This window comes from Puma concolor, chromosome C2 (genome assembly GCF_028749965.1).
Source record: "Puma concolor isolate L17-30 chromosome C2, mPumCon1.1.hap2, whole genome shotgun sequence".
In the NCBI taxonomy this organism is placed as follows: Eukaryota; Metazoa; Chordata; class Mammalia; order Carnivora; family Felidae; genus Puma; species Puma concolor.
In genome coordinates this window covers 147,857,047-148,059,230 of record NC_141675.1, presented here as the reverse complement: position 1 = coordinate 148,059,230, position 202,184 = coordinate 147,857,047, and the positions used below count along the sequence as shown (strand labels likewise).

General features: G+C 42.8%; 4 protein-coding genes and 2 long non-coding RNA genes across 20 annotated transcripts; 5 read left to right on the top strand and 1 right to left on the bottom strand.

The window, feature by feature from the left end:
- The first annotated feature begins 5,112 nt into the window (after positions 1-5,112).
- EPCIP (exosomal polycystin 1 interacting protein) lies at positions 5,113-23,981 on the top strand. Of its 2 annotated transcripts, XM_086675872.1 has the most exons (3): positions 5,127-5,261; positions 13,872-13,989; positions 22,255-23,981. In XM_086675872.1, exon 3 carries the CDS (start codon positions 22,320-22,322, stop codon positions 22,977-22,979), a length of 660 nt encoding a protein of 219 aa, XP_086531998.1. In that variant the 5' UTR covers positions 5,127-5,261; positions 13,872-13,989; positions 22,255-22,319; the 3' UTR covers positions 22,980-23,981. The 2 variants fall into 2 exon arrangements, with proteins under 2 accessions (XP_086531997.1, XP_086531998.1); XM_086675871.1 differs by lacking the exon at positions 13,872-13,989 and having other exon boundaries at positions 5,113-5,261.
- Positions 9,404-39,876, bottom strand: LOC147577590 (uncharacterized). The gene is made up of 5 exons (XR_015240421.1): positions 39,765-39,876; positions 23,244-23,464; positions 17,474-17,609; positions 16,487-16,779; positions 9,404-13,090 (listed from the first exon to the last, which is right to left on the bottom strand). It is a non-coding gene; the product is annotated as an uncharacterized LOC147577590 (long non-coding RNA).
- On the top strand, positions 39,855-74,219 carry PAXBP1 (PAX3 and PAX7 binding protein 1). The gene is made up of 18 exons (XM_025913377.2): positions 39,855-40,416; positions 41,881-42,009; positions 46,492-46,668; positions 48,120-48,341; positions 48,887-48,990; positions 49,971-50,188; positions 50,703-50,892; positions 54,824-54,947; positions 58,214-58,313; positions 58,401-58,516; positions 60,336-60,535; positions 61,610-61,754; positions 62,437-62,558; positions 63,584-63,660; positions 64,146-64,212; positions 68,415-68,561; positions 70,548-70,702; positions 73,040-74,219. The coding sequence occupies exons 1-18, from the start codon at positions 39,927-39,929 to the stop codon at positions 73,155-73,157; spliced, it is 2,901 nt and encodes a 966-aa protein (XP_025769162.2). The 5' UTR covers positions 39,855-39,926; the 3' UTR covers positions 73,158-74,219.
- A 6,105-nt stretch (positions 74,220-80,324) lies between these two features.
- On the top strand, positions 80,325-173,097 carry SYNJ1 (synaptojanin 1). Of its 14 annotated transcripts, none has more exons than XM_086675868.1 (33): positions 80,442-80,554; positions 81,499-81,644; positions 104,658-104,744; positions 106,347-106,614; positions 110,380-110,605; positions 111,694-111,777; positions 117,790-117,851; positions 118,866-118,962; positions 120,073-120,242; positions 121,301-121,382; positions 124,149-124,301; positions 126,822-126,987; positions 129,694-129,717; positions 132,402-132,593; positions 134,519-134,603; positions 139,173-139,313; positions 139,590-139,782; positions 140,060-140,218; positions 141,381-141,537; positions 142,154-142,271; positions 142,372-142,587; positions 147,572-147,650; positions 151,731-151,893; positions 155,150-155,359; positions 156,473-156,613; positions 157,172-157,210; positions 158,897-158,944; positions 160,220-160,258; positions 160,392-160,462; positions 162,416-162,524; positions 162,749-162,975; positions 166,628-166,648; positions 170,062-170,180. In XM_086675868.1, exons 2-32 carry the CDS (start codon positions 81,521-81,523, stop codon positions 166,643-166,645), a joined length of 3,948 nt encoding a protein of 1,315 aa, XP_086531994.1. In that variant the 5' UTR covers positions 80,442-80,554; positions 81,499-81,520; the 3' UTR covers positions 166,646-166,648; positions 170,062-170,180. The 14 variants fall into 14 exon arrangements, with proteins under 14 accessions (XP_086531992.1, XP_086531991.1, XP_086531996.1 ...); XM_086675867.1 differs by having other exon boundaries at positions 166,625-166,648; XM_086675866.1 differs by lacking the exon at positions 166,628-166,648 and having other exon boundaries at positions 80,325-80,442; positions 126,831-126,987; positions 170,062-173,097.
- A 4,830-nt stretch (positions 173,098-177,927) lies between these two features.
- On the top strand, positions 177,928-190,076 carry CFAP298 (cilia and flagella associated protein 298). The gene is made up of 7 exons (XM_025913446.2): positions 177,928-178,221; positions 180,245-180,412; positions 182,378-182,445; positions 187,565-187,723; positions 188,568-188,699; positions 189,360-189,455; positions 189,762-190,076. Exons 1-7 carry the CDS (start codon positions 178,083-178,085, stop codon positions 189,870-189,872), a joined length of 873 nt encoding a protein of 290 aa, XP_025769231.2. The 5' UTR covers positions 177,928-178,082; the 3' UTR covers positions 189,873-190,076.
- Positions 190,077-197,248: 7,172 nt separating this feature from the next.
- Positions 197,249-201,356, top strand: LOC147577589 (uncharacterized). Its single transcript, XR_015240420.1, has 3 exons — positions 197,249-198,395; positions 198,700-198,880; positions 201,024-201,356. It is a non-coding gene; the product is annotated as an uncharacterized LOC147577589 (long non-coding RNA).
- The last annotated feature ends 828 nt before the right edge of the window (positions 201,357-202,184 follow it).

The following is a 202,184-nucleotide window of genomic DNA, read 5'->3' as shown; positions in this document are numbered from 1 at the left end:
GTCCAAGGTAGGTAGTAATTTTTCAATTCTGCCAAGGCACACGTTGTACTCGTGTCTGTCATGAAACGGCTGTACGTGAATGGTCAGTTATTTGGAGAGCAACACCGGCCAGCTGCCCAACGTTGGTATCATACCGCGCCATTGTGATTCTCTACCCATCTCTGTATATGCTTGAACTCTCATGAAATGGTAGGAACTCTACTTCTTTGTAGATCCGGGCAAGCTCATGGATAATGTTGCTATGCAGGTGATGTACTATGAAAAATTGCTTTAGCACTTCATAAAACCATTTAAGAGTCTCAAGACATCACTTTGATGTTTCAGGTACTCTATTTTATGGAGGTAATTATATCTAAGAGAGGTACTCAAAAAGTAGGCTTTTTTGAAACTCTCAGGATACATCCCTTAAAACTGTCAAGCTTTTACTTACTGGAGGAGGGGAGGATATCATTATAGAAGAAAACTGTCTCAGGAAATGGGAAGGGTTAGTTTTTAGCTCAGAGGAGGAAGAATATTTTGGAATCGGGAAAGAACAAAGAATGTGTCTTAGTCTGGTTTCCCCAGAGAGGACGACAAGAGAAAGATACCTACCTTGCAAATACTTTGCTGGGGATTGTGATCCCCAGAAGCAGCAGTGAAGGAGAGTGAAGCCATGAGAGGTTCTCTTACTGAGTTGGTTGACCCCACAGAGCACGTGAGAGGCCCATGTGACACCCACCTCAGGATTGCCAACGTGGTGCGGGAAAGCAGGTAGCGTGTATCCATCCGTTTGTATCCTCCGTTGGTCAGAGAATATTCCATGAGGCATTAACTCCCCAGCACTTCCAGGTAGCATTGGCGAGGATGCCGACGGTCGTCCGCCGTGTCCCAAACCTCGGTGAAAACAGAGAAGCCTTAGCATGGAAGGCAAGACGTGCTCGCAGGCTGCCTTCATGTGCAGCTGGTTGGACCCATGCCCGAGCTGCTTACCACCGCGGTGACCAGAGTAGAAGACAAGTGTGGCCACAAGGATCCGAGGAGGTGTGCAACAGGTACCGGATCCGAGATGTCTGTAGTTTAAGAAGACGTGTGCTTTTGTGATCAGGGAGATAAGAAAACTCAGACCAGGTGCCTGGCCCCTGTCAAGAAAATGAGATGCAAGGACGGCTTATAGGAATGAGGGCGCTGTGGTAGGAAGGGGTGTTCGGTACGAGTAGAGGAGAGGTATCAAGGTCATCGGGCAAGAGCAAGCTGGAAGGATGGCCGAATAGCAGGGGTCCCTTTGAAGCTCAACATTAGGAACTTCTAGCTCTTTGCATTTTCTCCACGAGTGCCTGCACCCTACGAGTGGGAGCTGAGAAGGCAGACCACGGGGGCAATCCAGGGTTGGGCTGCGATGGTGCATACAGCAAGGGGTCATCGGCGGGGGGGGGGGGGGGGGAGGGGGGGGGCACGTGGAAGCAGCTGATCACAGAGTGACGAGAGGGGAAACAGACAAAGTGAAGCCAAAGCAACCCACACACAGACGCTTCCGTGGGGGTAAAGCAGAGCGGGAGTGGGGGAGAGAAAGAACAAAAATGGGACAGCAGCGACTTGAGGTTGGAACAGAGGCCACATGCCGATGACAAGATCTAGAGCACGATCAGTGCTACCTGGTGAGGACAGGAGCCTCGGTATCCTGCAGCAAACTGAGTAACAGGGATGTTCACGTCGCCACAGAAGGAGCTGGGAAGGAAAGACAGAACCTGAGATGCGTCCTGAAGTTGCCCAGGATGGAGCAAACGTTAATAAAAGATACAGATCGACGATTCGGAGGTGGCTAGCCGGTGGTAATAGAGACTTCAGATGATGATACTTGGAGAAAGGCTTTTGGCAAGACTGGAGTTTGAGCCCTCGCTTGAAAAGAGTTTAGGTAACCAACATGTTAATTAACAATCAAAGCGGTTGCAAGAGTTTGAAGACAAAGCAAGACTTGCCTCAAAGCAGACTTGTAACTGGCATTATTTCTGCAGGAGAAGTTGGAGAGGTGTGCAGAATTTCACTCTTACTTAGTGCACTGGGTATTATTTGAATGTGCTATCAGGAGCCTGCAATGCTCTTCTGGGAAGAAGAAAGAAAGAAAGAAAGAAAGAAAGAAAGAAAGAAAGAAAGAAAGAAAGAAAGAAAGAAAGAAAGAAAGAAAGGAAGGAAGGAAGGAAGGAAGGAAGGAAGGAAGGAAGGAAGGAAGGAAGGAAGGAAGGAAGGAAGGAAGGAAAAAAAGGAAGAAGAAAAGGAAGGAAGGGAGAGAGAGGGAGAGAGAGAGGAAGGAAGGAAAACAAATGTAGTCAAGGACAAAAGTAGAATTCAAGCCCACGGCGAACAAACACTTGTCCACTGCCTTTGATTCCACAGCCGAAAGAAGCAGGCATCCTAAGCGGGTGGGGCAGGGGTGGTTCATTAGTCTTCCCAACACTCATTTTTGCTAAATCCACTTAAACTGTGTGACCCCGTTAACACAAAGAGCACATGTTTTAGAAGTGAAGTTTTAGGCAGATGGAGAGATATGAAGGTGTGGTAAATGTTTAACTTGCTACACACAGAGATCCAGCCGTATTTCATCAGCGGCTGTCTGTTTGGCCTCCAAGCTTCCAGGAAGGAACCCGCCTCCACACGCTCTATGTCTTTGTCCCAGTCCCCCACTCAGCAAGAGGTCCTGGAAGGCATCAATGTCCTAACAAAGAGTAATAATGACAATAGCCACCATTATCCGATGGCTCCTTTGTGCCCAGCTTATGCCCAATACTTTATGTAGTTTCTCTTACTCAGCAAACACCCGTGGGCAGGCGATGTTGTCGTTGTCCCGCAGACCGGGCGGTGCGGAGCCACTGTAGGGGTTCAGCAGTGTCCCCAAGGCACCAGGCTGCTCCACGTTCCTGCTCTGCCCTCCTCAGTGACGGGAACAGCTCCTGCAACCTCTGTGTTCACATGGGAAGAAGAAACAGAGGAGGCAGGTACCAACAGAGTCCGCTCCAGCAGGTGTAACAGCAAGGAGATTTAAGACACTAGATGGGGAGGGTTGAGACACTAGACAGCTCTTGAGTCATGGGGAGGGTTGAACAGACTCTAGGTCGAACTCAGGAAGTCGCCGAGAAATTGGGCCATCGAGGGAGCTGCTGCTTCTTCCACAGTCACAAAGTTGTTGAAATAAGAGGCCACCTTCTCCAACAGGAAGCCAGGACACGTCTGCCACGACCAGGAAGCAGGTCCATCAGAAAGCCGCCCCCGGAGCGCAAGGTCCCAGACCTGGCCGATTCTGGCGAGGTCCGTGCCAGCAACAGAGATGCCCAGGAGTCTCTTCTCGCTCCCCACTGAACTCAGTTCCTGAGCAAAGCCCCCGTGGTCCTCTCTCCACGTGACTTAGTTCCAGATCAAGAAGTAATCAGTAAAACTAAATCATATCTAGAGCCCCAGCTGCCATGGTAGCTAAAGACCCTGCAAGTTGAATATCTTAGCTTTCTGGGCTCTACAGCAGAGGCAGGCAAGAGAGAAAGGCATTGGAACAGAGGTGTGTCGAACTCCTGGATGAGCCACAGTAGTTCTGGAAAGCTGGGACAGCTCATTTTCGTCTGGCCAGCTTTCCCTTCCTCCACCCCCAGGGGTCCCGTCCACGTATATTATCTCATTTAATCCCCACCTCAACCTTGCAGTGAAGTATTACTATCTCCTTTACAGATTAGGAAACTGAACCTCATGAAGTTTAAACGATAATGTTCAAGAAGGTAGTGGAATCAAGATTTGAACCAATTCAAATTCAAATCTGTTCCGCTATTCTCATATGATAGAATTTATATGTTTGCCTTGCTAAAAGTAAACACTGGAAAGAGTGGATTCTCTCTATTCTCAGTTCCCTTGCTCCTGATTATGATTCACTGGCTTTCAAAGAGCTGAATAGGCATGGGGCTCTCCCATCTCCAAACCCTTGCTCTAGAAATTTTCTTGATTGCGTGGGTTGCTTGGTCCATGGACCTCTACGAAGCCAGATGACTTGGGTGTCAGGACTGTCTGGGGTGAGGAAAGAGGAAGCTTTCGTCCATCGGCTCACATTCTCCATTGGCCAAAGACTCACTCCATGAGGCATTATTGTCCCTTTTCCTTATATCTGACCACTCAAATCCCAGCCATCCTTGAAGCCCCAGGTCAAATGCTACCCTTCTACAAAGATGTCGCCAATGTCCTTGCCAACAGGTAGCTCCACCTTCCCTGAAACTCTCATGCATTTCCTTTGTACCTTCCTCCGAATATTTTTCACCTTCCCTGAAACTCTCATGTATTTCCTTTGTACCTGCCTCCAAATATTTTTCACAATCAACTTATATAATTACCCCTTCCATATTGTAGCTTCCTTGAAGACAAGAACTATGACATTTATCCCTGTTGTCCCTTGAAGCTCTTGGCACAGCACATGCATGTAGTAAGGGTTCCCTAGATGAATAATATATAAGTGAATGAATTTCCCTGACAAGGTGCTCTCTTCTTGAAAATATTGGATAATCTACATCCAGGTAACTAGAAATCAATTGCTTTAGCTTCCTTTAGAGCTTTTAATTAGTGAGATGTTCCTCCATCACCACCATCCATCTGATTTCTCCAGGGTTTACTGGCCCCTCATCAGTTAATGTATACAGAATGTTTTTTCCAAATTTATTTGCTTTACGGCTCTGAACATTTTAAAAATTGAACTGAAAAAAAGAGCGAGAACAGGACAACCTCTCTGGAGTTGAAATGAATCCATTTTTCTCTTTGGAACACCCACAAGAGGACAGTCCCCCCCCACCCTAGTTCAGGCATTTGCATCCATAACAATTCATCAGACCAGAAAGTGGACCAAATCACGAGAGTAAAAGCGTCTAGGAATATCATGCTCTATACTTAGCCCACTCGATTTCCTGCTGAAGTCGAATTTCTTCCATTCCTGTCAGCCCTTCAGGATCAGCAGACGGCAGCGGTCTCCCTAGTTTCTTCTGGAAACTTTCCACGGTAGAACCCCAAAACAGTGGCCAGCGGTCCCCAAGGCAGGTTCTCTCCTGCTGTGTGGTTAATGAAGCTAGTAGGCGGGCAGCTTCCCCCCCCCCCCCCCCCGGTTGCCATGGAAGCGGCCGGGCCGCTGGCCCTTTGAAACCGGAAAACAACAGCAAGTGCATTCCATCCTGCCTTGCAGATTAAACCAGCTGTCAAGCCAGGGTGAAGAACCAGGCGGAGGTCCGCAGCGTGGAAAAGCAAGCCTCACGTTGCAACTCCCAGATGTAAGTAATTCCTCCGTTCTTTCTCGAAAAGTGTGTCTCGTAAGACAGTTATTCATAGCTTCCGAATTTCGGCTGCACTGCAGGCAAGTTCTGCGACCCTTTGAAGAGCCACTGTGGGCGTCCCCGTCTTCCGGCAGAATTTACATTGCCCGAGCATAATGTATACTTACGGTGGCTTTTACCAAGAAAGTGTTTTTTGTTTTGGTTTGGTTTGGTTTCTTTCAGGCTTCCAGGCATATGAATTGCTCTTTATGGAGATTCTGCCTTTCAAAGGAAACGTTTCCAGGGCATTCAGCAAAGAATGAAATGGTCTTCTCATTTAGTCTCTAAACAGATAAATTTACTTAGGGTAATATTATTATATAACAGATATCTCCATGGATCCGGGGCTTGTGGTTTCTATTTAAAACATTTGGCTCTACTTCCCTGTCGGTCTTCAACACGAAATAACAATTACATAAAAGAAATGTTCAGGGGCGCCTGGGTGGCCCAGTCGGTTAAGCGTCCGACTTCGGCTCAGGTCATGATCTCACAGTTGGTGACTTCGAGCCCCGCGTCGGGCTCTGTGCTGACAGCTCAGAGCCTGGAGCCTGCTTCGGATTCTGTGTCTCCCTTTCTCTCCCTGCCCCTCCCCGACTCATGCTCTGTCTCTCTCTGTCCCTCAAAAATAAATAAACGTTAAAAAACTTTTTTTAAAGAGCTGATCTATCATAGCTCTTTTCCTTATCGTGATCCCAAACAGAGAAAACTGGGAACTCTCAAAACATCAGTTTATACTGTTCCTTTGCTCTGTTCTTATGTGACAGGATTACATTTATTGCTTTTTTATACACTGCTCATTGGAAAACGTACGAAGATAAGAAACGAAGTTTAGATGAGTATTCACATGTGGACTCGTTATCTTTTTTTTAAAAAATTTGTCCTTTTATTTAAAAGTGAAAAAACATATTAAATACTGTACTACAAGGCAAGAAGATGGGGATTTTTTTTAGCTAAAACCGGTTATTCTTACACAGTTCTCGTTCATATAGTTCATTCTTTAACAAACATGTTTGGGGCAGGTTTTTTTTTTTTTTAGTAATAAAAGTGTTGGTGTATACTGAGGAGAGGAAATTATGCATAATATATATAAAAACCTGTCTTTAAAAACTACCAAAATTATCAGGCCTCATTTGTTTGAAAAAAAAAATCTTTAATGAAAACAGTGATCTTTGGGAAATTTTTAACCTTTATTTTTAGACCAAATAATGCAGTATGTATGAACAAAAATAAAGACTCTCATTAAATTTTTTTTTTACAGAAATTGGGCATTTCTGAAAATAACAGTTTTAATAAAGTATCTATGGAAATGAGTGCTTTTCAACAGCTGACTTAGACTTCCCAATTTTCTTTTTCCATACTAGTATTTTTTATTGCTTAATGCCGTTATACTATCAACTTTCTAAAAGAATTTTTTATGTGTATTTATTTTTGAGAGAGAGACCGAGTATGAGCAGGGGAGTACTATCAACTTTTTTTTTTTTAATTTTTTTTTTCAACGTTTTTTAATTTATTTTTGGGACAGAGAGAGACAGAGCATGAACGGGGGAGGGGCAGAGAGAGAGGGAGGCACAGAATCGGAAACAGGCTCCAGGCTCCGAGCCATCAGCCCAGTGCCCGACGCGGGGCTCGAACTCACGGACCGCGAGATCGTGACCTGGCTGAAGTCGGACGCTTAACCGACTGCGCCACCCAGGCGCCCCTATCAACTTTTTAATTCAGTGTCCAGTAACAGACAAACCACATGGCTCCATGAGTGTACGATCAAGGGCACAGACATGGGCCTATGTGCCAAGCTGGGTGGGGGCTGAACCCCAGTGACCGGATTAGCTGGGCATAGACCAAGTCATTAGATGGAAAGGGGTTTGCAGTCATTGGTTAACTAGTTCTCAGAAGGTTCTGTGTCAAGGAGAGGTACAGTAGCTACATATTTTTTTTTTAATTTTTTTTTTAACGTTTATTTATTTTTGGGACAGAGAGAGACAGAGCATGAACGGGGGAGGGGCAGAGAGAGAGGGAGACACAGAATCGGAAACAGGCTCCAGGCTCTGAGCCATCGGCCCAGAGCCTGATGCGGGGCTCGAACTCACGGACTGCGAGATCGTGACCTGGCTGAAGTCGGACGCTTAACCGACTGCGCCACCCAGGCGCCCCAGTAGCTACATATTTTAGTTAAGACTTCCCATTGGCTCGCTCTCTGAGGTAGCCTGCCCCCCATAGGCAGAAGAAGCACTCAACTAATGTCCTTATTTTTAAAGCTAATTTATAAATGTTCTTTTCAAAAAGTGTTTCTTTTTTTTTAATATAATTTATCGTCAAGTTGGCTGACATACAGCATATACAGTGTGCTCTTGGTTTCGGGGGCAGATTCCCGTGATTCATCGCTTACGTACAACACCCGGTGCTCATCCCAACAAGTGCCCTCCTCAGTGCCCATCACCCATTTCCCCCTCTCCCTCGCCCTCCCCCCATCAGCCCTCAGTTTGGTCTCTGTATTTAAGGGTCTCTTATGGTTTGCCTTCCTCTCTGTCTGAAACTATTTTTTCCTCTTCCCTTCCCCCATGGTCTTCTGTTAAGTTTCTCAAGTTCCACATATGAGTGAAAAAAATAATAAAAAATAAAAAAGTGTTTCTGAAATGCTTACGCCTACTGGAACTCACTTCATTCATTTTGTTTCCTATTCCCCTAGCATGAGGTTCCTATACACGCTTTATGTTAAAGGGCACAGAGTCTAGTGATAGAATATGAGGCAGTTGTATAGAAACGTGACCCTAGGATGGGAAATAACACTGCAATTTCCACCACAATTCTCTAGAACATGTTTGGCTGTCTGGGTTCAAATTTTAACTTTTTCTTACCAGCTCTGTGACCTTTTGAGTAAGCTATTTAGCCTCTATGTGTCTCCATCTTCTGATACGAAAATGGGGCCATCATGTCTACTTTTACTATGATTTTACTAAGGATTAAATGATATAAAATACATAAAAGTACTTTGAACAGTACCTGGCATGAAAGCAGCAGTCATTGAACGTTACTATTAATCAATTGAACATATGTATGGTTCCCAGTTTCAATGAACTTTTGACACCACATATCTCCCACATTTCTTATTGGGAAGTACGTTGTCCGTCATGGATGACCATTTTCTGTATTTAGCTGGTTTAGTCATGGGAACCCAAGGCTGTGGAGCAGTAAGTGTTGATGCCGAAAAACGTTGATACGGTAAAATGTCTTCTCTACCCAGCAGTCTTAACTCTCGCGGGAATCAAGAGTCGTGTGTCCGGCAAGTTACGTTTGAGGTGTCTTGGATATTCAGGTGGAGTTTTCAAGGTGCTGGATATATGAGCATGGAGTTCAGGGAAGAGTCTGGAAGCAGGTTAATCATCAGCATATAGATAATATTTAAGTCCATAGGTTAGCACGCAAAGCGGTGGATATACACAGAGAAGAGAGCCAAGCACCGAGCCAGGGGCAGGCAACAATAACAAGGAGGAAGAGGGGACGCCAGCCAAAGAGAGTGGGAAGGAACAGCCATTGGTAGCGAGAGAAGCTGGAGAATGGGGTGTCAGGGAAGAACAGAAAGTTATTTGCTCAAGAAGGAAAGAATAGGCAACCGTGTCGAATACTGGTAAGAAGTCAAGCAAGATGAAACCAGGCAACTGACCATTGGATTTGGCACGCTGGAGGGAGGAGTCACTGGGAAGCTGATGAGAATGGTTTGAATGGAGTGATATTAACAAAAGCCTGATGGGAGTGGCTCAAAAACCTAACAAAAACATGCACAGTCTCTCTGTATGATTACAGATTTGCTCATAAAAAGCTTGTTTTTAGTTTCTTTTATATGGTAGACTGGTGGAGCCCTATAAGAGAAACAGGTTTGAGGGGCGTCTGGGTGACTCAGTTGTTTGAGCGTCCGACTCTTGATTTCAGCTCGGGTCACGATCTCACGGCTGTGAGATAGAGCCCTGTGTAGGACTCCATGCTGAGTATGGAGTGTGCTTAAGATTCTCTCTTCCTTTCTTGATGTCCCTCCCCCACTCGCATGCGTGCACGCGCGCTCTCTCTTTAATAAAACACACAGAGAGAGAGAGAGAGAGAGAGAGACAGGTTGGAGGCAGGCAAGAACCACCATCCATAGCCCTAGCTACTAAAGTTTCATGAAAGAGGTGGGATCCAAGGACAGTTTAAGAGATGAGGCTGGTTTCTCAGCAGTTGAGAAATACAGAACTCTCCTAGACACAGGGAACAACATAAGCCGCGTGAGGGAAGTATCACACACACACACACACACACACACACACACACACACACACGTTCCTTCAGGACTTCTTCCCACAATATTTCCTGATGCCTCTCCCTTCCAGTTTGATCCATTTTCCATAAAAGGATCACTTCCCACTTGCATCTCTGAATTGCCTGGCTTCCAGGACCGTTAAGAAAGCGAGAATCTTCTCGCGGCCAGAAGGGCTAAAGAATTCATCTGGAGTCACACCTAGACACCATTTCAGGGGTTCTCAGTTTAGCCCAAATTGTGATGCTCAGATGACCCACTGGAGCTCTGCTGTTATCACAAAAATAATAATCTTCAAGGAGTCGTCAATGAAATCAGGAGGCATTCTTCTCCAAAAACAAAAAAAACAAAAAAACAAAAAAAAAAAACCTTTTTTATTTTAGAATAGTTTTAGACTCAGAAAAATTGTGAAGATAGCACAGAGACTTTGCATATGCCCCTACCTAGTGTCCCCTGTTATTACATCTTACATCAGAACGGGACATGCACTTGTCACAATCAATGAACCGATATTGATACATTACTATTGTTAACTAATGTCCACATTTTATGCGGATTTCCTTAGATTTTACCTAATGTCCTATTTCTGCTCCAGGATCTGACATTACCTTTAGTCATTGTTCCCAGGAGGCATTTAAAGACCCTTACAAGTCTTTCATGAAAGCGGCAAGGTTTAACTTGCTTATGGTTCCAATATTTGGAACTAAAACCCTAAAGGAAAATTTAATTCTTAACGCTTCTAAGATTGAATATCGTTGGAATGGTTGAATACAGATGAAAGGAAAAAGCGTAAGGCTTCTGTCCTGGGGAAATAGCTCAAGCTACTTTATGAAACCGTCATAATGCACCTCACTGTGTGGAAGATATTAGTCCCTTTTTTATTGTTCTGGAAGTAGGTAATTAAAATATTAAAGCTTTGCAGGCTTTTTTTTTTTTCTTCTCATCTCTTAGAAAGGGATTACTCTGACTCATTTTTCCTTGGCAACCTCACACTCGTAATTTGAGCAAAGCGGTTCCAGGTTAGTTTTACAAAACTGGACGTTTGAAGGTTAGCTCTTGGGGGAGTCTGTAGTGGGGGCTATCATAATCCCTCAACGGACAGCAATTAGGGTGATGCCTTCTAATGCTCACCACTGTCTGTGAGATCAGTATTTACCAACTCTGCTCATTCTTCCTGTGAGCCCTGGATGGATGTGTAGGGTGAAGTGGAAGGACAGTGTTCTGGGAGCCTGACTTGGGGCTCGTGGTCATCGTTCCAGGCGAGTGTGTTTCACCCTGTGTCTCCATCAGATTTACGAGAAGATTCCTAGGCAACTGCAAGCCTACACGGTGCTGATCGGTAAAGCCACGGAGGATGGGGATGCCTCACGGGGCTTTTGCCAGATGTCATTCAGTGGCTTTCAGGGGGGACTCACAGGCAAGGCGTAGGATGTTGGGTTCGAATTTCCCATCCTCTTGCCCATACACAAAATCTCAGTATGCTTCCTTTGTCATGGCTAGGCCAAACACCGAAATCCCTGCTAAAGAAGATGCATTTTGCTTGCTGATTTTGGTAACATGATAACACTGCACAATTCCAGGAGGTGGAAGGTAAAAGTGGAGGTAAAGGGTCAGTAACATGCATCTCTGACTTAGCTAATGTAGGGATTTATAATGTAGGGATAGTATGAATATTTATGGAGTGCCTCTATGCATCAGGCACTGTGCTAAGGACTGGGAAAACCACAGTCAACAAAAAGACCAGGTTTTTGCCACATCAGAAACCTGACTTACACAGCACACCGACACCAAGGGGTCCGGGATCCGATTAGCAAACGATGGGTGAAATCAACACCCAGTTGAGCTCAATGCTTTCAAAACACAAAATGCTTTCGTTTGTTCAAGTTGGCTCTCAGGTCCATTTCCATTATTGAATACATTTAATCTAAAAGCAGTAATTAACTGATCCTTGAAGGAGTCCTGGCTTCACCAACCACTGGGCACAAATAAGTTCAAATGCACATTAATAGCTTGCATTTTGCCGATTTGTGTTTCCACCTCCCTGATACAAAGCCTTGCCTCCTTCCTACCTCTGTATCTACACAATAGAGCCCCCAGGAATGTCTTACATATGCTCAGAAATGATCCCTTCACTTGATTCTGTCCCCAACCACCATTGGATGGTGACTGTCCCTTGCCTTAGCCATGGGGCTCCCCACTGATTCACTGCCCAAAGAGGAGTGACCAGGGGCACTCCCATCCATCCTCCAGGGAAGGCCAAATGGTGCTGCTTGTCCCTCCTTCCTCATCGTACCAGAGCTGTCCTGCACTCAGTGCGCAAGTGGGGGGAATGACTCTGTCCCCAGCCCGGTGTCGTCACCCAGATAGGGGCCACTCGTGCCCCACATCTCAGGGTTCTTGAGAGCTGTCCATGCAGCCTCTGCCTGCGGCTCCACAGGACTCAGCCTGTGGCATTAATTAGTCTGGGCTGAGAAGAGACAAGTGCCATCCTGTCCCTCCACTCAGCCCTGCCCCAGGCCTTCACACACCGTCTTCACGCTTCCTTCTTTTTTCCTCGACAGGTCCACACATGCAAATCACCACCTGGATACAGGCCCCCCTCGGAATTCATGAGACATGTCCAGATGCCTCATTTACGCTGGGCTGGACCCAGTGCAGCATGACTACTCTGGACAGTTTTGAGCTTGGTATTTCAGAAAGCCAGTAATGGAGGTTGGGATAGAGTTAGCCCAAGAGCTTCCTTACGATCCAGTCTAGTGAGAGTAGTAAGACACAGGAAACAATTAGCAAACACTGCAGGGCTGTAAATAGAGTGGCTAGCGTGTTTAAAAAAAACTTTTTTAACGTTTATTTTTGAGAGAGAGAGAGAGAGGCAGAGTGTGAGTGGGGGAAAGGCAGAGAGAGAGGGAGACACAGAATCCAAAGCAGGCTCCAGGCTCTGAGCTGTCAGCACAGAGACCGACGCAGGGCTTGAACTCACGCATCACGAGACCCTGAGCTGAGCCCAAGTCAGATGCTCAACTGACAGCCACCCGGGCACCCCTAGTATGTGTGTTTAGTCCAAAGGGTGGTTTGATATGGGTGCTTTGTAATTACCTTATATTCTCTATATTAGTTTCCTATGACTACCTAACAAATTTCCACAAACTCAGTGACTTAAAATAGAAGAAAGTATTCTCTTACATTTCCGGAGGTCAAAGTCCAAAAGCAGGCTGACTGTGCTAAAGTCAAGGTGTTGACAGGGCTCCTTCCTTGGGGAGGCTCCAGGGGAGAATCCGTTTCTTGTCTCTTGCAGCTTCTAGAGTTTGCTGGCATTCCTTGGCTTCCAGCCATATCGCTCCGATCTCTGTTTCTGTTGCCACATTGCCTTTTTCTCCTCTGTCTCCTCCGGTTTCCTCTTAGAAGGACCCTTGTGATTACATTGGGCTCACCCAGATAATCCAGGGTCTCCCCATCCCAAGATCCTTAATGTAATCACATCTGCAAAGTCCCTCTTGCTCTGGAAGACAAGATTCACAGGTTCTAGGAATTAGGACACGGACACCTACAGGGGCCCTTACTCAGCCCCCACCGTATCTACCAGGGACAAGAAGAAACCAGAAAGCAAGTGTTTTGATCACAGTCCATACCCTGCTGCCCCACTGAACAATTTAGAAATGGGAATTGGACACTTACTTCAATTTACCGGTTTTGCTCACTAATGATTGCAAGCCCTCCTGTCCCCCAGAATCGCAGAAGGACGTTTGTAAATCCGAGTTGTTGTTCGTTACAGGACAAATGGGGCAAAGAGGCATTTTTGCTTTATGTTGAGCCTGTTATTTATTCAAATTTTTTGATATAAGTAGTGCATTAAATGCACCAGTAACTTTTATATTTCTTTGGGGTGGCTTTTGGGATGCCCTGACGGAGCATGCTAATATATCCCTATTATCATTATGGTTCCGACCTTATAAAACATCATAGTTAATAGAGTAGTAAGTACCATGTATATGTAAGCATACTTACTAGTAGTAACAGTACTCACGGACGGACTACATTTCCACGTGCGTCCTGCTACACTGACGTTATATCCTAGTGTAGTAGGTATTATCATCCCCGCGCCATGTTGACAGAGACGACTCCGAAAGTCATTTCTGAGTGGCCCGCAATATACAGCGAGTTGAACACGAACCATCACAAAAATAAAGTGTGTGCTCTTGAGACCCAAACCACACACTTGAGGTTAATTTTGCCTAAATGCCAACTTATGGAGACGTGAACTTTATTTCCTCTTTCTCTAGATGAGGAAATAAGTCAGATGATAGCGAACAGTTTTGCACCCACTGTATAAACCCAAGGAGATACGGATCATACCAGGATCACGGTGAATCCTGTGTCGCGCCTCTCATTGTGAACTGTGTAAGTAAGGCCCAGGGGCAGGAAGAGCCCTTCATCAACAGAGAGTGCACAAGGCGGGTCTTCAGAGGCAGACACTCGGGAGGGCGTGTGAAAATGCAGTGGCTCATAACACCAGGGCTGGTTGTGGAATACGAGGAAAGAAAAGATAACACTTACCACAGTAAGAAAGCGCTGGGGAGAGACCCAAATTCATGTTCCTTTCAACATTATAAGCTTTGGACTATTAAACAACAAAGCTATCCCTTCTCTTGTAAATATCATCTTACATGGGGGCGCCTGGGTGGCTCAGTCAGTTAAGCGTCTGACTCTTGACTTCAGCTCAGGTCTTGATTTCATGATTTGTGGCTTTGAGCCCTGCCTCAGGCTCCATGCTGACAGTGCGAAGGCTGCTTGGGATTCTCTCTCTCTCTCTCTCTCTCTCTCTCTCTCTCTCTGCCCCTCTGCCCCTCCCTGGCTCTCTCTCAAAATAAAGTAAACCTAAAAAAACAAATACCGTATTACATAGAGTGTATCTGTAACCTACCTCCTGCGGTGCATTTGTGAGACAGAGCCAAAGAAAAGAAAAATGCCCCAAATCCGTTTTTTCTCAAAGAGCTTCTCAAGGTCCTACACCTAAAGTGTCCCCGCGAGCATCTCATGCACGAATGCAGAGTAGGCAGGACGTTCTCCTTGGCCTGCCTGGGAAGAGTGATTGCACAGCCACGGACCAGTGGGAACTGGACCCGGGAACAGGTGATCCCTCAGCTCTGGTGTCCTCAAGAGGAGTCCCCGCCCCACAGACTCCCAGACTTCCTATTTAATCCTTACCATCCCTTTAACAAGGCACAAGTAGGGATAAAGCCTAAAGGGCAAATACGCTCGGGCAAGAATATGTTTATGTAAATCCAGATTAAGGCTTACCCAAGTGCCCTTAGACCCCTATGTGAGAGCAGGATTTTAGCGGCAGGCATCTGGAAAGAGTGGATAAGCCTTGACCAAGGAATTGAGATGAAGGCACAGCAAGGAGCCCCTGGGGACGGGAAAGATACTGTGCCGACTCCGTAATCTCGCCTGTAACTTGTCTTGCCAGGAGCTGCTCTCGCTGCCGTTCTAAGGAAACCACCCAGAGGCACCCGGCTCAGAAGATGAGCTGTGCCTTTTCGGCGAGGGGCAGGGGCAGGGTGGGCATCTTGAAGAGCAGAGCCCCAGGCAAGCCATGTGGGGATGCTAAGAAGGAAACAGGGACCGCTTTCCCCATGCTGTTCCCTCGGGATCTCCTGCTTCCCTCGCACGAGGACTTTTATCCTCACCCTTGCCTCTCTCATCCTCCCCTCTTTGGCCGCCCCACCCACCCCAGGATTGGAGACACAGACACAGATTTATCCAGGGAGGCTGGAGCCAGGAGTCAGCAAATGGAGAGAGGTAAACCCTCAAAGAAAATACGGAAGTGTTCTCTTACTTAGAACCCACTGTGCTCTCTCTGTCTCTGTCTTCCAATTCATCTCTGCCTGAATGACCTTCCTGACGCACAGAACTAAATAGGTCTCCCCTGCTCACAAACCTTCAGCGCCTCCTTTTTGCCTCTCTCTGGGGCCTCCAAAGGTGGTGTTTGCGGCCAAGGGAGTGCCCAAGCCAAGCTAGTGGGTTGAGTTGAAGGTACTCAAGTCTCATTTTTATTTTTTTGTCTCAAATTTAAAAAATTCTACTCTCTGTGTATGACTCACAATGTAGATAATATATCAATAGGGTAGTTGTAATGCCTTCATAAATAAAAAGTTACATCTTTGGGAGAGGGCTTTTTGTTTTTTTAAGTTTATTTGTTTATTTTTGAGAGAGACAGAGAGAGTGATTGGGGCAGGGGAAGAGAGAGAGAGAGAGGGAGAGAGAGAATCCCAAGCAGGCTCTGTGGTGTCAGCACAGAGCCCAACGTGGGGCCCGAACTCACAGACCGTGAGATCATGACCTGAGCCGAAACCAAGAATTGGACACTTAACCGATTGAGCCACCCAGGCGCCCCACTGGGGAGAGGTTTTTTTTTTTTTTTTTTTAAGTTTTTATTAATGGGGTGAGAGTCAGAAGGGTTTGAAGACTAAACCCCTGATCTCGGGGTCTGTCCTAACCCTGCCTTGCCTGCGCTCCAGCTCATGGGCCCCAGATACACCAAGTGCTCAGTTTCTGAGGTTTTGCTCGAGGGACCCTTCTAGTTGCAGCCCTTCCCTTTCCCTTCCCCTAAGACCTTCTCTGCTGGCCCTCAAGCACCCCGTTGCGAGTCTTTCCCTGTCCTTGTGCCCAACACTGGCTCCATGTCATTAATAAGCACTCACCAATCGCATTGCCTTTTAATTAACTGCCTACTCAGGCAGTTAACTCCTTGGGCAACCCATTCGACGCCTGGGGTGAGCGAGGCCATCTCAACTGGTCTCGGTGTTAGCAACACTGGGTACCTTTGTGATCAGATACACTTCAAGAGTAAGGTCTATGTTTCGCCAGGTGGGATACACCCAGAATTCCAAATTACCTCCTTGTCTGGAAGTTCTCTCCTGTTCGCCCCCCTCAGAACCTTCAAGGAGTTTTGCAGAAACACACTTGGGGAACTGCGTTTGTGAGACATCCTTGAGCTCCCCAAGTCCTGGCTTCCAAGTGGGTTTCTTTGAAGTGCCTGGACGCTGGCTGTCTTCTGCCTTTCTTCCTGTGTCTGGGGTCCAGATTTCTCTTTCAGGCCCTCTGCTTCTTGCTGGAGCATCTCATCCGTTTCTGGTCCTTATTGGCCCCAGTTGCTTCAACCGAGACTTTTCCCTAAGTGTCTTTCCTCTGTCAAAACAAACAAACAAACAAACAAACAAAAAAAAACACTTTTAATTTCAAATTAAACTCACTTCTGAATTAAAAGTGGGAAATCACGCTGAATTGCTAGTTGCTGTTAGAATTTGGGGAATACCATCACAGTTTTCCACAATTGTATTTTTTCTCCTTTGTGTTGAGACTATAGAGTTCAAACCATCATTATTCAAGACATTTCAAATCTGTTTTGGGCAAACGGTCCAAAGGCTCTCCTCCCACCGACACACGATCTTCTTACTAGTAATATCTTCTTATAAACAGAACTAGTCCAGTTTGAAACATTCCTCTTGGAGCCAAGTATAAACATTATCTAAATGTTGGGTGTAATCCTAGACTGAGAAGGAATCTGTGTGGAATTTGTTTTGAAGTAACTGATGTCTGTATCTGCTCACTTCAGAAGTCTTTGCTTTCATGCACCTAATTGCTGGCATTAATTACTACCGGGATTTCTTCAGCTGTGACATAAAACTAATATTTGAACCGGTCTGAATGGTAGCTCTAGTTTTTCGACATGTTCGGTGATTTAAAGGCTCCAAGATTTAATGATCGTACATGGTGTTTCACATCTTGCCTGAAAAAATTTAGGTGGATTGAGACCACCTCGGTGTTTGTGATGGTTGCATAAAGCCACGTATTAAGCTTGCCAGAAATTCCTAGTGCCCACCGATACCCACGTCATCCTCTCCTCCCTTGGCACAGTGCCGGACCTCGTTTCCAAGCTGCTTGCAGAGAGGGGGTGCCGCGTGGCTGCGTTCTGGTCAGTGAAATGTGAACGAAAAGCCCACAGAGGATCCAAAGGCCTGGGAGATGATAGAGCCGTGGATGAAAGCTTGAGCCCCTACATGACCACGTGGAGCAGAGCACACCCTCCCCCCCCCACCTCCTCAGTGGCCTCAGACTATAACATAGGGAGGAATCAACTTTTCCTCTAGTTTCACTACGTATTTATTCATTTGTGGGCAGAATCCACCATAACATAAACAAAATGGCACAGATACGTCACATTGCCCCTGCCCCCTACTAAGCCCCTGCCCACAGTGGTGGGGGATGGGATGGGGGGGGGACTCCTCTTAGGACACAGGAGGCAAGTCCTGATGATGGGCACACAACAAGCTGGGGTACTAAGAAAATGATGAGGCAGAGCAAGTCAGAAGGCTCCCCCAACAGGATTCGTCCACTCCCCTCCCCCACCAGCATCCCCATAGCCCATCAGTCTCTCTGTCCTACTTTTGTTTGGTTTCTTTTTTATTAATTTTTTTTAATGTTTATTCATTTTTGAGAGACAGAGAGAAACAGAGCGTTGGGGGATGGGGAGGGAGGGGCAGAAAGAGAGGGAGACACAGAACTGGAAGCAGGCTCCAGGCACTGAGCCCTGCAGGGCTCGAACCCACAGGCCGAGAGATCATGACCTGAGCCGAAGTCGGATGCTCAACTTACTGAGCCACCCAGGCGCCCCCCTCTGTCCTACTTTTGGATGTTTCAAATTCTGATCGCCCTGTGCTAACTACATAGATAACCTTTTCTTTTCTTTTTCTTATTCAGGAACTATTCCCCTCCTCAGATACTACCTCTTCTGTGAAGCTTGTTATAACATCTTCCATTTCCAGGCGAAGTTAGGTGTAGACTCAACACCCCATACAAAATGCTATTATAGTGATTATCACACACCATGCCCAGCACACAGCAAGGACGCAACAAAGGTATATTGAAAGAAGGGGGGGCAAAAGATAGTTTGCCCAATGTCAGCATACTCTTCTCACTGCTTGTTACAGAAATCCAATTCAGACTGGTTTGAGTAGGGGGAAAAAATTTTTGGCTCACTTATTTCAGAAATCAAAGAAGGACGTCAGGCATGGCTTGATCCCGGTGCTCGAAAAAGTTGTTAGAAATGTCTCTGCATTTCTTGTCTGTTCTCCTCTGTGTTGGCTCCATTGTAGGGCAATCTCCCCCCTTCTGGAGACAAGACAGTCACCAGTAGATCAAGATTTCCCTTCTAACAAGCTGAGCAACCCGCAGAGGAAAACAACAGTTCCTTTCCCCATGGCACCACGCCCATTATGGTCAGGGGCACAGGAAGGAGCAGGGACAGTGTGATGTATCTGTGCCCATTCTGCTGAGGCCATGCCGGAACCTGCCCACAAATGAATAAATACACAGTAAAACCAGGGTGATCACAATCCACATTCAACAAATCTAAAGAGAGAAGTCCAGGGTAAAACCGAAGGAGAAAAATGTCCAACTAGCATCTTTTTGGAAACCCCATAGGCTTGTTACCAGGAATATTTGTCCTACTTTGTAAGCCATCACCAGGCCTCATGCATCCGGCCTCCATGTTCCAGCCTTTGAACTCCCTGATACCCAGAAGGCAGGGGCCACCCTGAGATCCAGCCAGGGACTTGACTGCAGGGCCAGGAAGAGATGCTGCTCACAAACCTTTTATGATCTCTACTCTCCCCTTGTTTCAGGAAACCAATGTCTGTTTCCCTTCCTACCTCTTTCCTTCTTCCATGCATGCCTCTGAATGGTATCAGCACCTGGAAAATGAAGCAGACACTTTTCTCACCAGGTTCCAGGCTTGTGGATAGACCCTTTTTCACCTCCCTCTCCCCTCCAGGCTGAGATCAGAGCAAGCCAGTGGTGTCGATGACAGCTTTCTCAGTTCTGATATGAAAGCGTTACTGGGGCATGAAGTCCTAGAAACAAACCTCCAGCGGAATCGAGGACAACCGATCATCTAAAATTATCTTGTAATTAATAAGTTAGTCTCTGCTCCTTACTAAGTGGGGTAGTCACCACCACATCCTAAAACTATTTAAAACCCTTAAACCTCGTGTTCAGGAAGAACGCTGGCTCTATGGGAGCATTTCTCAAAGCCCTTTCTTTTATGACAAAATGCAGTAACGAATACATCCTTTAAGAAAACCCTGTAACAACTTCAAAGTCAACACAAAGCACTATATAAAGCACCTTATTCAGTCCCCCAAATGGACTTTAACCGATCTCTCTGCTGCGTTCCTATAACCACACGTACATTCAATAGGGCCTTTCTCAGTCCTGCCCTATTTGTCTTCCTCTTCCGCTTATGAGCCCTTGGAGGGCAGGGTACAGGTTTTGTTCATCTTTGTGTCTTCTGCTCGGCCTTGGCACATGGCGCGTGCTGAGCCCCACCCAACTCCTGCCTTTGCCTCCCTCTCCTCCCCGCTGCTGCAGGCCCTTGGTCCTCACACGCAGGCCTGGCCCGCCTTGGGCTCTGGAAGCAGAATCAAGTCGCTTAGAACCCAACTTCCATAACCTCACTGTCTTCTGGGCTGTATCCCCAGAGCCAGCAAAGTGCCTGCCAGCTAGTGAACTCTCAGTAAACATTTGCTGAGTGAATGAATGAATGAGCGAATGAATGAATGAATGATATTATGATTCCTGTGAACCAGTGTCTTACTTTCTGTTCAAGTTTACTTAGCTGAGCTTATTTTTAGTCTCCAGCCACCTGCTGACGAACGTGTGCTTCCTCCCTGTCCACCTGACCCCGGCATTTTTAGCGTTGCCTCCCTTGGATTTCTCTTTGCCTTGCTTTGCCACCTCGGGGCCTCATCTTGCACCCTAAGTGTTGCACGTCTGCCTCACCTCTTTCCTGCTGTCACCACCACCCTCTTTGGACACACGTTCAGCTCCTCGGACTGACTCGTCTGTCCCTCCGCAGCCTTCCTATGAGGGCCCTGTCACCAGCCCTGGACTCTCTGAGCCAGAGGCCTCATTCCAAGTATTTTTCCAGATGCATGGTGATTTGTACATGCAGACGGACTGAATTGTATCTTTGGTCAATTCAGATTAATTGAATTGTATCTTTGGTCTTGTATCTTTTGGTCAGCCATCAGCTAACTCAGGGGAAGTGTAATTATTCTTATTTTAATGATTTTTTTTTTTTTTTAGTGTTTATTTATTTTGGGAGAGAACGAGCGAGTGGGAGTGGGGGGCAGAGAGAGAGGGAGAGAGAGAATCTCAAGCAGGCTCTGCTTGTCAGAACAGAGTCCTACATGGGGCTCTATCCCACAAACTGCAAGATCATGACCTGAGTTGAGATCAAGAGTCAGATGCTTGGGGCGCCTGGGTGGCGCAGTCGGTTAAGCGTCCGACTTCAGCCAGGTCACGATCTCGCGCTCCGTGAGTTCGAGCCCCGCGTCGGGCTCTGGGCTGATGGCTCAGAGCCTGGAGCCTGTTTCCGATTCTGTGTCTCCCTCTCTCTCTGCCCCTCCCCCATTCACGCTCTGTCTCTCTCTGTCCCCAAAATAAATAAACATTGAAAAAAAAAAAAAAAAAGAGTCAGATGCTTAACCAACCAACTGAGCCACCCAGGAGCCCCAGGAAATGTAATTATTCTTGCAAGACTGGAACCTGGAGCCCTATTTCATAACGTGTGTCTCATTCCAACCTCACCAGAAAAGAATACCACGCATCTATTATATATCAAGTACTTAGGCCATTTTCCTCCAAATTGGACATTGATGTTGCTCCTTAAACTAAGCATGGACTTATCTTGTTTAGGTCCTTTAACAGTGCTGATATATTGCTTAGTTTTGGAGCCTTACACTAAGTTACTTGATAAAATCAATTTATAACAGGTGTTCTGGGAAAGGAGGCAATGAAAAGTTCATTGCAATTAACTGGCATGTGATTAGTGTTTTCATGGTCTATTAACACGGTAAAATCTACTCTAATACTCATATTTCTAGGAGACCAGGAAAGTATCAATGGATCTATAAACAGATTAATATGATGGGGGGGGGATGTTTGTCTAGTTAGAAATTAAAGGTTATCATTAACTAAATGTTTCGCTGGTATGCATGCTATGTTGTTTCACAGGTAGCACTTGGATGGCTGAGTCCATCATGGAGCTGCTGGTCTCCTGAATTCCAGGAAGTCAGATATTGAGGGGAGGAGGGAATGTGCACGTTTAAGGGGTTGTCGAGTACTCAATACAAGTAACACGATGTTTGAAGAGTGTGCACGCTCAAAGCACCACAGATCCCTGGTGCACCCAGACAGGCGCACTGGGTCTCATCTCTGGCACCCCATCTTGTTGCTGCTGGTGTGTCAGTCTCCCAGCAGACATCACAGGGAGTTTTATGCCTCACACGGGTAGGCTGGCCACTGCCTCTCACAAGGCTCTGAGAAAAGATCATTTCTGCACTTGGGCTCCACTCAGGCACTTGCGTTGCCTGTCTTTGATAGAACCACAAGAGAGAAACGTTTGCGATGGATTATTTAGGGCGCTCCATTCCCCTAACCTTCCTATTTTTTTAAGCAACCTCTACACCCAACATGGGGCTCAGACTCACGACCCTGAGATTAAGAGTCACATGCTCTACCAACCGAGCCAGCCGGGCGCCCCATGACCCGCATATTTCTAATGAGAGCCTGCGATAACACAACTGTGTATTTGTCTTTCAGTTGAGTTGCAATGAACTGGCTCACGAAGGGGAGACACAACCTTGCGGGCCCACGCTGAGACAAGAATGGCCCCACCTTCTGGGCACAGCCTCCTGCTGACCAGCGCCCTGGGCATCCTTGTCCTGGGTTGCTTCACAGGAGGTCAGAGGAACAGCACTCTGATCTTCACGAAGGAAAACACCATTCGGAACTGCACTTGCTCCGCGGACGTCCGGGACTGTGACTACACTTTGGCCAACTTGATGTGCAGCTGCCACACCGTCCTGCCTTCTGCAATAGAGCAAACCAGCTACGACGACCGTCTGACCGTCTGGTTCACAGATGCATCTGCACTGGGCCTTCTGCTGAACTTCACGTTGGTCCGGGACCTGAAGCTTTCTCTGTGCAGCCCCAACACTCTCCCTGCCGAATACCTGGCTATCTGCGGTCTGGAGAGGCTTCGGGTCAACACCGAGGCCAGGCGGCCGTTGCCAGAGCAGAGCTTACTCATCCATGACGGCAGGGAAAGTGAACCCGGAGAGAAGCCCGCGCAGTTACCCGGAGGCCGGCATACATGTATGTGTATTTCATTCTTAGATGTGGCGCTTTTCAACGGGAATTCATCCTTAAAAGCATACAGTATAGAAAACGTTGCCAACACCACCAACCATTTCCCCCACTTTTCTTACTTTGAAACCTTCCCAATTTTGAGCAACCAAAGCTATGTTGTCACGTTCATTTACTAACTTCGGAAAAGGTTCCAACCGCCAGGAACTTTGGCAAACTGTGGAGAACTTGAAAAGGAATCTGGGAACCAGGCCATGGGTATCCTTACCTTCAACTTCACCTGTCAGCCCAGCCCCCATTCACATATACACAGGCCATATACACAGCCAGCCCTCTCTGCTCCGCTCCGAGCCCAACCATGGGAGCTGTTCGGAAAAACAAAATAAATAGAAAGAAACAAACAAAAAACAAACCCCAAAACACAAAGCAAAAAAAAAACCTACTTCAGTCCAGAACATCTTGTGAGCCAGCTAGAGGCCAGGCCCGGGCTTCCGGGGGTCTGGGCAGAAACATCAGATGGGGAATGGAGAAAGCAGGTCATGTCAAGGACTGCTTAGCGGGACTCAGCACAGGGGATGACGCCCCAAGGAAGATATCTTCCTTCAAAACACTGCCTTAGTTTCTTTTCTCTTGCTTCGTTTTGTTACACTGGACTGGAATTCCCCTAAGAAGAGAACGCTAGATGTCAGATGCTTCAGGACTATGCGTTCCACAAAATGATTCGGTTCTCTTTAGACTGATGTTTTCCAAAGACCTTGCTAGACACGTCTGCACTGAGAAAGGGGAGTTTTGAGAGTGGAACAGGCCTGGTGAGGGTGGGACCTTAGGACCAAAGGAGAGCACTGGGATTTGAGGAGTGTGATACAGAAACGAAAAGTCAGGGGACACAAAAACCGATGGCATAGATCTCAGCATTTTGCTTACAGCAAGACCTAAACCCAGGGAGTTTCTCTTGTGGACCTTTTGCTTCCATTCTTTCTGTCTTTGCCTTCCTCCGTCTTGGTCCCCGGTGTATCACTTCGGCTTTTTCTCCCCCTCCCCCTCCTCCCTCCACTCCAGAAATAAGAACTACATTTAACATCACTAGGGGCTAGTCTGGGAACCTAATAATCATTTAGAATGTGGTTCTTATGGGCACAAATGCTCATACTACTAAAATATAATTAACAAAAGAATGTTTAGTCCATCTGGATGTTTAATTCTGGGAAGTTAAGACACTTTCTCTGACATGGTTGACATAAAAGGGTCTTAGGTGTGGTGACAAAAGAACTGAAGCAACATATTTAAAACTTAAAAAAAAATTTTTTTTTTTTAACGTTTATTTATTTTTGGGACAGAGAGAGACAGAGCATGAGCGGGGGAGGGTTAGAGAGAGAGGGAGACGCAGATCTGAAACAGGCCCCGGGCTCTGAGCTGTCAGCACAGAGCCCGACGCGGGCCTCGAAGTCACAGACTGTGAGATCATGACCCGAGCTGAAGTCGGACGCTCAACCGACTGAGCCACCCAGGCGCCCCTAAAAATTTTTAAAAAGTGAACTGACCTCAAGGTACAAAGAAAACTTTTCCTCATATACTCAATTTACCATTGAGACAGAATGTAAAGAATCCATGACGATGAAGCTACAAATGTTCAAGTCAAATGCAGGAGGAAGCAGAGACATAATCGCATTCATAATGTGATAATGGTAAGAAAGAGTTTTATTATCAAATAACAGGATATCTTGAGGTTGATGATTTCAGATCACATTCACCACATTTTTCTCTTAATTTTAAACATAGGGTGACCGAAATAACCTGAAATGTCTACATTTGCTTAATTGGTGGGGGATTTGGCCATTTGGGCTAATTAGCATGAGTCCATAATGTCAGTATTTAAATTAGGCCAAAACGACGACCAAAGTATGAATCTTAATAGGATAATGCAATGACCTCATTACTGACATTGTATTTGAGAGGTAAGATTAAAGTGACAGAAAAAGACAAGGAGAAAACAGGAGGAAAAAGGAAGGCAAGAAGGATACAAGTGAAAGGATGAGTAATAAATATATTTACTGTCGTGGGTAACCAAAAATGTAAAAATGCCTGAATTTTAATCAGTTTTTATCAACAAAGGGTAAAATTAAGTGTTAGAAATTATGAGCATCTTGATATGCATTGCTTCTATTTGGTGGCCTTGAATCACTTCAAAGCCCTTTCACAGATGTTGTAAGTGATTCTTGTAAGAAATCATTGTAGATCAATGGGACTTCGACCAATAGATGAGGAAAATTAACACAGTAACCAATCAAGCTTGAAGTTGCCAGATTTCTGGCCTGAAAATGGGGTTCAGGTCTCAGCGAGAGAGGAGAAGTCAGAAACTGAGAGAACGCACGGTGCGTACATAGGGAGAGATGGCACTCAGTGCTCAGTGGAGGGTGCGGGTTGGAAGGACAGCAGGGAGCGATGGGGATGATGGCAGACGAAGAGTCCACACCCCACCTGAATGGTCCACAGCAGCTCAGCTCCAGCCGAGTGTCGCCATGGGAGAATACAAAGGGGCCAGTTTCCGTCCTTCGGGAAAATTAAGAACTCCAGGTTTTTATGTGAAATCTCACAATTTGTAAATGTTGGCACACCATGTCATCTTTTTGTTTGCTGGTTACTTTAGGTAACACTGTGTGGTCAAACCAACCATGTCGGTGGTCCCCTTAAGCTTGGGGCTAGCCATTTGTCACCTCTGATCAGTGGTGTGCCAGTAAAAGCTGAACAGCTAGCTCTCCAAAACACAAAACAAACAAAAAAAAGTACATAGATATGTATGTACACGTTTACTATAAATTTTGCTGATACTGGGGCGCCTGGGTGGCGCATTTGGTTAAGCGTCCGACTTCAACCAGGTCACGATCTCACGGTCCGTGAGTTCGAGCCCCGCGTCGGGCTCTGGGCTGATGGCTCAGAGCCTGGAACCTGTTTCCGATTCTGTGTCTCCCTCTCTCTCTGCCCCTCGCCCGTTCATGCTCTGTCTCTCTCTGTCCCAAAAATAAATAAACGTTGAAAAAAAAAAATTTTGCTGATACAAAGGATGTGTAGCACACAATTTATAAATGACAATAAAATATATAGTATTCTTTATTGTAAATTCTATGTACATAATTAATCCCCAAAGAATGTTGTAGTGATTTTTGCCAAACTCTTGTATCCGAAGCCAACCGAGGGTTGTGACTGATGAGTGTGTATAGTTCTGGCATGAATGTTGGTTGATAAGTTTTCTTTACACGAGGAGTAAGAGGAAAGTTGACACAGATTTTTGTGGGAATGTCATTTGTCAGCCAATGATGTAAGCAACTTCTTTGCTGAATCGAATAATATTTTTCAACTACTGGAGGAGTATTTCCTTAATTTGGAGGACTATTCAGAATGTTAAGGCTACTGACATGATACACGTTTAAGTTTAGTCTGCATTGTTAACATTTGCTCCAGCACGCTCAACAGAACAAATCAAACCCCGCTATGTAGTGTTTTCCAATTTCAGTGGTGCAACTACTGACCTCACAACCAATTTCAAGCTCCGAGGTATGTCATGGAACACAGAGGTGAGCAAAGAGGCACAGTAGGATGTGATTATATAGCATTCCTACCCACAGTGCAGTAGGCACTAAGAATCTCAAGAGGAAATATAATAGTAAAATGTGGTAGAATAATGAAGAGGTGATGAGTTTTGAGGATAATCTTTGGGTTTTTTTTTTTATAAGTAAATTAACTATAAGTTCATATAATTTAATTTTTAGTAATAACTGTATTAAACAACCAGCTTGCAAAATTCCTGAAAAGTTAACAAGTCAGCTCTGGTGAGTCAGTGCAAGAGTGCCCCAGTGCCCCAGTGACTGGTAGAAAGATATATAGAAGAAATGGGGTGAAGACAGTGACTTCAGGGTTGCAGAAGGTCACTTGAAGTATTGGTGGGTCTAAATTCCTCATTTTTCAGAGCTACAGGGGAGAAATTTAGGACACTTGCACTCCTCTTCTATGCAGTAGCCCACTCTTCAACATCTAGAATCATGATCCTAAAAGCCCTTAGGTGGGAGGTGGGGGGGAAAGGGGTGAGGAATCTAAGGCCTTATGAGAGAAAAGAGTTAGGGGTTAAAACTCTTGAGTGAACTCATGAAGGGCACCTGAAAGGAAGAAAGGAACAAAAGCATCAAGAAAAGTTATTAACAGCATTTTACACACATTAAATTAAAAATGGGAGCTAAGTGGGGCACCTAGGTGGCTCAGTCGGTTGAGCGTCCGACTTCGGCTCAGGTCATGATCTCATGGACTGTGAGTTCGAGCCCCGCATCAGGCTCTGTGCTGACAGCTCAGAGCCTGGAGCCTGCTTCTGATTCTGTGTCTTCCTCTCTCTCTGCCCCTCCCCTGCTCATGCTCTGTCTCTCTGTCTAAAATAAATAAATATTAAAAAAAAATTTTTGGGGGCGCCTGGGTGGCGCAGTCGGTTAAGCGTCCGACTTCAGCCAGGTCACGATCTTGCGGTCCGTGAGTTCAAGCCCCGCGTCAGGCTCTGGGCTGATGGCTCAGAGCCTGGAGCCTGTTTCTGATTCTGTGTCTCCCTCTCTCTCTGCCCCTCCCCCGTTCATGCTCTGTCTCTCTCTGTCCCCAAAAAAATAAATAAACGTTGAAAAAAAAAATTTTTTTTTAATTAAAAAAAAAAAAAGGGAGCTGGGCAATCAGTTTCCCAGAGATGATCTCTAATAACTACTGGATCTCTTTCTCCAGAATCTACAGGAGGATGTTTATAAATCTGATTTGATTTGTTAAATCAAAAAATGATGCAAAGAGGCCTTCTTGTTTTATGCTGAGACCTTTTGCTATTAAAATTTTTTTTTTATTTTAGAGAGAGAGAGAGAGAGCAGGGGAGAGGGGCAGAGGGAGAGAGGGAGGGAGGGGGGAGAGAGAGAGAGAGAGAGAGAGAGAGAGAGAGAGAGAGAGAGAGAGAGAATCTCAAGCAGGCTCCGCACTCAGCACAGAACCCGACGTGGGGCTCAATCCCACAACACTAGGATCATGACCTAAGCCAAAATCAAGAGTCAGATGCTCAACTGACTGAGCCACCCAGGCACCCCCAAGTTTTTAATGCATTTTAATTTCAGCAGAGTCCAGAGACAGAACTCTGAATGACACACAAGTGTCATCAGGCTACCGGACGTAGATAGCCTCCAGGAAAGCAACGACGGACAGCTGTGCAGAGAGCACAGTGCATCATCAAGCCTCACCTATTTAAGTAGTAAAGGTACAATCCACACAAATAAATAAAGCGCTAAGGACAGCTCAAAACAGATCCCACATTTTAAACAATCAGTACATATTAAGAATAAAATCACAAATCCATGGGAAAAGGAGAAGAAATTTAATAAATGGTGTGCAGGGCAAAAAAAAAAAAAAACCAGATTAGAAGTATACACACTAAAATATTAACATTATTGTATCTGGGTGATGATATTAAAAGGGTTATCATTTTCTCCTTCCTGGGTATCTTGATTTCCTAAATTTCTTTGCATAAACATATATCACTTTTGCAATGGGAAAAACTCAGTAAGAGTATTTTTATACAGGGTGCCTGGGTGACTCAGTCAGTTAACTGTCTGATTTCGGCTCAGGTCATAATTTCACAGTTCATGAGATTGATCCCTGCATGGGGTGGGCTCTGTGCTGACAGCAGGGAGCCTGCTTGGGATTCTCTTTCTTCCTCTCTCAGTCCCTCCCCTGCTTGCTCTCTCTCTCAAAGTAGATAAACTTTTTTAAAAGAGTATTTTTAGATAAACGAGTGCTGGAGTAAGTGCTTACTGTTTAAATTTACAGCCTGATCTCATAATCAACATCGTGATGTTAAGTTGGATAATATTAAAATGAAACTACAAAACAACTTTAAAGTATGGGAAAGAAAAAGAAAAAAGATCAACAACCTATTAAAAACCAGGGAAATAAATAAACATGCAATTCACATGAGATGACAAACAGCCAATGACGGAATAAAAAACTACCTCTACTAAGGGAAACGCAATGGGACACTGATATTTCACCTATTTGATTGGCAAAAAAAAAAAAGACCTTACTTAATATCAAGTTTGGTCTTACTTGTAGGCAAATAGATATTCTCATATAATGTTGGTGGGATAATAAAGTGGTACAGCCACTTTAACGTACAGTTTAGGAATGCGTCTTAAAATACATATGAGCTAGAAGCCAATTCTACTTTTTTATGTCTGCCATAGAGAAACACCTTCCCCCACAAATACACATATGTCAACTAGTAGAAATTCATCTAGTCGTTCACCTAGAAAAAATTTACTTTTCTTGATCACACTCTACTTCAATAAAGAGCTTTAAAAAGAAAAAATGAATAATATAACTAACAGTCATGTAATTATCATCCAGAATTGACAAATATAAACATTTTGTCACATTTATTTAAAATTAAAAAAAATTTTTTTAACATTTATTTATTATTGAGAGAGAGTGAGTAGGGGAGGGGCAGAGAGAGAGGGGGACACAGAATCTGAAGCAGGTTCCAGGCTCCAAGCTGTCAGCACAGAGCCGGACGCGGGGCTCAAACTCACAAACCGCGAGACCATGACGTGAGCCGAAGTCGGACACTTAACTGACTGAGCCACCCAGGCGCCCCTAAAATTTTTTTACACAAAAGATATAAAACATTAGTTTTAAAAACTGCAGAGAAATTATGAACTTGACTTAGGCTTGTTGGTAGTAGTATTGGCATAATTTTAAAACTATCTGGAGTGTATTATAGGATTGTGTAAAAGAGGAAATATATTGAAGGTTTTGGGGGCCCCGAGTTCTAACTGTAGGAAATACGAGCCAAGGGGAGGTGAAGCAGCACCTTGGGCTTGGACCTTAATGTATCACAAACTCGTGATTTTTTTTTAATGGTTGCTTATTTTTGAGAGAGAGAGAGAGAGAGAGAGAGAGAGAGAGAGAGAGAGATGGGCTGTTCTAGAATGAAGGAGACTAAATAGCTATGACAACTAAATGTAATATAAAATCTTTACTGAATCCCAGACTGGGGAAAAACAACAGTTCTTGGGGAAAAACAACAGTTCTAAAAGTTTGGAGAAAACGGATGTCCCAGCTCAAGCTGAAAGAGTGCATCCATCCTTTCCCCTCCTTTTTGTTCTATTCAGGCTCTCAACAGGTTGGATGGTGCCCACCCACATTGGTGAGGGTGATCTTATCTCTAGGGGAGATACCCTCAAAGATGCACCCAGAAATAACGTCTTACCAGCTCTCTGGGCCTCCCTTACCCTAGTCAGGTCGATGCATAAAATTAACCATCACAGACAGGGAAAGGAATCCATAGTATAAGCACCTAGTTTATCCAGTGAGGACAAATTGCTTCCCCAAAATGATGGGAAGGGTCTACTAGAATGAAAGTGGCTGGTCCTCCAGGGAATGTTTCCTATTAGGGGATCAACACTGGTCTCTGCTGTTGACAGGTTGAGCACTAAAAAGATCGGTTTCGGTGAGAGGAAGTCCATGTTGTTGAGTTCATGCAAAACTTTCATCCCTGACACCATGACTACTTTGTTCAGTAGCTCACTGTGTAAACACTGAAGTAGCTAGAGAAAGAGGTAAACTGGTATCCACAGAACGAGTCACCTTACCCACCCAATCACTGAGAGCATCCCTTTTGGTGGTGGGGGGGGGGGGTTCGAGAGTATTCACACAGACGCAAATACCTCCCTACATGTGCTTATTCTGAACCCACATTTCTTCCAAGTCCCTGACCATTCACCCCAGTCTTTCTTAGTCTGGCTTCTGCAAGAGAATTAACCATATAGGAAATGATCTGAGTGACTATTCTCCTAATTCGCCCAAGATGGAACATACCTAGATGCATACAAGCTAAATTAATTCTAGATGCATAAAAGATAAGCTAATTTACTTCATAAAATGGATGCCTTAGGGCATTGACACGGATTCTCTTGAGAATTGGTAATCCAACCAAACCATTAGTGACTGTTAATTGAGTTCAGAATTGATCTGTTCTAGCCATGTTCTTCCCAGGCGAAGCAGGCAACCAGAGGAGCGGGGAGGATTTCCCTTCGCAGCTTCCTTCAGGTCGACCCCCGACTGGGGCTATGTGATGCTACAAAGCACACTTCAGGTGGAACCAGCATATCACGTGGAACCATATGTGAACTAGACTTGAATATTTTCTTCCCTAATCAATTGGTCATTGGGAATACCTCGAGAGGCCATAGGTAGCTGCAAAGGACGGGTAGCAGTGCATCGACAGTACAAGAGACAAAGCCCGGGGAGCAAGTGCTCTCCGATTCACCTGTGTCTTCAAGATCTGCTGGCATCCAATCACATATGCATCAGTTCCACTCATTTTCAGAGGGCTGTTTTGCATGCCCAACTTTATGTTTTAGTAGATCAGATAACTTTAGTTCATCGGGGCAGCCAGATCACATGCTTACTCGGTATCCCACGGTCAGGCATTCAGTGTCCATTTGGGCTTAGGGCAAGTCAGGAGGAATTTCTCAAAGGAGACTACTTAGCTGCTACTTAACTGAATTCAACTTTACCACCTAATTCAATTCAACTGCCTGGTCCATATTGGTCACAGGCCTAAGGTCGTCCCTTTTATGTTAATAAGTAAAGCCATATGATTTAATTCAATCACCTAACAAGAGAGGTAAAAAAGGGGCAGGGGACCCCAGGATCAAACAACCAAACACTTGGATACTTGGTGATTATTTGAAGGAGATCCCCTAAAGGGCTGGCAAGGTTAGTGAAAAAGGAAATAACATGAGCCTGGGGTGTTTTTGAAGCAGTGGTGTTCTGGTAAATGTTTAATAACCAGCTCTCCAGGAAAAAGAGATCTGGTTTGAGGCATATACTGATTTCCATGGTAGAAATCCTCCCATCATGGCCAATTTGAAGCCACAACGTGACATCACTGAACATGAAGTTGAGAAGAGATTGTATAATCAGCTCTTGTAAGCCCACGTGAGCCAGCTCCTGCACGCTATTGAGAGGACAGTGTTTCAAGCAGGAGAGTGGGGTCAGTTGGGGTTGAAGGCTGTTGATAGGTCAAATAAGATGGACATAGAAGTAACCTCTGGATCTGCAAGAGGTAAGTCATTGGTGACCCTGAAAGAGGAGTGCTAGCAAAGTTGTGGAGACAGAAGTCGGACTGGGGGAGGAGGAAGTGCAGGCAGTGAGTAGAGACCAACGTGTGAAGTTCAGCTGTGAAGGGGACCAGAGAAAGGGAGCTGGGGTGAGACATCCAAGGCAGTTCTGGGATGGAACACACTAGAGTAGGTGCGTGTGCTGATGGGAAGCACAGGCAGATGGGATAGCCAATAGAGTGAAGTCCTTAAAGGAAGAGAATACAGTACATACCTTGATAGATTAATTTTAGATAGGAAGGGTTCTTTTTTGATCGACATGAGTGAAGGCAAGGGAGAGGAGTAGAGACACAAGCAGGTTTGTAGATGTGGTTCCCTCTGATGGTCCTATGTTTTCAGTAAAGGGTTATGTAGTTATTAGTTGGGGACACAAGAAGGGCTTTGAGAAGAGGTGGTGTACTAATCTCGTGCCCTGGGAGAGTAAACTTGACTAAGGACACATATTAAAAATACTGGATAGATTTACTGAAATCTCTCAAGTGCAGAAGGCTCTTTCATGATCTCAATGCCATGCATTTATATCTTTTAATGTCTTTGTCATGGTTTCATTGGGGTGATGGGAGAAAACACTGGTAACAACTCTGTGGTTATTCCCACATCTTTAACCCAGACTCTACCTCTTCCTTTAATATTTTTCCTGCTTCTTTTTGCTTATTGGTTTAAGAGCCATTAGGCTCTTCTCAAGTCGGTTTTGTGAAACATATATTTTGCTAGAAAATACATTTCCTGTAGAATTTCATATGTGTTATCGCTGGGTTCCATATAACATTTTCACATCATTAATTTGGCTCTTCCTTATCTCTGGCTGTATCTAAAGTTGTGGGTGGTATGTGTGTGTGTTTCGTATTGCTTTTTAGAATTGGGCTGGATTTTCTTTATAATACCTACATTTTGGTTTTTATTTCTAATTTGTTAATTACAGTTTTCTCTTTCAATACGTCCACTCTCCATATTCTTCAAATTGTTTTGTGAGGATTTGGCTTTGCTTTGTCATTTCTGAGTTTGGATCATTTATTCCGATCAAAGTTTTGCTGGTTACAAACAGTTTAAAGCTATACACTATTCTCTGAGTACACCTTTAGCTGTGTACCATATATATTTTATATGGAACTATCAGCATTTTAATTTTTAGAGTTTTCAGTCAACTTATATCATATTGTGTTTCCTCTTTGATTCAGAGATTTAGGTGGCTGCTCATTAATTCCCAAGTAGTCAAGGCTTTTATAAAAATTTAAATTAGGAAGAAAAAAATTTTTTTAATTGGGAAGAACTGCTTGCCCTTTTGAAATTGGTTTGTCATGTAAATTTTTCTCTGGTTGGAGAATGTGCCCATGTAAAATCTCTATTCTGAAGAATTCGTTCAGGATGTCTTCAAAAAAAAAAAAAAAAAATTCTAGCCAGGTTAATGATTGCTGTTTATAAATGTTTCACAGATGAAACAGATGACTAAATAGTCTCTGTAGAGTATGTAAATCCATCAGCTTATCCATACATTTGAGCTCACGGATTACATTATTAAAATCTTATATAATCTTACATATGATTTGGCTACTTCACATGTCTGATTCAGACAGAAAGGCATATTACAACAATGTATCATAAAGAAAAAATAATGTATTCACTGTCCATTTGAAGTCTATAGTCCACTTAAAATCAGGAATGTTGCTAATCAGGAACAGATACAGAAAGTTCTGCCTCAACTATGGCTAGAGTTTTGCCGGTTGAGTGTAACAAAGGGGAGAGGGGAGGAGAGTTGAAGTTGTGGCAAGGGAGTGAAGATAATCTTGTCCCATGAAATCCAACCTCAATAAGGAGGGAAACAAAGGCAGGAGGAAGAGAATGGGCAGTGAACAGTGATAGGTCCACTGAACTGGAGGTAGAGTAAGCAGACTGGAAGGACGGAAGTGATACGGTTCTGGAAGACACCGAGTAACTTCCCAGTGACTTGGAGAAGGTCCAAGGTGCAATCATTATGGTAGCAAGCCAAAGTAGAGTGGTGGATACGATTATTAGAGCTGAGGGTGTTAGAGAACTAACTCTGAGTAGATGATGTATGGGAATGATGAAGCCACTAGGAACAAATGAATGAATGTTCATAAAACAATTCTGGCAGGAAATGCATTAAAAATTAAGTGTTAAGATTATAAGTGATTATTTTCTTTCTTTTGTTCTGCATTTCCTGAATTTCTAAATGGGATGAGTACTTTTTAATTAGAGAAAGGTTATTTTTAAAAGTCTACTTAATTTTTAAGGACTTGGAATCTTGAGTTGATTCTTCCCTATGTAATTATACGGCAAGGTAACCTGTTTATTATACACCTTGTTGCCCTCTAGTTACACTCAATAACACAGAAGAAACATTGTGTTTTATACCTAGAAAAGATACTTATAACGCTTCTGTTTTTAATAATGTATCTTCTTTTCACTTGTTCCTGGAGAAGGCCAGATAGCAATCCATGAATGATATAGAGCTCACAGAAATGAGTGAGTTCTTTCAGAGAGGCTGCATTACTATTTTTGCTTTTGCATTGGTAATATAGCTCTTAGATGCATTTATAAAGTGTCCACTATGAATGTAATATAAATATCATATCTGTACCTATGACTACAAAATTACACTTTTTCAGAGTAACACTAGAAATGTAAAATACTGGGGCATCTGGCTGGCTCAGTCAGTAGAGCATGTGACTCTTGATCTCAGGGTTGTGAATTCAAGGCCCATGCTGGGTGTAGAGGTTACTCAAAAAAAAAAAAAAAAAAAAAAAAAAAAAAAAAGGAGGAAAGAAAGAAAAAAAGAAAGAAAGGAAAAAGAAAGAAGAGAAAAGAAATGCAAAATACTGAACTGCTGAAAATTATTTTAACTGCTCCTCATTTTACATGAAATATTCTAAGAAAAGTTTACTCAAGGAGATATCCTGGGGCTAGTAATTGTAATCTTGAACAAAAATGTTTTGCTTCAATTCTAGAAATTCTTAAATATTTACTGATGGTGAAGATATTTAAATGGCCTTCGACACATAGTAGAAATGAATCAAATTAAAGTTTCTATCATTTTATATTTGTGCTTCTTAAGATGTAGTATCCTACTGATTTATTCATAATATTAACTGCAGTTAGTAATTACATTTTATTTACTTGTTTGTCTCCAGCACCTGAATACAGGTCTGGAAGGAAAAAGGAACATATCTGTCTTGTTCACTGTTGTGTTTCTACTGCCTCACACGATGCCTAGAACGAAGCATATGTTCAATAAGTTGTGCTGAATAAATGGATAATACTAGAATTATTTGGTCTAAATAGCAGATGTATTTTTAAAATACTGAATAAGCTCAATATTTCCATGCAAGGAAATAAAACATTGTTTACTTTTATTATGACACTCTAAATTTGGATGAAAAGAAATTTCACTTTCTTTTTGTTGAAGAAACTGTCAATTCAGAAAACGAAGGAATAAACCATTATAGTTGAATTGTCAAAACATTCTAAAAAGTTGAGTGTCTCTCCACGGAAAATTCTAATGTGGCCAAAAAAAAAAAAAAAAAAAAAATGCTGAATCCTTTAATCTGAATCCATCAATAATAATGGTTTGAAAGGAAAGATAATCTTAAGGAAGTAGATATAATGACTACATTTCAACAGAAGTTTGAGACAAAGAATTGAGAAATTATCTAACATTTTTATTAGGATCATTCACATGCTCTGGATGGAGTACTATTTCTCTGTACTTGTAATAACTATATAGTTGCAAGATAAAGAGCTTTCTTCACATTTGCTTGTGACTTAAATGCTAATGAACATATCTCTATGGATATCTTGACAAAAGGAAAAAAAAAGAAATAAAACTCTCTAAAAAACTACAGTAAAGCTAAAGAATTATTAAGCCGGTAAACATTAAAAAAACACACTTGTATAAATTGCCAGCTAAAATTAACACTGCTACAAAATTAAACTGTTAGTTACTTTATTAGAATTCTTTGGTCCTAAGTGTTCTTTGATTCTAACCAATGGAAACAAACATGAATTATTTTAAGCACACACACACACACACACACGCAATAAAACATGCTCAACAGCAACAAAACCAAAAAGAAATTTACTCTAAGGATTCTGGGGGCATCTCAGGGAGCCAGCTGTGACAGCCAGGAGTGCTGTCCTGCTTCAAGAAGCAGTGAGAACAAGAACTAGGGAAGACGTAAGAATCCCACTTGCTGTTTTGTCTTCTACTTTCTAGCACATCTGCTTCATTCTTCTCTCCCACTACACACACTAGTTTTCTCAGCTTTTGAATTGACATGGTAATTTATGGCTTTCTTGGGCTCTTAAGTTCATTGCAATTCCAGCCACAGGCGGGGACTCATTGTCTGGGTTTCAAGGGCAAAATCTTGGGAGAATCTGATTGGCCCACCTTGGATCAGGTGCCCATCGGTGCCCAGGCTTCCAGCCTTTGCTAGGTGGGGAGTGCCTTTCTCCCTACAGGAGGCAGTTCTCAAAGGCTGATGGGAACTTACCGCTTTAAGAACTCGTCTACTCATTAATTTGTAACAAACGTATTGTGATCTTGTTTTGAGAATAAAGGTATATAAGCTATAGAAAATTTTAATTTGTATCAACATAGGATAAAACATTTATCACTAATTAAATAAACAGATAATGTTTAGTACCATTCAGTCAACAAATATTTAATGCCTATCGTGTGCCAGTGCTACTATAGGTCCTGTGAAGATAGTAGTGAACAAAACAGAAACTCTCTTCTCTTACAAAGCTTACATTTTACTTTAGTTAATGAAGAACTGCCTTCAGCAATGCAAGCTCTAAGGATATTTAAATTATTAAGTGATTTTTTTCCAGAATAGAATTATTGAGTTATAGTTTTAGAAAGAAAAGAAAAATTCCTAGATCAAGCATTCCTAGACTATGAGATTTCACCTGTGAAATAAGATTTTTAGATAAAACAAAAAATTTAGGAGGATTCATAGCTTTCACTACTTTTTAGTTTGCCAAATAAAAAATGCAAAAACAAACACATACACTATTATATACCATCATAGTTTCATAGAAGAGATTTACTGTTTAAAAAAACATTTTTAATGTTTATTCATTTTTAGAGACAGAGCAGGAGCAGGGGAGGGGCAGGGAGAGAGGGAGACACAGAATCCAAAGCAGGCTCCAAGCTCTGAGCTGTCAGTACAGAACCTGACATAGGGCTTGAACCCACGAACTGGGAGATCACGACCTGAGCCGAAGTCTGACGCTTAACCAACTGAGCCACCCAGGTGCCCAGAGATTTTAGAATGTTAACATGGAAAAAGTAAGACAGTCTCAGAATAAAGGACCATTTTTTTCTCCCAAGAAAGGACATCTGGCTCCTCTACACAGACAGACTGTTTTTCCTCTTCTCATTTGGCAGCTGACTCAGGAAAACTTTTCACAGGTTCACAGACCTGCATTTCATAACCATTGTTCTAGAATACGGAGTCTAATACTGAGTCAGCAAACAACACAAAACTGGTCTGCCTATTTTATCTGAATTTATGGTTCAATTAATCCATGCAAAGTCATAATTCAGTGGGGGGGGGGGGGGGGGGGAGAGAACCCAAACAGAATTGTTGCTATTGTTGCTTAGAAAGATGACTTTTTAAAAAAGAACTGAACTAACTTACTGATTCAAACGAAATGACGGATGCAACAATTCTAGGTAAACTGCCTTTGTTTCCCCAGAATACTTAAAGACATTCCAATATTGAATGGTGATGACATAGTATGTTCAATACACAAATCAGTTTATTATACTTAAAACACAGAAGCAGTTTATAAAATCATTAGTTTTGGATAATATACTGGTTGACAGGCAACCAGAGCAGGTACTCAGTGTCAGGAATTTAATTCCCACAAGGTCTACAACCTCTATAGAAGGACCTTTGGCTTGCTTGTGCGAGAAAATAACTTTTAAGTGTTTAACTTTGCCCTTTAATTATCTGAATAGGTAGACTGTCAAAGTTATAAATACATTCTTTGTCTACTATCTTGGCTCATGTTAAAATCACACGTGTTCTTGCCTATGGTTCTCCATATTCAACCACCACTTTTACAGTGGAAGATCTTTTTGAAGTTTTAAGCCAAGGTATTAACATATTCTGCTCTGAACTCCATGTTCGCTACCTCGACCCTAATCGTATTACTGCAAATCTGTCTCTTGGCTCAGGTGTCTGGAGGCTGATCAGGCACAATTTGAATCTTCTGTGATGGGAGCTGGGGTTCAATTTCACCAATGAAACACTCTGTTGGAATCAGAACATAAATCAAGGCTGAACAGCCAGAATATAAGAACTTAGAGTAATGCAAGCAGAAAGAGAGCCAGCCATTACTAACTTTTCCTATTAACTGGAAGAAAACGTTACAGAGGATGCTTTTAGCCTAAATCATCTTTCCAGTTTCCAAAAGTGGGTCCCACTGGGCAGATCTCAAATCCAATCAAAGAAAACCAGAGAAAAGAGGCAGATGTGCCTGACGTAGAAATTCTCGGTGGGCTTGGGATCTTCTGCTTCAACTTGGAACTTAAATCTCCAGTGAAATCTTGGCAGGATGTGGCAGGCAAAATAGGCCCTCTCATATTTGCTGGTAAGAGTACAATCTGGCACAGACTCTATAAGGAGCAATTTAGAATTAGCAAAATTACAAATGCACACCTTTGGATCTAGCAATTCCAAATCTAGTTCATTCTCCAGATGAGACCATTTGTTTCACGCTTTACATTGTGGCTTTGATTACTACAGCAAGATTGGAAATAACCTTAATATCAATTGTTATGGTCCTGGTTTAATACATCATGGTACATTCCAACAGTAGATCGGCATGCAGCTGGGTAAAAGGAAAGCCAACACCTTACGTACAGACACAACCAATCTCCAATTTATGTTAAACTAAACACAGTTTACACACTGTGTAAAAAGGATAATTCACAAAAAAATATCCATAATTTACTTCTCTGTTCACAGAAATCTCAGGATCGTGAGAAACTTTTAACCGCTCCCAAACTGGAAAGCTTCCAGCGATGGGTGGGTTTTTTTTGCACCGTGCGAATGCCCTTTGTTGCCTTTCGAATTGTGAGACATGAAAAGGAATTCGCATATATGCGCCCCCGTGAAGGAAAAGGCCTCAAAGTCGGCTGACTCGACGGGAAAGCCCGTGAGTTCGGCCTCACAGTCAGGACCCTGCTTGGGCCTTGCCAGTAGAGACGGTTACCTTTGTGACGCAAGCCTGAAATGTGTCACAACCATCCCCACTCCGGCAAATCGACTTGCCTTCCGTTTCTGAAATCAGCTACGTTTCAGAACGCCTCGTACACTTGGCGTTCTCTCGAAAGCCCTAAAACACGTTTGCCTTCGGTGGGAAGGGGCTAAAATACCAGGCCGGGAAACAATTTATCATCAACGAAATTCAATGTTTTTGGAAGGGCTCTGTAGCTACAAAGCTGTAGAAATACCAAGTGTGACTCAACACAGTAAGTAATAATTACCATATCACAGCTCAATTCCTGGGTTGGGGAAGACAATCCCACCCTACTTTCCCTCCCTAAACCTGGTTTCTCTTTCTGGCTCCTCCCTCCTCCCCCGCCCCCCCCCCGCCCCCCCCCCGCCCCTTCCCCCGCCCCCGCCCCTCCCCCACCTATCCTCGTCTCCTCTATTTGCCCCTCCCACCGCTTGGCGGGAGGTTTCCTCTCGTGACTACTCTGCGTAAGTGCGGAAGACGCACTGCAGCACCGTCGCCAGCGCTTACTCTGTCTTCTCGTCTCTATGATCCTCTTTGTGACCCATCGGGTAGGGCCCGAGCCCCAGAGTTCCGTGCCAGCAGTCCTCCACGCCGACAGAGGACGGTGCAAAAAGCTCACGTTCTCGCGAGAGACGCGGAGATCTCTCCACGTAGCGAGAGCGCGAGCGCATGCGCGCTCGGTGGTGCGCGGTAGAACGAGGGAAGACAGGACCCGGCTGGAGCTCCGGGAAGCGCGCGTGCGCCGTCGCGAGCTTGGAGCTGCCGGGGCAGCCGTGTGGGAGCGGGTGTGAGACCGCCGTGCGAGCCGCGGGAATGTTCCGAAAGGCCCGGCGAGTGAACGTGCGCAAGCGGAATGACTCGGAGGAGGAGGAGCGAGAGCGCGATGAGGAGCAGGAGCCGCCACCGCTGCTGCAGCCGCCGGGCACCGGCGAAGAACCGGGCTCTGGCGGCGGCGGCGACAGGGCCCCTGGGGGGGAGTCGCTGCAGGGCCCGGGGCTGCCGCCGCCTTCCGCGCTGACCCCGGGCTCCGGGGCTGAGGCTGGGGGCTGCTTCCCGGGCGGCGCGGAGCCCGGCAACGGGCTGAAGCCGCGCAAGAGGCCGCGAGAGAACAAAGAGGTGCCTCGGGCCAGCCTGCTCAGCTTCCAGGACGAGGAGGAAGGTAGGTAATCGCCGCGCTTCGCGCCCCAGACTAGCATCCCTGTCCTAGGCCCCCGCCTTTAGTCCCCGCATTCCCCGGACGTCCAGCCCCCGCAGCCCGGAACGGAGCCCCTTCGCGCCCGACCTGCTGCACATCCTTCTCCGCCTCCGGCCTTCTGCTCCCGGCGGAGGACGTGTTCCCGCGCCGCCACCAGCCTTTTCTTAACAACCGCCTCCTCCTCACCGTCCTCTTGTGCATTTCCTCCTCTGCGGGGCGGGAGCGCAGTTCAGTCGTTCTGAGGTTTTCAAGTGGAAATTCAGTGTCCCCTGTCCTGCTTCTTTCCTGGCGGGTGTTTCAGGGAGAACTTGGATTTGGTCCCCTGTCTACTCTGCGCACGGTCTGAGTCTTCTGCAGGTCACTATGCCCCCGCCTCTTGGGGGATCTGATACCGTTGACTAGGAAGGCTGGGTTAGTATGGAGTCCTACGTCTGGGAACAGAATCCCGGAGCTGAAGCTCTGGTTCTGAGTGACCTTGGGCCAGTTCCTTGCAATCGCCGAGCCTCAGTTTCCCCGTGAAACTAAGTAGGGGTACAGATGTCCGGTTTTTTCTTGCTCGCATTGAGTTTTGGACAACGAAGAGAGACGGTGTAATAGTAATTTAAGGCCATGTGTCCATTGGGGTGTGAGAAACCAGGCTGCAGTGGATTTAGATTTCTGTTCATAAATGAGTCTAAAATCTAACTTCCCAGCCGGTTGAGTATGTGTTTATGAAAGCCAGTTTTAAGGGCAGGTTATAAAAAAAGACTTGGCTTGTAGATATCTTCATCTCCATACAAGATGCTTTCATCTTTCCAGTAAGGTAGGCAGTTGGTCTTTGGCCTGTCTGTTATTTCTTATTTTGTTTGAGGGGACTACAGCCAGAATTTTTTTTTTTTTTTTAAATGCAGAAACTATTTGGCAAAGTGTTTGCATTTGACTTAAAACTCTTCAAATCAAAGACGTGGATACCTACCAAAACTTATTGTTGAAAAGTTCTTTGCTCTCAGTTTAGTCTTGGAATAATGTCAGTTTGTGGTGAATCTAGATTTACTCAGATTTGACAGCTCTGTTACCCAGAACCTTTTGATTTTGGATGTTTTGTTTCAGATACCTAAATAATGCAGTAACTAAGTGCTTTTTCAATGATTTTATTTTCCTCTTGGGATAGAGGACTTAAAAAAGACAACAGGATATACGAAAATTTCGTGCAGCTGCGTGTGTTACACGTTTTTAGAAGTCTCAGGTTTGCATTATATGAGGTTCATTTATGAAGCTGACTTCAGTTCTTGAGAACCAGTGACAGATTTGGAATAACTTCACATTATGTAATGATTTGGGGGTGTATGAGTATCTGGATGAATGAGAAAAGTACATAAGATCATGTGGAAGTTAGAAGATACTGTCTGAAAATGATCGCTACAGACTTTATTTAATTTCTTTTTTAAGAAAATGAAGAAGTTTTCAAAGTGAAGAAATCAAGTTACAGCAAAAAGATAGTAAAATTACTTAAGAAAGAATACAAAGAAGATCTTGAAAAATCAAAGATTAAAACAGAACTCAACTCCTCAGCCGACAGTAAGTACCAAACTGATAGTACTGGATTCTTTTGAAACAACAAAGTGAAAACTTTCTCACGGGGATTGAGTGGACTTGCTGTATACATCGTGAACTTGTTCAGTTGACTCTGTTGTCAAGGGTCCAAAGTGGATATCGATACAGTTCTGTTATTTAATTCTAACAACAGTTGCACTGTCAATGCATTTTTTAAAAAGACCCAATCATTGCCACTGGAATGTTTCAGCTACAGTGCCTAAATTCTCCCCCACTTTTTCTGCTCGTGTTCAGACTGTGGTTGACCAGAGAAAGGAAATTTCCCATAGAAACCCGAGGCACAGGTTTGTTCCCGTTTGAGGTATTACTGTGCACATTCCTGTATTCTCATTTTATAGAAACAGGTGCTCATTTTCTTTGGTGACGTTTCCACTGTTGGTTTAATTCTTGGAGAACTCTTAGGAATGCCTTCATTGCAATGTTGGTAATACTTTCTCAAGTAGCAACTTTATCAGATACATGGATGAAGGCTTCTCACTGCGAGGCCCCTGCCTACACCGTATAGGCAGCTCTCACATCCTTTCACAACAGAAGCTTGAAATTTTTAAGCAGTTAATTTGTCTTGAGGAAAGTAGATCCATTATCGTTTGCTGCAGTCTGAGTTATTCTGATGCAAAGCCTTAGGGAAATCTTTTTATTCTGTGGAATTAAAGATAGAATTATTAGTTCACGGGTTTTCAGTCACAGGCTTAATGTGAAGAAGTACGTCATTATATGTAAAATGTACGGTCTGATTTTGGAGACAGCATCACTTAAATGTATAGTTGGACCCAACGTTTAGCAGAATGTTCAATGAATGGTTTAAAGGGTAACTGCACTTTCTTTTTAGAGGCAGGGGAAGGAATGCTTCATGGGTACAGTGGAATATGAAGCTGGTTTTGTTTTTTGTTTTTTGGTTTTTTTTAATAATTTAAATTCCAAAAGACGGGAGAGAGAAAATGTGGGTCTGTTATCAAAGGTTAAAGTGAGTTAAGGCAAGGGCAAGTACGACTGTCAGGAGATGATTTTGTAGAGGAAGTAGAGGTTTAGGGGGAAAGGTGCATTGTTGACAGATTGTGAAGGATGTTTAGTGTCCAGTAAGGGGTTTAGAGTTGCTGGGTTTGGTGCCTTGCCAAGATGGTGACATGATAAATGTTTTTTGAAACCTCAGCCTGGTATTAGCATGCAGAATGGATCAGCACAAGGAGAGATTGGAGGCCTGAAGCAGTTTAACCTCAAGGGCCAGCTTTGATCCATTAATAGTGGGTTTAAAAAGGTTTCAGTTGAGCGAGACTGAGGCTTTTCCTGACTCAGTGGAAAAATGTGGATGAGTTAAAAATGTTTGCTGTGGGTGTGGGAGAAGAAATGGAAAGAAAGGATTATTTCAGAAATGTTCCAAGGGAAGACTTGGTAGCCTTGATTTTTGCTTTAGATATCGGATTTAAAAGAAATAGTTAAATTCGAGCTTTTATGCCGTGGTGGCTGAGAGAACAGTTCCATATTCTATACGGGAAAAGGGAAGGCAGGTGGGAGGAGGATATTTTTAGGGGAACCAATTATTTTGGAGTCTAGGAAACTCTTTTTTCCCCAAATCTCTTGAGAGCCAACCGTGTGCAGTGAAATAGTGCAAGTAAGGTCAGGAGAAGAAAGAAAGGACCATTTACCGTTGGATTTAGTAATTGAAGCAAGTCTGAGATTTATGAGGCCATCTCCTGTGACCTGTCTTCCACTTTTACATAACTGATACACTTGCCAGATAACTTCATTAATGTCCTCCCTTAAGGTAGAGCCTGTGTGTTATAGGTGGTCATCATTACCCTTGAACTGATGGTGTTATGGAGCTCTTTCAGAATCAGCTCACAATCCTGAACTCTTCCTAGTGCAACTCTCCTTAGACAGCCAGAGAGGTACGTTAATCTCCAAATCAAGGTCCTATCAACAAAATACCTACCACAAAAATGGGTATTCCTAGAATAGTGAGTTTGCCTTTAAACTTCACTTTGAGCGAAAATAGCCAGTGAACAGTGGGACATAATAGGTTTAGGCCTGGTGCTTCTTGAGGTGTTTATTAAAACCAAAAGTAGGGGCGCCTGGGTGGCACAGTCGGTTAAGCGTCCGACTTCAGCCAGGTCACGATCTCGCGGTCTGTGAGTTCGAGCCCCGCGTCAGGCTCTGGCCTGATGGCTCAGAACCTGGAGCCTGTTTCCGATTCTGTGTCTCCCTCTCTCTCTGCCCCTCCCCCGTTCATGCTCTGTCTCTCTCTGTCCCAAAAATAAATAAACGTTGAAAAAAAAAATTTAAAAAAACAAAAAAACAAAAGTAAATGGAACTGATGAGGGAGCAGCATAAAGGAAACATTTCTGGGGACCGAAGACTTCTATCTGTAATAAGTGTACACACAGACAAGAGGATTTACCAAAGAGAATCATAAAGGTCAAAGGAGAAGGGACAGGAAAATTTCCAGATGAAGATGCTCAGTTGTTTGAAATAGTGCCAGAAAGGTCAGGAAAAGAAAGGACCAAGGAGTGGCCATTGACAGGGTTGTTGTTTTCTGGAGGAGGGTATCTGGCAGAAGGGGCAAGTCCATTAGCCAAGCTTTGTGTCTGTTCGGCTTGAAGAGACATCTTTTGCTAACTTGCTCAACAATATTGTATGAATTAGCTGTAGCTGCAGCCTTTGGATAGCTGGTACGGGAGCTGGGAACGAGAGAAGGTAAAGGCTGTTCGCCTAGGGTGATGCACCCAAGTTGGTGACGAAGTAGGAGGCAGCAGGTCCACACTGCTTTGGGAAAGCTTGGCAGAGAAAGAAGTAGAGGACAGTAGCTGGAGAGACCGTTGTGATCAAGGGAAAGTTCTTTTGATAGCAAGAAACCTGTGTCTAGGTAGAAGAAAGGAGAGAGGGAGCCTCGTCAAGTTCAAGGTAAAGAGAATGTTTGTGAGAGCAAGTTTCCTGATGGTAGTAGGAGAAATTGAGAGTACAAGAGGAGCCTAGAAGGTTATTTGGTATCTCTTTTTACAAAGACATCTGGAAGGATGATGTGCGACCACTAACGACAATCCCACTGTCACCATGTTTTGCGCTTGTACGTGTTCAGTCATAATTTGTGTTTGCTCTGTCTTTTAGAATCTGCAGAAATCATTCTGAATGTATCTGATCTAGTAGAGCTTTTGGTTCTATTAAAAGCCACTGATTTAGTGTGGGTTTAGAGTAGAACGAAATTTGGGTAGTGTTTGACTCCCGTGTAACCATATCCATCTGATAGAGTGGACTTTTCACCTCGAGCATCAGAATGCACTTCAGAAGGAAGGCTGTGGCTAATGAGGCAGGATGGTAAATGAAACAACTAAAGAGCCTTAAACAATGACCTAAATTTTAGTCAAAAGTGTGTGTATGAAGGAGTGGTATTCCTGAGATTCTTATTTAGGGGAGTAGGATATGGCTTGAGAAGAATAGAATTTTTGAAACAGTTTTTAGGAGGGGGCCATGCTAGGGAAACAATGCAAACATTTAGAATATTTAGAATAAATATTTAGGATAAACTTTTACTATTTCATTATAGTCATTGTGCCTCTTGTGTGCCAGGTTCAGTGTTTTAAGGTGAAGATTAACACTCTGATTTCTGTGATTTTTGCCTGGGACTGATGGTACAGTGGGACTATTGAGTTAAAAGCAAAGTAAACCTCTGTAAAGATCAGCGTGGTGAGTGGTGCCTCCTGGAACGCGGTCGCAGGAAGCAGTCTTGCAAGTGGTCATACGAACGGCCTGAGCTTCAGCACCGAATTAGAGTTCTCTCCTGTGTCCATACGGCAGAATATGGCCACTCTGCCGCTCCCTTACTGGTTTAGGTTGTTTTTAGTGCTACCCAGTCTCTGACTTGTCTCTCTGTCTCAGTTCCAGATTCCCAGAAAGACAATAAGGTTGTCTCTGCCTCGGTCACAGATCCAGTCTTGAACATTCAGTCATGGCAATGGGATCACAGTTACATTGTGTAAATAGGACTTTTGGGTCTCACCCCGTCAGGTGATGGGTGACAAATGGTTATGAACTAAGAAGATGATCCTAAAGTATTCATCACAGAGAGGTTTACTTGGTCCCTAAGCATTTGTTCTTCATAGAAAGCTGCCTCAGATGGGCTTAGGGTTTAATGAAATCATGTTTTAAAGAGGTATGAGTAGTGACCAATGGGAGGTTAGAGGAAGAAACAGTTAATTTTGATAAGTTAGTAAAATTTTGATGAGATTAACTCAAGATAGAATTGAGTAGGGCCTCCGATGCATCCTTGTGACCCCTATATTATTTTTATTTCACAGTTAATGCCTGTTGTTGGATATTTCATTTTCATACAATCAGTGGGTTTTTTTAATAAACAGTTAAAACAGTTCAAAGTGAGCCTATAAACGAATAAAAAGTGCCTTCTCAATTTATGCATTTTATTTAAAATTTTAATTACTTTTCTCAAAAATGTAGGCGAACCACCCTTGGACAAAACAGGACACATTAAGGACACCAGTCAAGAAGACGGAGTTATCATCAGTGAACATGGTGAAGATGAAATGGACATGGAAAGTGAGAAGGAGGAAGAAAAGCCAAAAGCTGGTGGAGCTTTTTCAAATGCTTTATCTTCTTTGAATGTTCTCCGCCCAGGTGTGTGTTTGCAGATACTTCTCAGAAATGAAGGAGGCCCTCAAGAATGGGCCATGTGTAAAGATGGTTAAGGAAGGAGTTAGCTACGTGGTGTTTCTTGTGACATCCCTGTTTGCAGCCAAGGTGTTTCCTTTTGCAGATAAAGTGAGAGAAGTAGAAACTTGCCAGTTTTTCCAAGCTCATTGTCAGGCACTTTTGTTATCCAAAGCCAGTGTGGGACTTCATGTAAATGGATAAATGGTACTAAAGTTTTGTTTTGTTTTGTTTTTTTTAAAGTATTTCAGATTAAGACTTTAACTTTTTTAGAAGTTTAAAATTAAAGTTTAAAACTTTAAATTTTTTAGAAGAAATTTTTTAGAATGAGCAAAACTCATTGCAGTTAGTTTTATGCCCACACTTTCTTCCTTTTTACTTTTTTGTAGGAAATAGTTGGCAAATCTGTTTCCTGGGTAATAGGCTTTTGAGTAAGAAAGTGCTTAGAAAAAATGTCTGGCAGGAGAGGAACAGCTTAGTAAGTTAAGGTACATTTACATGATGGGATGTTACATAGCTATTAAAATAACATTAGACATGTGGCAAGGCGTTAATTTTTACTGGAGGTGAAAGGTCAGTTAGGTAGTAGATTATGCTTTATCTGTTTAGTGAATATTGTTAAGCTGTTAAAAATTATGCTTTGCGAAACAACAACATGGAAAAAAACTTAGTGTGTTTTAATATGAAAAAAAACTTAAGTACAGAATTATATATTCAGTATGCTTACAGGTGACCTGGAAACTATATGCAAGAGAAATATACTATAAATCTAATAGTTTTTTAAGGTGAGCTTGTGGGCAACTTTTTAAACTTATCTGCTTTCTATTTTAGTAATAGGGTTTGATTACTTTTCCTATTTCTTAAAAATGAAAAAAATTACAGTTAAAACAAAGCTGTGGTGGTGGATCTTCCCCCCATGCATATTGCCAGTATATGATTTATATATATATGTATATTTAGTGACCTTAGGTTTCCGTTTAAGCTAAATTAAAAAGAAAGCAGTTGGGTTACAGGCACAGTTGGGGAAAGGGGTACCAGCAACTAATGTTAGAACATCACTATGACATGGCTCTCTTGGTGAGGTTATTTTACCCTGCATATTTTCTTTTTATTTTTTTAATTTTTTTTTTTTTAATGCTTATTTATTTTTGAGAGAGACAGAGCATGAGTGGTGGAGGGGGAGAGAGAGAAAGAGAGAGGGAGACACAGAATCAGAAGCTAGCTCCAGGTTCCGAGCTGTCAGCACAGAGCCCTATGCGGGGCTTGAACTCACAAACTGTGAGATCATGACCTGAGCTGAAGTCAGCGCTTAACTGACAGAGCCATCCAGGCGCCCCATACCCTTTATATTTTCACAAAAATAGAAACTTCATACCCTAATACCGGCATATTTTACAATTCTTACCACTTGTTTCCAGGAGAAATTCCAGATGCAGCTTTTATACATGCTGCAAGGAAAAAGCGTCAAATGGCCCGAGAATTAGGAGATTTCACTCCTCATGACAGCGAGCCTGGGAAAGGCCGCCTTGTTAGAGAAGATGAGAATGATGCCAGTGATGATGAAGATGATGATGAGAAACGTCGCATAGTTTTTTCTGTGAAAGAAAAGTCACAGAGACAAAAAATTGCCGAGGAAATAGGTAACTTGATTTAAATAGTATAGTAAGCCTGTTGCATTGTATTAAATATTCGATACTGTATTCAGATTAAAAGTACCCACATTTCCTCAGCAATATCTAGTGTTTGAGGACCCTTTCTGCTTGGGTACCAGTGTCTTATTGGAATTTTTTGAAAACTGTAGCATGACTATGATGGCTCATGTTTATTGAGCACGTCCTGTGTGGCCAGTATCGTGTTAAGCACTTTACATGCATACATTTATATAATCAGCCTCGCATTCTTTAGAGGCCTTTACGTTCTGCTCTTCCCTTTGTTGATTTGACGTCAAGCTCACAGAGATTAGGAAACCTTCCTTGGGTGTAACTACCGCGTAATGCCTTCTGCTTCAAGGAATGCTGTGTCTAAGACAAGCAAGGGGTATCAAAGGAGAAGAGATCGTAATCAACATTTTAGTAAAACTGAGTTAATACCAATTGTCTTGCTTAATTTTTGTGAAGTATCAGGATAGCATCTCTTCCCTCCCTGCTTTTCTGGTATTTAATTTTCCCCACTGCTGTGGCTGCAGGCATTGAGGGGAGTGATGATGATGCTCTAGTAACTGGAGAACAAGATGAAGAACTCAGCCGATGGGAGCAGGAGCAGATAAGAAAAGGAATCAATATCCCTCAGGTAAGAACTAAAAGGTTAAACTTGAAAAATAGAAAGTACACAAGAAACCTTTTGTGCCTGTTTTGTGAAATCACAAAGATACTGAATTGAATCTTTGTGGTTCATCCAACTAACACAATGAAGAAAATTACGTGCAGGTACATATATTCGATAAGCTTTTAGAAGAAAGAAACTGTTGTTATCCTTTGCAACTTAACAGAGTGATGGTTTCTTAGACCAGTGTTTCTCCGAGTGATCCTTCAGCCAGCAGCATCAGCATCAGCTGGGGGCTTGTTAGAAATGGCAAATGTTCACCCTCTTGAGACCTAGTGAATGAGAAACTGGGTTGGGGGCCCAGCCACCACGCTCGGGCCACCCTGGTGCACGCTGACTTTGAGAACCACTGTTGAGATAAAATCTTTCTTTCCTGTATAGCTTATTGCTTCTGACTTTAAAAATTATTTTGTGGAAGATGGATTTCTCTTCTCGTAATGTGAAAACTTAATTCAAAAACTTTGATGAAAAATCTCTTCGTCAGTAGTTAAAACAAGTTTTATTAAGTAGTACAGTGGAAGTGATCCATAAATGTAAACTGTTTTTGTTGCCAGTGTTTTGCATGCGTTTGGGTTATGTTAAGAAAATAGGGTACTTAGATGGCAGTTTCTAGTCTCTGCTTGTCTTTGTTTTCTAACTGTAGCAAGTCATTTATTCTCTTCCACTGATAACGTGATGGCTTTGGATTATTTTTTTATGTCCCTTCCTACCCAAACTTCTATGATAATTCTGTTTTCCCCAAAATTATTAGAAATGAATTCAGTAGTCCCATACGAGTTAGAATGTTCATCCTGCCCTACTTTTACTTGATTTTGAAGAACTTTGCAGTTATTTATTTCAGTTAACATACTGTTTGGAAAATGGTGTATATTTTTGCAGTTTGTGCTTTTTAATCTCAAAGTCATGATTAACTGCTGGTTTTCATATATATCCCATTTCTTTTCTAGGTTCAAGCAAGCCAGCCCACTGAAGTGAATATGTACTACCAGAACACTTACCAGACGATACCTTATGGTTCATCCTATGGCATTCCTTATAGTTACACTGCCTATGGATCATCTGATGCCAAATCTCAAAAAACAGATAATACAGTCCCTTTCAAAACTCCCAGTAATGAGATGACTCCCGTTACTATTGATTTGGTAAAGAAACAGCTTAAAGACAGGTAGGGCAGATCAACTTCTTAAAGACCTGTCCTAGCTTTCAGTTCCCTCAGGCAACATGTAGTCTGGGGTAGCAGATGCAGAATGTCGGCAAAGAAGATTCACTGGCCCATCTTCAAAAGCTAAACAGAAGATGACTTCATACTTTGTTCTGCTCCCTTCTTGGATTACTTCTGTGGAAGCCTCGAAAAGTTATAAAAATGCCACTCCATGATCTTGTTGAAGACAGTTCTGAGTTTGTACCTCTTGGACTCTGAAAAAGTGTAGTCAAGATATGGGGGGAAAAGCGAAACAGATTTTGGTTAGCCCACCAAATAACTTGATGTGAAGTCTGTAAACTGCCTTTTTTTTTTTTTGCTTTTTTGAGAAAAAAGCCGTGCAGATGAAAAGATGCCACTCCGAGCATTTTTGTATCTTAATAGTGGAACTAAATGCATTATTATAATATTGCAAGAGTCCTGACGGCGTAGACTTTTGGATGTAAATGTGTTATATTTATCCTTTTGTGTTCTTAAGGTTGGACTCCGTGAAAGAACTGCACAAAACGAATCGACAGCAGCATGAGAAACACCTGCAAAGCCGAGTGGACGCCACCAGGGCTATTGAGAGATTAGAAGGGTCTTCTGGGGGTGTTGGTGAACGGTATAAGTTTTTGCAAGAAATGCGAGGGTATGTCCAAGACTTGCTTGAGTGTTTCAGTGAAAAGGTAAGAATGCAAAAATATTAATCTCTTTGACTAAGGCAAAATTAGGGAGGTCTAGACGGCCTTGTGTAGATCATTTCTTGTATTTCTCAGAAAGTATCCACTGAGTTCAACTCTAGAAGTGATGAAAAGCCATGCTTCATTTTCCTCACTTCATTAGCGGCATTCTGTCTTGGGGGCGGCATAATGGCTTTGTTGAAAACAACAACAAAAAAGATAAAGCATATTTAAATAAGACTTTGGCTAGTCCTCTTTAACACAGTGGTATATTATTGGCCTGCCCTGAATTATTAGAATATAAGGGACTCATCTGATGGAATTTTCTTTGGTATGGTTCTGGTCTAAACTTACCTTTAAACTGTTTCCACGAGTAATTCCAAATGTGTATAAAGTTACAGAATTTTATTAGTTTTTTTTTTTTTTTTAACTCTAAAAGTTGGTCACCATGGCTGCTGATACTTTTCATCTAAATAAGCCTATGCTTCATCGATTTCAGAAACCATTCATTGGTCATAATTTCTTTGAAGATCTCATTTCTTCCAAGTTCTTTTTTTTTTTTTTTTTTTTTTTAGTATGCCAGTCACTTGGCATAGTTTTTTGCATTTTAGTATACCATTTATTTGCATTTTTAAAATTCACTGCACACAGGATCCCCTTCTCAAACGAACTCCTAGTTGACTTTTCTTTTTTTAAGATAAATATACGTGATGCATTGGTTTATAAGTATTTGTGGACTTTGTGACTTTATCTTTGAAAAAATAAAATACAGTCTTTGAATATCCTGTGTCTCAGCTTTCAAGTGATGCAGGATTAGAGGGCACACTTTTCCCTTTTTCTTAGCTGTGTGGTTTAGTATAGAATCCGTAAGCATAGTACGTTTAAAGGAGTATCTTAAGTTTTTATTGTCTCTGTTGATGACCTCAATCTATGAAAGCCAAAGGTCACCAGAGAATGGCTCTAGACTGTCTTCCTAATGGATCTTAAGGGTTGTAGCCAGTCTGTGGTCAGATGCAGCCCAAGAGCCTTCACCAAGCCTTGTCTGTAGGATTTGTCATGTTCTTGTCTTACCACCTGATTTCTGAAGAAGCAGCTATAGTCTGAGCTATGATATCCCTTGTGGCAGATCACTGGCTTAGGGCGACAAGTATGAGGGTGGGAAAGAAACAGGTTTGACGCTGCAGGGGGCTAGAGTCAAGGCAGGAAGTGGACTCAGGTGTCAGCTGGCGGTTGTGTCCTTCCCACCGATAAAGGCCTTTTGAGCCCAGCGGGCATAATGGAAGCTGCTGTCATAACCCTCTGTGACTAGAAGAAGGGTCATTGTCTTTGTAAGTGACGCTTACGCACCATACTTTGTAAGTGACGCTTGTCCCTGTGGAGTTTTTTCTTGAAGTATTGGAACCTTTGCCGTAGAATTTGATTTACTTCAGTAAACTTACATACTTGTAACTGTAGACTTAACTCCGAAAAGTTGACGGTAATATGGTAAACTAGATGATCCCATTTTTGCATTAAAGAGACTACTAGGACGTCTAGTTCATACAGTTTTCAATCGCTTACTATTTTAAAAATGGTTAGCAGGAGACTTTATTGATTGATTTCAATCACTATGTTCCTAGAGAAGTTGGCTTCAGAGTGTACTTGTATGGTGTCACAGAGTCACTTAGATCAATGTTTTTGGAGAAGATCTTAAGTCTTGTATGTTACTTAAGTCTTGTATGAGCGGGGGAGGGACAGAAAGAGAGGGAGACACGGAATCCAAAGCAGGCTCCAGGCTCTGAGCTGTCAGCCCAGAGCCTGCTGCAGGGCTCGAACCCATGAACTGTGAGATCATGACCTGAGCCGAAGTCGGACACTTTACCGACTGAGACACCCAGGTACCCCTGTAGTGACTACATTTTCATTAAAACAGAGGCAGATGATCCTTTCTTTGAAGGATGAGTATTTTATTTCATTTTGACATTTTCATATGCGTGGAGTTTTATTAAGAGGTTGCTGCTGAGTTAATGTCATAAATTGTCACCTTGGAAATGTTTAGGAATAAGTAGACACATTTGAATTTGATTTTAGTTATACTATAAAAGTTTGTTTCAGGGTAAGGCCATAGAAAGATAAACATTGGTTTGGTTTTCTTCTGTTTCGTTCTAAAAGTTTAAGTAGTTTGAACTTAGGTTTTTTTAATTATTTGAAAATCATTTTAACTTTCCATCGTTTTGTTTCCCTATAGTCCCCTTCCTTGTGTTCTTCGCCTTAAATTTGGTCTTGAAATCATAATAGTCAAGAACAGTTTTGAGTTTGGAGAGGGTAAAGAAATTGTCATGGTGCATACTCTTGAGACAAATCGATATCGTTAAGAAACCTGAAAGAGCTGAAAACGCGTCTTGAAGTTTTTATTCTCAGAATTTTCTCGGCTTTGTTGAAAAGCACTCTAATGACCTAAACAGAAAAATTGCATTATCGGAATTTTAACTATAAATTGAATAATTAAATGCTGTTGGATGCCACCTGGGGTGTGTCGCTGTCACACTACGGGAGTGGTGACAGTCTCCGGGACACAAAGCGCACACCGTAGGTGCACAGGCACCTGTGTCTTCCGTCCTGTGTGGGGTGACGACGTAAGGGGGTGGGAAGTGCAAGTCACAGGAATACAGCACTGACTGCCTTAAAAAAATTACTCCTCGTAAATTTTAAAGATCGAGTCCGCGGGCTCAGTTGTCTAAGATAATCAGTGCAGATCTGGGGGCCTTGTTGTCCGTGGTGTGGCCTATTTGAGATTAAAATAACTCCATCGGTTTGATCTCTCTGGGAACATTTGCTGCTTTTGCAATGGAATCATGCCAGTGTATAAAAGTGCTTTTATTACAGACATCTTTGAATTCCACCTGCCTTTTTTTTTTATTTTCCATTTGCAGTCTGTTCAGTTCAGGAAGCTGCTGTCACACTTGGTGCCAGTGTTCCCAAACTCTAAATAATGTGTTTTCCATTTGCACTAACCGTCAGGAAACTAGAATTTCTGGTTTCCTCAGGTATGTGTAGTGGTCATTAGTGTTTTGTGAAAGTTTCATAGCGTTTGGTTATAATGTAAGATATTGATAAAGAGAAAGTGTTGTTTGTTCTTTTTAAGTTAGGTTTCATCCCGTAAGTTTTTTGTACTGTGTGTGAACCAAGTGAATGCTTAGCTGTGGATATGAACCTGGAAAAATTCATGGACTTTGTAAACTGATAATTCATGTGAGGAATTTTATTATTTTATGACAAAGTATGGGAAAATACATTTAATAGGAAGAGCTTTCTGACTTTGAGATACTGACTTTAGGTTAGTGAAGGTTAGAAGTTTTATTTGCCTTACTAACGTAAATGGATGCGGTTCGCATTTAAGAACGTGTCATCAGGCTGCGATGTGTTGTGACGTTACCGTAAGGTACTTGGCGCACATGAGTGGCGGAGCAGTTTAAGCGTCCAGAATTGGGCAGTGCGCAGACCCCCGCTCTTACCTGCTCGTGGAGCCCTGGCGTTTTTTCAGTATTGCATAGCGATAATGGTTTATTTTAAGCTACAAAACTTCTGAGGTAGATGATGCTGCTGAAAATCAAAAATGGACTTTAAAAGACTTGCAATCACTTTATTCTGAAAGAAAAGCACTACGATTTTGACATTTCTTTACTTGCTCTCTTTACTAATACTGCAGCGTTAAGTTTCCTAACCAAACTTTTACTCCAATAACTAGGCACCGGACATTGTAGCCCTATGTATGGATTAAAAGAAGAGATGGTTCCTAAACTTCGTAATACTGAATTGCTATTTGTGTCCCATTGGGAGTTCATGATTATTCTGTCCATAGAGGGTACTTTTTCAGAAATCCGGAAATAGAATGGAACCCTCAGATAAGTAAGCAACTGAAGAGTTTGGTGTTACGGAGTGTGTTGTATTTTTACAGGTGCCACTGATTAATGAACTTGAATCAGCAATACATCAGCTGTACAAACAGCGAGCTTCCCGCCTTGTCCAAAGACGACAAGATGATATTAAAGATGAATCTTCGGAGTTTTCAAGCCATTCAAGTCAGTCCATCTTGAAGGTTTTTATTATTCATTAAACAACCTTGTTTACCTAGTGCAGCCTAATTGAAAATTAGAGAGCTTATTAGCTTTTTTTTTTTTTTTTAAACACATTTCCTTACTCTTGTGTCAGGTAGTTCTAAAACTTAACAGCATGTACTTGGATTGTGTTTAAGAAAATACAGCTTCACAAAGGAGCTCAAAAACATGCACTGATATTCTATCAATCTTACTCTTCTTTGAACCTATTTTTTCATTCTTTAGAGTATAGAGAAGACATCAGTATTTTATCTTAAAACAACTATCATTTGGCTCCAATTGATCTTTCCCCCCATTTCATCCTGGTCACAACACTGATACAAATGCTGTTGGAAAGATTCTGGGTTCAGGGACTGGGAGATTCTGAAGAGGAGAGAAGGGGTTCTAATTACATAACAGATAATACCACTCCAAGATTAGGGGATTTTCGTACTTCATGCCTCAGAGAAAAGCAAAATTTTTTATTCTCTAGCTTGCCTTTTATAGTGGGTTTTTTAGTAAGTCATTTGATGGCTACAGTTTTTGAAATTTTAATGTAAAAGTTTAGAAATTCAGTTTATATTCCTTTCATTATAATATGTGTTATGAAAAACCAAAATTAATCAGAAAGCTCTTATTAAATAGCTTAGCTGAGGTTCTTTAACCAGATGTGTTAAAGCTTTTAATTCCATATTTCCATTGTGCTCCATATTCTTGGGTACTCTAAGAGGAATTGTCCTAGCATGGATTTCTTATAGCTTCTTTTTATCACCTCTTTGTTCCCTACGCCAGCAGTTCTGAACGGAAGTGTGAATCAGAATTACCCGGGGTATTAATTTAGAATGCAGGTTTCTTGGTCCTATCCCCAGAAGTTTTTGCTAGGTCTTGGATGGTGACCGTATCCTCATGTTGAACAACCACTCCAGGTGATGCAAGTGCGAAGGGCCCTAGTGTCGTTCTTTCTGAAAACAATACCTCGTCATACAGGGGGTCCTCTAAATTAGATGTTGGATCCCTGAGAAAACATCTTGTGTGCGGAATGGGTTTTAGAGCATTGGAGAGAGGTGGTGTTACGGCCCTCAGAGCTTTGACCTTTCTATTTTTGCCACACAAACTTAAATTGGGTTATTGCCATATCGGGCACCTAGATGACTAATGCAGCCCTTCCAGATCACTTTTGATCCAGACAGAACCAGATTTCTGGGGCAGATTACAGGTAACCATTAGACCTATGAAGGGAAGTAATTCCTTTTTTAAGTTAAATGGTTTGTATGAGCTGTGCATTTTATCAGATACCTTTTCCTCCCTATAATCTGTTCTTTGTAACTTGGAGCTATTTACTTACATAGAATGGGAAGTAAAGATTAAATGATGTATGTTGATTAGATTGAGAGTCGGAAAGAAATTGAAAAGTAATGAGAAAGCGAAAAATACTACCTTAGAGGCGAGTATTCATTAATTGTCAAAGGTTTGAGGAAAATTACATAGGACGCTAAAACAAAAATCCCTGTAATTCATCTGTTGAGATTTGTGGACACTTAACCACAGTCACGGCATATAGTTCTTAGAGAAGTGAAGGAGGCTATCACTTGAGTCATCTACTCTCATATCTCCTTTAGTGTCCTATACGATCTACCAATGTAGAGACATTTTAAATATTTGTTATAGTGGTGAATATTCTTGACGGTATTTCTTTAATGAAGGAGACCTCTTGAAGAGAGACAGGAATCATTTCTGTAGTTTGGGACTTTAGCTATTCCCCTTTGGTGTGTGAATTCACGATTGAGGTAGAACAGGGGCATCTTTTCTTGTTTATCGTGTTCATCTTTCTTAACAATTGCTGAACTCTGGAACATACTTCCTAATATCAGAGCTATTTTGAAATATGAATGAGTAACCCAGAAAGTCAGCTTTTAAAAAGAGTAGGGTCTAAGATAGGATACACTGAAGCAGAGGGCTAACTTGGGGGTTTGTGTTTTCTTTTGCTGCTGTTGGCGGCACATCTCCGATATCCGGGGAAAACAAATTCAAAAGCCTTAAATTGATGTCTTTTATTTGATGTATGACTTTCCCCGCATCTTATCCCTTAGCTTTTCTGCTTCTGTTACCATCCGTGTTTTACAGAGTATCTTCGTAAAACAAACGTAGAATTGAGGGAACTATTGCAGATAGATGTTTCCCCCACTCCTCCTTCTACCCCAGGCGGAAGATTAGAGGACTGTTCACTGGAGTAAGAGAATGGGTCCAGAGAAGGAGACACTTAACATCTGGGAGCCTCCAACAAGAAAGTTGACTTTCTCCCCGGTGTTCAGATGGAGATGCCTCTGTGAGGTACCTCCCACCTTTGTCCACAGAACTTCCAGTCTCCTTTCACATCAGGTAGTTAAGGATCAACAGAGAGAGTAACACAAGCAATAGAACCAAAGGGACCGAGGAAACAAAAACAATGCAGGTATCAGAAGAAAATTTAAAATATAATGGATACCCTTCGAGAGATAGTAGGAAGTGCCCTAGAGATGGGAATATTGTAAGAACCATCTCTTAGGAATTAAAAATATGGTAACTGAAATTAATAAATTTAAATTGGAAGGGTGGAAGCTATACTAGAATATTGCCCTAGAAAGTTAAAAAAAGAGACAGAAAATAGGCAAAAAAAGGAATAATTCTGCTTTGAAAGAGTGTTCGAGAAAGTATGTTAGTCTTGTTCAGATGCGGTTTTCAGTCTATGTTGATCCTGCCCTTGTTCTAAAAATTGTAGTAGAGAATGTCTACACAGCAGAATTAGAATAAATAGAATAAATTCTCAAACTCCTGAAACAAAGCTGTTTTCTCATCCTTCCTACCCAGGATTTCTTTTCTGTCATATCATTAGACATGTGATGCTTAATTCCTTCCTTAGAAAAGTAATCTATAATTTTCTCTTTGCACAGGTAATTTTGGTTTTTAATTTATTTGGTCATCATGATAGCGTCAACTAGTTCTGTTACTTAGATACAAAAGTAGTGATTAAACCCAGTCGTATTTACATAGGGTTGTTGAACTCTCTGTTTATTTTTTCTACTCCTTTTCATGGGAACACAGAATAATACTGAGATTTGCTCTGAACTAGAAAACTGTCTGGTTTACCAGTTACTGCGGAAGCCTCCTGTTGAGATTAGCAAACAGTCTATCATTATGGCTTATTCTGTGCAAACTCTTTCCTCAAGATTGCTGAAGGAAGGCTTTTAATTTTCACTGTTGTTGTTTTACAGATAAAGCTCTGATGGCACCAAATCTCGATTCCTTCGGGCGAGATCGGGCACTGTATCAAGAGCATGCAAAACGTAGGATTGCAGAACGGGAGGCCAGGAGGTAATTCTCAGAATGCTTGCTGTTGGTTCGTTTGCAAAGGGAGGAGTCTCTTGTATCTGGTTTGGGAACTTGCTGTTTGTTATTTAGGACTCGTCGTAGACAAGCCAGAGAGCAGACCGGTAAGATGGCAGATCACCTCGAAGGCCTTTCCAGTGATGATGAAGAAACTTCCACAGATATTACAAACTTCAATCTGGAAAAAGGTTAGACATTTATTTGGAAATGACGTTTTATTGCCAGTTTGGTTTCTACTTAGGTGTGGTTTTTACCACGAGATGATTTGAAGTTTTGTGGCCTCTGCGTTAGAATCAGCCACTTTTTTCTTAATTGTAAAAATAGGCACCCGTTTTTATTAACTGAATATCGTGATGAATTCTCAAAACTAGTGGTGACACCTTGTCTTGGAGTTTATTTAGTACTTGCATAATAAAACGGTATTACTCTCCAGAATTGTAGAATTTTAAGTGACCAAAAAAAAAGTCAGATCCTAAGATAGCCCTAATGCAGCCTGTCCTGGAGAGGCAGAGCTGGGCAGTAGGACACTCAGCCCTGAAAGAAACTCCTGATTTGGGGAGTCCCGAATAATTTCAACCCAAGGGGAGTGGTTAGTACTGTTATGTGCCAGGCATTTCTAGAAGAATCTTCCTTTCCTGCCATTGGTTGTGGTTATTTGGAATTATGTTGGCTGCAGGCCATTTGGAATGTAGTTAGAGAAGCTTCTTTTTCTCCCACCTTTTTGTAGTGAATATGTTTAAACATAGAGAAACTGGAAAGAATAGCACAGTGATCCCATGTGCGTATCACCCGGATTCAACAATTCTTACCAAACCAAGTTTGCCTTAATTCTTTGGGGGGGTGTGTGTGTGTGTGTGTGTGTGTGTGTGTGTGTGTGTGTGTGTGTGTATTGCTGAACCATTTGAATATAGCCTACACATCATGATACTTTCCTTTCAACACTTTAGCATATTTAACTGAAAATTCTTAATATTGTGTTTATTTAGCAGCAGCTCCCCCGAAATAAAGCTCTTGGGACTGTTTTTTTGGGTGGTTGTGTCTTTTCCAAACTGGGATCCACACGAGGTTTCATGCCCTGCATTTGGTTGTTCCATTTTTTTCCCTAGGATTAATGAATGTCCATGAGTACCTTACACATATACCCTCCCCTGTTATTTGTTTGTTTAAGACATTAAGTTTTTGAAGAGACCAGGTCACTTACCTTGCAGAATTTCCAACATTTTGTTTCCTCATGGATTAATTTGTTTTTCGATTCACCGAATTTCTATGTAAACTGGCATTTAGGTCTGAAGACTTGATTAGATTCAGGTTAAGCTTTTGTTTCGGCAAGAATACTTCATACAGGATGCTGCTGCGTATTGCAGAATATGAGATGACAGATGTTAGATTGTCCGGCTATTAGTGATGTTAAGATCCATCTTGAGAATTAGGTTGTCACTGTTCGGTCTCACCATTAAAAGATTCCCCTTTCCCAAGTCTTCAGCAGCATCAAATCACTTTCCACCTAAAGATCTAGCATCCATTTTGATACTTGTCCATGTCAGTTCTCACAGTCACCCACAGACCTTGAAAGAAGTGAAAATGATCGTTCACTGATTGTGATGCACTTCTGATATTTATACGGTGATTGTGGACTGAAGAGCTTGGAGCAAAGTTTGCACTTCACGCAGTTACTCACGGTTAATCTACTGTAGTGACTGAAATGGGGATTGACTTGTTGGGGGATTGGTGGTATTTAACTAAACTCTAGGAACAGGAAATGGTACATCTGGGAACTGCAAAGCTAAGACTGCCTGCACTCTGGTTTGCAGAACAGACATTTGAAAACCTAAACTTGCGTTCCTCCCTTCTGTTAAATTGCAATTAATAATGATTCCTCTGTTAATGAGCCTGACTGATACTCAGGCTACAAAGAAAATGTGGAAAATACTGAACTCTGAGTTTCCTACCACATTGTAAGTTATGGCTCTCTCTGGGGTTTTTGTTTGTTGTTATTGTTGTCTTTAGATCGCATTTCGAAAGAGTCCAGCAAGGTTTTTGAAGACGTACTTGAAAGTTTCTATTCAATCGACTGCATTAAATCCCAATTTGAAGCATGGCGTTCAAAATACTATCTGTCCTATAAGGATGCTTATATCGGCCTTTGTTTGCCAAAGCTGTTCAACCCCCTCATACGGCTGCAGCTTCTCACTTGGACTCCTCTTGAGGTGAGTGGCTTGTGTCACTGTTAGAAAACAGTATAACACCATGCGTGGGTAATTTTAATCTCAAAGCTAGAGATGTAAGTTGGAGCAAAATACTTTTCAGGGGAGATAGGGCACAGGGCTATAATACAAATTCAGCTGGGTGTAGAGTCATGGTTTTTTATCTCTATTCCTTCTCAAGAGAGCTGTTTATTACTTTCAAGTTATATACAGTGCTTTTCTTGGTCAACTAAAGTTGCATGTAGTGATACTGGGATGTGAACGTGAATGAACACTAAGAATTTGGTCCTTTGATCCTAGAAAAACTTAGAACCTCATGGGAAAGATTAGTGAGGAGGGTGTGAAATGACCTGAACTAAGTTGGGTGGTAATGGAAAATTGGGAGGATAAGACAAACCGATACGTTTAGGAGGTGGAATCAGTAGGACCTGTTGGCCTGGGATGTACATAAGGGAGGAGACGAGAAGTGCCTGTATGTGTTCAGTGGTCCTGTTTAAGAAAGAGTTTTGGAAGTTCCCAGCATGGGGACGGAGGCATGGCATGAATGAGATTGGCTGGGTTGAATGTGTCAACTGTAGGGAAAAGAGGGCTGAGGTTGACACCCCGCAAACTGAAAAAACTGTGAGCTCTGGGAACCAACCATTCAGCTGCCAGCTCCCGGTCGCTCTTCGCCGGACCTTGTGGAGTTTCACCCTGTGCACGTGTGCCTTGGTATACAGCAAAGGCTCAAGGGGACTTGTGTGCGCTCTGGAGTTCTTTTTCTGGGTAGCTCCCTCCTCCACCCCGTAGCTTCTGGCTGTCTGCGCCTCCCTGAACTCTAGTTCTTGCCTCCGCAACTGAGCAAGACTGCTCTGCACCCCCCCACCAGGGGCTCACTCATTTGATTCTGTTTTCAGGGGTCATGGTCCTGTACTGCCTGTGGTCCAGTGTCTGAAAATAGATGTTTCATAGATTTTGTTCAGTTTTTAGTTGTTAGCGACTGAAGCTTAAATCCTGTTCCTCTTGTTCTTATCATGGCTAGAAGCAGAAACAGCAACTGTTTTAAGTGTTTAGCTTTTTAATATTGTTTTTTTCTAGGCAAAATGTCGTGACTTTGAAAACATGCTGTGGTTTGAATCTTTGCTGTTTTATGGTTGTGAAGAACGAGAGCAAGAGAAAGATGATGTAGATGTTGCACTGTTGCCTACAATTGTGGAAAAGGTGATTCTTCCTAAACTAACAGGTAGGGATATCTCAATTGAACATTTAAACACATTGGGTTTTCAAATCTGTTTTGAAGAATTTTAACCAGAGTGTGTTTCCTCATAGAAGTAATAATTACAAATGATAAACAATTACAAATAATTACAACCACCTGGCCCAGAGAAAGCTAAAGGGTGGATGTCTCTTAACCGAGTAGTTGAAGACCCCTTTGGGGTAGGCCTGGCATTGGAGGCAGTAATGGATTCATAGATGAATTTTAGAGAAGGAAAATGAAGCAAACCTGAATACATAGTTTGAGGGCAGGGAATGGGTATGCATTTTCCTGGGAGCAACTTCATTACTTCTATCAATTTCTCAAAAAAAGATTAGGAATCATTGGTATGGGAACCTATTTAAAATACTAAAAATAAGATTCAAGTTTGGTTAGGAATTCTTGATGCCGGGACATCTAGGATTTAGAAGTCCTCCCCTTTATTATTACCGAGCAGCAGAAAATAGAATGAATCTATGCCCTCCCCACATGTGCCTAATCTTCAGGGTTCCCACAGTTAAGAGGACAAAGAAGACTGGGGCTTATTATACTCTAGAGAGAGAAAAAATAAATCAGGGTCGGCGTTTATAAGTTGAAGACTGCTTGACAGCAGATTTAAGTCGGCTGCAATCTACTTCTGTATCTCAACACCTTACTTTTCTCTTAATAGTAATAGCTGAAAATATGTGGGACCCTTTTTCTACAACACAGACTTCAAGAATGGTTGGGATTACATTAAAATTAATAAACGGATATCCTTCAGTAGTGAACGCAGAAAACAAAAATACACAGGTAATTTAATTCTTTATTATCAGTGGAAGGTTTTTTTCTCCCCTCTCCTTTCAAAAATGAGCAAGAGCTGAGGGAGTGAGTGGTTATGTTCTAAGCCTTGCCAGAAAATCTGATTCCCTCAGGCCATCTGGTCCTTTATGGCCTGAAATGTACAAAATTTGAGATCACAGTTTGTAGCTTTTAAATCCCTCTGGCAAGGTGATGGCATTAGTCCAGGTAGCTTCCCACCTGTGCTCTTCTCTGCTGCTCCTCACTGCCCCACCCCCCACTAATCAAAAAAACTGCATTTTTATGGAAAAAGAAAAATGTAAAACTATTAGGATGGGTAACAGTTGATGATTAAAATGCTAAAACAGGGGCGCCTGGGTGGCGCAGTCGGTTAAGCGTCCGACTTCAGCCAGGTCACGATCTCGCGGTCCGTGAGTTCGAGCCCCGCGTCGGGCTCTGGGCTGATGGCTCAGAGCCTGGAGCCTGTTTCTTTCCGATTCTGTGTCTCCCTCTCTCTCTGCCCCTCCCCCGTTCATGCTCTGTCTCTCTCTGTCCCGAAAATAAATAAAAAAAACGTTGAAAAATAAAATGCTAAAACATAGAGCAGCGTATAAAACCACAAGGTTTTATAGTAGTTTATATAACTAGTTTCCGAACTTCAGATTGCTGCCATCCCTCTGGACATTCTTAGGTGCTGTTTAGACACGGAAAAGGTGCTCCTTATCTTGTTTTCACTGACTTCATTTTGAGAAGAACCAGATTACGTGTCTGATCTTAAATCTTAGTAATATGGTAGACTTGAAGGGTTTGTAGATTTCTAAGTGGAGTCGTTGCTTGGTAGTTGAGGGATAAATGAGGAGTAGGGAGTATTAAAGACCTTAACGCTTGCAGTGAGAAGGGAGAAAATTGGAGAAGACGGTTTACTCGAAATTGAATACTTGATCATATGATTTAGAATATGGCTTGTTTTTATTTCTTAAAATTTAACTTTTATCATAACCCTTCTTAAAATGTGTGATCTGCTTTTAATTCTTTAGGTGTACCTAAAAGCACTTTTACTAAGAATGAGGAGAACTTTAGATGATGATGTATTCATGCCCTTATATCCCAAAAAGTAAGTAACTCTTAACATTAAGGGTGATGATAATATTGGGGGTGCCTGGCTGGCTAGTGACTAGAGTGTGTGACTCTTAATCTCAGGGTCCTCAGTTTAAGCCCCACGTTGGGCAGGGAGCCTACTTTAAAAACAAAAAAGTTTTAAAAAGATTATCTTCTCCATTATCTTCGGAGAAGGTTTCTTAAATTCTAGAAAAACTAAAGGTAGCTTGAAATATAAACTTTACCTATTTGGTGTAAGCCTGTAGCCCAAAGACACTAGCTCAGTGGAGAAATTGTTCCCTTAAGCGGAATAAAACAAGTAATGCTTTTTGTTCTCCCTTTCTGCCTAAAATATATTTCCATTTTCTTTTAAACCTATCTTCTGGAATAGTTACTTGGAAATTTGAAAAGTTAATTCTTTTGTTCACCTATTTTACTTGTAGAAATCTTTTCTAGGAATCAGAACTTACAATGTGTTTGCTCATGTTTCTTTTTTCATAGTGTCTTGGAAAATAAAAATTCTGGGCCTTATTTGTTTTTTCAACGACAGTTTTGGTCTTCAGTTAAGGTATGTGCCTCTAGGCTCTCCAGAAGACTTCAGATTTTGTTTGACTCCTATATTTGAAAAGTAATTTGGTATTCGATTAAGTAACTCTGTGGACTTAGATCGATGTCTAAATCCAAACTCCATTTTAAATTAGTTTTGTTCCAAAAGTTTATTCGGGTTTGATGTTTCCACACGAGAAGATGCATTCTGAGTTCGAAAGCAAGGTCCAAGCCAGCCAGCAAACTGCCTTGCTAAACCACAGTTAATTTATTCAGCAAGGAGAACACCAGTTACTTTTCTGAGTTGGGAAAAATAGCACTGAATATGCCAGAAGTGGAGGCTCGTGGAGCTTTTGTAATCTAGCACAGTTGGTGGTAAATAAGCATTATCTCAGGTGTGATGAATCGTGAAAGGAGAAATTCAAGGAAGTAAGGGAGCATATGACAAGAGGCACAGAAACCTTGACTAGTGAGTCACAGAAGATCCTCTACCACCACTCTGAGGAAGTGGTATTTAGGTTATAGGAGTTGGCACTGAGATGAGAGACAGCAGCACACACTGGGAAAACTGAGAAAAGTCCAGGAGGGCTGGACTTAGGGAGGAGATGAGCTGTCCGGATGATACAGGCACTGTCATTTACATATAGACATGTATTCACCACCCAGATCAAGATGCGTAACACTCCTACCATCTCCCCAAATCTCCCATGCCCCTTTGTAGTTAACACCATCCCTGCACCATGGCGACCCCTTCCTTTTTCTTGTCCTATGGTTGTCTTTGTAAGGGTGTCTTATGAATAGAATCATTTATGGAATACTTTTGAGTCTGGCTTCATTCACTTAACAATGCATTTGAAATTTCTCAGTATTGTCATGTGTTATTGGCAGATTATTTCTTTTTTTTGCCAAGTAGTATTCCTTTGTAAGGTGAATATGCCACAAGTTGCTGTATTTTTTTTTAAGTTTATTAATCTGTTTTGAGAGAGAGAGAGAATGTGTGGGAGGGGCAGAGAGGGAGAGAGAGAGAGGCCCAAGCAGGCTCTGCACTGTCAGCGCAGAGCCCAGTGTAGGGCTCGAACCCACAAACTGTGCGATCGTGACCTGAACCAAAACCCAAGAATTGGATGCTTAACTGACTGAATCACTCAGGAGCCCCACTGTATTTTTTTAAATCCATTCCCCAGTTGAGGGATACTGGATTGTTTCTGGTTTGGAGTGATTATGAATAAAGCTGTAAGCATTTGCATACAGGTTTTCTCTGGATACGTAAGTTTATGTACGTTTCACTTGGGTAAATACCTAGGCAAAGCAGTTTTTTTCAGATCAGCGATACGTTAACGTTACCCAGTTACCCCTCACTCTCACCACAGACCATGTCAGTTTTGGGTTGTTTTTCTTTGAAGTCATTCTACAAGATGTATAGTGGTGTCCTTTTAATAGTTTTAATTTGTATTTCTCTAATGCCCGATGGTGTTGAGCAGATTTTCATGTGTTTATTTGCCATTTGTGTATGTTCTCTGGTGAAGCCTCTGTTCAAATCTTTTGCTCATTTTTAAAAAAATGTCTTACTCAGCTTTGAGTTCTGTATTCTGGATACAAATTTTTTATCGGGTGCATGATTTGCAAAGAGTTTTTCGTTCCTAGCATGTGGCTTGTCTTCATTCTCTTAGCAGTTTTTCAAAGTACAGAAATTCTGTTTTGATTAAGTCCGGGTTATGACCGTTTCCTGAGTGGGTTGTGCTTTGGGTGTCATATCTAAGAAATGTTCACCTAACACAGGACTACAAAGTTTTTCTCCTATTTTCATCTAGATTGTTCTTAGTTTCGGGGTTTACATTTAAGCCTCCGATCCCTTTTGAGTTAATTTTTATATAGGATGTGGGGCCTGGATTGAAGTTTGTTTGTTCTAGAACTGTTGGTTTGAAAAGGCTTTTCAAAGGCTTTTTCTTTTTTATATTAAAAAAAATTATTTTAATTCCAGTATAATTAAATACAGCATTATATTGGCTTCAGGTGTGCAATATAGTGGTTCAGCAATTCTGTGTGTTCCTCAGTGCTCACCATGATACATGCACTGCTTAATCCCCACCCTTCCACCTCCCCTCTGGTAACCATCACTCTGTTCTCTGTAGTTGAGTCTGTTTCTTGGTTTGTCTCTGTCTCTCAGTCGTTTTGTTTTGTTTTGTTTTGTTTTTCCCTTTGCTTGTTTCTTAAATTCCATCTATGAGTGAAATCATAGGTATTTGTCTTTCTCAGACTGATTTCTTTCGCTTAGCATCATATTCTCTAGCTCCATCCGTGTTGTTGCAAATGGCAAGATTTCATCCTTTTTTTATGGCTGGATAATGCTCCATCGTGTATACACACATCTTCTTTATCCGCTCATCCATCGGTGGACAGTTGGGCTGCTTCCATAATTCGGCTATTATAAATAATGCTAAGGTTGTCCATTCTTTATTGAATTGCTTGTGTACCTTTGTTGAAAATTAGTGTGGGTCATGGAAGGGTTTTTAGCAGGGAAGTGACATGGACAGATTGCCATTTTCAAGTTGCTTTGGCTGTTGTGTGGCTAATGGTCAAAGCTGGGAAGAACAGTACTAATGAAAGTTTATCGTGTATGTACCACGTACGGAGCACTGTGCTACGTCCTGTATCGTTTATCTTTTCGATTCCTCACAAGAGCCTGTGAACTATTGTTTCCACTCCACTGATGGGACAGTTAGGCCCAGAATAACCTGCCCAGGATCATTCCTTTGTTCACTGTAGAAATGGGGTCTGACTCAGGCCAGTCTGACTGATGAGCAGCTCTTCTCAACCGGCTTCTGTGAAACAATCATTAAAGCCCTGAGTCCTCCGTTGTGCATAATAAATTCTCTTTTCCATGATTCTAGAATGGTATGTACCATCCTTGGGAAAATTAAGGGGTCACTCAAATCATTTTCTGTAGGTTTTAGTTCTCTCACAGAACCCTGCTTGAGAAAGACTACTCCAGAGCATATGCTCATAATCACTTGAGTAACTGCAGGGTCCAGAAAGAGACTATGGCAGCTTAGATTGGGGGTAGCAACAGGAATTGAGAGAAATGGGCAGAATGGATGGAGGTGAGGTCAGAAAACTTGAGGGAGAGGGGAATAATCAGGTGGTTGGATAATGTTAACATTTACAGAGATGAGAAATATTGAGAAACTTGGAAATTTTTATGGTGGGATGGGCTGGGGACTCCCATTTTATAATAATGCATTCTGTCCTTTTTAAGGATGGTTGTGGGACTCACTTAAGCATGATTTTGAATGGAGGACATTTATCTAAGAGTCGGTACTTGCCCAGTAGTACTTTCTATTATGATGGAAGATGTTCTGTTTTTGCACCGTCCTATACAGTAGCCACTAGCTCCATGTGGCTATGTACATTAGAATTCGTTAATTTTAATTAAAGCTTAAAATTCAGATCTTCAGTCATTCGGGGCAACATTTGGACCCTTTAAAACTGTTTATTAGTACGTTGGCAAGACACGGTCCACTGTATTTCATAAGGTGTGTTTTACTCTAGTTTCTTTGACTTAATTTAGTTGCTTAACTCCTCAATAGTTTCTCTTCTTGTAAAAAAAAAAAGATCCAGACTTACAGAAACAGAGATCTGATTTGTGATGGCCAAAGTGAGGAGTCCAGGTTGGGGGGATTAGGTGCAAGGGGTCAAAAAGTACAGACTTCCAATTATAAGATAAAATAATTCTGTGTATGTAATGTACAACATGGTGACTACAGGTAATAATGTGTTGTATATTTGAAAGTTGCTAAGGGAGTAAATCTTAAAAGTTCTCATCACATGGGTGGGGTGCCTGGGTGGCTCAGTCATTTGAGCATCTGACTTCAGCTCAGGTCATGATCTCGCAGTTGATGAGTTCAAGCCCCCTGTCAGGCTCTGTGCTGACAGCTCGGAGCCTGGAGTCTGTTTCTGATTCTGTGTCTCCCTCTCTCTCTGCCTCTCCCCTGCTCAGGCTCTGTCTCAAAAATAAAGATACACATTTAAAAAAAAAATTTTTTTAAGTTCTCATCACATGGGAAAAAATTTACAATTAGGTGAAAGATACTACTGTGGTAATCATTCTACAATACGGTATATATACTTCTGTGAAATCATTATGTTGTACACCTTATGCAATGTTACGTGTCAGTTATATTTCGATCTGGAGGAAAATAATTTTTTTTTTCTCTCTCTTTCTAGCTATTAGGGAATTTTCTTCAGTGGTATGGCATTTTCTCAAATAAAACTCTTCAGGAGTTATCAATAGATGGTTTATTAAATAGATACATTCTCATGGCTTTTCAGAATTCAGAATATGGAGATGACAGCATCAAAAAAGCCCAAAATGTGAGTTAAATGACACACATTGTAGTTTTTAAAGCATATAAATGAGAATGAGTTAAGTTTCCTTTGTTTGAAGAGAGATTTTAGAATTTTAAGAAAACCCCTTTGATTATTGAACTTGGTGTAATGTTGACAATCAGTTTGCCTCCCAGTAGTTCTGAACCCCCTTAACATTTTTTACATAAAAATGTGTATAGTTATGTTTGTATTTATTCTTCTTTCCATCTATTATGTCATTTTTGTAGGTGTTAATGAAAGTTGTAATTTCAGGATAATTAATTTTTAACGGTTGGGTGAATGTTGTTTTGAATGTTATTAAAGAAATGGGCTCTCTAGTTTAAGAAATCATTTTAATATTTTTTCTACTTTATATGTGGGGGTTACACAATTTCATTTATTTATATTTTCAAGATTTTTTTTAATGTTTTTATTTTTGAGGGAGAGAGCACCAGTGGGGGAGGGGCAGAGGGAGAGGGGGACAGAGGATCCAAAGGGAGCTCCCTTCACACTGACAGCAGTGAGCCTGACGCGGGGCTCCAACTTACAAACCCTGAGGTCAACACCTGAGCCGAAGTCGGACGCTCAACTGACTGAGCCACCCACATGCCCCTAAAGATTTTATTTTTTTAAGTAATCTCTACACCCAGCGAATGTGGGGCTCAGACTTAACCACCCCAAGATCAAGAGTTGCATGCTCTATTGACTGAGCCAGCCAGGTACCTCCAATGGGATCTTTTTAAAAAAGTATTTTTTGAAACAATTCAAAACTTAAAATTGAAAGTGCAATACAAAGTTTTTTCCCTCAACTATGTCACAGTCAGTTTGTGACATGATAGCCCCCTGTCCCAAATATTTTTATGTCCGTTTCCTATAGACAGGGATGTTCTTATACATAATTACAGTGTCACTGTCGACATCTTTTATCTGTTACTGTCACCTAATCTTTGAGACCCTTCAGGTTTTGTCAGTTATGTCCGAAGTATCACATCACCTGCAAAAGAAATTCCCAGACCATCCTTGGCATTTAATTATCATGTCTTCCTTAGTCTCCTTTAATCTGGAAGAGTTCTTGTTTTTCCTTGGCCTTTATAAAACCTCAACACTTTTAAAGATGATGTGCCAGTTATTTTGCAGAGTGACCCTCAGTTTGGCTTTGTTTGATATTCTCTGATGATTGGATTCAAATTCTGCATTTTTGGCAGAAGCTTTCCCAGACTTCATTAGAGCCCCTTGTTGACTTCTGTGACCTTATAGCATGTCGTCTCATTTTGAGAGAGCATTTTCTTGCTTTCTGGCACTTGCTGTTCCAGGCTCATCTTCTCCTTGCTTAGTGCCAGCTTTGGAATCACTCATTTTGCCAAGCATCCCTGGGTTCCTTAGTGGGGAACCTTCTCTACCCACTTGGACTGAATTCTGCTAGTATACTACCCTCTCCCCTATGGGGATCAGCCTCACCTTGCTTGAGTTTAGTACTGACACTGCCCTGTTCACCTTGCTTAGGCTCTTGCCCTAAGCTGCCCCCGCCCCCCAGCCTCTGGTACGATGCAGTCTGGACCCCACTCTGGGCCAGCATGGACGCCTGCTCACCGAGTCGTTCTGGATGGGGAGGCTTACAATATGATGTTTATGCCACACATGTTGTTATATCAGAAGCTGCTGATAAAAGGACAGTTCAGTTCATTTAGAGATTCCTGGAAGACAGGAAGGTGAAGCAATTGTGTTGTCACTATTATGTCCCTAATTAAATACTGGAGGTTATTTATCTTTTTTGAATACCAATCTGTTGAAGCTAAAAATACAGATATATTCAGGTGTATTTGGATAGCTAATGTGGGAAGTCGGGTTTAAGAGGATATCCCCTGTCAAGTGATTAGCTGTATGTAGTGCAACAGCCTGCCTGCTACTTACGTACATTATACCCGTTGTCTGGGATCAGCTTTTAGACACTTTATTTTGTTCTGTTTCATTTTACATCTTTCTTCTTCATAGGTAATCAATTGTTTCCCCAAGCAGTGGTTCATGAATCTGAAAGGAGAAAGAACTATCTCTCAGTTAGAAAACTTCTGTCGATACCTTGTGCACTTAGCAGACACAATCTACAGAAACAGTATCGGATGTTCTGATGTGGAAAAAAGAAATGCAAGGTAATTTTCTGCGATTGTTGAATGAAACGGTGACCTAGAGTCTTTAGTTTTTGTCACATTTATTATTAAAATGTCTTAGAGTCACGTTTGTATTTTACTTTAAATTGTGTACACTGATGTTGTATTGGCAAACCTACCAAAAACACATCATTTTTCATTTTTGTGTTTCACCTAAGCTTTTTTCAGTATGTTATTTATGAAGGTGTTAAGAAAGACTTCATTAAGTAGCTAGCATCCCTAAGGAGATTTTCTCTGCCTCTTCCCTTGAAGAATTGGGGAGATTTCAGGCTGTTGGAATGTCCTGGATCTTAATCTCTGGGGGTTCGTTATATAGATGTAAACCCTCAAAAAGCCAGTCACTGAAACTTAAAGTGTACTAAAGATGATATGCCAATTTGGGGACATTTGTGTTCTGTGTTGAGTTTTTTGGTATCCATATCATAGACTGAAGGTCATCCCTCATGATTTTGGGGGAGCAGCTTGTACATATTTTTTGCCAGGGGTTGCAAAGAAGGAGTGAATAAAGGAACCATTGTACCTTTCTGGGGACCTTGTCTTGGATGTTCGTGTAATTTTGGGACAAATCTCTAGCATAAAAAGTAAGAATAACAAGTAAATTTGAAAGAATTTTTTTTAAAGTTTCATAAATTCTTCCAAATGTCACAGTTTTCATTTTCAGAATACATACCGTTAGTCATACCCCTGTAACAAAACGTTTTTTCGCTTCCTTCATTTCCCTTCCATGGAAAAGAACCTTCTTTTCTTAAAAGAAAATTTGCTATCTCTTACAATAAGATTAAAAAACCAAGTAGGCAGTAAAGGTTTTAGTGGTAAACTTCTTTCAGCAGGTGATTTTGATTTATATTTTAATTTCATCTTTGGTGTTGTTATTTCTTGGCACTAATATTTCTTCCCAGTGTTTTTTTGCTAGATAAGTCCTATTCACTTTTTAAACTTTAATGTGTGTGTACTTAACAGTGTTTTGGGGCGCCTGGGTGGTTGGCTCAGTCAGTTAAGCGTCTGACTGTTGATCTTGGCTCAGGTCGTGATCTCAGGGTTCCTGAGATTGAGCCCTGAGTGGGCTCTCCCTCTCTCTCTCTCTGCCTCTCCCCTGAGCACACGTGCATTCTCTCTCCCTCTCTCTCTCAAAATAAAGAAAAACATTTTTAAAAAATAGTCTTTTTTGTTAGGAAGTTAAATGTCAACAAACGGTGTTTATTTTTCTACAGAAAAGAACTTCAACAGCTATTGTAAGCACTTGCTGTGTGCCACACACCGTAAAATAAGTTCCATGTGGGTTACAAAGTTTTACAAATTATAATCCTTCCCTAAAGAGTGCTTGCTACAATTTGCAGAGGAAAAGAGACAGCTAATGTCACATTGTGTGCTGTTTCTCACACTTGGTTCAAATAAGTGGTCATTCTGAAAGTGGTTCCTGAATCGCAGCATCAGCCTCACCTGGGAGCTTTGTTAGAAATGCGAATTCTCAGGCCCCACCCCAGACCTACTGAATCAGAATTCTGGGTAGGGGGCCTGGGGATCTGGGTTTCAGCAACCCTCTAGGTAACTTAGATGTATGCTAAAATTTGAGGGCTACACAGAATGACTGCTGGCCGGGGTGATAGAGGAAGCCAGTTTACTGCTTTCTTAGTGAATTTTTTTTTTTTTTTAACGTTTATTTATTTTTGGGACAGAGAGAGACAGAGCATGAACGGGGGAGGGGCAGAGAGAGGGGGAGACACAGAATCGGAAACAGGCTCCAGGCTCTGAGCCATCAGCCCAGAGCCTGACGCGGGGCTCGAACTCCCGGACCGCGAGATCGTGACCTGGCTGAAGTCGGACGCTTAACCGACTGCGCCACCCAGGCGCCCCTCTTAGTGAATTTTGGTAGAGTGGAGATTATGCTGGGTTGGTGGATGGATTAGGGATGAAGACACAAATATGATTTGTGTTGCAGATATGATCTGAAAGAGCTCGGACCCTGGTTTGGGCGGGAAAGGGCAGGGCTCTGAAAGTAGTTTGGCAGCAGATCGCTTTCTTTCCTTTCTAGCTGTGAATGATAGAATTGATCTGAGTGAAATTTGGGGGTCTTTTTGTTTTAGAAAGTGGATCCTTGATCTCTGGGCTAGTCCTTTAAACTATACAAGCTTTGCTTTTATATGGACAATTTTTTTTATATGCCGTAGTTTGCTTATTTCTGTCTTCTTTAAAAATGTGTGCTTGAAAAAATGGATTGCAAACCTCAAAAATGGTCATAAAGTCAAAAACAAATTCTCCTTCGAAGGCTTTTGTACTAATTAATGAAATGTTGCTGCATTTTTTTTTTTTCTTTTTTAGGGAAAACATAAAACAGATAGTAAAACTCCTTGCAAGTGTTCGCGCTCTGGATCATGCTATGTCTGTTGCAAGTGACCACAATGTGAAAGAATTTAAGTCTTTGATTGAAGGAAAATAGATCTGTGAGACTAAAAAAGCCTGTTTGCTTTAATACCATTCCCAGTGTATAAATGTTGTATATATGTAAAGTTTCTTAAACTGTAAAATATTGATTCTTGTTTTAATACAAAGAACATTATTAATATTCAAGACTGTGTCCTTAAATGCAATTTCTTTGGAATGGAAGGAATTCACATTATTTCTAGGAAGCCTGTTAATGTTTCCTTACTGCCTGTCATACTTTGTTTACAGAAATATTTTATATGGTTATTCAAATTAACCTCTCAGTTAATTGTTCTCTGTAAACGATGTGTGCAGTGTAAATTGTGTAATTATGCATATATATATTTATACCATCGTGGAGTTACTTTCACACTGGAAATTTGTGGTGTTTTTCTACAGAGTAAGCCTTTTAACAGCAGATTATTACTCAGTAGCAAGTTGTCTTAGGGAATTACTACCCTGTTGCAGCAAAAGGGCTGGCAAGTGACTAAGTGTTCGTCACCTTTTGGTTAGCAGTTGCTATCACTGTAGCTTTGCTGCCTTAAAATTGAGAGTGGAGTGTGGACTTAGTCATCGGGTGAATGGAAACTTTCTTCCTTGAATCAGCATTACAGTCTAATGAGGGTTTAATATGAACTCTGAATAATATATGCAACATAGGTTTTTGAAAAGAACACACAGAAGTTTAACTTTGGGAAATAACAGCCCCACAAACCTAACTGCATGGTTTTGGGCTGAGTGTCCTGTCTCATTCATGAGTCTACCCCCCTGACCAGCTTACAAAAATACATGCATTTGAATTTTCGTAGTCTGTCATTTTATTTAAAATCCCACATATGTGAGTTATATATGCAATAAAGAATACGCCTTGCTGACGAGCTACACCCAGGCAATTTAAGATCCTTGGTCTTCTATAATGTTTATACCACATTGTAAATATTCAGAGAACTTGTTTTAAAGTTTATGCTTTCTGATTCTGTGATTTTCAAGAGGAACTTTTTGGAAATTAAGGACTATTGTTTGATAACTATATATGTAATTAAGCTTTAGCCAAGCATTAAATTAATTTTTAAATAGATCCTTTGTTGTATTTTGCTGGTGACTAATTTTAGTTAGAACATTTCATAGGACTCTGATACGGTGAGACTCTTAGCATGTGTGCTCTTGGTCAGGTCAAATAATTAGAATAGAAAACATGCACTTCAGTTTTATCTTTTTTTTTTTTTTTTAACTTTTTTAGAGCTTATTTATTTTGGAGAGAAAGAGAGCGTGAGTGGGAGAGGGGCAGAGAAAGAGGGAGACACAGAATCGGAAGCAGGCTCCAGGCTCTGAGCTGTCAGCCCAGAGCCCAATGCGGCACTCAAACTCACGAGCTGGGAGATCATGACCTGAGCCAAAGTCAGACGCCCAACAGACTGAGCCACCCAGGCGCCCCTGTCAGTTTTATCTTTATTGTAGGAACATTACTTATCCCTGCATACTCATTCTGTTCCACGGTAGTGGCCTTCTAAACAGAATTGAAATGAGAAAACATTAATTCTAAGTAGAATTGAAATGAGAACTTCAATGGAATCAAACATACAAACATGTACACACATGACCTGCACATCATTTGTGCCTTAAATTTGTGTTTCCAAACCCATCCGACTGATGGCTTTTCCTGTGTCTACTTGTAAGGACTCCTGCAGTCAGCTTTGAGACTTGTTATCCTCTGCAGCCGAGCAGGCTGTTTCGGTTTCAGGAATGGGCTTGATTACCACACTGGGACCTTGACAGAAGGTGACCTTAACATAGACGTGTGCGTAAGGCAAGTGGCTCCCCTGTCTCAACCAGGAAAAAATTCTCCTGAAATGTCTAAAGGACATCCTTTCTTATGAAGGGAACTGGCAAAGGTGAATAGAGGGTGACATTTTAATAAAGCTAAGGGTTTGCTTTTTCAGTTTTTCCTTTTGGAGGAGTCTTCTAAATCAACTCTAGAATGCGTGAGAAAGGTTTTCCCGAAGGAAAGTTATTTTTATTGAGACCATATAAACCCTAGTCATAAAGACTGATTGCTGCATTACACCAGTGCTGTTGGCCCCAACCCCCCATCTTGCTGTTGATGCTTGGATTCCTGCACACACCTGCACCTCTGCCCGAGGGCTTTCTCTGGGCCTGTGTGGCAGGCTGGAGTGTCCAGCAGCTGATGTCCCAGGGAACAGCCCTCGGGCAAAGAAGGGGGTGGAAAGAGAAATACCCAGTAGTTGGGGGCCTCTGGGGAGCAATTGCCGAGCTAGCAGTAGACGTACAAGAGATTATTGAGGGGGAGCGACAATAAGGGGGAAAGAAGAAGGGGCTGGAGGAGGCCAGGGGAGCCTGAGAACGGAGATCATGGCCTCTCGAGCAGAAATGGAAGGAATTAAAGTCTCAGATACAAGGCTGACCGGGCCTCCTCAACCCAGAGTCTCAGCTCTGAGGAGTTTCAGGTCTTCAGGAGCTGTCCTTCGTCTCTCCGCCACTCTGGCTCACTGATGCCCAGGATCTCCTTGTGGGACATGGGAAGGGCATGATTTCATGGCTACCAGGCCAACTTCTAATCTCTCAGGTATGTTCCATGTCATCCCCCAGAGGGCTTCAGTTGACCTGAGCCATTGTTGCCTGCCGTAATAATCTTATCACCCAGAACTGGCCCCAAACTACACAAGCCTCAGTGAGCACCTTTTCCTCATGAGACTAGACTAAAATGTAAAGCTCCCGAATTTCTTTAAAGCCAGCTTTATTGAGGTATGATTTTCTAAACAGTAAAGTCTGTCCCCTTAAATTTAAGTGTATACAGTGCAGTGAGTTTTGATAAGTGCCTAATTTTGTTTTAAATGCTAATTTCTCTTGAAGTCATGAAATCCTAAAAAATGGCCAAATGTTGTAGAGCTCCAAAGTGCATTATGTAAGATGCTACTTCTGTCTGGTTACCAGAACTCCTCTCTGACATGGTGATATCCACATAGTAAAGGGACTTTTGCTATAACCACACTGTAACTGTAATCACTGACTGTAACCACAATTTTGGTTTGTTGTTTCAAGTAAATGAAAATGAGAACAATAACTTCTACTTGTAGTAAGAATGAAGTATGACTGAATGTTTGGGAGACCTTCTGCTTTGGTAAGGCTGTCATTGTCCAAAATGCTTTGGAGACTGCCCTCCAAAATGGAAACTGTATGGATACCCGATTCAGTTGCTGAGAGTGGTTTCAGACTGCCTGGCAAAGGCAGACGGGCTAAAAATTGTTACCTGGAATTGGTTTTGATGTGCAATGTTGACGGGCCCCTGGTCTGCTTCTGGGCCTTCAGGCCCCAGTAATTTATATTGGCTTTCTTCTAGGGCTGGGGCTTGGATATTACCAATCATGCAGGTCACTGAGAATGCCCATATACAGTGGTCCTTAGTTTTGGGGCTCTTATTTAAAAAGATCTTCAGGGGCGCCTGGGTGGCACAGTCGGTTAAGCGTCCGACTCCAGCCAGGTCACGATCTCGCGGTCCGTGAGTTCGAGCCCCGCGTCAGGCTCTGGGCTGATGGCTCAGAGCCTGGAGCCTGTTTCCGATTCTGTGTCTCCCTCTCTCTCTGCCCCTCCCCCGTTCATGCTCTGTCTCTCTCTGTCCCAAAAATAAATAAAAAACGTTGAAAAAAAATTTTTAAAAGATCTTCAGGTAAATACATTCTATATCCTGTGCTTGATGATCCAAAACACATAGTGAAGGGTGAAAGGTCTGACAAATTCTGTGGAAGCCATCTTAAGCCACTCTACAAAACCACCTTGCCCATGAAAGCTTACCTTTGCATGTAACCTTAGGTGTTGAAATTCCAGAGACACCTGTTTAGGGACCAAGATCCAGGTTGACAGGTGACACCCTCTAGCCCCCATCTCAGTGAGGTCGGGCCTTGCTGTACTGCTCAGGTCCTTTGATTTCCATGAGAATCTTGCGTGTCGTGAAAACAAACCCCTTCACTTGAGCTCCTTGGAGTCGGTCTGTTGTTTTGAAACGAAAACTTTTTGTCACACAAGTTTCTTGATGTGTGCATGAGCAGTTTTTCAGTCTTTGAAGTTTTTGTTTGATTTTATTTTCACAATGATTCTGCTCTCCAGCTGACTATATTTTCTACTTACAGGGTTTCTGTTTTGCCAAGTTAGTCTCATTCTTCACTGATTGCCGTAAGCTCATGCACAGGAAACAGCTAATGCTGTTTGGAACCTACTCTTGTGTTGCCCCTCAGGACCACTAGTTTCTCTTCAACAAGAAGTCACCCCTTTCTATATACTAATAGCTCTCTGCAGATCCTGATACAAAAGCTAGCTCTGGTGTATGTAACCTGAACAAGAGCCTGTTAAAGAGAACTGAATGAGGCCGTTCGTATTCCCCAAGTTTGCCAGTTGTTTTCTACCATTTTGATAAAATTCAGGCTGTACGGAAAAGTAGGCCCTACTACTAATTCGTGTTAAGACATCTGTCAACACTTGTAGTCTTGTAACGTGGTACAGTTTTTAAAAATGGCATTGGGGCTGTTTGGCTGACCTCAGGTTCTCTCCTGATGGAAAGTCACTTAAGTCTTACATTAATTGTCTGTGGCTGTTGTAACAAGTGATCACAAACTGGGTAGTTTAAAACAATAGGGCATTTCTCACAGGGCTGGAACCCGGAAGTACAAAATCAAGGTGGTGGCAGTGCACGTGCCAAAGGCTCTAGGGAAGAATGCTTCCTGCTCTCTCCCAGCTTCTGGGGGCTGCTGACATTCTTTGGCTAGTGGCCACCTTGCTCCCGTCTCTACTTCTGTCTTCATATTGCCTCTGTGTGTATCTAGTTTCTCTCTGCCACCCTATAAGAACAGCTGTGATTGCATTTAGGGCCTGCCCAGAGAAAGCAAAATAATCTCAAGATCCTTAACTCAATCACAGCAGCAAAGACTTGTTTTCCCTATAAATTAACATTCACATGTCCCAGGGATTAGGATGTGCTAATTTTGAGCCTACCCACAGGCCTCATTGCTCATTTTGAAGGGTCAAGAAAGTGTCAGCACATCTCTGTGGGCCCTTAAGACCTCAGTAAGAAGTTTGTGTGTGCCACGTAACTTGTATTTTAAGTCAGTGCTCTCCCCTCCCAACCCCCACCGACGCTCTTCAAACCTGGTGAAAATTTGGCTATTTTCATGTGCTGTAACAAGCGTAAGTAGTAAAGAGGGACAAGAAAAAGAAGGAATTACATTCTATAGAAGTCACTAATGGCCTTTGAGTTTTCAAACCCTGGGCATGCTTATTCATGACTAAAATGATCCATGTTGAAAGGATTTGGAAAGGTTGTGGCCTTCTGACAGCTCTAGGAATGAGTCCTGCTTATCACTCCTGCCTCCGCCCAGTTTATTTTGAAGAAAGAAATAGCAGTTCACACCCAGAACCAAGAAACTTTGACCTTACTCTCCTTAGTCCCAAATCAAAAGAAATCAGAAGTAGGCAGAACACCTGCTTCTAAAAGAGCCCGGTACCCACAATTCCCACTCTGAGAAGTAGGGGTGGAGGTGTGGGGGACTCTTCATTGCAGCCTCCCAGACAGGCATGATGGAAGTGAGCTTAGGTTTGGGGTGGGCAAGTTTGGTTTCCGGTCCCAACTCTACTCGAAACAGTAATTTTTTAACAACTTCTCTTTTCTGGATCTCAGCTGTCATAAAAAACAACTCCCAAGCAAAGTACTCAATAACATCAACATCTCTCCTGGAGCAAAATATCCTTCCATATGTTTTTCTGGTGCATACATCTGCCATGCCTTCAGGGCTAGAGAGGCATTATAACTGAATAGGCAAATAAAATTTCCATTCTCACCCACTCCCATCTACTTTTTTTCCGTCAAATGCAATCTCTAATTGAGATGGATTCTTCTGGGGAAAAAAAAGCAACCACAGTCTAGCAGTTTAAATTAGGTTTAATTCTGAGGCTGTTGTCAGTAACCACTACTAACATCAAAAACACCTTTTTCTAAGTAAATAGTACTAAATGAGAAATCCCCTCCAGTTCTCAGAACTAAATGTGTCTTTGCATCTCTCCTTCTAGAAAAGAAATGGCTTCTTTTTCTAACGAATTAGAGCTACTTTAGTATCCTGAAACCAGGGTGGGTCCAGCTTCTCTAAAATGGATGAAGAAATGTTAAATCAAGTCACATGACAGGGCCTGGCGGGGGAAATGACTTTGTGCAAGATAACAAGTTTAAATTCTGCTTTTGCTCCTAAAATAAAGGCAAGAAGGGGAAGAGGTTAAGAAAAAACAAAGGCAAGCAGAAACAGTTTCTCAGAGTTCTGGGTTCTTCAGGATTTCAATTCCTTTTGGCCCCGTTGGCTTTGACTTCCTTTCCATATTTAGGTCTACTGAGTGGGAAGAGAATGAAACGTCCGTGGGACACATTGATATTAGCCATATAGCGTGATTTGTTAAAAAATCAAAAAACGAAAGGGTTAGGACGCCTTCCGTTATTAAACTGCGTGGTTGACGAAAGCTTTTCGCCATTCAGTGACAAACATAGTTGCCTGAGTACAGCCATGTTTCAACTCAGTCTTGAGGTCCTGGTTTGTGACATCCGAGTCTCCACCGTTTGCACAACTGGGCACTCTCCTACAGTGTTCCTGAGAGCTCTGGAACACGCCAGAAGAAAAGGCAGCCGACAGAGTTGTTCCAAAGCAGGCATTAGTTTTTCTTTTGCTTATCCAGACGCTCAGATGGGAACAGAGCGCTGTTGGCGAGGAGACACCATGGACAGCTCTTCAGGCGCCGTCCGGTTGGCCCGCCTGCTGACAGTCCCGAGCCCTAACCCCCCCCCCCCCGCCCCCGGCCGTCAGGCCGGTGGGGGCGACAGGGGGTGGTCCTTACACCCATCTTGGGTACATCAATACCCGGTCCCCAAAGCTTTTCCCCCGAGTCCCTGCCTGGCGCTCACGGGGAGGGTTGGTAAGTTCTGAAAAGCCCCCGCGAGGGGGCTAGGGAGGCCGATCCCCCTCGTCCCCATATCCCCAGTGACCTGCAGCTGCGGCCCCGGCGGCAGGCCGCCTGAGGTGAAGGTCACTGCGCGTGGAGGAAGCAGGCGGCCCACCGTTTCGGACTCGCAGGGAGGTCCGGAGTGGGCGGAGCCTCCCTTCTGACGCCCCGCCTTTCCCCCGAGGGGCGGGCCTTCCGCCCCCGGCCGCGGCGCAATGCGGAAGAGAGGCCTGCTGGAGCGGAAGTGACGATTCCGGCGGCTGTGGCGGCGGCGGCTGCGGGAGAAGGAGGAGGAGGAGCCGGAGAAAGAGGTGAGAGAGCCGGCGGGGGGCGGGGAGCGGCCGCGGCCAGACCCACCGGCAGCCGGGCGTGCGGGCGGACGCTTCCTGGTCAGCCTCCCCCGCCGCAGCCCGGGCGGGAACGGTGAGGGGCGACCGTGGGCAGCCCAGGCTCGGGAGGGCGGGCGAGGTTGTGAGCAGACTACAGGTTGTGCGGGGCGCTGCGTCGGGCCGGGGGCTGTGGTGACAGCGGCTGTCAGCCTGCCCGCGGGAGAGGAACCAAGTCGGTCTGGGCGCCGGGTCGTCTCTGCTGGCGCATAAAGGGATCGGGCGGCTCGGCGGCTTCGCCCCCCTGGGACGGAGCTGCTTTCCCGGGCGGTCGTCTGCCCGGGATCCCCGAGGATCCCCGGTCGGGTCCGTGTCCCGAGTCGTGACTCTTCCCGGGTGGCCATTCATATTTACGGGCTTCCGCCTGCTGTCTCCCCAGCCGGCGGTGGCCTGCGGCCGGGCGGGAGGTGGCGGTAACCTGTGCCGCTTCCCTTGCCCTTCGCTGCCGCCCCCGGGAGAGCCAGTCGTGTCGTGTCGGATAATCCTTTCCCTCCTCCTGCCCCCTAAGGAGCTTTGAACCGGCCTCGTTCACCTTCCCTCCCACCTCCTCTCCTTCCCCCGCAAAGGGACGGCTTGAAGTTTCCGAATCGGTTCCCTTTCAACGTAGTGACAAATCCTGAAGCAGGAAGCTGATAAACAACTCCGAACGAAATACGCTCAAAATCTTTCCTTTTGGTAAACACAAAGTAAACGGAAACTCATCTTAACCAAACCGTTCGTGGACTTAGAGTGTAATTAAGCCTTGTGTTGTTGCCTTGCCGTGAGAATTGGTAGCTTTTCCTCTGGCTTTTTGGTAAAATTAAGTGACGGCTTATCTTTTGGAATAAACCATTCGCTCCCTTGAGCTCCGTTTGTTTTGTTTTGTTTTTTTTCCACCCCACCCCCCCCATCAAAACCTGGCAGGGAGGGCCTTCTGGATGCCTTGCAGTCCTTGCTGCAGAAGGAAACGTTAGCTTCATTTGCTTTGCTTGGTTTTCACAGGGCTGCCTCTGAAGAAAGGAGAATGGCGTTCAGCAAAGGATTTCGGATCTATCACAAACTGGATCCTCCACCTTTCAGTCTCATCGTGGAAACCAGGCATAAGGAAGAATGTCTCATGTTCGAGTCTGGGGCCGTAGCTGTGCTTTGTAAGTCATCTGTCATTAGCCCAACTGATCAGTATGCCTCTGTTTTGATTTGAGATTATTCAGATTCAACCATTTTTTTAGAGATGACCCTGACAGCCCCTTCGCTGTATTTGGTGGAGCGGGGTATGCCGTTATTTTCTTTTCATTAAACCTTATTTTAAACTTTCATTTTCTTTTTTTTCCGCGCCCCCCCCCCGCCCCCCCTCGCCCACCCTGGCAGGTTTCTATTGGGGGTCGGGGCGAAGTGCAAGTTTGGGCACAGGTTTTTGCTTCCTTGGATTCTTTGCCTCCTCCTAAAAGTAAATCTTTCTTTCCAAAGAAATATTGTCACAGTTCGTATCACATCACATCACCCTGTATAGGCTTGCTTGACATTTTTACTGTAATGAGCAGGATTTCTTTTTTTTGGGGGGGGGGGAGGGAGGGGCAGAGGATCCAAAGCAGGCTCTGCGCTGACAGGCTGACAGCAGTGAGCCCTATGGGGGGCTTGAACTCAGGGACCACGAGATCGTGACCTGAGCTGAAGTCCCACACTTAACCGACTGAGCCACCCAGGTGCCCCTGTAATGAACAGGATTTCTTGTATATCAGTTATAGTAATGAATTCCAAGAGTGTTTATCTAATGTTTTTGGAGTATCTTTGGTGAGGCCCTTACGTTTTTATTGAGAGAATTGTAAACTTCTAGAAGTTCATGTGAGATAATGTGATTGATTTCATGTTCTTTTAAAAAATTATTTTGATAAAGAAAAGGACTACTGCCCCACAAGAAAAATAGTAGATTAGTGTGGTCTGGGTTATTTTCTGGGCAAATGGATGAAATTAAAAATAAAAAGACTAATTTGAATATTAATTTTCTTTCTTAATCTGAGATTTTGGCAGAGAACTCCAGGTTGGGGTTACTAGAAATGTGATTCTGTTTTTAAAGTCCTTCTAGTGGTAACTACTTGTTTCTTTGTCATATTTTTGCTTTGTTAGCATTAGTTTAGCTACTGGTCATATTTTTATAAATTGAAAATAGCGTTTGAAAGTCATGCTTAAAAAAAAAGTCCCTAAATATTTTAAACTTTGAAACTTTCTTCAGATTCAGTAAGTGAGCAGCATACATAAGACCCTGCATTTTGCATACAGAGTATTAACCTGTTAAAATGTTAACCTGATCTTAAAACTCTAAAGTAGTAAATTTTATCTTGATTGGAAGAAAGGGTAGTAACATAAAGAAAAGGCTGAGTGGGGCGCCTGGGTGGCTCAGTCGGTTAAGCGTTCGAATTCAACTCAGGTCACGATCTCGCGGTCCGGGAGTTCGAGCCCCGCATCCGGCTCTGGGCTGATGGCTCAGAGCCTGGAGCCTGTTTCCGATTCTGTGTCTCCCTCTCTCTCTGCCCCTCCCCCGTTCATGCTCTGTCTCTCTCTGTCTCAAAAATAAATAAACGTTAAAAAAAATTAAAAGGAAAAAAAAAGAAAGAAAAGGCTGAGCAAAGTATAATGTATGAGAAGTGTATATATTTTTGGTACATATAGTAACATGGTTTGAGTGAGCAGGATAGAGCTATTTGTGTTCTAAGAAAACAAGTCTTAAGATGGGTTATACTTAGTATGGACTTAATTCCTTCTAACTGTTTTTTATATTTAAATAAACTGATATATAACTTGCTATACTATTAATTGGCATAGCCTTTTTTTTCAGACAACAAATATAGTTCTTTATACTGATGAATTCTTAATTTAAAATATCTGGGGGAAAATGGTTTGGTTTTATCTTGAACTATTTCTCAACTGTTTGTATGTGGTGTTTTTTTTGGTGATGTCACCTGATTTTCTAATTTGTCTAAATTTACTTATTTTTTATTTTTTAAAAATGTTTATTTATGGGGAACCAGGGTGGCTCAGTCGGGTAAGCGTCCAACTTTGGCTCAGGTCATGATCTCAGGGTTCGTGAGTTCGAGCCCCGCCTCAGGCTCTGTGCTGACAGCTTGGAACCTGGAGCCTGTTTCGGATTCTGTGTCTCCCTCTCTCTGCCCCTTCCCTGCTCACGCTCTATCTCTCTCTCTCTCAAAACTAAATAAACATTAAAAAAATGTATGTTTATTTAGTTTTGAGAGATAGAGTGTGAGCAGGGGAGGGGTGGGGTGAGAGAGAGAGAGAGAGAGGGAGAAAGAGAATTCTAAGGAGGCTCCCTGTCAGCACAGCCCCACATGGGGCTCAAACTCACAAACTGTGAGATCATGACCTGAGCCAAAATCAACAGTCAGGTATTAACCAACCGAGCCACTTAGGCGCCCCTATTTTGTCTAAAATCTAAATGTTTCTTCAGTTATGGTTACTGGTGATAATAGGGAGTTGAGTTTTCAGCTACACAGGATGCACTACCCACAGTTACTAGGATTTTTGCTTTTATTCTCAGGTAGGAAACCAAAGGATAATCATTCATCCAAACCTCCAGCAGCTTTTATGCCAAAGAATGGTTAAGAAAAAGCAAACTTCCTAAACCGTGCATTTTGGCATTAACATTTTAAGGAAAAGAATATTAAGAATATTGTCTTAACTTTTATTGATTGTATTTCTTTTTTTTTTTTTTTTTTCTTTTTATTTTTGGGACAGAGAGAGACAGAGCATGAACGGGGGAGGGGCAGAGAGAGAGGGAGACACAGAATCGGAAACAGGCTCCAGGCTCTGAGCCATCAGCCCAGAGCCTGACGCGGGGCTCGAACTCACGGACCGCGAGATCGTGACCTGGCTGAAGTCGGACGCTTAACCGTCTGCGCCACCCAGGCGCCCCAATTGTATTTCTTTTCATTAGACTATATAAGCAATTCTTTTAGAGGGAAAATGAGTTTGAATGTTGCCTTTCCTGATAAAAGTAGCATAAATGATATATAATTTATTAGATCTGTTATTAGCTTTCCTACAGTAGACTTTAGAGTAATAGCTTGAAATATTTAATGTTAAGAGCTGACAGACCTTTTAGTATATCCTTTGACTTGTAAAATTAATTTGACATTCAGTTTGGAGCAATACCAAGGTGCATGTTGTGCTGTAGAGTGCTCGTTTTTAAAATCTCACATTTCTGAAATGCCTGATGTATCCAGGGAACTGCATTTGGAAGATACCGAGTTGTTCTTTTTCTCTTTAGCAGTCCCAGCCCCTTGAATCTCAGTGCAGTCTGCTTATCAATCTGCAAGAAGAATCTTCCAAAATCACGTTCGGTATTAAACCAAAGTGTAACCCCATTTTTCAAGGAGATTAGGTTTGAGTCCTCAACCTGTCCTTCCATAACTTGGCCCCACCCTGTGTGTCCAGCATGGGTGTGGATCTCCTTTCAGGGGAGACTCTTCTGTTTCCACAGTGCTTTCCCAAAGTACTGTGCTTGTTCTACCCTTCATCATGCTGTTCCTGCTACACCCTCTTCCCTGGAATGCTTCTCTCTACCTTTGCACTCGAAGCCTGTCATTCTCGCTCCAATCTTCCTTCCTGAGAATCTGCGCCACCCGCCCACTCCATCTTGTTCTTGTCTCTTCCTTTTCGTCATTTCTCTAGAACTCAGTCCGTATCACAGGATAAACCCTTTTTATGCGCTGGCTTGTGGTTCTCCACATGCTTGTATGCAGGTGCTCTTTCTAAAAGCAGGTGGTAAAAGTGACCCTTGCGGGCCTCCGTCATGTAGCAAAAGTTTATGATTTCTCCAGGCTCTAGTTGTCCTGGCTTTAAAGAGTAAAGTTTAAAAATTTAGACATCTTAGGCAGTACATATCATTGAGGATTGACAATCACTTCGTTGTCTTGGCTTATGCCAGAAATGCCATGAGATACCCAACATGAAACCTTCCATTTCATATTATTAGCGCAGATCAAAAACTAAGGTACCAGTGAAAACACAGTAAAAACAGTTTCAGATCATGGATCTTTGTAGGGCCTGAGTGTCCACTAATCCAGCCTCAGGACTCTGTCTTTATGTTGCTAGGCTTTAAAACTTAAATCGGTCATGATGCTCTGACTTAATCAGTGAACCAGTGGTTTTCAGCCCTGTTTGCATATTTAATCACCTGGCGAGGGGTCATAAATACTGGTTCCCTGGGCTCCAGCCCCCTAGAGATTCTGACGTGATCAGGTTGGGATGATTATTCTGAGCATAGTTTACGTAGGCTTTAGAGTCATAGTTTATATTTCTGTGCTAGATTATGGGATAACTTTTTAGCTTGCACATTTTATCCGAAGTAACCAGGTGGCCAGAATGTTAATGCTATTATTTCCTATTGATATCAATATTATAATAACTAGTTGTATAATATAAATATATATATTAAGAAGTAGTTTTCTTGAAACGTTCAGCCTGAACCGTAGTGCTAATGCTCCCATAGCCCTTTTAATGTAGTGCTTTAAGATTATGTGGAACTTCCGTGTCTGGATACTCTACTCTGTAAGGGAAAAACCCATGTCTTGGTAATCTTTGTACCCCTACTGCTTGGTACAGTGTTTCACTCACAGTTACAGAATAAGTGGCTAAAGTAGTGCCGTGGGGGGTGGGGCGGGGTGAGGAGGAGATTAACCTAAGCTAGCTTGCAAAGTTCACAAAAGTTTGAAAGTATGGTACCTTTTTTCTATAAAATTGATTTTTTTTTTATCTTTTAAAGAATTGGTGTTTGACTGAACTGCTGATAGAAAAGACATACAGAAGTTATCAGTCCAGAAAGCTGCTTAATTAAACTAAAATTTGATGTCTGAGGGGCAGTGGTTGAGTGTAGGAAGTAGATTCTCCGTGACTAGTATTCTGTGTCTGGAGCAGTGTAAGCAGCAAGTGTGATGGTCAGCAAGTCATAACACATGTTTCCTCGGGAATTAATTCAGCAAGAGATTAAAGAGGGATATCTACCAGTTTCGTGTCAGGTTCCGTTTCCCTCTTCTGTCTAGTTACACAGCAGGACTGCCGCAGGTCGCTGGTCTGACTGCTAACATGCTCTGCTCTGAATTCACGAACTATCTCGTTGTTTTTCAACCCATCTCGTGCTTCAGCAGGGGTAAATACTTTACGGTCATAATTGAGTCCTAAGAAAGAAATGCAGAGGAGGTCAGCACACGGGAAATGAAGGATGATTTCTAGAAACAAGTTCTGGATCACCTGTTGAGAAGATGGGATGTAAGGTGGTGAGATAAATTCCTGACTCTTAATATTAGAGCTTTTGCTCTTTCAGTAAATGCCAGGATAGAAGTAAGGATTCATTGCTTTTATCTGCCTGCTGGTAAGATGATTTTCAGTCCTTTTGAATCCTGATGGACTCAAATCACGTGCTTCCTAGACAGCAAGGCTGTATCCCTATATGCTGGACCTGGTTTTACCCCAGCTTGTCCATCTGAGTTTCTTCATTTACCTACTTTTTTTTCTTTTATCATGGAACTATGAACCATAAAACTATAGGACAATATTCTGGAAATCTTTGTCACTGAATGTGGATTACACTGCCTTTTCTGTAAAACTGCGTGCTCTAAAGGAGCGATTATAATGAAATAATAGTTGCTATTTATTGGAAGCTTCCTCTCCCAGTCACAACATCAAGCCAGAGGTTCCTACACTTTATTGTTTTGTGGTGTCTCATTAAGTTTTTCACAGCACCCTAGGCCACAGTTCTGTTTATTAAATAATTAGGTCCAAATGTTAAATAGTTCTGTCCTGAGAACTCTGGTACCTATTTGAAAAATAACGCAAGTAAATTGGAAATAATTTCTTTCCCTCCTAAATAACCAGTTATTTACTAATGGGATATGTATGTGCTGTTGAGCATTGAACAGCTTTTCACATCTCAGATTGGGCAGCTCCACCCCCTTTTCCGTTCTGCTTCTGCCGTACTTGCTTTTTATCGGCAGCAACTACCGAAAACCCAGCCTTACAGAGATAGGACCTTATCAAAGGAAGTACGTACTCCACTGTTAATACTCTGAACTACCTCAAGCTAATAGTTTGGGCAGTGCAACAGCTGTTGAGGATCTCTGTGTTTCTTTCAATTTAAAATATCCTGCAGCCCTTACGCGAGTTTGTTGAAGCGTCCTAGAGCATGTCAGCATGCGGTTTAGGAGATGTGGTGTTAGACATCCTTTATTTCATTTAATTCCGTGGCTTGTGCTTTTATCTCCCATTTCACGGATGTGGAAACTGAGGCTTGGAGAGGTAAAATAACTGGTCCAACGACACAATCTTACCATTTGATTTTTTCACTTTAATTGTTATTTGCGTTGTTGTGAGGGTGGTGGGTAGTATTTTGGGGGTTGGGGGGTGAAGGGCAAAAACAAGGGAGTGCCATTAGAAGACTTTAAAATTAAGTGAAATTGATAGCATTATCTAATGAGGGAAGTGTTAAACTTGCTGTGCTTTTGCCCACAAACTATTGATGTATTAGAGAGGAAACTTGATTTAGAGTTGGGTCATTAAAAATATGAAGTTGCTTTGCTGAGCCAAGTTAAATGTTAGGCTTTAAAATTTTGGACGACGAGTGTAGTAGGTGGTGATGACAGGCGGCCTGCATAGTTGTTGTTTTGTTTTTGTTTTGTTCTTTATAATTGCCAAAGGCTGGCTGTCAGCATGATTGCCCTTTAGATAAGTTGCAGTATCTTACCTCTTTTTAAGAAAAATTTAAGTTGAGGGAGGAAGTGGCTTTTTATAGTTGACTTCTTCTGCCCAGAATGGTGAAATTTAGACTTGTTATGTATCACTTTGTGTCAGGGTTGCAAAAATTTATTTTCTTTTTGTAAGTAATTTTGGGAATGTTCCTATTTGGTAGAAGAGAAAGTAAATAGCAACTTAAATATCTATGCTTAAAACAAATAAACAAACAAACAAAACCTCACTTTAACCTAACTTTTCCATCCTGGGCCAGATAATAGGATTACTTGTTAATGTTGGGCCAAACCAGTAGTTACTAAGTGCTTTCCTTTCTCTACCACTTAACTTTGCTGAGAGAAAATAAAAGGCAAAGCACAGTGTCTCCCTCGTTGAACAGTATAACTCCATTATGTGATTTTATTATATAATTTCAGGCCCACCAGGTATTCTGACTTGTCTCATAAAATATAATTAGCCCAAGACTATATCAGGCTTTTCGCTTCTGACCATGATGGTGTAACAGGAGCTGGATTTACCCTCTCACCTTAGGTAACAACAACAAAATGAATAAAAGAAAGAAAGAATTTTCAGACATTGAACAATAGGCGGCATGAGACCCTGGTACTTGAGGGCAGGGAAACAAAGAAGGTGAGCCTGACGATCGCTCTAACTGATCACTCTAGCTTACTGCCTTGAGTGCTTCTGGGCTACAGTAGCAGGGAGATGCACCCCAAGAAAGCCTGGCAGTCTCCCTGATTTGAGGACAGAGTAGGGAATTTGTGCAAGCCAAGGCAGTGGGAATGCTCAGGACCGAGTACCAAACAGGAGGTAGCTACACAGAGTTTCAGAAATGTGCACAGGGTTCCACTTGAGATTTCGGCTGATTTGCAGCGCCGGCGTGTGAGGAAACTACCCAAGGCAGGGAAAGAACTACCAAAAAGGAGCAGGAAGAAAAGTTCCTGGACCTCACACAGGGCCGGGAAGAGTTCAGTTGTGAACAGCCAGAACGGGGAAATATTGTAGTACTCTGGGAATTGGGTTGAATACTCAGAAGGGTATATTGCTTCAGTAGTGGGGCCAAGTAGCCCTAGACTAAAGGCCTCTGTGGTCCTATCCGACAAAGCTTAAAACCAAGACCCAAAGGGATCAGATTGTTTCCTATTTAAATAACTTAATTTCCAAAACCTTTCCCTGTATCCTAGAACAGAACAAAGTTTAAGAATACAGGAATTCAAAATATATACCCAGGATTCAACTCTGTAAAATTTATGATGTCTAGCATTCAATTAAAAATTGCCGTACATGCAGGGACACCCAGGTCGCTCAGTCAGTTGAGTATCCGACTGGTAGTTCGTGAGTTAGAGTCCTTCATTGGGCTCTGTGATGACAGCTCAGAGTCTGGAGCCTGCTTAGGTTTCTGTGACTCCCTCGCTCTCTGCCCCTCCCCCTGCTCTCACTCTTGCTCTGTCTCTCAAAAATAAAGAAACAGTAAAAAAAATTTTTTAACTAAAAAAATGACCATATATACAAAGAACTAGGAAAACATCCTCATAATGAGGAGAAAAGTCAATCTGTAGAAACAGTTGTTAAAATCAATAAACAAGGACATTATAACAGCTATTATAAATATACTCCATATGTCCAAGAAGCAAAGAATAAACATGTTAAGGAGAGACATGAGAAATGTGAAAGGCCCAAATTAAATTTATAGAAATGAAAATAGCATTATCTGAAATGAAAAAAAAAATACACTGATGGGGATTAATAGATTAGACACTGCATAATAAATGATTGCTGAATTTGAAGACCAAATAATAGAAACTACTTAATATCAAACACAGAAAAGACTAGACTACAGAGCCATCAGTAGGTTGGGGAACAAGTTCATATGGGCAATGTATGTATATAATTGGAAACCTAAAAAGAAGGGGCTGAAGCAGAAAAATATATGAAGAAATAACAGCTGATAATTTTCCAAATTTGATGAAAAGTATAAATCCACAGATCCAAGAAGCTAAATGAGCCCCAAGCAGAAGAAACATGAAGCCGACTACACCCAAATATATAAACAAATTGCTTAAAACCAGTGGTATAATACAGCTTTTCTTTGCAATCGGTGCCAACATTTTCAACCATTCTGAGGTGGTAAAGTTTGAATTAGTGAAATTTTATCACTTATGTTTAAACTGTAATTTTGAAAGAAACAAGGAGTAGGGTTGATTAGTGCATTTGGGGTTAGCCTTGTAATTAGAGCGCCAAGAAGTACAGCTTTAAAGATTGCATATCATACTTATATTGGTAACAGTTTATATCTGCTTGAGTTTTTAATATTTGTAAATAAGAATTTGGGTGTTATCTTTTTCTATTAAAATGGATTTTGCAAGGGTAAGCCATGTAGTTCCTCCTGTTATGTCACATAATGTAAGCAATGTGTTCACATTGGAGTACGTTTCACACGCACTAAACTAGTCACATTGTGAATAAATTTGGCATTTGGGGAGAGGGATTAACTCTTCTTGTCAGTTGGACACTCTTAGTTTAGGTTGAAAGATATGCCCTTTAAATTCCTGAATGGTTTTGAGATAACTCAATCAGTAAAGAAGAGAGAAAACAAAATACTCTTCTTTTTCTTTTTTTTTAAATAATTTATTTTTAAATTTACATCCAGGTTAGTTAGCATATAGTACAGCCATGATTTCAGGAGTAGATATTCCTTAATGCCCCTTACCCATTTAGCCCATCCCCCTCCCACAACTCCTCCAACAACCCTCAGTTTGTTCTCTATATTAGTCTCTTCTGTTTTGTCCCCCTCCCTGTTTTTATATTATTTTTGCTTCCCTTCCTTATGTTCATCTGTTTTGTCTCTTAAAGTCCTCATATGAGTGAAGTCATATATTTGCCTTTCTCTGACTAATTTCGCTTAGCATAATGCCCCCAGTTCCATCTTTGTAGTTGCAAATGGCAAGATTTCATTCTTTTTGATTGCCGAGTAATACCCCATTGTATATATATACCACATCTTCTTTATCCATTCATCCATCCATCGATGGACATTTGGGCGCTTTCCATACTTGGGCTATTGTTGACAGTGCTGCTATGAACATTGGGGTGCATGTGCCTGTTCGAAACAGCACACCTGTATCCCTTGGATAAATACCTAGTAGTGCAATTGCTGGGCCATAGAGTAGTTCTATTTTTAATTTTTTGAGGAACCTCCATACTGTTTTCCAGAATGGCTGCACCAGTTGGCATTCCTACCGGCAGTGTAAAAGAGATCCTCTTTTTCTGCATCCTCGCCAACATGTGTTGTTGCCTGAGTTGTTAATGTTAGTCATTCTGACAGGTGTGAGATGATAGCCCATTGTGGTTTTGATTTGTCTTCCCCTGATGATGAGTGATGTTGAGCATTTTTTCATGTGTCTGTTGGCCATCTGGATATCTTCTTTGGAGAAGTGTCTATTCATGTCTCTTGCCCATTTCTTCCCTGTATTATTTGTGTTTTTGGGTTTTGAGTTTGATAAATTCTTTATAGATTTTGGATACTAACCCTGTATCTGATGTGTCATTTGCAAATATCTCTTCCTATTCTGTCGGTTGCCTTTTTAGTTTTGCTGATTGTTTCCTTCACTATGTAGAAGCTTTTTAGCTTGATGAGGTCCCAATAGCTCATTTTTGCTTTTGTTTCCCTTGCCTCCAGAGATGTGTTGTGTAAGAAGTTGCTGTGTCCAAAGTCAAAGAGGTTGTTGCCTGCTTTCTCCTCAAGGATTTTGATGGCTTCCTGTCTTACGTTTAGGTCTTTCATCCATTTTGAGTTTATTTTTGCGTATGGTGTAAGAAAGTGGTCCAGGTTCATTCTTCTGCATCTCACTGTCCAGTTTTTCCAACACCATTTGCTGAAAGACTGTGTTTTTTTCCACTGGATATTCTTATCTGCTTTGTCAAAGATAAGTTGGCCATACGTTTGTGGGTCCGTTTCTGGGTTCCCTCTTCTGTTCCATTGATCTGAGTGTTTTTATGCCAGTACCATACTGTCTTGATGATTACAGCTTTGTAACACAGCTTGAAGGCTGGGATTGTGATGCCTCCTGCTTTGGTTTTCTTTTTCAAGATTGCTTTGGCTATTCAGGGTCTTTTCTGGTTCTCTGCAAATTTTAGGATTGTTTGTTCTAGCTCTGTGAAAAATGCTGGTGTTATTTTGATAGGTTGCTCAATATTTATTTTAAAAACTAAATTTATTCATGCATGTAGAAAAATACATAAATCATAAATGTACGACTTGATGAATTATTACAGAGTAAACATATCTATGTTAACACTACCAGGTTGAGCAATCAACATTACTAGCTCTCCAGAAGATTCCCTCACATTCTTCCCCATTATTATCTCTACCGTGATTTGCAAAGATAATCACTACCTGACTTCTTACATCATAGATTCACTTTATCTGGTTTTTAACCTAACATAAATGGAATCACTCAATATGTATTCTGTTGGGTCCGACTTCTTTCAATGTTCTGTACAGGAGATCATCCCTGTTGTAGCCTGCGGCAGTTTTCACTACTCGGTAGTATTCCCCGGTGTGAATATTCCAGTATTCTGTTGACATTTACTTCTAGTTTTTTCTGTTATGAATGACAGTGGGATGAACATCCTTATCCATGTCTTTTGGTGCACATATGTACACATCTCTGTTGGATGTATTTTTATGAATGGAATTGCTGGGTCACAGAGTATGTTGCTTGGAGCATTTTTACCTCCACTCCTTCTGCAGGCGAGCGTATCGTAACCGCCGCTCTCCCCCCAACAATTTTCAGTTAGGTCCTCCCGTTGTAGTCTGTCAGAATTCCATGACAGTATTCAGTGTCATTTATGAGTTTGCATTTGTATGATCACATAATGGCTGTCTTCCTCATAGAAGGTGTTAGGGCACTGACTTTTTTTCCTGTAGAACTTTGCCAGGGTCCTGGTACATAGTCAGCATTCAGGAAATACTTGTTACGTGAATTAGTGAAAGGTTGTTATCGTCTTGAGATGTTGCCGAGATGGGGATTTGTAGTGTAGACACAATATTAATTTGGATAGTTTAATGTTTTTCAGCTGGAGTTTTAATATTTTAATTATACAAAGAGAACCTTTTCCTTTTAAAATAACTTCTTTTTACTTATGTCTTATAAAATGGAAAGTGGCTTTTCTGCCAGGTAGTTCTGTGACCTTGGATGAATCAACTAAACTCGAGCTTTTTTCTTCTGAAAATGAGTAGCTTGGTTTGCGCGATCTCCAGGATCCTCTGACTAGAGAGAGGCCCTCTGGTTCTCCACCAGAGTGCTACCTGTATGCAAATGAGCTGACCGCAAACTGCAGTGCGTGCAACCACAAGCAAATTGTGATTCTAGAAAGAGCGGACTAACTTGTAATCTTGTTTTCACATTCTTAATGACTTTCCTTATTTTGGTCTTCTGTATCAGCTGAAGAAAGACCGTCTGTTGCCCATCTGAAAGGTTTGAGCCACAGCGGAATGTTAACATTGGGTAGCGGGCCCTTCATTAGGTAGCTTATTTATTTGGTTTGTAGTATTGTCATTATCAGAAGTTAGAGAAATTTACATTTAAATTTAATCCCCAGAGTACCATTTCAGTTTAAAACAAATGACTGTGAAGTTATCTGGTGATCTTAGGTAATAAGTTAATTTTGTTTTTCTGTTGAGCTGGAGAAGTGATCACTGCGCAACAATTATTCTCTGTTGAAGAAGCCCCTGTTTCAAAAAGTTGCAACTCATGAAAATCAAGATACCGGTGTATGATTATATCTTAATCTGACTTTCGATAGTCTGATCCAATGCTTCATTATGTGCCTGAAATCCTAATGCGAGAAGGGAGGGTGTAATACGAATAATGCTGAATAATGCCAGTTACAACATATGATACAGTGCTACGAGAGTAAGTCACCCTGGCAAAAGAGGGTGCCAAGTAATGTGAGAGAGGACAGTTGGTATGTTAAATTTTGATAGGGAACAATTGATGGATTTACACCCTTGAGTGTTTTCTGTAGTCTATAAATAGATCATCTCTACAGCTTCTATTTTCATTACTTTCCTGTGGCTTCAGTAGGGAACGTAGGTTAGGCTGCTTTCAGTCCGGAAGGGTTCAGTGGAAAGAACTTTGAAAGCGTGCTGCGAGGCAAAATAACGAATGAGTTAAGGTGTCTGAGTGGCGTTGTTGCGTATCACTACCTCGTGGCTTAATGTAGGTTTAAATAGTTCTTAACCTCTTCTGTGATGAGCAAAGGCAAGCTTATTATTTTCCAAGGCCGTTTTCAACAGAGTAGGATGTTAAAGCTAAGTTATCTAGGATGAACATAAGGTCAACATTTATGACGGAGTACAGCAATACTTATACCCTTCCCGGGGTCTCCATTCTGGAATTGTCAAGTCTTCTTTTCCAATTTGTTGTATATTTGTCATTTGATGATCTTATGATGGCCTTAGAGTGGACTATGGGGCCATTCTAAAGACAGTAGGATTTACTGCCTCCTTTCAAGTTATAAAAGTCTAAATGCCCATTGAACTTTTGACTGATCTACCTCTGGTCTAGGGTAGTTGGAGAAAGTACCTCTCAAATTACTTAGAATTCCAGTAGCCTCTGCTGTCACTGACAGCCCAGAGTTATCTTGTTTTCTCTTCTTTCTGAACTTATCCAGTATGCCAAAGAATGTTGTCAGGATAAACTTTTTTTTTATCATTTTATTTTGGGAAGTATCAACTGTACATCAAAGAAGAGAGAATGGTGTCATTGACTCTCATGTGTTTGTCACCCAGCCTCAATGATTATGGCATGGCCGCTTGTGTTTATCTATATCCCTATCCACTATTTCCCCCTCCCCATTTATTTTGAAGTAAATCCTGGATATCATGTCATTTCATCCTTAAATATTTTCATGAGAATACATGTTTATGGTATGTATTTTATTTTGCTTTAAATTCTATTCTGTGACCTTATTCATATTCACATATTCACTAGGATTAGAATCAGAGAGGGGTGCCTGGGTGGCTCAGTCGGCTAAGCATCCGACTCCTGGTTTTGGCTCAAGTCATGATCTCATGGTTTGTGAGTTCAAGCCCCTTTTCCGCCTCTGCACTGACAGTGCAGAGCCTGCTTGGGATTCTCTCTCTCCCTCTCTCTAAACCCCTCTCCCGCCTTCTCTCTCTCTCTCTCTCTCTCTGAAAATAAACAAACATTAAAAAAATTAAAAAATAGGGGCACCTGGGTGTCTCAGTCTGTTAAGCATCAGACTTCAGCTCAGGTCATGATCTCGTGGTTTGTAAGTTCCAGCCCCGCATTGGGCTCGACTGACATATGGATATGTTTAAAAATATAATTATAGATTTATGCCTAAGATAGCTCTGTGTTCCCAGAAAATGATGTTCACATTAGATGGAAAATTAAGAAGAAATTGAAGGCACAAGCGAAAAGTAGTGTCGAATGTGACAGGGAAGAAGAGTTTTTCTCTTTAAAATAAGCTGTTGAGGGAGTTAGGTACTATCGACCCCTGAGGTATGAATAGCAGTTAACTTCCGGAGTCAGGCTTTGCCTTACTTTACACGTTTGACAGATGAGCTAAAGGGGTGCAGGCCTCCTTACCTGAGCTGAACTTTTTAAAGGCCTTGATGGGTGGCTAAAAATCGGTAACTTGTAAAAAGAAAGGTTCATTTTCCTAGCATCTTGTTTGCTTAACAACATCAACATGAACAGGAGAGAGAAAAGCAAACCACAGAGCAGTCTGTTCCCCTCATTGAAAGCACAGTGGATACGTTGAAAGACGGCACCAGCAAGGAGTAACCTGGACTCCTGTTATCAACGTCTCCCCTGAACTTCCATTTCCTCTCATTCTTTCACTCTGTTTTCCTCAGGGCTCTCCATGCATCCTTAATAAACTCCACTAGGTTAAACTGTGTTTAGAAATCGTAGGGCGTCTGGGTGGCTCAGTCGGTTGGGCGTCCAACTTCAGCTCAGGTCGTGATCTCGCCGTTTGTGAGTTCGAGCCTCATGTCGGGCTCTGTGCTGACAGCTCAGAGCCTGGAGCTACTTCGGGATACTGTGTCTCCCCTTCTCTCTGCCCCTCCCCCGCTTGCACTCTGTCTCTCTCTCTTTCTTTCAAAAATAAATAAGCTCAAAAAAAAAATTAGAAAAAATACACCCTGGCTAGAAATCATGGGGCGCCTTGGTGGCTCAGTCGGTTAAGCATCTATGACTCTTGATTTCGGCTCAGGCCATGGTCTCACAGTCTTGAGATAGAGCCCCACGTTGGGCTCTGCACTGACAGCACAGGACCTGCCTGGGATTCCGTCCCTCCTTGTCTGTCTGTCTGTCTCTCTCTCTCTCTCAAAATAAAATCAATAAACTTAAAAAGAAAAAGAAATCAGGTAACGATGCCTGTCTTCCCCACCTCCCCACTCCCACCCTCATGCCACCATAAACGTCCAGAGCATTCAGATGCTACTGATGGTAAGGTTAAATGTCTGTCTTTTTATGTATAATTTTAAAACTAACAAAACATTCCCTTTTGTGCTGCAACCTGTCAATTTGTTTTTGTCTATGAGACGCATACTTAACAGTTGCAGCGTTCGGCATCTCTGGTTAGGTTGGTAATTTGTTGAGATGAAAAGAAATGAGATCACTTCTGTGGCTGTGAGTACACAAGTGAATGCACTATGAAATAATGAGAAGAAAGATTTACTTCCAGCACGATCGGGGAAAGCTTTAGGAAGGAAGAGGCATTTTAGTTAGGTATTGACGGATGGGGAATGTTTGGAAATGCAAAGATGACTCAGGGGTGTTCCAGATGGAAAGAACACTGTGAACAAAGAGGAAGAGGGAAAAGAGTGTGGAGCATACAAGGAGTCACCCATTATTCATTTTTTATTCATTTTGACTGCGGTGTGGGCTGCAAGGGGAGAGCGTTAGGGAAAAGGAAAGACGGGGATGAATGAGTAAACTATTTGTAAATTCCGTGTTTTATCTAAAGATCATACACATTATTTGAAAGTAGTACGGCTTTTTTATTTTAAATAATCCCTTCTAGTGGAAGATTCTCAAGTTGTTTTCTAGAATTAAAAATTAGCAGAGAAATAAGATAATAATTTAAGTCTCTCCCTCTTACCTCATGTATTTCTCTATATTTCATGGGGTTTCATAAAATGAGGGAAAATTTTCCCTGTTAAAAAGTGTATGGTCAGGGTAGAACATGGTGCTATAAGAGTTTATCTTTGTGCTGTGTAGAGAGAAAAGCCTCTTAATTTAGGAATATGCATGTGTATTTTATAAGTTTATGTTTAATGGTTACATTTATTTTTTTTAATCTTGAAACAATGTCAGAAACACAGAAAAGCTGAAGTTCAGTATAAAGAACTTTCTCTTAATTATCGAGAATAAGTTGTTGACATGACATCCCATCACCCACAAATACCATTACTTATTTCCTAGAATAGCTAAGACTTGCTCCTTCGTAACTACAATATAACAAAAAAAAAGTTAACATCGTACTTCTTTCTAATTCTCAGACTCCATTCAAGTTCACCAGTTGTCCCAACAACGACTCTTATAGCAAAAGGATCCAGTTCAGATCTGTCATTTTATTGGTTGTCATGCCTCTTCAGTCTCTTTAAATCTGGGAAAGTTCCTCAGTCTTTGATGTGTATGACCTTAAAACTTCTGAAGACGAAGGCCGGCTGTTGTGCGGACTGGGCCTCACTTTGGGTTTGTCTGATGGTTCCTCTTGCTCAGATTCAGGTCATGTATGTTGGCAGGAATGTTACACACGTGCTGCTGTGTTCTTTTCACCGTACCCTGTCAAGGTGCACACAGTTTTGACTTGTCCCAGTACTGCTGGTGAGCACGCTGCTTATTTGTTTAAGGTGCTCTCTGGCAGACTCCTTTTTCTTGTTAACAAGTGTTCCGAGATAAGGTGCTTTGTGAGTATGTAAACATCGCCATTACTCATCACACTTTAACTTTAATCTGTTACTCTTGTCATTCGTTTCGATGCTCAAGTTGTTCCAGGTTTCTCTAGTAGAGGTCCCTTCGAGCTGGCTTTGCATTTTTGTGCCATGTCTCCATCAGTCTTTGAGTACTCCCTTTCTGCACAGAATATGTTCCAGGCTCATCTTGTCCCTGCCCTTGCCCTGGAATCAGCCATTTCCCTAAGGAGTCCTTACAGTGGAAAATGGTATTAGAAAGCAAGATCTCGGTGCTGGGCATGGCCATTGCTGTTGGGGTACTGCTGATCTCAGGCCCTGTTTGGATGGAGCTAAGGGGAATATGCAGTTAACTATGTGTGGGTATTGATGGTTGTATAACACCCATTTATATCCATGTCTGTCTGTCTAGAAAACTATGAGTTCACAGTGGTAACTTCAATTTCGGTCAGCGCTGCCGTGCCCATTCTGGTTTTTTGTCTTCCCATATTGGCACTCTCGTTCTCTGACAGTGGGGACCCTGGCTCCCATTATCCTGACCACCAGCCACTGTCCTGTTGCCGCTGCAGCCTCCGCCACCACGCGGGTGGCCTCCTCAGCCCACAGGGGCTCCAACACCCTGCCCCTGGGTTCCCTCAGGGCACCCTGCCCTCCCCACCCTGCTCAAGCTCATCCTACCATACCAGGCCACTCCCAACACCTCTGGGTGGACACCACCCTCCTCGCCCCGCCCCACCCAGACTTATCTTATCACAGGCTGTCCTTCCCCTCAAGTGGATGCCCTCTCTCCCTGCCTCTGGCTTCATATCCATGCACAGCGCCGTTGTTCATAGTCAGCCTGGGCTCTGACAGCCTACGAAAGACCTCCTTCAATTCTGCCCCCGTCCTCGAAGTATATATGGAAGAAGAGGAAAACATCTACAGTACCTTACATAAAGGAAGAAAACACTGTTTTCTCTTAGCAAATTGGAAATGTCTGGAGTTAAAAACACATATGACTTTAAAATTTCATCCACAGATTCATGGAGCATAAAATCTTTGAACTCCTGAGTGCCAGGCACTGAGCTAGGCTGCTGGGGTTTAGTGTAGTGAACTGAACCGAATCCCTCCCCTCATGAAGCTGCGTTCTGTGACTCTGGCTATTTAAGCTTAGACAAGTTAGTAACAAATTGATAACCTCTCTAAGCCTGTTTCCTCATATGTCAAATGGAAATAGTAGTAATTTTGCTCACGGGGCGTTGTGAAAATTGAATAATGCATGCAAAATACCTCTCCCAGTGTTAGATGTCATAGTCATGACAGACAGTATACAGATACCTTGGCTGAAACATCATTCATCACTCTAAAAATTATTTTAAAATTTCATTTAATATTGAGGAGAAAGCAAGAAACTCCTGGGCAGGAAAGTGATATCTACTCTTTCAATTAGCTTTCCTTTCCTTTAGCATACTTTTATCTAATAGCCACTTTAGACTAAATTGTATGCGTGCGTGTGTGTGTGTGTGTGTGTGTCCTGTTTCCTGAGTCTTAGAATATAATATAAAAGTGTAAATAAGCAGCCTGACGTTTGTTGGAATGTTTGAATGAGATGACAGTTTAATAGTTGGGTCTTCATGGAGCCTGAGCAACATGATATATTCATATATTTGGAGTATAGTTCATGATAAGATAATTATTCTGGCATTATTAGAAGAAGGAACATTTTTTTAAGTTCATTTATTTTTTGAGAGAGAGAGAAAGAATGCACATGCATGTAGGGGAGGAGCAGTAAGAGAGGGAGAGAGAGAGAAAATCTCAAGCAGGCTCTGCACTGTCAGTGTGGAGCCCAGTGCAGGGCTCAAACCCACAAACTGCAAGATCGTGACCTGAGCCAAAGTCAGATGTTTAACCGACTGAGCCACTCATCCCTAGAAGAGAAACATTTTGTTGCATGGGAATGTAGTACATTACAAAATGACTTTTTTTGTTTGTTTTTAAGGAAGGCAATGACTTAATGTTAAAAATACATTTTCTTTTCTTTTTTTTCCCTGCCGAGTTTTTTAAAAATTTAAATCCAAGTTAGTTAACATATAGTGTAATAATGATTTAAGGAATAGACTTAAGTGATTCATCACTTACATATAATACCCAGTGCTCATCCAACAAGTGCCCTCCTTAATGCCAATAGCCCATGTAGCCCATCCCCCACCCACCATCCTACAAACAGCCCTCAGTTTGTTCTCTGTATTTAAGAATCTCTTATGGTTTGTTTCCCTCTCTGTTTTTATCTTACCTTTGCTTCCCTTCCCCTGTGTTCATCTGTCTTGTTTCTTAAATTCCACATATGAGTGAAATCATATGTCTTTCTCTGACTGACTTACTTCGCTTAGCGTAATACCCTTTAGTTCCATATACATTGTTGCAAATGGTAAGGTTTCATTCTTTTTGATCACTGAGTAATATTCTATTGTATATATGTGTATGTGTATATGTATATATGTATACATATACGTATATATGTATATGTACGTATGTATATATGTATATACATATACACACGTATATATATATATATATACACACATATATACGTGTGTGTGTGTATATATATATGTGTGTATATATACATACCACATCTTCTTTATCCATTCATCAGTTGATAGACATTTGGGCTCTTTCCATACTTTGGCTAGTGTTGATAGTAGTAAAGAACCTCCATACTATTTTCTAGAGTGGCTGCACCAGTTTGCGTTCCCACTGGCAGTGCAAAAGGGTTCCTCCTTCTCTGCATTCTCTCTAATGCAGCTGAGTTTTTAATTTCAGCCATTGTGACAGGCGTGAGGTGGTATCTCACTGTGATCTTGATTTGTATTTCCCTGATGATGAGTGATGTTGAGCATCTTTTCAAGTGTTGGTTGGCCATCTGTAAGTCTTCTTTGAAAAAGTGTCTATTCATGTCTCTTGCCCATTTCTTCACTAGATTATTTGTTTTTTGGGTGGCGAGTCTGATAAGTTCTTTATAAGTTTTGAATACTAATCCTTTATCTGATACGTCATTTGCAAATATCTCTTCCCATTCCGTCAGTTGCCTTTTAGTTTTGCTGGTTGTTTCCTTCCCCGTGCAGAAGCTTTTTATCTTGATGAGGTCCCAATAGCTCATTTTTTTTTAATTTTTTTTTTTAATGTTTATTTATTTTTGAGACAGAGACAGAGCATGAATGGGGGAGGGTCAGAGAGAGAGAGGGAGACACAGAATCCAAAGCAGACTCCAGGTTCTGAGCTGTCAGCACAGAGCCCGATGCGGGGCTCGAACCCACGAACCGTGAGATCATGACCTGAGCCGAAGTCGGACGCCCAACCGACTGAGCCACCCAGGTGCCCCACCAATAGCTCATTTTTGCTTTTGTTTCCCTTACCTCTGGAGACGTGTTGAGTAAGAAGTTGCTGCAGCCAAGGTCAAAGAGGTTGTTGCTTGCTTTCTCCTTCAGGATTTTGATGGCTTCCTGTCTTAACGTTCCTGTCTTTCATCCATTTTGAGTTTATTTTTGTGTATGGTGTAAGAAAGTGGCCCAGGTTCTTTTTTCTGCATGTCGCTGTCCAGTTTTTCCAACACCATTTGCTGAAGAGACTTGTGTTTTTTCCCACTGGATATTCTTACCTGCTTTGCCAAAGATTAGTTGGCCATATGTTTGTGAGTCCATTTCTGGGTTCTCTGTTCTGTTCCATTGACCTATTTGTCCGTTTTTGTGCCACTACTATACTATCTTGATGATTTATAGCTTTCTTTCTAATCTTACTGGTTGCTGGTGTTTGAACCCAAATGGTGATTGCTGCTGAGACTGATACGTCTAGTAATATCTGTATTACTATATTAGTGATGGTATTTAAGTATTTAGAGCATTAACCTCTAAATCTCTAATATTTGTCCAGGACGCCATGCCTTCTGTCATCAGAGATATAACAAGCCTCTCCAGCATTTGCTTTAATGTACATGTGGTGCTCTTAATGAGGCAGTATTGAGGGGCAGGCAATCTTGATTTACTTTACAAAATAAAATTCAAATTAATGCTCTGACATTTTGTATTTGTGTGGCTTGTCATTTAACGTTAGGAGTAACTTATTTAAACCTGTGGTATAATAGTAAGAAGAAGAACTCTAGGAATGCTGAAATGCAAACCCCTGTAACTACTATTAATGGCTTGGTGAAATTTTACCCACTCCCTAATTTCATACGGGGTACTTTGATAAAGGTAAAGGCCCACACTTAACAATGAGCATATTAGAAAACTGTGACAGGATCAGCTAATTGAGTGAGTGAGCAGTTAATTTAGTTTTAGCCTGTGTGGCCAGCTAGCAGAAGACAACTCATTCAGAGGCAGAAGTGGGTTAACTGGAAGAAGGCCTATGAGTAGATGGTCTGAAAAGAGGTAAAGCGGGCAGGGGAAGAGGAGATGGTCTGTAGAGCCCTAGAGGAGAGCTCAGGGCAGAAGAGAAGCTCTTGAATACAAAGCGCTAGGAGTATTAGGCAAGGCAGTAGGCTGAGAAGACAGCCCCTCGTTGGCAGTGAGGGTTGAGGGGAAATGGGAAGGCCATAGGATGTAATAACGTGCTTTTCTAATGTGGAACACATGCTATTGCCAAAATGTTCTGTAATTCTACATCGAAGACAAATGAGGAAGGAAAAAGGGGATAGATAGGGGCAACAGACACAGGTAAATAAGGAGGGAACTGGTCAGCCAAGAGGTGAATTGCGGGTGTGGAGTAGAAAGTGGAAAGGGAGAGCAGTAGAGAAGGAAAGAAATAGAAGAGAAAGGACAGGATGAAAAAGAGAATCGTACCTTTCTAGATTTGTAGTCTTTAGAATTATTTGGAATTGTCCATTTGAGATACTAGCTGTGATTTGTATTTCTTTGGGGTTTTTTTGGTCAGATTTTTAATAAGTATATTTGCTGAGAACTAGGAAGAGTTTTCCTTTAAAGTTTCATGATTTGTTTTTGTTTTTCAGCAGAGGAACCACAACAGCCTGACCTAGGGATATTATTCTGTGGGTTATATTCGTTAGCAAGATAACATTAGCTTTATAGCAGAAGAAATGAATCAAGACAAAGGCCAAACTGAAGATTTCCGTTCCTGTGCTAAACTCTGTCGTCAAGTGTGGCCATTAGCTTTTATCATTTAAACATTTGTCATCTTCTGTGTTTCAAGCACTAATCTAAATGTCAGAGATAAAAGGAGGCATAGGACATTGTTCCTGCCTTCAAGGATCAGGCTGGTTAATGGGAAAGACAAGTGATGGGTACATATAAAGTGTTTTGGCAGCATGAAGAGGGAGCTCTGTGAAAGAATTGTGCCTGTAGAGGTAAAGAGGGGTTTCCAGAAAGTGATCTTGTGCCCCTGTTTGTAAATGTGAAAGTTAGGTGGAGCCTTGCTGGCAGAAGGCTAGATTGCACACGTTTGGACACTAGGAGACCCTTTAATGTAGTGAGAACATGAAATGCAGGGGCAGGAGGAAAGAGGTGGGGGGTGATGAAAAATGAAGCTGAAAGAGGATGTTGAGGCCAGATTCTGAAAGATTGCTGGTGAAGGAGTTGGATGTTTTCCCTTGGGGTGTGATAACACAGGGTAGTTCTGGTGGTACATAGGTGGGCAAACAAATCAGTGAGACGGAGAAGGTGATTCAGAAACAACCTCCAGAACATATCACTATCGTTAAAGGTAGTCCTTTAGGTCATTGGGAGAGACCGCAGTGGTGCTGGAACAAGTTGAGAAGGACAGTTTAGTTTGAGACTCTTTGAGAAGGACAGTTCAGTTACTTGTTTGAGACAATAATTTATGCGAGCATTTATGTTAAGAATCTCAGATTTAAGGGGCACCTGGTGGCTCAGTCAGTTAAGAGTCCAACTGTTGATTTCGGCTCAGGTCATGATCTCCTGGTTTGTAAGTTGGATCCCTACGTCAGGCTCCGTGCACTGACTGACAGCGCTGAGCCTGCTTGGGATTTCTCTCCCTCTCTCTCTGCCCCTCCCCCACTTGTGCTTGCCATGTGTGCATGTGTGTGCGTGTGTGTGTGTGTGTGTGTGTGTCTCAAAATAAATAGACTTAGAAAAAATATTTAAAAAAATAAAGAATACCAGATTTAAAAAAAAAAGAATATCAGGGGCACCTGGGTGGCTCAGTTGGTTAGGCAACCGACTTTGGCTCAGGTCATGATCTCACAGTTCGTGAGTTCGAGCCCCACGTCAGTCTCTGTGCTAACAGCTCAGAGCCTGGAGCCTCCTTCGGATTCTGTGTCTACCCCTCTCTCTCTACCCCTCCCCTGCTCACGCTCTGTATCTCTCTGTCTCTCAATAATAAATGAACGTTAAAAAATTTTTTAAAAAAATAGAATATCAAATTTAGAGAAACTCTGGCTTCATAACAAAATAGAATCTGATGTTTCAGGCCATTTTTCTTACCCTGAAACTTTTTTTTGTAGCATCTGCAGAAAAAGAGGCAATCAAGGGTACATACTCCAAAGTGCTTGATGCTTATGGACTCTTAGGTGTTTTACGATTAAATCTTGGTAAGTTTATTTTTCAATATAATTAATCTTTTTCATTTCTTTGTTTTAATTGTAAGGATTTGAGGGAGACTGTTTATCATTTCAGACTCCATATGTGAGCTGAAAGTGTGGTAACATCTTTTAAATCCTAATTATGCTAATCTTGGGGAAATGTTTGTTGACTGAAAGGTATGCTACATACTCAAGCTCTCGTGATTTTAAGTTCCAGAGACATTATTCTGTGTGAACACTTTGAAGGATTGGTATCAGTGGTCAAAAGAGAAAATCAGGGCATCGCCCTTTTTCTTTGTTTCAGTGCTTTCGGAAACGATGTTTTAGTGAGAACTGCACTGATTACCCTGGTTTATACTGGAAAGGACATCTGCTTTGTAGTTAAAAGGTCTCAGCTTGAATCTGTCTCTGCCACTTAATGTCACCGGGGGCTGCAGAGTAACCTTTGGGATTACCCGTTTGTCTGTAACCGTATGGCTAGAAGTGTGGCCCAAGACCCGGTGCCAGTCCGTGAGCCATTTCGCTATTGGTCTGTGATGAGATAAGGAAGCTTGTAACATCATGCAGATCAACACATGGCTTCCTTCGTTGATAAAGTCCTACTATGAGAAAAAAGGTCCGCTAAACTAAACAGTGACTTTGGCAAGGTAATTGATTTTCATTTCACAAGCGTCTTCTCTCACTGTGACAGGTTATGGGCCATACTCTGAAGCGTACTGGGCTGTAAAGTGGAGGTTTGTCACTTGTTATGCATCTATCACACGTAAAGCCCTGTGCCAGGTGCTTAACTAATACTGTCTTAGGTACTCCTCACAGTCCAGTGAGATTCATTTTAGTGCTGGTTTATAAGGGAGCAGATCTCAGGTCGGGTTATGTTCACACCCTGAAGTTGGGTTGGATTATAAGTAGTGGAGCCAGGATCCAGGGCCACCTCTGCCTCATCACAGCCCACGCTCAAGGTACACCGCTGCTGAATTTCGCCTTCATACTCATCTCAAAGGATTTTGTCAAAATTAGCGAAAAGTCTCTATGAAAGTTTTGTAAACCAAATTGCTTTATAAACTGTTACCAGGGGCTTTCTGCCCACATAGCAGCAGCAGCAGCTCCCGTTTATATAGCTTTTTTTTTTTTTCCAGCTGTGCTATTTATTTACAAAGACCTCTCACATTTATATGCTTATCTGGATTTCCTCACAGTCATAAAGGAAAGATGGGGAGCATAACACATATATTTTTTTATTTGACAAATTTTGTATATCCTCAGATTAAGTAGAGGAACATTTCATGAATGTGAGATTATTCTGTTAATGTTTAAATACACATTTAAATATACAAAATATAAATACAAAAATATAAATATAAATGTATAAAAGATATAATTTATATATGTTTAAATATAATAGCTTCATTATATTAAATGTGCTCAAGCAAGGATTTTTTTTTCAAGTCTTGCCAAAATGCAGTTGTAAACATAAACATGTCCGTGTCAATTTAAAATAACCGTGCTGTTGGATTTAAAAAGTTAGAAACGTGACAAGAAAGTTGGAAGAAACTTTGAATAGCTTGAGAAATACTGAGACTTTTCATCCAACTAATTCTTTGGTTTTTGCAGGTGATACTATGTTACATTATCTCGTCCTAGTCACTGGATGTATGTCTGTTGGAAAAATTCAAGAATCGGAGGTTTTCCGAGTTACTTCCACCGAATTTATATCACTACGAATTGATTCTTCAGATGAGGATCGCATTTCAGAAGTGCGAAAAGTTTTGAATTCGGGAAACTTTTATTTTGCGTGGTCTGCATCTGGAGTCAGTTTAGATCTGAGTCTTAACGCACATCGTAGCATGCAAGAACACACAACCGATAATAGATTTTTCTGGTGAGTTCGTGTTACATTTTTCCCCTTTGTAATCATGCGCTTGCTGTGCAGGAGTTTGGTGGTTTGGGTTATAGTGTGTTCAGCAGTAATTTCCAGAGATAGCAGGGATGGGCATTGCTGATGGGGCACACAGCTCCCTCCTGCTCCAGAATCCTCAGCCGAGCAGCACAGGCATCCAGTGTCATTTTGTCGAAGCTCTCATGTGACACGAGACCCATTTGCTCTCCCTGATCCAGACTGACCTTTCATTTCCAAAATATATTCAAGATGTTTATTTTAAGATTAAGAATGAATTAGTTGTAGTAGAAGTGTGTTGCTAATACTTAACCGCTGTTAGTTTTGAGATCTTTCCTCTGGCAGTACTGTTTTCCTAAGACAGCATCACATTATTTTTAATTGAAAGATTATAGGTAGATAATCTTGGTTCAAGAGCAAGCGACTATGAAGAAGTGGTATACTAGGATAACACTGAGTACTATAATAAAATAAGACTTAAGTAGGTAACTATTTCATGTTTATGCATTAATGTGCTTTGTTCGAAGTGTGCACAAAGGGGGTGAGCACACGTGACTGTTATTAGTACTGCTTTATTGGAGGAGGCCACATTTCTAGTGTAGAGGTTCCCTTGTCCACAGCCAGCATGGATGTTGACTTTTTTCCTTAACATCATGTACCAATTATATTTCATTATGTATACAAATGTTATAAGGCCAAAGTCCATGACTCTGTGCTCTTGGGTCTCCCTTGGTAGTTCAGATTCAAGGTGTTCCTCCTGTATATTTTCTCTCCTCCCCCCCCCCCCCCACCCCCCATTTCCACCATTTACCTGTATGGTCCTTGAGTAGCATGTTCAAGTCTGACCCATCTGCCCTGGCTGGCAGAAGGCTCAAAGCCAACAACAACCTTAGGATAGGTTTATCTATTTCATCTATTTTGTAGCTAACATGGAAGTTTTTTGGCCCAGTAGTGTTCATTTCATTCTGCAGGGCAGAATGAAAAAAGACTCTAGTGCACTGTAGTCAGAGACTTGGAGCCTCACAAAGGAGGAGATGATGGAGGGGTGGGGAAAGAAGGGTTAATAGGGCAGATGAGTGGCATAGAGTCCATATCAGCCCTATACTTTTTCTGATGGAAGAGACATTGAAGTTCCTAACGATGATAGCTGCTGGGCTGGGCAGCTGTCCTTACTTTTTTACCCCCCACCCTGCTCATTCTTAACCCCAAAATCCTTAGATTAAGAGATAAAAGTTTTCCTGCTATAATTAGAAGTTTAAGCAGGTGCAGATGTATTGGTTCAATGATCAGCAATTAAGCACATTTGCCAAGTTTAGCCAGTGGGAATAATTTATTTACCATTTCGTTCAATTAAGGTTGAAGGTGGGGACAAGTTTAGATAACAGATTGAGGGAGTTTGTCTAGTGGAAGTCAGGTTGAACAAAGGGGAGACTAAAACACCAAAGATGAGTTTTGGTCACTTAACGCTTTCTACATTTTGCTAAGGACTGGGATTCTTTTTTTTTTTTATCGTTTATTATTTTTGAGAGAGAGTGTGTGTGTCTGAGAGCAAGCAGGAAAGGGGCAGAGAGAGAGGGAGACACAGAATCGGAAGCAGGCTCCAGGCTCTGAGTGCTCAGGACAGAGCCCAACGCGGGGCTCGAACTCACAGACTGCGAGATCATGACCTGAGCTGTAGTCGGCCGCCCAACCAACTGAGCCACCCAGGCGCCCCAGAACTGGGATTCTTGAGCTTCCCTTCAAACAGAAATATGAAAGTTTTATGCATTTATTATGCATACTCTTGTAGCTTAGTAGAAATATTTTCCAGGATACAGCCAAGTAAGTTTTTGTTGTCAGAGTCACAAATGCCTATTATGAAAACCCAAGTTGTTTTACTCCATTGGAGATTTGAAGCTGATGCCAGTTGAGAGTTGTTTATAAATTTCAATAGAATTAAAGCAGCAACACATTGGCAACAAAGGAAAATGAAAACTGATGGCAGACAGAGAAACTCTTATCTGAACAAACGCACAGGCTCCCGCTTCCATTTAAATGGGGACAAGTAAGTTTCGTATACCTCTGCCATGACATGGGACTCGCTATGGCATCTGGACATACTGGGTCACGGTCAGTTTGAATTTCGCCTCAGATGAGCGTAGGTAATAGTGAAAGTTTGGAAGCTCAAGTCGTATTTTGAAAATACGTAATGGCTGCTGGATTCAGCGTTCGTCCGATAGTGATCTCACCACTCATTCACATTCCAGTACACTTTGTTGAATGGATGGTTTACCAGAACTGCGCGTGACCACCAACGTCTGTTTTATCTCTACCACAGCCACGCCCTGGGGGGGAAGAGGGCTGGGCTACCACTGGTCTAGTAGTATTGCTGTGTATTTATGATTAAGGCAGCAAGATACTGCAGAGCACTAAAGAAGAAAAATCTCTACTTAAAACAGAAGAGTTTTAAAACTCAGAGAACCAGACTTCAATATTTTTTTAAATGTAATCTTAAAATTTTATTTACTTTTTTAAATTTTTTTTATTTTAGAGAGAGATCACACCAGCGGGGGAGAGGGGCAGAGGAAGAGGGAGAAAGGAAGTAGACAACCTCCAGCAGGCTCCATGCTCAGCACAGAGCACCTGGGGCTCGATCCCATGACCCTGGGTTCATGACCCGAGCCAAAGTCAAGAGTCAGACATTCAACCGACTGAGCCACCTAGGCGCCCTGAACCAGACTTCAGTATTAGAGAAAATTCACTTTTATAAGACACCTTGTTATCTGAAAAGACCCAAGTTTTTCTGCACAACATTATACTTTCCTTGGTCAGAGGTTGGTTGGGAGATTCCATATGCATTCTTTGGAGGAGTAAGGCTCCAGTAGAGAACCCAGATGAGGCAGTCTGTGGGATGAGAAGGTGGCCAGCCGGGCAGGCTTGCAGTCCGTATCCCTGATTTAGCCATAGCGACTCTGCTTTGCTGTTTCCTAATCATTTGGCTTCTGTGTAAGTACACAGAATAAAACTTTTTGCCCTGAAAAAAATTGAAAACCGGGCCCCCTCTGTTCCGTAGAATGCTAAACTCCTTGGAGTAATGGAAAACTCTAGACATGTATTAATATGGTAGCTACTAGTTCAGTTGGCTATTTAAATTAAAATTAATTGAAATAGAGCCTTATTAAAGTTGAGCCTTAAGAGTAAAGCTTTATAAAGTGGGATGGGGATATGCGTGTGAAATCCTTTTTTTGGAAAAGTTAGGTTATATATACATTATATAAAAAGACAGCAGAATAGGGCACAGCTACTAAAAACATAAAAGATCTGCTGCTTTTCTACGGACCATAGGTCACATGCCAGAGGATCGCATTTTAATTTTTTTTTTTTTCAACGTTTTATTTATTTTTGGGACAGAGAGAGACAGAGCATGAACGGGGGAGGGGCAGAGAGAGAGGGAGACACAGAATGTGAAACAGGCTCCAGGCTCTGAGCCATCAGCCCAGAGCCTGATGCGGGGCTCGAACTCACGGACCGCGAGATCGTGACCTGGCTGAAGTCGGACGCTTAACCGACTGCGCCACCCAGGCGCCCCAGAGGATCGCATTTTATTGCCTCATCTGATTCCTAGCATGGTAAATGTAAATGAACTGGTTTATTTGTAGGGCCTCTTAATTGAATAGCATTACATTAATGCTTCAGGAGCACTGCTTTATTGAAGCTTATACCGTGTTAGCTGGCACTCAGTGAGCTAATGAGTTCTTCCTCTCCTGTTAGGAATCAGTCTTTGCACTTGCACCTCAAGCACTACGGCGTGAATTGTGATGACTGGCTATTACGCCTCATGTGTGGGGGAGTAGAAATCAGAACAATCTATGCTGCTCATAAGCAGGCCAAGGCTTGCCTCATTTCCAGACTCAGCTGTGAACGAGCTGGGACCAGGTTTAATGTCCGGGGAACAAATGATGACGGCCACGTTGCTAATTTTGTAGAAACAGAACAGGTACGTAGTGTTTTATATTGCTTCGTGCATGTATTAGATGCGAGGGCCAGAAACTAATAGAACCACAGTTTTTGATCTGATTCAGAACTCATTTTCACATCTGTAATGCCATTTCGGGGTGGTTCTTGGCTCCCTTCTGGCCTGAAAAAAGGCTTCCCTGAAACAGACTTATTTATAAACAAACTTAGGTGTGGCTCTTCAAATGAGTAACAAGGGGTTTACTAACTAGCATGACATTGTCGGTGCGGTACAGTTTGTTATTAAATTTTAAAAATCCTCAATGATAGAGCTAGACAACTTAATAGAAGTGGTTTGTGTGTGTGTATGAAATGAAATCAAACCCAGCTCTTTTAAAGGTAGATATGGATATCATCTAAAATGAAAACTTATGACATTTTCAGCTAGAAAGACAAATACCATCTGATTTCACTCATGTGGAATTTAAACAAAACGAACAAAGAAAAAAACACACCAGAAAAAGACTCTTAAAGACAGAACAAACTGGTGGTTGCCAGTGGGGAGGTGAAGGAAGGGGTGGATGAAATAGATAAATGAGGTTAAGGGCTTATCTTGAAGAGCACTGAGAAATCATCATTGAATCACTATATTGTATGCCTGAAACTAATATGACACCGTGTGCTAACTATACTTGAATTTAAAACAACTTAAAAAAGAATTATGACACTTTTGGCTCAAAACTGTATAATTGTAAATTCAGGCCACACCCCCCAGCCGAACTCAGTTCTTCAAATTAGTTTTTGAAAAATACTGAAAACTAAAGAAAAAAAATTAAATATAAAGGTATGTGTGTAAAATATTGAGATTTAGAAGGAATTCCTTTTTAAGACTTGTGCTTCTTGTGCTTATGTTTTTACTATTTTTTTGGTTAATATACAGAAAAACTATCACTCAGTAGAAGAAAGCCAAACTTCCTTAGTAGCCTCTCCCGGATATTTTGTTAGGACAGTTGTGCGGGAGAGATTGGTCATAAGATATAAGTCGCACGCAACAGATAGTAGTAAATTTGTCTTTGTGATGTAGAGGTAATACCTTTGTGCAAATGTTTCATCTGTTATTTTTCTCTGTAGGTTGTGTACTTAGATGACTCTGTTTCTTCTTTCATCCAAATCCGGGGGTCTGTTCCATTGTTCTGGGAGCAACCAGGGTTGCAGGTATCTGTTTAACATTGTTTTGTTTTTTTCTCTTGAATATTTTCCATATTTTCTCAGCTCTCAGGATAGTTCATTAGTTCCTTGGATAGTTCTGTTATTCAGTCTAGTAATATTAGCTAGATTCACAAATTAGGGTCTAAATGCACGAGTTCCTGGAATTGTCTTAGATGCTTTTCCTTTAATGTTCTTTCAAATGTCCATAGAAATTCAACTGCTGTATTTAATATTACAATTTTAATGTTTCCATAACACACTGATATTCATGGTGTTTCATATTTACTATCTCAGTATCTTTAATATATAGCAGTTTAGTCTCTTTAGGTAGAAGAATGTAGCAGTTAAAAAAAAGCTTCTGAAACCAGACTTCTGAATTTGCATCCTTACTCTGCCACTACTAGCTGTGTGATCTTGGACAAGTGGTTTAACTCCTCTGTGTCTCAGTTTGCTTATCTATAAAATGGGAATAATAATAGTAGTAGTTCCTATTCATAGGGTTGTAAGGATAAAATGAAAAGTACTAAGACAATGCCTAGCACCCATGGGCAGCACTGTGTAAGGGTTAGCCACTGTTATCAATAATACATCCGCTACTGAAATTTTACTTTGTAATTTATAGGGACCTGTCATCTTTAATACGTTCTCTGGTTTGCTTTCTGATTTTTTTTAAAACTTTGTTGATACAGGGATGCCTGGGTTTAAGCATCCGACTTTCGCTCAGGTCGTGATCTCATGGTTCCTGGGTTCAAGGCTCAGTCAGTTAAGCATCTGTCTTCAGCTTGGGTCACGATCTCATGGTTCATGGGTTCGAGCCTCACATCTGGCTCTGCACTGACTATGTGGGGCCTGCTTCAGATTCTCTGTCTCCCTCTCTCTCTGCCCCTCCCCCCACTCAAAAATAAATAAACATTAAAAAAATTTAAAAAATAAACTTTGTTGATATAAATATCTAATACTTAAAACATAAGATTCTTTCATGTAAGTTCATAATTTTAGATTACCCATAATAATGTGATTTTGCATTTTATTTTTATTCAGAAATCTTTAGTCCTTAAAGTATAAGTTATTTTCATTTTAGGCTTCTAGTATGTATTATCTACTAAGTTAAAAAACAGTTTTTTAATTTTTTTTTTTTTGTTTTGTTTTGTTTTGTTTTTTTTGAGAGAAAGACAGAGACAGAGTGTGAGCAGGGGAGGGGCAGAGAGAGAGAGGGAGACACAGAATCCGAAGCAGACCCCAGGCTCTGATCTGTTAGCACAGAGCCCAACACGGGGCCGGGCCGGAACTCACAAACCATGAGATCATGACCTGATTTGAGGTCGGCTGCTTAACTGACTGAGCCACCCAGGCGCCCCTTTAGCCTATAGTATTTAGAAAATGGACAGAAAAAAAATCTGGCCTCCTTTTAGTTCACAGCTGGATCTCTTACATTTTAGGCTGGCTGTGGTAGAGAGAGATTGCAGACCATTTCAACCTTTGCGGTACCGCACTTTATGTAAGACAGGCCAAGAATTAACAAGGGTTAAAAGCAGTTACAATTCTTGAGTTCTTGTCAAGAATTTTTGGTTCTGCGGGTTTTCTCTTTGGCATGTAGGGATAACTTAAGTAGATCTGTCTCTCTCCAAGTCTCTTTTGGGAAAGAACACCAACCCTACTCCACTTCTCCTAAGCCTGTGTGATCAGAGAAGGGTGTTTGGAATATTTGCTTGAAGAACATTCTGAAAGTGTTGTTTTGATGCAAGTTGAATGCTTTTGCTTTAGAGATAGGCTACTGTAAGAGATGGTAATAACCTCTGTTATGCTGCTTTCTGTGATACTTTATTAGAAGCTCAGGATCACAGTATTTGATTATTTAATATGGTTGGATCTTGAGTAGTTAACATTGAGGGGTCCTCCTTGGGTGAGGTTACCCTCCTCCCTCCTTCTGTGTTCTGTGGCTGGCCCAAACAGTCTGTCTGGCCAATGTCCTATTGTTTATGGGCTGAAAACTACAGATTTTTAAATCATGCATTTCTTGATAGTAATTTTTAAGACACGGAGATAGTCCAACAGCTTTGCTAAATTGTCACGGAGCTGGCCTATTGTTGTCTTGGGTGAGGATCGACTAAGTGGTTCTCAATTATTTAGCTTAGTAGTCTTTAAAATCAGCCTTTCTTTGAACAGAAATGGATTAGTTTCGTAAGTATCCTTTACAGAAAAACATTTTCCCTATCATTCTAAGAGTAGGTAATATAGGAATGAAAATATTGAATTGATTAAAAAAACTGAAAAATTTAAAAAAAATTTTTTTTAAATTTTAAAATTTTAAAAATTTTTTAAATTTATTTTTAAAAATAAAAATATGAAGTCCCCAAATTTATTTTCCTTTAGAAGACAAACAAGGACTTTTGACAGAGTAGTTGGAAGTGCTTATTAGGTATCCTGTGTATTCTCAGGACTGGAATTAATTTTAAACTTTTTTTTTTTTTTTAAAGTTCATTGAGAGAGAAAGAAAGAGAGAGAGAGAGAGAGAGTGCATGCACACGCACAAGTGGTAGAGGGGTAGAGGGAGAGGGAGAGAGAATCCCAGGCAGGCTCCACGCTGTCAGCACAGAGCCCAGCACAAGGCTCGACCTCAGGAACTGTGAGATCATGACCTGAGCCAAAATCAAGAGTTGGAGACTTAACTGACTGAGCCCCCAGGCACCCAGGACTGGAATTAATTTTAGGGTTTCTTGATGTTAGTGTTGCCTCGTGAGATGTCTCACTTCAGAAGGCCTGGACAGAGAGGATGCCTAGGCACTTGTCCCTTGGCTTGTCTCTTATCCTCCACAGTTAATTCCTCTGAGGTTTTTTTTAATTATAAGATTTTAAGGAATCATCTGAGGTTATTTTAAAATACAGATTCATGGCCTCAACTTCACATCAGCTGAAATAGAATCTCTTGGAATGGGGCCAGAAATCTGTATTTGTAACCAAGTTCCTTACCATTCAAATTTGAGAACTTCTGTGTACCTGATCCTATTCTGTTGACCTTGAAGCATCTTCAACCCCATGTGCTCCAACAGCCAGTCCTGAACCAGCGAAGGTAACCCTTCACACTTAGCCCCAGCATTCACCTAGGTACTGGGGCTCTCCCTTTCTTTCTGTTTCCACTCTTACCATCCATCCCAGTTAGGGTCCTCCGGATTTCTTCCTGCCTGGAAGATTCTCACAGCTTTCTAACTGGTCTTTCTAACTGGTAGTTTTTCCCACTTTTGATACATTCTACTCGTCAGATCTACCAGACACCCTTTTCTTCAGGATCTGCCTTCCTCTGCCTATCCAACTTCGTGCCTTGCTGTTTTCTAACAGGTATCCTCTGCCCCCCAAATTAAGGTGTTTCCTTCAGTATGGCCAACTCAGATCTCATTGAGTGGATTCAGTTACTCCTCCAAACTGATCTGTTCCTTAAATACTTAAGTCCCTCCAATGTATATTATTTTATACTGGGCATACACTGTCGTGTACTGTGAGAGATTCGAAGATTATATTGGTGCTTCAGAGAGAGCTTACAATCTGGGGAGTCAGGCCTTTTGTGGAAAAGGCAAATGTCAATACGAATCAGTTTGAGGAATTAGAAGAGTTGCCATAATGTGCTACATGGGGAAGAATGATATGTTAAGGGGTGGCAACTCATTCATTTTACTTATGACTTCCTTTCTCTGAAGTTATTTCACATATACACTTCATACTGTTACTCTGACATTATGTTGTAGTTTACCTTGGTCTTAGAAGATGGCAAGCATCATCAGATCTATGTCTAGGGTAGCGTTGCACACTCAATTCTTGGTTGAATTGAAGTCTTAGAAATATGTGAACATGAAGCAATAATATTGATGGAAAATGATGCTCCATACCACCCGGTTAAATGGTTGTTAAAAATGATCTCTGGTACAACTTTTTATAAATTTATGATTGTTTAAAGCCTTAAAACTTTCTAGAGTACTACTTTCATGACAATTGATGTAAGAGCTCCTTGACTATAGAATTTTTTTAGGCAGTTGTCTTAAAGCCTAACTGAGTGATAAAACCAGTCAAGTTGACCCAGCATATTACCCTAAGAGTTATGATATATAACTGGTTATATAATATGTGTTGAAGAGCAGGACAGTGGGGGAAAAAGCACAGCCGTTGCTTGAAAAACAGAACTTCCATTCTTTTTTTTTTTTTTTTACCTTCTTGACAGTTGGCCATACTGTTCAAGATAAATATTAATCAGTAAGCACAATGCAAAGTCTTGGACTTTTATAGAGGTGTAGGCAATTACCTGAGAAAACTCCAAAGAAAAGGTATTGACTTCTGCTGAGTTTTCTTCAGTCTAGAATGCTTAATGTCGCACAAAATTTTTAAATTTTGTAAAGACTACTAAGCACTATAAAGTGAAATTGAATATAGATGTGACATTAGGCTAATCACTTTCTTATTGAAAGGAAGAAACATTAAAGAGAGAATACTGATTATCAGGAGAGTTATTGGACTGTCTCACTTATCAGGACAGAAGCATGTTTAATGAATCATAATACTGTTAATTTTCGAATTGGATGAGCATGTTAGAGCTTATTTTCTGATTTTATGTGTCGAACTGTATGACTGCTTTGGTAGCCCTCTTCTCAGGCCCGCCTTAAAGTCACTGCGTTCGGATCAGGGAGAATGAATTCTGGGGAAACTTTGATCCCAAGACCTCAGGGGGAAATGTTGCAAAGTGAAGTTCAGGGAAATAATCTGGTATCACTGTTATATTTCTTCTTGGCATTTCTTTCTTTCTTTCTTTCTTTCTTTCTTTCTTTCTTTCTTTCTTTCTTTCTCTTTCTTTCTTTCTTGGCATTTCTCTTTCTTTCTTTCTTTCTCTTTCTTTCTTTCTTGGCATTTCTTTCTTTTTCTTTCTTTCTTTCTTTCTTTCTTTCTTTCTTTCTTTCTTTCTTTCTCTTTCTTTCTTGGCATTTCTTTCTCTTTCTTTCTTTCTTTCTTTCCTTCCTTCCTTCCTTCCTTCCTTCCTTCCTTCCTTCCTTTCTTTCTTTCTTTTTCTTTTTTTCAAAATATTTATTTTGAGAGAGAGAGAAAGAGGGAGAGGGAGAGGGAGCGGCCGAGAGAGAGGTGGGAAGAGAGAATCCCAGGTGGACTCCATGTTGTCAGCACAGAGCCCCGGACGGCTTGCTCTCAGGAACCATGAGATCATGACCTGAGCGGAGATCAAGAGTCTGGCGCTTAACTGGACTGAGCCACCCAGGCGCCCCTCTTATTTCTTTCTTAATTTTGTCTCATCTTTCTGCTACTCTCCTATGTGAGAAAAGAAAAACTGTAACAAAACAGAAAGGTAGATATTTTCCACCTTGTTCAATTCTCTTCACCCATATTTTCTGATTCTATGTGTGTGACTGTGAGATTGACTTAGAAAGTCTGTTTTCCAGAAACAGTGTTTTGAATTGGTTGGATCTTTGGATGAAAGAGGAGTGAATAGAGCATTTAGCGTAACAAAGAAAAAAATATGTGGACCTCGTACTTGTAGGCAGCTTGGAAGAGTAGGAATCAAGTTCAGGGGACCTAAATCCTCATGTGAATCTTTTTTGGAATTAGTTCTGTTGACCTAAGGGGGCAGGTTATTTCGCTAGTCTGCATTTCAGTTTTTTTATTGCCCAAGTGGCAGTACTGTGTTCACTTACACAGGATGTGTAGTTTGAGCTTAAAACAAGGTAATGTGTATGAAAGACCTCTTAGAAGTATCTTTCATAAGTAAAAATTCCTGTTAGTTGATGAGTTTTCGTAATGGTGTCTTACAACTTCTGTCCTTTTTTTACGAGGTCATGTTTTTAAAAATAAAGGGAAAGGAAACCCATTGAACTTGTTTTTCTTTTAAACCATAATATGAATGAACATCAATTATCCAATGTAGTATTGTGTGTTCAGCAAATGAATTATCACATATTATAAACAATGGTATTTCTTTTGTCTCCACGTCAGCTTTTGGTATGATTACATGTATTTCTCTCGCTGTAGGTGGGATCTCATCGTGTTCGTATGTCAAGGGGATTTGAAGCCAATGCACCTGCTTTTGACAGGTAAGACTGATTATTTTTACCTAATGCTCTCAGTTTTGGTATCGTTAAGCAGCGAACTAGTTATTGTATTTACCGATTCATTTCTGCTTGTTTTGGCCCTAAGTAAAATTTCTTCTGACTTCTAATTTAATCAGAAGAAGGTGATACCTAGTATTATGACTTTGGGGGTTGGTAGCACTAGGTTGTGGGTCTTCATCTCTTGGTCTGAAAACAACCTATTTGGATATGCTGTCTAATAAGGTAGCCACTAGCCTCATATAGCTACTGAGCACTTAAAACGTGACTGGTCCAAGTTGAGATGTACTGTAAGTGTAACATGTACACTGGATGTCAGAGAGTTAGTGCAAAATAAAAGGTAAAACATCTTACTAATATTTGTTTTATAGTACATGTTGAAATATTTTGACTGTATTGGGTTAAATAAAATATAGAAATTTGTTTCATTGTTTATTTTTGCTTTTCTTAACGTACCTTCTAGAAAATTTAAAATTATATCTGTGGCTCATGTTACATTTCCTTAGGAATGCATTGCTCTGTAACCCCTGGAATGGTTAGAAGCTGGAGAGAAAGAAACAAACAAAAAACACCTATTTGGGGCCTATTTTTCTTAAGACTAGAATGGTTAGGGAGGTCTCTCTAATGCCCACGGAGCATGCTTTGTCCTCACATGAGGAGCAGCCCTCTGCCCTAGCTGCCCTCCCAAGCTGGGTGGCCTGCGTTCTCCGCTCTTGTCTGGCACCAGCCTCCCAGAGGGGAGAGGGGGCTGGGCGGTTCCGGCAGCCCCAGCACAGACGGAAGTCTCAGCTTTGAGGAGTCAGCGAGGAAAGGGCCTTACCTGAAGCTTCATAAATTCAGAGTTTTGAGAGGAACGGATTTGTGGAATGAATCTATCCAGTGTTGCCAGTTGTAGAGGTGTAGAATACTGCCCTGTAGGTTCTGTTTAATGGATTTCTGTTTGTTGGGGGAAAAATTCCGACCACCACTTGACACATACTTCTTTCTTTTCTTTAACAGGCATTTTAGAACGCTTAAAAGCTTATATGGTAAACAAATAATAGTAAATTTGCTTGGATCTAAGGAAGGTGAACATATGCTAAGTAAGGCTTTCCAGGTAGGCATGATCAACTTTTCTTCTGTTCCGTGGACACCTAGAATGATACTAAAAAATTATGTAGCACAATAATGAACTTACTTCCTAGGAAAAGGTTGGGTACCTGTTGGAACCATTAACTCTTTGGGCTACCAAGAAACAGTTTTGTGTAATGTTGCTGACATTAGGATTAGGGAAAGCTTCCAAAGCAGTTGACTCTATTTTCTGAAATGTTACTTATTTATCTTGTGGAAAAGCAGAAGAATGTCTTCCCCTCTGAAAAGTGTTCATCTGTCACTGGTAAAAAGACACCGGACGGTTTCCTTCTCCATCCACGCATTGCCTCTGCCTGTTTCCTAGAAACCATAGTCATGGCTTGAAACCTATGATACGGTGAATACTGCACGTAAGACCATCCCTTCTCGTACTGATGAGAGAAAACTCGAGAACTGCGAGTAAAGATGAACCCAAATGATATATGCCCAACTTCTAAAGAAAAAGTATTCGTCATCAATGCTTATTATTAAAGCAACAATGAATTAATAGCAATGATGGTGTTCCATAAGATGATAAGCCTAAATTAAACAAAACAGAGAACATTTTCTGAAGTTCAGAAAGTAACTTGTTTGACTGTTTTGTGTGATGCTTGTGAAATAAATATTGTTAATAAACAGATTATGCTTTAGAGAATGACTTTTAAAACATTTCAGTGTGAGTATAAAAACGTGAATTTTTTGGTTCTTAATAGGTTCTGTCTTAAATCAGTTACTTTATTTTGAGATTCTATAACAGGTACAGTTATTAAATGTGTAAAAAATGAAGCATTGGTGGTTAGAAATCATTTTAATTTTCTAAACCAGATGAGAACGTTATTTAAGTTCTCTGATGTTAATTATGTCACCTGATCTCTCTGGGACAGTATGCGAGGTTTCACGAAAAAGATGTTACTGGATACCATCAAGTAATTTTCCATTTTACTGCCAGTGTCAACCAGAGCTTTGTGTGAGATCAGTGAGATTTCACGGGACCATGCTGAGGTTTAAATTTAAAATGCAAGGTTCCATTCTAACATTACTTGATAAGATCATATTTAGTTAACATTTAGATGAGTATTTGCCTTTTTACTTTCAGAGTCACTTGAAAGCTTCTGAACATGCTGCTGACATCCAGATGGTGAATTTTGACTATCATCAAATGGTTAAAGGAGGAAAGGCAGAAAAATTACATAGTGTTCTTAAACCTCAAGTCCAAAAGTTTGTAGATTATGGATTTTTTTATTTCAATGGAAGTGAAGTTCAAAGGTTTGACTGCTGTTTCTCTTTTCTTTGAGTTGGAACTTTGCTATATTTTAAAAATTATTCTTAACGCAGAACTCTTGAATTACTTTTTTTTATATCAGAGTTTATAATTAAGTAAAATATCTTTATTATACTTGATTTTAGGCTTGTTTTTCTTTCTTTAGAACTGAATAGGTAATAATAATACCTTCTATTATTGGGCACATCTAATGAGCCAGGCAGTATACTCAGTCTGTACGTGTATCTGTAACAGCAGTCCGTAGGAAGAAGTTCTATTATCCCCATTTTCGTTTGGGGAGATTGAGGCATAGGCTCTAATTTGCCCCAGATTGCATAGCTAAAAAGTGTTAGAGCGAGGATTTACCTGGCTCCAGCTCTCATGCTGTTATCTAGGAGACTATTCTGCCTCTCTCTTAGAACTAATATTTTACTATGCCTTGACCTCAGTAAAGACTATTATATGCAAATAGAAGTAAAAGACATTGCTTATTGTCTGCTTTAGCACAATTTCAGTCTTCAGCTTTTGATAATGAAGTAGAGGAGGAAAGGAAGTATTGAAAAAATGAAGTTCAGAGTATAGGATGAAGTAAACTTTAGTGAACAAAGCTCCGATTTTTAGTTTTCGACTTTGTGCGAAATTTAGTATCAATGCCATAGAATCTGTGTAGGTTGGTGGAGCTAACAGATCTTAGGTTTTTAAAATTTCTTCCATATATATTTGATCATCTTTTATGTGCAAAGAGCCCTGCGGTTATAAATCTGAATGTATGTTTAGCTCCTGACTACGGGCCTAATTAGAAATAAGTGGGCATGGATAAATAGATGGTGATAAAGAGTATATGACAGAATGTTTAACAGTTGTAGAATCTAGATGGTGGGTATGTGGATGTTTGCTGTAAAATTCTTTCATCTTTTTTTGGATGTTTGAAAATTGTAGTAATAAAAAGGGGTAGAAAGTGGATGCCGTATTTTGGTGATCACCTTAATTTTCCTTTTGTTTTAGCTTTATTATCTTTGTTTTGTTTCAAACTAGCTGTTACACTTTACTGAATTTGTTGCAGATGCCAGAGTGGCACAGTTCGAACAAACTGCTTGGATTGTCTGGATAGAACAAATAGTGTGCAGGCATTCCTTGGCTTAGAGGTAAATAATAATAATAATAATAATAATAATAATAATAATAATAATAAGTTGTAATGTATGTATGTGACTTGCATCAAATGCCTCATTCAGTGCTTTTGTAATATTTATGTTTCTCATTAGTTACTTTTCATAAAATGAAATTATGCTTCAGGGGCGCCTGGGTGGTGCAGTCGGTTAAGCGTCCGACTTCAGCCAGGTCACGATCTCGCGGTCTGTGAGTTCGAGCCCCGCGTGAGGCTCTGGGCTGATGGCTCAGAGCCTGGAGCCTGTTTCCCATTCTGTGTCTCCCTCTCTCTCTGCCCCTCCCCCGTTCATGCTCTGTCTCTCTCTATCCCCAAAATAAATAAAGGTTGAAAAAAAAAATTAAAAAAAAAAATGAAATTATGCTTCATTAAAGGCATTTTTTTTTTACTTCTCGTATGTTTTTAACTCCCCCCTCCCCCAATTCCTTTTCATTTAAATATTTCCTTTACCTGTTCCAAACACTCTTTTCAGGTAGCTGATGTTTCCCTGTATTGTTCCTTAGCTTTCTGTTGAAAAACTGCTATGTATACTCTTCCAACAATTGCTTCTTTTGCCTTTGGAAAGGAAAAAAATTATATATATATTGCTTATTGTCTGCTTTAGTACAATTTAAAAATTGTATACATACACACACACACACACACACACACACACACAATTTATATCGGCCTTTATTCTTCGTGTAATTTCTTCACAATTGGTGAGGATCTGTTTTCACATTCTGTGGGATTAGATTTTTGACCGTCGGTAACCCGATGCAGTTTCTACAGTGTTTTCAAATCAGTAGCTGCAAACAGGATGGATGGTTATTAGTGGGAGTGAGAGTGCATGAGATTCAGCTTCTCTAACGAAGTCTTTGTTTAAAAGTGTTTTTCTTTGCCATCTATCCATAAATTCAGTCTAATATAGACATAGTCTCCCTGTATGACAAAGCAGCAATGCTGAGCTTTCTAGGTCTTTCCTGTTATGCAGGAGCGGTGGTCATTAGGCTGTGGTGGGTCTTCATTTGGTGTCATAGGAACTTAGCATAGTTCTCAAATACTATAAAAACAGGAGTAGGAAACAACACGTTCTTATTTCCTCCGGTGAATGATCTTAAATTTGGCCAGGACATTGGCTCATTAGCTACTCTGCAGCTGGGGTTCTTTCTGTCTCAAAAATGAAAGGGTAGTGTGTAGAATTCTCTGCTACAGAAGTGTAGCTACAGTTCTGTTCATGTAGCTAAATAGGTTCTACCGTTTTGCCTCTTTAAAATTCTGTCATTGAGACTTATGATTATAATTTATGTAGAAAATATGACAGTGACAAGAAAAGTGAAAGCAGACAGTTGGTCACTTGACATTAATCGCATGGCTTGGGTTTGTTTTGAGTTGTGTTTTTAAGTGGCTGAATACGTTTCTTTAGATTCTGAGAGTGAACTTATGGAAATGTTTGAAAGTCTTTACTCGAAGTATAACAAGTGTTAGTTCTCAGAATCTGACTTAGCCAGCTATCCACTGTTGGTAGTCAGGTGTGAGAGAGCTCCCTCATGTAGCAATTGGTTGACTGTTTACAAAATGTACTGCTAAAGTAGGCAAAGCCGAACCAGGGCGAAGACTAGTTTTGCCAAATTCCTTGAAAAGAGGGAGCTATAAATGATAAAATAAGTCCTAGGGGCTAATTTTGGTTTATTCTTCATGCAAGCCAAGAGCACCTCTGGTGCAAATCTCCAGGTAATCAAATGAACCTAGTTTAGTGTTTTTTATATTATTTTGGTTTTTGATCCCTCTCTAAATATGGATAATCATACTTGCAGATAAAACACAAATGGCAAGGAATTAAGTAAAAATGCAAGGCATAGAATATGACTGGCTTCCAAATAAGACAAATAGACTGGGTAAGGACTATACCTTGCTCTGACTGCCAAATTTCAAAGCCAAAGTTCATTCAGAGTAAAAACCAGTGACTCTTCCAGAGACATTTATTGTTATCCATGAAGGAATTGGGGCAGCCTGAAGACCTTGCATTCTTGCAATATACATTGTATATTGTAATATTGTAATATACATTGTACATACAATGTATATACAATGTACATTGTAATATACATTACCAATATAGATTTTATACATGAAAGACTGCCATGACTTTATTCAGAAACAGGACTAATTTATTTGTTTTTGTGACAGTTCAAGAGCAACTCTACTTTTCTCATAATCTCTTGATTTTAATTACCCACATGTGTAGAACCCAATCAAAAAATTAAATTAATTCCCTCTATATTTAAATAACCTAGCCAGATTTTTTTTTCCTGTGCTTTATTGCATGCTGTTGAATAAAAGTGAACAATCAGTCCATCTCTCACACTTCTGTACATTGTGACAGCCTCCTTTTCAAGGTAAGATAAGTACAAGAATAAAAACTCAATAATCAAGCCCTAAAGGCTCATAATAAGTGTGGCATTTTACAGAGGCATTTACAGAGACATTTACAGAGACATTTTAATGAGGTTAATTTCATCATTTAACCAGAAAGAAGTTGTTAATTACTACAAGGGAATATTAAGACACTTGTAAGATTCAATGACAAACTGAAATGGTGGGACAGAACACAGTTAGTCTCGTAAATTGGTAGGTTTTCAAAATCCAGTCCCACATGGCCCTATAAAATGCAAACTTTGGTTTGAACCTTGTCATTCTTGAAAAGTCTCATCACAGTTAATGTATTAACATACTTACAGAAGTTTCTCTTTTGCTGTTTTAGATGCTAGCTAAACAATTGGAAGCTCTTGGCTTAGCCGAAAAGCCTCAGCTGGTGACTCGCTTTCTGGAAGTTTTCCGGTCAATGTGGTCCGTGAATGGTGATTCGATCAGTAAGATATACGCGGGCACTGGAGCCCTCGAAGGAAAGGCGAAGGTAGAGCTAGGTTTCTCCTGACATGACGAAAGAGCCTCATTTTCCTTTCAATGACACTTTTAAATGGTCTCTTTTTAAATTAACAGTTGGGCTTTTATAGGTGTCTGCTTCCAGTTCTGTTTTATTATCCTTCCGTGTCCTCTTTAATACTTCCTTCTGTAGCAGATACTAATGATTGGGTAGAAGAGAGTAATGTCCCTCAGCTTGGGGGGGTCTTACGTATGACATAGTCATTTGGTGATAATCCGTTAGGCCTACATATGTATTGCTTATATTTTGTTTCATGATTTCTCCTTACGTATCTGTTTCACTTTTTATGTTGTTTGTTTTGATTATAAAATTTTTAAAAGTCCTAGTCCTCCTAATAAGGGGTCCTCTGTCATTTGGCTTTGTGTTCCCAGCACTTGATATAGTGCCTACCATTTAATAGGATTGTGACAAATACTGGTGGGATGAATAAATCGGTGGACAATTTATGCCACACTTATTATGAGCCCAGTACCTTTAAGGCTTGATTATTGAGTTTTCATTCTTGTACTTATCTTACCTTGAAAAGGAGGCTGTCACAATGTACAGAAGTGTGAGAGATGGGCTTCCTCATAATTCTGTGCCTCCTCATTGCTTTTTAATATCTGGCATTATCAATACACTGCTTCCTACTCTAGTGTTTGGCACTTATTAAGAGACTTTGGAAACACACTTGAGATACTTTTCATTATTTTATATACTTAAATAGTGACTTTTTAAGGCTCCTGTTTTCAGTTGGATTTTATTAACATTTTAAGTCTCTACAATTCTTCAGATTACCTCAGGAATAGAAAATAAGGGCATTTGCCATTTTTATAATTCTGCCACCCCTACAGTACAGCAGCTGAAATTCTTTGAAGACCACTCATCATCTCTAAGTCTTTTTTTCCAAACCTTCCTCCTCTTCTGCGTCTCCTAAAATGGCATGTCTGTCTCTGTTCAGTTATTGGCCTTACCTGTCACAAATGATTTTGTTGACATTGACAAATATTTGCTTCTTAAATGGTCCCTCTTTTTGAAAACCTGAAATTGTTAAACCTCCTTTAGTACTCCTTTAAAAAAGAGAATATAATTCTTACTGTTAAAACTCGATTCTCTACAAGAGCTGCTTAAAATATTCTTTAATGCTCTTCCTTTTTGTTTCTGCAGCAGCCAAGACAGTATGTATACAGAGCTTATGTATATTTTCAGTGGTCTTGTGTCTCTAACTAATAGATGCGAATTCTCATGTGTTAAATATACTAGTCTGAACTGAACTAAGATCTAACATCTGAACTGCTCTTTCTTTTCCTTTCTCTGGGTTCCTTTTGGTTAATTGCCTGATAATATGAATGGTGAGTGTCTTTTCAAATACTGTCATTTGTATATGTCATCACATGGAAGAAAATAACATTTTAATTTCCAAATTACTGTCACTTCTATAAGGGATGAAAATTACATATTGCAAATGAAAGGGTTTCTTTTAAAGGCCAGAGTTTGGTGTTTTGTTTTGTTTTTTCAACAGTCATCCAGATCTGTAAGATCAAAAGAAATCTTCATGGTGACTAACACGCCTAAGTAAACTATATGTTCATTAAAAGTTATGATCAGGAAATGCAGGCTTCCGGTTATGGGAATACGTCACGGGAATGAAAGGCACAGCATAGGGAATATAGTCAATGGTATTGCAGTAGTGTTGCATGGTGACAGATGGTTAGCCACACTGGTGGTGAGCACAGCTCAATGTATAGAGTTATCTAATCACTGTGGTGTGCGACACAAACTAACGTAACGTTGGGTGTCAGCGATACTAAAAAAGAAGTTATAATCAACTCACTGGAGGAATTGGCCTGAGTTTATTATTTTTATGATTTGTATTTACATCGGCAATAAAATGAGCTAAGATATACGAACTGTAGTTCACATTTAGTATTTATTTATGAACTATAATTATAAATTTCTTTTTAGGCCAACCCTTCATTCTTAGGTTCAGTTTTAGTTTTAACTACTAGTATAAGTTATTGAGGAGCGATTCCAGTCTTATTTTTCTACACGTTATTTTTCTACTGTCGAAGTACTTGGAAGTTTTTCTAAGAGCATGTGAGTGGACCGCATCTTCCTTGATCTCCCCTGCGGCCCCCCCACCCCCAGTCCCATCCTTAGTGCTATAGGTTACAATGTAGGAAGTAATTTCCTTGTTTTAAGTAAGTACATGTCACTTCATTTCCTTTCTAGTAAGCAACGTTAGACATTTACTGCTCTTGATGTTATTAGTGAATGCGTTTGTGGTACTGAGCTTTTTCCACGTTTTTGTGCAGAACTGTTATCCAGAAGGAAAAGAAACAAAGGCATCTTGAGCCATTTTGATATGATGATTTGATACTCAAAGTAGAATGATTAGGTCCTTTTTATTGCAGTAAGGTCAGATAAAACTGATTTAAACTTTCAAAATGCCTACTGAATAAAATCAACAATATTTGGAACAAAAATCCATGCTCTTTTCTTCCCCAACAGGCTGGAAAGTTAAAAGATGGTGCTCGTTCTGTTACTAGAACGATTCAGAATAACTTCTTTGACAGCTCCAAGCAAGAGGCCATAGATGTTTTACTACTGGGAAATACTCTAAATAGTGACTTAGCTGACAAAGCTCGAGCACTTTTAACTACCGGAAGTTTGCGCGGTATGCGTACTTTGTATTTTGATTACTTTATGTTATTTATATCCCTTCTAATAGTCCAAGGAGTAACTGTAAATTTATTTACATAAACATTTTTTAGATCAAGTTGATTAAAACAGTTTGTGGAGGAATTTCCATCGATGTAATTTTTAAAAATTGCATTCTCTAAAGGAAGTTCATCTCTTTGGAAATGTTTTATCATCAGTGGTATTACTAAGCTGTAAAATGAGGCCCATGCAAGGCAGGATTTCATAGAATATTCAGCTAGTGCTTTGAATAGAGCATTCACTACCTAGTTATGTAGACAACAGTTGCTTTATTCAGAAAAACAGTGCCTATATTAGTGATTTTGCTAATTTCCAACCCCAAATTTCTATAACTTGGTCTTCCCTTACCTTGCTATTGTTTGAATGAGCATTAAATCATATTAGACAATAATTTAGAATATTGCTTATTTTTAGACACTATTTAATATGAGACATAAATAGGGGCGCCTGGGTGGCGCAGTCGGTTAAGCGTCCGACTTCAGCCAGGTCACGATCTCGCGGTCCGTGAGTTCGAGCCCCGCGTCGGGCTCTGGGCTGATGGCTCAGAGCCTGGAGCCTGTTTCCGATTCTGTGTCTCCCTCTCTCTCTGCCCCTCCCCCGTTCATGCTCTGTCTCTCTGTCCCAAAAATAAATAAACATTGAAAAAAAAAAATATGAGACATAAATATATGGCTTTCAAGGTGGCTTTTTAACTTTCACTGAGTCTTTTATTAAAATCCAAAGAAGTTGAGCTCCTGTCAGTGTGTGTGTATTTAGCATCATCTTGGGAAAACTCAACATGCACTGTAGAACTTAATGAATTGACTTCCTTAATTCCGTATTTTTTCTGTCTTCACTTTTTTTTTTTAGCACTCTGAACATTTTTACTTCTGTTATCCCCAACCAAACCTTACAGTTTCCCTGTGCGTGTTAAGAGAAATTGTTCCTCATCAAATAATGTATTCTTGGATAATTACTTGGTCAACTAGGTTATCGTGGATTCTTTCAGAATTGTGCATGGTGCTGTGGGTAGTTGGGTACAGTTGGCTCCTTGGGGATCTAGGCCCCGGGGACTGAGGCCTACTAGAGCTCTAAAAAAACAAAGTCTGATCTTAGCTACCACTTTTAACTTCAGGCTTTCTTCCTGGCTCCCAGCACTAGAGACTTGGCTGATTTGCATCTTGCCACTTCCTTCCACCTATGCCTTCTTTGATATGGAGGCATTGCTAAGCAACAGTTGAAAGTAAGCAACTGAAGGAAAGAAAAGGAGAAGCGAGGAGCTTAAGAATTCCCAAACCTGATTATCAGTTTTTTTAGTTGCCTGCACATGTTACTGTGTGTCAAAAGCGCCTAAAAAAAAGTACAGTCAGTTCTGCTCTAATGCTTGTTCTGAGAATGGGAATTTGTTCCACCGTGGACGCTCTATTAGGGAACATTTTGAGCATAATGCCAGTTCTGCATTCCTTTATGCATGGTCTCACCCGGCAGAACTGAGACGGGTAGAAATACACAAAACACGCACACACATGTGCATACACTTCAGACCTTTCTCTGCTTCCATTCACCAGATGTGTTATGAGACATACCCGTTCACACCTGGTGTTACAAGTTTCCATCCCAATTCCAGAAGACCCTTCTTCCATCATTCACAACTACAGTTGACCCTGGAACAACACAGGGGCAGGGACACTCACCCCCCCCACAGTCAAAAATCCATGTATAGCTTCTAATTCCTCAAAAACTCACCTACCAATAACCTGTAGACCAGAAGACTTACATAAACAGTTGATTAACACATAATTTGTATGTTATGTGTATTATGTACTGTAATCTTACAGTCAAGTAAAGTGTTAAGGAAGAGAAAATATGTTTGGAGTACTGTATTTACCAAAAAGGAATTCACGTATAGGTGGGCCTGTGCAGTTCAAACCCGTGTGTTCAAAGGGTCGGCTTACCTGTCAGCTGCCATTCTCCTCATGCCCACTTCTACAAGCAAACTTCAGGTCTTTTTCATGACGAAGTGCCATATTTAAGGAGTATTCAGACACCTCAAGCCATTTAACATCTGAAACCGTACTACTGTTTTTACTAGGGTCCCATCTGTTTTGGAGTGTCACTGCTAAAATTTGGGAGTGTTGTCCCCTAACCCCATTTTCCCCATAAGCTCTGTGGCTATGGGAATCTGTATGGTTTTGCACTGCATGGTGATTTTTGTGGAATGCGTATGTTTTGTTACAACTGAACTGATTGTACTTAATCAGCCGAGTCCCAGAAAGAATACTAGAAGATGTATATTAGGGTCCTCATGTGTTCAATACCCTCTAACCCCTTGGGTTTCTAGATTCATATTCTCTCTCACACGTATGTGGGTGCACACACACACACACACACACACACAGACACACAGGAGCAGCTTGAAAAACAGGCCAAGGACCTCCTGATTGTGACACTCTGGACATCACTGAGTCACTGTAGGATTTTTCATAGATGCAGAGGGTTTGCGTCAGGTATTGTCACTTATTTTTAATCTCTGGTGTCTTATAGCCCTCAGAAAAAATAATCAAATTGATGTAAAAGAAAAAAGCGAGGCCATCTTAGAATGTATTGTCATAACACTCTAGATTTTAATTGTAACTTGTTGTTTTACTAATGATTCTTTGTTTTCTTCTTGATGCATCCATAGTTTCTGAACAGACATTACAGTCAGGTACAGTATAGAAAACCAATCTGTAAATAAAAGCAAATTTGTCTTTATTTTTCTGAAGTTGATATTGTAAATCGACAAAGCCGTATAAATGGAAACTTTCTCTTATTTTGCCCTCAGTTTCTAATAGGATAAATTAATACCTTGTTTGAATCTGAGAAAAAAATGTTTAAGTTTGAGAAAACAAAGTACTTCGTTTAGGAGAAAATACATAATGCTGCCTGTCTTCTTCTAGTAAATGCTTAATTCTAATTAAATATAGCTCATCCAGTTTTAATTTCACCTTTATATTTCAATGAACACACATTGTTAGTATTATACCTTACTTTTACTAGGCTAATGGTAAAAACCCCAGTGTGACTATTTTGGATTAATTTCAGAGTACTACCTGTGATATCTATCAGCAGTGTTTCTCACATAGTATTTGAAAAACAATGACTTATTTTTTCATACTGTAGATGAAATATTTTCTGTAACTGTAAGACACGCACTAAAATGTGATCTGAACTCTTTTAAAAAGCGTCAAAATTGGTAACAAAGTTAGAGTAAGTGATTCGGACCTAAAGATCGTTATTTTTCTTGCCTTTCCTATTCGGAAGAATCCTATGCCTTCATTTTCTGGACAAGGTTTATGAACTTGTCCTTAAACACGGACATGTGGCAAAAGGAACAAAAACGGCCAAACGGCAAAATTTCTTGCCAGAAATTTATCGGAAAAAGACATCTTTTCTTCCTTTTACTGAAGATTTGGTACCTTAAGATTTGTTTTGCTTAGTTACTGTTCTGAACGTTTTGAGAAACTATTGGTTATTTTTGTGAAAAGTTTGGAAGAGGAGGGTACTTGGATGTATTTTGAGTTATGTAATGAAATCCATTTTCTGAAATGATATGGCATTTGGGAATGGACATCTGTTTGAACACGGGCTCATTTCTGCACATTGAGGTGCCAACCAGTTAAGAATAAGCTAGAAAATTTTTACAACTTTTTATTCCATTTATAAACTGATCTGACTTAATTCACACAACATGGCCGCATGTTTTCACACAATTCATTATTTGTCTTGCTGAGTATTTTAGGCTGTTAAATCACGATAGAACTTGTATTTTGATATAGAGTGGATCACAGAGGCTGTTTTCATAGTAGGAACAGTGGCAGTGATTTCACTTACAAAGACCATGTCATGGAGAATGATGCGTTAGGTACGGCCAGCTTCCAGTTAACCGCACCAGCAGACCAGAACAAACCATGTGCTTTCATTACCACCTGACACCTTATACGAGTAGTCACATCAAATAGGAAGAGGGCTACAAATCTGCGTGTCTGCTCCTGGGAGCAGCAGGCATGACCTTATCCACATCAGCAGTTCCCTCAGGAGATTCACGGGTCACACTGTTTTCCTTGTGATACCATAATCTGCCTTTTTACTCTAATTCTCTTGTGTATCTTGGTACCCTAAAACAATAAATAATAATCAAATCGTGTATTAAAAGGTGAGAATCATTGTGATTTCCTTTTCCTCTTGCCAGTTAGTTGCCAAGTAAGTGTTTATTCGGTTTTTAGATTGAGGTCCTATTAAGGTTCTAGCCACGTTAAGTGCCAAAAATTTAACCAAAGAGAAGTGTGATTGAGAAGGAAGCTAGATGGTGGTCAAAAAGTATGCATGTAAGAGACTGAGGGCCCAAATGTATTGAGCATTCATTTAACAGTGATGTGTCGAGCACCTACTGTGTCCCAGACACTGTTCTAGTCACTGGAGATAATGTAGTAAGCAAAAGAGACCACCGTTTCTGTCCTCAGGAGCTTCCGTTCTTGAGAGGGGAGACAGACAGTTACGGGATAAGTAAATAAACACAGAGTTTGTAAATGGTGACAAATGCTATAGAGAAAAATAAAACGAGGAAAGGATATGGAAGGTTAGGGACAATGCAAATTCTAGTAAGATGGTCAGGAAAAGCCTCACTGGGAGGAGGTGAGGGAAGAAGGTCTCGGGCTTTGGAAACGGTCCGTGCAGAGGCCTTGTGGGAGCAGGCTGGCATCTTAGGGAGACAGCAGGGAGTCAGCAGCTGAGTGGCGAGTGAACAGGGAAGAGGTAGCAGATGAGGGCAGAATGGCAATGTGGATTGTGTCAGGCCTTGCAGGCCATTGTTGCGGACTTCAGCCTCTGTCTGCGTGAGTTGGGAGGGATCTCATAGTGACTTCAGTCTCCGACATCTCGTTATCGTCCATAATTAGTATTTTTGTCCGGGAGCCATTCCTTCTCAAACCACCTGTCAGTAGTTAGAAGCTTAAATGTAAATGTTCTTAAATCTTTTTGTTTGGAAATAAGATTTATATTTTCACCAGCCTTCAAACTAAAGTTATACGAAAGTCAATTGCTATGTCCCTAAAAATGTATAATCTCTAGTTTTGTACATTATAAGATGATGTACCCCTTCATGGAAAAAGAACTGTTCTGCATGCTTTATGTTGCCGCAATAATTTTTACTTCGGCTATTGTATCAAGTGCCCGTTGTTTTCAAAAATTGTGTTGGTTACTTGCATCGTGCTGGACTGTGCATGTATCTTATGCTTGTTTATGCTGCTGCTGCCAATTGTACTTGCCCTGCTTCGTTTCTCAGGTATAAAAATCGATTTCTAAAAGTGGTTTCCCGCAGCTAAAACTCCGTGGTGTTTTGTTTTTGATTAGCATCTTCCAAAGTACTAAAGAGCATGTGTGAGAATTTCTACAAGTATTCAAAGCCCAAGAAAATTCGGGTATGTGTTGGAACCTGGAACGTGAATGGTGGGAAGCAGTTTCGCAGCATAGCTTTTAAGAATCAGACGCTCACCGACTGGCTTCTTGACGCGCCCAAGTTAGCTGGCATCCAGGAGTTTCAAGGTTTGCTTTTTGTAACAGGGATTCACCTAATAAATCCTGTGACTTACTAATCTATCAAACAAATGTGACACTTCATAATATGCCTTACTCTCAAAAAGAAACTTGGCTTTGTAAGTATGAAGGCCAGACCTTTAAAGGTAACTACACAAGGAAGAAAAACTAGTTCTGTTTTTATTCTTTTAAACTGACACACAGCAAGCTTATTTTGTGAGTGGTAATTTTTTAAACCTAGTATGTTCCATTTTTCAAATCTAGTTCGCTGTTTAAGCAGGTAAGAAATATTCAGGGTAGATTAAGAAAAATCTTTCAAAACTTGTTGTAACACGTGTTGGCACTTGATAATTTAGCGGTACGGATTTTTCCTTATAAAACCTTGGTCGTCATTCGGCCACCAAGCTCTTAACAGCCCGGACCAAGCACTGAGCTGATGATGCTTTTAAGATTTTAATTAGGATTATGAATGTGGGGCCTTCTTCTTTGTTTTAAAGTCACTTTGAATTCCTTTCTAAAATAGTACACATCTAGCATGTATCATGAATAAAAGCGAAGTGCAGGGGTACCTGGGTGACCCAGTCAGTTAAGCATCTTGACTCTTGATTTCAGCCCGGGTCATGATCTCATGGTTTGTGAGCCCACGTTGAGCTCTCCCCGGTCAGTGCTGTCTTCTCTCTCGTTCTCAAAAATAAATAAACTTAAAAAAAAAAGTACATAGGAAAAAATGTGAGATGCAGATTTTCTTTTTTTAGTTATCTCTAATCAGTCACATCTCAGACCCTAAGGTTTTCCCCAGACTTTTATTGAAATGATCTTTTTCACTTACATTGAACCTACCTTGAAATTATAGTTGTTGTTGTAGTAGTGATAATATTAGAGTAGCAGCTAACACTACAGTTCTCTAAGTACTTTACATCTATTCATTTATTTCCTGTAACAGACCTACTGCACAGATACTATTATTATTCCAATTCCACAGATGAGGAAACTGAGTCACAGTAAGGGAGGCAACCTGCCCAGGCTCACGCAGCCTGGTTGGTAATGGCAAGTCAAGATTTGAACTCAGGCAGTTTGGGTCCAGCATCACTGGGTCACACTGTGGCTTGTCTGGGAATTTGGGCAAGTTGCTTAGGTTCTCCAAAGCCTCAGTGTCTTGTCTGTACTAAAGGGTAAAAATAATCTGTCTTCTAAAGTGCGTGGTAAACGAGTTGATGCATGTATAATCCTTGCACGTAATAGCAGTCAATAAATATTTTTGTTATTTTTCTCAGTCTAATACTATTTATAGGCCCTTTCTAGCTACTTCTCCTTTCTGAGTCCTTGGCCACCCAAGTCCCCCTGGGCCGCTTATCTCAAGTAGCTTCTGTTCTCTTTTCGTCCTTGTCTATTAGGAGAGAGCTAATGGCTGGAACAGAGGGGTACATCTTAACCCCTGGATCTCTTTTAATTTTCTTGGATTCTTCCACGTAGGACATAGTAAAAAGGTCAAGCCTCTAGTTTTCAAATTTGAATGTGAAAATTCCTGTGTGTTACCTTTTAATTGGAGATGATTTCTCAGTCACTTTGTGCCTTTTCTGAAGAATCCCTTTACTCCCCCTTTTATTCTCTTCAGCTTTTGCAAAGTGGCTTGCTTCTCTGACGCCCATGTGCAGTTTAGCAAGAGTTCTTTCAAAACGATTTCTGAAAGGACTTAAGGATCTTCAGAAATAACAGTCTTAAAGAAGAAAACTTAGGAGGCCTGAATGGAAGCTAAATTTAAAGTAATTTTGTCCCATTCGTTGGTTTTGCCTACAATTTGAAGTTGGTTAAACATAAAACACAGAAATGGACTTTATGAGGTCTGGCATTGATCTTAGTTGGACTGGGTGGGGGCGGGTGCCGTTTGACTAAAGCTATATTTTTAACAGTTTTTCTTGGATGCTTAATTGTAGATAAAAGAAGTAAGCCAACTGATATATTCGCAATTGGTTTTGAAGAAATGGTAGAGTTGAATGCTGGAAACATTGTGAATGCAAGGTAAGCCGGTAAGGTCATTTTCTAGTTGAGGGACATGGAAGGCAGATAACTAAGTAGTTGTTACAAAGATAGATTGGGAGAATATATGTAAAGTTGCTTTTTAAACTGTAAAATAGAATTCTCAACCTCTCTGGTCTTAGGATCTTTCTACACTCTTAAAAATGTTGAAAATCTTAAAGAATTTTTGTTCATGTGGGTTATATCTCTAGATAGTACATTAGAAATTTAAAAATGAAAATTTCAAAACATTTAATTCTTTAAAAAACAATAAGCCTATTACATGTTAGCATAAATAACACATTTTTTTCCTGAAAAGTAGTTATTTTCCAAAACAAAAGTGTCCTGAGAAGGTTGGCTTTGAGTGTAGTTTTGCACATCTTTTCATTTCTGGCTTAAAACAACTGAATTCTCACATCTACTTCTGTATTAGTCAGTTACAATGTGTTGTTTTGCTTGAAGTAGATGAAGAAAATCACATAAATAACGTAGTTGGAAATGGAAAGAATTTTATAGCCTTTTGAGATTTCTTCTCTGATACTACACCAAAGCTCAACAAACAGTTCCTTAAAGGTTAGTTCAGGAATCTGGACTAACCTTATGGAATCTGAAACCATAGCAATGAACTATTTGTGCTCTATTATACAAGAATTCATTGGTCTATTTTTTTATCCTTGCGTGATTTTGAAACATCATGTATTGGTCATTTTGAAAATATTAGTTCACTGAGTTATGTCAATCTTCCAAATCTTGGCACATTTCATTATATCAATGCATGATATTGATTAGCCTCATTACTGATCTCATCAGCAAATTCTTCAAATGTTTGGAAGCTATTAAGTTCTCAGTAGCAGATACACATTTTCCAAAATTTTCATTTTTGCTTAAAAACTCAAATGTAATCATTGGAAATAAATACTATTGGTTGTTTCCCTTAAAAGGCAGGTTCATTTAAAAAAATGTTTGTCAGATAACCCAAGTCTGAAGAACCATAGTCTGTCTGTCATTAGTCCTTTCAAATAAAAATGGTTTTCCGTGAAAAATGGTAGCAGTTCAGCTCTCTGCTCAAACAACCAAGTGCTTCTCCAAACATCACACTTCCATATGAAGCAGAATGGGCCTTGTGCATATTTCCTGTTCATCACAGATATGACTTAAGGATTGAGCTTTGATCAGATTAATGACATTTAGAAAACGATTAATAACATTTCCTGCTTCAACAGAGATATTCTTATGTGAAATGGCATTTTTTTTAACTCCTAGTACATGGCGGTAAAGACTAATGAATCATCCTAGTACAGTTCGGTGCTGGATTCATGTGAAGACGTCAGCCATTTTACTCATTGTTACTTTTGCACCGTTGTGCAAATATCCATCCACATCGTGAAAAAGGCAAAAAAAGGTCTTAGTATTATAAAGATAGTTTTGACCTCATGGGTTTGGGAGAGTCCCAGAGGTGTTCCCAGACCACACTTTGAGAACTGCTGTTCTGAAGCCTTATTACAAATGCAAATTACTTAAATGGAACTTAAAGCTTAAGTGTTTTAAGAAAGTATGCTTGCTTTTAAAGTTGAGCAATTGCCCATCTTTTGTGACATTTTTAAAAAGATTTTCAGAGTAAAATTATGAGCTGAAATAGTATGAGATAGTCATCGATCTTGCAAATGACATTTTTTTCCTTAGCTTTATTTTTTTAATTTTTTTTTAAATCTTTATTTATTTTTGAGAGAGAGACAGCATGTGAGCAGGGAGGAGCAGAGAGAGAGAGGGAGACACAGAATCCGAAGCAGGTTCCAGGTTCTGAGCTGTCAGCACAGAGCCTGACGTGGGGCTCAAACCCACGAATTGTGAAATCACGACCCTCATGAGCCAAGGTTGGATGCTTAACCGACCGAGCCACTCAGGCGCCCCTTTCCTTAGCTTTAAGTAAATAACATTCACTCAGGGAAGTAGAAGAGAAACGCAACTGCATTCATTTTGCTGATTTGAATCTCTTTCCTGAAAATACATATTCAGGTTTTAAAATAGAGCATACTCTTATTGTTCCTGGTACCAAATTGTTCAATTGATTATCTGTCTAGAGTTTAATCAAATTATTCCTTAGTAAACTGGTGATTATTTCATTTCTTTAACCAGTATCTGTTGAGCACCTACTCGAGGTGCTAAAGATACATTAATGAATAAAACAAAAATCCCTACCTTCATGAACCTTCTATTCTAGCTGAAGAGACAGATGATAAACAGTAATTGTAACATGTAAATTACCGGCATGCCTCGGAGATACTGTGGGTTCAGTTCCAGACCACTGCAGTCAAGCAGATATGGCAACAAATCTAGTCAAATGACTTTTTTGGCTTCTCCGTGCATACAAAAGTTAAGATTACCCTATAACAGACTGTGCAATAATAACATTATGTGTAATAGACAATGTACACATCTTAAGTAAAAAGTACTTCACTGCTAAAAAATGCTAATCATCATATGAGCTTCCGGCTGGTCATAATCATTGATCGCAGATCACTGTAACAAATATAATGAAAATGAAAAAGTGTGAAACGTTATTAGAATTATCAGAATGTGATATGGAGACATGAAGTAAGCAAGTGCTGTTGGAAAAATGACACTGATAGGCCTGCTTGACACAGGGTTGCCACAGAGCCTCAGTCTGTCAAAAACAGAGTATCTGGGAAGCATAAGCAAGCAAATCACAATAAGACAAGGTATGCTTCTATGTGGTGTGATAGAAGACGGTAAATGGACCAGAAAATAAACAGAGGTAGAGGGCATCAGGCACGTGGAGTTGCGGGGCTGGGGGGCGGCTTGAATGAATGATCAGGGTAGGGTTCCTAGAAGATGACCTGAGAAGTAAGCTGGATAAGGAGATGAAAAGCCATCATTCTCTTTTCAGAATCCGAGTTGCGGTGGGGGGATTCTGGTAGGTAGAGAATCCATGTGCTGGCTTTGTATTTTGGAGGTGGTGTGGCGGTGTTAGATTAGATAAATGGGCGTGGTGTCATGTTCAGGCTTACCACTTACCGTGTGTGTGACCTGGAACTATGAGAGACACTCCTTTAGAGTTTCTTGGGGGTTCTTCGGAGGCTCAAACTTACTACACTGAAAATTTATAAAGACTTCAGCATTTATGCTACCTTCTTTGTATGAACTGTATTTCAGAGAAAATAGTTGAGAAAAATTCTTTATAGAGGAATTCTAACTTAACTACAAATGCCTATGGAATGCTGAAATTATAACATCAACATCACGCAACCCCTGATGAAATAATGGCAATGATCGGTAGATGCTAAAACCTTAGAAGGATTAACGGGGGGACTTTTCATTATAAAGACTTGATTAGAGGGGCACCTGGATGGCTCAGTTAGTTAAGCGTCCGACTTCGGCTTGGGTCATGATCTCACAGTTGGTGAGTTCAGGCCCCATGTCGGGCTTTGTGCTGACACCTAGGAGCCTGGAGCCTGTTCCAGATTCTGTGTCTCCCTCTCTCTCTCTGCCCCTCCCCCATTTGCACTCTCTCTCTCTCTCTCTCTCAAAAATAAATAAACATTAAAAAAAAAAAAAAAAGAGTTGATTAGATTGCCACAGTCTGAACAGTGGATCCCGTGTCACAGCACAGAGATTATGTACTTCTGCTTTGATGCAAGTCTGACTGCACTAACCATGAGGTTATTTTTGCCAAAACAAATAAATAAATTTAAATGAGTTTCTTAAGCTTCTGCATTAACCAGTGTAAAGTAAATATGAGAGTTAGAGGGACAAGTGAAGATACTATGAAGACACATCCGTCAAATCCAGACTGTTGAACATTTTACGGCAAATGGCCCAAGTTCTTTAAAAAATAAATAGTATTTGAAAGGGGATGAGGTGGGGAGGGTTGAGGGACTATTTAAGATTCAAGAGATATAACAAGCAAATGCAATGTGTGGGCCCTATATGGATCCTCTTTTAAAGAAATCAACCACGAGAAGACATTTTTTTAGATAATTAGGGAAATTTAAATACGAACTGATAGTGTTAAGGAATTGTGTGATGATGACATCGTGATTATGTGAAAATAAAAATGCCCATTACTTTAGATGATATGTAGTGAAGTATGTATGGGTGAAATGGCGTGTGTCTTGGGCTTTGGTTTAACACATTCTAGGTCCACGCGTGCGCACACGCGCGCGCACACACACACACAAAGTGGGGGAGGGGGTTGGAAGAAAAAAATGGCAAAATGTTGATAATTGTTGAAGCTAGGTAATAGGGAGAGGAAAAAGCACAGCTTGAGATTACTCAAATGGTGAGCACTCGTTTCATAAGTAAGCTCAGGTTTTCTTTGTGAAAGAGTAATAGACTTGGAAGCGTGGCGATCTTTTGGCTAAATTTCAGGCTTTTCTTTTTAAAGGAAACAAAAACAGCTTACATAAAGATGTCAGTGTTGGTGTGGATTTCGGGACTGTTGGTAGAATTACTAAATTTGGGTATATAAAGATGTAATTGACAGTTGTCTTGTAAAATAGGCTATTTTGTCCTTATCTTTTAAAAGATTCCCTTTGTAATGTTTTCTGGTAGCACAACAAACCAAAAGCTCTGGGCTGTGGAACTGCAGAAGACCATCTCCAGAGACAACAAGTATGTGCTGCTGGCTTCTGAGCAGTTGGTGGGCGTCTGCCTGTTTGTTTTTATCAGACCCCAACACGCTCCCTTCATCAGGTCAGTGACCAGGGCGCTGTACGCAGGCTCTTTCCCACCCTCGAGTAGCCAGAAAAAGACCTGGAATGTGTGTTGCTTCAGGGAAACAATTACTCACGCATCTTGTTCTTAAATGTGTTTTTGATGAAACAGTCACCGGTCATTCCGTCACACCGTCTCACAGCCTTGTCCTTGAACTACAGCTGTACGTTTGTGTCCTAGACCTTCCTAATGTCTTATGCGCACAGAACTGTGTTGGCAGCTCGGATCTTGGACTCAGAGTCCTTTGTTTTAAAGGGACGTTGCGGTCGACACCGTGAAGACCGGAATGGGAGGCGCCACTGGAAACAAGGGGGCCGTTGCGATACGGATGCTGCTGCATACAACCAGCCTCTGCTTCGTCTGTAGCCACTTTGCCGCGGGCCAGTCCCAAGTCAAAGAAAGAAACGAAGATTTTGTAGAAATAGCGCGAAAGTTGAGTTTTCCAATGGTGAGCTCATACTGCTTGTTCTTGAAGATGAAGCTACAAGGTGCACTTTAACTTGCTCCAAATTCTCTGTCAGCTTTTGAAAATTTAAGATACTTCTTAGAAACATCAACGATTTTCACCTAAATAGATGCTTCGTGTGTTCTCAGTCTGGGGCCAGATAAACAGGGCCTGGCTGGCGGGGGCGGGGGAGCGGCGAGCGTACCTGAGGCAAAGAAATAGCGGTAAAACACGTTTCATATTGACCGTTTAGATCTAAAATGCTTCTCCTTGCCTCCAGGGAAGGATGCTGTTTTCCCACGACTACGTATTTTGGTGTGGTGATTTCAACTATCGCATTGATCTCCCTAATGAAGAAGTGAAAGAGCTCATAAGACAGCAAAATTGGGATTCTCTTATAGCAGGAGATCAGCTTATCAATCAGAAAAATGCTGGACAGGTATACACATACTTGCATTGAGAAGAAGAGGATCTTTTGTTATGCAACATGCTTTCCTTACTCACAGTGTTGCCTTTTTTAAAATCCCTTGGAGTCTATACTTAACTACATATCTCTAGTTTAATAGATATAGAATTACCTTTCCTTAAAGACAGAAAAGAAAAAAGGAAGATTCATAATAACTCCCAGGAGGAAAAATATATTAAGTCTCTGTAAGACTCACTTTTTTTTTTTTTAAATGTTTATTTATTTTTGAGAGAGAGAGATGAGATAGAGTGCAAGCAGGGGAGGGGTAGGAAGAGAGGAAGACACAGAACCTGAAGCAGGCCCAGAGCCGTTGGCACAGAGCCTGATGTGGGGCTCGAACTCAGGAACCACAAGATCATGACCTGAGGTGAAGTCAGTCGCTTAACTGACTGAGCCACCCAGGCGCCCCAAGACTCTCTTTCAAGTAGAAGAGAATACATTTTTGATTGTTTCTTTTTGAGTAATAGTGAATTTAGAATCTTAGTCTTCAAAGCTACTGTTTTTTTAATGTTTATTTATTTTGATAGAAAGTGAGAGAGAGAGAATGAGCAGGGGAGGGACAGAGAGAGAGGGAGACAGAATCTGAAGCAGGCTCCAGGCCCTGAGCTGTCCGCACAGAGCCTGACGTGGGGCTCGAACTCACAGACGGCAAGATCATGACTTGAGCCAAAGTCAGACGCCCAACCGACTGAACCACCCAGGCACCCAATATTTTTTTTTAAGTAAGAGGTGATTAAGGCCACTTGATATCATGCCTTCATGATCATCTGACTTAAATTCTAACACTTTGGGCCCCACTTCACATTTTAGGCCTTATTGCCTCATTTGAGAGTAAGACATCAGACTATATATATGATTTCTAAAATCTGTCATAGTTTTGGTTTTTGTAGCTTAAAGGTCTGGTAGAGTTCCCTTATTCACATTTTTGTACTTTGCTTAATCAGAGGTCAAATAAGTGGCATGAACAAGTCCCAGGTTATTTTTTCTTACCATTTGTTCCATTCAGTTAGAAGTGTTCATCTGATGGACACAGATTTTGTGTGAATCTCCAGCATATAGTAGACATGTAGTGAATGGCTGCCTGAATGAAAACAGAACTTGTTTTCTAATAACTTACTTTATATGTTTATTTTAGATTTTTAGAGGATTTTTAGAAGGAAAAGTTACCTTTGCTCCAACATACAAATATGATTTGTTTTCTGACGACTATGACACCAGTGAAAAGTGCCGCACCCCTGCGTGGACAGACCGTGTCCTCTGGAGAAGAAGGAAATGGCCTTTTGATAGATCAGGTTGGGAAATGGACTTCTTCATTTAAATGAGCTAATGCAAATTTTATGAGGAAGAAGGGAATGATACAAATATCAAGGGAGGAGGGCTGTTTTTTTTTTCAACAAAGGTTTGCTAGAATAGAATAAATAAAATTTAAATATAAAACAGTTTTTAAAATATTCTCAGACTTGCTTATAATAATTTAATTTTTTAGTGTATTTTCTTTCCATAATTCCATATAAAGAGAAGTGAGGAAATTTCATTTTTATGAAATTTCAATGAAAATTTCAATTGAGTGCTAACGAAGGTTTTTAATTTGAATAACCAATATGGTTTGTAAATATTATGAACTGCTACTTGTCTGTTGAATTACTTATGAAACACTATTTGGCTTTTAAGTACTCTCAGAAATAAAGCCTTATCTTAATTTTTACTAAGTAAAGCATAAAGTGATAATTCAACCAAAACACCTTTCTAACTTAAAGGTATCTGGACTTCCTGCCGATTAACAAGTGTATCAGGGATCCCAGCCTCAGACAACTGAAGCCAGTAAAACGAAGAAGCTTGCTCCTTGCTCCCCATGATCTGTCACGCGCCTGTGGTTTTATTTTTGTTTTTGTTTCATTCTGATTGCAGCTGAAGATTTAGATCTTCTAAATGCTAGTTTTCAAGATGGAAGCAAAATCCTCTACACGTGGACTCCTGGCACTTTGCTGCACTACGGAAGAGCCGAGCTAAAGACTTCTGACCACAGGTTTAAACAGTCTTGGTATTTTTAACCGTGCTTAAAATTTACTTGAAATCCATCCTTTAGTAAACATTTCTAACACATCCATCTCCCTTTATGCCTTAAGGCCTGTCGTTGCCCTGATTGATATAGATATATTTGAAGTTGAAGCCGAAGAGAGGCAAAACATTTATAAAGAGGTGATTGCAGTTCAAGGTCCACCAGATGGGACAGTATTGGTCTCAATCAAAAGTTCTGTCCCAGAAAATAATTTTTTCGATGATGCTTTGATCGATGAGCTTCTGCAGCAGTTCACAGATTTTGGTGAAGTTATACTCATAAGGTGAGTAAAATATTTATTGCCCAAAAGCAGCTCATGACTCATAGATGTTTTCTACATTAGAAATTACCTTTCTATTGTTTGAACAGCATTTGAGTACAGTAGACCCTTGAATAATGTGGGAGTTAGGCACACTGACCGCCATGCAGTCCAAAATCCACTTAGAAGCTCTGAGTCCCCAAAGACTACCAATAGCCTACTATTGACTAGAAGCCTTACCAATAATGGAAACCGTCAACTAACACATATCTTATGTGGTATATATACTTACAATAAAGTCAGCTAGAGGAAGGACAATGGCGTTATGAAGTCATAAGCAAGAAGACATACATTTACGGTACTGTACTGTGTCGAGAAAAATCCATGTATAAGATGACCTGTGCAGTTCAAAACTGTGTTGTCTGAGTGTCAACTGTATTTTTATTTCCAAATTACAGGAAAGTCATACTATAGAAATGTTATTTCAAAGAGTTCATAGGTTTTGAAACTGAATTACGTTTATAGAGTTTAAAGCTGAATAGTGAAAGTTTTTATGAACAATTGATGAACAAAAAATATGTGCACTTTGGGACGCCTCGGTGGCTTAGTCGGTTAAGCGTCTGACATCGGCTCAGGTCATGATCTCACAGTTGGTGAGTTCGAGCCCCGCATCGGGCTCTGTGCTGACAGCTCAGAGCCTGGATCCTGCTTCAAATTCTGTGTCTCCCTCTCTCTCTTCCCTTTCCCCATTCACACTCTGTCTCTCTGTGTCTCTCAAAACTGAATAAACATTAAAAAAAATTTTTTTTAAACATTTATTTATTTTTGAGACAGAGAGAGACAGAGCATGAGCAGGGGAGGGTCAGAGAGAGAGGGAGACACAGAATCCGAAACAGGCTCCAGGCTCTGAGCTGTCAGCCCAGAGCCTGATGCGGGGCTTGAACTCACAGACCGCGAGATCATGACCTGAGCCGAAGTCCGATGCTTAACCGACTGAGGCACCCATGTGCCCCTAAAAAAATTTTTTTTTTAAATATGTGCACATTTAGGTGTGGTTATATATATCATACAATGTATAACAAAGCCCTATGGCAAAATGAAGCTGTGATCACTGATTTATTTTACATATATATATATTTTTTTCAATGTTTACTTATTTTTGAGAGAGAGAGAGAGAAAGAGAATGAGAATGAGCCAGGGGTGGAACAGACAGACAGGGAGACACAGAATCAGAAGCAGGCTCCAGGCTGAGCTGTCATCACAGAGCCCGACGCAGGGCTCAAACCCACAAACCGTGAGATCATGACCTGAGCCAATGGCGGATGCCCCACTGACTGAGCCACCCAGGCGCCCCACACTGTTTTATTTTTTTAAGGAGAGTTAGGAGTAAAGCAGAGTGACTTTTCCTCCCTTAGTTTAAGAAATTTGATGTTTTAAGTAATTTTAAGTACATTTGATTTCCAACTAACAGAGAAGGCAGCACAATCAGATCAGTCAGGAGTCATCCAGTCCAGTCTTCGTTTCTGTTATTGACTTACCCATCTGCCTTTTGCAGAACCAGATGCTTCTTCCCTTGTTTAAAAAACATGTTCTTGGGGCGCCTGGGTGGCGCAGTCGGTTAAGCGTCCGACTTCAGCCAGGTCACGATCTCGCGGTCCGTGAGTTCGAGCCCCGCGTCAGGCTCTGGGCTGATGGCTCAGAGCCTGGAGCCTGTTTCCGATTCTGTGTCTCCCTCTCTCTCTGCCGCTCCCCCGTTCATGCTCTGTCTCTCTCTGTCCCAAAAATAAATAAACGTTGAAAAAAAAAAATTAAAAAAATAAATAAATAAATAAAAATAAAAAACGTGTTCTTTCCCAAGTGTCCAGCAGTTCTGAAAGACTGCGTGTGTTTGAATTTCATACAGAAGGGACTTGACTCCTTTCTGTGCTTTGCATCTACTCAGTTAGGTATGTTTTGTAGATATTTGGTGGACACATCTCTGTACTGGGTGGCCTAGTCCACAGATTGAAGATAGTGTGCTTCTGTAGAGCAAGAAGCATGCGGAAGAAACCTGGAGTCCTTTCAGAGAGTAAATGAGCAGATACAGAAGAAATTGCATTTATATTTCCCTCAGACCTTCTAACAAAGATCTACCCCAAAGCTTTAAAACAAAACAAAAAAATTTCTAAAATCCTAAGGCATTCGGAAGTATATAGTGAAATCTCCAGATTTACAGATGACAGAAAGCTTGGCCAAGTATAGAAAGCCAAGTTACCAGGAGCCTGATGTGGGCAGCCTAGGAGCAGGTAAGTGTCCTCGTGAGCAAATGCAAATTATGGAACTGGGCTAGAGAGATTAAAGGGTGAAGGACTCTGAGACAGGAAAAGGACCTGTCTTTATAATTCAGTCTTGAAGCGGGGCGTCTGGGTGGCTCAGTCAGTTGAGCATCCGACTTCGGCTCAGGTCATGATCTTACAGTCTGAGTTTGAGCCCTGTGTCCAGCTCTATGCTGACAGCTGGGAGCCTGGAGCCTGCTTCGGATTCTGTGTCTTCCTCACTCTCTGCCCCTCCCCCACTCATGCTCTGTCTCCCTCTCTGTCAAAAATCAATTAACATTAAAGAAAAAACAGTCTTGAAGGAACTTGGTGTTAAATTGGAGCCAGAAGCTTTCCCCAAAGTGCTTGTCATCTTTAGAAAAAGTATTGGTAACAAAACAAGGTATTACCCTAACATTATAAAACCATGCATGCCTCCACAGGTGGAATATTCTGGTAGTCACACACCTTCAGGCAACCAAATTAGAATAGAAAAAGCAGACAATGGAAGTACACAAGGAGAGGACTACTGTCGCCAGTAAGGCTAAATTGATCATTACCTTTTGTTCTAGAATAAGACTATGGTTTAGGAGTGACTGAAGTCCTTTATATGTAAATAAGACATTCCCTGGAAATGTGAATAGGACAAATTTAGGTATTTATATTAATTGGGGGGAAAATCTAGAAGTTTTTACCCTAGTGGGTGAAAATAGGAAGAAAATGCAGCTTCTCAAAGACCTACATATACATATGTGTGTGTGTGTATGTATATATACATATATACATACATATATATATACACACATATATATACACACACATATATATACACACACATATATATACACACACATATATATACACACACATATATATACACACACATATATATACACACACATATATATACACACACATGGATATTATATATACATGGATATTAAAACCAAAATCTCTTGTTAAGTTAAACATCCATAAGGAACACATTGCTAATTAAGGGTAGGATCAAGAAATTAGCACTGCCATATGACCACAAATGCTTTGGTACCACTATCAAAAAACAAACACAGTAGACCCCCCCCCCCCCCCCGCCCTTATCCATGGTTTTGGTTACCTGAGGTCAGCTGTGGTCTGGAGGCAGATGACCCTCCTCCTGATGTAGCATCAGAAGGTCACTAGTAGCCTCATGTTACATGACAGTGCCTACATCACTCACCTCACTTCATCTCATCACGCAGGCATTTTATCATCTCCCATCCTCACAAGATAAAGGGTGAGGACAGTACAATAAGATATTTTGAGAGAGAGACCACATTCACATAACTTTTATTACAGTATTTTGTTACGATTGTTCTATTTTATTCATGTTGTTAATTTCTCACTGTGCCTGATTTATAAGTTAAACTTTATTGTAGGTATGTAGGTAGAGGAAAAAACAGTATGGATAGGGTTTGGTACAATCTGCAGTTGCAGACATCCTTTGGGGGTCTTGGAATGTATCTTCCATGGATAAGGAAGGGGGGGGCTATTGTAAATGTTTGGAGTCGGGGGGACTAGTGCAGCATAAGCGCAACCTTATAGTAGTGATTTTAACCTTTGGAGGAGAGATCTTCTCCATTGCCAACAGTATGAAAAAGATCCCCTTCATAGTATTTAGATAGGAATGATGTTCTGTGTCTTTCAAATGGTGGCATCTTGCAGCTTAGTAACTTAACATGCCACAGAAATTGAGTCACTTATCTTGGTCATATTTGGGTGATTGTAGAAATCTGTAGAAATCAGGCCTCTGATTTAAACAGGATAAAGTACTTGTTCCTATTTCTCTTTTTAGCCTCTTCCTCTTAATATCCATAAGCCATGCTTTTGAATCCTAGCGTGTGTACGTGCACATATTTTCCCCTCATCTTTGAAAAATCTGCAGGAATTTCTGATCTTGATTTGTATAATCGGGGAGTAGTCCAATGTGTAAAATTGTTTCTATAAATAAGACTGATAATGTTTTTGTTTTACTCTTTTTTGTGCGATAACATTATTACATGTCAGTGATCGTCTTAATTCAGAACTTACTCTAATGACCTTTTAGTTTTTTTTCTTTTTGGGGGCTTCTTATTTCAAAATTGCAAACTTAGAGTCATAGCAAAGGCCATTGAAGTCCCAAGAGAGTAAATGGCTGTCCCCTGCATAAAGACAAGGACCATAATACCCTAAGGCACTCTGGGGCCAATCAGATATGTGTATTTTAAGGACAACTCCCCATCTTCTTTCTTGGTCAAAGGAAATTTGCTTCAGAGATGTCATGGAGACCTTGAAAATACATGGTGCTGGACTCTGGGGTCAGGAAATTTGTATTCTAGCCCTGTAACGGAGTCTCCTTGTAGAGTGGCTTTGAACAAGCCACTTTTAACCTCTGGCCCTTTTTGCCTTGTGAGTGAAATGAAGGATTAGATTAGCAGGATCACAAATGGAGGGCCACAGGGCCCTTCTTCTGACAGGCTGTTTTATTAGCATAGTATTTGAAAGAAATTTGAATTTGAAAGCTTTGAGAGGCAGAGTGCCCTCTCCAGGCCACCAGTGGCTCTACTGCTCTCCCTGTTGTGTTTTACTTCCTGGCCTCCATAGGCCTTTGTTAATCAATAGTCCTTGGGCTGGTTGTTGGACTAATTATATCTAAGGTATTAATTATTTTTTGTTGTTTATGTTTCTCTTTCTTGAAGATTTGTAGAAGACAAAATGTGGGTTACATTTTTGGAGGGAAGCTCTGCCTTGAGTGTTCTGAACCTAAATGGTAAAGAGGTAGGTAGCATTTGTTGATTGTAAGCCATTTTGAAATTCTGTATCCAAAGATTATAATTTTATAGCCATGCAGCAGGATTATCTAGATGTATTTCCAGTGCAGAACTATAGAAGACCTTATGGTGTGCTTTAATATTTATTATTTAGACTAGGTTTCTGACCAGCTTGGAATTATTTTGGTCCTCCCTAAAGATACTAACAATTGGTAACAGACTAAGAAGAAAATATGTTTACCACCCAACTTGGTTTTTATTATATAGAAATTTTGTTAAGTGGAATAGATATTCTGGCTCATTCATAGTAGGAAAGATTTCTATCGAATGAAGAAAATGCCTTATTTATAAGAAAACAAGGGAGGAAGGTACTCTTTATTCCTAAGAACTTGTTTTCTTGGCTTGGATCATGGTACCCAGATACCTTTTTCAGGTGTAGGTAAAATAATTCCCATAGATAACAAATCCATCCCACCAAGATATTTTAGAAAATTTTAAATAGGTATTCCTAACCTGTGACTTAACATGTTACTGATGGAGGAAATTTACATCAATTTGGCCCGGAATAGTTTTATTTCCATAAAGTGCTGTATCTTTCAGTTTTTTCTGAACGTTTTTAGACACATCCTGTTTCTAATTATATGATCACTAGACAGGATAGACTAAAATCCGGGCCTAATTTCTCCAACAGTGGGCCACTCATAAGGACTTCCCTGTGCTTCCTCTTCTGTCGCATTATTTCAACTTCCTTGGAGAAAAAAATTTCCACATATACATTACTTTTGAAATAGGTTTTATAGGGTTCTATTTGCTTGTTTTTCCTGAATGTAATAGTAATACACTCAAGCAAAAGTAAATCATGAAATACAGGAAAGTATAAAGGAAGGGCACCTGGATGGCTCAGTCGGTTGAGCGTCCGACTTCGGCTCAGGTCACGATCTCACAGTTGGTGGGTTCAAGCCCCGCGTCGGGCTCTGTGCTGACAGCTCAGAACCTGGAGCCTGCTTCCGATTCTGTGTCTCCCTCTCTCTCTGCCCCTCCCCCACTTACTCCCTGTCTCTCTCTGTCTCTCAAAAACTGAATAAATGTTAAAGAAAAAAAAGCATAAAGGAAGAAATAATGAAGAACACTAATCCTACTATTGCAAAATAATTTCTCCTCACCTTTATCTATGCATATATATTAAAACCAATGAGATTATATATACATATGTGTATGTATCAACACAAGTGGGATATATGTGTACACACATACATGCATATACAAACACAAATGAGATCGTGTTATAAATACTGTTTTCTTACTACCTCTTCACTTGAGACTGTATCATGGGCGTTTTTCTTTATGAGCAAATAATGTCACTTTTACTCTTTCCGTTAATTTTGTTGCATGGACAAATACATAAATTTATTTAACAAACTCTTATTAATAGCAGATTGTTTCCAACTTTTAATTAGCAAAACCAGCATTCCAGGGAAGCCCTGTGTACACTATAACTTTGTGTGCCTATCCTGTTATTCCTTCCCTGAGGATAAATTCCTAAATGTAAATTTGCTGTGTCAGAGAATATAGGCAGTGTTACAGTCTGACACTTGCTGCCTAATTGCGCTTCAGAAGGAGTAGATCTAATTCTGTTATGCCTCGGATTACCCACCGTCTACATCCCAATCGATACTGGGTCATGTCCTGAAAAACCAGTAGTATGTCATTCCCATTAAGAATCTGATCGCTGCTTATCTTAATTTAGTGGTCATCAGTACTTTCTCAATGAATTGCGTATGTCCCTAGCCCATTTTTCCCTGGTGTATAAGATCTCCCTTGGCGTTAAAATTTCAGTCCCTTTCTGTGTATGCTGCAGATGTTCCTGTCCGTCTTGTAACTTTTTGTTGTCCTAACTGTATGGAAATTATTGAGTTTTAAATTTAACTCTAGCTTTGGTCTCTTCAAAAGCGTGTCCTCGTCCCTTAAGGTATAAATATTTAAGAGCAATTCTGAATTTGGCCTTCTTTGTCAGCTTGCTCCTTTGCTGAGTATTTCTTTTGTCCCTCTCTGTTTTATATTTTCCCCTCTTCTTCAGCCCTGTCCCTCACCCTCAAGTCTAGTTATCTTTGTTACATTCTTAGAAAGTACCCACTCTTAGCTCCCCAAAACTATTTTGAAAATTCTGTAAAAACGATGTTTGTGGAAAGTGCGTAATAATATTTAATTTGTCCTTTTGAAAGCTAGATATTTTCAACTCTCTTGTCTGTTGCCTTTGCTAATAACATTATTTCAGCCTGAAATCTTCTAGGATGGAGTCCCATAAGAGCTCTTCCATTCCAGGGAAGAATCTAGAAAAAGTAGCTAGCTTAAGTGGGGGCCAACCCACAGGATGACCTTCTTGAGCGTGTTCTTTAAAGACCTGTGAAGCCTGTTGCCAAGTTCTGGAATGGAATTGATTTAGGCTGATAAGCAAGTAAAGAAAGGATTACTAGTTTCTTAGAACGCTGACTTCAAAGCTTAGTGTGGACACTAAATTGCTGTTAAAAACCACTGTAGCATTCAGGCCAGCAGCTTTCAATGTCTCCATCCTGTGCCTTCAAGGAATTCTCATGTCGATAGCACTTTGGGCCAAGGAAGATCTGTACCCACAAAGGTGCCAGCTGTCTTCACAGCATGTCGGTCACAGCTACACAGTTCATTTGAAAATACCAGAAAAGTTCACTTATTTTATATGCTCCAGAAGCTCTTTAAATGAGGAAAGTTGAAACTGTGTAGGAGAAAGCTTGCATTTTTTTTTTTTAATTTTTATTTATTTTGGAAAGAGAGAGCACGAGCGGCAGAAGGGCAGAGAGAGAGGGAGACATAGAATCCGAAGCAGGCTCCAGGCTCGGAGCCATCAGCACAGAGCCAGATGTGGGGCTTGAACTCACAAACCGTGAGATCATGACCTGAGCCGAAGTCGGATGTTTAACCGACTGAGCCACCCAGGCGCCCCTCCCCCCCCCCTTTTTTTTTTGAGAGCTTGCATTTTATTTTTTTTTTTTTAATTTATTTTTTTTCAACGTTTATTTATTTTTGGGACAGAGAGAGACAGAGCATGAACGGGGGAGGGGCAGAGAGAGAAAGGGAGACACAGAGTCGGAAACAGGCTCCAGGCTCTGAGCCATCAGCCCAGAGCCTGACGCGGGGCTCGAACTCACGGACCGCGAGATCGTGACCTGGCTGAAGACGGACGCTTAACCGACTGCGCCACCCAGGCGCCCCTGAGAGCTTGCATTTTAGAAAGCAGATTAGTTACATGGTATGGGTTTTCAATGAAAATGGCTTTCTAGTGCACAGCCTGTGTTTGACCAGGGAGTCTTTTTTTTTTTAATTTTAGTACGTAGTTATTTATTGAGAGAGACAGAGCCTGAGCATGCGAAGCGGAGGGTCAGAGAGGGGGAGGGAGAGAATCCCAAGCAGGCTCCGCACTATAAACTCAGAGCCCGACGCAGGGCTCTAACTCATGAACTGTGAGACCATGACCTGAGCCAAAATCAAGAGCCGGTCGCCCAACAGAATGAAGCACCCGGGCACCCCTGACCAAGGAGACTTGTGGCTGTCTGCAAGTGTTTTGAAACTATTTTTTGAATCCATCAGCAGGACAGTGTGACTTAATCATAACGTGTTTGAGTGTTTTAGATTATACTTTTGTCTAAAAGGCACTCACATTTATAAGAAAGGCGGAGTGCCAGTCTGTCTCTTCTGTAATTGTTTCAGGTAGGAACAGTCACTGAATATCAAAGAAAGTATGAAACTATGTAGCGAAACTGTCAGTTAATTTACATCTGGCCAGGGAAAGATACTGACTTACAGCAAAGGAAACCTGATTCTGCGTGCATCCTAGAAAAGAAGACCTTAGATTTAGCAACACAGGCTTTTAAAGGAGAAACTGGGCATGTTTATACTAGTTAAAAATTCAGTATATGTGAGACGGTGTACGTTGAATTGAGTCTAGCTGAAGTAAGCCTATACTGTTGCATAGTATAACCAGAACAGTCACTTGTTTTCCAAGATAATTTTCATGCCAGTTAATTTTTATCTTACATCTCTTCTTACCAACTAGTTATTGGGTCGGACTATAACTATTACTTTAAAAAGTCCAGACTGGATCAAAAATCTGGAAGAAGAAATGAGTTTAGAGAAAATTAACGTTCCGTTGCCGTCATCGACAAGCTCTACCCTGCTCGGTGAAGATGCGGAGGTCACAGCAGATTTCGATATGGAAGGTTTGTTTATCGAACGCATTTCCTTCTGCACCTCTAGATAAGTGTCCTTCCCATCCGCGAAGTCTCAGTCCCCATCTCTGTCTTCTTGTAACACACAGAGCAGCATCAATTAGATTTTGTTTTGCGTCGTATTGCGTGCAGTTTGCCGGTACCTGGACTTCAAATTGCAAACGTATTTGCCCTTCTGCCATTGAAAGGATAAGATCTTTACAAGTGCTCGTTCATGTCCGTGTACGACAGGGGCACCAATTGGTATTTCTGGTGTGTGGTTTGCAACCACTAATTGCAGTTAAGGTAGAGAGGGAGAATTTCAAAGCGCGTGTTCTAACAACAGAAATGAGTTAAAAAAATGACGATAAAAGAAGGTATATTTCAAAGCAATTTTAGGAAAGATTCTCAAGGCGGCTAGGAGCACATGCATTTGAACGGACCCATATAAATGTAGCCATCTGGAATTTAGTGTTCAGTTATCTGGGCAATAGTTTCCTTAAATGTGATTAAGAAGTGCAGGTGCTTTCTAATGCTATATGCTGTATTTTTCTAGCATGTTTTCCATTAAAATGCATGCCTTAGTTTCTAAAATGACAGTCTATCATACTGTGAGACCCTGTACATCTAGAGAACGCATTAAGAGTTGACCGCCTTAGGAGACAATGCCAGTTTCCCCTTTATTCATTTGTTGACTTAGTCCACACATGTATGTCATACCTTTTATGTGCCAAGTGCATACCGGGTGCTGGAAATTCAACAGATGTCAGCCTTGCCCTTCCAGAACTCCTAGCTTAGTGGCGTTACAAGTGAGCGGGTAGCGAGAATCTCGTGACAGCGATGCAGTGGCGAGCGACTCTGGGAGTTCACGGGAGAGTTGCCCAATCCGGATTTGGGAAGTTGGGAACGGTTTCCCAGAGGAATTGAAATTTAAGTTGAGAATCTAAAGACTGGGTGAGAATTAGATGAGAGAAGGTAGAGAGGGAAAACCAGGAAGAAGGGATGTGCAAGACCACAGTGGGGAAAGGCTCACAGTTCTTCCATAAATATGCTCGTGAGGGAGTAAACAGAGAGAAAAGAAAGCAGGAGGGGAGGCAGTGGGGGTGGGACATGGATTTGGTTTTGATCGTGTCAAACTGAGGTGCCTTTGGAGCCTGCTGGGCCCACATGTAGGCTGTGGGTACCTGGGCCTGGCGCTCCAGAGAGCCCTGGGCTCACGGGGCAATTATAATGGCAGTGAAAGCCATGGCTAGTCATTAGCTTGGCCAGAAGGTCTATGTAGAGATGGGAGAAAACCAGTCCTGGGAACGAGCAGAGAAACTCAGACTTTAAGGACAGGCAGAAGGCAGCTGCTCATAAAAAGAAAATGAGAAGAAACAACTAGAAATGTCAAAGACCCAAGAGGTTGGCGTAAAAATCAAGGCAAGAAATGGTAACAAAGGAGGCATAGTCAGTGGAGTCCTGTGTCACAGAGAGAGGAGGAGAAACGGGGACCACAACTTGCCCTTTGGATTTAATAACAGTGAAAGCGGCTGTTGGTGACACTCATGAGAGTACTTTCCGTGCAGTGATGAAGCCAGATGGTGGTAAATGGAGGTGTGGGTAGAAGATGAAGAAGCGGAGAGAGTGTCTGGAGACAGCTCTTTAAAGAAGCTAAGATGGGGGTGGCGGAGAGAAAAGGGCAGTTGCTCCAGGGAGATCGGGGTTCCAGGGGGTGCTGTTTGAAAGGAGAGAGGCTTGAGAATGCTTAGCGCTGATGGAAAGGGCTGATGGTGTTGGGGACCATCAGGGCAGAAGGAGTGGGGGGGCGTAGGTCACTGAGAAAACGGGGGAGGGGCAGAACCCCCTTTGTTTCCCCCACAAAGACCTAAGTGCAACCACGGGATTGGACTCCAGTTTGGCAGCAGGTTGTCGAAGGGGACGGGGGTCCCATCTTAAGACTTCTCTTTCCTCTGTGAAGTGTTAAAAGTTGAGGCTATCTGCAGGCCTAGGGCAACCCGCCGTTTGGGGAAGAGTCGAGAAGTTTTCGAGATAAAGCTCCTGAGATGGAGTTCGGCGGGAGCCAGTCACAAAACCGTGGAATTGCCAGGCAGCTTTGGGACCCCAGAGGAGGCTGAAGACTGCAAATTTAATGCCACCGCAACCGTCAGCACCACGTGACCAGCAGCAGCCCAGGTGCAGCCACAGAGAGATTAGACAGTGCAAATGACAGGTGGGACAAAAGAACAGTGCATGGGGGGCGCGGGGGTGGTGGAGGTGAAGTGCCCTGGAATGTGAAGTCACCTTCAGAGGAGCAGAATCCGACAGACGGGGGCTGAAAGTAGAGGGGGCCCAAAGGCCTGGATCCTGATGAAGTCCCAAGAGGAAAGAGTAACTGAGAGCGAGAACCGGAAGGCTGGGAGCTAAGGGTCAGAATGAAGTGTCGGGAGCGTATTTCGGAGGCGGTGCCGCTGTGAGGGCTGTGTGTGTTTGAGCGGAGGAGAGTGGAAGGACAAGACCAAGGCATTTAGGTTGTCGCTGCGTTACCGTCGATGCGAACTTTGATGTCACCCAGAAAGATGGTGGGACCCGACTGCCATCCTGCTCTCTGCTTAGTCCTCGATGAACGGGTTCAGGTGACCAGGAGGATGGAGGTGGGAGATCATGACAGCAAGGAGGTATACGGGGTGTTCCGTAAACTCCCGCTGGCATAGCCTCAGAGAAGTTTGTTCAGGACTGGAAGGTTAATGTTCTGAAATTGGAATGAGGTTGCGAGGGGCACCCTGGCTGTACTTTCCAGCCTCGAGGAAAGGGGAGATGGGGGAGCCCGGGAGAGCCCAGGGGGAGGAGTGGTGAGGAGACTCTGGGGGAAGGGTGTGCACTGGAGCTGAGTTGAGGGCAGTGGGGAGGGAGCAGTTCCACAGGGCACGTAGGAAGGTTCGAAAGGAGAGCAGTAAACCTTTCAGTGGGCCAGCACTGGTCCGGCTGCTGAGTGGAGAATTGAAAGCTGTGAGTCACCCCGCTCAGTCACCACTGGCATCCTGATGCCCTGAGGTCATAGGCTTCTCTTTAATTACATTTTCTGTAAGGGCGTTGATACTATTTCTGGTTCCGCACACATCCAATTTTTATATGTGTCTACATACTTAATCTATGCACACTGCGATGTCATAATGTGAACGTGTTTATTTTGCGTCTTGAACCCCCTGAATTCACCAAACCTGGATTGGTGAAGACCATCTCTGAGAAAGTTGACATGGTGGTCATTTTGATAACCTTGTGTCCTTAGGTGATGTTGATGACTACAGTGCTGAAGTTGAGGAAATTCTTCCCCAGCACCTCCAGCCGTCCTCAAGTTCTGGCCTCGGCACTTCCCCGAGCTCTTCACCCCGAACCAGTCCCTGCCAGTCACCAACCATATCAGAGGGTCCTGTGCCTTCCCTTCCCATAAGACCGAGTCGGGCACCATCAAGAACACCTGGGCATCCATCTTCACAAAGTGCGTATTTTCCTTAAAGTTGTGTAGGACCTTCCCTAGCTGATTTTATTTTATTTGTTTATTAATTTTTTTAAATATATGTTTATTTTTGAGAGAGAGCGAGAGAGAGACAGAGTGTGAGCAGGGGAGGGGCAGAGAGGGAAGTAGACATTATCCAAAGCAGGCTCCGGGCTCTGAGCTGTCAGCACAGAGCCTGATGCCAGGCTTGAACCCACAAACTGTGAGATCATGACCTGAGCTCAAGTCGGACTCTCAACTGACTGAGCCACCCAGGTGCCCCAATATATTTGATTTTAGACGATCAAATCTCTGTCGCCTTTGGATCTGTACCATGTTTTCTGTGCATACAGAAGAGGAAACTTTGTAGATGGTAAGCTCTAAATGGAAAGGAAACTCATCATCACTTCACTTGATGAGAATTTTTCTGAAATCATTTTTTCTATGTGCTTAGGTTTATCCATGTCTTAAAACGAATGTTTTTCTATCATTATAGTAAGAACTCATAACTATCTGGGCTTACCTATATATCTGTACGTAACCTATATTATAGTATGAATTAAGAAGAGACAAAATTTTTTTTTAATTCAGATTTGTAGTCATTACTTCCTAAAGTTGGAATATCTGTCTCTGGAAATTGTTACATCACATGATTCCATGCTCACCAGCATCTCCAGAAAATGTCTTCCATTTCATAGATTTCTCCAGTTCTCCCATACTGCTCTTAGAGGCCTGACTTCTTTAGTTAAACTCAGGATGAGCTCAGGTCTAGAGAAAAGAAGAGATTCCTTTTTCCTTCTCGGTAGGGGCCAGCCGACTGCAAATGACTTCCTTCAGCCCACACTGTGTGCCGCCTTGATGGGGCCACTTGGTAAATCGGCTCTCAGCACCTGGGGCCTCGGCCAGCTGGTCCACAGGAGCTGGCGCCATTGCTTCCATGGCACCAATGGGGAATTTACTGGCAGAACTGCTTACGTTATTGATACCAGAAATGCGTGTCCGTACATGACAGTACAAAGTGAGAAAGTAAGCAAAATCGAGGATTTCTCACACGTATTGGGAAGTACCATACCTTTGCGCTCACACCCACTGCTCTCACCTGCTGTACTTGTTCAGGTTCTCCTATGGACGCTCTGCCGGCAACACAGCTGCAGCAAAAAGATTCTCAGACCTTAGAGCCCAAGCGGCCTCCTCCTCCCCGCCCGGTGGCTCCTCCTACGCGCCCCGCCCCCCCACAGAGACCACCCCCACCTTCAGGTAACAAACCACGTGATTTCCATTTGGGCTAGATTTCCGATCTTCCTCCGTTCTATTTTATGGTGTTTTGCACGCTTAAAACCTCTAGCTTCCAGATTTTATGATTTTTCTGTCGTTGCTACTGCCTCAGCCTTTCTCTAAGGAACATGGCAGGCCCCTCGGAACAGGTAAAAAGAGTGTTTCCCAGCTAGATTTCTGTAATAGGGCTTTCTAGCTGCCTTCTTACAGGTGTGCACAAAATGTTTTGTTTTTGCTAATTTGATGCAGTTGCACTAACTTCTGTAAAATATATAAGTAGAACTGAAGGGCATACATATACTTACTTCCCATAAAGTGTTATGTATTTGCCTAAATATGCTTTTTAAGTAAGTATAGTGTTGCTATTTAAATTGTGAGAAATATTTGCGTTAAATAATAGCTTTTTTATAGTACCAAGATACTAAGATGTAGTTCCTACATGTTATTTAACATCATGAATACTATAATAAATCTTTGACGTTTCAGTTTTTTATTTAATGTCATTTCCTTTCTGCTGCATATTTTCTTATGAACTCTAAGGGGCTAGGAGTCCTGCACCTGCTAGAAAGGAAATTGGAGGTAACCATTTATATTTGTCATAATACATGCATCTCGCTTCATTCATGTTTTGGAATTTTATCCCTGTAACTAAAAAGACATTTCAGATTTGTCTGATAAAAGTCAAAGTGAATGATATTTATACTCCAAGTTAAAAATGGCCCCAAACTTTCATTATATTCCTGTTAAGTAAAAGATTAGAGTTCAGTTTCACTCATGAATAGAACTAATAGAGGCTTCCATTTTCCGGGTAGACATGGTTGAATTACTCATCAAGGACCAGTACACTTTTTCTTAATAAATATAGTTAGTTTGGTGACAAAGATTTAGTTCCCCCAAATCACACTAATTTCAAAAGGAATTCAGGTATAGTAAATATAGAACATTTCCCAAGTATTTGACTGGTGATGATCTAGTACATTCCTTCTCTAGAAGCTTAGCAAATCTGACGAGCAAAACTTCCAGGAATGCAACTTAAAGTTATAATTATCTGAAACATATCCTTCAGTTTTCATGGCTTTATCACAACTTGTCATAAAAGTTAATGCTTCACTTTTTTTCAACACAATAATGATTTTTTTCAATAAGGAAGTTTTTATTCACAAACGGATCACTCTTCAAAAAAGTGTACTCGATTGGGTTTACGTGAAAATTTCTCACAAAACTCCACTGGAGCTCTGGTTTGACAAATGCGTTTAATCTACGTCTCAGGAGAGGATGGGCCAGGTTGTCATAATTCTGCAGAAGAGCCTTTACAAATGTACCGTTAATATTTTTAAGGCTCACTGTACTTGTGTGGTTGTTCTGTTTCCACTCTGGCCGTCTAGTGCCGATGCTGACCAAGTCGTGTTATCACAGGCTGACTTTGCTTGTGTGCAGGTTTTAAGGACTTTGTGTAGAAAACAAAGCTCAATTATTTCAGCATGACGGTCTCCGCAGAACACTGCTGGATGATGATTTTTCCATCAGCTTACAAAAAAACGTTAATTTTCCCCATTTTAAACTCCTGCCTTTATTTGTATTTTTATGATAAGTTCTATTTATCCTCCTCTTTTAAGTAGGAAAACAACTTGCAGAAAATAAGTTTTTAAATGGATTTGTGAAAAAGTTATAAAATCTGACTTAATTTTTAAAAAGTGCTTCTTTTCATAATTGTTTCATAGGCAACGTTTGCAGCTTATTTATTTTTTTAACCCTATAAGCCAGTAACTCCTTTAAGGCAGTAACTTAGAGGAAGTCATTATAGTACTTTTGGAGTTTTCTTAAAATGATGCATCAAAAACTAACCTCTAAGAAACTAATATAGTCTCATAGAAATTTATAATGAAATTGAAGCTGATTTTGTTTCCCCGTTTTGCCTGTCAAACATTAGAGCTTTTATTAGTGATTTAACTGTGAATGTAACAAGATGATCTGTAAAGCAAAGGCTTTCTTGAAGATATTTTAAAATTCCCTAGTAATCTCAGTTATAAAAAGAAAACTGTCATCCCCTTTCTAGGCTGTTTGAGGAAAGGGAGGACTGGGGTTTTTGGGCAAGGCATCTAAAGTCGCTTTGGTTTGTAGCGATATCTTTGAAGAAATGTTAGGCAGTAAAAGAACCTTTTTTTGCAAAAGTCAGCTGGAGGAGGAAATTGTGTCTTGTGCCTGCCTTTCGGTCTGTGCCCTGGGCCCTGAACAATACACAGCTTCTGTTCTTTCTCTAAAAAGGTGTCGGAGCCCCTCCCAGTCCTGGGGCAGCTAGGCGAGAGACGGAAGGTAACAAGACTTCTGCGCCCTAGAAACGGACCCCTCACCTCACTTCCAAGTGTCAGCCCCCCAGCACGCCAAGGCACACTAAGTCTGCCCTTGGTCTGCCTGTAAACTTCCCCACCCCTCCTCTTACACCGTGTAACCTTGTACTTTTTCACGTTTCATTCTGTGTTGTGGATAGTTTCTAACGGGTGACCCATTTAATTTCCCTCCAATTCTTAACGTTGTTGTGCACTCTGTTTTGTATATATTGTCGTACCTACTTAGGATATGAAATTACTGTACAATGGCATTTTAAGAAGAATGCCTTTCAAAATTCTTTTCAGAGTAAGTCAGAAATGTACTATGCCAACTCTGAAGTTTTAAAAATTAATAATCGTAATTAAATCCTATTAATTCTAGTCCAAGAATAAGTATTTTGTGGATGATTTCAAATAACATAAATTTTTTTCTGCATAGTAATGCTGAACTAAATTTGCTTAAAAGACCTAAGACTAGAAGCCATTCAGTAAGATTCTAGTGATCAAACGGCTGATGGATTTAACATAACAATTACTCTTGAATTTCCTTTAAAAAAGAATAAATTTGAGATGCCACCTTTAATAGCCAACCCCCCTCCCACACACACACTCCTTTTGGCCCCTAGAGTGATTTATATCATTTCATTCTTCTGTACCTTTCTAGTGAGTTTGAACCACATATTAACACTGTCCTCCGTAAAGCAAATGCTTATTTGTAAGATATGCCTGCCTTCTACCTTAATCATGGGATTTTGTTGTGGGAATCTAAAAGATCTCATTGTAAGATTTCTTTACCGATAATGGTATCTACAGCATGAAGCCCTGGAACAGTGTTGTTAGCAGCCCCTTGCGGAACTTGGAAAATGCTGTGTTTGCTCAGGAGCTTTGTCCGGCAAGCTCTGAGAAGCAGCGGGGTCACTGCTTGTGACCATTCACACAAGCCGACCTTCTGTTTTCAAGGTTCGCAGGAGAGAACTGTGTTAGGAAAGTCACCTTAGAAGTAACGCTGTGAGATACCAGACCGAGGGCTAAACTGTCTCTCACAGAATACTTCACTAGAAGTGTTTTAATTTCTCTCTCTTCTGGGGACATTTCCTTCAGGACTGATAATAGCTTTCATCCTTATCCAAAGCAGTATGCCTTGGGTTCCCATCTCATGCCCCCATTTGTGCTGGTAATGAAACAGAACAGCCAGCTGATGTTATACAGTGTTGCCTGACTGTTTACTTATGACTCATTTCTTTCCCTTCCTGCTTCAAAGCACCCAAAAGCCCTGGAACGACACGGAAAGAAAACATAGGTAAAAACACTTGAATTTAGCTACGTAACCTTAAAACTGGACCATGTAGACACTGGGGATTTAAGTACATGGTTTCTTGTTTCTTTCTTTTTGTAAAAGAACCTAAATACACAGTGTGATGTCTTTGTTTCAGGACGCACTCAGCCTTCACCTCAGGCAGGACTCCCAGGCCCAGGACCTGCTGGATACAGTGCAGCCAGACCGGTAGGCAGCACCTAGCCTGGGAGCCTAGAGGTTCAAGTTCTGGGTCCCAGTTTGCTGTTAGTCAGATGTGTTATCTTGGGAGGTCATGTGGCCAGTCCAGGCCTGGTTTCCTCGACTCCAAAATGAGGGAATCGCACTTGTTGATCTCCAGGGTACCTTTCAACTGTTAACATTCTAGCGCACTCTTCAAAAATAACTAAATATACTTTATTATTTGAATCAAAATGATGCATGTCAGTAATTAGGGTCACTAAATAACTGAGGATCTTAACATTTATGAGAGGCCAGTGTATCTGTGCAGCAGTTTAAGGTATTTTCTGAGTAATTAATGGGGAATATGAAGTCATCCTTCAATAAGAAGGATTTTAAAACTAGATTGCAGGGACGAAAATTCATGATGAGAGTCCGCATACTAAAACTGGTTCTGAAGGTAGTCAAGTAGGAGAGCAGATGGTGTTGCAGGGCTTCTCCCTTCCTTGTAGATCTGTGCTCTTCTGTGTTCATCATATGCTCTCTTAGACACATAATTATCCTAATATTTACCTACATGAAAACTTCCTCTGGGGTCAAGTAATACAAGGAAATGGGAACCCGGATCAGCGGCTCATCTAGTGGCTCCTGGGACTTCTGGGGGGGGGGGGGGGCTCGAGCCAAAGAGTGGGTTCTGGGGCTGGACTCTCGGGGGCAATGTAGGGGCCACTTCTAATGAAACTGCTCCCGGCTCCTGGTAAGAAATTGTCATAAAATTTCTAAGATAGAAATCCCTTGTCTTTTCTGTTGTAGCTGTCCTGTTAACATCCACCCTAGAAGCCCTTTACTATGTGTAATAGTACACTCCAAATTAAAGTGTCTGTGGAATATACCTATAGATAAATACGCACACACACACACACACACACACCCCTGCAGATACCTATTACCCATTCTCCTTTTCTCAGAAAAGGGAAAATTGCTATTCACTGACTTTATCAGTGCACTTTATTTAATGCCATTAGAGTAGGGAAGGTAAGTCAGGATTTTGTGATTGCAATAATAACATTTGCCTAAAATAAGAAATATTGGGGACTAAGAGGCTCCAGCAAACTTATGAAAATAGACAACATGTGTTTCACCAGCATCTCTTTTTTTTTTAATTTTTTTTAATGTTTATTTTTGAGAGAAGGAAAGAGAGAGAGAGAGAGACAGAGTGTGAGCGGGGGAGGAGCAGAGAGAGAGGGAGACACAGAATCCAAAGCAGGCTCCAGGCCCTGAGCTGTCAGCACAGAGCCCGACACGGAGCTGGAACTTACGCACCATGATATCATGACCTGAGCCGAAGTCAGACGCTTAACCAACCGAGCCACCCAAGCGACCCTCACCAGTATCTCTCTTAATTAATTTAGCACATTGGATCTAGTCATTCAAGAGTTTTTCCTTCTGTGTTTGAAAAAAAAAAAAAAAAAATCCCAGGGTGTGGATTTTCTTAAGCGTCTTAGTTGCTACACATATGTGTATCTTCCCTCTCCTCTTGAGCTTTAACGCCATCCCTGTCCCCTGTGAGGGCACCACTGCACGTGGGGCAAGGCAGAGGCCCCGCCGCCCCGCGCACCCGAGCTTGGGTCCTGGCCTTCTTTTCTAGCTTTGCGGCCTTGGGAACGCTGTATACATTTCTTTGTGGTAATTGAAAATGGAGGTGATAAACTTAGCACCTGCCTCTGGGGGGTATTTTGAGGATGAAATGGAAGTGCCTCAGAGCGCTTAAGTAACGTTGTGCCTGACGCCTCGTACACAGTCCAGAACAAAAAGGGAGGTTGTAAGGTGTACGACTATAGGACTATAAATAGAAAGCAATGAACACAACAGGAGGGGGGCTAACGCCAGAGGGGTGACAAGACGGGATACAAAAGCAACTATTTTCACAAAATCTCATCTCGTGAAAATAAGCGTCTCAAATGTTGTGTTTCCCCTCTGCAGACTATCCCGCCCCGCGCCGGAGTGATCAGTGCCCCACAGAGCCACGCTCGGGCATCTGCTGGAAGACTGGCTCCTGAAAGCCAAAGCAGACCGCCGGAAGGACTGAAAGGTAGGCCCGAGTCCGTTCTAAGTTTTTTCACCTTTCCTTCTCCCTTCTGTCATCTCTCACCTTCCACGACCGACTCCAACAGGGAGAGCCTTCCTTCTTTGTGCCACAGGCCATGAGGCCGCTGGGGGGGGAGCGGGGGACTAGAATCTCCCACGGCCTCACTAAAGGAAGAACAGGATGTGGTTTTCTAGACCGGGCCTAACATCTGAAAACTCATCGTTTAGGTTCAGTCCTTCTTCCCGAACCGCTGAAGCCTCAGGCTGCGCCCCCCGTGCAGCCCTCTCTGCCCCCGCCCGTTCAGAAGATGCAGGAGCCCCTTGTCCCCGTGGCAGCGCCTCTGCCTCAGTCCGCCCCCCAGCCAAGCCTGGAAACCCCGCCGCAGCCGCCCCCTCGGAGCAGGTCGTCCCACAGCCTGCCTCCGGAGCCTTCGCCGCAGCCGCCGCAGCCGCAGGTGAGGCCCGCTGGTGAACAGAGAGCACCTTTGATGCCTTTGGTACAGTCTTTGCACCCACTTCCCTCGGACCCGGGGTTCTCAGAGAGCGAGCTTGGGATTGGCTTCTTGACGGAACTTCCCAGGGGCTCCCAGGCTCCTTTATCTTGTTCACATTCAAAGCGTTTGTGACTTCTTCATCTTTTTAAATGCCCGCTTTACTTTGGATACTTACTTAGTATAGTAGGACGAACAGCAGTAGTTTCTTTTTCTTGTTGTTCACAGCCGATCTATTAGTTCCGGCTTTCACTTTCTGGACAGGGATGCCTTACCTCTGGCAGAACGGTTAATTTCCAGTGAACAGAGAATAATTCCTGTGTTCCTCCAGGTGCAAGCAGTGGTTCTTTTCCGAGCCCGAGCTGGCACCAGGGTCTTCAGGTATTTCTGTTTGGGGTGGGCAGCAATGGGCTTTTTCACCAAGTAAAAACCATCGAAAGAATAAGGGCACCTCACTGGTGTCACACAGAAAACAGTGCCATTGCCTCAGTGGGTGACAGTCCTAGGATCACAAGGATTTGTCTTATGCCAGTGTGACCTCACGTTGGAAAGACTTCTGGTGTGTATATACAGAGTTATTTTAATACGGGGTGATCATGCAAGTTGAATTGTTTTATCTTTATTTGGATGCCGTTTTACTTCGTTTTGCTATATACATTCTAGTAAAATTGTTAAAGTCTATGCTTAGTAAGAACATTCTTTGATGTCTAGCCTTACATTTTATTTTATCCTAATGTTTTAACTTAAAAATGTCATCAAGGCCAAAGGAATGTGTAAAGCTTTAGAAGTCTGCTCTTTGACTGACAAGGCCCCTTAAGCACATTTATAAATACTAGTTTGCCCCCATTTTTACAGCTATCTGGATATGTCCAGCTAGTAGGCAGAAGTTAACGGTTTCTTATGCTTCTGTATGGTGAAAAACAGATACTAAAGTAAATACAAGTCTTAAAATGAATATTGTCAGCAATTAGCACTTTCTCATTAGACTTGGGTCACATTTATAAAAACTAAAGAAGGATATATAAATGAGAGAAATAAAATGTTCTCTTAATCTGATTAATACCATAAAGTATTCTACATTTTTTAGTTCAGAAAATTGAGGATGTTGACGATGTATAAAAACTGTAGAAATCCTTCAAACAATACATGTCCACTGTTCTTTTCTCTCTGCAGATCTACTTTTAGTGAGGCATGAATTTTTCTTCTCATTTTCTTGTAATGTGTGCTATCGTATTTTGTTAAATGTAATTGGAAGGCAAAACACTTTCAAACTAGCCACCTTCAAGCTTTGACTACTGTTTTAAGACAGAAAGTAAGCACCTATTTCTTAGGAAAGAGAACCTTAATTTCTAAAAGTCTGTAATAGTTTAAGTATCCTTAGACCAACATGAACACAGATACAGTACTCTGAACTGGACAAAGAGCAAACCGTTCAGTAAGATTGCAGTTCTCAGGAGAAAATCATACCACAAAAGTACTACAGGACCAATATTCCAATGACTACCACATTATCATTTTCTTAGGTCATTGTCCATGGTTTTGGTTTGTGTTTTTCATTGGAATGGGTATGGTAATTTGGTGGCAGACAGCATGTGCTTTGTGTGTGGCCTGGCAGAGAATGTCCTTGAATCTTGTGTCATTCACTTCATTGAAACTACGAGGGATGTTTGTTTTAAATTCTAAATATTTTTTTGGCCTCAGTCATTGATATCAGACTCCTCCAAATATTATACACACACACACACACACACACACACTTTTCTTTCTTGGGGGAGCAGGGGTCTTGTTTGTGTGCAGACCCTCTTTGGGAAGAATCACAGAGTGGTTAACGGTTTCTTCCTAGAGTGCCAGGGGGCTGGAAGGAAGGGGAGGCATTTACCTGTTTGTACCTCTTGAATTTTGAACCGTAAGAATAATGCCTATTCAAAACATAATGAACGTCTAAAATTTAACAATTGTTTTCAGCGGCTATAAGTTGAAAAGGATGAGAATTTAAAATACAACATATTTGATACTTTGGTGATCTATGAAATAGTCTTAGAACTGAACACTTAATAATTTTTATTAAGTCTTTATTATTAATTCTGCCCAAAATACACAAGGTATTTAAAACATAAAAACATACATGGCCTAGCACTACTTTTTATTATTATTTAAATGGTTTTTTACTCGATAGTTCTATATAGAAAAGACCCTTCCAATTCAAATGATCGTATAACATGTACAGAACATAGAAATGCCTCACTTATCTGCCCGACTTCTGGCATCTTGGTCATCTGATTATCATCTAAGAACCTGAAGTTCAGAAATCCAACAGGAGATAGAGTAACAGCCTCACTGCCATACTGTTGTGATAGCTGACAGTGAGAGAAGAGACCGAGTAGAAAATCTCAGCATTCTAGATCTATTTAATACCTCCTACCTTCTATCACTGCCAGAGCTGATACGCATAACCCTGAGATCATCAAGGAAGTATTCATTTAAGTCCAGGAGTCTCGTGTTTAGTAGGCAGGAAACTCTATTAATGCCTAGTACATTTTAGAATGTTGTCTTCCTCGATTGTCAAATGAGTTTTGGTATTTTAAAATGAGGTAAGCTTTAGATATTGGGGAAGATTTGCTCAAAACTGTTTTTGAGCCTACTGTTTTTTTTAAAAAAAATACTGCTATGGTACAAAAAGATGATTTCATTTTTAAACAACAAAATTTCTTCTATTATTGTACCTTACAACTAATAAGTTATGAGGTGAATTAATGATAGTACCTTCTTTCTGAAAATTTGAGTAATATAGAATATGTCTGGATCCTGATCATTTTGTGAAAGGAAATACTGATTTTCAGTGGGCTAGTACTTCTGCAAAGTGTTGCCATTTTATACATTTCCTCTAATGGTGATAAACCCATAGGCTGTCTTGTGGCTATGTCCCACTCATCTCGGGCTGCCATAACAAAATACCAAAAACTGGGTAGCTTAAACAATAGGAATGTGTGATCTCAAAGTTCAGAGGCTTGAAGCCTGAGATCAGGAGGCCGGTACAGTTGAGTTCCCAGCTTGCAGATAGCTGCCTTCTCACTGTGTGCTCATGTGGCCTTTCCTCAGTGCTTCCGGTGGGGGAGAGAGTAGGCTCTTTGCCATGGTGTCCTTCCGGGAGCATAATCCCTCATGAGGCCACTCTCATGGCCTCATCCAACCCCAGTCACCGCCCCCCCCCCCAAAGGCCCCACCTCCAAATACCATCACACTGAGGGTTAGGGCTTCAACATATGAATCTAGGGGGACACAAACATTCAGTCCATAACAGACTGCTTAAAGTATCTTAGAGCTCCAAAAACCTATTTGGGTTATTATTTTTGTTTTGAAGTGGCTGGTCATCAACCTCTGGCAAAATTAAAGTTTGAACCCTAATCAACGATACGTTTTTGTATTCAAAATTACAAAAGAATTGGAGTTGTCTCTTGAACTCTTGCTGTGACTTGCGAATGTTGCCTCTGTCAGGTTCTGTGTATAATATAGAAATAAAAGTATTTCAAAGACTGGATCGGTAGGGTTGCTGTTTGGTCTCAGATCGTCCTCCTAACTCTTTCCTTTGATGTCTGTGTTCCCTTTCTCAAAGCAGGAGCAACCGTCAGGGTAACAGGTATCGGATTATTTCTCAATCTTATCTGTGCTTTTCATCTGTCTTAGCACATTAGATGTATGAATCTTTTGCTTCATACATCTAAAGTTTCACCCATTTTTAAAACCACCTGTCCACATTAATAAATTCTATTACCATACCATAAACCTGTTTTTTTCTTAGTATTTCAGATTTTTAGGAACCGTTTTAGTTGTTCTTATTAATGCTTTACCATATTTTTTTTTGCTCTATTTTTTATGAAAATTAACAAAACTAAAAGGTGTACCTTCAAGAAGGTTGAAGGTATACAAAAGTCTGTTTGGCAAGACCAAGTGGTTCTGGGTTTTAATGATGGCAGAAATACATAAATACAAAACTTCTTTTCTTAGGTTTCTTTTGGGAAATTTTTTTCAAATAATTTTAGTAACAAGATTATTTTTGGTAAGGGAGAACTTTTAGAAAGATAAAAGTTAATATTATAACAGGATTATTTAAAGGTCCTTCCAACACCTTCCTCACCATTTTTCATGTTAATTCATCACAAACCTGCTTAGATTATAAATTAATTCCAGTATAGTGAATGGTGGTGTGGCTTTCATTGTAACTTCAAGTGATCCTGCTTCTACCAAATTACCTTTAATGTATCTTGAAAACAAATTTTTTATATATGAAAATAAATTTAAACATAAAGCATTTATTTGCCACAGGCCTGCTATTATTCTAAGCTGTGCAAAGTATAAAATTCTCCTTTCCTGTAATGTCTGTGTTGTGGACCGTTCCATCTGCCGTGGGGGAATTGGGTCCCACACTCGATCAGATATTGCCATTTTGCTGCATTAATAAATAATGCAGGGGGGCACCTCGGTGGCTCAGTCAGTTAAGCATCCCACTTCAGCTCAGATCATGATCTCGGGGCTTGTGAGTTCAAGCCCCACATTGGGCTCTGCTGACAGCTCGGAGCCTGGAGCCTGCTTCGGATTCTGTGTCTCCCTCTCTCTCTGCCCCTCCCCCACTCACACTGTCCCTCTCTCCCTCAAGAATAAACATTAAAAAAAAGTTTAGGGGCACCTGGGTGGCTCAGTCTGTTAAACGTCTGACTTCAGCCCAGGTCATGATCTCACAGTTTGTGAGTTCGAGCCCCATGTCGTGCTCTGTGCTATGGGTTCAGAGCCTGGAGCCTGACACATTCGGTCAGACACAGATTCTGTGTCTCCTTCTCTCTCCGCCCCTCCCCGCTCACGCTTCATCTCTCAAAAAATAAATAAATGTTAAAAAAAATTTTTTTTAAACTTTAAAAAAATAATGCAGAGATTATTTCTAATATAGAGTTAATTGTAATTTCTTAATGTCTATAATAGATTTGTCTTTCAGGCAGATTTCCATAAACACATCTGCTTACCTTTAATAACTTAGAATACAGTTTTGAGTCTGTTACGTGTTTACTCTTTTATACAAATTTATTGTCATAGTAAGTTGTTTGGGGAAAAATCTACTTGTTTATTCAGTTAGGAAGTATGTTCTAGGACAATTGAATAAAACAATCAGATACTTGAAAGTTACTCACTTATTGAAGTTACCATCGTTGCCTTATGCAAATGAACAGCCTTCCCTGTTGTTAAAGTAGCAAGTTACTATTCTATAAAATGCAATTATGTTTTTTCGGTGGGTGGGGACCACTGCTCTTTTTTTTTCAACACAGCTCATGAACATTTAGTTACTTTGCTCTCCCAACTCTCTAAATTTATTTTAGGTGGTGCTCCATTTTGTTACATTGCAGGCCTTGAGCCCAAATGCTCCCTCCCCTGCCCTTTTCAACCAAAAGTTTATCTTCTTATCTTTAAATCTGGCATCAATATCCGAGTCATCTACTTAGTATCGATAATTATGTACAGGTTGCTTTTGTTTTTTTAATCAAAATGAAGCATGTGATGAGCTAATTTTTGCTCCTAAGACCAGGGTTCTCTTCCCCATTAAAGAAGTTGGAGAGGGGCGCCTGGGTGGCGCAGTCGGTTAAGCGCCCGACTTCAGCCAGGTCACGATCTCGCGGTCCGTGAGTTCGAGCCCCGCGTCAGGCTCTGGGCTGATGGCTCAGAGCCTGGAGCCTGTTTCCGATTCTGTGTCTCCCTCTCTCTCTGACCCTCCCCCGTTCATGCTCTGTCTCTCTCTGTCCCAAAAATAAATAAACGTTGAAAAAAAAAAAAATTAAAAAAAAAAAAAAAAAAAGAAGTTGGAGAAGTTGGTTTTGCTCAGTCCCATAGACATGCTCCTCTCCCAGCTGGCTTCTTTGCGAACTAGGCACAGAGTGCACACTTTTTACGACCATAAAGTAATTCAGGACACTCCTCCTGCCAGTTCACAGCCAACTCTGCCACATGGAAAGAACGGATTATATACCAAATAGAAAATGGGATCTCCCCCCCTCCCCCCCCCCCCCCCCCCCCGCCCACCGGTTCTAAACAGTCTTTGCGTATGGTTATTAATGAGCATATCTGTTTTGAAACTTTTTCTTACAAGATGAGGAAAGTCAGTTAAGGAATATTGTCACATCATTGGCAGAGTTTAGTCTACAAAGGAGAACTTAAAAGGCAAAAAATGCTTTGAAAATACATTTTTCCAAGTAGAAAAGGAAAGAAAAGATGCATTGTCTTTAGCTTAAGAATATAAACATACCGGGGCGCCTGGGTGGCGCAGTCGGTTAAGCGTCCGACTTCAGCCAGGTCACGATCTCGCAGTCCGTGAGTTCGAGCCCCGCGTCAGGCTCTGGGCTGATGGCTCAGAGCCTGGAGCCTGTTTCCGATTCTGTGTCTCCCTCTCTCTCTGCCCCTCCCCCGTTCATGCTCTGTCTCTCTCTGTCTCAAAAATAAATAAACATTAAAAAAAAAATTTTTTTTTAAAGAATATAAACATACCAATGAAGTCAGTTTCCATTCATGAAGTTTAATTTCCATAGTAACATTAACTTTAAATAAAAATATATGTAAAAGAACAATGAAACCACATCATCATCACGATAGGTGTTGGAAGTTTATTCTACAGATCTAGCATAAGTTCTAAATACGGGTTTCTTGCGTTCACGCTAACATTTGATAAAACGGCATGTTCAAGTCATTTGCTGAATTCTGTCCAGTTCTCCATTTTACATCATATTAGAACTTGCATGAATGAAACAAACTATTTAACTTCTCTGGGGTTTAAACAAATGTCTTTAATAAAGGGGTTTATGTAGTAGGGAGGTTTTAAAGAGTAAGGTTTTAGTTGTCTTACCTTACTTAAACTACCAGGTTAACAAACTATACAAAGCTGTTTAAGTTTGAAATTTGTATCCTTGCCCCCTCCCCCTCCCCCCATGAATAATTGAGACAGGAAGCATAGAGGGGTTGTTAAAAGTAACGTCTTTTTTTTTTTTCCTGATTATTGGGTGTTCTCTTTTTCAGGTGAAAACAAATGGAGTCTCTGCCGTCAGACTGGAATCACCCTTAAAGAATGACCCATTTGAAGATCTGTCATTCAGTCTGCTTGCTGTATCCAAGGCTCAGTCATCCATTCAAACATCATGTGCTCCAACCCCAAACCCAAAGGGGTTGATTCAGTTGCCTTCTGCAACACAAAGTAACATGAATACTTTGAGTTCTGTAACTTGCATGCCTCCAATTCCAGCCCGGAGTAAATCCCAGGAAAATACGCGATGTTCTCCAAACCCATTTATTACTAGCTTGACCAGCACAAATCCTTTCACCGACAGGACTGCAGCTCCCGGAAACCCGTTTAGAGCCGAGTCTCAAGAATCGGAGGAGGCAAGTTCGTGGCTCTCCAAAGACGAGCCTGTTGCCAGCAGTCCTTTCCCTTCCCTGAGGCCTCTTGGTCATAACAATAGCAAGCCTTCATCATTCGATGGTTTTAAGGACAGTTTTGATCTGCAGGGCCAGTCTTCGGCAAAAATCAGCAACCCAAAAGGATGGGTAACCTTCGAGGAGGAGGAGGACTTTGGTGTGAAAGGGAAGTCAAAGTCATCTTGTCCAGACCTACTGAATAATCAGCCGAGTTCGCTCTCTGGCTCCGTGACCTTTGATGATGACTGGAATAAAGGCACAAATGTTCCTTTCTGTGTGTTGCCATCAAGACGACCACCTCCACCTCCTGTCACTCTGCCCCCACCTGCCACCACCCCTCCTGTAGCTCCTTTCACAACCTTGCCATCGAAGGCATCACCCACACTAGACTTTACAGAAAGATAAGGTTATGCAATAGAAAACAGTTTTGGATTTGTTTGTTTGTTTTTCAGTTTGGGCAGGTGAGAGCCAAAAGAATTGGGCATTAGTTCCTCATTATGTGCAATATGGAATTGTTAAGTGCACTGATGTTGTCACGAAATACCACTATTTAATGTGTACAAAGCTGGAATATGTGTATATTGGAAATAAGGAAAAAGTCCTTCTCATTATTAACTGGAGTTTTGGTGTGTTTCTGTTTGGATAAATAAGAGACAGGAGTAGCCATAAACAGTGCTCAAAACTACTTCAGACAGTAGTCCTTATTCAGAAATTCTCTGTCCGTCTTCTCTGAAGAACCTTAAAAAAGCCCGGACAACTTCTAGCTGACATTCTCGCCTGCTCTTTGATACTTGTTAACAATGGTGTTTCCAGGTATTTACCGAAGAGCTATCTGAGTTATACTGAGACCATTGTGAAAGGCATGGCTTTAAAACACAAAAAGGCATGGGTACACACACACACACACACACACACACACACACACACACACACACACACGTATGTATACACTTACATATTTGTAAAACTTAGGACTCAGACAAAATATTTACCTACACATTCTAGCAGAGTTATTTTTTCGGTGTTTCATTACCAAAAGGATGGCTATACATGAAATTTGGACAGTTCGTTAATTTTCTTTCCAAAACTAGCATCTCACTACAGAACCAGACTTTCCTACCATTTCATCCCCCTCCCCCAAACACACATGACCCGCATCTTTGTTCCTTTGCGCTCCAGCATCTCCAGACGCTTTTTTTCCGGGAGGAGGTTCTTGGGGCTGGAAGCAGCCTATTTTGTGGTCACGGTCATGTGGATGGACACTCCAGCCCATACAACAAAGCACTATGGCCTTATCTCTCAGGAAGGCACATACCTCCAAGTTCAATGAGGAATATTAGAGCTAAACGCACTCCCCTCTCTCTGCACTAAGGTGTATGTTGCCCATTCCCCTCCCACACTTTCCCTTTGCTGCTTTCTCTCCGGAACTTCATAGCAGGGAAGGCAGCGGTCCTCAGAATGCTTGGAGTTGGGGATCTACTCCGCGTGTGTGCTCTGTCCCCATCAGAGGCTACGCAACACATCTGTGAAGCTGCTTTACATTTTTAGAGGCTACCCCTCAAATTAGCTGTGGATTTTGTCTCCCGCACTGCCAATATGCAACTGACCCTGCTCTTATCTCATGGAGTTCACAGAATTTTTGCACAATGTAGTGTTTTGGTATCATCACGTAATCCCAAACAGAAAACTCCGTGAGCGATGTTTTGTTGTCAGTTTAAGTTAAAATCATCCTCAGTCATTGAGACTGATATTAACATTCCTTCTATAGGAAATTATAGATGTCCACCTAAATTCCATCGTCCACATTTAACCTTTAAAGATGTGCACTGGGAGAACATCAAAATAGAGTTCATGGCTAAGATTATGTAAAGTGGAAAAGCACAGCAAACTGCATTGCACTTAAAGCAAATCTAGTAGGGAAAAAAAGCACTTTTCTAAATGCTCAAATGTTATCAAGATACTATATTTCTAGAAGTAATCCTCTCTCTTCACAGCCAGGATTTGCTGTTAGCACTAACTCTTGTGAGTTTTATATTGTGCTTTTTGGGGGTTCTAATCATTTCAGCAGTAGTATATTTTAAACAGCAGTATTACTATAAGCAGTGTGCTTCAGAATGTGAATTAACTTCTTGAAACTGTGGCTTTAACATCTATGTGATTAGTGTATGTGGTATTTGCTCTCCATTAGCAAAAAGAATTCATTATAAACTTCACTAGTGCGGATTGCGGTTTCTGTGAGCGATGTTTCCTTTTGAGTACAAACTACTGTCTAAAATATACGTATCACGCAGCAGCTCAGCCTTTACCAGGAAAATTATATTTGGCAAGTTGCCGAAAGGGCACAGAGTTAGGAAAGTGAAAGGTACGCTGCAAATAACTAGCCATTATTCTGTGTTATTAAAATATTTACCAGTTCTGTTAAAAGCAGAGCAGAAATTAGACACTAAGGCTCTCTTTGTGAATTCTTTGTTCTCTATAGTAGATTGCTGTTTATATGTAAGAATTTTATTGCTTATGTGGCATACAATATTTATAACTATATACTTTATAGAAGTGCAGTATTAAAGTCAGTGGTATACAAACATTCTGTACATATCTGTGAAATGTGCTGTCATATGAAATAAATACACCTGTCTTTACCATGCTGACTACTTTGCTCAAGAGGGAAGAACTTTTCTCAGCCATTTTCCTTGAACTTTACATATGCAAGTGTAATGACATTTGGGGATCAGCTGTCGAATCAGGTGTTTTTTTAAGTTTATTTATTTTGAGGAGAGAGACAGAGCACATGAGCGGGAGAGGGTCAGAGAGAGGGAGAGAGAGAATCCCAAGCGCATTCCACACTGCCACCGCAGAGCCCAACACAGGGCTCAAAGCCACGAACCGTAAGATCATGACATGAGCCCAAGTCGAGCGGGACACTTGGCCGACTGAACCACACATGTGCCTCCCAGATCAGGTATTTTAATTCAAGACTTCATTTCATCCATTTTACTTCTCCATATAATAATCTAAAAGTAAGAAAATCTTCTAAGACGACAAATCATCAAGAAGAGAGGCCCTGATTCAAAGTCTTACTGGCCTGAAAATAATGCATGAAGCACGAATGATGGGGGTAGAAGGGAAATAGGCACAAGGACAGCCAGACACAGGAGACTGACTAAAAAGACCCAAGTTCAAGGCCAAGGCTAGTAGTTCCTTCCAGTATTGCCTTTTTTCAGTCCTGTATGATTGCTATTCAGAACAGTGACCTTGACTCTTAAATCATTGAATCATGTTCAATATAATTTTAGATACAGAAGATATGTAGAAGTTATAGATACAGAATAATAGGCTTTAAAAGAAACTTTTGATTTTATGATTGAGGGACATACGCAGTTGCTAAGAAATAATACAGAGAGATCCCAGGTACCCTTTACCCAGTTTCCCACCCCCGCCCCAGTGGTAACATTTTACAAATTATAGTACAATACTACAACCAGGACATCAGCATTGATGCAAAACACTTCCCGTCACCACCAGGATCCTTCATGTTGCCCTTTTCCTGCTGTGATCCCATCCTGACTCCCCTGCCTTGTCCCTAGCTCCTGGAAACCACTATTCTCCAGTTCTATAATTATGCCACTTCAGGAGTGTTTTATATATATGTGTATATATGTGTGTGTGTGTGTGTGTGTGTGTGTGTATAAATTCCATATATATATGGAATCATACGGTATGTGACCTTTTGGGATTGACTTTTTTACTCTGTATAATTATCTGGAGATTCATCAAGACTGCAGATGTCTTTTTTATTGTCGATAAATACAATTTTTTATTGTATTTCATGGTGTGGAGGTTAACACAGCTGGTTTAGGCATTCACCCACCCACCCACTGAAGGACATCTGGGTTGGGGCTATTATAGACAAAGCTGCTATGAACATTCCCATACAGGTTTTTTCTTTTTCTTTTTAATTTTGCTTTTTAATGTTTATTGTTTTTGAAGGAGAGAGACAAAGCGTGAGCGGGGGAGGGGCAGAGAGAGAGAGGGAGACAGAATCCAAAGCAGGCTCCAGGCTCCAAGCCATCAGCACAGAGACTGACGTGGGGCTCGAGCCCATGGACTGTGAGATCATGGCCTGAGCTGAAGTCGGAGGCTTAACCGACTGAGCCACTTAGGCGCCCCCCCCGTACAGGTTTTCTTGTGAACATAAGTTTTCATTTATCTGGGAAAATGCCCAGGAGTGCAATTGCTGGACCACAGGGTAGGTGATGCTTGGATCTTTAAAAAACTGCCAAACTGTCTTCCAGAATGGACCATTTTACATTCCTATCAGCAATGTATGAGTGATCGACTTCTCTGCATCCTTGCTTGCATTTGCTGTTGTCACTACTTTTTCTTTTAGCCATTTCAGTAGAGGATATATTGTGGCTTTATTTCCTTAATAGCTAACCATGGTGAACACCTCTTCATGGTGAACATGCCGTCTAATATCTTCTTTGGTAAAATATGTGTCTTTTGCCTATTTTCTAAACGGATTGGTTTTTTTTTTTTTTTACTGTTATTTTATTTTAATGTTTGGTTATTTTGAGAGAGAGAGAGAGAGCATATGCAGGGGAGGGGCAAAGAGGGGGAGAGAGAGAATCCCAAGCAGGCTCTGCTGTTAGCACAGAGCCCAATGCGGTGCTCGATGTCACTGACCGTGAGAATATGACCTGAGTCTGAATGAAGAGTCAGGCACTTAACCGACTGAGCCACCCAGGCGCCCCTACTGTTGTGTTTTGAGGGTTCTTTTTCTTTTCTGTATACTCGCACTTTGTTGGATGCGTGGTTTGCCAATATTTCTCCCCGTCTATAACGTATCTTTTTATCCTCTTTACGAGTAGCCAGATCCTGAGCTCTGCAAGTCCACAAACTAACTACAGTCACGGTGACGGACAAAGGACGACCAAACTCACACGCAGGAAAACTGATATATAAAATTTCAAAATCCCTGTTCATTAATTTTAGGAAAATCAGTCTGAGCACATCAAGAGTTAGTGAACATGTAGAAGGATGGGGACTCAAACGCTGGTGTTGAGAGAGCATCGATTCTGGAGAGCAATTTAGCCATGTCCAGAAAAATCCATATGCTCTATCCCAAGAAATCTGACTTGTGGAGAAATTCTAGCGCACGTGGAACAGGACGAGCAATGTTCGTAATGGTAAAAACTAGAAATACACTAATCGTCACCAGGAATGGAGTGACAGATTTGGACAGCAGACCGCTGTGTAAGTTAGAAAACAATACAGTATGACATTTCTATAAAAGTTAAAACACGAAAAATATCCTCTATTCTTTAGGGAGACATACACGTGTGTGTTGATGGTATGACAACAGCCAACGGGAATGATAAATTCAGCATAGTAGTTACCTTTGGAGAAAGGGAAGAAAAGAACGGAATCAGAGAGGGCTGTGTGGGAACTTTAATGTATCTCTAATGTTGTTAGGGCCTTAAAAAAAAAAAAGGTTTTTTTCAGTAGACTAAAAATCTGTTCTTTTCCTCCCTCGCTGCCTGATATCTAACAGCCAACATGAATGACCTATTACCTAGACCACAGCATTCATCCCTAATGCATCGCTTCATTAGGTACAAATGGTCATAAGATGCCCTTCACCCTAGAAAGGCAACAGCGCCTAAAATATTCAGAGAAAAGTAGCCACACTGCTCAAGAGCACACACATACCACCTTTTGTCTTCAAATTCAGTAACCCACTCGAGTCATGCCAAGACGAGAGAGAGTCTTTGGTACGATTTAGGATTACTGAAACCACACTGAGAAAAAGCTACGCGCAAATTTGTAAGACATGGCCTGTATGAGGGGAAAAAAAAAAAAAAAAAAGACTGAAAGAGGACACTGAAAGGAATGTTAATAAAAGTTAGCAGGACTACACCGGCAAATATCAGTGCTGACAAAGATTAAAGATACTGCAAAGCGCTTGGTCTATGGAGTGTTTTCCTACCAAGTGAGGAATAAACTACATACTTTCTACCAAATGATTCCTACCAAATAATAAACTACATATTTAAACGAAACGGGATGGCCAGCACATGAGTTTTCCACGCTTTGTTAATTTTAAAACTTACACCCAGAGACCCTGTAATATAGGAGTTTGCGCATAAATGGTTCTCACCACCTAGAAAGCAAGACACTTACAACCAAGTTGTAAGCTTGGTTGGCTTAGGGGTACAGAATCAGATTCAGGAAAAACAGGGGGATGACCTTATGGCCAGCACTCAGGAGCTCAGAGAACACGGTAGGTCCCCTTCTCCCTCTGAGAACAGAGACATTTACCATTCTGCCCAGTACTGCATGTTCCAGGGTCTGCGTGGTCCCTGCCCCAATACTAGAGGTGAAAACACATCTGCTCGCTGGGCTCCATACCCTGTCTAGGACCAGTCTAACAGTCTTCATATGAGACCCCGAATTGGTTTTTGGCATTTCCAAGCCCATAGTCACACACTATCCACTCTGCCCCGGAGACCCCAGGGACGAAGTTCCAATGGGGAGAGCCAAAGTTTCAGGAATACAAAGTAGCAGGTGCTTGCAATATTCAGATCGGGCAATGGCCTTTCGAAGGAGATGACGAGGGTTGAAGCCTTGCACTATCATACGTAGCTTTGGTGGCACCTTGTTATCAAGGACTAAGTGCAAATGTCACCCAATTTGGTTTTCTTTATGCTTCTATCTGAATCTGCCTTGTCCCTTATATTTTGTTTTCTCTTTCTCACTTCCACTGGGATATAAACTCCCTGACAGCAGTGACCCACGCCTGGAAGAAATAGCGCCTGTTCAATAAGAATTTTTCGGGCGGTGGCTGGCTGGATAGTTTGGGCACGGTCGCTCCGGCAGCAGCCGCTAGAGCCACCCTAGATAGGCGAATCCGAATTAGCCCGCACAGAGGAGGACGCACACTTTTTCCCGCCCCTCGGTGCTCACACCCCGCGCCCCGCGCGAACCACTCCGCCCCCCACCGCGAACATCTCCAGACCGGAAACAGCGGGAAGCACTTCCGGAAGTGGTGAGTGACAGCGGCGGAAACGCCGCTGGGACTTGTAGCGGCAGCGGGGACCCGCTTCAGGGCTCGGCGTCTGAGGGTGCCCACCACCGCACCCCTCCCCCCGCCCCACACATCTCTCTAGGTGGAACCTCGGGCCCGGGAGAGTGGACGGGGCGTTCCGCGCTCCCCGCCGATAGCTTGGGCTGTGTTGGGCGGTTGCCCCGACAACGGGCACTTCCGGGAACGGCGCAGGACGAATCCTGCCGGGCGGGGGGCGGCGCTGGACGGCGGCCGTCTCGGACCGAGTGGATCGTTGCCCGGCAGCACCTGCTTCCGGGAGCTTCGGCCCCGCCCCCGCGCGCTGCGGCTTCTCCACCCTCGGCTTCTGACTGGCGCTGGCGGCCCCAATGTTTCCTTGTTGCTCCTGGCAACAGGCACTTCCGAGAGTGAGGGCCTTCCCCCTCCCGGCCCCGCGGGCGCGCTAGCCCCGAGTTCCGGACTCTAAGCAGCGGTTAGGCGGCGGTCGCTCCTCCGCCTAGGGTTACGGCGGGCCGCGCATCCCGGGCCTCCTCGCCGCCTCGGCGGGGTCTCCGGGGCCGCCATGGTTCTGCTGCACGTGAAGCGGGGCGACGAGAGCCAGTTCCTGCTGCAGGCGCCGGGGAGCACGGAGCTGGAGGAGCTCACGGTGCAGGTGACCCGGGTCTACAACGCGCGGCTCAAGGTGCAGCGCGTCTGCTCAGGTGCGGCCCAGCGGCGCGGCGAGTCTGCGGCCGGGACCGTGGAGCCCGCGTCGGGGCGGGGAGAAACGGGCCATCCGGGATGGGGAAGTGGGGCGGGAGCCGCAAGACTTTCTCGGGCCGGCTGGGCGGAGAGGGTCAGGTTTGCGACGATTTGCAAAGACGTGCGGCCGGCGGGCTCGAGAGGGGACAGTCCGCCAGGGTCCCGCGGAGAGCGGAGTGACGCCGGCACCCCGCGTGCGGACAAGGCCAAGTGCGCGCCGAAGCGCCGCGGGGCAGGGTGTGAAGTAGCCGGGGAGACGGGCTAACCCGGGGGAGCCGAAACACCCGGTCCGAGAGCAGGTGTAGTGGAAGGAAATCACCCTGTCGAGACGCCTGGAGTGGAGCGCCTCCCGGTGGGGGAGCACCTGACTTTGGGACGCCCCCACCTCCCGAGGGTGGGAAGAGCAACCTTGGCGTCCCTTGCCCTTCTCCAGGAAACACAAGCCTGTGTCTCATATTACAACGTTTGGTCACTCCTCTCGAACGCTTTAGAGCAGCGCTGTCTGGCGACTTTCCGCCTAGAGCGAGGTGCTCCCGATTTGTGCTCCCATGGTGATACTCCAGATGTGGTCTAGTGTTTCTGTAATACGTGATTTTTGTGCCATGGAGAACTCCTTAAGGGTTATGGTTTCTGCCTTTATGGCGCATACATATAGTTTCTTAGAAAATTTACTGATTCCAAAACCAGCTCAGCGTTAAATGTTTTTCTTTTTTATTTAAAACATTTGGGGAGGGGAGCCTGGGTGGCGCAGTCGGTTAAGCGTCCGACTTCAGCCAGGTCACGATCTCCCGGTCCGTGAGTTCGAGCCCCGCGTCAGGCTCTGGGCTGATGGCTCAGAGCCTGGAGCCTGTTTCCGATTCTGTGTCTCCCTCTCTCTCTGCCCCTCCCCCGTTCATGCTCTGTCTCTCTCTGTCCCAAAAATAAATAAACGTTGAAAAAAAAAATTAAAAAAAAAAAAAACATTTGGGGAGAAAAGTGACTCCAACTTCTTTTTCTATAAAATTATCAATTGAAAATGTGCTGCTAAATATTACGAGTCGTGCTAGTGGCTCACTCATTTATTCTGTAGCTCCCATTGTCCACTGTGATTCAGGCAGGCCCCAGGGCTCTGCCTGCCAGAGACCAGAGTGAAGGAGACCAGCCCCTGGCCCCCAGATGTTTAGTGTCTGGTAGGGAGAGAGACAATAAAGACCCCATTAAGTTACACCCTTTGTTTCGTAGTGTTGTATTATTACAAGCCACCTGGTGTCTTCCTACAGTGCTATGGAAACTAGGAGGGAGTGAGGGAGGAAGGAAGGGCAAGTGATTTTGCAAGGTTAAAGTGTGGGTTAGTTTTGGGGTGGATATATATGGGATTGGAAAAATACAAAGCCACACTTTTGCATAGTGAACATGATACCAGAACACCAAAGTCTAGTCCCATCTCTGCCTCTTTGGAAGGGTGTGAATTGCCTGAAATCCTCTCCACTGACCAGATTTACACAAATTATTTAGAAAGTGTGTCTCTAAAGTTGCAAGCCTCAGGTGACAGGGCTGTAAATGAGGGAAGACCAGGATGTGGAGGATTCTCTTGCCTGCTTCACAAGGCGAAATGCGATAATCTATGTGAACACGCTCGGAAATTGTAACGCCCTTGGTGGATATGTATTCAGACCGTCAGTGAATTTTAACTTGTGCCCCCTGAGTCCCAGAAGGTACAGCCCAGCAGAGGATTCGCGCACAGAGCCTGCAGCCCCTGCTGCCCGCGACCACGGTGAGCTCCTAAACTCGGTGCCGCTGCTGACCTAGGACAAATGGGCGACCGTGTGTCAAAGGTCAAGGACAGGCCTGGCCCAAACCAAGTGGTATCTAAGCATTTGCTAAATAAAATAGGGAGCCGCTGGGCAAGACCCCTGACCCCCAGGGAGCCTACATTTCACTGAGGTGTAAGGTGTTGTGATGATAATTGTGATGTATATTGTGTAACTTTCTCTTATTTTTAAGAAATGGAAGAATTGGCAGCACATGGCATATTTCTCCCTCCTAATATGCAAGGACTGACTGATGACCAGATTGAAGAATTGAAATTAAGGGATGAATGGGGTGAAAAGTGTGTACCCAGTGGGGGCTCGGTATTTAAAAAGGATGACATCGGCCGAAGGAATGGGCAAGGTAATCCAGCTTGTGTCTTCTGTGTGCACGCGCGAGCATAGCAGGAAGTATGCAGGTGGCAGTTTCACGTGAAAACACGGACCTCGGGGGGCACCTGGGTGGCTCAGTTGGTTAAGCGTCCAACTTCGGCTCAGGTCATGATCTCATGGTTCATGGGTTTGAGCCCCGCGTCGGCTTTGTGCTGACAGCTCAGAGCCTGGATCCTGCTTCAGATTCTGTGTCTCCCTCTCTCTCTGCCCTGCTCCTGCTCATGCTCTATCTCTCTCACTCTAATAAAATAAACATTAAAAAAAAAAATTAAAAAAAAAAACAAAAAACACAGACCTCAGTTTTCTGTACAAACATATGAAATACTGCACCGTGTAACCGACTCCCGTGGTACCGTGCAAATCCAGAATGAATCGGGTAGGTCGAGGAAGCATCTGTCTTCTTGCTCTTTCTTTACTAAGGTGCTGCGAGCTTTTACATCAGATGAACCACCTGAAGCTGCCAGTTTTGTAGGTAACAGATGGTGAAAATTGAATACGGTTCGACCGAATAGTTTTGGGGGGCAATCATTGACAACGTATTGAGGGTTCTGTTCTGTTACAGTTTGCAGCTACTAGGGTTTGGCTAGAGATTCTGTGTGAACAGAGGCGATGAGTGTCGGCACATGGTCTCCCCTTGAATCGAGGGCACGGCCCTCTGTGGTGTAAAACGTCTTAGTCCACGTCAGCATTCTGAAATCATTCCCCCTTTAGTGTGTGGTTGATCATGTGGAATTTCAAGGAAAAAAAGACGGGAGTCCATTTTGATGGCTTATCCCTTTTAACCTGAGTAAAAGGCCCCGTTTAAAAGACCGTAATTGATCGTTTAACAAACACCTACGCACCTACGCGTCTACTGTGCTAGAACACTGTGAGGAGTGAAAGAAATACAAAAGTGTCCCTCCAAGGACTTGACAGGCTCAAAAAATATTTTTGTAAAAAAAATAGTGAAGATGATAGGAATTTTTAGTGTTATTTCGGGTGGGTTTTAGCCTGGAAAATGGTTGGCTGTCTTCCACAGATTTTCATAATGTAAACTCATTGTCAATTTGGAGAGATGTGTTTGCTTTTTGTTTTTTTTTTTTTAATGTTTATTTACTTTGAGAGAGAAAGCGTTAAGCAGGGGGAGGAGCAGAGAGAAGGAGAGAGAGAATCCCGAGCAGGATCCGTGCTGTCAGCACAGAGCCTTGATTTGGGGCTCGATCCCACGACCCTGGGATCATGACCTGAGCCGAAATCAAGAGTCAGACACTTAACCGACTGAGCCACCCAGACGTCCGAAGATATTTGTGCTTTTTAGAAGGAATTGCATCACTGAAGAAAAATAATAGTATGTCCTGAGAACCAGTTAATGGTTCATTATTCACCTTTAAACCAATATTATCTTAAATTAACCATTTCTATTCTAACACAACTTTATGTTTCTAGCGTTTTCAGTGTCTTAATTCATACTTTTATTTATTAAGAAGTTGAAGCTCTGTGGGGCTCCTGGGTGGCTCAGTCAGTTAAGCCTCCGACTTCGGCTCAGGTCATGATCTTATGGGTCATGAGTTCCAGCTCCACGTTAGCCCCTCTGCTAACAGCGCAGAGCCCGCTTCCGATCCTGTCTCCCTTTCTCTCTGCCTCTCCGTCGCTTGCGCACAATCTTTCTCTCTCTCACTCAAAAATAAAGAAACAAAAAAAATAAATAAATAAAGCAAAGCTTTGAGAGCCTTCCTAGCTTCTCGCAGCCAGCTTCCCTGTGTCCCTCACCTGAATTCCACGAGTGTCCTCCTCTCAGGTCCTTGCTCCCTGACTTGGCCAGGAGGGATTAGGACATCTAAGGGTTTTTGGGGGTTTGTTTGTTTTGGTTTTGTTCGCTAGTTTTTCCCTCGCCCCTCCCCAAGAAGACCTTTAAAGATAGCTCTTTCTCTCCCTCTTCCCGGTTCTATTTCCACAGCTCCAAATGAAAAGATGAAGGAAGTGTTAAAGAAGACAGTAGAAGAGGCCAGAGCAATCATATCGAAGGTTAGCTTTTTTAAATGAAGCCCTAAGGCCTGTCATTTGAAATACAGACTCCACTTACTCTGGAGTGGAGTTATCTGTGGCCCAGCCTGTTCTTTTTCTAGCCTTCCCGGGGCAAGGCAAGGACCAGCCTGTTTGGGTGTGGGTGGTCGTTTTTCCTTTTCATATTGGTGACAGCTGTCCTGAATCCTCCCGGTCTCCCGGGTCAGGCAGAAAGGGTGCCTGGCCTGCACGAGTACGACGTGGACTTGTGGGACACTGTGTAGTGCGTGTGGCACAACCACGAGCTGATGGGTACGTGATGTTGGGAAAACTTGAGAAAGTGAAACGTAAACATCGTGACCCTGTAAGAGCTCCGTGGATATTTGATTGCCGGAGTTCGTGCCGCTATGAATTACTTTTTTGCAATGGTCACTAGTACTTACGCAGAAGCTGTTTCATAGAAGGAGAAGCAGAGGTCATACCTGACAGTGTAGGTAATGTGACCCTGGAGGAAAAGAATATTAGGATGTTTGAATAATTGTTTTGTCTGTCAGTTGCTTTATTTATGTGTTGGCCCTGGGCGTTGCTACCCCCCCCCCCCCCCGCCCTCCATTCCAGCCTTCTCAGTGGATAACTTTTTTTTTTTTCTTTTCCTACTGATCACTGGGCAAAATCACTTTTTTTTTTTTATTTCTTTTTCAATGTTTATTGATTTTTTATTTTATTTATTTATTTATTTATTTTTTTAAGTTTATTTTTTTTTTCAACGTTTTTTTATTTATTTTTGGGACAGAGAGAGACAGAGCATGAACAGGGGAGGGACAGAGAGAGAGGGAGACACAGAATCGGAAACAGGCTCCAGGCTCTGAGCCATCAGCCCAGAGCCCGACGCGGGGCTCGAACCCACGGACCGCGAGATCGCGACCTGGCTGAAGTCGGACGCTCAACCGACTGCGCCACCCAGGCGCCCCATGTTTATTGATTTTTTAGAGAGAGAGGGAGACACAGAATCTGCAGTAGGCTCCAGGCTCTGAGCTGTCAGCACAGGGCCTGATGCAGGGCTCAAACTCACGGACTGCGAGATCATGACCTGAGCCGGAAGTTAGAAGCTTAACTGACTTTAGGGGCGCCTGGGTGGCTCCCGGTTGAATGTCTGACTTCGGCTTAGGTCATGATCTCACGGTTCATGAGTTTGAGCCCCACATCGGGCTCTGTGCTGGAGCCTGCTTCAAATTCTGTGTGTCCCTCTCTGTCTGCCCCTCCCCTGCTCATGCTCTGTCTCTCTTTGTCTCAAAAATAAATAAAGAAAAACAAAAAACAAAAAAAAAGCTTAACCGACTAAGCCACCCAGGCATCCCTGGGCAAAATTACTTCTTTTTACATTTTTTTTTTTTTAAGTTTATTCATTTTTCAGAGACAGAGCGTGAGTGGGGAAGGGGCAGAGAGAGAGGGAGACACAGAATGTGAAACAGGCTCCAGGCTCCGAGCCGTCAGCGCAGAGCCCGACACGGGGCCCGAACCCACGGATGGGGAGATCATGACCTGACCTGACCTGATCATGACTGACTGAGCCACCCAGGCGCCCCATGGGCAAAATTACTTCTAAACCAACATGTCCTTAATTCTTCAAGCTCTTAACTAATCCTTTAAATGCTTCAGGAATGACTGCTCTTCAGTGCCTATTAATTTAGCAAAAGCTCTCTCAAGTCCGACAAGGAAGGCTTTGGTTCAGCCCAGTGTTTGCAAAATGCCTTTGATCCTAGAACCTTTTTTTTTTTTACAGTATTGATCGTAACTGTTAACACCTGATCAAACTAGCACGTGTCAGGGCGTGTGAGGAAAATCGTGGCCTGGACACTGCTCTGCACCCTTCACTCCCCTCACTGTCTGCTGTGGAAATCCTTTCCGGTCTCTTTGCTTGTGGATCTTCTTACGTGGTTGTCTCCGAATTTACAGGGAGGCTTCTCGGGCTCCAGTCCTTTGCTGCAGTGATTTGCCCAAAGTGGCAGGGCTCCCGAGTGGCCGGCCTGACTTCTCGCCCGGGGCCCTTTCCACGCCGCCTCCAGAAATGCAGTGCACGTCACCGTCCCCTCTCCAGAGCTGGCCACGGTGGGGACAGTTAGCACTGTGGGGCAAGCAGGAGAAGGTTCGAGTCCTGTGGCCGGAGGTTCATCATGGGGAGAGTGAGAGATGGTGGACCATCCAGACGCGGTGGCTCCTCGGGAACGAGACCACTGTCTCTGTGGCCCCTTTTCCTGAGCTGTCCCTCTGCTGAGAGCAGGAGACCAGGTCATTGGGGCGTCTGCTGCCCTGAAGCCGCACCGGCGTTCCTCTGTCACCCTGCCGTGTTACCTGGCCAGGGATCACTGCCCTTGGCATTTCGTGGAGCTTGTACAGAAAATGACTCACCCGCGCTGAGTTAATGTTGGTGGCGGTGGGCGACGTTTTCTGAGCAGAAAGACTTCCCTCACGTGACCCCGTATCTGGGAGCTCTGCACACCCATCCTCTGGCATAAGCCTCTGATGGGAAGACCTGATATGTTTTCTGGGGATCTGTGACTCCCGAAACAATCTCGTGAGCCACCTGCGAGCAAGCAAGGCAGGAATATCCCCTCTGTTTCACAGATGAGAGCAGAGCTTTAGAGAGTTCGGATCTGGGCCCCCAGGGCATGGTCCACCTTCCTCCCTCAGGCCACACATCCGCCCTGCCCCCCTCAACCCCCTCTGGGACCTGGACGTCCCTGCCACAGAACTCCTGCGGTCACTCCTCCTCCTGTCTTACTAGTCCGCCACTCCGTCAGATTAGAGCACCGTCACCCAGAATGGCCCCCTTTAGCGCAGGACCTCCCGTCCCCCTTCCCCATCCCTGAGCCCCCGCCCGGCCACGCCGCCCCACTAACGCTGCTTCCCTAACCCATCCTCGCCCAGCTGGGCCCCAGTCGGCTGGCCCCGGGTTCTGAGGCTCCAAATGGCCTGCGTCCTGCCCTGCCTGCCTCCTTCCTTCCGGTGTGGCACAGCGGTCAAGGCTGTCTTGGCAGGAGCCCTCAGTTCTCTGTCCCTCCTGCAAGGTCCTCTTCTCATCCCTCCCTGGAGATTCTGATCTGTGTCTAATCCCCCCCCCCCCGCCCCAGGCTCTCCCCCATTTCTGCTGCTGCCCCCACTGTTGCTTGCCCGGAAACCCAGGATGGGGGTGATGTTTTCAGTGCCTCCTGTTCTGTGGGCTACGTCTACTCTGTTAATGCACTCAGGCCTCTTTCCTTCTCCAGAAATCAGTTCTCTGCGGCTTCACCCTCACACCACCCTGTCCCTCCCAGCGAGCTTCCCGGAGCAGACGTACCGCCATATGCGTGGCCCGGAACCTCCTGGGTGTCTCAGGACCCGGCCTCTGTTTCCTTCCCCCACAGAGACGGTCATCTCAGGGCCACCCCTTCGCCTCGCAGGTCGGAGGCTTTTCTGTCTGACACCGTCCTCTGAGCACGTCGAGGACCCTCCTGTCCTCCTGTCCCCTCCCAGCTCCCTGAGTGCCCTTTCTCTTGCCCCTCACCACGTTGAGTGTTTATCGAAGCACTTTCTCCTGGGTCCTCTTCTCTCTCCTTGCCCCTCCCCCCAGTGTTTTACCTCCTCCTCCAAATGCACAGTCTGCCTCCGCAGGGAACTCCAATCTGTCTCCTCCCCCTGATGCCTTTCTTCACCTGCACCTGGTTCCTAGACACTTCTTCCTGAAAGCCCTCGAGGAAGCTCAGGTTTCCTAGAGCCGAGAGTTCGATTCCTCGCTCCTCCCTGTGCTCTGGACCCAAGGAGAAGCACTTCCCGCAGACTTGCCACTTGGTGTTGGCAGAGCCACCGGTGCCTCGATGACACAGGCTGTTGTCCCCCCCCCCCCAACCCCCGTGAGCCTTACCTCGGGTCCTGTACCATCTGTCCCACGATGGCGACAACCCAGCGCCTTCCGTTGCTATAGCCACCGCTTTATTGAAGGCGCCCTGGTAGCCTTTTGGTGCCTTGCAGATACCGACCGGGAGGCCTGGGTTCAGGTTTGACACCAACTACGCAGTGTTGCTGCAGACCCCTCAAGTGAAAGGGCAAGGTCCCCGGCAAGAGCCCACACCTTCAGACGCCAGGCAACCCACAGTGCTTCTGTCCCGGCTGTAAATCTGGAGGTTCCCACAACCCCCCGCCTGGTTCACCAGTTCACAGAACACACTGCGAGCGCTGTACTTTCGACTATGGCTTTGTTGTAAAGAACACAACTCGGCGCCAAGTGGAAGAGATGTAGGGCGAGGTCTGGGGTGCGGGGTGCAGAGCCTGTGGGCGCTCTCCTGGGATTCCCGGCACCTGCCTTCGAATAGCAGTGTGTTCTCCGCCCCAGAAGCTCCTCCGGGCTCCGATGCCCAGGATTTTTATCGGGGTTTCTATACGTGGGCGTGAGTAATAAAATCCTGGGCCACGGGACTCCTCTCCATCTCCCCTCCCTTTTCTCCACCCCCCCCCCCCGCCAGGATGGTGATGGGGGTTGGGTCTGAAAGTTTCAACCCTCTAATCTCTGCTCCCTCTCCCTGAAATGAGGTCCCACGTGGGTCACCTCATTAGCATAAACTCTGGTGTGGTCCAAAGGGGCTCGTTATGAGTAACAGACATTCCTGCCACTCAGGAAATTGCTGGGCATTTCCCTGCTCTCCCCCAGCCGGGAGCCGACGTCGCCACCTGTCCTCCGTGCAGATTCCTCAGCCTGGCCTCCCCAGCACGAGCCCCAACGTCGCCAACCCCCTTGGGCACTGGTGCACTGGCTGCACTTACCTGCTGCTCTTTGCTTCTCCTGGTCCTGTCGCTCACCTGCCTGCTCCACCTTCCCCCCCACCGTGGCGTGGCATGGCCCGATCCCCTCGGTCTGCGCTGCTGAGCGTCCTCCGCACTTGACTGCCCTCGTCGGCCCCGCTCGTAGTCTGCTTGGTGGTCTAGGCCGTGGCGGGCGCAGCAGAAGCCCCACGAGGATGTTGGTGGCTTCGGTAGCAAGCCCCATTGGAGTCCTTTGTGTCCTGTGGCAGTCGTCTCTGCAGGAGGCTGGTACAAGAACCTGATCAGTACTTACTGAATCGGTCAGTCCCATTGTACAGAATGATTCCTGTCCCTGTCCCTTCAGAAACAAGTGGAAGCCGGAGTCTGTGTTACCATGGAGATGGTGAAAGATGCCTTGGACCAGCTGCGAGGTGCAGTGATGATTGTCTATCCCATGGGGCTGCCGCCATACGATCCCATCCGGATGGAATTCGAAAATAAAGAAGACTTGTCTGGGACTCAGGTATGTGGCTCTTGGGCGTCCTGTGGGGTGGGTCACTGCAGAGTTGAAGAAAACGTCGTGTTTCGCTTCATACACAGCCTTCCATCCTGCCATGCTGTGCTTCCAAGCAGAGCCCTGGGTTTAGGGGAGACCCCGAAGGTAGTGCTCGTGGTTGAGGGCACACAGAGGGGCAGGAAGTTTGTGGGGCTGCCCAGCAGGAGTAACTGAAAACCTGCCCGTTCTCTTTGGCCACTGGGAAGCCAGAAACCTAACTCGTGCCTGTTTCTACCCAAAGTGCATTCGTTGGTCCCTTTGCCTGGAATTTTGTGTTCTAGCCTCACCTTTTGTTTCATGTTATTTTCTTGCATTTATGTTCCATTTTCCTTTGTTTTTCTCATTTATCCTTTATCCCATTGGACAGTGCCTGTGGCTCTGAGCCATCTTAAATAGGCGGGCTGTGCAGAAGCAGACAAACAGCCCCATTGTGCCTAGATGTAAAAACCGGGCTGGATTCCAGTGTTCTTTCCTGGCAGTATCCTCAAAATCCATCCAAGAAGGACCTTGTATTGTAGATGAGGGTACACATGAGATAGGGTGCTCCCCACCTCCCAGAGCAGGAGGGTGACGAAGTCAGGGCAAGAGTTGGAGCTACCAGGAAAGGCATGAAAATGAGCAAGGGCTTTGGTTCGGTGGGGGTGGTGGTGTCGCCCGTGGGGCGAGGTGAGGTGGGGTGGGGCTGAGATGCCAGACCCTGCCCCACACTGGTGGAGGGGGGACCAGCCAGGCTCCGTGCACCTGGGGGAGGATCACACGCGTGGGCCAGTGTCCGGATGCACCTTAAAGCCAGTTCTGACCACGGCCCCAGGCAGGACTGAATGTTATTGAAGAATCAGAGGCCCAACTGTGGTGGGCGGCCAAGGAGCTCAGAAGAACAAAGAAGCTTTCAGACTATGTGGGCAAAAATGAGAAAACCAAAATCATCGCCAAGATTCAGCAAGTGAGTACTTTTGCTTTCACACGACACCACTTTTTGTTAACTGTTTTCCAACCAATAAAAAATTAGAGTAACTCTCACTTAGTCTCTTTGTTACAGATACTTTAATCCCGTTAGTGCAGGCTTAACGTAAAACAGCGAAAACTGGAAGACAGTATGGATTGCTTGACGATATCTGGAGTTTGTTTTAATGGGGGGGGTGTACATAAGCCATGCTAATTTCAACCTTAGAAATAGGGCTACAAGTTACTAAAAGTGGTTCTCAAAATGGAAACTACAGCCTAGAGCACTGATTTCGAGTTTTCAAAGTACTGATACTCTGTAAACAAGGAGGATGTGCCAGAAGTCGTTACAGATATAGATCGCGTAGAGCCGTATCCGTGCGAGGCTGCTTTGCCTAAATCATTTCTCCATGATTATCTCCATCCCTTCTCCACTGGACCCGTGGCGGCCGGTGGCATTGCCCGGCCTCTGGTCTCTGTCCACATGAGGGCCCAGGGTTGAGGGGCTGCTGGAGACCAAGCCTCTCCTGATGATCAGAACGGATCACCGGTTTATGTGTAGCAGTCGGCAAAGGCGGTTATAAAACATTCACTGTAACTTCCTGGGAGGCCCCTGTAAGAGTGCTGTAATCCACAGTCTGCTCTGCCCTCGTCTTTGCAGAGGGGACAGGGGGCCCCAGCCCGAGAACCGATCATCAGCAGTGCGGAGCAGAAGCAGCTGATGCTGTATTATCACAGAAGACAGGAGGAGCTCAAGGTACCGGGCTGATAGGTTTTCAGCAGAGCTGGCGCCACGGGCATTCACCCCCTTCCTTACCCAAGTGCGCGGGGGGGCCGCCGGAGGGGCCGTGAGTTCTGCAGGATGTAGGGAGGGGCGTTTCTAGAGCTCCCGCCTCTCCAGGGCCCCCGGGACCCTGCCAGGCATCCCACCTGCATTAGAGTCTGGGAGCATCCTTTTGGGGAGACGGGAGTGGGAGTTTGGACGTGGGTTCTTCCTTCAGTCTGTTCATGTTGCAAAACACTTTCCTGAAATGCCTTCCTGTGTAAAACAATTTATTTCCAGAAATTGGAAGAAAATGACGATGACTCCTGTTTAAATTCCCCATGGGCAGATAACACTGCTTTGAAAAGACATTTCCACGGGGTAAAAGACATCAAGTGGAGGCCAAGATGAAGTTCACCAGTTGGTGATGCTTTCATTAATACCGGCTCACCTTTCCTGTAGGCAAAATAAAAACACATTTAAATAATAATAGGGCGCCCACAACCCTCTGAAAAATGTTGAATTTCTAGTTGTCCTAGTTTTGCTTTCCGTTTGAATGTGTCCGATAAAAATTATTTAAGGTTTTAGAATTTAATAAATATATCCTCAAAAGCATCAGCCTCAGTTATTTGTATTTCAAAACAACTATTTAGTATCTTTGACTAAATACTAAATGTAATTACATGTTTTGCTTCTGGATCTGTTTTATATTCTCACGACTGCTGCTGTCTTGGAAGAAATGGAAGAAGTGTCTTTTCTCCCTGCGAGTCAGGTGTCCGCTGAGCAGCGTGACCGGCAGTGGCCGCTAGAGGCCGCCCGACACTCACCGCCCCGCTGGGCTCAGCCCTGGATCCTTCCAGGGCCTTCTTTAATCCCGCCCGACACGGTCACTTTCCTGGCATCGCCCAGCTCCCAAGGTAAAGTTTGCCTCCTGGCTGACGCCCGACTGGCCTTGCTGTCTAGGTGTAAAGGCTACACTGTGATGAAAGCCGGGGAGCAAGCTTGTCTGACCTGGAGACCGAACTGGTTCTTCTGTAACTTCTGGGCTGTTCCTGAAAACGAACGCAGCCCCTGTAGCAGACGGTTCTCCCAGGTGGGCTCGGCCCCCAGTTCCCCGTGCGCTAGGCTTCCACGGAGGCTGACGACGGGGTCTGGCTCACTGACCACCCACCATCCTGGCCGCTTTTTAAGCCCCATCCCATCATCCCCCACAGACCCTGGCACTGGAGCTCAAGTTCATCTCCCAAACTGCCTGAGCAGCCAGAGCGGCCTAGAAATCCTGTCCTGCTTGGCTTTTGGCGTGGAGAGTTCTGTTCCCGTCATTGGAGGAAATGCAGCGTGCTCGCCCTGAGGAAGAGCAGTGACGGGGACGGCCCCTGCCCCTGCCCCGGCCCCGCTGTGCCCACCGCTCCTCTCCCTGCCCCACGGCCACAAAGAAGGAGCTGTGGAGGCAGGGGCGGGGTGGGCATGCCTTCTGCCTGCGGAGGGGCAGGATTTCCTGGGGGGAGGGGGCGGCCCGGCCACTTCCCCTCTGCCCGTGCCCGCGGGTCAGACCAGTATAAATGGGAACATGGCAGCAAGATCCACCAAGACTCTGCCCCCACCTGGAAGGGAGGACTTGGGCCCTCGGCAGAGACCAGCCTCTCAGGAGCAGGAAGGACCTCAAGCACTCTGCACACGTCCGTCTCCCAGAACCTTCTGCCTCCTCCCCTCCCCTCCCCACCATCTCCAGCTTCCTTATAGCTGCCCCCAAGCTGGCTACTGGAGTCCTGCTGTTCCCTAAGCAGCGTTTCCTAAAGTGGGTTGGAGCCAACCACACGTCTCATTGCAACTGACTCGTGTTGTGGCTGATGGTCAAAGTTTGTAAAGTCAAATCTGCATCTATTTTCTTTTCGACTTTGGTTATAACTTTGTTTCCACGAAAAGTTTTTATACTTGCAAGATGTGAAGTTTGCAGTAAGATCCTATGATTTTATTTGAGGAGCTTCCCGCCTTCGACAGTGTGTATAGTTTATGCACGTTACATCCGTGCCAGACTTGTACAAAGCGTCAGCAAGTCACATGATCACAGTAGCTCTTTTTAAGAACTTTCTACATCATTAGGAATGCTTACTGACTCACTGGGATATAAATGCTTTATGTGGCCATTATAGTTACTCTTTTGCTTCACATAATCTGAAGTTATTAGCCAAAGGGTCACTCACTTTGGGGTATAGAAATCACTAGATCGGGGCACCTGGGTGGCTCAGTTGGTTATGCATCCGACTCTTGCTTTGGGCTCAGGTCATGGTCTGGTGAGATCAAGCCCCGCACTGGGCTTTGCACCGACAGTGTGGAACCTGCTTGGGATTCTCTCTCTTCCTCTCTCTCTGTCCCTCCCCCGAAGGCAGGCGTGTTCTCTCCCTCTCTCTCGCAAAACAAAAAGAAATTACTAAAGTACTACCTCACACTATGCTTCCATATTGAATACGCTGGTAAAAAGTACGGTCCCCTCCGGCTGCCCTTCTCCCCCGCAAAACCTCCAGGCCCCCTCTGTTGGGACAGAGCGCCCCCTTTGCAGCCATCTGTAAGGAAAGGGGGGGCTGGCGGTCGCTGGTGCCCGCCATGTGCCCACCGAGCGGACGTGGGTTAATTCACTGCACATCACCCACTGAGGAGGCCGGTGGCGATCTGAAAGGGTGACCTGAGTCATCCCTGGTCACTTGGCTAGTGAAGGTGGAGCCAACCTTGGTCACGTGGCTAGCGAGGCTGGGGCCAAGAGGCCACGCGGCTGACTTGCTGAGGAGCCAGTTTATGGGCAGGTCACCTGACCAGATGGGAGGTTACAGACCAGCCTAAAGGTACTTGATCTTGTGTTTTTTTTTTTTTTTTTTTTTTTTAACCCATCTTTGGATCAGCATCAGAAGGAAACGAAGTGCCTGTTTTCTGTGCGGCGCTAATCAGGGCCCGTAGATGCGTCCTTTGACGCAATTTGTGTTCTCCCGTGGTTATTTCATGGAGACCAGGAATGCTAGTAATAAAATCTGACACCACCTAAAGCCCTCCGGGCCAGCAAACCGAAAGCCCCGGGCGGTATTTCTGTCACAGGATTACCTCGTTCCTTGGCAACCTCTCTGCAAAGAATGTGCCATCCATCTTGAAATTAACGGCCACAGGCTCAGAGCACAGTGGCCTTGAGCCTCGTGGAATTGTCTTGCAAAGCTTCAGAAACCGCCCCACCACGCTCTCCCCCTGCCGCCAGATCCCCGGAGTCGTGACCCCCTGTTGCAGAAAAGCCCTTCCGGCCCAAGTTCAAGGAGAGAGACGGTGGGACTCCCTGGAAAAGTTCAGCGTGAGACGTCCTGGCAACGGCAGCCAGCCTTTGTACCTTCCTGTCTCCCAGGTGGTTACATGAAATGCTTTACGCGCATTTTCTCCCGGATCCCTCACAACAGCCGAGTTCGGAAGAAACTAGGACTGTTGTCATCTCACAAACAAGGAAAGTACAGCCCAGAGGGGTTCATGTGCCCAAGATGAGGCCCCTAAAAAACCCACCTGCTGGCCCCAGAGTCTGCGTTAACTCTGCTGGTGAGTTTCCACGTACGCCTAATCGTAGACACTGACCCGACGGCCGGCGAGCAGCGGCCAGGCGCCTCCACGGTGGGCAGGTGGCAACCTGAGATGATCTTAGGGTCTCAGGCCAACAACCGTGGGACTTCGGGTCCCGAGACGGCTCTGGCTCACCAGCCTCTGAAGGCGAATGATGCCCAAGCCCACCCTTGACGGGCTTGAAGCAAAACAGAAGCTTGACTCGGCTCTGAAAACCGCTGCCCCAAACGACGAAAAGGAAGAGTCCGGGTCGTGTCCCCCCCAGAGGACCCTGGGGCACGCCAGCATGGATTCAGAGATCAGCCGACCCACGAATTCCCACACGCTAGGTCCTGGGCTACCGTTGGTCTGGATAGATTGAATTCTATACATTCAGACCAGGAGAACCACAGCCACGTCTGTCCTGCTGCTTGGGCCACGAGGCAGGGGCAAAAGCACCAAATCACCCGTATGATCCCTGATCCCGCCGTTGGCTGTTGGGCGGCCGCATACCCACAGCTGTGTCACTGTTTTCACCCTAAACCTCTCCCGAGTGCCCCTGGCACAGCAGCCCATGGTACCCAACACCTTTTATCATTTTTCCGTGGCCCATCGAGAGGTCATCGTACTCTGGGTGGCCCGGTGGCCACCAGCGCGTGGCCGACGAACAGGACAACACGCCGGAGCCCTTCACTCTGCCCCTTCATCTGCAACATCATCTTGAAATAAGGTGGAGCCATGTGCGCGTGATGTGGATTTCAGGACCGCGGTGCAGTGAATGTCCACGGGCCTCCCCCTGCCGAATACTGCCCTTCCCCCTTCCCACCCCCCCCCCAACCCACAAACAAAGTAGGCAGACACAATAGCAGCATTATTCTAGTGGGTTCTCATTTCTTGTTATCCCCTTTGCATTGTGCCCGAATGGATCCCATAGGCTCAGCAACTGTGGGTTTTAGTGATAAATTTGCAAAATACAAGATGCACTCAAAATACAAAACTGCACTCCAGTCTTTGGGTCAGAATCCTCTGGTATGACTAAATCGCTTACGTTGTAAAGTGAAAGAGATGAAGATAAGACAATCAAGGGCATTGATATGCAAAGCAAAACCCCAAAACTGAGAGCTGCTTTGAGTTTAACTAGTAGACCTTCACAAAATGAACTCAGCTCACAGGAACAGATGTCCACCTTCTCTGGCAACAGTTTCCGGGGCCGGAAAACGCTTGGCATTTCTCGAGGTAATTTACATTTGACTGATGAAAGAGTTTTTGAGCCGGACAGCTCTTGATTTTGCCTGGGGATGTAAGTATGATTTACCTTATTGAATATGGGATTTTAATAGCTTTGTGCCATAGGAACCCCCAAATCGGTGAACGCAGGTAGAGGAGTGATGGCACCGTTAGCAAAAATGGTCCGCCTTATGAATGCCTGATTGAAGCTGTGAAACTGTGAATTTCAAAATGTGTCTCACACGTTCAAATGTACGAGAACCAAAATTCAAATGTGTCTCACACTAGAGTTACAAGAGCAGTATATAAATCGATTTCTTCATTATATATTTAAATACTCATAGTATTTTTCTCAGCTGAGGCATCGTGTACCTAACGCCTAACTTCCTTCCCCAGCCCCGGGAAGGCTGCGAAGTGGCTTCTGTCTCCACTCCCGGATGGCCCCGCATTTCAGCACTTTCCCAACCCCACTGGGGCTGCTGTCTGTTTATATGTCGTCTCCCTGAATGGACTGGGAGCTCTGGAGGCCGGGCATTGTTGTAGATTTTAATTCTTCCCCTCCAGAAGCAAGGACTCTGACATTTTCTGAAGCAGGCGAGGCTGATGTCGATGGGGGGCGGGGGGGCGGGGCGGTGAAGGGACAGTGTCTTGTCTTCATTCAAGGGCTGCTGTGCCTTGGCCCTTCTGGATAAAGGGAGGGGTGGGGCTAGAGTCAGGGGTGGGGGTGCTAATTCTTCACAAGGCCACGCCTCACGGTCAGTGACAAAGTTCCGGCACCTGCTAGGGTCTGGTTTTGCCTGAGGGAGGCTCCTGCTTCCGCAGGCTTTGGCTGAACGCGGGACCTCCTGGTGCCGGGCAGGGTTTGGGGTCACTCTGGGCCTAACGGAGCACAGCGTCCGTGCTTTTGTCACAACCCGATTGGGGGCCTGCAGAATTCCTCAGCGAATGTGAGCCTCGAGGCTTTCTCGACTGGGGAAGCCGTCACCTGATCAGAATTTCATTTTAGGAGCAGAATCGTTAGCGGAATCCAGGACATTTTGTCATCACACAGAACACACCCTGAAAGATCATCTACCATGTTTTTGAAGCATATTACTTTATTTTGAGAGAGAGAGAAAGCAGGGGAGGGACAGAAAGAGGGAGAGAGAGAATCCCAAGCAGGCTCCACGCTGTCAGCACAGAGCCCGACGCAGGACTCCGTCCACGAACTGTGAGTTCGTGACCTGAGCCAAAATCTAGCATTGGACGCTTAACTGACTAAGTCACCCAGGGGCACCCCCCCCCCCCGCCCCTGATCATCCAACAGTTTTCAGAGGACGAGCAGCCTCAGACTGAATCAGTGCCACACAGCACGGCTCCACGTGGGGGTGCAGGTTTTCCTGCTCTTGGAGGCTTCCCCCCAGTCTTGGGTGTCTCCAAAGGGCCACAGACAGAAGTTCTACCAAACAGAAAAGCGACAAAACCTGTGTCCAAAAATGGCAAGGAGGAAGAGAAGTGTCTCTGGGAAGCTTCTGGTGGAACGTGTGGAGCTGGGTATGTAGACGTCCACACTACCCCCATCCCAGGGATGAGAGTCGGGGGTCCCAGAGCCCCCCTTGGACCCCCCAGTGTCTGCCTTTCCTCACTCCAGCTGCGTTCCGGTCCTGTCTTCCTCAGGCCATCTCAGCGACCACACGTCTCTGCAGGGCCCCTCCCTGAGGCCACTTCCAGTCACCTGTTAGACCCCACAGCCCCCCACTCTGGGGGAGGGGGAGGCCCTAACAGTCAGCACCCAGGGAACCCCGGGCCAGTTTTTGAGCACTAACATCCAACCCACGGAAAGGCCCTTCCTCCTGGAAATCAGACATATGTATCTTTTTTTTAATGTTTATTTATTCATTTTGAGAGGGGGGAGGGGCAGAGAGAGAGGGAGAGAGAGAGAATCCCAAGCAGGCTCTGCACCATCAGCACAGAGCCCAACACAGGGCTCCATCCCACTAACCATGAGATCATGACCTGAGCTGAAATCAAGAGTCAGATGCTTAACCGACTGACCCACCCAGGCATCCTTCAAACACATATATTGAGATACACGCTTGCCAGATGGGAGCTATTCCAAAGCTGTACAATTTCTAGAAAGTAATGATATGAACAGAACAGCAAGTATATGATTCTGCTCCAACAATATCTACAAAAATATCTAGTAGTAAATATCAGAAACTATAAATCATTAAACACCTAAATAAAGAACTAGCAAAGGACCAACAAAGTAAATAAAAGAAAGCAGAAGGAAGGAATCAATGGAGGTCAAAGCAGAAATGTAACAAGTTGAAAAAGAGTGTTTCACTAATACCTCAAAACCAGTGGATTGAGAAATCAACAAAATTGGAAAACTACTAGCTGGCGTAATTAAAAAAAGAAAGAAAGAAAGAAAGAGCCAAAAATACACAAAGTAAATGACAAGAGAAAAATAATTAGAAGAATTTTTAAAAATAAGACGATCGGTGACTCCCATCGGCTCCGTCTATAGCCTCCACTCACAGCTCGTTCAATGCTTGGGTGTGGATGCTTGTTCTGTTCGAACTTGATCCCACTAGAAATCTCCTTTTCTCCCTACATCCCCCGCCCCTGGGTCCGAGGCCTCCCCCCTAGTTGCAACGATCGAGGCTCAGCCTTTGAACTATGTACCGAAGCCTTGTGAGCGGCTGACTCAGAGCTTGAGACCAGGAGTCATCAGGTGTGCAATTCTATGTGGTGTGTGCTCAGGTTTTCTCGATATTGTCCCGCAAGTGGCAAATAGAGTCAGGGGACTGGCTGAGGTTGTTTTGAATGCACCAATATATATATACATACATATATATATGTATATACATACGTATGTATATATATATGTATATACATATGTATGTATATATATATACATACGTATGTATATATATACATACGTATGTATATATATATATATATATATATACATATATATATATATTAGCGCTAGTTTAGGCAAACAAATTTAAAAACCTGGATAGAATGGATAAACTTCTAAGAAAGTCAAATGTACCAAAATCAACCCAAGTAGAGATAAAATGTGTATGCAGAGAGCTGTCACGGAAGAAAAGGAGAAAACTCAAACACAAAACTCACCAAGGGACCCTATGAAAACCTTAAAGACCAGTTGATCACAAAGGTGCCTGAACCATCACAAAGCACAGAAAAAGAACGTAAGCTTCTGTGTTACTTCCATGAAGCTAATAGAACATCGCTAGCAGACCTGACAAAGACAGTCTGTCACTAACAAATACCGACGCGAACATTTTTTCATAAAGCCAGAAGCAGAGAGAATCCCCAAACACGTTTAATATGTCACGAGCAAGTGGGATTTTTTCCCAGAAATGCAGGGCGGTTTAATATCAGGAAATCTATCCTCTTCACAGAGCTGGGAGAAGAACCACGTGATCACGTCCACACACGCCAACAAGGCATTTGACAAAATTCAGCTCCCGGTTGATGCTGGCTATAAACCACAAACCACAGGGTACGGATGTTCTGCCTCCTGCCACATTTCTCTCGCTCTTAGTCTTCCAAAACGCGACTGGGGTGGGGTTCCAAGGTGGGTCTCCGGAGCCCCCCGTCCGTGGTAAGGCTGGGTATGGAGGATGAGGTTGAGGGGCTAAGTTCAGACGAGGAAGCCGGGTCGACGTCAAATGCTTGAGTAGCTGAAGAGGAAGCGGAAGCCCACAGGTCTCCTTAGGGGAAGACCAAGGTGGTTTCCAGCCTGGCCAAGGGTCCCAGGAGGGCAGCCCCCCTCCCACCACCAGCCTCCAGAACAGTGGATCGGGAGGTCCGAGAGCAAGGTGTCGGCAGATGGGTTTCTCCCAAGGCCGCTGTCCTTGGCTTGCACCCGGCCACCTTCCCGCTGTGTCCTCACATGGCCTTGCCTCAGTGCACCCCTGATGTCTCTTCCCCTTCCTGGAAGGACACCTGTCCCCTGGGGTTAGAGCGCCACCCTCCTGACCACAGTGATAAGGTCTTCTCTTCTCAGTGTCTCTTCTCTTCTCAGTGCTCTCTTCTCAGTGCTCGTGCCTCGCTCCAGCTTTGATGGTGGAGGCATCTACTCCAAAGACGTCTCTCCGGTAAACACACGACCGGCCACGGAACTGGGTAAAGAGCCAGCTCCCCACCTGCCGGTCTCCTTGTTTCAGCCATCTTGGTTGACTCAGATAACAGACCATTTGGGCCTCTTGCTTTTTTTTTTTTCTCTTCTCTTCCCACCCTTCGAATTCCTAGGCCTATATTTTAAGTTCACCAGTAGAGTATGAACCCTCAAAACCCTAGTCCCCGCCTTCAACCCCAATAAAAGTAGAATTCCAGGACTGGGCACTCACACACTAACTCTGTCTCTCTCTCTCTCTCTCTCTCTCTGGGACCTTGCTGTGTGGCCCCAGGTGTGCTGTGTAACTTCCAGGTCCTGTAAGTAAGAAACCTTTATTTCAAAGTTCCCTGATGGTTGTCACTGAAGGACATCTGCCACCAGAGCGAGAACCAGGCGGGCCCGTCCAACCACAGCACTGGTTACTGTTCCGCCGAGACCAGCCCGCAACAATGACCCTGTCTGACCTTATCTCCAAACGCCTTCACAATCTAAGGTAATAGAAAGGTGAGGGCTTCCGTGTTTGAGTTTGGGAGCACGCAGTTCAGTCCGCAGCAGGCTCTGTCGCTTAAAAAGCTGCAAGATCTCGGGTAATTTATTCACCTTCCGAGCTGCAGTTTTGTGCTCCGTGCGCTGGAAATAGCAGCATCGCCCCACCTCGTAGGACCGTGCAAGCCATCGAGCCGCCCAGGCTTCCTGCCCTCTCACCACCATCACCGGCGCGAAGCTGTCTTCTTCGTGTTGCAAGAAGGCTGTTGTGCCTCCGGGTACCGCGCCTGTGCGTCCGGCAGAAGGACGGGGAAGGGGCAGAGTGCAAGAGGCCACCGTGGGGCCCACGCCTGCCTGCCCCGTGTCGCCCGTTGCTCCCCGTTAAACCACGCAGAGGCTCTTGGCCACATTTTCCCCTCGCCCCCCACCCCCTGACCGGCCCTGGTGCTTCCCCGTGTGGCCCCTCCTCCAGGGAACTGTGAATAACAACCTTTTCAGTGGTAGTTGTCTCCCGACCTGATGGCCTCACTGCCCTGCATAATAATAGAGCTTTCCTTTTAAAACATGAGGATGGAACAAAAACAGTGGCATTTGGGGGGGGCGGGGGGTGTCGCCGAGATCACGGCCTGCAATTTGTTCTCAGATCTGCTGCCTGCCTCTGCTCAGTGCTGAAGGGCACGGCTTCCCCCTCAAGACGGGGTGCGTGGGGAGCGCCTGGACAGCTATCACTCCTCCAGGGCGTGGCCCTTCGTGGCTGCTGTTCCCCCGCGTGGGCTCCTGAGCCCTACCCCGCGGCCGGCCGCCCTGCCCGCCCCCCCCCCCCATTCCTGGTCACACCGGTCCAATGGCTGGGGTGCAGGCACTAGAGGTTTCCCCTCCCCGAGTGCAGGCTCCGTCTGAACCCATATCTGGGGACCCGGGAGGGGTCAAAGAGCTGCTAAGTTTAGAATCTCAAAGCAACGTTCGCAGCCTGTGAACGCAGATGCGTGCTGGGCTGTTTTAATGAAAGGAAGTTTATATAAAAAGCTGTGGGAAATGTAGCACTTCCTTGGATACAAACACAGCCCAGTTACACATTCGCTCAAGATTTTGTCACTGTGACAAAGAGTTTCAGGAGCTGGAGGCCAAGTGGGCTGTCAAGAAGAACAGCGGTGGCCGAGTGAAATCGGGGTGGGGGGAGGGCAGAAGCCCGTCCTCGGCAGGCCCCTGGGTCCTCAGATTCGGAGAACCACGTACTCAAGAAGAGTTAACTGCTTTGCTCTATCACCTCCAGCTTTGCAGGCCGGAGGGAAAGCCATATATCAACGGGGCAGGATTAAGAAGTATTCCTTATGCTTGGGAAACAAGCAGTCATGGTTGTTTGGGTGATCAGGAAACATGATGCCAGCCCCTAGTCTGTATCTTCATGATCAGGGCTGCCGTGCACCGCCGTTCAGGTTGTGCACAGCGCAAGTGCTCCTGGCCGAGAGGCACGGGGCGGGGGGCTGAGATAGAGAACGGAGCCGTGTCTACCCAGAGAGAGTGACGTTTTCTAATTTTTCAAACCAAGCCATGTGTCCAGGAGGTACATCCATCTAGAGGAAGAGTGCCGTCTGTGATTGTCACAGAGGCAAGGTCTGGGGGCCCTGAGGTTGACCCAGCTGAGTCTCCTCCTACGTGGGCGGCTTACCGAGCCTGAGGAAGCCGGGCTGAGCACTTCAGATAACTGGTCTCACCTGATGAGAGGTGGGCCGGGACTCTGATGTTGTCAAGGCTCCTCCGCGATTGGCAGGATTAGCTGGATTTCAGGGAAACGGGGACCGGGAGGGACTCCATCGTACCAGGACCTCATCCCTGACGTGACAAAACACCGTGGATGCCTCTGGAGTTGGCCAGGAGACAGATGCAGTCTGATTTTTTGTTTTCCTTTAAATAGCCCCCTTCTTGGCTCCAAACTCAGGCTTCTCTGAGGGAGGCAGAAACCACCTCTGGGCGCTTTGCTTGTATACGTTTCCCCCGCAGAGAGTGTCCAGGTGCCAGCACCAGCCACATGCGTGTCTCCTAGTTGCTCCTGGGCCCGTGGCCTTGCCCTTCGTTCTTACAGGTCAGCAGGAAGACCACGACCAAGGCTGTGACTTGTCTCCAAACAGCGATTCTTTCCTTTCTTTCAGTAAAAGAGCAGTAGTTAATTCTGGAAGCTGGACTCCGTGCTGAGACTAAATCGCCGCATTCCCCATCCTTCGTTGTCGTTGGGGGGTGGGGGGGTAGCCACGTGATCAAACCCCGGACAAAGAAATTAAAAAGAAAGGATGGGAGTAACACGGGGACACACGTCTTTTAAAGCGGCTTCTTCCTCCGGACACCTGGGTGGCTCGGCCGGTGTCCAGCTCAGGTCATGATCTCAAGGTCTGTGAATTTGAGCCCCTCATCAGACTCTCTGCTGACAGTGCAGAGTTTGTTTCTGAGGCACTGACTCCCTCTCTCTCTGCCCCTCCCCCACTCGTTCTACCCCCCCCCCGCCCCTCAAATAAAAATAAACATAAAAATAAAGTGACTTCTTCCTCTTCTCCTTTCTCCTTTCTGACACCTGGAACACAGACGTAATGGCTGGACTCCAGCAGTCATGTTGGACTATGAGATGACCCTGGGAAAGAAAGCCACATGTGGCAGAGCAACAAGATAGAAGGAGCCTGGGTCTGTGCCATCATGGGCCACCGTCCCACTCGGGACGGTCTGTGTGTGTTCTTCTGTTCTGGGCTCAGTCACTATTTTCAGGACGCAGTCACTCGCAGGTGAACCCAGGCTAACCGGGGTAGCAATACAACCCATCTCACGCTCCTGTCACTGCACTTATGCCCATTTCTGCAATGACAGGATGTTGGCGGACTGAAGAGAGCCCTCCTGGCAGAGGAAAACGGGGAATGCTCCCAAACGTCTTCCTGAGTTCCACTCTTAGTGGAAGTGAGCCAGATGCTATGGCACTGGACTGTCACATTGACAAATGTGGGAATCACTTACTGTTCCTGAATCAACATCTCATCTGGCGGCCTTCACGTTTTCCTCTACTGAGTATGCTCGGCTGGCAGTTTTGAAATGATCAGTTACCACTGCGAGCGACGTTCAACCGTCTGACCCCGAGAGAGGGACACACAAAGAGGGGCTGATCACTGGCCAGTTACTTTTGGGGGGAGGTTGGGGAAGGAATTTCTGAATCAAAGGTAAAGTCTGTTAAACTCTGGAGGTGGGGCCGTTGAGCAGCGCCCCTTATGCGACCCACTTGGGTCCGGTTAGGTGTCTTCGGTCCTCTCTTGTGATGGTGGCAGGCAGGGGAG

Bases quoted from the DNA above. Each gene is read 5' to 3' on its own strand.
- SYNJ1 (XM_086675865.1), top strand. From the start codon at position 81,521: ATGGCGTTCAGCAAAGGATTTCGGATCTATCACAAACTGGATCCTCCA. The intron at 104,745-106,346 runs GTAAGTTTATTT...TGGTTTTTGCAG, and splicing joins TGTTTTACGATTAAATCTTG to GTGATACTATGTTACATTAT. The intron at 156,614-157,171 runs GTAACAAACCAC...ATGAACTCTAAG, and splicing joins GAGACCACCCCCACCTTCAG to GGGCTAGGAGTCCTGCACCT.
- CFAP298 (XM_025913446.2), top strand. From the start codon at position 178,083: ATGGTTCTGCTGCACGTGAAGCGGGGCGACGAGAGCCAGTTCCTGCTG. The intron at 178,222-180,244 runs GTGCGGCCCAGC...CTTATTTTTAAG, and splicing joins GGTGCAGCGCGTCTGCTCAG to AAATGGAAGAATTGGCAGCA. The intron at 180,413-182,377 runs GTAATCCAGCTT...CTATTTCCACAG, and splicing joins CGGCCGAAGGAATGGGCAAG to CTCCAAATGAAAAGATGAAG.
- EPCIP (XM_086675871.1), top strand. From the start codon at position 22,320: ATGGCCCCACCTTCTGGGCACAGCCTCCTGCTGACCAGCGCCCTGGGC.
- PAXBP1 (XM_025913377.2), top strand. From the start codon at position 39,927: ATGCGCGCTCGGTGGTGCGCGGTAGAACGAGGGAAGACAGGACCCGGC. The intron at 61,755-62,436 runs GTAGGGATATCT...TTCTCTTAATAG, and splicing joins GATTCTTCCTAAACTAACAG to TAATAGCTGAAAATATGTGG. The intron at 62,559-63,583 runs GTAATTTAATTC...TTAATTCTTTAG, and splicing joins CAGAAAACAAAAATACACAG to GTGTACCTAAAAGCACTTTT.